The sequence below is a fragment of the Perognathus longimembris genome, chromosome 4, assembly GCF_023159225.1.
Source record: "Perognathus longimembris pacificus isolate PPM17 chromosome 4, ASM2315922v1, whole genome shotgun sequence".
Classification (NCBI taxonomy): Eukaryota; Metazoa; Chordata; class Mammalia; order Rodentia; family Heteromyidae; genus Perognathus; species Perognathus longimembris.
In genome coordinates, this window is record NC_063164.1 from 12,008,576 (window position 1) to 12,278,552 (window position 269,977).

Here is a 269,977-nt window from a genome sequence, read left to right on the forward strand (position 1 = left end):
AGACTTGAGCAAAAGAGAAAAGAAGCTCAGGGACAGTGCTCAGGCCTTGAGTTCAAGCCCACCCAAGGACTGGCAACAAAACAAAACAGGAAGTGAACTCAACAGGGAAAGTTGCAGAGGGTCGCCATGGTGACCTGTGGAGAGGAAGGTAGCTGGTGTTGCAAGAAGTCTCAGGACATGCCTTGAGAGTTCCTGGTAGGGCCTGAAAGGGAGGAGCTTGGGTACCTGACACTCGAGGGGCACAGGTGAGGATGTGGACTTTCACATTCAGGTTAAGATTCTAGGCTGAAGTCTGGGCTGGAAATTTCCAGAAAGGTCCCCCAAGGGAAGGGGAGTCAGTGGGCCAAGCCATGGGAGCAACATTGAGTTATGAGAGCACGGCAGACTACCATCAACTTTGGACTGTTTTGGAAGAACTCAGGATGCTGGAGCCCATAACCATATTAAATGCTCTAATCCTTTAGCCGCTAGCTTGCATACTGCATTTATTTATGTATATAATAGATTTCACTTGGAAGGCCTTTCATTGTCACAGCGTTGATCCTTTCAACTCCAAGAAGAACAATGCTCATTTGATCTCTACTGGCAGCAATTGTTTCCATTTGGTTATGAGGTATTTCCTTCATAGAGCCACACTCTATCATCCAATCAAAGTCCTCTTCAGATCATGGTGGGGTTGGGGGTGTCCCTTTAAATAGCCAGGGAGCCTGTCTTACACTGATATGAATTCAGATTGCCTCCCCAAATGAGCCTCATGTGATAGAATAGATGTAGTTTGGAAGAGCTGAGCTGGAAAAGACATCTCCCAAATAATACATTCTCGAAGTATCCAGCCATCCCTCATCTTTGCAGGGAGCTGGGTTCAAGACCACAGAGATCAAAGTATGTTAGTGTTCAAGTCCCTAATGAAAAATGGTATCCAATTGCCTCTAGTCTATGTACAGCCTTGTGTATCCTGTAAGTCACATCTAGACTCCTTACAATTACCTAATTCAACATAGATGCTCTGCAAAGAGTTGCTAGACTGTGTTGCCTAGGGATAATAATAAGAAAATAGGCTGAATATTTGGTACAGATGGATTTTTTTCTAATTATTTTCAGCCCAAGATTGGTTGAATTCATGCATATGGAACCTGCTGGTACAGAAAGCCAATGCTATATCGTTTTTCTTTTTTTGGTCATGGAGCTTGAAATGTGGGCATGGGCACTGTGCCTGAGCTCTTCAGCTCAAGGCTAGCACTTAACCCCTTTGAGCCACAGTTCCACTTCCAGTTTTCTGGTGGTTAATTGGAGATGAGTCTCACGGACTTTCCTGCCTGGGCTGCCTTTGAACCACAATCAGTCCTCTAATCTCAGTCTCCTGAGTAGCTAGGATGACAGGCATGAGCCACTGGTGCCTGTCTGTCAATGGTATTTCTTTTGAAATGATAACCCCGGAAGGATATCACTGTGAAAATAAATCAAGCCACCATTGTTTACTGACCCCTTGCCCCCCAAACACACATACAGGAGAGCAGTGACCCTGGCAAACCAGATATGGGAGGGCAGAGAGACCATGTGGGAGGGCAGAAAGACCATGTGATAACTTTACCCTGTGCCAAGTTCCCCAAACAAAGGCAGTGATCTGCTGGTGTCATGGCCGCACCCACAGGTGCTTAGGGCTGACCTCTCTCCAGAAACACTGCCTAGAAGCTGGGGTCCAAAAGAGAGGGAGATGGCCTGTCAAGACATGGAGGAAAGCCGGATTAGAGGGTGGCAAAGCAATGCTATGGAAAATCGATGGGCTGAGAACGCAAGAAAAGGAGTCGATAAACTCAAAACCAAGATAAGCCGGGCATTCGTGGCTCACATCTGTCATACTAGTACTCAGGAGGCTAAGATCTGAGGATCCTGGTTCAAAGCTGGGCCAGGCAGAAAAGTCTTTTGAGACTAATCTCCAATGAAGCAATAAAAAAGAAAAAAAAAATCAAAAGTGGAGGTGTGGCTTAAAAGAGCAGCAGCCTCGAGTGAAAAAAAAAAACGAAGAGAAAATGCCAGGTCCCGAGTCCAAGTCCTAGTACCAGCACACGCATGCATGCACACCCATGTACACACACACTAAAGAAAAAAGAAAGGAAGGAAGGAGGAGGGAAGGAAAGAAAGAGAAAGGAAGGAAGGAAGGAAGGAAGGAAGGAAGGAAGGAAGGAAGGAAGGAAGGAAGGAAGGAAGGAAGGAAGGAAGGAAGGAAAATAAAAATTAAAATAAAAATGAGGAAAGGACTTTTCCTTTCTCAGCCAGTATCTAGCCCTCGGAACTTGGGCAGTAGCCTGAGATCTTTTCTACCTCTCAGTGTGTGTAAAAATAAGGATGGAGGGCTGACCTCAATGAGTGGCTCTCCAACTTAACTGCAGCTTAGCATTCGTTACCTGGGAAACCTTCCAAATGCGGATGCCGGCCCTGGTCTGTAGGACAGCTTGGCCCGTGGGTCGTTCACAGTGCCTAGGTTATTGTCATGTGCACAACAGCAAGGGGCTGTTTAGATTGTCCCTGAAGCTCTGTCCTGCCTGCCACCTACTGCTGAGGGCTGATGGGGCAGAAACATTCAGGTAAGTCAGCTGACATTACACAGCCTGGGCTCTTTGAGCCCCTGAATCTATCTGCTCAACAGGGAGAGCTGACCTGGATTCATCCCTCCTTCCATATCATTACCATTCGTTGGTCTGTGGAGACTGTTTACTTATTGAACCGCAGGACTGAAACCCCATCTTGAGCCAGCAGTCTTTTTCCCAGCTGGAGGAGGTAATGTGATTTTCCCTGTAGGGTTTCTTTCTGCCTCTCAGTCATTCCAAAGCAAATGTACTTTTCCATCCTTTTCAACTGTACCAATTAGAAAGGGGGAGGGGGAGGGGGAGGGGGAGGAAGAGGAGGGGGAGGGGGAGGAGGAGGAGGAGGAGGAGGAGGAGGAGGAGGAGGAGGAGGAGGAGGAGGAGGAGGAGGAGGAGGAGGAGCAGGAGCAGCTGCCGCCTTGGGCTCGCACCTATAATCCTAGCTACTCAGGAGTCTAAACTTTGAAGATCATGGTTCAAAGACAGCCCTGGCAGGAAAGTCCATCAGACTCTTATCTCCAATTAGTCACCAAAACGTGGAGGTGTGGTTTAAGTGGTTTAAGAGCACCAACCTTAGGTGGAAAAAGCTAAGGGATAGCACCAAGGCCCTAAGTTCAAAGAGAGAGAGAGAGAGAGAGGGAGAGAGAGAGAGAGAGGGAGAGAGAGAGAGAGAGAGAGAGAGAGAGAGAGAGAGAGAGGCACAGACACACAGACATTTCCTTCATACATGGACAGTGAACTAGCTCACAGCAGATTTGGAAACCTTGAACAGGGACCATCACTTCCGCAGCACAATGAGAATATAGTTTGTTCTTTGACCCTTTCATCCCATGTCTGCTTCTAAATTCCCTAAGATATAATCCCCAATGGCAGGTTGTGTTTGCACAGGCTGAGGCTCACTAAAGAGCTTAACTCATTAACGACCCACCCCTAAATTCCTGCTCAAACAGATTAGCCCGGTGAAATCCTGGGCATTAGGGTGGGGCCTGACACCCAGGCCTGCTGAGAAGCCACGGGATCTCCTCACAAATCCTCCCCGGACTCCCAATAATAGCACTTTAATCCACCATGGACCCAACGAAGGAGGCGTTCAGGAAGCACCTGTGTCCTGCGGCTGTAGAAGAGAATTGAGCTGAAAAAAGGAAACTCATGAAGTTGCATTAATATCTTATATTATCTTTTGATATCTTTTCAACACATAATTGATATAAACTTTCTTAATTAGTTAAATAATTAATTTATCCTCTAGTTGTTGTTGTTTCTTTTAGTAAGTCTGCCAAATCCCGGGAGTATTATATCGCAGGTGGAACTAGATGCATCTTGTCTGTGTTAAAGGCCACAGGTGACAGCGCCTGAGGCCACGTGTGTGTGTGTGGGGGGGGGGAGGGTTATGTGGCGGTGGCTGCCATGATAGAAGCAGGGGCTCTGAGGACCCTGTTTGCATTGTCGGTCTGGCAGGGTGAACATTTCTCTAAACCAAGTTGAGACCATTTATCCCACCTGAGTAAGCAAGCATGTTAGCAACTTTCCTTCCTTCCTTCCTTCCTTCCTTCCTTCCTTCCTTCCTTCCTTTCTTTCTCTTTCTTTCTTTCTTTCTTTCTTTCTTTCTTTCTTTCTTCCTTTCTTTCTTTCTTTCTTTCTTGTTCTCTCCCTTCCTTTCTTTCTGTCTTTCCTCCTTCCTTTCCTTCTTTCACTTCTTTCTTTTGTCCTCTTTTTTCTCTCTCCCTTTCTTCCTCTCTGTCTATCTATCTCTCTCTTTTCTTATGCTGGTTCTGGGGCTTGAATTCAGGGAAAGGTCTCTGCCTTTCATTCAAGGCTAGTGTTCTACCTCTAGAGCCACACTTACTCCTCTGGTTTTGCTGGTTAATTGGAGATAAAAGGTCTCACAGACCTTTCTGCCCCCACTGGTTTCAAAGCATGATCCTCAGATCTCATCTCAGCCTCCCAAGTAGCTAGGATTACAGCTGTGAACCACTAACACCCGGGTAGAATTCAGTTTGAAGTTTCATTTTTCTTTTAGACAACTCTTCTGTATCACAACAGAATGCTGTGGTGTTCTTCTCCCTTAGACTCCCACTGCTGGGTGAAAATTAGCTTCCATCCCAATCTCTGCTTCATCAAATTCCCTGGTAGTAACCAGCTGCAGCACACAGCATCCTAGGACTGTCTGTCTGCCTCCCCAGGAAGGTAAGGGACACAGACACAGACACAGACACACACACACACACACACACACACACACACACACACACACGCACGCAAACACACACCCCAAACAATTTTGAGAAAGACTGTAGCTGGAGGCATCACACTCCCTGACTTCAGATTATGTTACAAAACTACAGTAATCAAAACAGTGCCATGGCTAAATCAATGTATGATAAGAAAGAAAGGCAAGGACTATGAATGGAACAATTTGTGGAGGGAAAGATCAAAGTAAAATATGGCAGTGTTAGGAAATCCCAGTATTACACATTCAAGTGCATATAGTGTTTTAAAGCTAAGTAGAGTAGTTCATGCCTGTCATCCCAGGCATGAAAGACAGTCTGGGCTAGTTCCGGGCCATCCTGGGCTAGATAGATAGATAGATAGATAGATAGATAGATAGATAGATAGATAGATATGCCTCAAAAGAAAAAGTATATAATATTTTTAAGTGCTTAATTTTTTTTTGCTAGTCCTGGGGCTTGAGCTCAGGACCTGGGCACTGTTGCTGTGCTGCTTTTGCTCAAGGCTAGCACTCTACCACTTGAGCCAAAGCACCACTTCTGGCCTTTTTCTGTTTATGTGGTACTGATAAATGGAACCCAGGGCCTCATGCATGCTAGACAAGCACTCTACCACTAAGCTACATTCCAAGCCCCCTCCTTTCTTCTTTATTTCAACAACTTTTGGGGGGAAGAGATTCTGGGAATAGGGGGTTTGGCAGTATACATTGAGTGCCCATTAATAAAGATACATCCAAATAATTTTGCCCTGATTTCTAGCAGGTCTTTAAAACTTTTAGCCATTGAACTGTACACTTAAAATGATTATAACAATTTTTATGTGTACTTCACCACAATAAATATGAAAAAGAGTGATAAAGAGCAGAAAGTTTTAAACATTTAGTGAGTCACAAGAAGTGAGAAATTATCAAAATACATCACATTTTATTCCCTGTTCTGTGTTGCTATTGCTAAGCTTTCAGAAACTTCTCTTACTCATCTTGCTTCTAGGATATTCTAATACATTTTCACGCCAGCTCAGAGAGACCGCCCAATGGCTGGCTTCATGAAACATGCTGACTAACTCAGTAGTTCAATCCATCTGTCATGCTCCTTTATTCACTTTTAAAATGTCAAATCGTTATTAATCATCCTGTCAATGACTGATAAAAGGAGAAGGAAGGTTGGCTTGACATCTGTATCTAAATGCATGTCTTCTGATAGAGCAATCATTTCTTTTAATGTCCCAAATACATGGGGAGATTGACTGATATATTGCCTTGGCTAGAAAATATGAAAATCTTGTTTTAGGAGCTCTTTTACTGCGCCCAGTATCTGCACAGCTTGGTAGATTTCACAAGTCTTGATCGTGGGGAAGGACCTTGAAGATTCCCTAGAAAGCTACCGGGGCATGGGCCCCTCTTGACGGCACTGAATGGCCTGCACCTGACATCACCAAGACATTGTTGTAGAACTGAAAGGACAGCTGGGTGCTCGTGACTTGTGCCAACAGGGTTTTCCGGTGACCACCGGAGCCAACAGAGGATATATATTTGAGGGAGCCAACAGAGGATATATATTTGAGGGAGCCAACAGAGGATATATATTTCTTCTTTTAAAAAGATTGAGAAGAACAATGGAAATGAACTATAGAAACAATGATTCCTTAAAATATTAGATGTCTGGCGTCAGTGGCTCATGTCTGTAATTCTAACTACTCCAGAGCCCGAGATCTGAGGATCCTCCCGCTACCTGCTGACCTCACTGACTCCAAGCTTCCTCTGGTTCTGTCTATCTGCACTGAAGGAGGGAGAGGAGGGGGAAGAGAGAGACAGAGAAAGGGAAGAACAGAGACAGAGATGAACAGGGAGAATGAGAGAATTTAATCTCAGCATTAGACTCAAAAAGAAAAGTACTAAAAATAGATTAGTGGGCTGGGGATATGGCCCAGTGGCAAGAGTGCCTGCCTCATACACATGAGGCCCTGGGTTGGATTCCCCAGCACCACATATACAGAAAACGGCCAGAAGTGGCGCTGTGGCTCAAGTGGCAGAGTGCTAGCCTTGAGCAAAAAGAAGCCAGGGACAGTGCTCAGGCCCTGAGTCCAAGCCCCAGGACTGGAAAAAAAAAAAAAAAAAAGATTAGCTACTCTATGCCAGACATTGATTTTTTCCTTCCAAACTATGCTATTCTCCATCGATACTAGCAATAGAAAGGTGTTGTGTTGTTTTTATTCATGACTGCCCTGCGTGTGAAATCTCTTTTCTAGAGTGTGACGGGATCTCTTTTTGCCCTACGTGTTTGCATGTGGCCGTAGTTCTCAGCAACCCAGCCTCAGCTGTGCCTGGCGTGCCTTGTGTCTTGCGGGTTGCAGGAGCCCACTCGAGCGGCCATCTTTGTTTTATCAGCTGAAGCCTGTTCTGCCAGGTGCCCACCAGGGTTCCCAGCATGCTGAGCCCCAGTTGCCCGCAGCAAGCAGCAGCTCCCGGGCACATCTTTGCATCGACTTTCCTCTTCCTAGTTCATCTTCCCTGGTGTCATACCCCTGTTAACTGAGATCACATCCCCAAATAAAATACCTACGCATAAGTCATTTTTCTAGGATCAGCCAGGAAGGGAACAGCAGAAACAGGGCTCATGATCATCCTAATTCTTTTTTTTTTTTTTTCACAGCTGATGTTAAAAGTGGGCAATTACATTCCAGGAATGCCTTAATGATTCCATTACGGGGCCTTTTTGTAACTGTGGTGAAAATCACCCAAAGAGAACTATGTCTCAAACTTAAGTTTGCATCCAAGTCACATGGAGGCACTGTTTTCTTTGATTGCTGGTTCCCACCCCAGGGTTCGGTCTCAGTGGTCTGGTGGAGTCTGAGGCCAGGCAGGATAACAAGTTCTCAGGGACTGCTACTGCCCCTGGGCCTGAAAGCCTCTTTGAGAAACACTGCTCTAAATAGCATCCAACCAGACCTTCTGTGAAGGTGAGGAAAATCGAGGTCTGACCAGCCAGTGGGGTAGCTGCTAGGCGCTTGTGTCTGCTGAGAACTTGAAAATTGGTTTGTGCAACTGAGGGGCTTAACTTAGTTTAATTTTCATTATTTCAATTCTATCTGACTGTCTGATCTTGATCTGTCTGCCTATCTACCTATCTATTGTGCTGGCACTGGGGCTTGATCTCAGGGCCTAGGTACCATTTCTTAACTTTTTTCCTTCAAAGCAGGTGCTCTCCCACCTGAGCCACACCTCCACTTCTGGATTTTGGTGTTTAATTGGAAATAAAAGTGTCCTAGATCCTTCTGCCTGGGAAGGCTTTGAGCTGTGATCCTCAGCTCTCAGCCTCCTGACTAGCTGGGATTCAAGCGTGAGGCACCTGTGCCCAGTTCATTTTTATTTGTTTTTCATTGAAGTAGTCATGCGTGGCTTCGTAAACTTGCTTTGGGGCCAGCATCCACGTCACTCATACTGTGTTAGCTATGCATTGTGCCACGTCCCACTTCAGAACAGCCAAATCCAAAACTGCATTTCAAGAAGATGACAGGACATGGTCTGCACACAGAATTTGAGAAACAGTGTCAAGCAGTGTCTCCCCGGTGCTGGACCAGACTTCCTACCCCACTGCTAGGGGTTGAACTTATGCCCCAAGTGGACATTCACACTCAGCGAATGTGACCTTATTTGGAAATAGACCAGACTTCCTACCCCACTGCTAGGGGTTGAACTTATGCCCCAAGTGGACATTCACACTCAGCGAATGTGACCTTATTTGGAAATAGGGCATGTACAGATGTAATGAAGTTCGAATATAGTCATCAGTGTGGCCCCTAATCCAGTGGGACTGGCATCCTTCTAAGATAGAGATGTGCATGGAGAATCCCATGTGATCAAGAGGCAATGGAAGCAATGCAGCTGCAGGTCAAGGAACATTAAGGACCACTTGCCACCGAGAGAAGCTGGAGGGAGAGACGAAGGCTTCTCCAGGTTCCAGAGGGATCATGGTTCTGCCAACATCTTGCACTTACACCTGTAACCTCCCAAATGAGGACACAATCAATTTTCATCATTTGAAGTCATTTATTTATGGTACTTTGTTGTGGGAACTCCTAGGAAAAAGATTCACCACAACTTTGCATCAAACTCTTAGCTGTTGCTGGGAATATGGCCTAGTGGTAGAGTGCTTGCCTTGCATGCATGAAGCCCTAGGTTCCATTCCTCAGCACCATATAAACAGAAAAGGCTAGAAGTAGCCCCGTGGCTCAAGTGGTAGAGTGCTGGCCTTGAGCAAAAAGAAGCCAGGGACAGTGCTCAGGCCCTGAGTTCAAGCCCCAGGACTGGAAAAATAAAGTGTGTGTGGGGGAAACAAAATTCTTAGCTGTTCTGCACCCAAAGATTTCCTTGTGTGGAAAGGGTGGGTATTGCTTATCTACTCTAAAGGGATGTTTCACTGATCAAAGCATACATCGCTGATTTCTGGAGGAAAGATCGGTAAGTACTGCTATAATCTGATAGGGACAGAGGCCTTACCATGTACTAAACACAACAAATAAACATAGATGGAAAGAGAACAAGAAGCTGGAATCCACAATATTCCTCACATTGACAAGTTTCATGATTTGTGATTTATAAATACATATGCAAGGATGATATTTGCTATTAAGAGCTCCTAGGATGACACACTTGTTCAATAGAATGGTACATTTATCCAAAAGTTGAGCCCAGGCCTTAGTTCAAAGAGATGCTAAATGTGCTTCACCTCTTCATTCCTCCTGCTCCCTAAATCTCTGGCAAAGTTTTCATCCTAAACAATTCTCAGAAATGAGAAAAAAAAAGGGAAAAAATGCAAATGCATGCCAAACATATATGTAGCCCTAATCTCCCAAATATTGTATGTACCTCTACAATTACTTCAAATATTGTGCTCTTTATTTGAAAGCTAGAACTGTAAGCCTATATTACTTTTGATGGACCAGCGTGGTGGGTTCTTGTTCTTGGGTAATATATTTTTTTAAAGCATAGAATGATGAGCACAGGTGTAAAGAGTTTGTTTAGAAAAGAAAAAAGGGAAAGCCACTCAGGAGAGTGAGCAGCAGGACTAGGAAACTGGATTGTCCACTGTTTGGTCAGGGATTGGCTGTTTAGTGTTGTCCCGTCCCACCTCTTTCTCCACCCTTTGGCCAATTTGTCAGAGAGTGATTGGTCAATTGGTTTGTTTAAATGCCCGCCCCCCCCCGCCCCGCCCCACCAAGGCAGGATGGTGACTTGCAAGAGATCTGGCCTGAATTATGGCAAGACACAAGAAACTCCCCTGGGTGGTGGCCATTGGTTGGGGGTGGGGCAAGCTAGCCTTTACTGGTTGGCTGATGTTTTCCTTCCCTTTGATTATTAAAAAAAGAAAAATAGAAAAAAGAGGTGTTACTCTCCTGGAGCATACAGTTGTGTGTGTGTGTGTGTGTGTGTGTGTGTGTGCGCGCGCGCACTCGTGCATGTGCGTGTATAAACATGCTCTAACAGAACAGGGCCTCAGGCACCAATGATAAAATCTGTGAATGTAGATAACATTTCCTGGTGGAGACACCTGCTTTTAAATAAATACAAAGCAGGTACCCTACAACAGATGAGTGGATCCAAACACTGTGGTACCTACACACAATGGAATTGTACACAGCAATCAGAAAGAATAATATTGTGTCATTTGCAGGGAAACAGATGGAACCAGAGCAAATCATGTTAGGTGAGGTAAGCCATGCTCAGAGACACAAACATCACATTGTCTCCCTCATATGCGGAAGCTAGAGCTAAAACACACAAGGAAATGGTCAATTATACAGGTCTCTAGGCATTCACACACAGTGAGACCGGAGGAGGACACTCTTAGGAGAGGAACACAAAGGTGCAATGACTGTGTGCCTCTGATCATATAAAACAGTATTAGCGAAATGAACTCTAGGAAATTGAAACAGGGTTTTTCCTTTGTTGCTTTTTTTTTTCCTTTTCTTCTTGTCTTGTTTGTGTGTCTGTTGTTTTTTTTGGGGGGGTGGTAAGGTGGTGCACAAATGGAGGGACAGAGTGTGAGCAAATGCAGCAGTGGTACTCACTGGACACTACACTGAAAATGAATTATACAACTTGTGGATGGAGATGGAAGGGAAAACGGAGAGAGCAAGGGAAGTGGTGACATTATTCAAAAAGAAATGTAGAGGCTGGGGATGTGGCTTAGTGGTAAAGTGCTTGCCTCGTATGCATGGAGCCCTGGGTTTGATTCTTCAACACCACATAAATGGAAAAAGCTGGAAGTGGTGCTGTGGCTCAAGTAGCAGAGTGCTAGCCTTGAGCAAAAAGAAGACAAGGACAGTGCTCAGGCCCTGAGTTCAAGTCCCAGGACTGGCAAAAAGAAAGAAAGAGAGAGAGAAAGAAAGAGGACTCTACCTGACTTATGTAACTGTAACCCCTCTATATATCACCTTCATAATAACAATTAAAAGTAACAAATAAATACAAGGTAGAGAAAACTAATAAAGAGGACTGGGTTCTGAGGGCTGCACTAGTGGCTCATAGAGTTGTTATAGCCGAGAATAATAGACACCCCATACCTAGGAACAGGTCATTTCTAAACTCCTTTTTCTGGAAGAAAAATGAATCTGTAATTTATAGAGCAGGTACAACTGGTGTAAAAGTGACAAGCACCCCAAACCGAGGACACAAATCATCATCATTTGGAACCTGTGCATTTAAAAATGTGAAGAGGGACTTGACTGAAATTTAGTTGACTAGTTAGCAGTGTTAAAATGTTTGTGAAATAAACATTGTTCAAGTGGAACCTCTTAACTCAATCTACTGGGACATTTCTCCAGGGATTATTATGCTAAACTATTGGGAAGCTGGCAGTAATGTACTAAGGACTTCAATCCTTTCATTGTCTGGAGGAGGAACGTGATAATCAAAAACTCCAGGGACAGGACCAAGTTTCCACAGCATGCTAGCCTCAACAAGAGAGAGCATCGAGCAGGTGCCCCATTTTCAAACTCAGCCAACACATGCATTGAAAAAGAACTGATGCGAATGGAAGATGGCCTGCTTACAAAAGCAAGGACCTCAAGTGCCCTCAGAAACAATATATGACTTGGTCTGGCTTCTACCCATTAGCAACAATGAGACAGTTTTGTTAGGGATTTCCCTCCCACTTACTGAGACAATGCATCCTGTGAAACAATGTGTCACTTCTTCTTCCTTATCAGCAATAACAAGTGGTTGGTGTTTCCATTCATTCAGCACTCTGCTAGAATCTCAGTCAGAGACAGCTGGAAACGCTAAGAGGAGGATAGACAAGTTGAAGCACGATTTAGATGATGATGTAGGATAGGCTGTTGGTGTAGTTACAGGACTACCATTGTTGTAGGTTCTGGGGTTGTGGGCTCATGTCTGCTTAGGGGAAAAGAAAGGAGGCAAATATGTTCTGACTTCACAGAGCTGCTTAAAAAATGTCTGCTGTTAATGGAAACTCTTCAAATATTTTTGGGCAAGAAAACACATGAAAACTGTAAAAGAAATCCGCAATTTTTTTAAAGCACTCAAGCAAACTCTTCATTTAACCACATGGCAATTTAAAAAATTATTGGTTGCTGAGATTTGTAGAAAGTATCAGTGATTGCATCTAAGTTGACTTTAGTTGTGCCTACAAATAGAAAACTGTTAAAGTGTTTAGAATAAACAAATATAGATGACCTGGGTACTGCAGGCTCACCCCAGTAATCCTAGCTACTCAGGAGGCTGAGTTTGGAGAATCACAGTTCGAAGCCAGCTGGAACAGGAATGTCCATGAAACTTATCCTCAACTACCTACCAAAGAGCCAGAAGTGGAGGTATGGCTCAAGTGGTAGAATGCCAGGCTTGAGCATAAAAGTTCAAGGACAGTGCCAGGTCCTGAATTCAAGCCTCAGGACTGGCACAAAACAACAACAACATTCAGTTGCCTAACTTCAACCTAGCCTTCATGCTTTAATTGATAGCCGCAACTGTGTGAAGATTTGTTGAGATGACAGCATGGTGTGTTTGTAATGAGGTGAGACAGCTTGAAGTAAACACATACTGCAAGAGAAAACAAGAACTAAGCTTGATAAATAACAAGTAAGGTGAAGTTCACATTTTCTCGGTTTATGGTTGTATGACTTTTGACAAATGGAAAGTTTTATTAAGATTCTTACAGTTTACTGTTGTTGTTGTCCGATGAGTCCAAGTCAGAAAAAAGCAATCTCAGTTAGAAATTGATCCTTAACTTCCTGGTCAACACACCAAATATAATACCAGATATTTAAGGCAGCTAGGTTGACTGTGGTCCTTCATTTGACAACATAGAGACTCAAGTACTGGTGATAGAAAAGCGTGTTAGAAAAGAAATATGAGCTGGGCCTGGCAAGGTTGGCTCACCTTCATAATCCTAGCTACTCTGGAGGCTGAAATCTGAGCATTGATGTTCAAAACTAGCCCCAGGACATGCATTGGTAGGTTAAGGTCTGCAAGCCTAGCTACTCAGGAGGCTTAGATCTGAGAATCATGGCTCAAAGCCAGCATGGACACAAAAGTCCCCCTGAGAATCTTACCTCCAATTAAATACTAAAAAACTAGAAGTGGCTTTGTGGCTCAAGTGGCAGAGCACTAGCCTTGAGCACAAAGAGGCTCAGGGCAGCACCCAGGCTCTTAGTTCAAATCCAACACACACACAAAAAAACTAACTCTGGTATGTAGGAAAGTCCGTGAGATTCTTATCTCCAATTAACCAGCAAAAAGTTGGAAGTGGAGCTGTGGCTAGTGTTGAGCACAAATGCACAGGCATAATGCCCAGGCCCAAAGTTTCAAATTCCACGTGCATGTATGCACATGCACACACACACACGCACACACATGCACACACACACACACACACACACACCACAAAAAGCAAAAAACCAAAACCAAACAACAAAAACCCAAACAAATACAGAAACCACTAGAATCTTAGGTGTAACAAGTGGTAGAGCATCATCCTTAACCTAAGAGCCAAGGGACAGCACCCAGGCCCTGAATTCAAGCGCCAGTAGTGGCGCAAAAGAAAGGAAGGAAGGAAGAAAGGAAGGGCAGAAGGAGGGAGGGAAGGAGGGAGGGAGGGAGGGAGGGAGGGAAGTGAGCAGGAGAAGCTAGCACTTGAAGCTAGCTCATTCATCCATCTATGCCATCTTCCTACTTAAGAGATGGCCTTTGGGTGAAATAAGGAGAATTGGGATCCTTGGTGGGTTTCCTTTGTTTCCTATAAGATCATGACATGCCAACCCCATTTTGTTTTGTTTTGTTTTTTTTTGCCAGTCAAAAAAACTCAGGGCCTGAGCACTGTCCCTGGCTTCCTTTTGCTCAAGGCTAGCACTCTACCGCTTGAGCCACAGTGCCACTTCTGGCTTTTTCTGTGTATGTGGTGCTGAGGAATCGAACCCAGGGCTTCATGTATACGAGGTGAGCACTTTACCACTAGGTCATATTCCCAGCCTGCCAACCCCATTTTGTTGGGTAGGTTTGCGTGTACCCACTTAGTCTGCCACCTCCAAGCTGTATAGGCCCCAGGTCCCTGACTACCTGCTTTCCTATGAACTTGCATCACTGTGAGCACACTGAAGAGGCCCGGGAATGAACACAGGAACCATAGTCCACAGTACATGTTCCAGCACGTTCTGAGTCCTTAGCTGAGTTCACCCTTTACATGAAGAAACTCAACGACTTCTCTCATTTCTACTGAAATAAAGTGCTTTCAGTATATGAGAACAGAGCAATGAAGCCAGGTTAAGTGGTTTCAGAAGGAGGAGGGGGGAATAGAGCAATTGGGGGGGAGTGATCTTGATGCCATATGCATGTATGGGAATGTCACAAGGAGCCACCCCCCTCCTTGTACAACTAATGTGTGCTAATGAAAATTGTTTTCTCAAAGTCCTTTTATAATTGCTAGATTATACATGAGGCAACTCCAGCCTGGAGAAGTGAAGTCTCTTGTCAAGATCACACACCAGGAAGTGGCAGGTTCCCAAGCTGTGTGGTACAGCAGCCAGTGAACTGTCCTGGGGGTGGGGCCATGCTTCCACTTCCTGAGCTTCCGCTTCCTGCCTCTGTCACCACCACTGGAGAATGAATGAGGGGCTCCCTCAGCTTCTCAGCTCCAACACAAAACCACAGGTCCATGGGATCCATACGTGGAGGAGTCTCGTGAGGTGGAAGTTTTTAACAGGGCTAAAGTAGGGAGAAAGAGAAACATTTTCTGCTCAAGCAGGAAGAGAGAGGTAAAGACTCAAAATTGGCAGTTATTATCTGTCGGGGTCTGGCTAAACCCAAGAGACAGGCCCCTTCTCCCGCCCTGGGGCTGCTTGGCTGCTATCCCCTCGTACCCCCTTCCGGGTTCTACCGGAAGAGATAGCAAACCAGCCCCGCCTTCCGCCTCGGCCACGTGTGATATTGTAATGGCGCCAAGCCCAAGAGGGTGGTTCTGTGGGCCGTGATCTCCGCCCATAGAGGAAGTTCCGTAACATCACCGTGATGGACAGTTCATTAGCCAATCATTAATACCCAGTTAGTCCCTCCTCTTCCTGCCGCCATTACTGTTATATAAACCCCTCCCCTGAATAAAACCCTTTGGAAGCCTGTAGACCATCAGACACTCCCCCGAAATCTCTGTGTCCAGTGTCTGCTCTTAAACGGAAGGGGGGCTGGGGACGCAGGGGGTTCAGCAGCCCGACCAGGACACACTCTGCCCTCCCGCTGGCGGGAGTAGCGCACAGAGCTGAGTGTCCCCCACAATTAAAGGCTCGGTGTCTCCCCAGGGGAGACGTGGAAATTAAGCCCGACAATTATCTGCTGCCTTTATTCTTTCTGAGCTGGGAGGAAGGGGAGTAGGGGGGGTAGGGGGGTTGATACGTGAGGTCATATGGTCTAGCAATCCCAACCACGAGACAATGGTTCTGAGCAGCCAAGGTGGATGCTGATTATTATTCTAAAATGGTGGAGATGTCTCTGGGCCTATCCAAAACAGACAGTAAGTTTTAGATCAGCTTTACCCATTCAGAGAGCCCCTTTAGGTCTTCCAGTCCTTGTAACTTAGAATTTAAATGGCAGGAAGTTTAACAGCTTTATTAGTTGCTTCCTGGTTCCAGCTTCTCAGTTTAGCTCTCCTCTGCCCCCAACCCCTTTTTGTGTGCTGGTCTTGGGGCTTGAACTCGTGTTCTGAGCTCTGTCCCTGAGCTTTTTGCTTTGAGGATAGTTCTCTACCACTTGAGACACAGGTCCACTTCTGGCCTTTATGGTAGTTAACTGGAGATAAGAGCCTTGAGCATAAAAAGCTAAGCAAGAGGGCTGGTGATATGGCCTAGTGGCAAGAGTGCCTGCCTCATATACATGAGGCCCTGGGTTCGATTCCCCAGCACCACATATACAGAAAATGGCCAGAAGTGGCGCTGTGGCTCAAGTGGCAGAGTGCTAGCCTTGAGCAAAAAGAAGCCAGGGACAGTGCTCAGGCCCTGAGTCCAAGCCCCAGGACTGGCAAAAAAAAAAAAGAAAGAAAGAAAAAAGCTAAGCAAGAACACAAGGCCCTGAATTCAAGCCTTGGTACCTGCATAAGAGCAAATAAATAAAAATAATAATATAATGTGTAAAATAAATAATATAAAAAATACAACGATGTGTTTGGACCTATGGTAAAAATAGAAATGCCTTGGGGGAAGGGCAGAAAATTAGTTTGACTCAAGCTTTATTGTTCTTGCATAATAGGGAGACTTGAGTCAGACATTACTGCCATGGTGTGGGACTGATGACTGCCAGGCTTCAGACTGGCATTTTTGTCATTCTCTTGCAAATGGCCTTGTGGGTTTGCAAGACTACCACAATGATGTAATCCTGTTCAAAAGCAAGGGGCAGAATCCGTTTCCCTACGCATCTCCACTTTTCCAGTATGGAAAAACCTTCCCTAAAGCCACTAAGCAAACAGCTCTCAGCTCTCATTTCTCATTGGCCAGAACTGGAATGTGGGTGGGGAAAGCACGCAGATCCCTGCTGACTGGGAAGCAGCTGGGGAAGGGGAGCCCAGAAGTCCATTCCTAGTGTCCAACTTAGGTCTCAGCAAAAGATTTCCCCCTTCAGAGAGCAGAGAGCTTTTTTAAAAATTTCAAATGAGAACCAATGAGATAGACCACGTTGTCTTCATTTTGCAGATGTGGGAACTAAACAACTAAATGGCTCAGAACCAGCAAAGACACGTGATGAGAGGCTTGAGCCTCCTGCTTATGAGTCCCATACATACTCATTGTGACACACCTCTTATTCTATCCTCAGCAGCCAACTGGGTTTCAGAGGCCTCCCTACAACTACCATTTGTTCTTCTTCCAGTGTCCCCTAAATCATGGATGGGAAACTCAGGCCTAGCTTCTTAGTCCTAACATCTGTGGAGCGCAGAGTGGGCTTTAGAAGAACTCTCCTCATTTGGCTCCCTATTGTTTCTGCATCAAAGAAGGGTTTCAGAATCATGTTACACATTAAGAAATAAAGGGAAGAGACAAGTTTGTTAATTGATACTCAATATCTGATACAAACCTGGTGAGCTTTAGTTAACATGTGTGTGATTGTTCTGTATAGGCTGCGGTGCAGCAATATCTGCACTGTCAGCATTATCTGCTCGTGTTTAGAAGTTTGAGAACAGGTCATAAAAGAAGGAGTCATCAGAAAAATATTTCTCTGATGGCAACTTATGTAATCAGCCCAAGTCTTCAGCACTTAGTATGCTCCCGACAAATTCATTTCCTATTATAATTATTTTTATACCAGTCCTATGGCTTGGACTCAGGGCCTGAGTGTTGCCCCTGAACTTTTGTGTGTTAGTACTTTACCATTTGAGCCACAGCTCCACTTCTGGCCTTTGGATGATTAATTGGAGATACGAGTCTTATGGACTTTCTTGCCCAGCTGGCTTTGAACTGTAAGCCCCAAATTTCAGCCTCTTGAGTACTGGGATTACAGGTACATACCACCAGCACCTGGCCAATGTCCTATCATTAACATAAACAAAAACCTTAGAAACAGCATCTGCAAATTCTACAACACCTTTCAAGCCATAGTAGACATTTGATGGCTTAACCTCAAGCTCAGATTTGTTGTTGTTGTTTTGCTGGTTCTGGGGCTTGAACTTGGGGCCTAGGTGCTGTCCCTGAGCTTCTTTTTGCTCAAGGCTAGTGCTCTATCACTTGAGCCACAGCGCCACTTCCTCAGATTTCTTAAAATAGGAATCCCCTCTCTCTCCTCAAAGTTCCAGGATTCTTTTAAAGCCTTTAAATTTTTGGTCTGAAACTTTCCTTGTTAACTTCCTCCCCACCTCCCACCTACACTTCTGGTTCTAATCTTTGCATTCATAAATTTCAATAGAGATTTCAGAGTCAATAATTTTGGCCTGCTTCCTTCCTTCCTTCCTTCCTTCCTTCCTTCCTTCCTTCCTTCCTTCCTTCCTTCCTTCCTTTTTTTTTTTTGTTGCCAGTCCTGGGCCTTGGACTCAGGGCCTGAGCACTGTCCCTGGCTTCTTTTTGCTTAAGGCTGGCACTCTACCACTTGAGCCACAGCACCACTTCTGGCTGTTTTCTGTACATGTGGTGCTGGGGAATTGAACCCAGGGCTTCATGTATACAAGGCAAGCACTCTTGCCACTAGGCCATATTCCCAGCCACCCTTCCTTTCTTTTCTTTATTTCTCTCTGCACTCCTTCATTCCTTGGTTCCTTCCTTCTTCTTCCTTCCTTCTTTCCTTCCTTCCTTTCTTCTATCCTTTCCTTTCTCCTTCTTTCCTTCCTCCTTTCCTCTCCCTTCTTCTTTTTCTTTGTTTCTTCTCCTTTCTTCCCTCCCTCCTTTACCTCTCCCTCTCTCTCCTTCCTTCCTTCCTTCCTTCCTTCCTCCCTCCCTCCCTCCCTTCCTTCCTTCTGTCCTTCCTTCCTTTCTTCACTCCCTCCTGCCCCCCCTCTCCCTCCCCCCCTCTCCCTCCCCCTCTCTCCCTCTCTCTCTCCCTCCCCCTCTCTCCTTCCTCTCCCTCTCTCTTTCTGTTTCACTATGTAACCCTAGTTGGGTGAACTCAGGATTCTCCTGCTTTCATTTCCCCAATGCTAGGATTACAGGTATGTGCCACCACACCTGTCATTTCTTTATGTATTTGTATTGACATTTGTAAATTGTGTGATAAATGGCTTCATTTTGGCCTTTACTTGAGACAGTGTCTGCTGGTGTCCTCCTAATGTAATATGGGAATGGGGCTCCTGCTTATGTTCATCTGTGCATCATGTCCACATTGTACGTCAACTTCTTTTGTTTTTTATCGCATTTGGTTCTTATTTTACTATTCCTTTCCCCCCTACCAATCCTGGGGCTCAAACTCTGGCTTGGATGCTGTCCCTAAGCTCCTTTTTGCTCAAGGCTAGCACTCTACCACTTGAGCCACACCACCACTTCCAGCTTTTGCTTTGATTAATTGGAGATAAGAATCTCATAGACTTTCCTGCTTGGTCTGGCTTTGAACTGTAATCCTTAGATCTCAACCTCCTGAGTAGCGAGGATTGCAGTGTGAGCCACCAGCACCCAGCTACTATTCTTTTACTATTCACTCCTTCTCTTACAATTTTCTGTTTACTTTCTCTCCTTACTCCAAAAATACAAATGCCTATTTTCTGAAGCAATGTGTTGGGCCTGATGGCAGATGGGTACTCCCAAGAATTAGACTTCAGCAGATCTACTTTCTTGGGCTTGGCAGTTTTCCCAGAGAAGAATTCTCCAACCCCGTTCCCTTCTCCTCATCTCTCCCATTTTCTCCCCCCTAATCCACTCCCTCCCGCCTTCCTTCCCCCAGAATTTGAATTCAGGGCCTCTGCTCAGCTTGCTTGCTCAGCCGGCACTCTTACCATCTGAACCATGCTTCTAGCTCTGATTTTTGTTAGTATTTTGAAGGTGAAGTCTCCTACTTTTCTGTCTGGGCTTGCTTAGAACTACGAACCTCTGGATCTCAATAGCTAGGGTTACTGGCACTCAGCCCAAATCCTCCAGTCTCTTATTGTAGCAGTATTCTGACAAGGATAATGGGACCCTGATGTGGGAGAGAGCCATGGAACTGACCATTCAATGTTAGGTCTTCCTTCCGCTCAGTCGGCTGTAAAGGTCCCTTGCTCCTCCAGCTCCCGTGAGGGGAGGGAGTCTGAGTCCCACAGCTCAGGCTCCTGAGAACGTCCAAGCTCAGGATTCTTGTAGCTGGCTGGGAATGTGGTTTAGCGATAGAGTGCTCGCTTCACATACATGAAGCCCTGGGTTCGATTCCTCAGCACCACATAAACAGAAAAAGCCAGAAGTGGCACTGTGGCTCAAGTGGTAGAGTGCTGGTCTTGAGCAAAAAGAAGCCAGGGGTAGTGCTCAGGCCTTGAGTTCAAGCCCCAGGACTGGCAAAAAAAAAAAAAAAAAGATTCTTGTAGCCTATTGAGGTAGACGACCAATACACTGCTGAAGTTCAGCAGGAAATCTGGGAGTCTGATTGCTATTAAACAGACTTGCCATTCCTCCCTCCACCACCAAACTTCAGATCACAGTGATGGCTTCTGGCGTTCTGGAGGAAATCTGTGAACTCCTGGCTGGACTGTTCCCTCTCTGCTCCCTCTGCTGCCAAGTGAGCAACGGTCTTTCCTGCTCAGCCAGGTCAGCATCCCCTGGTCCATCTGCTTTCCATTTTGCAAAGCATCACTTTCTCCTCTTACTCCTCTCTGTCTTCTTGGACTTTTTGTTGTTGTTGTTGTTGTTGGCCAGTCCTGGGGCTCGAACTCAGGGCCTGAGCACTGTCCCTGGCTTCTTTTTGCTCAAGGCTAGCACTCTACCACTTGAGCCACAGCGCCACTTCCGGCCTTTTCTATATATGTGGTGCTGAGGAATCGAACCCAGGGCTTCATGTATGGGAGGCCAGCACTCTACCACTAGGCCATATTACCAGCCCCAGACTTTTTTTTAAAACCATTTTTATTCCTTTATTCTCACATCAGTAGCATTTTGTGAAGGACTAAATATCAGTGCAAGCATTTGATTCACAATGTTGCACTGGAAGTAATGAATGTTTAACTTTAGGTGTCCAATTTTAGCGAGGCATATGTTCGCATAATTGTTGTGCGTGGGTGTGCACTTAGAGACAAGATAAAAAAATGGATTTGTATTTTAGATGTGAGAAAAACTACACTCACCAACTTCCCTTATGGCTGGCTATATGAATTAGTCCACTTGTTGCTATAACAAAATACGTTAAGCTGATCACTTATAAAGTGAAGTATATTCAGCTTGCACATGTGAAGGTTCAAAGTACAAAGAGCCAACTCTGGCAAGGACCTTCCCCAGTCCATCATGGGGAAGGGGTGTCACAGTCCCCAGAGCACCCCCATGGGGAGAGATCACACTGCCAGAAAGGCTGGGGCTGACTATGTTGCATTCTTTTATAAGAACTTCTCCTAAGAACTAACTCTGGGGCCCTATGAGAGTTACCTTAATCCCTCTTCACCTCTGCAGGTAAGGAGTACATCCTGTGGGACCATAAAGCAATGTGATGGAGGGAATTTGGGTCTCTGAACAGAGATATTTGCCATTCTGAACCATTCACTTCCAAGCTACTTTGTGAGAAAGCAATGAACTTGTTGGTGAGGCCTCAGTAGTTCAAGTCTCTTTGCTCTTGCTCAGGCATTTTGTCACAATGATCAATAGTGACTGGCATGCTGACTGTGCTGGCCAAAGACCTGGTATCTCCCCATCTTTCAAACTGGAAGTGATTTGAAGCAACCTGCTTTTTCTAGATCTAGATCACAGTGGTCACCGTGGAGAGAAGAGCTGGGACAGACGCTTCTCTGGGACATGACTGCTGTAGGAATCTGATTGTGGTCATAAAACCTCAGATTGCAATCAAGAGGAGCTCATTTCAGCCCAAATTGTATCTGCCAAGATTTGGAGTATGAGGGAGATTAAACATACTTGTTTATTAACACAAAGACAAAAAAGAAATGCAGGGTTGCAGTTCAGTGGCAAAGCACTGGCCTAGAATGCACAAGACTCTGGGTTCGATCCCCACTAACACAGGAGGAACAACAACAACAAAAAAGAAGGTTCAAAAAAGGATAAAGGATGGCTAGTTCCTACTTCTCAGGGGAGTATTTTATACAGGACAGATACATTTTTATTGAGCAATACTCAATTGAAATTTGGTGTCCTTATATTTATTACTTTGTTTCATTAGTGCTAATCATCTATTATCTATGAGGAATAAAATGTAGATGAATAAGATTTGTTTCTTGTATGTTGTGGGTTTGAACTCATCATAGCCTTGCTTTCTTTCTGAGCTTTCATGCTCATGGTTAATGCTCTACCATTTGAGCCACGCTTTAAGTCAGGCATTTTGCTCAACAATGGTCACCCATGGGGCTAGTAATTGGGACAGATACTTTTGGGTATTTGGAGATAGACTCTTGAAATGTTTCTGCCTAGGCCGCCTTGCAACCATAATCCTCCAGGTCTCAACTTACTAAGTAGCTAGGATTACAGGAGGGAGACCCCAGCACCTGACTGAAGAAGATTGATGTATACATATCTTTACCAAGTAAAAAGCAGAACAAAACAAAATAAATGCTAGAAATAGTAGAGACTTTTCCTAAATTTCCAGATCTCTGAGTATTTTCTATGTTTCAAAAGTTACAAGGTTTATGTGTCTTATCATTAAAAATATTACAGGGCTGGGGGGTAGCGCAATGTTGGAGTTCATGCTTTGTATGAGTGAGGCCTGGGGTTCCAACACTAGCAGTACACTCACACACCCCCCCACACACACCACATACACACCACACATGCCACAAACACATACCACATACATACCACACACACACACATAGCACATACACACCACACACACAGCACATACACACCACACATGCCACAAACACATACCACATACATACCACACACACACACATAGCACATACACACCACACACACAGCACATACACACCACACACACACCACACACATACCATATATACACCATACATCACACACACACACACCACATAAATACCACACATACCACAAACACACATACCACATACACACCACACACATACCACATACACACCACACACACACCACACACACCACATACACACCACACACATAGCACATACACACCACACACACCACACACATACCATATATACACCATATATCACACACACACCACATACATACCACACATACCACAAACACACATACCACATACACACCACACACACCACATACACACCACACACATAGCACATACACACCACACACACCACACACATACCATATATACACCACACATCACACACACCACATACACACCACACACACCACAAACACATACCACATACACACCACACACACACCACATACACACCACATATACACCACATACACACACCACACACACAGCACATACACACCACACATATACCATATATACCATACATCACACACACCACATACACACCACACACACCACACACACATAGCACATACACACCACACACACACACAGCACATACACACCACACACACACCACACACATACCACATATACCACACACACACACACACAGTTTTAGAAGTCCATTATAGGAAAACCTTTTAAGCTTTAGTTTCACTCTTGGGAGAAACTAAATTCCAGAAAGGAGAATTACGATCACAGAAAATGCTTTCAGTGCCTAGATGCAGACGGCCTGCAGGCAGGACATAACATCTCAGTAAGGACAGTTCCTATGGGAGATATTGTCTGAGCATGGGCGGTGGTGCTGGAGGGTCACCCCAGCTATTGGGGAAGCAGAGGCAAGAGACTCAAGAGTCCAAGGCCAGCTGGAGAAAAGTTAATGCGAGTCTCAAACTCAAAATATGAAACAAATGGGCTGGGGCATGGGTCAAGCGGCAGAGTATTGCCTATCATGCAGGCTCACCTCTGGTTCAATTTTCAGCAAGAGGGGTGGTAGGTGGGTGAGAGAGGAGAGAGAGGAGGAGGAAAAAAAAGAGAGGGAGAAAGAGAGAGGGAGAGAGGAGGAGGGAAGGAGAACTATTTTTTTTTTTTTGGCAGAGAAAAAGTTTAAAGCCATACAAGATGGTGAATTAAGGGCAACTCACAATAAAACAAGCCTGTCACTCAGCTGAAGTGAAGAAACTGAGAATCCCAGAGTACCTTACGATATGGTAACTAAGTCAAAATTATTCCTTTTCCAAATTTAGTCTAAAAGCTGCTTTCTGGGGAAAAAAATATTTTTTAATAATGTGTATTTTATTATTATCATCATTTTTTTGCCAATCCTGGGGCTTGGACGGACTCAGGGCCTGAGCACTGTCCCTGGCTTCTTTTTGCTCAAGGCCAGCACTCTGCCACTTGAGCCACAGCACCACTCCTGGTCGTTTTCTGTATATGTGGTGCTGGGGAATCGAACCCAGGGCTTCATGTATATGAGGCAAGCACTCTTGGCCACTAGGCCATATCCACAGCCCCTCTTTAAAAAAAAAAAATAAGCCAAACACTGGTGTCTTTGGCCTGTCACCCTAGCTACCCAGGAGACTATGTCTCAGAGATTTCTGCCTGCCCTGGTCTTGGATGTGGAACACCTTGGTTCAAAGCCAGCCCTGGCAGAAAAAATGTGTGAGACTTCATCTCCCAAATAAACAGTAAAAAGTCAGGCTAGAGGCAGCAGAGCCAGCAATCCAAGGAAGCAAGTAGCACTGAGTTCAAAGCCTGGTATTGGCAGAAAATAATAATAGTAATAGTTAAAGCTCCTCACTCTCTCTCTTCTCTCTCTCTCTGTCTCTCTCTATCTCTATCTCCCCCTACCAGCTCTCTTAAAGGTGGGAGGGCTACATGCCAGGCAGTAGGTCATAAGTTGTTCTGTCTTTATGCCCACAGAGACCAGCCAATCCACGGTGTCCAGGACTCAGGAGGTTCCCAGGGCTCAACTTTCATTGCTAAATACCAGGAGATGATCACCTATCCACAACCTGACTCCTTTTGACTGCTTAGCCTGTGCTGTATGGGGGTGGGGGTGGGGGGTAAGGCAGACCTGGGACTTGGATCCAGGTCCTGGACATTGTTCCTTAGCTTTTTCACTCAAGGCTGGCACTTGGCCACTTGAACCAGAGCTCCATTGCCGTGTTTTTGGTGGTTAACTGGAGCTAAGAATCTCACAGACTCTCCTATCAGGGCTGGCTTCAAACCTTGAATCTCAGATCTCAGCCTCCTGAGTAGCTAGGGTTACTTGAGTGAGCCACCAGGGCTCTCCTCTGTACATTCCTTAATATCCTCATCCTCTGGAGCTCAAGGCAAACCCACTTCCCGATGACTCCCAACCACAGTGAATCCCACACTGCCCTCTGCCCTGGGTAAGTCCTACACTTGTTCTCCTGTGGGGTGCTTATCTAAGTGGGAGCCCAGAAGGCAGCACACCTGCCCCACCCCTGGGCTCTTCTCAGCCAGCTAGTTCTCGACCACCTGATCCATCTTGAAAGTCCACAGGGCGTATGCTCAGAAGACCTGGAGCCTGAGCCTCCGCCTTCTCACAGTCCCTGGCTGAAGCACACCAGCCCAGGCCTGCGCCTTCCCATGGGAATCTCCGAATCACCTGGAAGTCCCAACTCGGTCTGGCACACACAGAGTTGCTGAAGGCAGTTCCGAAGATTCCTGACAACTGATTCTGGCAGAGAAGTATCCCTGATGGAACTCGGGATTAGCAGAAAACATATTACATACCTCACATAAGGGGACCCGACAGTCTCCTTTTTGCACACAAAACAGAGCCCAGAGCAGAGAAATCACAGGCTCTGAGCAGAGAAGCTTCTTCTTTGAAGAAATGGCCACAGGGCAGTTTCTAAGCCTATCAAGGCGTGGAAAGAGAAATAACCCTGAAAGGCGAAAGGATGTGGTAACAGGGTCAGAAATCCTCAAGTTCAGTTCCAACAACAGAAAATGACTTTCACTGGACACCAGTGCCACACCCCTGTAATCCTACCTACTCAAGAGTTGTCTACTATTCATGGTTCAAAGCCAGCCTGGGCAGGAAAGCCTGGACAGGAAAGTCCCTGAGACTCTTATCTCCAGCTAGCCAGCACAAAGCCAGAAGTGGAGCTGTGGCTTAAGTGCTAGTGTGGGACTCTAACTGAACTCAGAGGCAGCACCCAGGCCTAGTTTAACCCCCAGGACGTGTGTGTGTACACATACATGCTCTCTCTTTCTTTCTACACACACACACACAGAAAGAGAGAGAAAGAGAGGGGGGAGAGAGAGAGAGAGAGAGAGAGAGAGAGAGAGAGAGAGAGAGAGAGAGAGAGAGAGAGAGAGAGAGAGAGAAACTCTCTTTGAAAAATACACATGACTCAAGATCACTGTGATCCTGGAGAAATATACAGAGAAAATGAATGAGCTATTTCATCTCACTTCATTCCCTAGAGCAGAGACAAGTAATGTGGTGAACGAAAGGCCAAATTACCAGATAAACCTGCCTCTCTGACAAGATGACATTATCCAATCCAATGCCACACAGAGCCAGGCGCCGGTGGCTCCACCTGTCAAAGCAGCTACTCAGGAAGCTGAGAATCTGAAGATCCTGGTTCAAAGCCAGCCTGGGCAGAAAAGTCCATGAGAGTCTTATCTCCAAGATAACCAGCAAAACGCCACAAAGCTTTAAGGCTCCAAGTTATGATAGAAATAGAGGGACAAGTCAGATTTATCTCCATTCTTGAGAGAAAAGATAATTCTCCACTAGAACTTAGGGTTGTTTTTTTTTAAACAGCTGTGAGAAGCAGCTGGAGAAGGTTGAAGCCAGAATGGACTTGGACTTGGGGTTGTTGGTGAGGTGACAGAGTCTCCACGTCCGCCCTGCGTAATGAAAGTGCTTTGACCCACACAAACCCTTGCAGCTGAGGAGGGGAGATGCTTTTTCTGGTCTTCAGTCTTCCACAGCATAAGGCTCCTCGCTTCATGCGCTGCCTTGAGTGACCACACTCATTGAAAACCTGGACTTTTCCCATCACTGAAATAGCTCTTACAAAAGGGAAAAATCAACATTGTGGTTATACTGGCCTCCGAAGACAAAAATGTTCTCAATACCAGGAAGACAGCGTGCTTCTGAGTTCTTTAATCTCTCATTTCATGTCTATTTTTCCTTACACCCTACTTGTGGCACCAGTTTTGTAGGCGTTATTCTTGGAGTTATTAACAAATGACTGGAGTAATAATGCATTGTGTTTGATCTAAAATACGGTAATGGGAAGCCCACGTTGGTGCTGATATGCATTAACCCCCACAGGTTGAACTGGGCGTGTGCAGAAGGAATAACTACACTACCAAGACCCTTCCAGCTCTAAAATGGCTTCCTTGACATGGTCCACCCAATGTCCAGATCAGCTCTACTGGGGACAGAATCAAAATTCCACAAGACAGGAATTCTGTTCCTGAGACATAATCATCTCAACGGTGAACCCTGGCTCCAGAGGGACTTTCTCCTCTTCACAGAAGGTAGGAAGGCTGTTAGGCAAAATAAAATTAGACTTCAAATTAGATACAGACATACTTCAAAGATATTTGGGGTCTGGTTTCTGACCATCATAACTTGACAAGTGATGTAAGTTTTTTTATTGTATATTAAAGTTATGTTTATACTATCCCAGATTATATCAAGTCTGCAACTGCATTAAGTATAAAAAACAAGGTACATATCCTAATTAAAAATATTTTCTGCTAAAACTGCCAATCATCATTTGAACATCAGGAAAAATGGAATGTATCAATTTCTCCCATGCAGGATTGGTATAAACAATAACCTACAAAGGACAATAAAATTAAGCAGAACAAAACAGGAATTCTAGTAATGGGTCTCTGTCCTTGCACCTTTAAGTCAATGTAATGTACTTAATTTTTCCTAAGACTCAAATTTCACTTCGCATAATGTTTCCATTGTAATTCTTCCAATTATATCCTTTGATGTGTTTATTATAGCATATATTCTCTTGTGTAAAAAAAAAAGTAGGAAGGCACTAACCAATACAAAGTGTGAGAGAAATGTCTTTGTTTTCAATCTAGAGAATACTTTTCTGTTTGCCAACCTTAGAGTAACCAGGTGGTTATTTTGAAAGTTTCCTATGTTTTTCTCTTTTAGAAAAATACTCTACTTGCAGTAATTCCTCCCACCACACCAGTCCCCAAGTTTGAGCAAATATACATGCAAATATAGGGCAACTGTACCCCTGAACTGGCAGTCTTTGGTAGTCCTCAGAAGAGAGGTAGTTTGGATGAGATTTAAGATTGCAGAAGCATGCATATTGCAGCAGATTCTTCCTAGGATAAAAGCATATCTTCTGCTGGATGTAGGGATTCTACTTTCAGCCCAAATCTCTGACAAAGGCTTGCCCAATGTTCCTGACAGATAGACAGACTGCTTTCCCAGCAGCGATGAAAGATCTGCACAGAAATATGTGGCACCCTTTAAGAGGAAAGCTGGCAGACTGCCCTTCAGAACCCTGAAAGCAGGAGCCTTCTATGTACCATAACAGTTCATCGCTGGCTATTGAAAATTTCACAAACTTCTGGCTATCAGACAAAAGAAATAATTCAGCCAGAGCCTGGCATGAAAGAATTAACAGAAGGGAAAGACATGTCCAACTGAAATAGCGCGCGCGCACACACACACACACACACACACACACACACACACACTTCCAAGGCAGCAGGAATGGGATCTCCTTACAGAGCTCTAGGGCTATTTTATGTGGTTGGATTTGTTTTTCTTTGCTCCTTAATATTTTGTGCATTTACACAGGAGATGGGAATCTTTCATTGTACAAACATGCTGGTGCAGATAACACATCGCCGCCTACGTTGGTGCATCACAAAAATCCATGTGGCAAATGTCATTTGGAAGGAGTAGGAGCGGATGGATCTTTATAGCTATGATTTGCTTATGGGAGAAGTTCAGGCAGAACTAGAATAATACCTCAGGAAACTATGAATTGAATAGACAGCTGGACAGATGTACTAAAAAGGAGTATTTTACTTGTGCCCAAACTGAAATTATGTGTATGTGTGTGTGTCTGTGTGTGTCTGTGTGTGTCTGTATTTACTGGGGCTTGAACTCAGAGCCCAACCTCTCGACTGGCTTTTTCATGTGAAGTTCGTGCTTTGCCCCTTGAGCAACACTTCCATTTCTGTTTTTTTGCTGAATAACTGGAGATAAGAGTCTCACAGACTCTTCTACCCAGTCTGAGTCTGCTTACAATATATTTTCATGTGTATGTCAGTCCAGGGCTTGAATTCAGGGCCTGGTAATGTTCCTTAGCTCTTATGCTTAAGGTTGGCACTCTACAACATGAGCCCCAGCCCCAGTTCTGGCTTTTAACTGGTTAATTGGAGATAAAGGTCTCATGGACTCATGCCCAAGCAGGCTTTGAACTGCAATCCTCAGATCTCTGCTTCCTGAGTAGCTAGGTTTACAGGTGTAAGTCACTGGTGCCTAGCTCATTTCTAAAATGGCACTTAAATGTTACACTATTGTATAAACATGTATTGCTATACCTAAAGTATCAAATTATCTAAGTGTTACAGGACAGGAATGTAGTTAGTGGTAGAATACTTACCTAGTATGTCCTAAGTCCAATCTCCGGCACTGCAAAAGAAAATTTAGAAAGAGAAAGACAAGCTATCTTAGTATTATGGACATGATGGCTCATGCCTAAAATCCCCAGCTATTGAGAGCAGAGGCAGAAGGATCTTGAGTTCAAGGCCAATTTGGGTAGTTATCAGGACCCAATCTCAGAAATGAAATACAAAGCAAAGGAAGGACTTAGGAGTATCACTGAAGTGGAAGAATGCCTGCCTAGTAGGGCTCTAGGTTCAATCCTCAGCAATGAACAGAAATAAATACAGTAACCTTATTCACTAATGGTCAGTTCAACAACAACAAAAAAACCTTTACATGGCAAATTATATTACATACTGCATTCTAAATATTCTAGTCATGCTAAATAGTAGCTATCATACTTCATTACAATGTCATCTTAAATTATTGTGATGAATAAGTCCAATGAGTTTTTCTTTTCTCTTTTTTCTTTCTTTCCCCTTTTCCCTCTTATTCTTTCTATCCATCCTTCCCCTCCCTCCCTCCCTCCCTCCCTCCCTCCCTCCCTCCTTCCCTTCCTCCTTCCCTTCCATATGTGCACGCCAGTACTAGAGCTTGAATTCAGGGCCTGAGTGCTACCCCTGAGCTTTGTCCATTCAAAGTTGGTGATCTACCACTTATGGTTAACTGTAGCTAAGGGTCTTATAGACTTTCCAGCCCAGGCTGGCTTCAAACCATGATCCTCAGATCTCAGCCTCCTGGTTAGCTAACATTACAGTCATGAGTGACCGGGACTGGCTCGTGATTATTTTGTTTTGGACAATGTCACAACTTCCTTTACTTCTAATGACTTTTTGGTCTTTTTATTTTTTTGCTCAATAATTGTAACCCTTTTGCAACTTCTAATATGACTTAGTCTCACTATATGAGAAAATTTATTTCTTAAAAGCCCACAGTCATCTCCAAGCCATGGTGTTTTTATTTGTTATAATAAAACATCAACATCTGTCACCATAAATAATACTTGGCAGTGGCATATTTGAATCTATAATCCAAAGGGGGTAAAAACGAAACTTCTTTAAAATATTTATTCCCTCAAAAGGATCTTCTCTGCTCTCCTTTACACTTGGGAGGACTAAAGTCATTTCACAATGAGAGTTTCATGTTCTGGAATCCCATACTTGCCTTTGTGTTCATCAGATAATTTCCCGAGCCCCTCCCTGTCGGTCTGCTACAGCAATTCCACATCCTTGGGGGTCAGATGCAGAGTCTGATGAATAGGGATTGGGTGTCCGGATGCAAAGACAGAGAATAATACATCCACTCCAGGGGCTCAAAACACCCCACTGCAGTCTCTGCCTCCCACAGCCCGGCTGTGGGGCTAGCTGCCAATCAGAGTCCCGGGATCCAGCTCGCTCCAGCGCTCCCTCCCTGTTAGTGGCTGCCTACCACGGTCACGCCATCCCACTCGATGACAAATGGAGAGCCTCCCTTCTCAGCAGACACTGTGCTGTCAGTGTCCTGGTGGCTCTGACTTGGAGTCAAGCGAGCCACTGTGCTGATCGCGGCCGTGGGGGGGAGTGGGTGTAACTGGAAGCTCACGTCACCGCAGGCTCCTGGTCCAGCTGACAGCCAGACCACACAGTACTCCTATTATTACTGACTGCGAAATCCTTGAGTCGTTCATCTATTCTGACTCTTCCTGGTGCCTTTCTAAACAATTGAAAACGCACCCAGCTAAGGACCTGTACGGGAGAGATTCATCACAAGCTTCCACCGGTCTGTAAGGACAACTCAAGTGCTCCAAAGGGAGAAATGTTAAATGAACCCAAGGACGTCATTCGTATGAATTCAATTGAATCCTAGGCAGGGATTTTTTTTTTTTACTGTAACTATATGATGTATACATAAAGAGATCTAAAGTATGGGGAGAAAGGTTTAAAATAAAGTACGGGGCTTTTATGAAAAAAATGTATTTCTGGGTCCACTACATTTTTGGTGCATTAAAAAAAAAAATCTGGAAAGACAAAATGACAGCTCCCTCTAGGGAAAGAGGCGGTGATGGAGGAGACTTCACTTTAGCTGTATTATATGAATTTTCTACAAGCGAGGATGCATAATTAGTATATGTAGTCGACATACAAATAAACTAGTTAATTAATATCAAGCCAGACACCAGTGGATCCAAGAACTGAGGTGTGAAGCCAGCCGTGGTAAGTAAATCCGGAGACCAGCAAGAAGTCAGAAGTGGAGGTGCAACTTGGTAGAGCACCAACCTTGAGCAGAAAAGCCAAGGGAAAAAGCAAAGCCCTGAGTTCAAACTCTAGTACTGGCATGTACAAAAAAATCAAATCTAAATACTTCTAGATGTCTATTTTAAGAGGTGTTTATATAATCAATTACATGCCTCACTGGTCTGTTTTTTTTTTACAGAAATACAGGGCTTCAGTGTTTGCACTTACGGCGCCCCCTGCTGGCCTCTTGTTGCTACTGATTCCAAGGGTTGAAGATGAATGTACCAGAGCCTGAGAACCATACTGATTAGCTTGGGCTTGGGTCAGAACATAGGGCTGCAGCAATGGGCAGAACTCACCGTGGACATGTTTCCCTGAGCTTTCCTGTGTTGCATACTAGGGTTGTGTCCATGTCAGTCACGGAGATGGCGAGTTCAAAGGAAAACTGAACAAGCATTCAGTAACACAACAGGAAGAAAGTAATAAATGACACTACCACAAAATGTGCAGATAGAGAAAGGACACACACACACACACACACACACACACACACACACACACCATCGCTATGGCAACACTAATCATCTCAAACTGCGAAGTATTTCAACAGATACAGCTTCCAGAAGCCCATGTACTTTTCTTTGATAGCTCAGATGTCAAATTGGCAGACCTCAGTCTTTTTACATAGCATAAAGACCTAGAAACAGAACCATCTTGCAGTCTGTTGTGGTTGGAGATATGGGCAGGGAGAGACTACGGAGTGGGATATGGAGTTGGAACTGGACAAAAAGCACCAGGATAGCCCAGGTCTAGCCTCAGCCCATCAGCATGTATACTGTGCACACAGCCTTCTTTTCACTCTGGTGAGATAAAAGAATAGAACTGGGTAATCTAGAAACTCCTTTGCATCTCTGAACTCTGAGAAAACTACCATCAAATGTGTGGTTTCATGGAAGTAGCTTCTGTTTTCTCAGCGAGAGAGGTCTCTGTGAGGGTTCTGGGTGGGACGGTGACTCATAAAGAGGCCATGTGGTCTGTGAAGCAGTTATTCCCTCCTGCTTTAATGAGGACTTGAGGACGCTGAGTTTGTGGGTTCTCTTTCCTAGGACCTATCTTTCACTTCCTTTCCTCGAAACAGATTTATTCTATTTCAGATGACCCTTCCTTTTTTATATTTCAGATGACTCCTATACAGTAAACTGACCAGGAGACTTTTCCCTTTGAAGTGAGGGGTAGACATGGTCTACTCATATAGAGAAATTGAAGACTGAAAGTTCCTAAGGTACACATACACACAGACAGACAGGAAATTAATATTTAACTCAAACACTCCCTTCCCTTATACCTAAATGACCCCTAGGCTGGATCAGAAGGTAAAAAAACAATCTCTATTAGTGTTTAGCTGAAGGTAACAAAAGAAAACCTTGCTTTGTAGCTTTATACTTTGAGGAATGAACTCCAGGTAGCTCATCTGACAGAAATGAAGCTGGCCCTTACCCCTACCCAAGCACAAGCAAAGAGAACTCATCCCATTGTGAGCTCAGCTCTACTCCTGGGAAAGGAACTGCAGCAATATCGGACACACAGCTATTGTGTGTGGAGAGTCTACCAAATGTAACCAAACCCAATGAAGCAGCCATTCCTGTCCTGCTTACAAATGAGAACAATGAATGAAGGTCAGGACAGTCAGTTAGCTGATGGAAGGAAAAACTCACAAACTTGAATAGATAGCAGTGTCAGCAATGTCAAAAACTTCAAGACAGGGTTCTGAGCAGAGGACAATGAGATGAAGACTCTGAGGACTCTGAGATGTCCCTAACCCTCTTGCCACATGATTTCAGAAGGGATGCTCAACCTTCTGCAGTTGGGTAGACAGATGCAAAGTACGGCCTAACTGGAGCACGGGCTCTGATGACTGCTATCTTGCTTCAAATCCTGCCATGGTGCAGTTTAGTCCTCAGCCTGTAGCAAGCATTCAAGTTCTTGAGCTCTCAGTTCACATCAAGAAACTGGTGTGTACAGGCACTAGTGGCTCATGACTGTAATCCTAGCTACTCAGGAGGCTAAGATTTGAGGATCATGGCTTGAAACCACCCTGGGCAGCCAAGTCTATGAGACTCCTATCTCCAGTTAATCACCTCAAACCCATAAATGGATCTGTGGGCTTAAGTGCTAGAGCACTATAGGGACAGTGACCAGGTCTTCAGTTCAATTCCTAGGGCCAGCACACACAAAGAAATAAATTAACAAAAATAAAAAGGAAAGGAAAGAAACAGGTGTGGGCTAGGTGCCAGTGGCTCACTTCTGTAACTCAATGGAAAGTCCAATATTCAGTGAACAGCCAAAAGGGAAGATGTGGCTCAAGTGGTAGAAGGCCAGCCTTAAGCAAAAAGCCAACCAAGCAGGCAAGGCCAGGAGTTTAAGTCCTAATACCAGCACACATACACACATACACACACACACACACACACACACACACACAGAGACACACACACTCAGAGCAGCCTTTTCTATTATAAAGAAGGGGAAAATGCTTTCAACATGGTATAAGTTACTTGTAAACTGGCACAGAATCTCAAGAGCCACACGGGGCTGCTCTGCAGACAGAACCTCCTTTCCTGGACAAGCTGGCCAATGTCTCTTTGTAATGGAGTCAGGGGTCACGGCTTTTGTTTAAGTTTCATTGCTTTGAAGAGCTGGCGTTCTCCACTGTTCCATGTTCTAATTCCAGCCAACAATTCAAGATTTGTTCTGCATTAGAGGCAGAACAAAGTGGTCTGCCTCAAATGTCTGTAGTGCCTTGCTGTATTTACCCAAAATGGAAAATTCAGCCCTAGTGTACACAGCTGGAGAAGGGCTTGGAAATGGGCATTAGTTTCTTCTTACAAAGGATAAAAGTAGATCTTCCAAAGTAAAAAGACCTTTTGTCCAATTTTTCTATAGTTAGAAAGGATTCATAGAGTTCATTGCTTTAGGAGTGTGAAGTAGCCGTCTTCTCCTTCCTTCCTTCCTTCCTTCCTTCCTTCCTTCCTTCCTTCCTTCCTTCCTTCCTTCCTTCCTTCCTCCTTCCCTCCCTCTCTCCCTCCTTTCTTTCTTTCCTTCTTTTTTTTTTTTTTGCCAGTACTGGATGGAGCTTGAACTTACAGCCTGGGCGCTGCCCCTGAGCCTCTGTGCTCAAGGCTAGTGCTCTACCACTTAGCCTCAGTGCCATTTCTGGCTATTCTGAGTAGTTTATTGGAGGTAAGAGTCTCATGGACTTTCCTGGACCAGCTTCAAACGAGATCCTTAGATCTCAGCCTCCTAATAGCTAGGATTACATGTGTGAGCCACCAGCGCTGGCTGAACCTAGTCTTTCTTATAGCTGTGCTACTGAGAAGAGAACAAGTAGAGGATTTCTGGCCAGATTGGGTTTTGAGGAGTGGAAACTTGGGGGCCAGATGGAGCCTGAGTTCCAATCTACCTCTGGCTCATGGTGGAGGCTCAGAAGATGCCCAGGAATGTGCAGGGCAGGTATGTGCTAACTTGTGAACATTCACTGAACACTCATGTCTTAGACCAAGCATCTTAGATTATGCCACAGATTTGTTGTGTTACCAAGGGATGATTTTGAGTTGAGGGCACTGTAAACACTGCAGAAGGTGTTTTCATAATGGAAGAAGTACATTTTCTTCCTGAAGGCAGGAAATAAAATCCCCATGTAAACAATGTGCTCCTCACACCAGGAAAAGAGAAAGATTTTCATCAAGAAATGGGGAGCTAGGTGCTAGTGTAATCCTAGCTACTCAGGAGGCTGAGATCTAGAGGATGATGATTTGAGGTCAGTCCCCAGATAGATAAATCCATGAGTTACTGTCTCTAAAATAGCCAGCAGGGCTGTAGGCATGACTCAAGGGGTAGAGCTCCAGCCAGAAGCGAGCAAGCCCAGAAAATATGAAGCTCTGAGTTCAAACTCCAGTGCCTTCACTAAAGGAGGGGCATGGGGGGAGTGAAGGCAAAGAATCTGTACAGACCTTGTTATAATACTGCTTGCTTAGGTCAGCACAGTGTTCAAACGTGGGGGTCAAGGCACTTCCTGAATCTTCAGATCTCTCGGGGCTCCTGCATGCTTTATTTGACTTAATAATGGGGTTCTCACACCCCATGGGAGGCCCTAAGAAGGCTGAAGGAAAGTTTCACCTCCTCTGCTTTAGTCCTCCTAACTTTATCATCTCCTTTATTATCTTTATCTTTTGTGACTAAAACTTAGTGAAGTCCCTCTTCTTTTACTTCTGTTTGAGAAAATCCCCTAGTCTGCTTTTCCCTGATGGGAAATATATAACAATGACTTGAAATGTTTGATCCCTGGATGTCCCAAATCAGCTTTTACTTATATAAAGTACCCTCCTTCACCTATCTTTATTTCTCAGACAGTCTGGATACACATAGCCTATGCTGGTCTCCAACTTACGATCCTCTTCCTGGCTCAGCCTTCCAAGTACTGTATAATAGGAAGGAAGGAAACTCAAACCTACACCATGCCTAGCTCTCTTTCATTGAAAAATAAATGAAAGCCAGGCATGATGGCACATGCCTGTAATACCAGTGCTAGGGAGGCTGAGATTCCAGTCAGAATGGCTATTATCAAGGACACAAACAACAACAAATACTGGGGAGGAGAGGAAGGAGAATGCTTACACACTCGTGGTGGCTAGTGGAACCACTAAGGGAATCCATGTGGGGGTCCCTTTGAAATTTAAGAATAGAATCACTCTATAATCAAACAAAACCACTTTTGGGCATTTATCTGAAGGAATATAAGTCAGGATAAAATAGAGACACCTGAATACCCATCTTCAATGCACGACTAGACATAGTAGCCAAGGTATGGAATGCTGACGGCTGATGAAATACACACACACACACACACACAGGAGTATTATTCACCTATAAAGAAGAAAGTGTCATTTTCAGGGAAATGGATGGATCTGGAGATCATCATGTTAAGTGAAGCCAGGTGAAGAAAAACAAAAGCCACAGGTTGTCTTTTCATGTCTAAATGGTAAACCTAAACACACACACACACACACACACACACACACACACACACACACAAAATCAACCTGATGAAAGCACGGTCCACGAATGTGTGAGATCCTGTGGTGAAGCCCCTCTGCACACTGAACATGCATGTTAACAAAAATGACTATTAGGAAGCTGAAAGATGTCCTGTCTGGGATGTAGGTACTAGTGGGAGGGGGAGGTTGAAGTGAGAGGGTGAAGGAAGATGAATATGATCAATATACTTTATGCATATGTGTGAAAATGGAACCATGATGCCTGCAGAGACTGGTTTGGTGGGAAGGATGAGGAGAGGGAACGACATAAGGGGTAACGCCGCTCAGGATGCATTAAATGTATGACTGGACATGTCAAAGTAGGCAACCAGTTGATACAACCAAAGAGAAAGGAAGGAGGGAGGGAGAGAGGAAGCGAGGGAGAGCAAAAGAAAGAAGGAAGGGAAGGAGGAAAAAAGAAGGAAACAAGGGAGGGAAATCAAACCTACAGAAACAACAGTCCAGTGGGCGCTTGCAAGCCCCTCTGCAGACTCAGCGTTTGTTTTTTTTTTTTTTTTTTTTTTGCCAGTCCTGGGCCTTGGACTCAGAGCCTGAGCACTGTCCCTGGCTTCTTTTTGCTCAAGGCTAGCACTCTGCCACTTCTGGCCATTTTCTATATATGTGGTGCTGGGGAATTGAACCCAGGGCCTCTTGTATACGAGGCAAGCACGCTTGCCACTAGGCCATATTCCTAGCCCCAGACTCAGCGTTTTTAACACTGGATAGAAGCACACGCGCACGCGTGCGCGTGTGTGTAGAATCATTATTTGCATTTCTGTGGAAGCATTCAAAAGTGAGTTGTGGACAACAATGAATGATTCCATCACGTGACTCATCCCCAAGAATTTTAGCCTGCATTGCCTAAGCACAAGGATTGTGACCTAGAAAGTAGTACCACAATACCCAAGAAATTCCAAGAAATTTTATTCTGCATGTAATCCACACTGGAACGCTACCATTTGTCTCAGGCCTGTCATTTGCAGTTGTCCTCTCCGGTCCATGGCAGCTGTTGGGTGTCTCTGTGAGCATCATCTGCCTGGACCAGTTGTTTTAGACAATGTTCCACGCTCTGGCTTTCACCCACGATTCCACATGACTTGACTTGGATTCATGTTTGGGCAGGAGTAGCTCCACAGGGAAAGCTCGAGGCATCTGGAAGTCCTCAGCAAGCTGGCACCAACCCCTATGGCCCAGCAATGGCATGGCATGGACCCAGGGCTTTCATGACACTTGGTCTCCAGAGGAAGCTTGAGAAAGGACAGCCCAACTGTACTTTCTCTCTCTCTCTCTCTCTCTCTCTCTCTCTCTCTCTCTCTCTCTCTTTTTCAGTCCTGAGGCTTGAACTCAGGGCCTGAGCACTGTCTCTGAGCTTCTTTTGCTCAAGGCTAGTACTCTACCACTTGAGCTACAACACCACTTCTGGCTTTTTCTGTTTATGTGGAACTAAGGAATCAAACCCAGGGCTTCATGCATGCTAGGGAAGCACTCTACCACTAAGCCACATTCCCAGCCCACTTATCTCCTCTTTTGTGACCGAAAACTCTGAGGCTCAGGGTTGCTGAACAAAGGAGTCAAAGACACCTGGCGTCAGACCTCAAACTCATATCTCTTCTTCACACCCGGCAAATAACCAATAAAACTTACCTAATGACAACATTCAGCTGTGTGGGATGGAGGTGGGAAGCTGTGATAACTGCAAGCCGCCACGGTACTGAATGCCTGCCTATGGCAAGAAGAACCATTCTCTCCATGGTATTGCTTGTCTTTTTTTTTTTTAATGTTGCTATCAGAATAACATTTGGACCTCCTATGACATCCACACTCACATGGTAGACTCGGGAGTTAATAGAATCTCAGCAAGAACCCAGAGGCCAGAGACGCCAATCACACAACATTGCAATAATAACTGCACAATCACAGCATTCCACAGAATAACTGACCTCTCCTCACCCAAACTGCTCATGCAGCGCCCACACAGGAAGGGTGGGTAGGGTTCTGGCGTACAGGAGGTTCAAGAGATACAAAAAGTAAATGTAGTGTGTGAGTCTGCTCACAGACAAACCAACCAATAAAAAGAAGAAAAGCACAGCCAGGTGCTGGTGGCTCATGTCTATAATCCCAGCTACTCAGGAGGCTGAGATCTGAGGATGGCAGTTTGAAGCCAACCCAGGCAGGAAAGTCCATGAGACTCTTATCTCCAATTAACTGACAAAAAGCCAGAAAGAGAAGCTGTGACTCAAGTGGTAGGTAGATTGCTTGCCTTACTTGAAAAGGCTAAGGGATAATGTGAGGCTCTGAGGTCAAGTACCACAAAAAAGAACATGAAGTAGTAGTAGTAGATGGAGGAGAAGAAGTAATAAATGTTTCTACATAAAATTTTAGAATGTTGGGCCCTAGTGGCTCATACCTGTAGTTTTAGCTACTCAGGAGGCAGAGATCAATCCTGGTTCAAAAACCATCCCAGGCAAGAAAGTCTGGAACACTCTTATCTCCAACTAACCAGCAAAAACCTGGACTGGAGTTATGGCTCAAATGGCAGAGCACCAGCTATGAGCAAGAAAGCCAAGTGAGAGTGTGGCTATGAGTTTAAGCCCCAATATAAGAAAACCAGCACACACTTAGGGCCATGAAACTTTAAAACATAATAATGTCTTGCTTATTTTTGAGGATTTTTTTTGGAGGCACAGTCTCATTATGTAGCACAGGCTGGCCTCAAACTCCAGATCCTCTTTGCCTCCTTGAATCTACTCTTAAATAACAAGTTTCCTTTGTATGTTACTTTCTGGTGTAAGAATGCAACTTCCCACTATTCTGTCTGTACTGGCTTTCATACTTGAACTTGTCTTAATCCTTCCTTCCTTCTTTCCTTCGTTTTCTTTCTGTCAGTTGTGGGCCTGGACACTGTCCCTGATCTCTTCAGCTCAATGCTAACACTCTACCACTTCAGCCACAGTGCCACTTATGGTTTTCTGGTGGTTAATTGGAGATAGAGTCTCACGGACTTTTCCTGCCTGGACTGTCTTTGAATAGCAATCTTCAGATCTCAGCCTCCTGAGTAGCTAGGATTACAGGCATGAGCCACCGATGCCTGGATGTCTTAAACTTTCATATGGGAATTGTAAGCAGAAGCCAGGTGGCTCACGCCTGTAATCCTAGCTACTCAGGAAGCTGAGATCTGAGGATCAAAGTTCAAAGCCAGCCCAGGCAGGAAAGGTCATGAGACTCTTATCTTCAAGTAACCACCAGAAAATCAGAAGCAGCGCTGTTGCTCCAAGTGGTAGAGCGCTAGCCTTGAGCAAAAGAGTTCAGGGACAGCACTCAGGCCCTGGGTTCAAGCATCATAATCATAAACATTATAAATAAATAAATAAAAGTTTAAAAATTGTAAGCAGTCTAGGCATCAGGGAAGACTGATTTTAGTCACAAGTTTTTCTTCAGCTCACACTCTGGATCCTGGGGATATGCCAAGGGTAAATAAGCGTGATCTGTCCCCAGAGGGCTCTGAAGGACAGAGATAAAGGAATCCATGCTCCTCCAAGATAAGCGTGGCTTTCTGCATTTTTCTCAAAGTCTCAACTTACTTTAGTTGTCTCTCCTGCTTGTCCCAAAGGACATGACACATCAGTTTCCATCCTTATGATAATGAAATGCCCCACATGTGAACATTTTGTTGTATTTTGATACTATGACAAGAGCATCCACAAAGTAAGTCAATGACATGCCACACACTTGTGAAATGTGTAAAAAAGTATCTGGTAGCCTCTGAACAAAGTACGTCTGCTGAGTGCACCCTGTAGCTAAAAGAACGGAGTTTTTTTTTTTGTTTTTTTGGCCAGTCCCGGGCCTTGGACTCAGGGCCTGAGCACTGTCCCTGGCTTCTTCCTGCTCAAGGCTAGCACTCTGCCACCTGAGCCACAGCGCCCCTTCTGGCCGTTTTCCATGTATGTGGTGCTGGGGAATTGAACCGAGAGCTTCATGTGTAGGAGGCAAGCACTCTTGCCACTAGGCCATATTCCCAGCCCTGGTTTTTGGATTTTTTGAGAGGGTGCACTATTGAGGTTTGAACTCAGGGCCTTGCATTCACTTGACTTTCTTGCTTGTGACTAGCTCACTACCACTAGAGCCATGCCTCTACTTCAACTCTCTTGTTGGCAAATTGGAAATGGAGTCTCTTGGACTTTCCTGCCTGAGTTGCCCTCACATTACGATCTTCCAGATCTCAACCTCCTGAGTAGATTGGATTGTAAGTGTGAGCCACTGGTGTCTGGTTTTGAATATAGCACTTTGGAATGAGTGAGAACACATTTTATTGCTTGAGACAAGGTCTGGTTGTGTAGCCTAGGCTGGCCTTGAAACAGAAAGGCTTCTGCCTCAGTCTCCCCAGTACTGGGATTACAAGTGTAAGCCACAATGCCCAGATAAGAATACATTTTTACATATGTTTAAGTACAAGGCATTGTGGGAGAAAATCATTACAGTGCTCTCGAGAATCACTGTAATTGGACTTGGCTGGCGATCACAGAGTGGTCAGTAAGATAAGAAGGGAACCAAAGGCTGGGTTTCACTGGATACATATGATTATAGCTAAGGAATGATTTAGGAAGAATATAACTAGTATTTCCTAGCTTCTTGTGATGTGAGATAGAGGATACTTAAGTTAATAAGCTCCTAATTAGGTAGTAAGGGAAGAAGAGGGTTCACAGAAAAACTTGCTACTCTAAAAGCTGCCTGAGTGACTGGCAGGGGGTAGGGAGAGCTCCTGTTAGGGGCGCAGCCAAGAGAGAACTCTGAGCTTTAAATGCCTTCATTTAAAATTGTTTCAACATAGTTCAAAACAGGATTTCCATATCATAGTGTGCTTTATTCTCTGTGGCATTTGGTTGATACATGGCTTAACTTCTGTTTATGGAACTGTAAATGGTTCTATCCTAGATGTGTGTTATTTCAAATAAACAAGTCTTTAAACACACAAAGTCCCGAGGGCCTGGCCCCCAAAAGTGCAGCTGCCCTCGGCTGTCCAGGTTCCATCCTCATCCCTTATAGTCACGACAGCTGGGTCTTTACAAATGTCTCTATTCTGAGTGTGTGTGTGTGTGTGTGTGTGTGTGTGTGCGCGCGTGCATGCGCGCGCTCAAGGCTAGTACTCTACCACTTTAAGCCACAGCACCACATCCGGTTTTCTCACGGACTTTTCCTGCCTAGGCTGGCTTCAAACCATGATCCTCAGATCTCAGCCTCCCGAGGGGCTAGGGTTACAGGCATGAGCCACCAGTGCCTGGCTTGAGCTTATGTCTTTAAAGATTTTTAAATATGAATGGGATACTGAGGATGCTACAGACAAGTACTCCTAATCATTTGGGCGAATGTATAGGAAAGAGCAAAGGACTTTTCCCTTCTTCAGAATCTTTAAGAGAAGCACACCGGAAAAACATGAATGAAAACAAGAGCTGATGTTTTCCAGCCTTCACAACTACCTTAGATTCAGAACTCCATTTCCTCCTTGGCCAAATACTTCTTTGTCAGTGGAGGCATAAGCTGACTAGATACATGGCAAGCCACTTCTTTGGGAGAGCTTCACTCAACAGGGACAGCTGGAAGTACTCACTTGACAGAAACCACTAGATTTCAGTACTTACAACTGATTCCCATGAACATGAAATCTTATTCTTCTGAAAGAAATTTTAAAAATTCACTATGTTTGGGCTATATTACATGAGTTATCCATGGTGAAAACAATGAATCCTAGTTTCACATAAGGTAGAGAGTTTTGGTTAATTCTGTTGTAGCTTAGCATTTTATTTTCAACTCTGTTCTCCTTCCAAATCTGAGAAGCTATGCTACTCTAAGTGGATCTCTGTATCCATACTCTATCCATCTATCATTTTATCATGTCTATCAACATCTATTACCAAGTCTATCTATCTATCTATCTATCTATCTATCTATCTATCTATCTATCTATCTATCTCTGTACTTAGTTACTAGGCCTGCCTCAGTTTCTGGAGTGGCAGGATTTTAGGCACAACTTCCACACACACCATAACCATCTTCCTTTCCTTTAGCTTTTCCCCCCTCCTCTCCTCTTGTCAATTCTCCCAAGAATGCAACTTTTAAAAATGAAACAAGTCAATATGAAAATCCTTATAAACATAGATAATGGCACAAAAGATACTTTCAGCTTAAAAATGGATGTGGTGACTGTGATAAAGCATATATCATACAGAATCTGGATTTATTTCAGAGACTCTACTGTAACTTGTTCATCTAAGAACTGCTGTGCTATAGTCAGTTGGTATAGAGAAATGGATTCATCATTGAGAACCAAAAACTTTATTCTAAAACTGGATTCTACCTCTAGCTCAACAGCAGTTATTCTTGAGAGTAATCAGTTCCCATTCAAATGGAAAATGGAGACACTTCAAAAATAAATGAATACTGCAATTAAAGTTCAAATAACATCTCTAGATTATTATCTTTAAAAGTCCATCTTTAAAGTCACTTCTCTGGAATTATTTGCACCTCAGTCAATAGCAATAAACATGGATTTAGAAACCCAATGGCTTACATTTGTAATCCTAGCTACTCAAGAGACTGAGATCTGAGGATTGTGGTTTGAAGGAAAAATCAGATTTGTCTGATTGGGCTCTTACCTCTAATTAACCAGCAAAAAAAAACAGAAGTGGAGATGTGACCCAATGTCTACAAAACTAGGAAAGAAATGATTTTTTTGTTTATTTCCTCTTGGGCAGGGGTTTGTGTTTTGGAAGCCTAGTGCACCCTCTAGAGGCCATGCACTAAATTTTCTGGTGGACTTGGGGGCAAGTGTGTCCTCTGGCAAGTCATACAATCACTACTACATACGAGTGTGTGTGTGTGTGTAAGGGCTCCCGAACAACCTGAAACCCACAGTGATAATGGTAACAGCATAGGATAGGAAGTAATGAAATCCAAAAATTAAAGAAAACTTTGACCTAAAACATGCCACTCACTGAACTTGAAATCATGTTAAAAAAAAAACTGCTCATTTTTGTTTATAGCTGAGAACTGCAATGACAGTAATAATTATCCTACTCATACTACCCAAAATAAAGGCACTTTGTAAGTTACTATATTTCATGGCTTTTCAGTAAGTTGATCAAGCTGAAAAGCCAAATACACTGACTCTCTAGTTGATATGAGAGCCATCAACATGTGCTCAGGCTTCTGTATGCATTTACAACATTTCGGGTTAATTTTATTCTCACAATTGGTAGAATCATGGCTTCGCTAACCAGAGAATTCCATTGGCTCTGAGTAGCCCAGCAGAACCAACCTTCTCTCCCTCCCTCCCTCCCACCCTCCCTCCCTCCCTCCCTTCCTCCCTCCCTCCCTCCCGTTTTCTCCAAGGCTGTGATTTATCATTTATTTGATCAATACTTTTATGACATGTGGATATACATGATGCATTCATTAATTTGTTCTCTCAGTGGATCAGTATTTATTGAATATTCCTATGGTTTCAGTCATGATATTAAATACTTGGAACAGAAAAGACAGACACGGTCTATGTGTTACTGGCTTTTACAGACCAGTATGGAGGTGGTGGACAGGCAGACAGCATATGAAGTGCACGACAGGGATATGGGCACAGGGTTTGACTTGATGAAAACAGAAACCCTAGCTCACTGCAGAAACAGTGATTTGTCATCACTTGCCACTACCACTACCCATTAAATATTCTTGAAATATAGGCCACTGGAGACAAAATGGGAGCATGTAAAGATATACAGTAAAGCCCGAAATCAGATCCTTCAAGCCTGAGTAATTTGTACAAAAATTTGCAAAGGCTACAGACACACATATTCCATGGGGAGGAAATCCAAATATATAGTTGCATCTTGGATCCAGATCCTGGGTTTGGATGAGCTAAAGCACATTCATATTGAGATAAAGAAATAAAATTGCCCTTATTCATTTCTAATGAGGACCACAAATGCTCATGCTTATTTCTATCATTAAGAAGAAATGGAGACTATGATGTATTTTAGTTGCTGGGTTGGGGCTGCTTCCAAATGTCTTCACCCTCTGAGCCCGGATCTCTCTATACAACTGTCCAGATTCTGTCAACTCAACTTGAAAGTTTATTTAGTCACATGGACCCAATTGTTGTCTTCTTCTCCGTTATGGTTGGGATGTGTCTCCCTTCCCCAAAAGCATGGGTGGGAAACTGAGTTCCCAATGCAACAGCCTGAGATTAATGCCTGAGGCATTAACTAATTCATTAATACATCCCCAATGCAACAGGCTGAGATTCATGCCTGAGAGGTTGAGTGGGATGTGAGGGCAGAGTCCATGGATTAGCACATTATGACAGCTCGTTCCTTTAAAACTACAAGTTTGGTTCCTCTCCCTTCCTCTGATCCTTCCATTTCCTCCAAGGGAGGATGCAGCAAGAACTCCCCTGCCATCGGCTGACACCATGCTACTGGTCCCCCCAGCCTATGGAGCTCTGTAACAAGAGTACACATGGACTAAGACACTCCTGAAAAGGAAAAGGCTCGACAGCAGTGAAGAAAACTTCCACTCTCTTCCCAGCTCTAAACAACACTAGAAAACAATTCTACTCACATGAACTGGAAAATAGTGCGTAAGTACAACCAATTAATCCAGCTTTTGACCCAGCTGAACCTCCTACCTCCTTGCTCTGGAGTGCGCTGGTCCAAGTAGAGCCATGCCAAATAAGAGACCTTGGGAACCAGGAGTTGAATGTGATCAGTATCACAACAATCCTAACACCCACTGGTGCTGTGAGAAAGAGAAGAGCCTTGGGAATCAGGATCAGTTAGCATCTGCTCCCAGTACTGCATAGCCACTGTTGTGTGCAACATATACAAAGTGTATTAAACTGAGCCCAGGTGAGATAGTATAGCAAGGCAGGAATGCTATAGTATCATTTTATATTTATTTAATGTTTATTATATACAAAGCAATAAATAAATAAATAAATAAAGTAAAACCACTAGGTTAAGTTGTACTTTTATTTCATTTACTATTTTATTTATTTATATTTTCACAGAATAGTATCAATGTTTATTTTATGTATGATTTCCTTTACTGCCCTGTTTTAACACATAGAAAAGTATATATATATATATATGTATATATACATATATATATATATATATTTTTTTTTTTTTTGCCAGTCCTGGGCCTTGGACTCAGGGCCTGAGCACTGTCCCTGGCTTCTTTTTGCTCAAGGCTAGCACTCTGCCACTTGAGCCACAGCACCACTTCTGGCCATTTTCTGTATATGTGGTGCTGGGGAATTGAACCCAGGGCTTCATGTATACGTGGCAAGCACTCTTTGCCACTAGGCCATATCCCCAGCCCCAGAAAAGTATATTTTTTGAAAGGCTCTATGGAATATAAACATGATCTTTTCTACTTTGGGATACAAATAGAGCTATAAAAATTATAGACCTAATCCTCCCCAAATAGGCATTTAAAATCATTGACTAATATGATTTTTAATCTCATTCAGCAATTTGATGTAAATGTCTAAGTACAAAAAGTTGTTCAGTAAGTACTATACAGAAAGGAAAAGCTTAAAGTATTAGTTTCTTGAAAGTCAAAACCTAGTAGCATTTAATTGCACCTTCAAATTTTCACAAGCAAGACAATCTTAAACAATACCATCATACATAATATACAAATAAATGAGAACTTTATAAACATTTCTGACACAGTATAAAGACACATCACAATGGTGCAATTAGGATGAATACAGAATATATGCCGGGCACTAGTGACTCATGCATGTAATTCTAGCTACTCAGGAGGCTGAGATCTGAGGATTGAGGTTCCAAGCCAGCCCTGGCAGGAAAGTCCGTGAGACTCTTATCTCCAATTAACCACCAGAAAACTGGAAAATGGAAGTGGTGCTGAGGCACAAGTGGTAGAGTGCTAGTCTTGAGCTGAACTGCTGAGGGACAGCGCCGAGGCCCAGAGGTCAAGCCCCGTGACCACCACCACCAACAACAAAAAAGAATACAGAATATATACAAAACAAAGAAAATTTAGGTTTAAACCAAGAATTTACTGTGATCTTTTGAAAAATAATTTGATTACATATTATTTTATCCTTACACTAATTTACATTTATACAATTTTAATTAGACATAATAGATTGAGGTGCTAAGAACATTTGCTTTAGCTACATATAAAGTTACTGCATTTAGTTTTGTAAATCCAAATTCAAAAGGAAATACTTAAATGAATAATGAGATCCTCTTTTGTGTTAATTTCTATTGGCTATATCTTGCACGTGCGTGCGCGCACACACACACACACACTTAACACAAGCAACTATAGAGTCCTTGGAGAAAAATGTAATAATCATATACTAATAATTACTGAGGATTGAGGAACTAACAAAAATACTTGAATTCCAACATTTTTTTTCCTGTCATAAAATCAAGATTCCTATTACAATGGGTTCTTAAAGTCATAAAGCTTTTTAATTACTGACCATGATTTACCTTACATTAACAATTTTATGAAAACACACATGACTTCATTTTATCAACTCAATGGATTAAAAGAAGCCATATTAAAGATTCCTTATAACTAAGACATCTCATTACCGCTCTGAAAGTTCTTTTCGGTGACCCATCTCAGTACATCTGGTCAGGTATTGTTTCAGATCCAAAGTCTACAAAAAGAACTGTGAAGATGAAAAGTCCTTCCCTAAATTTATTGCTTTTAGCTTCAAAATTCCTGCTGTTACATTCTAGGCCTAATACTGAGCTTGATCTCTGTCACTGTCCTTGGGCTCTTTCATTCAAGGCTAGTGCTCTACCATTTCCAGCCACAGCATCACTTCAGTTTTCTGGTGCTTAATTGGAGGTTAGTTTTATGGACTTTCCTGCTCAGGCTGGCTTTTTATTTTATTTATTTATTTTCCTGCTCAGGCTATAACTTATTTTATTTTATACACAGGGCCTTGTGCTTGCTAGGCAATGTTTACTCTTTAAAAAAAAGTTCTGTCAAGAAAATGAAAAGCCACAAGAAGAAATCATTTGCCAAAAATATAGATAGATGATAGGTAGATAGCTCTATCTACCTAAGTATCTATATATCTCTCTATGTATCTCTGTATGTATGTATGTATGTGTGTATGTATGTATGTATGTATGTATTGACCTATCTATCTGGACTATTACCCAAAACACACATACAACTCTAAAATTCAACCATAAAGAGAGAGCCCAACTAAAACATAGGGCTGGTATGTAGCTCAATGGCAAAATACTTGCCTAGCAAGTGCAGCATCCTAGGTTCAATACACAGTACCAAAAAAGAAAAGACCAAAACAACAACAACAACAAAAAACCCAAACCCAAAACAAAACAAAATCCCCAAAACCAGTTAACCTCCCCTGCCCCAATTAAAAAAATCCCTATGGTTTTTGGTTGTCATTGTTGGTGATGTTTGGTTTTGCTTTGGTTTTATCTTTTTTCCTCCTGGAGGAATAAAGAGGGGGTACAGAAAGGGAGGGAAGAAGGGTGAACGAATGTAATCATGCTACTCAGTATACACTATGTGGAAAATGACCTATGTAACTTGTGGGCAGGGATAGGAGGTGGCAACTGGGGGAGAGTGAAGGAAGGGGGGACACTGTCCAAAAAAATGTACTCATTATCTGACTTATGAAATGGCAGCCCCTCTATACAACACCTTAATAGTAACAATTTTAAAAATAAATAAGACTAAATCTTTCAAGAGAACTCACTGAAATTTTACAGATAGCAAATTAGCATATAAAAAGGATACTTCTCATGTTATCAGGGAAATGTAAATTAAAGCAGTGAGATGCTAACATATTCCGTAGGCAAGTGGCCAAAATCCAGAACACTGAACAGCAGTCGAGGCATTCCAAAATACAACATAAAGCAATCCCAAAAAAGTCTTAGCAAGCTTTTATTTTTAATTGAGAAGATACTTCTAAAATTCATATGGACATGGTGAGGATCTAGGCTAATTCCATTCAACTCTGAGTGTGTGGGGAGAATGAATCTCAATATGCTAGGAAGTAGAGGTGTGGCTAAAGTGGTAGAGTGCCAGCCTTTAATGGAAAAAGCTAAGCAAGAGTATGAGGCCCTGAGTTTGAGCTCCACTACTGTAACACATGCGTGCATGTGCGCACACACACACACACAATCAATATTCTGAGTTGAAAGAAGCTGAACAAAAAATGAATATGTATGATGGTGCTGCGAGTCCATTTATGTAAAACTAGAGATACAAACTCATCTGTAGCAACAGGGAGATCAATGGCTTCCTGGAGACAGGGGCCTAAGGAAGGAGGGATAGGAGAAATCTTTGGGGATGGTGCCTATATTAACTCTGTTTATGTGTTGGTGATTCCTTAGCAAATTGTGTGCCTTAAATAATGTGCAGTGTGTATGTCTATGTATCATTTAAGCTGTTGGAATAATAAGGAAATAAACCAATTCAGCACAAGATCTTGATTTAAGCACATATTCACATGTGGTTATGCATTTCTTGAGCTTAAACATCATAATCTTTGCATGAGCCACCAGTGCTGGGCTGAGTTAATGTCTTGAATTACTTTAGCTCTCATGCACACCAGAATAGCTTAGGTTTGTTTGTCTGTTGTTCTTATTTTTTGGTGTTTTGTTCTGTGCTAGTCCTGGTGCTTGAATTCATGGCCTGGGTACTGTCTCTGAGCTTTACTGTTTGAGGTGAGAGCTCTATCCTTTGATCCACAGCTCTACTTTTGGCTTTTTTGGTCGTTAATTGAAGAGTCTCATGGACTTTCCTGCCCCCTCCTGGCTTCCAATGGCGATCCTTAGATCTCAGCCTCCTGAGTTTCTAGGATTACAGACATGAGCAACTGGTGCCTCACTTGGTAAGTTTTTGAAATTAAGAGGCTGCTATTCTATAATAATATATTTATTGTGACTATTAATACTTTTGTCTCAATAGTGTGCAGTTTGTGATCTTAGCAAATAAACGACTTCTGCTTTCAGAAGAGTTTAATTCAAACAGGGGTGAGGCTCAAGTAGTAGAGCCAAATACAAGGCCAATCCCCAAAACTGTCAAAGAAAAAAGAAAAAAAAAATCTAAGCCAGGCACTGGTAGCTCATGCCTGCAGTCCTCGCTATCCAAGAGGCTGAGATCTTTGTGGCTTGAAGCCAGCCCCGGAAGGAAAGTTTGTGAACCTCAGATCTCCAATTAATTACCAAAAAGCGGGAGGTGGAGCTGTGGCTCAAGTGCCAGCCTTGAGTGAAAAAGCTCAGGGGTAGCAACCAGGCCCCAAGTTAAAGTCCCTGTACCAGTAACTGCCCCCTCCCCCCCCCAAAAAAGTTTAAATTCTCACAGAAGGGTTGCTAATAACCCCTGCTTACTTCCCATCTCTCCCCTTCTTCAGTCCGCAGCACACCGAACATGAAAGGGAGCGCTCAGGTTAAGACCACCTGCATGGTCTGATGGGCCTAAGGAGGGAATCTGAACGCACTCCCGGGTCACTGATAGGTTTTGCACGGGTCCACCGAACAGCTAAGGCGGCCTGGCCTTCTGTGGAGAGGGTGGAGAGACAAGGAACCGGGTCTTAGGAGCCCCGGGCATTACATTCTCATTTGAGTCATGGTGGAGGGATGAGTTCATCCTCTGCAGCGCGTGGTGGCGCGGTGAACTCTGAGCTGGCTCCATGGTCCTAACGTTGGTCAGCGGTGATGAGGTCCTTGCGGGGGAAGAACGGAGGCGCCCACCGCACCAGCGGGAGGAGCGGGAGGGATCCAAGGCCATCCTGGAGGGGGAGGAGGAGGAAGGAGGAGGGAGAAGGGGAGGAGGGGGGAGTGAGGAAAAGGATCACTGAACCTTGCCTGGGGTGGAGGGTGAGCTGGCAGGTGCTGAGGCCCCCCAGGGCTCTGGGAACCCCCCCCCCCAAGAGTCAGATGGCCGGGGACTCCTGCAGTCTTGCAAAAGGACCCGAGATGGCCAGCAAAATCTGACCAGTTTTCCCCTGATGGTGGGTGACCCACCCCTTCCTTTCTCCAGGGCTATCAACGCTGGGGCAATAGTTGATTGAAGGTAGCCAGGTTGCAGCAGGAGCAAGGCTGAGTTTGCTGATACTTGTCTCCACACCACCCCCAAGTCCTGGGGGACAGAGTGGGGGCTGCTTCCTCCTTTTTTTGCCCAGATGCCTATGTTAGGTCCCAAAGAGCAGATGCCCTTATTGTGAGGCACCAGAACAGTGCCTCCATTCACCGACACTCCTGCCTTGCCCTGTTTCCCAGACCAGATAAACTCAGGAGGCAGGCACCAGACCTAAATCTACTTCCAGTGTGGACCTTGAAGAGATATCCTGGCTCCCTCCCAGCCTCCAACTGTGACCTTATTTCCCATCATTTGTCCCAACATTAGTTACTTTCACACCACCTCCACTAGACAATTCTAGCATTCTTTCAGATCCAATACAAATGTTGCAGATTGTAAGCAAGGTGTGAGGCTCTAGCTTTGGTTGGAGGCTCCTCCTTGCAGGTTTTTATCCTAATAAACCTGTGCTGATGGTGAGCTGTTCTTTGTCTACTCTCTCACCTTTTATTATTATTGCTGTTGTTGCTATTATTATTATTATTTAACCTAACAGGAACAAACACTAACTGGACCATGTCTTTGGTGTTGAGGATGTAAAAGTGAGTTAAAATGTAATCGATATGCCTTTGAGATTTCCCACACATTTACTCATTGACCTGCCTGCTAGTGAGTAGAGGGGAGAGGTCTTCCTGAGACACAGCCTAGTGGGAGAAATAGAAAATAAGAACATGTACAGATGTGTAACAGGACGCAGAACAAACTGTGTAGGCTCCATGATAAAGAATAACGGGGGCTGGGCACTGGTGACTTATGCCTGTAATCCTAGCTACTCAGGAGGCTGAGATCTGAGGATCACACAGCTCAAAACCAGGCAGTCTTCTCTTACTTTATGACTCACTTCCAACTTTGGAAGTAAACAATATTCCACTGAGATACAAGATATGCAGGCAAACATAGAGCTTGCATCTGGAGAATAAAATTACCAAAATGTCATTTCAAGAAAATCATTTCAGATGAGAAATTTTTGTTAGCCATTTCACTTTAATGAAAGTACCTGCATTTTCCTTATTCAGAACTAAATAGTACTATACTTATGATTTTATTGAGTGCTTTGTGAAGAACACATGTTTACATTTATGCAATCATCTAGAACTGCTGGGTGCTAAAATATGCATATGACTAGCAATTTCTTCCAGGTTTCAAAACTAGATCAACCACCTTTTCACATTCCTATCAATAGTATTGGGAAATATTTGCATTTGTGTTGGTTGATAACAGCTAAAACTTATGTACTCACTCTTGTCAGGGTCAGCTGCACCTTTAAGGGGCCACAGCTGACCTCGGCCTGTCCCTCCCCTTCCTGTCTTTAACAGGAAGAGAAGCCCCTGTCCCTGGGGCTAGCACGTGTGCTATGGCGGAGGGGTACCCCAGGGGCCCATCCATAGGGGGCTGGACCTCTGCCAACAAAGGAAGTCTCCTGACATCATTTGAGGGACAGCTCCTTGGGATCAATCAGGGGCCCCTCTCTTGTGCCCGCCTTTGGAGTATATCTGGGAGGCTCCTCATTTGAATAAACAGAAGCCCTAGAGGTTTTCTCCAGGGGCCCACGCATCCGTGTTGTTCTTGGCGGTTTTGGGGCACCCAGCGACCACATGCCACCGAGGCTACCTGTGGCCATCGCTCCCGCGTGAGTGATAATGGACCACCCAGGAAGGGGCGGATAAGCCCCTTCCCCCCCCCAAGCCAGGGGAAGTAGAGAGAGAGAGAGAGGGAGAGACGAGGCTACCTGTGGCCATCACTCCCACGTGAGAGCGCGATAGAGGACCACCCAGGAAGGGGCGGACAAGCCCCTTCGCGCCCCCCCCCCCCCAAGCGAGGGGAAGTGGAGAGAGAGAGAGAGAGAGAGAGAGAGAGAGAGAGAGAGAGAGAGAGAGAGAGATCCCACAACTCTATTCCAAAAAGGGGGAATGTAATACTCTATAGCTTGAATCAGGGATCAAATGAGGATCAGATGAGTATACTGCAAAAGAAATGAAGTTCTGGAATATTCAGGGCTAATGAGCAACAAAAGGTGATACAACTTCTCTTTGTGCATCTTGAACCCCCTGCTCCCCCACTTAGGTAAAGTGTCTTAATACCTTCAGACAGTTGTGCTAAGGGAGTCTAATTGATATTATTAGTGAATTTCAGCTTCTAACAAATTTAATAGATGTCTTTCACATAAGTGAATCTACCTTTAATATTTTTACCAACTCAGACACTTGATTAGACTTGTCTCTTACTAATGATTAACTTACAGGTTATAGCAGAAAATTCACAATTGTAAGTCTGTTACATTATTCACTGTGATATCATGAGAGAAATCAGAAGACAGAAAATCAATGAGAAAGAAATAATGAGATAAAAATAATGTATTTTAAGATGTTGCTTAGGAGTACAGTATAAAATATCCTGAGTTCAATCTCTATAAATACACACACACACACATACACTCCTACTACTCCTAGAAAATATAAAACCTCAGAGGTAGCTGTTTTAAGCCAATAAATTTCGGGGTGGTTCATGCTACTACAATAGACAATGAGATGAATATTATATGTTTTCTTGCAGATTAGTCATTTTGCTGTACTTGCAATAGTATTGCACAGTGCATTTGATCTGCAGTTCTCTAGAGACTGTAAACTGAGCATGTTTCCACGTAAAATATCTACTCAGTTATTTTCTTTTAGCAAATTATACTAAGATTATTTCCTCTGGAGTTATTGGATCTTCTTTTAAAATAAAATAAACCAAGGTAAATGATTTAAAAATTCTCCCTATAAAATTTTGTTATTGATTTCATTAAGATTTAATAAAAAAAAAACAGCCTGGGAAAGAAAGGCCATGAGATTCTTATCTTCAATTAACCGCCTAAAAACCAGAAGTGGAGCTGTGGCTCCAAGTGGTAGAGTTCTAGCCTTGAGCAAAAATGCTCAGGGACAGCACCCAGGCCCGAAGTTCAAGGAGGGAGGGAGGGATGGAGAGAGAGAGAGAGAGAGAGAGAGAGAGAGAGAGAGAGAGAGAGAGAGAGAGAGAGAGAGAGAGAGGAATGAGCACTTATTTAGACTAGATCAGATATAACAAGAGCGGAGACAAGGAGACCCTCAAGAGCCTATTGTGGGATGAATGTTGAGGATGATGGCCTCACCTCCTGTGGAAGCTAGTGAGAATGAAGATGGATTGGATATGATATGGAGAGATAAATAGCAGGGCTGATTGAATGACTGGATTCATAATCTACTGGTAAATAAGAACTCAAAATCCTAATCATTTGGAGTATGTGTGATGATGCTTCTGTCACTTCTCCAGAGAGCTGAGGTTGTAGAAAAGAACCCTCACATCACTCCAGCCTGCTGAAGTCAAGCATGGGCCCGTAGGGCCCAACCAGTGCCACAATACATCATTTTCATCAACTGTTCAATTATTTGCTTATTCTTCAACATTCACATGCATTTACTTGTATACATATTGTGTGTTGGGTTATTGGGGGCAAAATGATTATTAGATTGAAATAATATTAACTCTTCAAGCTTGTCCAAAATAATTCTTAATTCTTTTTCTATGACTCTTCTTGATATCTAGCATTAAAACAGGAAAATAGTAAGCTTAGACATTTTCACTCCAAACTATGCATTTCATAGAAAAACTGAGAGCACAGAACCTGGGCGATTTGTCCCAAATAATCCAGCCTATTATTGCCGAAGAGTAAACCTCAATCTCTTAATAGATCTTCTTACAGCTATGAAACCAATTCCCACCATTGGGGGCACAAACAGAAGAGGGAAAGAAATGTGGTGTGAGGCAAAAAATAGTACCCCAAATTTTTCAGAAGCACACACACACACACACACATACACACACACACACATACACGCTGGGTTCTGGCAGCTTATCATCCTGGCTACTCAGGAGTTTGAGATCTGAGGATTGAGGGTCTTTCTAATAGATGCGTAAAATTCCACTGTGTATACATACTACATTAAAAAAAAATCCATCTCATCTATTGTAGAGCATCTGGGTTATTTCCATAACTTGGCTACTGTGAATGGTATAATAATGAACATGATGTGCAAGTGTGTTTACGGTATCCCAGCATGTGATATTCTGGGTAGATGCCCAAGAGTGGTATGGCTGCATCACAGAGAAGTCCTATGTTTAGCTTGTTGGAATTCTCAATGCTGGACAATCTAACTGGGATGAGATAGAATCTCAATGTTGTTTTGATTTGCATTTCCTTTATGGCCAAAGGTATTGAGCATTTGCTCGTGTGTCTATTTGCTATTCTTCTTCTGAGAAGTCTCTTTTTAGCTGTTTTGCCCATGTATTAATCGGTTTGTGAGTTTTGGAGAATTTTTTTTTTTTTTTTTTTGGTCTCAGTACTGGGGCTTGAACTCAAGGCCCCACACTCTCCCTTGGCTTTCTCACTCAAGGCTGGTGCTCTACCTCCATTCACAGCTCCACTTCCTTCAAGGGTTTTTGTTTGTTTGTTTTGTGCTGGGTCCTGGGGCATGAACTCAGGGCCTATGTACTGTCCCTGAGCTGTTTTCCTCAAACCTAGTATTCTACCACTTGAGCCATAGCTTCACTTCTGGCTTTTTGGTGGTTAACTGTAGATATGAATCTGATTTTCCTGCCCAGGCTATTGCAATCTTCAGATCTCAGCTTCCCGAGTAACTAGGATTACAGGCATGAACCACTGTCACCATGCATGATCCTATTTCTAATAACCTGTTTTTTTCTCATAATACAATCAATAGTTACTAATTCCAATATTTTAGACTGCAATCTCACCTTCAGGGTTTCATTTTTGTTCACACTAATTTGCATACATGCATTTTAAAATAAAAGTTAATCATTTAGCCAGGTGCTTTGGCTTATACCTGTAATCCTAGGCCAATTCTCAGGCCTTCACACCAACTCATCCGTTTTCCTGGGTTTCCAGGTAGTAGACAATATGGGACTTCTCAGCCTCTATGACTGCATAGGCCAATGCTTTATCCAACTTTGGATAAAGCATAGATAATAGATAAATAGATAAGTTGGATAAATAGATAATAGCTGGATGGCCAATGCCATCCAACTTTACTTTGTTGTACAACCCCAACATAGGTATCTCAATTCCTCAGACTACATCTCACTCAGAAGTAACTTGTTTCATAATTTGTTGGAATCATCTTTTTTTTTTTTTTTTTTTTTTTTTTTGCCAGTCCTGGGCCTTGGACTCAGGGCCTGAGCACTGTCCCTGGCTTCTTCCCGCTCAAGGCTAGCACTCTGCCACTTGAGCCACAGCGCCGCTTCTGGCCGTTTTCTGTATATGTGGTGCTGGGGAATCGAACCTAGGGCCTCGTGTATCCGAGGCAGGCACTCTTGCCACTAGGCCATATCCCCAGCCCTGGTATCATCTTTTTTTAACATAGCTTAACCATGTTACTTTATCTAATAATATGACCTTCAGGTTAATGTGTTAGCCAGCTCTCTGTTACCAGAACAAAAACTGAGATTATCAGTTTATCAAGAGAAAAGGTTTATTCTAGCTTATGGTTGGTTTTGGCTCTGTAGCTTTGGGTATGTGATGGCACATTATGGTGGGGATATGTAGCAGAGTAAAACCACTCAACTCGTGTCCTATAAGCAAAAGAGAAAGAAGAGACTGAGATCCCACAATTCTCAAGGGCAGCGTCTGATAACCTCAGTAACTCCAACTGGTCCCCACCTCTTAAAGTTTCTATCACTTTCCTTTAGCACTATTTGGGGATTGTGCTTTAATCCATGGTTCTTTGGGTGCATGCTGATCCTGGAGTTAGCCTATATATTTTTTTTTATGTATCTATAGAGAGCATTATACTGTATATATTCTTCTGTGACTTTTTTCTTCATTATGAATTAAGATGTATACATTTTAGGATGTGCTATAGTTCATTTTGGCAGCAATATTTCACTGTTTTGTCATTATTGCTTACTCATTCAAGTACTAGTGGATATTAGTTTGTTTCCAACTACTTGTTATAATCAACAATGTAACCATGAGCTTTCTTATTTGTGTCTTCTGGTGCACAAGGATAAGAGTTTCTTTGTTGGATATTCCTAGGGGTGCAGTTGCTGTGTTGCTGGGTATGCACACCCCCCATTTTTCTAGCACATTCTTATGAAGATTTGATTTTTATTATGTTCAAAACTTTACCAACCTGGTGTGTATAAAATGTGTTTCATTATTTCTAATAAAGTGACCTTTTTTAGATAATAGAAGCCCCTCATTCTAAGAAATGCTGCCACCTCATTCCTGTTCTTAAGTTTGTCCTAAAATGAGATAAATAAAACACACGTACTTGCATTTTATTAAATACATTTCCATGTATCTTTCCTATCATTCAGCTAATGTAATGGGTCCTCTTAGTCTAGTTTTTTTTTTTTTTTCATTAGAATCTCCTAAAAGCTGGGAACCAATAGCTCATGTTTGTAATTCAAGCTACTCAGTAGGCTGAGATCTGAGGGTTGTAGTTAATAGCAGACTGGGCAGATAAATCTGAGACTCTTATCTCAATTAGCTAGCCAAAAACCAGAAGTGGAGGTGTGGTTCAAGTGGTAGAATGCCAGCTTTGAGGGAAAAGCTAAGCAAGATAGCCCTAGTACCAGTTCAAGCCCTAGTACCAGTATGGAAAAGAAGAATCTTCTAACAGATTTTAACAAAGAAGGTACATAGTATATGTAACATGTACGAAGATAAAAAGCAAGATGGGAGACTTTGGGTGTGGAGAAAATGAAAACAGAATGGAGGGGTCTGAAGTTAGCAGGAACCCAATAGATAATAATAAGCACCAAAAAATTAATACCTATCCTGTTTCTCAGACCAAGGATTATTCAGAGAACTGTTTTTAATCCTTACAGAATTCTTTAATGTGTGAATTACTTTTTCCATCTTATAAACATGGAAACTAATTTTCAGAGGTCACAGAAAACTCAGGAATACCCAGAGGAGAGTACCTCCACAGGCACTAATAGAGGGATTCTTACTAATTGAATATAGCTACCAATTTTGGTAGAAAGTTGTATGCGGTATTGGGAAATGTTACCCCTCTATGTTAGTTACTGAGAAGTGACTTCCTGTGAGAATGAAGGGAAAGTAATACAGTAACCAACAACAACAAATGTGCTTGACTGACAGAAAGGGTGGTCTAGATCACAATCTAGCTTTCTGTCTTCTCAAGTGAAGGGCTGTGGAAGCCATCACTTGCTTTCTGGTAGAAAGGAAAAAGGCCTCTGGGGCTTCCATCTGGAACTGCCTCTTAGTAACATTATCTGTAAAAAGGTGATGATTATAGTACCTACTTTGGTGTTTTTGTTTTTCGTGGCTATTAAAACAAATGACCAGACTTGTTGACTTAAAGTGAAAATTTACTTGCTCATGTTTCTGGAGGCCAAACCCCCCTAAAAGCAGGTTTGCTGGGGCTAGTGCTGTACCACTTAAACTACAGTTCCACTTCCGGCTTCTATGGTGGTTAATTGGAGATAAGTGTCACGGACTTTCCCGGTATCTTTTCAGGACATAATGTCACCTAGTCAAATACTTGGGGTGGTTATAACCTGGAAATGCTGGCAGAGGGCCGACAGTGGGCAGCATGAAATAAACTACCTCTCTCCTCCTCTCAAAAGAGGCCTTTACCAGTCACAACGCCTACCTTGTAGCGCTGCTGCTCGGTTCAAACAATGCTCAGATATATCACGTCTAGGGGCTCAGGACAGATTAAAGAAGAAAGTCCATGTTAATGTGAAGGCCTGTTCAAGAGTTGTGAGGCCCCGGCACCGCTCAGCTCAGCTCACCTCAAGGCCTCAGAGCAGGGCGGAAGTCCCGCCTCCTCTTTACCCCGCCCCGCCTACTGGGCGTCTCTTCGGTTTCCGCGTGGGGCGCATCCGGGCCTTCAGGGTCTGTCCAGTACATTGCCTGTCAAACTCTCGCCAATTATATGCAATTATGCCTCAGTTACAAGCTTTTAGGTATCATCCAATTAGATGCGTGTGCAGTGACCTGAATATGTAAATTTTCTTCACATACAGGTAGAAAACTGGAGCCGAAAAGTTTTGGAACGAGGTCGGCTCTACTTCAGGCAACCCTGACGAGCGGCGGAAGTGGAATGGGCCTACGCATTTTTTTTTTCGGGCCCTTGAGCCGGGGCGCAGGCGCAGTGCGCTCACCTCGCCATGCCGACTGTCAGCGTGAAGCGCGAGCTGCTCTTTCAAGCCCTGGGCCGGACCTACAGTGAGTGCCGCCACACACGTTAGGCTCCCTGGCTTTGCGCCTCCGTGCCTACGGTCCGGAAGATTTCAGCCTCGGGCCGTTAGGGTCTGACAGGGGAGGGCTGAGGTAGCTTCACGGAGCCGGCTTCCCCGCGGCGGCAGCTGCCGCCGCGCTTTCCGCGCATGCGCGGCCTCCGTGTCAATCACTCCGTGGTCGGACGCTGAGCCCCGTGTGGCACGGTAGCTCCAGCCTTGGTCTCGTGGGGTCCACACCCGGGAAGGTGCACCCTCAGGGTGGCACTGGGGAAACTCCATTTTCCAGGGATGGGGGAAGGAATTTGAGGACACCACGTTCCGTGTGTTTTCATTTCCTTTTACGTTTGCTGAACCAGCCAGTGAGGTCTCGGGCACCGACACTACCGCTGTGCACCTGACACCTGGTGCCTGTCCCGGTAAAGGAGGCAGGCAGTAACTAGCCAGCACACTCATCAAAGAGTTCTAGGTTGTGCTCCATACTTTCCAGGAAGGGAAACGAGGCTTGTCGAGAGTCTCGCCGGAAAGATGAGTCTCTTTGGGTGGGTTTCGTTCTGTTCGTTCTGCTATTCACCATCACTTCCACGGTTCTCAGTAAACCGTGGAGGGTGGGGAGGAGATGTGGAAAAGCAAGTTCATCACTTCCCACACAGCCGAAATAGGGGAAATGATATCTTCTCCATTCCATAATTAGCAGCTTGTTTAATGTCTGTTAAAGTGACCGGAGCGGAGCCGTTTTTGGTATTGGATGTCACGATGGTAACAAAGCCACAGTTAATTTAGTAATTGGTAAATTGCATCCCAGAATAAAGGGTTACTCTTATCGTGAAAATAAAGTTAACTTAAAAAAAAATTCTGAGGGGCTGGGAATATGGCGTAGTGGTGAAGTGCTCGTCTTGTATACATGAAGCCCTGGGTTCCATTCCTCAGCACCACATATATAGAAAAGGCCAGAAGTGGCGCTGTGGCTCAAGTGGCAGAGTGCTAGCCTTGAGCAAAAAGAAGCCAGGGACAGTGCTCAAGCCCTGGGGCTGGCAAAAAACAAACAAACAAAAAAAAAAACACAAAACCAAACACAAACAAAAAATTCTGAGTACCAGTGGCTCACTTCAGTAACTATAGATGCTCGGGAGGCCGAGGTAGGAGGATCACAGTTCAAAACAGCCCAACTAAGCACCAAAAACAAGAAAAAAACGACTGTTATATCACGGTTGTAATTACTTTCAGCATGGCATGTGATAATCGTAGCTTCTATTGTTGACGATCCTTTTGTATCCTCTTCCTGTGATTGTACCTGCACTATCACTGTATCTGAGTACATTGGAAACTGTATATACTGGTATTAGAATTAGGGAAGTGAAAGGGATTATCAAAATCGAGAGACAAAGGATAAAAAGACAAACGACTCCAAAAGCAATAATTGCAAAACCATTTGGTGTAAACCAACTGAACAACTTATGAGGGGAGAGGGAAAGAGGGAGGGGGGAGGGGGGAAATGAGGGAGGAGGTAACAAACAGTACAAGAAATGTACCCAAGGCCTAACATAGGAAACTGTAACCTCTCTGTACATCACTTTGACAATAAATAGAAAAAAAAAAAAAAAAGAAAGGTGGGAAGTAGACTAAGTGGTAGAGCATTAGCCTTGAGCTGGAAAGCTCAGCGCCAGTGCTCAGGTCCTGAGTTCAAGCCTCAGGACCAGAGCATGCATACACCCCCCCCTCCCCAAAGTATTTCTAAAGGTGTATTTTTAGATATCACTTATTCTGTAGACATTATTCCCTATTCTGTGCCAAGTCTTTGAAAGTAGGGGTACTTTAATTCTCTGACCACTTGTTTTATGATATGCTTATTTATATTTTTTACTTACCCTTGTAAGCCATAGTCTCACCAGTGGTGTATGATATACACAAGATGGTGTCTGGACAATTTAGAATGTCTACAGTTCCCAGCCAGGTCTCCACCTCTAGAAAAGTAAGAAATTATCCACATTTTTAAAAATGGTGAGATTTCATAACCTGTTTACAGTTATTTGATTTTTTTTTTGCCAGTCCTGGGCCTTGAACTCAGGGCCTGAGCACTGTCCCTGGCTTCCTTTTGCTCAAGGCTAGCCACTCTGCCACTTGAGCCACAGCACCACTTCTGGCCATTTTCTATGTATGTGGTGCTGAGGAATCGAACCTAGGGCTTCATGTATATGAGGCAAGCACTTGCCACTAGGCCATATTCCCAGCCCCCTTGATTTTTTTAAATAGCTGCACCTCTTTTTCTCCTCCATGTGATCAGTAAACTTGATTGTACTTGAGAGTATTAGCCTTCAGGTCTTTCAAACACTTTGATCAGAAAAATGTTCACAAAGCTTATGGTTTCCACATAGTATGGGTCAATCTTGTTTCCTTTTTTGTTTCTTTTCCATTTTTCTTTTGTTTCAGATGATGGCTTATTGATGCTTTGCCTATAAACATTCTTTTTCCTAAAAGTCATTCCAGGGATAGTCCATCTGAAATTTCATCGTATTTTTCCAGTTGTTACAATTCTCAGAAAGCATCTCCTTCAGAGCTGATTAGCTTTCTTAGCCTACTTTCTGCTAATACAGTTTGGAGCAAAGACTTCCTTTTGTCCTGTTTTCTGCTGCTTTCAGTCCAAGCTTGTGATGTTTTGGCCTGTATATTTTAGAAACTTTGTGGGCCATTAGTGAATTTGTCTTTCTTTCATTAGATTAAAGCCAAAATATCCAACAGTGAACTGAAACTTGCTGTACTTGGAGTTTCTGCTCATACAGTGCTGTTAAGTAAACTCTGTTGCACGAATGGATTTGTGAGGCACATCCTTAATTTCTTTATTGTATTCTTTTGAGTGAATTGTGGCTTTGATCTTCCTGTCTTGTAACATTTTTCATCATGGCTTTGATTCTACCTTATATCTTGGGTTTGATGTATGTGTGTGTGCATGCGTGCGTGCGTGCACACATGCTTTCCTAGGGCTTGCACTCAGGGTCTTGTGCTTTTACTGGGCTTTTTTGCTCCTAATTGGTGCTTCACCACTAGTATTACTCCAATTGCCTGAAGGTAGTCCAGCAGTTCCCTTGACATGTCATGAATTGTTCTTTTTCTACTTGCTCTGTTTTTTCTTGATGTAGATGTTAGTCTTCATCTATATTGAATTACTTAGAGTTTCTAGTTTTGCCAAACTCTTGTTTCTTTACCCACAATCTCTGACTAAGCAACACATCTTTTATGCAGCTTTAGCTGGCACTAAGTGGAGTTTCATGCCACTGCTGTACCTTGCACTTGATTATACTTATAACACTCTGGTTTTATTACTAGAAGAGGAAGTAGTCAAGGCAGGAATTATATTTTGTTTATCTTTATAGTCTTGGAATATCATGTGTGCTCAGTAATACCTATTGAATTGAAGTTTGATTTCACAGAAATCTTTGTTGTTTTGTTCTTGTGCTGCAGATTGAACCCAAGTCTCATACATACTTTGCATGCCTTACATCACTGAGCCCTGGCCCTAGCTCTTTTTTTTTTTTTTTTTTGGCCAGTCCTGGGCCTTGGACTCAGGGCCTGAGCACTGTCCCTGGCTTCTTCCCGCTCAAGGCTAGCACTCTGCCACTTGAGCCACAGCGCTGCTTCTGGCCGTTTTCTGTATATGTGGTGCTGGGGAATCGAACCTAGGGCCTCGTGTATCCGAGGCAGGCACTCTTGCCACTAGGCTATATCCCCAGCCCTGGCCCTAGCTCTTAATCAGGAATCTACATACCTCTACGTTTTCCCTAAAATATCATGAAAATGCTGGTTTGTGTTTACGTTAGTAATATAGAAACCCTGAAAGTGCTGTACCAGGTAAAAGAAACAAAGTAGAATAAAGAATAGAATTATGAATTACTGTAGTTCTACTATATTATTGTTGTACCCACTATATTTCAAGGTACTATGCCAGGTGCATTATCTGTCTGATTTCCAGCAGTTCTTTGATTAAAATGACCGGGATAAGTTGTTTTTCAACTGAGGGTATTGGTAAAGTGCCAAGAAACTTTACCTCAGGTGCCGAGTTCTCATACTTGGGAAGTAGAATAGTCAGAATTCAAAACCCTGATTGGCTTGACTCCAAAGCCAAGTGTCAGGTCACTCCAGAGTACTTTAAAGGCTAGGATTTTAGGTGACAGTGCTTTGTGTGTATCTGTGAATTGAAGCTACTTCCTATGTGATCGCCATACTTAACAGGTGTTTTCTTTTTTCCTCCTGAGTGAAAAAAAACATCTCCCAGCCCTGGTAACCTAATCTTATGGTTGATGTTAGTATAGAGTTATTGGTGCTTTTTCTTAACCTTTACTATTTTTTTCTTTGGCAAAACTTATTTTTAAATGGTAATGTCTGATACTTAACATTGAACATGCTTGGCATAAGGTGATTAATAAGAATGAAATTTGTGTGGGCTGGGGATATGGCCTAGTGGCAAGAGTGCTTGTCTCGTATACATGAGGCCCTGGGTTCAATTCCCCAGCACCACATATACAGAAAATGGCCAGAAGTGGCGCTGTGGCTCAAGTGGCAGAGTGCTAGCCTTGAGCAAAAAGAAACCAGGGACAGTGCTCAGGCCCTGAGTCCAAGCCCCAGGACTGGCAAAAAAAAAGAAAAAAAAGAATGAAATTTGTGTATCATTTGCCTTTATGTTGAACAGATTAAAAGTAACAGTCTCTTTTTATCCTTAGCTGATGAAGAATTTGATGAACTATGTTTTGAATTTGGCCTGGAGCTTGATGAAATTGTACGTATTGATTATATATATATGTATATATACATGCATATATATGTGTATTTTAGATATTCTTATTTTTCAGCATTTATTGTATGTTATTTATTTACTTTTTTTTTTTTTACTGTAGTAGGGTTTGAACTCGGGGCTTTGTGATTGCTAGGTAGGTGCTTTATGCAATCTGAGATATCCTTCTGTGCATCCTTATTACCTTCTAGTTAGATGAAGGTCATTCATTTGTGGGCCCTTGTGCTCTCAGCTCTATGGAAAATTACTTTGCCTCCTGGGGCTCATATTTCATCTCTCAGGATCTTTACAAATCACTGTCCTAGTGGTGTTTCTTCTCATCCTTTCTTCCTGGTTCCTCCTGCTGTTCATACTTTACTGTGCCTAGGCTGCTTCCCACTGACTTCTTGTCTCTTCTGATTTCTACCACCGCCTTTCACAATCTCCTTGGATATTTTGATATTTTATTTTTAATTGTGCTGGTACAGGGGCTTGAACCTTGCTTGGCTATTTTACTCCAGTTTTCTACCACTTGAGTCACACTTCCACTTCTGGCTTTATCCTGGTTAATTGGATATGAGTCTCTTAGATCTGTCTGCCCAGGCTGGCTGGTTAATTGGATATGAGTCTCTTAGATCTGTCTGCCCAGGCTGGCTTTGAAACTGGATCCTTAGAATTCAGCCTTCTGAGTAGCTAAGGGTTAGAAGTGTGAATCACTAAGACCTGCTTTTTTTTTTTTTTTTTTTTTTTTGCGTCATGGGGCTTGAACTCAGGACCTGGGCACTGTCTCTGAGCTCTTTTCCTCAAAGCCTAGTGCTGTACCACTTTCAGCCACAGCTCCACTTCTGCTTTTCTGTTGGTTAACTGGAGATTAGAGTCTAATGGACTTTCCTGCCATGATCGCTTTGAACTGTGATCTTAAGATCGCAGCCTTCTTGAGTAGCTGGGATTACAGGTGCAAGCCACTGGTATCTGGCAGGGCTAAGATTTTGAAATTTTTGTTCTGTGAGAAATTGTATTTATTTGGTGATTAATTTCTTTGTCTCTTTTGTTGATGCTCTTTGTTTTTGGTACTGTCTGTTTTCTTTTAGATGTGATTATTATAGGATTTGTAGGTTATATTGTTTGTGATAACTAAGCTGTTGCATTGTGAAGCACTAGATTATACATACATGTATATATCTGTACTGTATTGCAGTAAAACTTTATGTAAGTGTCAGGTACATGATGTGGACAGTAGGCCATGGTTTGCTAACTGTTGATTTAGATGAATTTCTGCTATTCTACAATGACTGGAGACAGAACTGAATAAGTCTTGAGTATTTTTCTGCATACTATAGCATTTTATTATTTTTATTGCAGATATAATAAAACCAATTTTGTTGTAGAAAAGAACATGTATGATGTAGTTCATTAACTTATTTTTTTTTCTTTTTGGCTTGGTTTAGACTTCTGAGAAGGAAATAATAAGTAAGGAACAAGGTAATGTAAAGGCACAGGGGGCCTCTGATGTTGTTCTTTACAAAATTGATGTCCCTGCCAATAGATATGATCTTCTATGCCTAGAAGGGTTGGTTCGAGGACTACAGGTCTTCAAAGAAAGGTAAGGAAATATGTTTTCTCTTTTCTTACCATAATCAACAATTAGGTCAGCATAAAGGGATGATTTCAGGATAAGAGTCTTGTAAATTGTAGCTATTGACAATTCTCTGGCTTATTGAGTCACACCTTTCATTTTGGGATGTACTTTCAAATGGGAGATTGTTGATTTTATGGCTTCACCAGGGCTAATGAAGACTTCATATGTCCCATGAAATTATTACATTGAAGCTAGAAAACTTGAATTTCTTATGGTGGCTATGATATCTTCTCTTGGGCAATATCGTTGGCTTCTCTACTTGCTGTCTCGTGATCTATGATGGAGATTTTAAGGGCCTGTCTCACTGTTCATGTACATAAATGGAAAGGATGAAAAAATAGCTACTATTCCTTCAAATTACTTATACATTATCTGGTCTGTTGTAAGAGCATAGGGCCTCTAGCTGTTGGGTTTAGTTATGAAATTATGAAAACATAAGATGAACAGTGAATGTTTGTGAAATGATAATGACTTGGAGGTTTAGACAATTGATTCCGTGCATGATAATCAATAGTTTATAGTGCTTCTCAAACCTGTACAATCAGAATCTGTATTTCATTTTGAATATTGAGCTGAGAACTTGAGAGAAAGATGCTAGTACCAGGGCTTGAATTAAGGCCATTGAGTTCTACCTCTGCATTCTTGCTGACAGCTGGTACTTTTCTACTGCAACTACACCTACAATTTGTCTGGGATCTGTGTTTTAAATAAGCACTGCAAGTGATTTTTATGATTAGACAGGATTACGAAGTAACTTTCAACTCAAAAGTTTGATCTGTGGACTCAAAGCATCTGCATCACAGAAAGCTTGGTAAACATGCAAACTGTTAACCTCTATCCAAAATAACATTAAATCTGGATCTGAGGTTTGACACACTCCTCAGTTGATTATAAGCACGTGGAAATTTGACAAGTACTGCCTTAAAACGAAAACTAACTACTAGCGTTAAGAATTACCTATGGGCTGGGAATATGGCCTTGTGGTAGAGTACTTGCCTAGCATTCATGAAGCCCTGGGTCCAATTCCTCAGTACCACATAAATAGAAAAGGCTGGAAGTGGTGCTGTGGCTCAAGTGGTAGAGTGCTAGCTTTGAGCAAAAAGAAGCTCAGGGATCACAGTGCCCAGGCCCTAAGTTTCCAGGACTGGGGAAACATGCACACAAAAATTGCCTAGAGATGCCTTCAGATTCATCAGTTACCAAGCCTTTGTTTTAGCTTCTGTGATGCAGCAGGTCCAGCTGGACCAGGGTATCCATATTTTTAATACACTTTATTTGTATGTGTTCATAGTAAGATTATCCAATCCAGCCCCTTCCTTCATTGTTCAAATGGTTTTGATAGCTTTGCTGGAACTCTGAGATAGAAAACTCATTATCATGAGTCTGTCATGGGTCTTGTATCATTTTGGACAACTTAATATTAGAAAGTTTGTCAGTTTTTTTTATTAATATTCAGCCAGAAGTTGACTTGCTGTTATTTAATTCATTGCCCTAATTCTAGTGATTTTTGTGTACTTCCTGTTTATAAGCCTAGAACTTAATTTTATCAAACGTTTTAAACTACTTGAATATTATTTCAGGATAAAAGCTCCAGTATATAAACGAGTACTGCCAGATGGAGAAGTCCAAAAATTGATTGTCACAGAAGAGGTAATAAGGATAAGATTATACTTTTCCCTTAAAAATTGTGTATATGTCAGTAAGGTGGGAGGGAAAAGAACAAAGCTGACCCTCTCTGATCTGTGTGATACTCTGAGGACTCGCTAGGGGGATGGTTTTAGCACTTTAGCACTTCAAAATTGTCAACTTCTTACTAAGAAGTGACCAAATCCCCAGAGTATCTAATTTTCATCTATCATCTTGGAAAATACCTAAGTGCTTATTCAAAACCCGTTTAAGGACTGGCTTAGCAAGAGGCCCCGTGTCCATTGCCCAGGACTACATAGAGTAATTGAATTAGATAAATGAAACACATTTGAATATAGTTCTTTTTTGGTATTGTTACTGTGCTGGTCCTGCAGCTTAAAGGAAGGGTTTTATACTCTTGCTTAACTGATTCTGCTCTTGGCTAGTGTTTTACTACTTGAGCCAAATCTCCAGTCTGAGATACAGTTCTTAAGTTACACTAATAAAACTTATAAAGACAAAATTGTGCAGGTTATTTTGACAAAAATATGCACTGTGAGCAAATTATTTAAAGATTTTTTTTTGTAATTACTACAATTTCAAAAGTCTTACAGAGTAAATTCTGTGAGAATAGTGACTGTCTTTTGTTCTTGTGGAGCTTGACCTTGGGGCCTGGGTGCTGTCTCTGAGCTCTTCTGCTCCACTAGTGAGTGCTCTACTTTTCTGAGCCACAGCTTCACATCTAGTTTTCTGTGTGGTTCATTGGAGATAAGAGTCTCACAGGGACTTTTCCTCCCAGGCTGGCTGTGAACTGCAATCCTCAGATCTAACCCTTCTGAGTAGCTAGGATGACAGATGTGAGCTACCAGCACCTGGCTGTGACTGTCTTTTTACCATCTTATTAGTTGTTGATTGAATAAATGAATGTATACACTTATTGACTAAAACCTTGTGACCCTGTCAAGGGTGCATAAGATAACTGTTATAAAGACAGACAATATTTACTGTCTCTAATGATCTGTTAATTTCAGACAGGTAAAGTGAGGCCTTATGCCGTAGCAGCAGTTCTCCGGAATATAAAGTTTACTAAAGATCGATATGACAGCTTCATTGAACTTCAGGAGAAATTACATCAGAATATTTGCAGGTTTGCTGTTTTCCCATGTATTTCTTCCCTTCTCTCTGTGTCCCCCTTCCCCTCCTGTCTTGCCATTTCCTCCTTGTCATGCCCTTCTGCGTTCCCTTCCTCAATCCTTTTCTCCAGCAGATTGCTTTTCAAAATATTGCGAGTAGTACAAGGGAGTCTTAACTTCACTGTACCAGACCCGTATTTGTTATATGTATGGTATATGCATATATATATATTTTGAATATATTTTGAATACTATATAAAGATATCATCCTAGAGATTACCTTATTTCCTCTGTCCTTCCATTTTTCTTTTCCTTCTTTTAGTTTCATTTATTCTTTTTCTATTTTTTACCCATTAAGAAGTACTTTTTCTCTTCTTTTTTCTTTTTTGTCAATTGTGGTATTTTAATTTATGGCCTGGATACTTTTGGCTTTTTTTTATGCATAATTAGAGTAAGAGTCTCCGGGACTTATCTTGCCTGTGCTGGCTTTGAACCATGAGCTTCAGATCTCAGCCTCCTGAGTAGCTAGGATTACAGGTGTGAGCTACCAGTGCCCAGCCAAGGAATACTTTTTTTTTTAAGACCAGATAAGTCTTTGCTTTTTTTTTTTTTTAACCTGTGGATTTGGCAATTGTTAATTTATCTAAACTTAGTGAGCCATGTATATATTTCATTATATATGATAGTTTGTATATACTATCTTCTATAAAGGAGTAATTCATGGATTAAAATAACACTTGTTTATTTATTTATTATGCTGGGAATTGAATCCAAGGCTTCCTGATTTACCATTTGAACTCTATCTCCAGCCCTCTGCTCCAAGTTTATTTATTTGGTTATTTATTTTTCTGCTTCTGTTTTGAATTCCTATTTTGATTTCTTTCTCTTCTATTTATAGCTTGCTACACATTTACCTTAAATCATTTGTGGCTAGACTATAGAACAACTGAAAATGCCTTTTAAACTTTGTTACCTAGTAAACTTTAAGTGTAATTCATAGCTCTTATAATTTAGTTTTTTCAGTACCAAAAACCTATATCTATGTGAAAGATAACTTAGGAAAATAGAGAAAAGCCCCAGACACAGAAATTTGGTAATGAATGCACTAAAACATTTCTTGTGACTTGAGGACACAGAGAGGAGAAACAGTGAAAAAAGAATGGGTCAGATTGACTGTTGACTGTACATATGTCCTAGTAACATAGTAACATAGCAACCTGGAAAGCAAGTGGCAAGGAATGTGCTCCAGCTATTGGAATAATGTGTTTTAAGTGCCTTTGTTATTTCTTACTATTGTAATGGTTGGGAGAATTCATGCCTTCTAGAAAGATACCACAAAATAGCAATGGGCTACTTTTAGGGAAGTATTTAAAATAAATATTCTGTTATATGTGGAATTTCTGCTGTGGAATATTCAGATCTCTCCTTTTCCTCTATTCCTCCTTTCTTTTCTCTTCCCTCTTAACATTCAGGAAAAGAGCCCTTGTTGCCATTGGCACCCATGATTTGGATACTTTGTCAGGCCCCTTTACATACACTGCAAAGCGCCCTTCAGATATCAAATTCAAGCCTCTCAATAAGACAAAGGAGCATACAGCCTGTGAATTAATGAACATATACAAGGTATATGCTGATCTTCATTGTATGGTAGTTTTGTGTAAGTCATGAAATGCCTTTAAATTCTCAGAACTGGTGTGTAGGCTGTAACCTGAAGTTCATTGACAGTGGGGCCTCCTTCACAGTTTGACTTTGCTTCTTGTTACGTGTGTGTGTGTGTGTGTGTGTGTGTGTTTGTGTGTGTGTGTTGCTCCTGTAGCTTGAACTCGGCCAGGGCATTGTCTCTGAGGTTTGTTTGTTTCTGCTTAAAGCTTTTTATTTATGCATTTTTTTTCTTGAGGTTGAATAGGGAGTCTTTACTAGAAAGCTGACATTGGCCAGAAGACTCATGTGCCAAACGCTTGCAGCCTGGAATGCACTTAATACTGTTAGGAAACTGAGCCATGATAGTAGAATAAAGAAAGTGCAGAAAACAATCTCAACAAACCAGGTCAACTCTAATGGAGAGTGAAGAGGGACTCCATGGTGACCTGAGAAGAGTCAGGACCCAGGAGACAATGATGGCAGAGGGGTAGGGCCTAAATAGGGTCATGGTTGGGGGTAGGGTCACAGGGAGCCTGAGTTCAAAGAATCTCAGGAGTTCATGGTACAGGCCTGGCAGGGCTGGGAATCTAGTGTCCAAGACCCTATTCCTGCTTCTAGGAATTCAGGCTGGTTTAAGTGGTAGAGCTAAAAACTCTACCACTTAAGCCCCAACTCCACTTCCAGATTTTGGTGGCTGAAGATGGACTTTCCTGCCTGGGCTGGCTTTGAACTGCTATCTTGAGTAGGATTACAGGCAAAAGCCACTTACGTCTTGCTTTTTGTTATGTTTTTAGTCTCTGGGTTATTTTTGATGTACCGCAGGAAGTGAGACACAGTGAAATAGACTATACTACATTGTAATCTTAATATTTGTGTATAGTTAAAACTCATAAGCAAAAGTAATAGGGTGTGTGTGTGTGTTTGTGTTTGTGTGTTGTAGAAGTTACTAGAAATTTTTGGTCCAACAGAACAAATGAATTCAACCATCATTATGAATTGCAAGTATCAAATAGAAATACTATCATTTGGAAAAAAGTGGCTGTTACTTTTGGCTGTACCCCTGACCCCTTTTTGCTTTAGTTACTTTTCAGATAGGGTCTGGCCTGGGATTGAGATCCTCCTACTTTGCCTCCCTCAAATATCACCAGTTTATTGGTTGATGTGAATTCTTGCTAGTTGTTTGCCCAAATTGACTTATTGGTTGATGTGAATTTATGCTAATTGTTTGCCCAAACTGGCCTGAAACACTGATGCTTTGGATCTACAATGCCTCAATAACTTAAGCGAGCCACTGCACCTGCTGCAAGTGACTTCTCTTATGTTTAATTTTGTGGTGGTTGCATTTCGTCTGAGATGACCCTTGTCATTTATACACTAGTATAAATCTGTTTTCACTCTTGGAAGATGAAACTATATACATATTAAGATACTTATATTTATAACTGTAAATAATTGTATATTTAATTGGTTTCCTGGTTGCCTAATTAAGCTCACAGGAAAAGGTTAGGGTGTTTTATACTATTCTTCTCAAGCTCTGAATAATAAATACAGTTTTGATGTCTTCATAGTTTTTTGAAAATATCAATGATTGATGAAAACTAGGTGGTAGAATGACTGAATAAGCAACTGGTTAATTCAAAGAACAAAGGGAACCCTCTTTTTATCAATTGCAAATTCAAAGGAACAGCTCCAGTTCTTCCACGAGTCCTCTCTCCTTTTTTCTGTAGTCAATGAGAAGTACACTGGAGCAAATTGGTTAGGGTATTTAGCTCTCCCGTTCAAATTTAATTAAGCTTTAGAACTTTTCTGTGATTTGGGGTATTTTAATGTTTTCTGACCTCTCCCCGCCCCATTTTAAAATATCAGATTAGTATGTAAACTAATTGTATAGCAACAACTAATTTTGTTTTATTTACTTTTTTTCAGACTGATAATCACCTTAAACATTATTTACATATCCTTGAGAATAAACCACTGTACCCAGTTATCTATGACAGTAAAGGGGTTGTGCTTTCTATGCCTCCAATCATCAATGGTGAGTCACTTCTTGGTGGTTTTATCCTACTCTTTAGTTTCAACAGTAGTTCACTTAAACTCAAACTGTCTTGCCCTTTAGTTTGATAGTTAAACTGAAAATCTTAATCTTTATCTTACAGTCCTAATTTACTTGTGGAGTGTTTGTATGAGTATGTTAGTGAAATTGACATTGGAGGTGAGGAGGTTTAGCTGCTACATAGCTGGTAGAAAAGTCTGGTAATACCCAAATGTTAACTTCGCTACTTCATAGCTTGTGATCATGGTGAAGCACCTTCATCTTTCCAAACATTAGTTATGTCATTGCTTTGTGCTGAAGACTAGAAAAGACAGTGCTGTAGGTAGAGGCATTCTATTATTTTCAGCATTTTCCAACTTGCAATGGAAACCTAAAATAAAAGCTGTTAAATACATTTACCACTAAGCTGTTAGTTTATGTTGTGCTCTAAAGTCAAAATGTGTTTTTTGTTTTGTTCAGCTTTACGGTGTGCTTTGTTTTCTGAAACTGCTTTGTTGTTACTGTTTGCAGGGGATCATTCCAAAATAACCGTAAATACTAAAAATGTGTTTATCGAATGCACAGGAACTGATTTTACTAAGGTAAATGAAACTTAGTTGTTGTTGTTGTTGTTTTTTTTTTTTTTGGCCAGTCCTGGGCCTTGGACTCAGGGCCTGAGCACCATCCCTGGCTTCTTCCCGCTCAAGGCTAGCACTCTGCCACCTAAGCCACAGCGCCCCTTCTGGCCGTTTTCCATATATGTGTTGCTGGGAAATTGAACCCAGAGCTTCATGTGTAGGAGGCAAGCACTCTTGCCACTAGGCCATATTCCCAGCCCCTGAAACTTAGTTTGTTTTTGTATTATCAAACAGTATTTCTTAGCTAAAACTGGTTAAAACTTCAAGTATGTGTTGTAGGTAGCATATTTTAGAAATTGAGAAAATTTCAAAGATGCAGATATTTCTGCTTCATTTATGGTACTTTCTTTATTTGATGACTTTTATTTCTTCTTTTATGCTGATCCTGGGACAAACTCAGTGCCTGGATGCTATCCTTGAGCTTTTAAGTGAGCTCGCTATGAAGTTTTATTTAGCAAATTGATAGTTTTATTCACAGTGATATATAGAATATATGGATTACTATTTCACACTTTGGAGTCACATTGGAGTCACTCCATATATTGTGTTGGATTTCCCTAGAAGCTTTTTCTAGGACATGATTTTTTACACAAGTGAAGTGAGGTAAAACTTAGCAAACTAAGAAAGATAAATTACAAGGCTGGGAAGGTGGCTTAGTGATAGAGTGCTTGCCTAGCATGCATGAAGCCCTGGGTCCAACTTCTCAGTATCATATACACAGAAAAAGCTGGAGGTGGCTCTGTGTCTCAAGTGATAGAGTGCTAGCCTTGAGCAAAAAGTTGCTCAGGACAGTGCCCAGGCCCTGAGTTCAAGCCCCAGAACTGGCAAAAGAGAAAGGTAAATCACAGTGATGGGAGAAGGCTGGAGTTTAGAAGTAAGGCAGACAGACATTTTATTTATAACCATTATATATTTGCCTTTAAATATATGTTGTCAAAATGATAAAGATTTTACTACTTAAATTTAAAAACAACAAAAAAAAACCTCATTAACACTTAATGCATTGATGGACCTTGGATATCTTTTCTGAAGCTTACACATGAGTTAAAATATATTTAAAGCAAAGAGTGAGTGTGTGTGTGTGTGTGTGTGTGTGTGTGTGTGTGTGTGTTTATTGATCCCAGTAAAGCTAATACTTTTTTCCAGGAACATTTTTCAATTAAAATTATCTAATACACTGGGATATGATAAATTATACAGGACTCTTGACATTCACACTCAGTGAGACCAATGGAGGAGGAAAACAAAGTTGCAGTGCTTATGTGCCTCTGATCATGTGAAATAATATTTACTGAAATGACTCCAGGAAATGGAAATAGGAAATTTTTCTTTGCTGGTTTTTTTTTTTCTCTTTTCTTTATGCCAGTTGTGGGGCTTAAACTCAGGGCCTGAGCATTGTTCCTGAGCTTCTTTTGCTTAAGGCTAGCACTCTATCACTTGAGCCAACAGTGCCACTTTTGACTTTTTCTGTGTATGTGGTACTGAGGAATCGAGCCAGGGCTTCATGCATGCTAGGCAAGCACTCAATCGCCAAGCCACATTCCCAGCCCCATGTTTTCTTATGAAACTGTGACCTGTCGGTATATTACCTTTGTAATAACTAAAAATAAATGAACTACCTTGGCTGTTACTGCATTTTAGGCATTATTGTACACGTTTTGTGACTAATGCATTTGATTCTCTTAGTAATGAGTGAGATAGGTATCTCTACTTAACAAGTAATTTGACTGAAATCCAGAGAGCATAGTGGCTTCTCCTGAGTCATACCCTTAGTAAGTGACTGGCCAGGATTCATTCTGGCTTCAGAGACTTGCGAACTTGCTCACATTTATTCTTGTAATCAGCCATATGTCTCTCTTAAAACCTGGTGACCTAAGGTTGAGAGTTGGGGAACTAAATGATTTGTCTCAGTCATGGATGGTAACTCTCCGAGAACTGCCTAAATGCACAACACCTGAAGATAAGAACAGGAGTCTATTTCAATTTTTACTCTACTTCCTTTCTTAGAACATATATGTGAAGTTGTTTCTAGGTGTTTGAGAATTAAATTATATTCAAATATCATTACCATCTGAGTGAAGAGAATCTATTGAGAAATTACCATTATATTTGTTGTTTTTCCTTTTGCAGGCAAAAATAGTTCTTGATATAATTGTCACCATGTTCAGTGAATATTGTGAAAATCAATTTACGTAAGTTTATTCAACACCTTTATGGAAGGCCTTTTGTGCTGTAGTGAATACATCAGGGCCTTGTGCTATACAATACTAAAAAGTGTGTTTCCTGTAACATAACTAGAATGTGTTTGGGGAGATAAAATATATACTTAATATATAAGATAAAAAATGATATCACCTTAAGAAGATTTGGTGATGTGTTAATAAGGGCAAGTTTCTGCCAACTGAAGTAGGCTGGGAAGGCCTCAAGGAGGCAATGAACTTTAACCTGTGTTTAGCAACTGTTGGATTTGTGAATGAAAAGATGGAGGAATAGCAAAAGGAACAGCTAAACAAAGAAACGTAAGAGCAGGTACCATATATGTGCTTAGTTGTATGACTATTCCAATATTTTTAAATTAAAAATTATTTAATGTACCTACATGTACTTACTGGTTACTTAGATCATAGTTTATTCTAAGGTACTAGTTACAATTCAGACTAAAACTATAACTATTAAAAGCATGGCTGAAATTATGTGGACTGTATTGGAGGTGGTTTTGTTTGTTTGGCTTTTTTTGGTGCTAGCCCTAGGACTTGAATTAAGAGCTTGGGTGCTGCCCCTGAGTTTTTTTGCTCAAGGCTAGCACTCTACCACTTGAGCCATAGCTCCATTTCTGGTTCTCACAGGCTTTAATACTCAGGCTGGCTTTCAACTGTGATTCTCAGCTCTTAGTCTCCTGAGTCACTGAGATTATAGGCGAGAACCACCTGCTCCCTTCTCATGTATCACTTGTTTTTAATTTGTATTTTAGTGGTTGTATCCATTAGCTTTTGCCTATAACTACCCCACTAAAGCCTGCGTTATGTATCTATATTGGAAAGGAGTCCACACAGGATGCATGCTTTACTCTACCCTTGGACAGTAGGGAGAGCAAGTGAATACTTCAAGTGACACTGCCTAAAGAACTGGGAGGAAGCTTCAGAATTCAGATCAGTAGACTGTTATGTACAGGAAGATAAATACAATGAACAGGATTAGAGTTTGGTGATTGAATGTGTTAAGGCTGGAGTTATGGATCAAATAAAAGACTTATTAGCTAACACATTTATAGAATTTATGGCTCCTTTTTTTTCTCTAAGTAATTGATTTCTGAATCCTCTCCCCCCTGCTTTTTTTTTCCCCAGGGTTGAAGCTGTTGAGGTAGCTTTTCCTAATGGAAAATCAAGTACCTTTCCTGTAAGTACTTATATGCTGAGGATAACAGTGCTACCTTCTAGCTATTATAGAGTACTTGTGTCTGTCACTCACTGGCCCTTGTTCAAGCTCTATACTATGTGCCTTACGTGGAGTCAGTCCTCACACCAATCCTGTAAAACAGTTGCTGAAGGCTATAACTCTAATAAATAAGTCTGATTGCATTAGTAAGGCTGATTAACTGGTAGGACACAGGATCTTGCTAAGAAATTTAAACTAGTATTACTATTTTTTTTCTTGACACAGTCTTACTGTGCTTACTAGCTCAGACTGCCTTCAAACTTCCTAAGTAGCTCAGGCTGGCCTTGAACTCTCAATCTTTTTGCCTTAGCCTCTGGAGTGCTGAGGTGACAGGTGCACACTGTCATGCCTGGCTTAAACTGGTATTATTCTTAGTGGGCTTATTTTCACCAAAATGGCTTGGGATAAAGATGACCATTTAAAAATATACAGCACTATGATTCTATTAGTTTTTCTCCTTTGGCTTTTTCACTGTTTCTTTCATCTGTGAAGTTAATCAGAGCCTACAGTAGTCAAATATCAATTTTTTAAAAACAATATTATTCAATAGTTATACAAAAGGGTTTCAATTCCAGAAGTCAGGTTATAAGTACAATGTATCTTGATCAGTGTCACCCCTTTCTTTCTCCCTAGTTTTTCCATTACCGTCCCTATCAAGTTATGTGATTCCCTCAAATTACGTAGTTCAGTTTTCACATAATATACCCTGAATCTAATGACTACATTTGCTCACCCTCCTCCCTCCATTTGTGTGCCACCCTCCTCCCCCACCATCTCATTGCCTTAAATATCTTTTATACTAGATAAAACTTACTGAGGTCAAAATTTCCCCATTCCTTATAACAAATGTTTGGCAGTATCAGTGGATCTCATACATGCTAAGCTAGTATTCTGGTGCTAAGCTGCAATTATTGCTAGTAGCTAACTCAAGACTTAGTGGCTTGAAATAATGATCATAGCTTGGCTGTTTCTCCTGAGTGTACTCATATGTATAGTTACTTAGCTGCTTTGTTAGAATGATCTGGGTAGGCCTCACTCAGACAGAGGTTTACTTCTTATCATCTTTTCCTCGCCATCTAGCAGGCTAGCTTGGTCTCATAAATTAAAAAAAAATTAAATTATTTTAAAATTTTATTTTTTTGCTGGTGCTAAAAATTGAATTTGTGAGCAAGTGCTCACAATGGTAGAGCAAGTGCTCTACCATTGGGCTACCTAGACCTCCAGCCCAAGCTTTAGCTTTTTACATGGCAGTGGTTGTAGGTTTCCAGTCGCAGGGGAGCGAGTCTAGTTCTCCACTCTTGTCCAGCCTATGGTCCTGTTGGTCAGTCCCCCTTATGGGACTGGATCTGAGGGATGGAGAAGTACACAGCATCTGTGTACTTCTGTGATCATTTACAACATCTCCAGAAAAGAAGAATTATAGACTGTTTTGCAGTTTATCTCAGCAGTAGTTAGGATTAAGCAGCGATAGCTTTTTAGTGTTTTTCTTTAAAGCAGTAATAACAACAAAAACCCAAACAACAAAAAAATCTGATCTAAGAAAGTTTTCTTTCTTGGTTTTTTTTTTTTTTTTTTTAATTTTGGTGCTGGCTCTGAGGCCTGAACTCAGGCCCCTAGATACTGTCCCTGAGCTTTATTTTTTTTTCCCCTCAAGGCTCGTGTTCTACCACTTGAGCCACAGCTCTACTTCCAACTTATTTTTGGCATTTAATTGGAGATCAGAGTCTCAACAGACTTGCCTGCCTGGGCTAGCTTCAGACTGTGATCCTCAGATCTCAGACTTGTGAGGAAGAGAGCCATCATAAATTTGAGGTGGTAAACTTTTTGAATGAGTTTTTTGGCATTTGTTAATTTATTTTTTTCTGAATATGAATTTAACTAACCTTTAGGTTGTTTTCTCAGAGAGGAAGGACTTTTTTTGGGGAAAAGCTGCTTTTGTACATGAAGTACCATATTTACTCAAGTACTTGGAAAGTTTTTTCTTGTCTTTGTTATTTTTGTAGAAAATAAGGTAAGGTTTTGTAATATGATAACTAGAGATGAATGATAGAAACTAGTGATTAATGTTATGGGTGTTAGGATTAGGTTCTCATTGTTCATCAAATTTATGAGTTTATTCCCTCACACACATGCTCATATATGGAATACTTATCTGACAAGCTTTTTCTGATCATTGAGAATGTAGCAGTCCTTGAGTTCAGCAGCTTTCCATTGTCTTGATCTAGGACTAACTGGTTAGTCATCTAAAACCTAAAATCCTTACTTGTAAAGTGAGACTACTACAATTGTTAGAGAATTAGGTCCGACTATCTTGAAAGTGTCTTCTGTTGTTTAACTCACAAGGACTACTCAGTAAAGACTTGTTATTACTCTTGTAATCATTAGCATTTGGTTCAGTGCTTCTCAAACTGTCCTGTGCATTCATTTGCCTGGCATCTTGTTGACCTGTAGACACCTATATGTACAGTGTCTGCTGCTAGCTGTACCTGAAGTCTGCCTTTCTCAGCAGCACTCAGGTGATACAGAGGCTTGTGCCCTGAAGACTACATCTTGAGTAGCAAGACTTTGGCCTGGAGCCTTTGCTTGTATCAACACAGGTTGTTAAATTTGTAGCATTTTTGCTAGTAACAGTTATGTTTTTGAGTAATTTGGAGATACATACTGAAAGGTATTATAATGCCTGGGTTTCCTACATGTCTCTTAACTCATTTGGTTGTTTACCATTTGAAAGAGAATGAGGACTAATTACAAAGAGACAACTTGTGCCTGTTGCCTCTTGAAGCAGGATGATAGCCAGGTCTTGGGGCATCTTTGCATTTCCCCACTTGGGAAATGGTAAGAAAGTAGTGTCTTCTTAATAATCTTATATGGTGGACAGTGTTATTATGATGCTTGAATTGTACTTTTTTGGTTATGCACACTACTTGCAGAAGATGAGAATGAAAAACTTTTAGCATGATTTATAAACATCTTAGAAATGATGTAATATGTAGGGAATGGGAAGTAACCATCTAAAAGAGAACATTTTGGCATTCTGTATTAACTCCCAGTAACAAAAATCATATAGCAAGTATGTGAATCAAATGTGGCAAGTTTTTCTTTAATGTTTTAAATATGAAATTTACTTTCATTATGTGGCTGTAAGAACCTCTTCTTGCCTAGGTAATAAAATGGGAACAAAGTAATTGAATTAGAGGGTCCTCAAGGTGTATTTAATGGGAAATGACTCTTTCAAACTCTTTTTTTCTTTAAGGAACTGGCTTACCGAAAGGAGATGGTGAGAGCTGATTTTATTAACAAAAAAGTTGGAATCAGGTATGCTTTGAAAGCCTCATTTATTTATTTACTGTTGGAGAGAATTCAAGAACAAAATATACAGAGCCTATTTAAGTTTTCCTGAGGAAATTCTTGGAGAAGCTTTTGATATATTTGAGACTCAGTTTCAGTTCAAATGCTAACTTTAGTTAGGAGGTCAAATTGAACTTAAAAGGAAAGATTACTATTTCAGCATATTTTAAAACATTTTAAAAAAACATGTGAACACGTTTTATATAATCTAGTGAAGTTTATGGCTTGTACGTTCCTTTTTCAGAGAAACTCCACAAAATCTTGCCAAACTCCTGACCAGGATGTACTTAAAGTCGGAAGTCATAGGTGATGGGAATCAGATTGAGATTGAAATTCCGCCGACCAGAGCCGACATTATCCATGCATGTGATATTGTAGAAGATGCAGCTATTGCTTATGGATATAACAATATTCAGATGGCTCTCCCCAAAACATACACCATAGCTAATCAAGTAAGGTTGCACCCTTAAGTAAACACTCCTTATTGTTAGAAACTGGTTATTGAATGCCAGGAAGGCTTTGAGAAAAACAGAACATAGGAATTAGGCAGTATTTGGACATGCTTTGCTATGGGAAACATTTGTTATGGGAGGATACAAAACAGATGCCCAGATGATTGGACTGAGTTGAAAACCTGAGATGGCTGGTTCTTTGAAGAAAGACAGGTTTTGAGTGTGGACTTCTTATTGAGTCTCTAAATTCGAGATGCATTTTTTTCAACTTGGGCCTGAAGGAGAAGGGTGTGTGTGTGTGTTGTGTATGTATCTGTTGAAATACATGCAATGTATGTATGGGTGTGTGTGTCATATTAGCATTATATTAGTAAGGGGAGAAAGGGTACTTTGCTTTTAATGGTATTTTCTGTATAAATCTTTCCCTTTCCCTTTTTCCCCTTTTCCCTTGAACTCAGAACTTGGTTGCTGTCCCTGAGCTTGCTCCAGGCTAATGCTCTACCATTTGAGCAACAGCTCCGCTTTCATCTTGTTAATTGGCTTAAAAAATATATATATATGTTATTGTTATTGTAGAGGTGATATACAGAGGGGTTACAGTTACATGACTCAGGTATTAACTACATTTCTTTTTGAACCATGTCTTCCTTTTCCTCACCCTCTCCCAGTTTTCCTCTCCCATCCTCACCCGCAAGATGTATAGCTCATTTTCCACATAGTACCTAGTGAGTATGGCTGCTGCATTTGTTTACCCTTTGTTCTACCTTTAGGTGCTCCCCTCCTTACCCTCTCAAAGACAAACTAACAAGAGAAAAGGAAAAGACAACAAAAATAGCAACAACAACAAAATCTCTTGTTTCCTTTCCTTGGAGTTCATTTCGTATAATATATTTTTTTAACCACTCAGTATGTTTACTTGTAGATTTATAGGCACTTTCTAGCTGCCACAGTGAGAGAAACTATGCAAACCTTTGTTTCTTTAGATCTGGCTTACTTAGCTTAATGCAGTTTTTTTTCCAAGTCTTTTCATTTCCTTACAAATGGTACAATATCATTCTTTCTGATGGAAGAGGAGAATTCCATTGTGTATATATACCACTTTTTTTGATCCATTCATCCACTGAGAGGCATCTGGGTTGACTCCATACCTTGGTTATGGTAAACCATGCTGCAATGAACATGGTTGTGCTGGTCACTTTAGTGTGGCATTGTTTATGTTGTATTGCATAAATGCCCAGGAGCCACAGCTCCACTTCCAGCGTTTTAATGGTTAATTAGCTTTCTTTCTTTCTTTTCTTTTTTTTTAGAGTAAGGTTTTATTGACGGGTACTGGTAGCTAAGGACTATTATTGTAGCTACTCAGGAACCTGAGATTTGAGGGTTGTGGTTCAAAGCCAGCCAGGACAAGAAAAATCCATGAGACGTGTGTGTCCAGTTAACTACTAAAAAGCCAGAGTTACTTTTTGTAATTATAGCTCAAATGGTATAGTACTAGTCTTGTACAAAGAGTCAGTACTCAGGCCCTGAGTTCAGGTCCCAGTACACACACACACACACACACACACACACACACACACACACACACTTCATTGATGTAAAATAGTGATTTTTTTTTTTTTTTCCTTTTCAGTTTCCCCTTAATAAGCTAACGGAACTTCTCCGGGTTGACGTGGCAGCTGCTGGATTCACTGAAGCACTTACCTTTGCTTTGGTAAGCCTTCAACATACTTTTTCTGTTTAGTACATTATTTACTTTGAATCTCTCAAGTGTTTATTCTGTGATTTCCTATGAGTTTATAAAATGTAGACTACTGAAATTTCCAGATCCTCCAAGAAAAAAGCATTCATCAAGATGATAAGTTTTTGCTAAGGAGTGTGAAACATTTCTTGTATAGTCATAGAAGAGTATGGAGACCTAGGGGGGAAAAATGACTTTAGTGACAGCTGACCAAATGTTTTATAGTTTGAATTAAGTGTTGAGGGTTCACAATGGAGTTCATAACCAAATTTATTGTTAGAATATTTGGTCTTAATTTGGTTGACTCTGCCCACTAGAGGCCGCCCTGGTTGAGGGCTTAGGGACTGTTCCACATTATTTCTTTGTCTTTGAACATGTTCATAAACATTTGTTTTGAGTTGAAAAGCTGACATAAAAGACCTAAATCAGGAAACGAATTTTATTACAAAATCAGAAGGAAATCTCCCTCCCCCACCAGATTGACCATTTGAAATAATAAAATGTGTATGTAATTTGTAGTTTTTTCCTTCTTGCTAAGCATTACTGTGGTGCGTACAATAAATCTCTTGAGTATATCAGTAAGTTTCAGCTTAATGATCTGTGGAAGGAACTACTACTGGCAACTACCAGCACCCCCATTTTATTCCTACCCCTGAAATTCTTCATCTGGTAGAGAATTTTAAGGAACGATCTAGATTTCATAGATCTAGCTTTACTTTTTCTAATTCAGCAATCAATCATCATTCATATTGCACATCTGTTGTGGACCAGGCACTGTACTAGTGAGGACGCCTGAAACTGAGCAAAGATCAGTGATAACATTTTCACACAGACAATAGAACTATGACTGGAATTCTGGCCTTTGGATTCTTTACCACTGTCTTGTGTTGCCCATGATTGCTTTACAGCACTGTGTCATTCATGTATATACATGTACATTTTCATGTGTAAGCACTCAACAATTTTATATTGAAATATAAAGAATAGTTGGATTTTTGTGTGTGTGTGTGTGTGTGTGTATGTGTGTGCTGCTAGGATTTGAATTCAGGGCCAGGTACTTCTAGGCAGCTGCTATACCACTTGAACCATGCTCCAGCCATAGATTTTAAAGAACATATGTAGTACAACCATCAACACATTCTCATTTTGATAGATTCAGAACAAAGATGTTCATTATTTGTGCCTCCAGTTTTGTCTGAGATGACCAATCATTTCTTTTCTTTTTTTTTTTTTTTTTTGCCAGTCCTGGGGCTTGAACTCCGGGCCTGAGCACTGTCCCTGGCTTCTTTCTGCTCAAGGGTAGCACTCTGTCACTTGAGCCACAGCGCCACTTCTGGCCATTTTCTATATATGTGGTGCTGAGGAATCGAACCCAGGGCTTCATGTATATGAGGCAAGCACTCTTGCCACTAGGCCATATTCCCAGCCCCCCAATCATTTCTTAAAAGGTAGTCCTTGACTTGCCAAGTACAAGCAGTTCACATCTCATTGCTGTGATTTTTTTAAAATATATCTTTGTGGCTCAGTTTTAAGACTAAATACCTAGTTTAGTCTTACTGTAAGAAAACTTTCCATAACAGTTGTGGACTTCATTTACTATTGTATATTCAAGTCCACATACATATATTAATATTTTAAAACATCTTCATTCCCACGTCCTAATTACTGCCACTTTAGGGTAGCTTAATTTAAATGCTTTTTATCCTTTTCCTACCTACACTCATGGTAAATCACAGGTCATTCAGATATTCAGCTATACTGCCATGTGTCTGTGGCACTCCTCTCTTTTGCTTGGTTTTAGTTCTCTTTGAGAGTGGCTTGCACCATGTAAATTGCATTTTAAGATTCATTTTTTGCCTTCTATCTGAATCTTGTTATGGAAAGTGTGCTGTGGGGAAAATGCTTCCCTAGTGCCCATGCTGTGTCCCCTCTACTGCCACGCAGGTCAGGGAGTTCTGCCCTGCTCAGACTGGATGTGGCCTCAGGATGCTGTGGCACAGATCACCAGAGCGGGCACTGGTGTAAAATAAGTTGATGTCACCACTTCTGTTATTCTTCATCATTTTTAGAAAAGTGATGGAAAGGCCAACTAGTCTGCAAAGATTACTTTTAGAGCAGCACAAGAACAAGATTGCCCTAATGTTGGAAAACAGCTTAGGAATCTTGATGTACTTCTATTTTCATGTTAAGTCTTAAAAGTTTTCAAAAAGATTGGCATCAGTATATGTAGTAATGATCAACTATCAATTATTATTGATTTGTTGACATGTTGGTAGACTGTTTTCTTTTGGTCTCTCACTGTAGGCTCTGTGCATATGTATAATATCTTTATCACCTTCATTATTTGGTTTTCACACTTAGTGAATTTATTTTCATAACCTCTGTATACTGTCCTGGTTTCTGGGCCAGGGAGACAGAGATGTTCTCTTTTTGGTGGGTAGTAAATTAGCAATGGATTAGAAGCCTCGGCAAGCATGTGCAGGGAAGATAAGAGATAAAATAGTTAGAATACTGGGCCGAGTTCAGGCTGTTTGCATTCTCAATCCTGCCATCCCACTATAACCCAGGACAGATTGAGAAAAATAACATTGGTAGTGAAACTAAAAAAAAAAAACAGAAGGGAGAGATAGTTTCTGACTGGGCCATTGGGAATATTCTCATGGGATAGGTGGAAGACAGGTCAGGTAAATAGAGCCTTGGAGAGTGGCTGTCTATGGGGCTGGGAAAAGTGGTACGGTCTAGGGGATGGTCGGGAGTCAGGAATTGGACTAGAAAGGTGAACAGGAGTTTGTGTCGGAAGGACCTGGGTGTTTTATACATACACACATGAAATTTTAACTTTGGCTTCATATTGTTGTTAGAATGCCACCTGAAAGCTATTAATATTACACTGCAGCTTCTTTCAACCTGAAACTGATGAATTACTAATTAGGGAATTACTAACCTAAGTTCTTAGCTTGTTATTAACTTGCTGATTCTTAAAGTTAAATGTAGTCATTTCTTTTCTATGCCTACCTATTTTGTCTGTACTTAGTGTTCTCAAGAAGATATTGCTGATAAACTTGGTTTGGATATCTCTGCGACAAAGGCAGTCCACATAAGCAATCCTAAAACAGCTGAATTTCAGGTAAGACTTTTAAGTAGGTAAGAATTTAGATAAAAACAGAGTTAGCACATAAGTTAGAAAAATCTCTCTTCAGTTATAACACATTTAATGGCACAATCTTAGAGCTTTGATAGGATTATAGTTAGCTGTTATGTGCTTTCCTGATAAAAGTTGTTACAAAACTATTTTTGTGATAGTTGATGTAACCCAGGTCTTTGTATACTTTAGGCAGACACTGAACCACTGAGCTGTATCCTAAACTTCCTTGACAGAATCTTTAAAAACAATTTTTTCTTGATGAACTTCATAGTTCTTTTTATTTTTCCAAAGCATATCTTGCTGCATAGCCTAGGCTGGCGTTGAATGTGTGATTGCATGCATCTTCCTCTGGAGGCAGAGATTATAGGCATGAACCATCACACCTGGCCTGTAGTTAGTTCTTCTATGTTTTGTGCTATCTGGCCCAATCTCTCTTACCTGAACTTCCCTTTTATAATTGGGTTTTCACATAAGCTGTCAGGTTTCATCTCTTTACCATTCATTTGTTATAAATGAACCAGAACCTGTTCTCTGAGCCTCCAAAGTCATTCTACTTTGAAAGCAACCATGACATCAGCTCTTTTTTTGCTGGTCCTGGGGCTTGAACTCTCAGGGCTTGGTCTCTGTCCTTGAGCTTCTCTGTGCTCAAGGCTAGCACTCTACCACTTGAACCACAGTGCCACTTCTAGCTTTTTCTGTTTATGTGGTACTGAGGAATGGAATCCAAGGCTTCATGCATGTCAGGCAAGCACTCTACCACTAAGCTACATTCCCAGTCTAAATGTTTAAATTTTAAGATCCTAAATTTTATTATAAAACTACCTACTAATGTGGAAAATTAGAGCTTGACTAATTGCATGGAGTGATTTTCATTAAAACTGAATGAATTTTTACTTGATTATCCCAAATCTACATTTGTTTCATTTCGTTTATCAAGTATGGCAGATTTCTTAACATATGATTACTGCCGTGTTCTTCAGGGTTACATCCTGTCTTACTTATATGGAAGTGGAAGGAAAACCAGAGATGCATAAGCTGTTTAGTATAAGTAACTGTGGTTTAGCATAAACAATCAGTATTTCTGTATAAAATTCATTAGGGATGAGAGGGAATGTCTTTTAGACATGGCACATTTTGTATTTTACTTCTGCTTTACCACCATTACTAATATGAGTAACAGACATAGATGATTAATTACATGTGAAGTTGTTTTCTTCAGCATAACTCTTAACTTTGTACTTTCTTCTAATAGATATGTTAAGAATAAACAAGAAAAACATTGTATAAATCAATATATCAAAATTTCATATTAAATATTATAAAATATATAAATATATAATACATGAATGTGGAGGGGACTATATACATATGTACATACATATCTTCATATATAATGATGGGCTTCATTATGCTGTCTTCATATATATGGATATATAAATCAGTATATTTTAATTCAAAAAATAAAATTTAGAACTACTATAATTTTTGTAAGCAGAGTTATGGAATCAGTTTTGGCTTACACAATAAATTTATTCTTACAAGTCTGGAACCTAGAAGTTGGAGATCAGGGTGGTCAGGTTCTGCTGAGAGCCCTTATCTGGGTTCAAATTAAGTCTCATAAGTTCGGTAATGAGTACATTTCTTTTTGGACAATGGCTCCCCTTCCTTCACTCTCTCCCATTTTTTTTCCCTCCTGTCCCCACCTACAAGTTGTATATTTCAATTTTAGTGTAGTGTCTAGTGAGTATCATTGCTTCAGGTCTTGGCTTTTGATTTGATTGATTTGATATAATTTATTTAAATTATTGTATTTATTTTAATTACTTTAACTGATAAAAATATACATATCTCAAATATTGAAAGCCGATATTAAATTTTAAAATAAGAAACTAATCCCTAGGTAAGACTAATCATTTAAATTATATTTTGTATGAGTATACTGGAGAATATTTTCAATTCTTTTAATGACTGGAATTGAAAATTAAAAATGACTTGGATATTTTAAGCATTGAATTTCCCAGAAGGGCCTTCCTTTGAAGCCCAGGAATGTTTTTGCTTTGTCTGGAGCAGCAATGTGTGCCTGTTTGCTTCCTGTTTGGCCAGTGCAGTATCATGTCTTTTCCTGCAGGTGGCACGAACTACCCTCCTTCCTGGTCTCCTGAAGACCATAGCTGCGAATAGGAAGATGCCCCTTCCTCTGAAACTCTTTGAAATTTCTGACATTGTAGTAAAAGATTCTAGCAAAGGTAAGAATGAATCACCTTTCATTTGCACATTTAAAAGCATCTTAATTTTTTTTTTTAATTTTCAGCTCTGTAAAAGTAGAGAAAGTAGTACAATTTATTCCTGTGAATGGAGCACCTAGCTTCAGTAGTGCCAGGCTTTTTTCATCCATATCCTTGCCAACCCCCTTGGATTATTTTAAGGTAAATGTTAGACAGATCATCATTTTATCAGTACGTATCTTAGCTCATAGTTATCAAAACTGAGCTCTACCATTCTTGTTTTTAAATAATGGCACCATTATTACACCATACTATCATCAAATATTTTATGAGTTCAATTTTCCCACTTGTTTCATAAATGTATTTTTATATTGATTGATTCTTTTTTGTTGTGGGGTTTTTTTTTTTTTTTTGGTGCGGATTATATTGGAACTTGAACTGAAAGGCCTTCAGCTCTGTATTGTCTTTCTGCTCTGGCTAGTCCTATCACTTGAGCTATACTTCCAATCCTGATTGACTTATTTAAATAACTCAGGTTTCAGTTGGTTTGTCTTTCATTTCTAGGAATGGAAATCACATTTTCGCAAATAATTTGATGAAGATTCTGATTTAAATTTACTCAACTTGCAGGTGGGCACCGGTGGCTCATACCTATAATCTTAGCTACTCAGGAGGTTGAATTCTTAGGATCATGGTTCAAAGCCAGCCTGCATAAATAAATTCCTGAGACTCTTAACTCAAACTAACTAGCATAATGTCAAAAATGAAGGTGTGGTTCAAGTGGTAGAACTCCATCCTTCAGTGAAAAAGCTAAATTAGAACTTGAGGCTCTGAGCTCAAGCCCCAGTATCAACATCAGAACAAAGCAAAACAAAACTTCAACTTCAAAAGCACCAGAGGGCTAGGGTTGTAACTCAGTGGTAAAGTGTGTGTTTAGCATGTATAAGATCCTAGGTTCAATCCCTAGCACGACAAAACAAACAAGCAAAAAACAATGAGGCACTTTCCTAATACATATGGTATCTTGGCATTCTGGTTGAGCTGTACCAGTGATTGTGAATGCATTTCATTGGTTTTGTTTTGAATATTGCTTGCACTTGGTAGGATAGCATGTTTCTTGGTCCAACACTTGAAATGCATTGGTTATTTAATAACAATGAGTGCAGTGAATAAATACACACTTTCCAGGGCAGTCTGTTTCATTCAAAGGCCACGGCTGCAGGCTCTAATGCATAGTGTGGAGATCCCCTGATGAGCAGTGCCTCAATGACTATGGCAGGCCGCTGTTCTTGGTTCTCAGGATTTTATACCTACCATCCTGGCAGTGTTTATTCAGTTGTTCTTACTCCAGACTGCAGAAATCCAGATTGTATTCCTTTGAATAGCTATCAAAAGCAGAGACCTTTAGTTTCTTTTTGTTGTTGTTTTTTGTTGGTTGTGACGTATGAAATCAGGGCCTGTTTGCTGTCCCTGAGCCTGTTTGTGCTCCAGGCTGGCGCTCTACACTCTACAGTGCCACTTCTGGGTTTTATGTGGTTAATTGGAGATAAGAGTTTCATGGGGACTTTTCTGCTGGCTTTGAACCTCAATCCTCAGCCTCCTGAGTAGCTAGGATCAAAGGTGTGAGCGACCCGTGCCCTGCTTCTCCATTTCTTTTGAAGGGAATTGTAAGCCTCATTCTTAACTATAAAAGTTATCAGGGCTGGGAATATGGCCTAGTGGCAAGAGTGCTTGCCTCCTATACATGAAGCCCTGGGTTCAATTCCCAAGCACCACATATATAGAAAACGGCCAGAAGTGGTGCTGTGGCTCAAGTGGCAGAGTGCTAGCCTTGAGCAAAAAGAAACCAGGAACAGTGCTCAGGCCCTGAGTCCAAGGCCCAGGACTGACCCCCCCCCCCAAAAAAAAAAAAAAGTAATCAGAAACTGTTGACTAAACCCATCTTAGAATTAGGTGTTGTAAGAATAGAATGCTTAGACTTTCTAACATTTACAGTGAACTATTTGTTCAAGGTTGGATTGCATCTGTTTTCCAATTTTCCTATTTAACAAATTGGAAATTTTAGGTAGATAATTGGCAATATTCCCAGAGCTTTATAAAATATTGGACTTGGATCTGGGTCAGAATTTTGTTTGGTGCATATATCCTTAGAGAATACAAGTTCATTTCAATATCATCTTGTAGAATTTTTTTGTGTGGGATTGTGGTAAATCTATAATAGAAAGTAGAAAATATCTTTTGTTTGTACCAGCTGCAAATAATTTTAAGGGTTCTTAAGACTTGGAGCTGAGAATTTGTTACCTAGACCAATATTAGGTAACTTTGTTAATGTTGGCTTGAGGCTTGGTTCTTTGAGTTTTGTACTATCTTGAGCCTTGGTCTGTCAGTATTTACAAACAAAGGATTAGGCTAATTACATTATACTTCTGACACTTCTCCCCCCTTCCCCAATTTTGTTAATACCCTTTTGACAGTAGACATCTTCCATAATGCCACGACTCCCTAAGAGCTCCAAGACCTGGGCATGCTCATGAGCAGGAGCTCAATGTCCAGAGAATAAGGGTGAGATGCAAGCTGGGCCCTGCAATTGCTGAAAAGTTTGGCTGTGGGCAGAGATCTCTGTACTGCCTTGCAGTCCTGGATAGAAGAGTCTGTGCTGGTTTCTTTTAACCTCTGTGTTCTGGCCCAGACTGGCCCAGACCCTATGTTTGGAAAGAATTCTTCTGCTGAAATGTGGGACTTAAGAGCTAGTGCTGTCAGCCAGTTTTTGACAAATCAAACCCAGGCCATTTACCTTGATTACCCCCTGATGCTTTGGAGAAGAGTTCTTGTCTCCATAGCAGGCCTTTTTTTCCTTCCTAGCCTGTTTTTATTTGAAACGACTCTACTTTTACCAGATTCGTTTTTATTTATTTCTACTTTTGCCCATTGTCTTGTACTACTTTTCTTTCAAAAATTATTTTCTTTTTTCTTTTCTTTTTTTTTTTTTTTTTGGCCAGTCCTGGGCCATGAACTCAGGGCCTGAGCACTGTCCCTGGCTTCTTTTTGCTCAAGGCTAGCACTCTGTCACTTGAGTCACAGCGCCACTTCTGGCCTTTTTCTATATATGTGGTGCTTGGGAATCGAACCCAGGGCTTCATGTATAGGAGGCAAGCACTCTTGCCACTTGGCCATATTCCCAGCCCCTCAAAAAATTATTTTCTATCATATTGGAAGGATTTAAAAATGAAGGCAGTAAATGTGCTAGGTAAGTCTGTCATCTTGAAAACATAGGTTTGTTTTTAATTGATTGGAGTGTGTTTTCTGTTTAGGTGGGCCTGGATTTTATTTCATACAAAGGCAGCTTTTCTGATGCAGTATTCTAAATATGTCCATGTAGGTTCCTTTTGTCATCTGGTATACACAGAATTCTATAGAGAGATCAGTACTGTAGTGTCCAGCGTGCTTGGCTTTGGGTAATTTATTTAGTATCTCTGTGACTCAGTTTCTTAATATACACAATGGTGATAGTGATGGCACTTACTTTATTACACTTGTTGTATGGATTGAGTGAAATTGCATTTGGAAAATTCCAGCCACATAATAAACAATGCTTATTCTTGCTCTTACTGGTAAAATGTTAGCAATGGTGAAGGCCAGATACCTAGAATCTTAGACTATGGAAATTTTTCTACTAGAGTGACTTGAAAAGCCTCATCTGGCCATAAAAGGATTATGGTTGTTTTGGTGAGGCACTAGGGGCTAAGTTTTCTTTTAACCTTGGACTTAATCGGTTTTTATTCTGTTGTACACCACCCCCACCCCCCACCGACACACACATACCTCTTTTCTTTGTTAGAAAACCAGAAAACCAAAACTAATACTAATAGAGGAATCTACTTAAGAAAGGAATATTGGTTTGGTTTTAGAGAAAATTCAGCACCAACTTCTTTTCAATAAGATTCTCATGTGTATTTTTACTGCTTAAACCATTTTCTGTTAGATTTACCTTAGCTTCGATTGATCTCTTTCACAATAATGAAACCTCTTGGAGGATAGCTGGTAATATTCCCAGAGTTTCATAAAGTATTGGACTTGGAGGTAGAGCCAGAATTTAAGTCTTGGTGCATATATTCTTAGAGAATACAAGTTCATTTCAATATCAACCTGTAGAATTTTTTTTTGTGGGGTGGTGGTAAACCTATAGTAGGTAGTAGAAAACATTTTTTGGTTTGTACCAGCTGCAAATAGTTTTGAGGGTTCTTATGATTTGGGGCTGAGATTTTGTTACCTATACCAATATTAGGTATCTTTGTTAATGGTAACTTGAACCTTGGTTCTTTTGAGTTTTGTATGATCTTGATCCTTGATCTGTCAATATTTAAAACAAAGGATCAAAAACAAACCATTATAAACAAACCATCCAAAGTGAAATGACAGCTGAGTTAAGTGAAAATTTCCCCAGTTCTCATTCATGAGAGCAGAGCCCAACCTGTGGGGCTCAGTGGGGGAGATGTGTGGCAAGCATGCATCCAAACGTCTCATTCATTGGTAGGTAGGTATTTTAGAGTTACTTTTCCTTTTAGTAGAATTGGCGTTTTAATTCAAGGCTTTGGGCTTATAGGCAAGTGCTGTACCTCCAGTCCTTCCTTTTCCTTTTAGACAACAGGGGAAAAGTTGCCAGTATGGAAGGGGACAGACCTGAAGCAAATTCTTAACACATCTCTCCAAGCCTATGAAGTACCCAGGAAACACAACGGAGTGATTACTGCCCTGACTTGTTTAGTAATATTGGAAATGAAACTAGAATCTTTACTGAATTTCAATGGCTCTCAAAGACTGGCCCCTATTTTCATGCTTGACCTAAATGCATCTCTCCCCCTCTGTCTTCCGCTCTCCCTCCCCTTCCTCTCCCTCCTTCTTTTTTTTTGTGCTGGTCTTTGGACTTGAACTCAGGGCCTAGTCACTGTCTCTGAGCTTTTTTGATCATCAAGGCAGCATTCTACCACTTGAGCCACAGCTCTGCTTCTCACTTTTTTGTGCTTAATTGGAGATAAGAGTCGTTGACTTTCCTGCGAAGGCTGCCTTTGAACTACAGTCTTCAGATCTCATTTTCCTAAGTAGTTAGGATTATAGGCATGAACCACCAGTGCCAGGCTAATATGGACTCTTAACAGACCATCTGACAGACCATCTATCTGTGTTAGATGAGTTGGTCAGGCTGCTGGTTTAACAGTGAGCCAGGCATACCCTTGAAGCATTTACTTCCACTGTAAATTAGACACATTCAGGTTGAGAGAGTCAGCTAGTGCATTTATTGAACCTCAAGATCTGAAGTTGCTGCAACATTTAAAAAAATTAGGCCTCAAAGGGACTGAGCTGGACTGGGAATCTGGCTTAGTGGTCGAGTGCTTGCTTGCCTTGCATGCACAATGCCCTGGGTTTGATTCCTCAGCACCCCAGAAAAAGCTGGAAGTGGCACTGTGGCTCAAATGGCAGAGCACTATCCTTGAGCAAAAGGAAGCCAGTGACAATGTTCAGGCCCTGAGTTCAAGCCCCAGGACTGGCAAAAAAGGTGGGGCGGGGCGGGGGGGACTGCCTGATATATCTTTTCTGTTGAGTAGGGTGGCATATATTATTGGAACAAGGAGTTGAATGCAGACTACCATAGAGTAATTTTCAGTTTAAAAACAGAAGTCAGCAGTGGTATGCTGAAGCCTTCATGTCAAGCTGCTTTGTGAGTTGATATCAGTCATCAATAGTTCATTTGTTCAATATGAAACATAACTATACTAGAAAAAAATGGGTTAAGAGAGAGAGAAAGAAGGAGGGAGGGAGGGATAGAGGGGACTATAGGAGAGCAAAGGACATAATTGTGAATTGTAATCTTTCTGCCAAGAAAAGCAAGCATAAATTGCACAACCCAATGTCATAGCCTTTTCTTGTGTCCAGATTGAATTCTTCAATCTCACATTGTTCTTTAGGGCCACTGAAGCCTCCAGCCTGCCTAGACTCACTGATTGGTCAGGGGAAGGAAGCCTATGACTGACTGTAGGTATTTGAATTTAAAAGGAACTAAAGACTAGAGAGATTAGTTTGATTTGCAAAGTATGCACGGTGATTTGAATTAGCAGGATCCATTTGTCACTTAGACATGTGTCTGTGGAGAACTGTACACCTTGGCATTAGCTACAGTACTTATTAGAGCCAGTCATGGTACTTGAACTCTGGACATGGTTGCTGTCCCTGGGATCCTTTTTGCTCAAGGCTAGCCCTCTACTACTTGAGCCATTGCTCCACTGCCAGCTTTTTCTTTGATTTTTTTTGAGATTAGAGCCTCATGGACTTTCCTGTCTGGGCTGGCTTTGAACCTCAATCCTCAGATCTCAGCCTCCTGAGAAACTAGGATTACAGGGGTGAGTCACCTGCTCCTAGCTAACTATAATATTTAAATGTGGATAGTGAATGAAATAGGTAAAAGGCCTTGATCACTCCTTTGAGGGTTCCAAGCAAGCTTGCTTCACCTTCATGTGACCGATTCCCAATTTTCCAAAGTAGTTTAGTAGTCCTGGTTTAAGCTCTGTGCCTCTAGTCCCTATCACTATTTAAATAATTTCTAAAAGTTCCCTTTGTCCTCAAACCATCTTTAAGAGAATGTTTCATTTCTCTCAGAGGCACAGTACTTATTTTTCTTTAACCATGGGCTTGAACTCAGGGTCTGGGCACTGTCCCTGTGCTCTTTTGCTCAAGGCTAGTGCTCTACCACTTTGTGCCACAGTGCCACTTCCAGTTTTCTGTTGGTTAATTGGAGATCAGAGCTTCTTGACTTTCCTGCCCCGGCTGGCTTTGAACTGTGATGCTCAGATCTCAGCCTTCGAGTAGATAGAATTACAAACATAAGCTACTAGTACCTGACTTAGCATTGGACTTTATAAAGCCTTTAATTGCAATATATTTCAGATTTTCCTTCCTTTCTTGACCACCATGGCTACCATAGCACACAACTCATTCTCTTGTCTTTTGCAATTGTATCACATATGTATGTGTATGTGTTTATTTGCTTTATATAAACTGTTATAGCATAGGAGCTTGTGCAAAGTCCTATGATTGACCCCCCAGAACTAGGACAACAAACATATAAACAAAGAAATAAATCAATAAAATATAGGATCTAGAGCTTTATACTCTTGTATGGTTGATAAAGAGCTCAATAAAATGTTTCGCTATGGTCTTGTGAGATACCTCAGTTCTGAGAAGTGGTCCATTAATTCTGGAACCCTCCAATAGTGGAAGATTATCTAGCATCCACATGTGGAATGAGGTTTTCCAAGGAAGGCTTATGTCATCAGTCTGGATTAATTCAATTTCACTATTTCATATTTTTGGCATGTAGAATTTCCAATTAATAATTCAAAAAATATGGGTATAAGGCGCATTGACATTAACGATTTTTGAAGTAGCATCATCCACATATGTGATGGCATCTTAGCTGTGTAAATATATCATTTTTAATATAGAAAGTTATTTTAGTATGTTTGGTTCCACAGAGTTAAGATCTGCTAACGTGAATATAATGTGCTCTGTCATGCATTGAATATTGTATTTTTTTAATAGATAAAAATCCATTCCAGGTTTATGGTAACCAAATAAAAGCTAACCCACAAGGCTATAACTTTCTCCCTCATGTGTTGAGAAGGTTATACATTTTTCTTCACATTTTTTTTTGGCATTATTTAGAAATGAGGAGTCTGTACTTTGGGGCATAATATAGAAGCATATAGAGAAGTTGTTCCTAAGTTTTCTCAAATTTTTTAAGTTGAAAATACATTTTGAAATTGCTGAAAGCCTGCCTGAATATATACTGTCAATTTAAGAGTAATAATATTTTTTTCCTATTTAAAAAAAAAAGTGTCCAACATCTCCCTAATCCTACACATAAACTAGTTGCCATACTTTGTATGCACTTGTGCAACTACATGTTTTGTACTTTTCTAGGTAGCCATAGATAGAGATGCTATTCAGAGTGTACACAATGGCCTTATACTTTTATGTATCCTGTTTGACCACTACTTTTTCTTCTGAACATGTGTTATATACCTTATTTATTTATTTAGCCAGTCCTGGGGCTTGAACTTAGCCTGAGCACTGTCCCTGAGCTTCTTTTTGCTCAACGCTAGCATTCTGGCCTTTTCTGTTTATGTGGTACTGAGGAATTGAACCCAGGGCTTCATGCAAGCACTCTACCACTAAGCCACATTCCCAGCCTCACCTCATTTTTTTATTTTTATTTATTTTATTTATTATTATTATTATTATTATTATTATTATTATTATTTTTTTGCCAGTCCCGGGGCTTGGACTTTGGGCCTGAGCACTGTCCCTGGCTTCTTTTTGCTCAAGGCTAGCACTCTGCCACTTGAGCCACAGCGCCACTTCTGGCCATTTTCTGTATATGTGGTTCTGGGGAATCGAACCCAGGGCCTCATGTATATGAGGCAGGCACTCTTGCCACTAGGCCATATCCCCAGCCCTCACCTCATTTTTAATTTTGTATAATATTCCATTATATGGAAGCATATAATTTGCTGTTACATGAATGTAAAATATTTACTAACATGTCTTGCAATTAATATTCTTATTCTCTGTACAAATATGTATTTTTAGAAATAGAACCTATCAGTCCATAGGTATCCACATGAAAACTTGATAAACAAAATTCTCTTCCAGGAGGAATTTTTTTTGTCTGTCACAGGGCTTGAACTCGAGGCCTGGGAGTAGTCCCTGAGCTAGCTCAAGGCTACCACTCTACCACTTTGAGCCATAGTGCCACTTCTGGTTTTTGAGTGCTTAATTAGATAGAAGAATCTCGTGGGGACTTTTCTGCTCTGGCTGACTTTGAACATTGATCCTCAAAAATCTCAGCCTCCTGAGCAGCTAGCATTATAGGTGTGAGCCACTGGCACCTGGCCAAAAAGAATTGTTTATACTGACTTACAGTCTTATCAAGAGTGTAAGGTTCTTTTTCCCCTATATTGTATACTATATTTGAAGGTGTTAAGGCTTTTCAGGATTCTTCTGTTCAGTTGCATTAAAATTCTTTAGGAGCTAAGAAGACTTTGCAATGTAAATTGTGGTCTTGTAGGTGCAAGTATTGAATAAGATGGTTGAGTAGAGTAGACATTGAAACAAAGGTGATGGGTTTTATTTTTGGAGCTTGACCACACTGTAGTCTCAAGTATTATATCTGTCCCTGACTTCCCTAGAAGCCCTCTTGGTCTCCCAGTGTCTTGGTGTATGTGACATGAGGAATGGAAAAGGATCTCTTGACGCAGTCCCTTTTCCAGTCTGTCATACATGATCACATTACCCAGCAGAACCAATTTACTTCTGATCATTGGTACTTTTTTGAGAGGATCTACACCCAGCAGGAACCTAATTCCAAAAATGTGAATTTTATGTACAGTCATATACTGGGACATCACATACCATTCTTTTTAAAGAAAAATGTCGCTTGGCATGTTCTTTCAGCCTACAGAACTGTAGCTAGCCTCCCCTCCTTTGGGTGGTTTAGATCAGCCCTCTCCAGGCAGTACTTTGAAGTCTGTAAAATACATGGATAATTTAGGCTGACATACTTGGCAGCTCCATTTAAAAGCAGAATTGTTTGATGGCATGACACAAGATGTCTGTTAACTGAGTTATAAAGAACTGAGGCATTTCCAACAAACCCTAGCTTTGGCATGAAATTTAAATAGTTCTTGCTTGTGGCTTGTAGTCAGTGAACTTCCTGTGATGTAATATGGTCTCTCAGTGCAAATATTAGGAAATGAGAATTTTAGTGTACCTAGCAGGTTCTCTAAGGAGGAATGGGTGGAAATTGAGTGTGTGGTTATTTTCTCCTTTAATTCAACTCAGCTACAGTAGAGGGAATATCTGAGCAAGATACCAAAGGAGCAAATTGAGGGGTAGAAAATGGGGATGGTAGTCCTTGGGAAATGTGAGAATTGAGCCAATTAATGGTGGTGGAAAGGCACCTAAGTAATGAGTCTAATCTAATTACTAATTACATAGCCAGAGAAGCCAGTGGTTTTTCTTTAAAATATTTCAAAATGTGTGTGTGTGTGTGTGTGTTTTGTGAAGATCTTGAAACCTTTCCTAAATAAGGTAGAATTTAATTTTTTATGTTATTTTTATTGTAATGTCATTGTTCTGATCACCAAAATCACTTTTTAAAATAATCCATGGTTTTGATTCAGATGTTGTGACTCTTTTCAGAAAGATAAGTTTTCTGTAATTTGGTGATAAGGAAAGAAATAGTCCAAGGCAAAGGTTAGTAAAATAAAGCTTCTAGTTTATGTTGCTAAGCTCTCTGAATGGTGGCATTACTGCTGGTCTCCTCTCACAGTCAAAACGGAACTACAAAGTAGTTTCAATGCGTGCCTGTGTGTTAAAGTGGAAGCATGTGACACTAACAAATGGGCACCACATGGCAGAAATACCCAGAAGCAACGCAGTAGTATGAAAGGGATAATTTAGTTCTGTTACATTTCATTTTTTTTCCCCCTTCAGGAGGAGAGAGAGAAAAAAGGAGAAGAGAGGAAGAGATGGGTAGAGGGAGGGAGGAAGGAGTGCATAGTAGACTTAGGTCCCTTGTTTTAGTATGTGCATGTGATGGTTCAGTGGGCTTTTATGCTTGACTGATTTTAATATTGATCTTTAATATTGATCTTTATTCTGTACCTTTGAGTTAGCTTTTAGACACCAGATTTCTTTATCCTTGGAAATAGGAATGATGGAGAATAATAGTTACATGGTGTTCTTGTATGGATCTCAGTTATCCCTTTGAATATGGCCCACTCTCTGCTTCTGGCCCTGTTTAGTAGCTGTTTGTATGCTTCCTTCTTTTTCCAGACTTGTTATTCAGAAAATAATTATTAAGGCTTTAGTTTGTGCAACAGTGTCCTGGCATGGGTAACTGGAGCCAAGAGCCTTGGACATAGAATACACTAAGAAATGCTAAATGGTAAGAACACTTATTTCTTCATATCTGTTCAGTCAGAAGTTGAACTAGAATAGACTTTGTTTTAATCAGAATACAGAAACTTCACCAACTTTTAAAAATAATGTATTTCAGTTATTTAAGTGGAATTTTATATATTAGCAAAGTTTGAAAGTTAAAATGTGTTTGTTATGGTACATATAGTTTAAGAATGTACATCTTTGACTATATTAAGCAGGTATATAGTCATACACAAGTTTTCCCTTTACTTACACTGTTTATTTTTTAACTAATTTTATTTTTAGAATACACCATACGTAGTGGAAAGAGACAGCAAACTCTGATCAAGTCCTGCTATTATAACTTATTAACTATATAATTCATTATGTTTATCTCTGGCTACTTAGCTTGACTTTGGGAAGTTAATGTTATCATTCTGAGGTTTTCTTTCTCCAGCTCTTTAATAGGGATAATAATACCTGCTTTGCATGTTGTCTTGAGGATTAATTATGTGGTCATAGATTGATTGACAGGTACTTAAACATTTGACACACAGATTATCAGTTAATATGTATTTCTTTTTTACCCTGTTTTTATTGGCTCTCCTTCCTATGACTTTACTAATGGAGTATGGGGTCTTAAAATACTCTTGTTTTACTCTGGTATTTGGAAGAAAAAAGGAAGTCTTATGTAAGTATGATGAGTAGCACTTACCTATGGTGATGAGTTTGTAAAAGAGCTTTTGCTCAGTGTATGTCAGTATGAAAGAACTTTCTATTTCAATTTATTCTCTGAGATAGACGTTTTCTTTCTCTTGTAATATGAAAGGCAGAATGAGTCCTATATTCATTTAGTATTTGTGTTAGAATGGTAGCTATGTGTTAGAATGGTAGGCTATTGCGTATAGTAATTGTGAAGTTAAATGATGCTATTTAACTTTGAGACTTCTTTATATGCAGCACACTTTAAACCATCACCACAAGATCTAAAACATTTCTATTACTTCCTGCTGTTCTGTTAGTCACATTCTTCCACATCTAATGCAGATAGCCACTATCTATTTTCTTGCTGAACTTTTGACTTTTCCAGGTCATATAAACACAGGCATACTCTCTGTAGACTTGTGACTGGCTTCTTTTACTTTACACAAGGCATTTGAGAGTCAGCCAACTTGTCAAGTTCATCAGTAGTTTGTAACTTTTTATTGCTAAGTAATATTCCATTGTATAGATATTACAGTTTGTTTATCAATGTCCATCAAAGTTCATTGCTAGTCTTTTTAATGCTAGGTTTTATAGAATGCTTTTATTTTCAAGGTAGATAGCATATAGTAATTTTGGAAAAAAGATAGTGTGAAAAACATTTTCCCTATCCAAAGTTAACCTCTGTTAACAGTTCTTTCTTTCTTTCTTTTTTAGTCTTTTTCCCCTTTAGATCTGGACATTTTGATTGCCCTCAAGATTCATCTGTTTGCTACTGCTGCTGCTTCCTCTTCCTTCTTTCTCTCCTTCCACTCCTCTTTCCCCCTTTCTCTTCTTTCTCTTCCTTCTTCTGCTTCCCTTCCTTCTCTACTTTCTCTTCTTCCTTCTTTCCCTTCCTCCCCTTTTCTCCTTTTCCTTCTCCTCTTTCTCTTTTTCCTACTCTTTTCCACGTTTTAATCATGAAGATTTATATAGAATGCTGTATATATACTATACATACATACATGTAGTTATAAAAGACTATAAAGCAAACATGGCTATAACTACCACTCAGATTTAGAAATGAGTGTTGCTGGGATTCTCAGCTTTTTCATGGTCCTCTCCAGCACCCTGTGTCCCTGCACCTGGGGACGCCATCAGCCTAATGCTGCTGGTGTCATTGCTAGCTTTGCTTCATAGTTTTCTAACCTACACAGAGCTGTTTCACAGCACAGCGTAATTTTGACTCCTTCTGAACTTGTGACAGTTTTTTTTTTTTAATTTACTGTATTCTCTTACTCTGTTGGAATAAACCTTCATAAGATTGCTTTCTAATAGCTAGTGCAGCATTCTCAGGAGTAACCATACTGTACTTTTTATAGAGATTCTGGATGGAGGTTGTTTCTAATTTTTAAATAATGTTAGAGTAAATGTCTTTCTAAACAAAGCTTTCTGGTGGGATTAGTTCCTAGGTAAAGGGTATATAGGTTTTAATACCAATAAAGACTACTGAATTGTTTGCAAAGAGTTTGGCAACATTGTACTGCAAAAAAAAAAAAAAAAAAAAAGCCTTATATTCTGGATCAGCTTTGAGGCTTATTCACTCCTCCATCCAGATTAAATACCTCAGGGAATTTGGTGGTTGAAAAGACTGTTTTATCTTATCGTGCATTTATGAAGTTGAATATTTCTCTTTATGATGAGCAGTCAGTTTTCTCTTTTGTTGATTTGCCCATGTTTGTGTTGGGAACAAGCCTGTTCCTTAAATAATGGTCAATATGTCTTTGTGACCAGTTTTTGTATTTTTCCAGATGTTGGTGCAAAAAACTACAGGCATCTCTGTGCTGTTTACTACAACAAGAATCCTGGGTTTGAGATAATCCATGGACTGCTGGACAGGGTCATGCAGCTGCTCAATGTGCCCCCTGGTGAAGACAAGGGCGGCTATGTGATTAAAGCATCAGAGGGTAAGACCTGCCAGATCCAGATGTAGGGGAAATAGACCAACTCCTATTTCTGATAACACTTTTCTTCTGGTTGATTGGTTGGTGTTTTCTGCTTTTGATTTATTGAGTATAGAAAAGGAGATACAGCTTTTTAAAAAAAATTATTAGTATTTTGCAGAAAGTATCATTCATTTACTCAATTTTTTATGTGCTAATCATGGGGTTTGAACTCGGAGCCTGAACATAGCCCTTAACTTTTCTGCTCAAAGCTGATGCTGTACCAAAGCTTCGCTTCTACCTTTTTGAGTGATGAATTACAGATAAGAGTATCATAGACTTTCCTCCCCAGGCTGGCTTTGAATCTTGATCCTCAGATTTCAGCCTCCCAAGTAGTTAGGATTATAGGCGTGAGCTTTGCAAAATTATCCCTTTTGCCCTTGTACTTTCAGGACACATGTCTCATATCTCCTAAGTGCTAAACAGTACACTATCTGTTCCAGCCGGGCACTCAGCTGTCTGAGGCTTTAAGGCAAAAGAAAAAAATGTACACACAAAAAAATTCCCAGCATTTTTTGAAAGATTTCATGTATGTCAAGTGAGTCATAAAAGTCCTGTGAATCTTAGTCTAAGAATTGTCAGATTCAGCTAACATGAATGGTATTCACACTATGGCTGGGCTGGTTTTTTGTTGTTGTTGTTGTCTCAGGGTTTCTGCATTGTGTGCTTTCCTTGGCTCTGTAATTTGAATCTAAGTTTATTTTATTTGACAATAGACCTAGAAAAAACTTGAACAAAATATTTTACTACTTACTCCTACTATTTACTGATTTTTTTTATAACTTTATTTGGCAACCTAACCTTCTAAGAGAAATTTCATTTTTAAAAAAGTTATTTAGTAATTATTTATAGTGACATGAGGTTTGGTGGAGAATTTTTTTTTTTTTTTTTTTTTTGGCCAGTCCTGGGCCTTGGACTCAGGGCCTGAGCACTGTCCCTGGCTTCTTCCCGCTCAAGGCTAGCACTCTGCCACTTGAGCCACAGCGCCGCTTCTGGCCGTTTTCTGTATATGTGGTGCTGGGGAATCGAACCTAGGGCCTCGTGTATCCGAGGCAGGCACTCTTGCCTCTAGGCTATATCCCCAGTCCCAAGAATTTTTTTTTTTGCTTATATTTATTTTCCCTAACTCTCAGAGATTGCTTCTTTGTTGTTGGTTGTTTAAATTTTGTTTTTCATTTGGAGAATTCTTTTTATTTTGAAAATGATCTTGAAATATACTGGTCTCTTTAGATTGAAGTTGTATGGCATTACCTTTGTTCCATTCTTCAATAAAATCAAGAGATTTAATGGTATAAGGAAGTACTATGTTTTTACCTATTTCCCACTAGAAATAATCTGATGACAATGTGTGTTTCGTTGAAGAATTTCAGTATTAGGATTGCATCTTGGGTTCCTGCCAGTTCCATATCCTGGTTTACAAACAAGGGAGCTGGGGTGGGGCTAGTTACAGGATTTGACTCAGTCAGGGCTTGTTCCCCAGCATTGCTTCTACAGGCCATGTTGTCTTCCACAGCCTTTCAATACTCCTACAATTCTAGAATTCTCGCTTCTGAGGCCTGTCATCCTCTTATGCAAACTTGTTTATCAGAACTCTAGAACTCTTACTTCAAAAATCAGTGAACAAGATTAGAGTCAGATCAGTTCTAAAACAGATTGTGCCATAAAGGAGGTCTGACTTCTCACTTGTCAGGTTACAAAGAGCAGAAATGGTACATTCAGATTTGACTGGTTGATGTCATTCTTTATGTGACATTTATAGTAATGATACTTATATAAAACAGTGTTTTTATGTTGTGATTTTTTCCTGCTTTGGTAAGTTCCTTCTGTACTCCTGTCTCCTTGTTGTGGAGACAAGGATAGGAAGGCCATAGGCCCTACTCTTGAGGAGCACGCAGATAAGAGGCCACTGTACCCCAGTTCTCTAAGCTACCAGATGAGCTCTGGAGCCTCCAAAGTGAGATGGGCCTTGGGGGAAATAGATGGCACCAGGAGAAACTTGGCAGACCCCTTGCACAAAACTAAGCCTGGCAAATGTGGTATGGATTGTGGAAACCATTTACCTCTCAGATTCCTGAGTGCCAGCAAGGGGTTACGGCCATTTAGGGCTGAGTTTTGAAGCTGCTGCTTTTTCAGTAGGTGAGTGAATTATACTTGTAGTGGGACTGTTTGGTGGGGGTAGGTGTGAGATGCATGATAGGTTTCCCACAGATGGTGGGAAGGAATTGTAGTGTATTTTAAGAGCAGTGAGAAGGAAGGCTTGACCATGGTTGCTATTAGAAATGCCTGTACCAAGAATTTGAATATAAGAAATCTTGCTAATGTGGAAGCTTTCAACTTCAGCATTGAGAAATTTCATGATACATAGTTATATATATAGCTAATGTGTATCAATTTCCCATTTTTACTTTTCTACCAATCCTAAGGCTTAAACTCAGGACCTGGGCACTGTCTCTGAGAGCTTTTGCTCAAGGCAAGTGCTCTATCACTTGAGCTACAGCTCCACTTCTGGCTGTTTTGGGTTAGTTTATTGGAGATGAAGACTCACTGACTTTCCTTCACACTGTGATTCTCAGATTTCAACCTGAGTAGCCTGGCTTCGATCTGGTTCTTTTTGTGTACCAGACCTAGGGCTTGACCTTAGGGCTTGAGCATTGTCCCTGAGCTTTTGTGCACAAGGCTAGTAGTGCTCTACCAGTTTGAGCCACAGTGCCATTTCCAGCTTTTAGTAGTTAATTGGAGTCTCGTGATTTTCCTGCCAGGGCTGGCTTTGAACTTGGATCCTCAGATCTAAGTAGCTGGGATTACAGGTGTGAATCACAGATACCCAGCTCACTCTCCTTTTAAAAATCAGATTTATGTCATTCTAAACCTGTGGTATAACTGAAGCTCTATGTATATTAACATAAACAATGCTGTTTTAGTTAACAATGTACTTTTTAAAATTAAGAAATACATCCATCGATGGTAAAACTACTTCTTGTGTGGTTATAGATCTTTATGTTTCGTTATATTAGGCCAAGTTAGTGCTTGTTTGTTTGTTTGTTTGTTTATGGTGCTGGAGATTGACAGGAGGCAGGGTCTTGTACATGCTAAGCAAGCAGTGTGCCACTGAGCATCATCCCAGCCCTTAACAAATAGCTCAGGCTGGTCATGAACTCCAAATCTTCCTGTCTCTATCTCCAACTGTTTGGATCATAGACATATGCTCCTGCTCTCAGCTATATTTGGTTTTTTGATTATGAGTACAGATTCAGATTTGTGTTTTCTTCTTAGTCTATTTTGGCTTTCATAATAAGATAGTATAGTATTTTAAAGTTTTTAACCTCACTGGAATGTTCAAGATTTATGAATTTAAGAAGCTTCTTTCTATGTATGTGTAGCCTGACTCAGCACATATGCAAAATGTCTAGCTGCCTTTCCTTACGAAAAAGTAGGGTCTCTGTTTTCACTGCCCATCACCATCATTGGCCACATAAGTCTCCCTGGATTCATGGTCATGTCCTACTTCCTGAGTGCTTTTCTTTCTTGGGATGCTTTCTATAAGCGCCGTCAAGCCAAAGAGAATTAGTGTCATTGTAAATAACGGTTCCTTGTTTTTTTTTTAGGGGTTTCTAAGTCTATTTTTATTATCTAATGACAAATATGATTATCCTTTTTTTATGATCAAATCAAGGCCTAAAGAAATGGCTTGTCAAAATAAGTCAGTAGCAAGCTGGTATTAGTTCTTCATCTAATGTATGTGTACGCATCCATAACATAACTAAGGGAGAAAACGGTTTTTTAGACTCCTCCATAAAATTGTAGTTTCTTGTTGGGATGTATTTAGCTGTGTCATTTTTAAAATTTTGTATATAGCTGTTTCTGCTAAGAAAAGCTTTTCAGAGTATCAAAAAGTAGATTAGAAACATATTTAGAACTACTGTTTCATACCATTGTTGATTAGTGAGCTGTCTTCTATTACTCTGGCATATGGTTTACTTTTTAATAATTAAAGATCCCTGGTGGCTTTGCAATTATAACTGAGCTAAGTCTGTTCACCAGAGATTCTTGCTAATGTTAATTACACTGGCGGTTATACCTAATTTCTTTCTGTCCCTCCTGATGTTTTTTACACAGCTTCCTCTTATACCACTTCATTGGAGTAGGATGCATTTCCTTTGAGAAACTTAGCCCTGCTTATTGTAAGAGAAATTTAGATAGTCGATGCTCACATTGATCCCAAGGAGCTGTGTTGGTAAAGGTTTACCCTTGCTCATTAGGTGGGAAGCAACCCTCCGCAGCATGCGGAATGTCTGTCTATGGAGCACTTGGAAGGAACATGGCCGCAACCAGAGCGGACAGCCATGGTCATTTAGTCTTACATATGTTTCATTTGCTCAGCAACTTTGTATTTTAAGACCATAAAGTGAGATAGAATGTCACACTGATGATAGAATAAGGTCAGTGTTCTAAAGAAAAACTTGAACTTGTTAGCAGACTACAGACTGTTTTAAGGGCTTCAAAAGTGTTCCGCACAGAGTGTTTCCGTGGTATTTGATCAGATTATTATAGCAAATGTACAGATTTTATTTTTTAGGCTTCTTTCCCTTCGTTTTTGTGGTTTGTTGCAAAGTAAATTATGTATGTTAAGATGCATTTATCCTTTTCAAAAACCACTTCTGGGCAAGGGAAAATTCTCGACATTTTTGCGTTTAGAACAGTTATGTGGTTGCTGGGTAGATCAGTGGCAAAAATAATTTCTTGTAGAATGTAGCGGGTTTTGTTTGTGATTGCTGCAGTGGCTTAAGTATGTGGTTTTTCCCTCTTCAGCTTGTTACCTACTTCAGTTTGGATTATTTACAGTTTTATAGAAAACTCCAATTTAACTTGAAACAAAACTCGCAGTGAAGAGAAAGAAGTTTCAGTTTTGACAATTCTAGTTTTCATGCTGCTCAGAATTCATTTCTGTGAAATGAAAAATAATCTTGTAAGTAGTTCGTACATTTAATCCTATGCCATATGCACTCACCATGGTGATGTAGGTACCTTCTGTTACAGTAATACCTAATTAATGATCACTGGTTTGACCTGTAGGTCATAACCTTGTTCCCCTCTCAGGACACCTGGGAAAGGTTGCAGATGCTAATATGTCCAAGTGAAATTGTGATGTTTCCCTAGTGGTCACATTGGTTTTTAGTGTAATCTGAGCTTGGGAATGAATGTATTAGGAAAGTATCTATGGAACATCGTATTGAAGTCAAGGTGTTTAGCTCATGGATTGATTTATGCCTAGCATTCTGGGCTATAATGAATGTGCACTGTGTGTCCCTATTTAGTTACCTAACAAAGGCAGTGTTCAGTTAAGGCATGAGGCTTTGAAAGAATGTGGAAATTTCTAAGCTTATGACCTTGTGTAAAAGTAGTTCCTGTCCCACTGGCTTTCTGCTTTTTTGTGTTTGAGGCAAACTTTCAAACACTGCCATTCTCTCAGAAGATGTGAAGCCACACGAAACCATTAGGGGGCAATTGTCCCACCCTAGGCACAGCCATGTGACAAGGGCCACAGGGCTGTTCATAAAGGCTTCAGCACTTACCTTGAGACTCAGGTGGCCCTTTCTTAGTTACGAGTGCATTTATTTATTTATTATTTTTTTTTTTGCCAGTCCTGGGCCTTGGACTCCGGGCCTGAGCACTGTCCCTGGCTTCTTCCCGCTCAAGGCTAGCACTCCGCCACTTGAGCCACAGCGCCGCTTCTGGCCGTTTTCTGTATATGTGGTGCTGGGGAATCGAACCTAGGGCCTCATGTATCCGAGGCAGGCACTCTTGCCACTAGGCTATATCCCCAGCCCCCGAGTGCATTTATTTTTCTTGCCCCTACGTTCTATGGATAAGATCAAGTGTTCTCCATTCATTGTTCACTTCACCTTTTTTAGAAAGGTAGTTTCTATTAATTATACAAAGGGGTATGCCCCTCTATTAATCTTTCTTATCCCCCCCTTCCTTGCTTTTTTAAACAAAATTTAAAATGATTTTTTTTCTCTTTTCATGAGTTTTGGCACTTACTTGACATCTTCGTACTCACGGAAAACTGGAGTCCTTGACACACAAGTCCTATATTAAAGGACTTGGTCAGGTTTAATATTCCATCTGCTAGATATTGTTGTAGTATACATGCCAGCATTATTTGTTTGTTTTGAGGGTTTTGGTTTTTTTTTTTTTTTTTGGTGAGGGAGGTACTAGGGTTTAAATCAGGCCTTCCACTTGTGAGGCAGGTTCTTTACCGCTTGAAGCCATACTTCCAGGCCTGTTTCCTTTCACTTATTTTTAAATAGAGTTGCATTTCCCCCCAGGCCAGCCTGGATTATGATCTACGTACGTATGCCTCCCAGGTAGCTGAGATTACAGGCCTGTAATCTGCCTAATTAAAAAAATTGTCTTTCCTCTAAGGACCTCTTAGATTTTTTTTTTTACATCAATTGCCTCCCCATGAAATTTTTAATACCACAGATAACTATGTATCTGTTAAGTGCTGTATATATAGCTATGCTATATACATTAGGAAGATAAATATAAATAGCTTCTTTATTTACTAAACAATGACCAGAAAAAAATTTTGCTGTTTGTTTTATGATGGTACTGGGCCTTGAACTCAGGGCCTGGCTACTGTCTCTGAGCTTTGTCACTCAAGGCTTACACTCCACCACTGGAGCTACAGCTCCACTTTCAGCCTTTTGGTAGTTAAAGGTAAGAGTCCCTTGGAAATTCCTGCTTAGAGTAGCTTTGAACCCTGACCCTGATTCTTAGATCTAAGCTTCCTAGGTAGGTAGGACTATAGGTGTGAACCACCAGTGTCTGGCTTAGTAACAAAAATTTAAAAGTTAAATTTAAAACTACCATCATTTAGCTTTGTAATTATATATGTTGAGTAACTTTTAGTGTTGCTTATTTTCTCACATGAATTATATCAAATTACACATGCCAGTTTTTGTTTCTTAAAGCCTAAGCTACACACAAAAGCTATGCGGATGAAACAAGCAGCCCCTGGAAGGCAGCGCAGTGGCCGTGGGATGCACAGGTCCCTCTCAGTGTGAGTCTGAGATCACGGCCCTGATTGTCTTTTTGGTCCCAGCCACTTAGGGCCATAGTTTTGTGGCTCTGTTGGTGCATACATTTCTGTGTTTTCATGTTAAATTGTTTGTTCACTACATAAGAAAACCCCACGAGAGTAACTGGATAGTGAGTAGCATTTGTGTGAAGTAGGTTTCAGCTTTGGAAGACATCAAACAGTTGTCCTTCGTGAGGTTTGTTCCTACCCATTTCTCCTCCAAGGAGCTGTTGGCACACGCATGCTACAACAGCATTCATGCTTTAGACTTAGCTACATTCAGTTCACTACTGGAAAAACAAGGAGAGAAATATGTTGGGTTTTTGTTTTTTGCCAGTCCTGGGGCTTGAACTTAGGGCCTGAGCGCTGTCCCTGGCTTCTTTTTTTTTTTTTTTTTTTTTTTTTCCCCTCAAGGCTAGCACTCTGCCAACTTGAGCCACAGCGCCACTTCTGGCCTTTTCTATACATATGGTTCTGAGGAATCGAACCTAGGGCTTCATGTATATGAGGCGAGCATTTACCTCTAGGCCATATTCCCAGCCTGAAATATGTTTTTATTTACCATGTTGTACTCCCTTTTTTCCTTGTCCTTCAAACCAGACTTTGAGTTCCAGTCTTCCGTTAAAACCCCTAAATGCATAGCTGGGCGCTCGCTGGTGGCTCATGCCTACAATCCTAGAGTACTCAAGAGGCTGAGATCTGAGGATTAAAAAAAAGCCAGCCCTGGGCAGGAAAGTCCTTATGATACTCCATTCTCCAATTAACCACTCAGAAAACCAGAAGTGAGACTGTGACTCAAAGTGGTAGAGTGTTAGCCTTGAGTGAAAATGTTAGGAACAGTGACCAGGCCCTGAGTTCAAGCCCCACAATTGACCCACCCCCCCCAAAAAAAAATCCCTAAATACAAAGAGCTGTTCAAGGACCCAGATTTTAGTGTAATTTTGACTACTCAGCTTTTATTATATAGGTTTTTATTATATAGGTTTGTTGTTGTTGTTAATTAGACAATAGTTGAATTTTAGCAGCACCTGGTCTGGGCAAATCTGAGCAGCATAGTGGATACAACGCACTGTCTTGTGAGTGCCTAGACAATACTATGTTCTGGTATAAACTAAATGTTGCCCTGTAGATGGCTTGGTGGCCTGTCAGACTTTAATCTGGAGGAGCTAATTGGATAGATGAGTGGGTAATGCAAAAATAATTACATAAATCTCTGGATAGGGCTGATAAATGTGTTGCAGTGTACAGAGCTGCTGGAGAAGGATACTCTTTTTTTTTTTTTTTTTTTTTTTTTTTTTGCCAGTCCTGGGCCTTGGACTCAGGGCCTGAGCACTGTCCCTGGCTTCTTCCCGCTCAAGGCTAGCACTCTGCCACTTGAGCCACAGCGCCGCTTCTGGCCGTTTTCTGTATATGTGGTGCTGGGGAATCGAACCTAGGGCCTCGTGTATCCGAGGCAGGCACTCTTGCCACTAGGCTATATCCCCAGCCCAGAAGGATACTCTTATTTACCACCTCGCACTTCCTTTTCTCCTGTTTTCAAACTAGGCAGGTCTCTCTCCACTATGCTAGGGTACTGTAGTTTTGACATGAATGAGAAATGAACTCCTGTTGTACTTAAGCCATTGCTGCTTAGTATGATATTTTGGGCAGAAGGGCTTTCTGTTCTAAGGTTTTCTCAGACCACTGAGCTAAGGCATGTCTCACTTTATGCATACTTGTATACACATATACACATACGTTTATATGCACCTATACACCCTTCACTCCTCTCCAAGTCCTTGTGTAAAACCACATTCGTAGTATTTGCATATAAAATGTACACTTCCTCCCATGTACTAATCATCTGTAGATTACTTATAATACCTAATAAGACCCTTAGTATACCGTTGAGTTTCAGGAATAATGATAAGAAGCATGTGTACATACTTATGGCACAAATACTTTTATTTGAGTAGTTTTGATGTGCATGTGGCTGAATCTGCAGATGTGGGGCCCGCAGATGTGGAAGGCCAACTGTACGTATATTTTAGAAGATCTTAAGTCTCCAAACAGTAGCTTTGATCCAGAGCTTGTTCCCGTTTCTCCTAGGGAACATTTGCACCTCTCTTTTCCAACAGTGGGAGACCTGGTGGCTCCTGCTGCTGTTCCTAGCTTGCTTACTCACTCACAGATCAGTGCCCTGTCTCCATTGCCCTCTGCTCCCTGTGAGATTGCTCTGCTCACCCCTGTGAACTCCTGCAGGATGGTTCTCAGTCACTTGTGGATGCCTTCCCTGCTGCTTTCCCTTAGCTGACTTTTTCTTTGGCATGGTACCCAGAGTTCCTCTTCTCCCACATCCAGGCCTGCTCTCTTCTTTCCTCAGCTCCCTTCATCGAACTCCACTAGCTTCCTCCCTTCTTCAGATTTTTTTTTTTTAATTTGTCTGTTAGCATGTCTCTGTGTTTGGAGAAATTCTCTTCTGGTGTTTAAGTTTTATTACGACATGTTGTGAGAATATAGCAGGTTGACATTCTTGCAGAATTTTCACAGTACTCCTTTTGTACAAGTGGTAGACATCTGGTGTCTTCAGGGGGACCTGGTTCTGGTTTTGGTGGTATTTTGATTTATGCTGTTGTTGAATAGCTGTGTCTGTGGTGTGTTGGAGATGAGTACAGTCACCCCTAGGTTGGGTGTGAGCCCAGCCTTCTCTGCTTTTCTTCTTTCTTGTACTCCTTCTCCAGGATCGAGGTCCCTCATGGTCCCCCTTCTACGTCACTGTGCTTTGGCACTCACCTTCCAGAGAGAAAGGTTTTGTAGGCGTCTCTGTTTTTGTTTTGGTTCTGGTTGGTTGTGGGGCTTGAACTCAGGGCCTGGGCACTGTCTCTGATCTCTTTTGCTCAAGGCTAGTGCTTTACCACTTTGAGCCACAGTTTCACTTCCAGTTTTCTGGTGTTTAGTTGGACATAAGAGTCTCAAAGACTTTTCTTCCCAGTCTGGCTTTGAACCACAATCCTCAGATCTGAATAGGATTACAGTAGTAAGCTACCAGTACCTAGCTTATCTTTGTTATTTTTAGAAAGGTAGTTGGTATTGTGTGAGAAGTTTATTTATTTTTTAAATCTATGTACAAGATGAGATTCAAATCTGCCATGGTGGTATGGCTGTAGTCCTAATTACTTGGGAGACTGGGTTGGAAAAACTGCCTGAAACCAGCCTGGACAACCTAGTGAGAACCTGTCTCAAAACAAGATAAGATCTATGTGATTTTATATGAAGTCTGTGATTTGTTACTACCACTGATAAAAGTCTAGTGTGAAATTTGTATATCTAATGAGTCACATAGTGATTTATTTTTAGTGTTCTTGTTTCTTCCTGTGTACTACTACTTGTAGAAAAGTGAAACAAACAGGGAAAAAAGAAGGTGATGTATGCCTATAATTCCAGCAATGAGAGGCTGAGGCAGAAGGCTTGTAAGTTCAAAGCCTCAACTACATATTGAGAACTTGTCTTAAAAAAATACAGAACGAAACAAAAAACTCAAAAAGAAATGTAGTTAGAGAAGTTCTGTTTGTAATAGTGTCTAGTGGGAAACAATTTAAGATTAAATATAATGGAAGGTGAGAAAATACCTTCAAGCCATGTGAATATAAAGTAATTTGAAAAGGCTAGTCAAGATTATATGGGCAATAATTATTTTATTATTAACTGTTGGTAGTAGGGCTTGAACTCAGGGTCTGGACACTGTCCCTGAGGGGTTGTTTTGTTTTGTTTTGTTTTGCTCTAGGCTGATTCTCTACTACTTGAGCCACAGCTCCACTTTAGGCCTTTAAATAGCTTAAGAGTCTCATTGACTTTCTTGGCCAGGCTGGCTTTGAAACTCAATCCTCAGACCTCAGCCTCTCCTCAGAACTCAGCCTCCTGAGTAGGATTACAGGTATGAGGCACTGGCACCTGAATGGACAGTAATTATGATGAAGAGATGCATGTCATTCACCTGTGATAACAGTATAAGTAGTAAAGTCAAGCTGGGTTCTGCTGTACCTTCTTTGTCACTGTAACCATATAAACTAAGGACCTCATTGTGGTTTTGCTTTTGTGTTTTGGTTGTTTTGACACGGGATCTATATGTTGTTGTCCATGCTGACCTCCAACTTTAATCCTCCTGCCTTAGCCATCTAAGTAGCTGGGATTACGAATGTGTGCCATTGTGGCTAGTGACATTTTATTTATTTTCTTTTTGTAAAATATGAGGAGCCCATGTTGTTATAAGGATGGGCCTGATAAGAAAGAATATAAAATACAAAGAAAAGATTCAGGAGTGAGTAGTGACATTTAGTTATTTTATTTTTAAAACTACCTTTCATTTACAGAGGTTTTGTTATATTCTTTTTTGTTCCAGCATAACATTTCATTTCTTTGTGTTAGTTTCCTATCTGTAAAATTGGAACAAATACTGTTCAGTCTGCATGATAGAGTGTTTGGGAGAAGCAGAGGCTAGAATTTGTGAAAGCATTTGGAAGAGGTGAATCACTCTTAGGCTAAACTTGGAACAAATGATTCTATCCTCAAGAAAAGTAGAATTAGGTAAAAGAATTGTGGACCAGGTTTTAAGGCTTGGCCTCTAAACTCAGCTCTGCTGTCGCCTGACTATGCTTTTCTTTGTGTGTGTGTGTGTGTTTTCTTTTTTGGTACTGGGGATCGAACCCAGGACATTGCACTTGCTAGGCAAGCGCTTTGCCACTGAGCTACATCCCAGCCCGACCATGCTTTTCTTAATCTGATGGGTGTACATTTTCTTCTATGCCAGATAAGAGACAGGATTGCCTGGCAGGTCAAAAGATTTCATGGCAAGAGTTTAAATTCAGAGGCAGTCTCTGCCACAGTTTTTTTTTGTTTGTTTTTTGGCTGAACTTTTAGATGGTGTGACTGTGATACTTTTTTTTTTTTAATCTCCTCATGGAATTCTAGCCTTATGAGTCTAGAATTTATTCATTGGGAGAGAGAATGAGTGAGAGAGAGAAAAACAGAATGTCCTGGCCTTTTCTGGCTTGCGCTCAGTTTTGCCATTGTTCTGCTGTGTTAATAGTTATAGAGTATAATTGAGTATGTCATAAGGTGAGAAGGGACATACTGTCAGGCTTTTTCCCCCCTCTTAAGTTGTATTTATTTAATTTTAAACCAGAAGTTTGTGAACATGAATGGCCAGCTTGATTGAAGGTGAAAGGGTTCTGCTGTGGGCCCCATGTGCCCGTGGGCTGTACACAGCAGGGGCATGTGGCCCTTCGCCTTCTGCTTGCTCTCTGGCCTATACTGTTGCTCGCCCTGGGCAAGCCTCCCTAATCTCCTTGTGCTTTACTTTTTCCCATTTGTAATTTGCCTGGTCTTCAGAGGGCTTGGCAAGGACTGCCTGGGGCTGTGCACTGCTTTTATTGGGAATGGAAAAAGGTAAGTAGAAAACACACTAGTACGTTCTCACAACTGTGTATACTTTTTTCTAATACTCCCTGCTTGTCAACCAAAATCTAACTCTGAAACGAAACATTATCTGTTATAATTATATGTTTGAAGTTACATTTGCTCCAAGTTACTACTGCACATGAAGTTCTCAGTTGGATTTCTTAATTGTGGAATTAGAGATGCAGTCACATCTATTCAACATTTTCTATCTTCATTGTCATAATTGTTATCATCATCATAGGGAGAAAGTAATATGTTGTTCATATTTGGTTTGAGAAACAGTCCATTTAAATGAGTTTTTGGCATATGAAAGATAGGAAAAGAAGCATTTGTTGGTACAGGAAGGCAGGTGATCCCTATTTTATTTTATTTTTATTTTTATTGCTAGTCCTAGGGCTTGAGCTCAGGGCCTGAGCACTGTCCCTGGCTTCTTTTTGCTCAAGGCTAGCACTCTTACCATTTGAGCCACAGCTCCACTTCCAGCTTTTTCTATGTATGTGGTGCTGAGGAATCGAACCCAGGGCTTCATGTATACGAGACAAGCACTTTACCACTAGGCCATATTCCCAGCCCCAGGTGATCCCTATTTTTATCAAAGTTTTTCTAAATATATCCCATGAGTAGTTACAAAAAACATACTAGTAAGAGTGATTTGAGTGCCACACAGATGGAAGATAGCACTTTTTAGGACTAGCTTTCAAACCTGATTGACAGACAGTGCTTGTTAGCACAGAGCTACAAGTCCTTTTAATTTGAGACTGATTTAAAATTGTGATTAGATTGGTCACCTATAAGCATCTGCAACAAGCCCAACTTCCTCCAGGTTTTGAAATAGGAGTGTCACATTTGTGTTCTTGAGACATGTCGCCAAGGCATTTCCAGTTACATAAGTCAGGTCATGAGTACATTTCTTTTTGAAGTGTCACTCCCTTCCCCCTTTTCTCCCAGCTTTTCCCCTCCTGATCACCATCCCCCCTCCCCTGGCATTTTCTATTTAACCAGTTAGTATCTGTCTGCTCATTAACTCTCAGAAGGTGACAGCCATGGAAATAAATGATAATATTCTCTACACAGAGACCTGGAGATTCTGGAGTTAGGGTTCTAAATAGTCACCAAGACATTGTGATTTATAAGAAAGGTTTGTTGTTACTGTTGTTTGAGATTTCACTCAGTATGAGCTGCAGTTTTGCAAATGCTGAGATTACAAATGTGTGTAACCATGCTTGGCCCCAAAATGGTTCTATCCTTGGAGACATTTACTTTCTAGAAATCTGGCTCTGATTTCTTGTTAAGAAAAAGGTCTCAGTACCCTGTCCTTGTTTGTAACAGGGTTTGCCATACCCTGGCTTGATGCAGTTCTATCATAACCCAGCTCCCTCCCTTGAGTCTCTGCACTGTGGGGTTAAGTAGGTACCTGGTTCCTCATGTCCTGTTGCTTTCCTTTAAGAGTTAATGATGTCTGCAGGTGTGTTGGGATTAGCACTGTAAAGTTGTGTAAGGGGTTTTTCTTTCTTTTGATCTTCAGAAAGGGATGAAAGATGGCCATTAAACTCAAAGGATTAGGTCCCCTCTCTTTATAGACTTGAGGTACCATAAATATTTCACTTCAAATGCAAGGTGAAGAATTGTATACATCACAGAGGAAAATGGGTGTTTTATATTACCAGTGGAAATTATTCAGTCTCCACTTACAAATTAAATGGTCTTTGCACGGGCATTTTCTCCTGAGTATACTAAGATCTGAAAAAAAAAATTGTGTTGGTATTTTGGAAGTAATATTTTGGATCCTCATATTCCTAAGTCTTCATTCTTTTTTAATGTATATCTTCCCTATATTATACTTCTTTTCCCCATGAGTTTTCCCCACTTTGTGTTAATCCTTTGTGCCCTCAAAAAACTACTTGTTCTAATACTTTGAGAACCACTATAATGCCATGCTCACATGTGTGTGCAAGTTTTTGGTCTTCATTTTTTGTAGGACTGAAGACTGAGCCCAGAGCCTCGCACAGGCTAGACAAGCAACCTGGGACACGCTCAGTTTCCATTGTGCACTTTTGCACACTTGTCTTTTCTCTTTCTTTACATCAACCTGAATGAGAAAAGGAAGGTGATGTTGATGGGTTGGCATCAGGTTCTCAGAAAACTGGCAGGAAACAGGAGAAAGTCCTGTACAGGAAGTTATAGCTTCTTTTTTTTTTTTCTTTTCCTTGTCTGTTTCACCCCAGAATGGAACAGTAGGATTTTTTGTCCCTCTGTGGAAAGGAAAGGTTTGGGCAGGTTCCAGCCTTAGACTCACCCTGTTAAATGATTATTCCTTCTTTCACCCACCCCATGTTACATTATCAGTTGATGAAAACAGACTTAAAAATATTCACTTGGCCCAGTGACTTATGATATCTATATAATTCTACATTTTCTATTTTTCTCCTGGGTTTGGAGACTCCTACAGAACATTTTATTAGTTATCTTCCATTAGTTTTATTGTTTATTAGACCATTTTATCTTTTATTAGTTATCTCATGTATGATATGTGGAAGCTACCAGTATTCCCAGTTCTCCTTTTGTTTGTATCTTTTTCTTGTGAAACTGAGGTGGCAAAGTATCAGATTGCAATCACTTAAGATATGTGAATCTGAACCCGGAAACATATACTGGTTGTGTGAAGAGAGGAAGGGTGATATGTAGACTAGGTGAGAGATAGACCAAGCATGGTGCTGAGTGAATGGCTATATGTACAACCAGTGCAGGAGTTTGGGGTAAGAACCCTCTGAAGCTTTCGGATTAGGATCTGCTCAGTTACTGCCCTAAGCTTCTACTTTTGATGCCTCATGAAATTAAAGGAATGACTCTATGTCTAAAGCTTATCCAAACTTGGGCCCTATAATATTACTCTTAAAAAAAAAAAAAAAGACAGGGCAAAAAGAAACTGTGAAAGGTGTTTGGCAACGGGCAAGAGAAGGCGCTCTTGAATGCTTTGATGCTCAATTAGCCAGAAAATGTGCTAAAGACTGGGTGCTGTGCTGGATTACAGCCCAGGAATGACCCCGAGGTCCTCAGAGTGGCCCTGCTGCTGGAGCACAGAGACGATTACAGACCTCGAAGAGACACCACAAAGGCTTTAATTAAGGGACTTGTTCACACCCCACTAAGCTTGGGAAATTAAACTCATTTGTGCTTAACCGATGTTTCCTTTGTCTGTACATTCACATGTATTTGAACAGAGAATGCTGTTTTCCCCAAATCTGTTTTACACAGTTTTTACATTGGAAGCTATTTAGTGTGCCAAAAGTTTAATCAACACTGGGGCCTCCAAGTGGCCTGAGAGGAGCCTTTAGGTATAGGTTGAAAATTGTGTTGTTTGTACAACTTGATACACCAGCAAACCAGTGACTCTGGGTTTAAAAATATAGTTGGAACTAATATACTCTGTAGACTATAGGCATTTGCCTTGAATTGCAACTCCGTGTCCCTGAACCGTCCACATTGCTCTTTTCTGTAAATTGGCCACCTCATGATCCCATCATACCACTCTTGGGCACATATTTCAAGGGAAGTAAATCAATATAGGAGATACCTGCATACCCATGTTCATTGCAACTCTGCTTACAAGAGCCAGACTGTGGGATCAGCACAGGTACCTAGCCATCCATGGATGGATGAAAAGAATGAAATGATGCCATTTGCAGGAACATAGGTAGATGCAGAGGTTACCATGTTGAGCAGGATGAGCCAAACTCAAATAACTAAATAGTGCATGTTCTTGTTTCTTTGAGGTAGAAACCCAAAATGATAATGATAGTAATGGTAATAGGGCATGGATATAAAAGAGACTTAGATTTATGAGGGGGTCAGTAAATATAAAAGAGGAGAAGGAAGGAAGAGGAGAGAGCCAAAGACCATTACATACATATGTGTTTACAGTTAACAATATAATATATAACATATACAATATAGTACATATAATAAATATAATAAATAGAATTATATACTGACTGATTTTATAACACACACACACACACACACACACACACACAGATGGAGTAGTAACCCACCAGGCGCTGTTTGTAAATGGAAGGAGATGGTGAGAATATGGTAGAGGGGTGAATTTGTTCAAAAAAACACTAGGCACATATGGAAATGTCTTAACGGCATCTCCCTGATATTAAAAATGTATATAACAACAAAAGAAAGGAATGCTTTTATTTGTTGATGCCACACAGGTAGCTTTTGGTTATCATGTAGATCCGATTTCCACAAACCTTAGACCCTTACTCATTTCTGTTCAGATAAGGATTCTGGTGAGCTAAGCTGCCCTCTTGCCAGCAGTGAGTGCGCTGTCACCTGGAATTGTGGGCTTCACTGCTGCCTTCGTGTTCTTTGTTTTGCTAGTAAAACAGTTGTTTCTGCAAAGTTTAGTCTGATCCATACTGTTTGTGAAAGCATTAAGAAATGTTTGCATTTTAGTAGCTAAAAAAAATTATTCTCTAGTTCAGGGGTGGCATCAGGCAAGGGATACATTTTTAGGTTCTAACCTCTGTACCTCTTCATAATTTCAGGTGTATTTCTCACTATGTGTACTTTTGTGAACTTCGCAGGTGTGTATTTAGAAGACAGAACCTCAGTCTTGCTCTAATTGAATGGGAACTTTTTCTTAGAATGATCTGGGCATGGTGGTGTGTGCCTGTAACCCTAAATAGACAGGAGGGATAGGTAGGATTGCAATCCTTGGGTGGCCTCAGGAAAAAGCATGAGACTTATCTGAAAAAAAAAAAAAAAGAAAAGAAAAATTCCTGGAGGTATGGCTCAAGTGGTAGAGCTCTTGAGCTACCAGGCCTTGAGTTCATCCACTAGTATTGCCAATAAAAAGAAAAAGTGTGAAAAACGGCAGGACACGTTAAAATAGTCTTTATGATATCAAGTTTTCCATGAAGTGGATGTTGGATGGAAGTCCTCGTTTGGGGCTTCATTAGGGTCTGGGAGTGAGATGGGAGGTGTAGTGCTAACAGGGCAGCAGACAGGTCCCTCTAGTTCCTGCCTTGTTGGTGGTGTAGGCGTTGTGACTAGGGGGCGGTTTAGGGTGCTGTCATGACTCAGATGAGTGCTTGTGTGGGGTGAGAGCTTTTTAATGTTCCTATCTGTCGTTCATTTCTTCATTCATATCTATCATGCTGTAGATCTTCCATTTGTCATGTACTGTATATAAGGTGAATTTTAATTTTCTTTGAATTTCTTTAGGAAAGAGGAGTTTATTTAGTAATAGGAATGTTTCTGTTTATTGATCACACACATAGCTGGTTAATGAGCTAAAACAAGGTTTGATGCAAACTCAGAGACTTTCCAATTGAAAATATAACTGCATTTAGCTTTAAAATGCTGATTCAGAAAGTTGTTATGTGAAGTAAGAATTCTAGCTTGTTATTTCTGAGGTTGTATTTTGCTAACATTGTCAGAACTAGCACATCTGGCTTAGATTCTAAAATAGTTTGGTTTAACGCTTCAGTAAAAATGGGTGTGATCAAATTCAACTCAAAGATAGATAAAAGACCAAATTTTTAGTATGGCAAGGTTATCAGGCAAGGTCTTCAATGTCTCCTTTGAGTGGCTTTGAAAATAGGCTGGTGTCTTCTTCAGATGTGTGTGTGTGTGTGTGTGTGTGTGTGTGTGTGTGTGTGTGTGTGTGTGTGTGTGTGTGTGTGTGTGTGTGTGTGTGTTCAGTTCTAGTTCCATGTATAGAACAGTGCTGGAAGAACTTGTTCCCAGCGCTCTTTGAGGATCACCACCAACACCTTCAGACAAGCTTCTGTTTTTGTAATTTGAAGATTTCTCTAGTCTCTTTCTTTTACAAGTTCACTTCCTGTTTGTTTTCCGCTATTGTCATTGCAGTCATAGTCAGGAGTCTTTCCAGTTTGGTTTTCATTTGATAGAATTAAAATGTGCCATCTCTTTCAGATTTAGCAGTACACATCCTACGAAGCCTTTCTGTTGTCTTGTTTGATTCCCTTCCTCACCCCTCTCGCTAAGTGGATTAATGCACAGAGCCAAATACACACTTCCCTGCTGTTTAGTGGACTTCTTGCTTTGATAGTGAACAGAATTGTTAAGCTTGGCAGATTATGAAAAATCAGCCACCTTGTATTTCAGCTCTGGGGGTTCTGAATGCCAATTACAATGTGTTTCAGGTCTTCCCCCAGAATAGAAAAATCTTTCTATATTGATTAGACTGTATGTGTAATTTGTGTCTCTGTGGTATTAACAGTGTCAGATTCTTCTCCCCTCTAGCCCAATTCTGTATTCCTAATTATGCTGACCTTGGAGCCATTAGAGACTCAGCAGTTTACTGTTCCATAAATAATGCACTCTGTCTGAGTAGCAGGCTGGAAGCTTGGGGCTTGGCTCTGCTGGGGTATTTATAGTCCATGCCAGTAAATGTTTTGGTTACATCTTTCAAGCAAAAGGCCTGATCCCTCTTCAAGTGGGTGGTGAAAGAGATGAGTGAACTCAAAAAAAAAAACTGAGCAGAGTGCAGAGCCTTGATCACTTCCTGTGGCTCTAGTGATGGGGAGAGTAGGGAATGATCCAGTGTGTGTATATGTTCTTAGCTGCTGAAGACCCCAAGATGGGGCTGGTTTTGCAAGCTGTACATGGCTCTGGCTAAGTGAAGAACAAGTGGAAGCACAACCAGGATCAGCTGGGACTTGTAGGGGAGCCTGGCCTTTGCTGGGGGTCCATGTGAGATATCCCAAAATTGCTTAGGAAGCACGTGTAGGCAGGAACAACGGTCACCTGGCAGCATGGCCTGTGACTGGATGTGTGGATTCCAGTGGCCTGGCAGTGACACTGCCTCCTGGGTTTCTCCATCAAGTAAGGTGAGGAAGCTAAGTATACCACTATATACTTCCTGGCAGGAGCCCTTCTCATGTGGTTCATCGTTTCAGTTCTGGGTGTGAACAGATGTCCCCTCAGACTCCCGTCACTTCTGAGACGCCTGCCCCCTGCCCCTTCCATTGCTTCTCCTGCAGCCTCCTCCTGCCTTGTTGTCATATGTGCCCTTGCTTTTTTCTTACAGGAGTTCCTTGGTGTGCTAGCAAATACTTTTTGCCAGTACTGGAGTAAGGAAGCCTCTTTTCATAATGTGTGGCTTAAAGAGAGTTATTTTTAAAGTTGACTGGCAGGCTTCTGGGTTTTTTTTAAAAACTTATTTCTAATTAAAAATGTTTCATAATCTTTTAGTAGTTAAACAAAGGGAGTTTAATTCAACACAACTGCTTATGAGTACAGTGCATCTTCATCAGTGTTACTTGTGTTAGCTGTCTGTTGCTATTGTTTTGCCAGAAGAAGCAGTGATTGTTTTTGTGTGTTTCAGGCCCCGCGTTCTTCCCTGGGCGCTGTGCTGAGGTCTTTGCCAGGGGCTGCAGTGTGGGGAAGCTTGGGGTCCTTCATCCCGATGTTATTACCAGATTCGAGCTCACCATGCCCTGCTCCTCGCTGGAAATCAACATCGAGCCGTTCTTGTGAAGATGGGACTCCGCGGTGTGCTTCTGGCGTAGTACTGCTCCGTGGGGAGTGGCCACTTGTGCTTCAGTGTCTAATAAAGTAAAAAGTGCTGGTCGTGTGAAGACAGCTCACGTGTGTGTCTGTGCGGTGCTGCGCCTGGGGGCAAGGCCCAGGAAAGCTGCTGACGGCCTGTGCCCGCCCTGGGAGCCAGAGCTCAACCGCCAATGCATTAACTAGGGGTCTGACATTACCCAGAGGTTGGCCTTTGCCCTTTACGTTTGACAGTGGAAAATACAATAAGGTTTAGAGAGCCTTAAAGAATCAATAGTGGAGAGTGGGGAAAGGGCAACATTGCCCATAAAGAAATGTTCTTATTACCCGACTTACGTAACTGTAACCCTTAAAAAATAATCGATTATGGCCAGGCACTGGTGGCTCATGCTTGTAATCCTAGCTACTCAGGAGACTGAGCTCTGAGGGTTACATGTAGTTTGAAGCCAGCCCTACCAGTTTAGTTGGTGAGACTTTTTTTTTTCCCAACCAGGACCTGTAAGATTCTTATCTCCATTTAATCGCTAAAACAAACAAACAAACAAAAAAGCCAGAAGTGGAGCTGTGGCTTGAGTGTTAGCATACTAGCCTTGGACAACAACAACAACAAAAAAAGCTAAGGGATAGTACCCATGCTCTAAATTTAAGACCCAGAACTGGCACTCCCTTCCCCCAAGTGAAGAATCGTTAGTGGTCAGACAGACGTTTACAGTTTTTGAAGTCATTTTAAGTCACTTGGTTTTTGACAATGCTGGGAATTGAACTCAGCACCTGGCCACTTGCATAGCAACTGCTCAGCCACTTGAGCCATATGCCCAACCAGCCCTTTCTTGAAGTACCTTTAACATGAGAGAAAAATGTGTAATACACATAGTCAAAATACTCTCCCAGGTGTGGAGGTTTTTTTGCTCTGCAGTGTGGAGCATATGCTCTGCTAGAAGCCCTAGAGAGGACAAGATTGACAGCTCAGGGTGACCTTAGGAAGCATGAAGGACATCTTGCCTGAGGCTAATAGATGTGGTATAACTAGTTATAAAATTAAGCAACTAGTTTCTGTCTTGCTTTATAGAAAGGTGTGAGAGCTCTCTTTCCCAGAAGCTCAGTTTCTGTCAGTTCTGCCTGTCTCACATTGTCATTTTCTTCCTCCATCTAGAATCCATCTCCTAAAATGAGGAATTGGACCTAGGTACAGGTTGCTTAGGAGACTGAGAGCTGAGGATCATTGTACAAAGCCAGCCTGAGTCAGGAAGTCCATTAGACTCTGATCTCCAGTTAGCCAGTAAAATGACAGAAGTGGAGCTGTTAAGTGACAGAGTGCCAGTCTCAAGTGTATAACCTCAACAAAACCTCAAGGTCCTGAATTCAAGCCCCAGTACTTGAAACACACACACACACACACACACACACACACACACACACACACACACACACGTCGAGTGAAAAACCTCAGCAAGAGCTAGAAACACTCACACTAAGAAAACAGTGCCTAAGATTTGAAATTCCCAGTTACTGTTGAGATGGTAAGATAAATGAAATATAAAGATTTAAAGTCCCAGTGTAGATACCTAAAAGACAGTGGAACAAGAATTATGTTCATGCAGCTTTTGCCGAAGAGCCTACTAAGAAAAAAAACCAGCTATAATTGTCTATCATTCTAAAATTGCTGATCTCATAGACTCCCATCTAATTCTGCCAGATTCTGTGAGTCAGTCCTTACATTTTATTTGTTTGGGGATTTTTGTTGTGTTGTTGTTGTTGTTGTTACTGGATTTTGTTTTGTCCATTTTTGTTTTTGAAATAGGGTCTTGCTAAGTAGCTAAGGCTGGCCTCAAACTTGACGTCTTCCTGCCATACCACCATGGTAGGTCCTCATAATGCGCACACGTGTGTGCGCACGTCTGTACATGTACGTGTGTACGCGTGTCTGTGCGTGTACGCGTGTGCACGTGCTTGTGCGTGCTGGACCTGGGGCATGAACTCAGGGGCCTGGGCACTGTCTCTGAACTTTTCTGTTCAAGTCTAGTGCTCTACCACTTGACACAGCTCTACTTCCAGCTTTTTTGATAGTTAGAGATAAGAATCTCAATAAATTTCCTGCCCAGGGTTGGCTTTGTACAGTGATTTTTGGATTTCAACCTCCTGAGTAGCTAGGATTACAGCTGTGAACCATCAGTGCCCAGCTCCTCATAAAAGTGTTAAAATGAAGTTTCTTTCAAAATGTTACATGTCAGAGGATTTATAGCTAGCATACCGATTGATAAGATGAACATCCTCATTTTTTAAAAATGGATAAAAAGTTTTTTAAAAATTGAACAGAAATACCTAACAGACATTTCCTCCAAGAAGATATATAATGGCTAATAAACCAACAAAAAGCTACTCGACATCATTAGTCATTAGAGAGATAAAAACCATCATATTAAATTACTGCATACCCACTAAAATGTCTGTAAAGTAGCTTATATTCCTCCATGTAGGAGTTACCAGCTCAGAGGATGTGTTTTGAATTTAAAGCATGTTGAGTTGACTACTAGCATTTTAGGCAGGAGTGTCCTAACTAGAAATCAGCCAGCCTAGCCACTGCTCAGGCTCAGGAATGACCGGACGTGGCTCAGAATCTAGCTTCTCAAGCTAGCCTCTGTGTTTGTGATGTATAAACATCAACAACCCTTAAGGTGTGGATATTGACTTTGGCTCTTCAATCTAAAAGGGACACAACTACCTTCAGGCAAAATAGGACCTCTTAGTGATTAGAGCACTTGACCCATCTGATCAAATTCACTTCTACTTTAATTATGTTTACAAGGGTCTTGAATATTGTTAAGGACTGACTGTCTTTCCAAAATCATCTATGTGCTATAAACCAATGTGATGGTCCCTGGAGATGAGGCCTTTACTTAGTTTTTTGTTTTTAATGGTTTCTTTCCATTTGTTTAGAGTCACAGTTTAATTTGTAATGGTAAACAATGCAAACTTTGGCATCCTACATTACATATCTTGAATACGTTACAGTGGATACTATGCTACAGAACGAGGAGCCCCCCTTTCTCCCCTCCACTCCTTTCTCGCCTTTGAAAGTAGATGACGTCATCTGACATCAACAGGATAGGGCCTTCGGGCAGAGACGCGAGACAACTTGCTTCCTTAAAGCCTTGCTACCTTGTGCACACACAAAATGTCGTATAAATAGCTATCTTCAGCAAAAGGCTTACTCGAACTATATCTGGCCAAAACCCCGTGCTTTTCCTCCCCGTGTCCCATGCTCAGTGTGGTAAGAATATGTGTCAGGTCTGCATTATTATCCCATAAGGTTTGGCCTTGGTGGCTTTTGTTGAAGGAAGCCTGGAACGTGGCATCCTTCTGCAGTGGGAAACTTGAAAGAGCCCCGCTGTGCTGGGCACTGGCAAGGCCGAGAGCTTTGCAGCCCTGGCATTGGAGGGCTTATCAGGAAGCATGCAAGGCCAGCCTCTAGTACAGGAAAGTGAGATGTGCAGAAAATGTGCCCTTCTCCCCCATTTTGGTGGTCACGGTACTACTATTTGAACTTGGCTTGGCCTTGCTCGGCAAACACTTCACCACTGGGCCATACCTCCAGCCACACAAAGCGTGCCCTTTGGATATCAAAGATAAGAAATTGAAATATGCCTGGCCCCTGGAATTAACACCTTAGGGCCAACAAGAAACCAATTGTGGCCGATGCAAGCCTGATTAAGTGTCCTAATTTGGTGGTGAGCAGATAAGGAATAAAAGCCCACTGAGAGATGTGGGGATTAACTAGAGCTCTCAGCGGTGGGCCTGAAGCAGGACATTTAAACAAGCAACACTTTGGATATCACCAAGGCAGATGATGCAAGAGAAACCAGACAGAGGCACCCCGTAAACTGTGCTGTAGGAAGATCAGTTCAGGTGGATGACCTGCGTCCGTGGGACTTGTAGAGAGCACATGCATACCTGTCATGAGACAGAAGCCCTGGGCTGGAGCCATAATGGAAACCCTTGGAACGTCAAGGTACTTGAACGTCTTTTTATCAGTCTCTAACGAAAATGGCTCAAGTGGTCTGTTGTTTAGTGTGCTGTGCATAATTTGCCCCCCTCATGGCACCGCCCATCTGGTTCCCATGTGACAGGGATACTGGAAGCCTGGGGGGGCCTTGCTCCTCCCCCTGGCTCTTGGGAGCGCCTCATGCCATCCTTGCAGGCAGGGGCATTGAGCCAGCACCAGGCCGATGGCCACTGTGCCCCAGTCTCAGAGACTGGAGCTGGTACTGTGTATATTGGAAGTTACTGACCTGAACACCTACGGTGAAAGGACTCTCACCCATGCTTCCTGATGCCAGAGCAAGGGGGGAAAAGCAAGGTTAGCAGATGTGTTGAGCGTGTCCGCTGAAGACGGTTCCAGCCGGAACTCCCCAGCTCCATTCCTGCTTTTCTTGTTTGTTTTTGCATGCCATATAGACAGGCGTGGAAAAGGAAGAAGAATTTCTGGCTTCATATAGCTCCCTTGTCTCATGTGGCCATGGTTTTAAGAATGTAGCATTCTATTCGTGGCCCACATTCAACTCTCATACTCAGTGTACATCTGTAAATATTTGAGTCTGTACTACAGGTGTGCCCCACGTTAGGAAAACAACGGATGTGCCTAGAGTAATTTATTAAAGCCGTATGTTTATAGAAATGAAGAATTACCATATGAATTGGATTGTGGGGATTTTTTTAGTGCTGGTGCTGGGGCTTGAGCTCCGGGGCCTGGGCACAGTCTCTGACCTTTTTTGCCCAAGGCTAGCACTCTACCACTTGATCCACACACAGGTCCACTTTTGGCATTTTAGTGGTGAATTATAGATAAATGTCTCTTTCCTGCCTGGGCTAGCTCCAAATGACAACCCTCAGATTTCAGCCTCCTGAGTAGCTAGGATTATAGGTGTGAGCTACCAGCGCTCAGCCAGTGAGTTTTAAACAGCATCTTAAAGTTTTAACGCAGTTTTGAGGCAGACACTGTTTAAAATAAGGTAAGTGTATACTGCTCTTCTGCTTGGTCCTGGGTTAAAAACCAAGGCACTGCCCTCAAGAGTCATTAGAAAGAGACTCAGACACTTAGGAATCCTTGGAGAACCAGAGTTGGGGTAAAAAGGGGTGTGTGTATGTGTGTGTGTGTGTGTGTGTGTGTGTGTGTGTGTGTGTGTGTGTGTGTTATTGGGATATGAATTCAGGGGTTTTCCCTAGATAGGCAGATACTCTACTTGAGACACACATCCAATCCCTTTTATTCCAGACCTTTTTTGTTTCTGGTAGTACTTGGATTTGAACTCAAACTTGCTCAGTGTACTTGCTTTGCTGGCACTGCCTCCAGCTTGGCATTTTACACTAGTTCTTTTGGAGATGGAATTGAACCATCATTCTCAGGATGTCAGACTCTTGAGTAGCCAAGAATGAGCTAGCTCCAGACCTTATTTCTGAGATCCTGCCTCATTTTTTGCTCATGTTGGCCTGGAGTGTGATCTGTCATTGCTGGGGTCGCAGGTGACCAGCTAGGTATTTGGTTGGGATTGGGTCTTGGGAAGTTCTTCCTACTTTCCAAGGTTAGCCTTGAACTGAAGTACTCCCAATCTCCACCTCCCGAAGTATCTAGGACTATAGGAGTGAGCCACTGGTGCCCAGAATAGGGTAAGATATTGAATGAAGTTTCTCAGGACTACAAGCAATTAAGAGACCAGGAAATGCAGTGGACACGAAGAACCAGACGAAGTCCCAACTGCTGGCCATTTACCCAAGTAGAACTTGGAAATAAGGCACGGGAGCTGTTTGAATATTGCAGAAATTGAAGATGCCCAAGGCAGAGTGTTACATATTCAGATGAGGTTGATGAAGGGACATTTTTTTTTTTTTTTGCTAGTCCTGGGGCTTGGACTCAGGGCCTGAGCACTGTCCCTGGCTTCTTTCTGCTCAAGGCTAGCACTCTGCCACTTGAGCCACAGCGCCACTTCTGGCCATTTTCGGTATATGTGGTGCTGGGGAATTGAACCCAGGGCCTCATGTATACGAGGCAAGCACTCTTACCACTAGGCCATATCCCCAGCCCGATGAAGGGACTTCTTGATGTCTCTTCCTTAGCCACAGTCTACAGTGACAAGAGTTCTGGTTTTCCCTTGTTATGTGCTAGGGGTTTGGGGAAGTTGACTAGCTATTCCTTAGCCATGGAGTAGCATCTTGTTCCTATTCCCCATCCCACCCTTGGCAAGCCCTGTCTGTCACCCTGCGCTGTCCTGTCTTTCTCTGTGCTGGGAGACATTATGGCCATGGGAAAACTGCACAGGACAAGGAAGGGGGAGCCTTCCATCCCGGTGGCGCATAGCACATGTGGATGAAGCACACGCTAACTTCTTGTATTATTTCAAAAGGGAATGCCTAAAGGCAGCGATGTGAACTTGAACTAGAGGACTGTTTGTTCTCTTTAGAAGACAGTGAACTCATCTGTGGAAACCTGTTGTCTGCATTAGCAGCAATGGTAGCATTTAAGCTTTAGCACCATCTATGCGGATCTCCACATACTCTTCAGTGTCAAGGGGTTGGAAGGGACTCTAGCATGCCAGTGGTCTCTGTGACGCCCACTGAATCATGGGAGCAACTGGGTCATGTAACTCATCACTGAATTATTTGTTTATTTATAGTGCTGGTACTGGGGCTTGAACTTAGGGACTGGGCACCTATCCCTTAGCTCTTTCATTTGAGCCACAACTCTACTTGTGGCTTTTTGGTAGTTCATTGGAAATAAGATGCTCATGGACTTTCCTGCCTAGGGTGGCTGCCACCTTTCACCCTCAGATCTCAGACCCCTGAGTAGCTAGGATTACAGGCGTGAGATACTGACACCTGGCCCCTTGACTTTGAATTTTCTGTACCTTTCGACTCTAATCCAGTGGATCCAGAGAAAAAGACCTAGGTTATGAAAAAAACAAAACAAGTCCAGGATAATAGAACACTCGATTTTAAAGCATTTAATTAGAAGTCACAGTCCAACAAAAAAGATTGTCTTTTAAAAAGAATATGTTTACATACAGTACATAAGCAAGACAGCTTAACACTTCCAACAAAGAAAGCTGGAGGGTGTGGCCCGCACTGGATGCTGGGCTGTCTACCGAGCATCTCTAGGTCCTTCCACTGAGCCCACTGCGCCTGGTGCCTGGCAACTTAGGACACTCCCATCTAAGGACCTGCAGTTCAGATCCCACCCCTGTTCTTTCTTCCTGTATTTTCTGTGATGGTGCAGGCTTGAGAAAGTCTAGCATGAAGTGATAGCTGGGCAGAATGAAGGCTACAGGGGAACTATCCTAGCCCTGAGCAGTAGTAGCAGGTTGAGGGCAGAATGGAGACAAGGCTGGGAAACAGCCAGTAATCCTGAGGGCCCTGGCTTCCGGGTTAGCCAGGTTGTAAAGCTTTCCATGGTCACATTGGGGGCGGGGGGGGGGGGGTGGGGGGCGCGAGGGCAGTTTATAATCTTCTGCGCTAAGGACAGGCCAGCAGGGGGCAGCCTTTCTCCAGAGAGAGAATCCAGATGTCTTGAGACCCAGGGCAAGCTCTGAAAGTGTTCAGTGTGTGTGTGTGTGTGTGTGTGTGTGTGTGTTGTGAGAATTGGGCATAGAGTATATTTTGTGGGGAGTGACAGCTTGGAAAGGTAGAATGTGAATAGAGTTAATGACTTTCTCTAACCAGTGTCTACCTGATTCTGTGCCACTGCATGGGAGAATGCCAAGTCAAGCTTGGACTTAGGAATAAACACTTAGTGTCTGGTTGCTCTTCTTAGAGACTCTGGTAAAAGGGTCAGGACAAGTCCTTGGGTGATTCTCTAATGCAGGGTGGCTAATATATTCATCCTCACTCCATATTAGCTCAACGTAGCTGTAAGTGTACCCGTGCTGCGGAGGCCTTGCCCACAGGTGGACTTTAGCAGGGCCAGCTATAAACATTTTTCCACAGCCCCCCTCTTTTTTTTCCCAAAGATACAAGCGGGGAAAGCTCAATCTTTAGTCACGTGGCTTCAGACAATTTGACTAAAAGGATTTTGTGTAAATATTATCCAGTTTGGCAGCTCGGGGGACAGTGGAGGATGGGGCCTTTTCAACAAGCAGCCACTGTCCCGAAGAGCTGGGAAGATCATCAAGCTAGGTCTCCTCGCACCCAGTCCATGGGGCCGCAAACACCCACCAGTCCATGGTGGGCCATTTCCATCCCTGCCTTTGAACGCTAATAAATATGAGAAGACTCTTAAGTAAAAGACTGGGATGTTTTGATAAGAATTATTCGTCAGAAACTGAAGCACTGAGCCAAATACTAAAGAAAACCCCAACAGCCAGGCCCTGAGCCACAGGAACCCTAAGGCTCTCGTGCTGGATACGGAGGCCTGAGCTTTTGCAGTGTTCAATGTGTGCAGGTTGTGGTGAAGGCCTACCAGCGTGCAACATGGCTTTGGTGCTTTCGGGGCCATTCTTCAAACCATACTCCATGAACCCTGTCTTTCTTCTAACCTTTCACCAACTTGTTGGAACCCATTCCTTATCCTGAACAGCGGAAGAGGATCCCCTGTCAGGGAACTGTGGTATTTGTGTAATTATCTCCTTCCCAAGTTTAGACTTGGGACGGTCCTAGGGTTTTGTTTTTGTGTTGGTCCTGGGGCTTGAACACAGGGCCTTGGTTCTTCCCTGGCCTTCCTTTTGCTCAAGGGTTAGCAATCTACCCACGTGAGCCACAGCTCCATTTCTGGCTTTTTTTTTTTTTTCCCCTTGATGGTTAATTAGAGCTAAGTCTCACAGACTTTCCTCCCTGGGCTGGCTTTGAAATGTGATCCTCAAATCTCAGCCTCTTGAGTAGCAAAGATTATAGGTGTGAGCCAACAGTGCCCAGCTCAGTCCTAGGTTTAGTAGGTATTGTTTGTTTTTGCTTGGCATGTTTTCCCCAAGAGGTAACATTTTCCCAGAGATCAGAAGTGGGGAGACCACAAGCATACCACAGATGGTATCTAGCAGGCGAGTAATAGAATTCTAGAAAGTAACTGAGAAAAGCAAGTGTGTCAGGAGGCCTTTGTCAGGATCGGGCCATGTTAGGGAGGCATAGGCCCCTCTGGGCAGATCCCCCAACGTTCATGGGCAGGAGCCAGGGCCTCCTGAGTTTGTGCAAAAGCCCAAAGGGTAGAAGGCTGTGAAGATCCAGGCAGGAGGGAGTAGGGGTGTCAGCATGTCCCGCCCACGTATCTACCTGTGAGGAGATGGCCCTAACTATCATTCTGTGGGTCCTGCGGAAGGCTCAAACATGGCCGCCCAGCTCCCTGTCACTGTGAGTGCCTGAAGGACGTTAGGAGTCTTCCCTGGACTGCAGGCCCTGCCTGTACAACACTCCACCCCGCCCCCCCCCTCCATGGGCCTGGCAAGTCCCTCCAGGGAAGGAAGGCAGTTTTACATGAAGCACTATCCTTTCTCCCATTTTGGAAATGACACTTCTTCTAGGCAAAGCATTGGTTGAAAAGAAATGTTCTGCCCTTGCATTACCCAGAGCCCAGCAACGCTGTGATCTTCCTTCAGCCAGGCCCAATGGCTGCTACCCAGAACGAGATTCAATAAGTCCATGTAATAGAGAGGGCAGGCATGTTCTTAAAGAACTTTCTTGAGGTTCCAGCCCCAGTGCCATTGTAGCATAATTCCTACAGACTAATCACCGTTAGATTCACAGCAGTATCTGTATCAGCAAAGCAAGGATATGATTTAAGATTTTTTTTTAAGAAATATGAGTTGTCAAGATGACCTGCCCAACATCTTCCCAGTTATACTATTGGCTCTCATGACCAGCAGAGTGGTTCAGGGGAGTCCCAAAACCCTGTGCAGCATTGGCACAAAGGTTGTGGCACAGATGCCAACGGAGGTGTAGGTGACAAACTTGTAAGGCACTTCAATCTCCAGTCTCCGCCGGGCCTCCTTGTTCCTGGCCACCACCCTGAACCACGAGTATAACACTTGCAGAGAGAGATTTTGTACAAATTGACGAACCAGGAGGATCAGGACGATCCCCACCGTAAATTTGGTCAGACCCAAAACGATCATATCGGTGGTCAGTGGTGGGATGTTCTGAATGACAGGTTTGGCAGGTTGGGACATGAGCTGGAAGAAATGGTTGATCCAGAAGCCTACAGTGACCCCAGCCCCGGCAGCCACTATGGTGGTGGTGTCTGCCCTGGTCGGGCTGTAGTAATCCGTCTTGGGGTAATTGTAGCACAGGAAGAAGGGCACGATGATGGCGCACACAGGGAGAAGGGGGCTGGCGGAGTCCAGGCGGTCGATGAGGGTCCAGGCAGGGTAGGTGAGGACGATGAGCAGGGCGGTGATCAAGACACCGCCCAATACATCCTGCCGGGAGAGAGCAGAATGGAGAGAGGTGTGAACGCTTCCTTGTACTCACGGTCAAGCATGCCAAGCCAAACACGCTGGATTGGATATCAGAAATGCTAGTTTAGTATTGCTTTAGTTCACAGCGTATGTTCAATGAAAAGTGAATACTATAAAGCTTTGAAGATGAGTAAATGCACACACAAACCATTTGCCCCATAGATTTGCCCCATAGATTTTTTTCCAGGTTTTTCCCCCACTATGTTTTAGAATATATTCTCCATTTCTTCCTGAAGGGCTTCAATCTTGTTTTTCTTTAATATCTCTTTTCTTCTCCCTTCTCCTCTCCTTCCCCACTCCTCCTCTCCTTTCCTCTCTGAAAGATACCTAGAAATAACTTCTATGCATTGTAACAATCTTGGAATCCCTGAAAAGCATGAGAAGAAAAACAGATTTGTAGTTCCATGAGCTACATGTAAATGCTATGTATACTTGGGCATGATTCCTTAAACGTGTGTGTGTGTGTGTGTGTGTGTGTGTGTGTGTGTGTCTGTGTCTTTGTCTGTGTATGGCTAGGTCATAACACATTAGCAAGGCACCCCTGCTTTTAATCTTGCACTGCTTTTCTCTTGGTGGTACTGGGGTTTGAACTCAGGGCCTTGCACTAGCCAGACAGGCATCTCACCCCTTGAGCTGCTCGACCACAGCCTCAATCCTGCATTTTAAAGTGGAACGCTAAGCATTTCCAGCTGGATGGCCTATCAGCTAGCTCTCCAAACCCACGTTTGGCCCCTTCCTCCCGGAAATCAAAATCACAGACCACCACCTCCAGAATGGACAAAGGAAATGGACAAGTTACAGAAAGGAGAATATAACACTAGCTTTTCATCTGTCTCTCAAATATCTGAAAACATCTCTCTGTTGACTCTTAATAAGATATGAACATTAAGAGATGCTGAGGAGAAATTGGCATACCCATGTTTCATGGTTATAGGCAGTGTGACATACACGTTTGCAGAAGTAGATTGATAATCCCACCCACCCCCCACTAAACTGGAAGCCATCCCAGTTTCATGGAGTGGGTGAATGGGTCACCAGGCTGGGTCCGCACAGACATGGAAGGCTTCTCAGCCATGAAAAGCAGAGAACTACTGTTGCAGGTAACAGACTGGAGGAAATCTCCAGGAAGTAGGCTAAATGGAAAAAGCCAAGCTCCGAGCGAATGTTTTATATGTCTCTATGGCACTCTCTGAAAGAGAAAAACATGTTGATAGAGAACCGCTCTGGTGCTGCCTCGACCCCCCCGCGTTGCGTGTCGCTACCCAGGACGGCGAAGAGACAGGGCTGCTACAGCTGTGATGGCCATTATAAACTGCCGGGCAGAGCGGGGCACACCTGTATTCTCCACACCTGGGAGACTAAGGCAGGAGGATCATGTGTTATGCAAAATGATGCACACTTCATTTGGGGGTACGGGTTTTTTTTTTAATATAATTACACATTTATTGATTCTGTGCCCCAGCAATCTGATCCTGTCGATCGTGGCTGGAAGGTGGGGTGGCAAATTAGCCACTACAGGGTTGTCTTAATTCCAAGACACTGGACTGGACACAGGCCATGCTCCGAGCAGGGCGGGGCGCTGTGTCTGCCTGCGGTAGGTCCTCGCCATGGATTCTAGGCGGCTGAGAGAAGAAGGCGAGGGGCCACACGGTGCTCCCAAGGTGCTATTTTCATTGGCAGCTAGGAGATGGCCAGGTAGATTTTTCACTTGAGTACATACAGGTACGCTTGGATGGTTGGGGAGACTACAGCGGCGCACACACACACACACACACACACACACACACACACCCCACTGCTGGGGTTTGAACTCAGGGCCTCATGTTTGCTGGTCAGGTGCTCTCCCGCGGAGCCAAGCTGTCATCCTAATTGTGCTTCTTTCTGTGTGGAGAGGGGGAGGGAGGGGCCTTGAGCCACTGCCTCCAGTGGCCACCGGCTTTGATCTTCCCACCAATGCCTCCTGTGTAACTGGGGTGACAGACAGGGGCCACCACACCCAGCTTGTTTGTTGGGACGGCATCTTGCAAACTGTTTCCTAGCTTGACTTGGAACCTGGGCCTCTTCTGACCTCTGCCTCCCACGTCGTTGGGGTTGACAGATAGGAGTGCTCTGCCCTGAAGTGAAGAAGAAAGCCAGCCATCATGAACTCAATGCCTTGAGCAAGCCTCCCCCCTTTCACAGGGGAGAGAAGATGCTAACAGGTGCCTCCACCATTCCGTGTGAACACAAAGGGACTCAGGGAGACTAGCAGGGGCACTTTGCCTGAACGGAAGGGACAGCTCTAAAGCACTTTGGTTGAGAGCCCTCTGGCAGAATCCTTATAGCTGTAGCCACAGCACCTCGTGTGGGCTCTGTGTTGGTGTCAAGCATTGTGGAGTCACCGGATGGAGCGTGGCTGAGCATTAGCATCAAGCACCAGGCCCCTGGAGCAGTAATGGGCACAGGTTGGCTTTGCCTAGAGAAGCGGCAGAAACGATGGTGCTGTCCAGCACCCAGAGCGACAGCAGAGTCTCTGGCCAGAGCTGGCAGGACCGTGATAGCCGACAGTTATAGCACCCTGCTGCTGCTGGGCCAGCAGGCCAGCGCACAGGATTCCAAAGCCCAAGGTGGCGGCCTGGGCCAGGAGGAAGGGGCCAGCAAAACGGCCCAGCACAAAAATAGAGTGCACAGTGGTTAGAAAACTCCAGAAGCATTTTCTGTTAGGGTGTGTGTGTGGGGGTCAAATACAGACAGGCATGTGACCTTATATTATTATTATTTCTTCTTTCTTCCTCCTCCTCCCCTTCTTCCTCTTCCTCCTCCTTCCTCTTTCTCCTCCTCCTCCTCCTGCTGGTACCGCAGCTAGAAGTCAGTGACTCACGCCCTCTCGTGCTTTCTCTTATCACGGAAGCACATCTCATTTCCAGCATTTTGCCAGGTTGGCTTCAAACCATAATCCTCAGCCTCCTGAGAAGGCAGGGTTGCAGGAGTGACCCCCCTCCCCCCGTGCCCAGCTTACTGGGCATACTTCTGACCACGGCCCCCCACTCTTCCTAGTGCAGCAGCTCAGTCTTCCTGGTGTCCTCTGATTGTTCCTGCCTCTCCCCACCCATCCTGACCAGTCACCCTGTGCTCCAGTCACCCTCCATCCCCTTACCCCCACGTCACTCCCCAGAGCCCAGAAACTCCACCCACTGCCTGCCATTGTCCTGGGGCGAGCCCTTCACTGACCGCCTGCCTATTTCAAAGTAAATGCTCTCCAACTTGAGGTGTTGGAATCATCCTGGGAGATCGTTCAAACACAGTAGATTCAGTGCATTGCACCCCAGTTCTGATCTAGAGTGGGGCCCGGGAGTCTGCATTTTGAACACTTCATTGTAATTAGGGTGCAATGAGTGTAAGCAGGAAATCCTGGTCGGAATCCTTAATGATCGGGGTTTAAGTAGCCTTTTATTCCGAAAGGGTTTTCTTACTACTTTCCCATTTGAGTTTTTACTCCACTCCAAATAGGTCTACCTGTTTTTTCTAGACTTGACTAGTACATTGTGTGTGTGTATGTGTGTGTGTGTGTACGTGCATGCATGTGTGTGTGTGTTGCTGGGGGTTAAACCCAGGGCCTTGTGCATGCCAGGCAAGCACTCTACCGCTGAGCTATACCCACAGCCCCCTATGACGAGTTTATTACCATCATTTGGCATTCATTTTTAGGCATGGCACACTTTAGTCATCTCTTTCTGTCAGGTTTTTCTTTTTTTCTCTTGGGCTCAGCTCCAAAGCTTTTTCATCAACTGGGAGAGAGCAAAGGAAGGAGCCACATTCTCCAAAGAGAAATGTACTCTTTACCTTACTTTTGTAACTGTAATCCCTTTGTACATCACCTTTCCAATAACAAAAAAAATTAATAATAAAAAAGCGGCTTCATTGTTGGGCACTGGTAGCTCACACCTGTAATCCCAGCTACACAGGAGGCTAAGATCTGAGGATTGCACTTGAAGTCAGCAGGAAAGCCCATGAAATTTTTACATCCAAGAAACCAGCAAAAAGCCAAAAGGGTTTGTGGCTCAAGTCGTAGAGTACTAGCCTTGAAGGAAAAAAAGCTACGGTTCAGCTCAGACCTTAAGTTCAAGCCCAAGAACCAGCGCGTACCCCCTCTCCCCACTAGCTACTTTCAAAAACACTTATGTATTTCCACAGTTGGAGACAGTCTCTTCCTCTTCCTCTCCCTCCTTCTCAAAGGTACCAGCCTCATGTCTAACACAGGGTCAATATTCAGTTACAGCATTGAGAAGACTTTCTTTTGTCCAAACATCTCTGATATTTGGTGTCCATTGTTTCTATACAAAAATAATATTTTCCCCCTTCCCCATTGCCTTCCTTTGCAATTGCAGTTACCAAAGTCCCTGACATCTGGTTGGAATATTCTTCATAAGCTAATTCTGTTCCTCCTCAACCCGTCAGGAGACTAGACTATTTTGGTCCATAGCCCCAGCATCTGAGACAAAACTAATTTCAGTCATCATGGTTTCTGTAGCGCCCACCCCCGCTTTCTATGCTCAGATATTCATCCATAAAAGGTGATACTGTAATAAAAATAATTATGTATTCTTGTAAGGAAACTATTTGAACCATAGCTAATGTGATTCTCAACTTGGGGGCTTTACATTTCTTATAACAAAATTATTCTAAACCACAGTTAACTATAACAATTATAAGGGCTCTAAAAATTGTAAAACAACTTTTTTTTAAAAAACATTTGTTTTTAGGCAACTAAAATTCACAGAAACTATGAAAATTCACAAAAGGCCCATCTTTGAATTGGATCTGCTGGTTTGAATTTTATTTTTCAAATTCAAAATTAGAAGCCAATTGCTTAGGAACAATCTCATGTTAATAGCGTCCGTCCGCGGGGGCCAGAGGCAAAGCACCGAAGGGACAGCTTACCAGAGAACAAAGATGATAGTGAGAGGAACCATTTAGCCCTCCCCCATTCCGGTGCCTATTTTTTTTTTATCTGCAGGGACAAAGCTTCATATGCAGATAAACATTTGAGCTTTCTTATTTCTCATTACAGGGAACAATCATAGAGACTGGTCATCTACAGTGTGTCTCCAAAAGAAAAGAATGGTAAGAGATCTCTCCCGAACTTCAGAACAGACTGGACGAAATGCATAAGCCCATGAAATCCATCACTGGGTTTAAGCTTCACCCAATCGAAACCTCCTCCTTTGGCTAAACCATCGCCTGAGATTTCCAGGGCAGTTGTAGCCCTGAGAACTGCCCACGTTTGTGAATTCTGACCATTTCCATTCTAGCTCTAAACATCTCCCTTGAAGAATGCTATTGAGGAGGCCGAGGCAGCTCAAGGTTAGCTAGCTAGAAAGAAGGGGCGAGAACCAGCCATTCATCTAATTGTTAGCCAAGAATGCATTCAGGCCTATTTATGCGGGGGGGGGGGGGGGGGGACTGTGATTCTGGCCTGGTCCCCTCTGCCAGGTCCCCCGCTGGGAATGCTTAGGGCCTTCTCTGCCCTTGGCTGCCTCACAAAGTGAGCTAACGCCAGTAGAAGGCCAGTGAAAGCCAAGACCATTCCGCAAATGCTTTCAATGCAAACCCTGCACTTAACTCTAGAGGGGAAGAAAAAAAAAATTAAACCTATACATCAGTGTTTTCCTATCCAATGTATTCGTAACAATTCTCTCTTTCTATGTGAACTGACAATTAATTGGATTTCTGGAAATCATTCAGATGAGATTCAACAGTGGCCAGACAGCAAGAGGGAGGTGACACTGTTCATGAATATGAATATAAATGATTTCAGAGAGACCTACAAGTGCAGTAATTAGCATTTGTATAGGGAGAGGAAAGGGAATGCCTGCGTTCAGAAATATTAATTTCCTTTTGAAGTGCATCTGTGGCAAAAGCAGAGAGCTCGTTCCTTTGCACGTGAACAGAGCCTCCCCGACGAGCCGGTCTTTCAGTGGCTCTGTCACTAAAGGTCTTCTTTTGCATGCCATGACTGTCCTCTGAGACATTTCAGCTGTCCCGGGGTTGGGACAAATCTAGGACTAAGATCACCAGGCGTGGAAATCTGCAGCTACAAAGAAAAGCCTTTCAAAAGGCCCTTTGAATGGCCGGGGCCCGTAGCTCAGTGGTGGAGCTCTAGTTCCGCGTGTTCAAGGTGCCGGGTTCCAGCCCCAGCACGGCAAAAACGAAAATAAAAGACAGTGGAAATGGAAAGACCTTTCCAAAACTCACTGAAGTTCAGGAATAACCCTACAAGGTGGAAAGTGAAGTATGGCACTGCTAGCCTTCTGTGAAAGCCTCTGTGGGAATTCTGTCAACTGTCTTGACCGCTTGCTTTTCTCTGAATGCATGGAAAGGAATTATACAGGCAGACACTGGTGTCGGCATCACGGGGGGACCTGAAGGCTGCCGAGAAGAAAGCGCTCCGTTGACCTCACTCTTGACCCCTGATTGAAGCTTTCGGGTTTAGTGAGTGGCAGGTGAGGCAAAGATTCCTGTCCAATGAAAATGGTCCCTTGAAGGTTCCACTTGGCTTCTCTCTGTGCAAGATGGACAACCCGTGTTTTACATAACCCAGCAATCTATTTTCATAGTACTGGGGTTTTGAACTCAGAACCTCACACTTGCTAGGCAAGTGCTCAGCCCCTTGAACCACATCCTTAAGCCCTTATTTCCTGTTTTAGATAAGGTCTTGTGTTTTGGCCCACCTTGGCCTGGACTGTGATCCGCTTATGCATGCCTCCCACATGACCCACATAGCCACCATGCCTGACTCTTGGTTATGAAGAGAATCTAAACTTTTCTTTTTCAGTACTGAGTTTTGAACCCAGGGCCTCACTTGCTTATCTTGCTTGTGTGGTTTCATTCTACCACTTGAGCCATGCACCTGGTGAATCTCATTGACTTTTGCTCTCTCTGGGCTGGTCTTGAACTACAATACCCTTGATTTCCACTTCCAGAGGAGGTGAGATTATAGGCATGGATCACTGTGCCTGGCCTAAATGAGTAATCTTAGTGTTTCTTTAGAAAATTATCTGTCTATATTGTTCCCTCATTAAATCTTACTCTCACCTTCATTAATCAGTGAGCAGAATAACTTTTTTTATTTAATGCTATGATAGAGACTTGAACTCAGAGCCTGGATGCTGTCTCTAAGCTGGTGTTTTGTTTGTTTTTTTTCTCAAGTCTAGCACTCTATTACTTGAGCCACAGCTCCACTTTTGGTGTTTTTCAGGGGTTAATTGGAGATAAGTATCTCATGGATTTCCTGCCCAGGCTGGCTTTGAACTGTGATCCTCAGATCCCAGCCTCCTAGGTAACTAGGATTATAAGTATAAACAACCTGTATGCAGCTGGAATAAAATCTTTAATACATTTATATTTGGAAGAGAGTTTTAATTCTTACCTTTAAGCGATCCTTTGGTGAAAGGATTGCTATTGAGTGCTTATTCAGATAACTAAGTATTTATAAAGGAAAATACTTTCAGATGATTATATTACCTATTGCAACATAGTTTTTCTATATACTTTTCTTCAATATATTTTTTAAATGGAGTTAGTAAGTAAACAGGACAGAGATTCTGTTCCTTGAAGTGAAAGCATCATCATATGCTTTTTTTTTTTTTTTTGCCAGTCCTGGGGCTTGAACTCAGGGCCTGGGTAATGTCCCTGAGCTTCTTTTGCTCAAGGTTAGCACTCTATCACTTGGGCCACAGCACCACTTCAGGCTCTTTCTGTTTATGTGGTACTAAGAAATCGAATCCAGGGCTTTATGCATGCTAGGCAAGCACTCTGCCACTAAGCCACATTCCCAACTTTCATCATGCATTTATAGTACCAGTATTATCTAGGATGATATTTAAGTTTGATATATATAATATATGTATACATACATATATATTTCTAAACAGTTTTTCCACAGCCAATGTGGTTTAAGACTAACTACTGGCTTTTCTTGGCTTTAGAGAAACTTAGCAAGTCCAGACAGTAGAAAATGTACCAGATTTCCCACCCACAATTCACATGAATATGAACAATTCAACTATAATGAGTTATGGGGCTTGGCAGGTCAGCAAAATTATGACAGTAGATCAAACAAGTTTGCAGGCAGGTTATAACATCATTTTTGACAACTGCTAAGCAGCTCACAAGAATGACAGGGAGCCGGAAGGGCAATCTGCTAGGAGACACAAAAGACACTGTCAGACATCTAAGTGCTATGTTTTCTCCCTCAAGTCTGAATTAGCAGAGGGACTTCTGAGCCACCAGAGAACCGAGGAGAATGTTCAGTGTGATAGAATTGTCACGCAGGCCCGGGCAAGTTGCAATGCAATCGGTATTATCCCTGCATTGGCTGGAATGTATGTATAGACTCTCTGGGTTCTTTGATTTACTTATTTCTTTGTGTGTGTGTGCCAGTCTTGGGATTTGAACTCAGGGCCTAGGTGCTGTCCCTGAACTGTTTTGTTTAAGGCTAGAGCTCTACCATTTGAGGCACAGCTCCATTTCTTCCCTCCCTTTGTCCCTCTCTCCTCTCTCTCTCTCTCTCTCTCTCTCTTTCTCCCACACACACACACTTTCTCTCCCTTTTGGCAATTGATTGGAGGTAAAAGTCTCATGGACTTTCCTGCCTGAGCCACTGGGGCTTGGCTTGGTGGGCTTTTTTGTTTGTTTGTTTTTTACACTGCATCTTGTATTCAAATCCACTAGGCATCTCTTTAAAAGTAGGTCCTGATTTCACATACTTAGCCTGTGTAAGGCCCCAGGTTCAATCCTTAGTACCCCAGAACAATACATTTAAAAAGCACTTCAAAGTTACATCAACTATATAACCTTACTAGTTTATTTAACCCTTCTCTGTACCTCATTTGTAAAATGGGATAAGAATGAGAATCTACTCTAGAGTTGCTGCGAACTAGCTGCTTTATGTTCAGAATGATAAACTCCTTAAAAATACATATAAGTGGGCACTGGGGGCTCACGCCTGTAATCCTAGCTCATCCGGAGGCTGAGATCTGAGAACCATGTTACCTAAAGCCAGCCTGGGCAGGAGAGTCTGTGAGACTGTCCTTATCTGTTACGTTTTGCTTGCCACTCATTCATGGATACGTGCTTGCGTTGCTTCTACTTTTTGGCTAGGGTGTATCATGCTGTTATGAATTAGGCTCTACAGATACCTCCAGAGGTATTTCCGGAGTATTCCCATGGGATCTGAGTGTGCTGGGCCCAGTCTAAGTGGCAGCTGGTCCCTGGAGACGGGAGAAGGCAGGTCACCTTAGTGGGCTCAGTCCAGCTGTTCCATAAGAATGTACATCATGTTCTCAGTGGCTCTCTATCTCCTCCCACTGCATGGACACCCAGGAGGGGGTGCCCTTGCTCCCCTCCATTATTATCTTCAGGTCTGGCTGCCGGCCTGGCACCACAGGAGATGACTAAGCTGCTACTGAATCGAGGAGATGACTAATCAATGAAATTACCCACTGCCACTTGTAGCAAGCAACCATTTCCTCTGCCACTGGAAGTCATGGGCCAGTGTATCTTGAGCCCTGCCCAGAGTCATGACCCAAGGTTTTTTTTTTCCCCACTTTGGTACTAGGACTGGGGCTGGGACTCAAGGCTTACAACACACTACTCCTGAGCTTATTCAATCAAAGCAGGAACTCTACCATTTGAGTTACAGCTCCACTTCTGGCTTTTTGGTAGTTGGTAAAGTGGAGATAAGAGTCTCACAGACTTTTCTGCCTGGGCTGGCTTCAAACCACAGTCCTCAACTCTCAGCCTCCTGAGTAGCTAGGATTATAGACATGAGTTATAGGTACCAGGTTCCAAGATCTTTATAAGAGACAATTATGTGTGTGCAAGAAAGCCCGGCTCCAACAGTAGAGTAGGACGAGAGTGGAGAGAGTGGCTGCCTCTCCTTCCTTCTGTCTCTCCTGCGACAGATCCTCCAAAAAGAGTAGCCTCAAACTTCCTACTTCGACACGCTGAATTATTAGCAATACAGGAATGTGCTGTACCTTTCTTTACTATTTCATCCCTATCATTATGCAATGCACCCTAATGTAATAACTGCTGAACTCACTGACAAGAGAAAAAATATAATTAAATATGCAAACAAAATTTTTGAGACAGAGTCTCAACTTGGGCTGTGTAGCCCAAGTTGGCCCTGAATTCTCTATTCTTCTGTCTCCACTCCCCCAAGTAGCCGAGATTACAGGTGTCTTCAACTGGACCGGGCTTGCAAATACATTTATAAATAAGCAAAAGGAGTCATACACTGATCCAATGTCACTCAGTCACAGAAATCTTGTCCATCTTACCAGGACTGTGTGCATCCCCATGTAGATTCTGCTGAGACACACCAAGGTGGAGACTACCACGGCCATCGTCAGTCCCAAGAGGAAGGGGTACTTGGGAAGAAGAAAGAAAGAAAGAAAAAAAAAAGACAATGAGATCAGTGTACATGTCAATGAGTTGAAGTCCTAAGGTCCACTGAGGCAGAATTGCTTGCCTGAAGCTTAGTCACCCTACACCAACAATCTGATTAATCTAAAAGTATTTTAAAAGTAGACAAACAGAAGAAAGTGGTAAGGAGAAGAGGGAGAGGAATACGGTTCTGGGAAGAAGCATTTCTATGCTGGAATATAAAGTAACACATAGAACTTGGCTTTCAGACTTACGATGATTAGGCTAGTAATTTTTGTGAAAACAATTAAAATTTTTTGATCTATTGTTTTTGGTGCGCGCGCGCGCGCGTGTGTGTGTGTGTGTGTGTGTGTGTGTGTGTGTGAATAGTAGGCTTTAAACTCAGTGCCACGCCTCTACTTCCAGCCCTTTCTGGTTAGTCTCTTGGATTTATCTGCCCCAGCTGGCTCTAAATCTTGATCCTCAGGTCTCAGCTTCCCAACTAGCTAGAATTACAGATGTGACCCCCTAGCCCTTGGCCAAAAGGAAGTGTTATGGTAAGTGGCTGTAAAATGAACGCTTACTGTCTGCTGTGGAGCTCTACACTCGAACCCCAGCACCCAGGAGGCAGCTGCAGAAGGATCTCAAGTTCTAGCCCAGCCTCAGCTGTGACTTTGTCTCAACAAACAACAAAGGAGCTTTTCAGTGGTAGTGGTTGTTGCTTCCTGCAGCCAGCCTTTCCTTGCTTCCTTGCTTAGTGACACAAGCATGTTCCCAGACCTCTCTGGGTCCTGAGTGCTCCCCAACAGGGCCTGGCTCTGAGCCCTGGCATCCATCCTTCCAGGACGTGGACTTGGCTCCAACATGGAGGTAGACTCGCAACTAAGGTAACTCACAGTCTTGAGGAGCTCAGACACTTTGACCTGGCGTAATAGCGCAGTAGTTTATGACAAAGGATTCTATCTAGCAGGATCCCACTGAGGAAAGGGAGGTCTAACGCTGAGTGGCCGAGTCTCGAGGGAGAGGCTGGATCTGACCTGCCCCTTATCTCTTCTGACAATGCCAGGTTCACATCCGTCTCCCTAGAATCTGGAAGAGGGGTTTCCCTGGATTTCTAGGTAAAAGAGCAGGTAAAACACCTACCGGAAATTAAATTCACCTACAGGAAAGCTAAATTGATGGCAAGCACTAGTGGCTCATGCCTATAATCCTAGTTACTCAGGAGGCTGAGGTCTGAGGATTTGCAGTTTGAAGCCAGTCCATGCCAGAAAATCTGTGAGACTCCTATCTGCAATTACTTACCAGAAAACCAGAAATGCAGCTAGGGCTCAAAGTGGTAGGGCTCAGGGACAGCACCCAGGCCCTGAGTTCAAGCCCCAGGACCAGCACAGAAAGAAAGAAAGAAAGAAAGAAAGAAAGAAAGAAAGAAAGAAAGAAAGAAAGAAAGAAAGAAAGAAAGAAAGAAAGAAAGAAAGAAAGAAAGAAAGAAAGAAAGAGAAAAGGAAAGGGAAGGAAGAAAGGAGGGAGGGAGGGAGGGAGGGAGGAAGGAAGGAAAGAAGGGAGGAAAGAAGTTTATAAACTGAGTAAAATTTAAAATCCCCAAATATTGCAAGGTAATATTTATGAAATTTAACACAAAACTAATAATAGGTCCAAATAGGAAAAAACAAAAAACAAATCACAAATCCACCAGGTCTGGTGGCTCATGCCTGTAATCCTAGCTACTTGGGAGGTTGAGATCATGAGAATTGTGGTTCAAAGCCAGCCTGGACAACAAACAAAACAAAACATAAAACCAACAACTTATGAGACATCTCTGCCCTCTCAATCAATAAAGCTGGGCATGGTGATAGACCCCTGTCACCCCAGCTCCCTGGGAACAGGAAATGGGGGGTTTTTGGTCCTGACAAACCAGGCTTACCTAGGAGACCCTATGTGAAATAAAACCCAAGCAAAAGAGGCCAGGGGCATAGCCCGCCTTGCGAGTGTGACGCTGACTTCAAACCTCAGCTAACTAACTAAATAAAGCAAGCTTTATTCTAGTAATAACTTTTAAAAGATTTTACTCTACCTGGCATCTAAGCAGATAGGAAGTAAAATACTTCTATTTCCAACATTTACTGATTTTCTGATATTGAGATCGTCCTGGGGGTGGGAAGGAGTCCTTGTTTTTCACAGTTGAGCCCCTATCCAGGGCAGAGGCATTGCGGCAGGGTAATTTGGGGGCACAGAGTCTTTGCTGCCCCAGGCGTGGGGCGTCTCACAGAGAGAGTGAATGGATCATTTCTGGGGCTCAGCTCAGAAGCCCTTTGTGCGGGCTGCAGAACAGGCCAGGCCTTGACTTCTGTCTGTCCAGGTGGCGGCTGGGGCACATTTTTTTTCCAGGGGGTGACAATGCTCCAGGTTCTTGGGGTCACCTGAGCTGTGCCCCTCATCCTGTGAGGCTAAAGATAATAGCCCTTCCACTCAGCGTTGCTTATTTATTCATTATTTGGCGGCAGTACCGGAGCTTGAGCTCAAAGCCTTGCGCTCTGGCATGGCTTTTCCCCTCAAACGTGCGGCTCCACCACGTCAGGCCAGATCAACTTCCAGCTTTTTGCTGATTAGTTTGGGACATAAAAGTCTCTCGGATCTCGGCCTCCTGAGTAGCTGGGATTACAGGCACGAGACCCTGGTGCCTGGCTGGATTGCTGTGTTTTCGAGGAAATGGCGAACAAACAGCTCAGTGGGTTTTTAGGCCCCTGTGAGGCTTGATAAACCTTCACGTTCCTTGGAGCAGCTTTGGGAGCCATGTCTGGGCTGTGGCTCTGTTTGTCTCCCTGGGACCGTGTAGGAGTCCCCCCCCCCCAGGAGAAAGGGGTCCCCCCCCCTCACCTGGTATCTGTCCATGGTGGAGATGAGGAAGGTGAAGGAGATGGCGGTGGCAGCCATGGCGTGGGTGGACGGCATTCCGAATTCTGCCACTACTCTCTTCTCCAGTTGCACGACGGGCGGGGAGGCGGGCCGAGGCCACTTCAGGATGCTCTTGGCCACCTGGCCCACGTACATCACCAGCTGCAAAGCCACCAACGAGGTCAGTCCCGCCAAGGAAGGAGCGCAAGGGAGTCCCCACACGCGCTAGATTTCCTCCGGGGTCCCCATGGTTCAGTTGGGAAAAAATGACATTTCTTTTGGTGCTGGTGGTGGGACTTGAACTCAGGGTCTGGGCACTGTCCCGGAGCCTCTTTGTGCTCCAGGCTAGTGCGTTAGCAGTTGAGCCATGGCTCCATTTCTTTTCTTTCTTTTTTTTTTTTTTGCTGGTTAATTGGAGGTTAGATTCTCATAGAGTTTCTCTCATGGAACCATGATCCTCAGTTATGAACCAGCTGTTCAAATGAATCCACCATGAGGCCATTCATGAAGAACTGACTTCTCTCTCTCTCTTTTTATTTTTATTTTTAAACAGATATTAAAAATTCAGTATTTGATGGCACACTCCCCCCCCAAAAAATAGTACCATTCATTCAAAAATGAATAGTGCCGCTCTATGAGCAATGCATTTCTTGTGTTTAAGAGAGTGATAGGGCCGTCTATGGTTGATGAAGGAGGAAAGAGCCGTGCCTTTACACACATGTTCACCTTTGCAGCTCCTTTCATGGTGTGAGCACTGGCCTGCAGGGGGAGGTTTCATTTACAGATTCAGAGGTGGGGGTCTTGCACTGTGTTCTGGACATTCTCGTGCCTCAGTCTCCTGAGTAGCTGGAGTTCCAGGCACGCACCACCATGCTTAGCACTGCAGCTTGTTCCAAGTGCAGGAACCCAAAGGCCTCTGTTCTAAACAGGAGAACTTCCACCCTCAGGAGCTGGCCAGGTGCTGTGTACACAGTGGACTTGGGGCAGCCCTGCTTGCTCCATCTGTACTGTTGCCCAGGTTGGTCCGTCATGGGTTTAATCATGAGCTTTCTTGTCATACCAGGACTGCATTGATCCTCCCAGAGCTTTGCGAGTACTCGATGCAGTTACCTGGCTTTGGCATGAAGCCTATTGAGGAGGACGATTTCTAAGCAATTCGGATTAGCCAGCTAGATTGCTTTGTAGTTCCCACACCCTGGTGCTTTCTTTCCACTCTCTGAGTTACTAGTTAATTCCTAGCAGTGTCACCTCAGGAGGGGCTGCGTCTGGGTTAAACCCAGCAGCCTCTGTCTGGGCACAGCAGGGCCAAATCCACAGGCTGTAAAGGCTGTGCAATTACTGTGAGTTCCAAAGTGGGGGTTTCTAATCAGCCTTTGGAACTTAACCTCTTCAGCACTCCATTCTTACCAGGACAGAGGCTCCTGGAGACAGGCTCCCTTCAAGCCTGTCCCTCCCGCTCCTGGACCTGTGAAACCACACCCCACAGACTATTACCTGGAAAGCTGAAAAATGTGCAAATACTACCGAGTACCAGGAAATTCACAGGAGCTGCGTGAAAGCATGTCTTTAGTTCCACCCCTTCCTTTACCATCAACATCAACACAACATTACAGGCAGAAATGACTAATCCTGGTGCACTCTCAAATGTGTGAAACCCTTTGAGACAGGAAACCAAATTGTAAAGTGAAGACTGGTTGAGTAACTGTCATTCGCACCCAGTTTAATTTCCTGGAAGCTCATGAGTTCCTTTGACTTCCTTTGTATTTTGCCTATGTATTTTGCCTTTGTACTTTGGCGTTTTGGGGAAGTAATGTCTTTCTTTTTTTTGCCAGTCCTGCGCCTTGAACTCAGGGTCTGAGCACTGTCCCTGGCTTCTTTGTGCTTAAGACTAGCACTCAACCACTTGAGCCCCAGCGCCACTTCTGGCCTTTTCTATATATGTGGTGCAAGCACTCTACTGCTAGGCCATATTCCCAGCCCAAGTAACAGACTCGTTAGGAAACAGAGCCAAATGGGAGGAACTTTGTTTATTGGGTTGTATTTTGTTTTAATTCGGAGGGGCTGGTACTGGGGCTTGAACTCAAGTTATAGGCATTGTCCCTTAGCTCTACCACTTGAGCCATAGCTCCATTTCCAGCTTTTGGGTGGTAAACTGGAGAGTAGAATCTTAGACTTTCCTGCCCAGGTTTTTTTTTTTTTTTTTTTTTTTTTTTTTTGCCAGTCCTGGGGCTTGGACTCAGGGCCCAAGTACTGTCCCTGGCTTCTTTTTGTTCAAGGCTAGCACTCTGCCACTTGAGCCACAGCGCCACTTCTGGCCGTTTTCTGTATATGTGGTGCTGGGGAATTGAACCCAGGGCTTCATGTATACGAGGCAAGCACTCTTGCCACTAGGCCATATCTCCAGCCCCCAGGTTGGTTTTAAACCTCAGATCTCAGCCTCTTGAGTGCTAGGATTACAGGCATGAGCCACCAGCACCCAGCTTGGGTTGTATTCTTAAGAAGATATTGAGACCTCAGCTGCCTTTTCTTTCTCTTGTACTTGCTCATGAGTGTTCATAGTAGCCCTTTCTTTCTTTTCTGGCTCTCCCTCCATCCTTCACTCTTGTTCCTCTCCCTCCTTTCCTTTATATCAGTCTTGGGCTTGAACTCAGGGCCTGGGCATTGCCTCTATGATTTTTCATTCAAGGCTAGCACTCTAACCCTTAAGCCACAGTTCCACCTCTGGCTTTTTGCTAGTTAATTGGGGATAAGAGTGTCCCAGACTTCTCTGTCCAGGTTGGCTTTAAATTGAAATCTAGATCTCGGCCTACTAAATAGTTAGGATTACAGGCATGAACCACGGCTGCCAGGCTAATGGTAACTTTTCTATAATAGCCCCGATTGGCTATCTATCAATAGGGGAGTTGACTAACAAATTGCATAAAATCATGCAATGGAATGCTACTGCATAGTTACAAAATATACTGTGCTATATATTACTGACATGTGCTCTTTTTTGTGATGGCTTGGGGCTTGAGTTCAGGGTCTTGAGCTTCTTCTTGCTCAAGACTAGCACTCTACCACTTGATCCACAGCTCCACTTCCAGCTTTTTGCTGGTTAATTAGAGATAATAGTCTTATGGACTTTCCTGCTTGTACTGGCTTCCAACTGTGGTTCTCAGATCTCAGCCTCCTGAGAAACTAGGGTTAGAGGTCAACATGGATGGATGTCAGAATAATTATAGTGAATGAAGAAGCCAAACTGAGACAGAACAAAAACAAAACAGTGCATACTACATGACTGTTGATACAAAATTCTTGAAAATCCAAACGCCTTGATAGTGAGAGAAAGTGGACCAATAGTTTCCTGGGAGGAGAGACAAATCCCAAATGAGCTTGAGATGTGAGGAGGTGAAAGCCATCGTTTTGTTTGAGGTAATGAGCTCAGAACAGGTATACATACCAAAGTGGGACAAATTATACTTTTAAAATATGTACAAAGTTGTCAATACATTAAAATGTAATTGTTAATGAGTATGTAAATTATATCTCAATAAAATGATTCAATCTGTATAGTTCACTGTATCTCAATTAAAAAGGGGGCTCACGGGTCTCCGGAAGTGTGAAGAGTAGATGTCCAGAGCAGACCTGGTGGCAGAGAACTATGCGATGGAAGGGATCTTTAGCCTGTCTGGAAATTCTTGGTAGAAGCACAGCCTGACCTGACCTCTCTATTGAGCAGGTGTTTTTTATGCCAGTAGACAGATGGGGTAAGGACCCCTCGACTAGCTGCAGGGCTTCAGTTAAGAACACATTGTGAATCCCAGGCAAGAGACCCAGGTGAGATGCAGGTAGCAGACCTGCAAGGAGAATTTGAAGAATGCTTTTCTAGTCTCCTTTTTCTTTCCTTCTCTTTTTTTCAGTGTTGGGGATTTGAACCCAGGATCTTTGCACGTGCTAGGCAAATGCTCTGCCATTGAGCTCTATCCCCAGCACATCCTCTTTTTATACTGGAAGAATGCTGAGCAGGCTTGTAAGTATAGGGAGGATGACAACTAGAGAGACATTAAGAGAATCAAGAAATAGAAGGAACATGGCTCCAGAGGGAAGCGGGAAGATGGACATGGCTTTTAGGTTGAGAAGAGCTGAGCTTGGTACTCAAGCTCAGGGGGTGGGTCATCTTGCTTTCTCTGTGACTGTGGAAGCAGCACTAGCTTTGAGAGGGGAGGATACCAGGGGTGTCAGCTGCCTTGCAGTGCACAGAGCCATGCCCCTCCACGAGAACTGCTTTTGCTGTGACTCTCAGATACTTGTGTAGGCGAGAAACCCATTTACAGTCAGTCATCTGCAATGACGGACTAACTTGGTTTAACAAGTAAACATCAAATATGTTTAAATATACCCAACTCTTTCTGTTTTGGCTGGTCCTGGGGCTTGAACTCTGGGTCTGAGCACTGTCCCTTTTTGCTCAATGCTAGCTAGCACTCTACCACTTGAACCACAGCTTCACTTCTGGTATTTTTTTTTCTTCTTCTGTGATTAATTGGAGATAAGAGTCTCGTAGTCTTTCCTGCCCAGGCTGGTTTTGAAACAAGATCCTCAAATCTCGGCCTCTTGAGTTGCTAGTATGACAGGCGTGAGCCACTGGCATATGGCAACACAAATATTTTTAACAAGGTTCCAACCCACACTGGAGTTTCCAAGACTCTTACCATTAGTATAGTGTGAGGGAAGATTAAATTTTAGTTTTTGTGGAACTTTATCAATAACCTGATCAGCTTTGGGACAAACTGGGTCATCAGTGCAAGTATTGGTTGTTGTATTGGATCCGACAGCACAGCACGATTTGCCTCTGTCCCAGGGAAGTTGGCTCATTTTCTTCTTCAAACTACAGAATACCTACTGTAGACATGCCCCACTAGTTACTTGCTTAAAACATCATTTTTATTACAAGGTATATTATTTTAAAAAATCATATATGGAAGTGGTTGGCATTGCCTATGAATTTTGTTTCAAGAAAGGAAGAAGAGTATTATAGTGAATTTAACATCTGCAAGAGCAGGAAGTGAGACAAGAAAGATCCCACACCGTCTGCTTCCATATATATATACATGAGCAGAGCAGGCAACTCTGTGGAGGTAGAAAGTAGCTAATGGTGGCCCAGGACTGGTGGCCTGCAGTGTAGAATAAAGAAGCAGGGGGCCTGGATACTGCTGCCCACACCCGTCATCCTTTCTTCTCAGGAGGCAGAGATTTGAGGATTGAAGTTTGAAGCCAGCTTGGGCAGACAAATCTGAGGACACTTAGTTCCAATTATGCACAAACAGGAAAGCCAGAAGTGAATGTGTGGCTCAAGCCAAGAGAGAGCAGGAGGCCCTGAGTTTAAGCTCAGTACTGGCATGTACACAAGCGTGTGCATGTGCACACACACACACACACACACACACACACACACATACAATTACTATGCCAGAAAAGAACCATTTCTCCATTTAAAGAGTATAATGATTAACTCAGTTTGGCTTGCCTAAATGAAGGACTTTGCTCTATATTATTGAGAGGCCCTTCTATCTAAAGGGATTCAATTAAGTGTATCATCCATCACCGTCCTTTGGGCTGAGGCCCCAAAGCCTGGCCATAAAGGCAAAAATCCATGAGGCGGTAACACAGGAAGCAATTACACATCATTATGACCTTTGGCAAAGTGGCCAGGTCCCCTGCATGGTGCTAAGAGATGGCACAGGGACCTGATGAGTTTCTGAGAAGAAGAATGAACCCATTTTTCTTACTTCTGTCCTGATTGCCAGATACATGAAACATGGGTAGACAGAAAATCCAGTTAGTCTCTCCTAAGGCTCCCAAGCAGATAAAGCGCAGCCTGGTGAACAGATTCTGTCAAAAGGAAACCCGGTTCACATCCCCGTATCCCCTCAGCTTAGGGCTGGCTGCATGGCTGGGATCACAGGAGCTGGCAGAGGCCTTTCCTGGTTGTCAACCCGCGAGGACAACTCTACCATGCCTGACACGTCTCCATGTAGCAGGACTTTCCTTTTAATACCAGTATCAGTAAAATGTCAATCGCTTTGAAAACAGATGATCCTTGAAGTAACATTTCTACTAGGAAGGCAGCCACAGAATGTTTGGAAGCAAATCCACACATTCATTATTCACGCTGCAGATTGCTGGCTAACACCTCCCACCCCATCCGCCTCCCTACACATCCCTGTGAAGAGGATGGAGCCAGAGCCTCTGTAGGATCCCAGGGAGAACCAAGAGACTCTTTTCAAATCACACACACACACACACACACACACACACACACACATACACACACACACACACACACACTGTTAAATTTTAATGTCTTTCTTTCTTATACAGCCAAAGGCCTGTCCAACGTGAGGGTAAACAAATCCAAGAGATTCACTCTTAACTAACACGAGTATAAGAGGTCTGTCTACTCATGGGATTATGTTTCTAAAAAGCCAGAAATTATTTCTTTCATTCTTTGAACATGTCAGAGTCTAGAAAATAATGAGGTTTAAGATAAAGACCACATCTTTATTCATACCACCAGCGCCCCGCTTAGCTGGGGTTCTTTACCATTCACCTTGGAATCCACACTGCTCTCAGGTTTCATATCTGGCTTTAGGAAATGAATTAAAAGCTGTGAGCTGATGTGTGAGCTGATGGCTCATACCTGCAATGCTAGCTACGCAGGCGGTTGACATCTGAGGATCAAAGTTTGAAGCCAGTGTGGGCAGGAAAGTCTGTGAGACTCTTAGCTCTAATAAAATACTCCGAAAAACCCAGTCGTGGAGCTGTGGCTTAAGTGGAGAAGCACTAGCCTTGAGCAAAAGAAGTTCAGGGGCAGATCCCAGACCCTGAGTTCAAGCCCCAGGACTGGTACAAGCAGCAGCAGCAGCAACAACAACAACAACAATAACAACAGCAAATCAGTTCTTTGTGAAGTTGAGCCTCTAGAATATTTCCAAATAACCTTCACACAGAACTGAAAGGACAAACTCCATTTGGACTTTGGGCATTATTTTAATTATTTTTCCTTTCAAATCCAGGGCTCTTTGCTGTGTTGTCACCAGGGTTGGTGTGGATGTGTGGCTAGGTGTGGATTTGTGTGATGGTGAATCACTGGGAGAGATCATTGTCATTTCAAACTAATAAAAATTGACTCCGGAAGCACAAACACATTGCCAATGGCTATCAGAAAATGGGTGTTTACATATCTAGGTCCTATAGAAATATGTAAAACAGGGGCTGGGAATATGGCCTAGTGGTAAAGTGCTCGCCTTGTATCCATGAAGCTCTGGGTTTGATTCCTCAGCACCACATATATAGAAAAAGCCAGAAGTGGCGCTGTGGCTCAAGTGGCAGAGTGCTAGCCTTGAGCAAAAAGAAGCCAGGGCCAGTGCTCAGGCCCTGAGTTTAAGCCCCAGGACTGGCAAAAAAAAAAAAAATACGTAAAACAACTAAAGCACAAACAGCAAGTGAGAAACACAAAATAAAATAATTAACATTTTCTCGATTGATCCAATGCTCCCTTTTGCCATGTTCAGATCAGCTTCTGATTTTTTTTTTACTTCTATTTATTTTTGGTCAACTGTGGGTTTTGAACTCAGGGACTGGATGTGATGCCTGAGCTTTTTTTTTTGCTCAAGGCAAGTGCTCTACTACTTTGAGCCACAGCATCACTTTCGGTTTTCTAGTGGTTCATTTGGAGATAAGAGCCTCCCGGACTTTCCTGCCAGGCTGGCTTCAAACCAACATCCTCATATCTCAGTCTCCTGAGTAGCTAGGATGATAGGCGTGAGCCATTGGTGACCAGCGCCACTGGGGTAAGGGGTTTGAGACAGGAACTTGCTATGTTCTCTAGGTTGACCTTGAATTTATAATCCTCCTGCTCAGCCTTTTCCATGAGGGCTGGAATTAAGTCTAGCTTTCATGGATATTATTTTATGTGCACAGATGAGAAAACTGATGTATAAGATGACTCCCTTGCCAATAATCATGCCCAGTGTGGAGGAGCTAGACATGAATTTACAAATATTGCTGTCTTTTTACCACACCCCACCATTTAGGACCTGGTAAACTTAGAACCTCCTCTAAAACAAGTGAGGCCATAAATTATGCATGAGACCAGACAGCTTTCCTTCAGGAACTCTGCTTCTCATGTCTTAATGCACTAAACCCATCTGGAAGACACTTGCCACAAAGCCTTGGGGCTTAGCAATTAAGATGTCACATCTGCTGAGAAAATTGCCAAGTGCTTATCTCTACCACCCCACCAATGAATCACCCAGAAGGCAAGCACCGGGTGTTTTTTCCACACCTGCCATTGGATGGGTGTCACATTCAAAGTATCCATTACCGATGGAAATAATGGCTATCTTCAATGCTAGGAAACAATGCTAGGACACATACAAACACTAAAACCAGGCCTAAGCTCAACTCTTTTCAGCAAACAAGGATCCTAAAAAGCTGGAATGATTAATCAGATTCCTGTCAGGATACTTTGAAGTTGAAAGTGAACAAAAAGAAAAGCAAACGACGCTTGCAGTGTATGTTGCTCCCATTTTCATTTTGAAAAATAGATTTCCATAGTCTGTAGGGATATGGAAACATAGATGGCAAACAAACTGGGGTTTACAATGGAGATCTGGAGTGGCGAAGGGACCCCCTTTGCACGGCATGCCTCACGGGCTGTTCAAGTTTTTCATGCAAGAAAAAGAAAAAGAATAAACATTTGCCCGTCACCGTTGGCAGGCAGCCTACTTGCCTAGCTTCTTATCACGGTCAAAGTTGGAGGGTGAAGTTGTTAGGTGGATTGTGTGGAGGCCTCCACTGGCATGGTTCCTGCAGGCCTCGGTCAAGCTTGGAGGATTCTCCACCCTGTGCTCCCAGATCACAGATCACTCTGTGCTCCCAGATCACTCTGCCTGGTGGGTACAAACCACCTTCCAGATCCACCCCCGTGGGTAACCATGTGACTATTGCTTCCATATTGCTCTTCATATTGTTTTACTGCCTTCTAATGAGACTCTTGTGAAATCAGGGGCTGATGTTAGTTACAGTCTTAAAAATATATATTCAATCCAAGATGTACATATTTACACTAAAAGAAAACCCTATCTTTTCATTCAATACTTAAACACTTTGGGAAACAGAGTTGTACTTTTTACAATTGATGTGGTTACCTGTAGTCACTCTCTTCATGTGTTGTGTCTAGTTACAGTGGCTTTTATCTCTTAGGCCCTACAATGAACCTCGATCGCTGAGTGAGTAGACGGATGTACTCATGGATGGATGAATGTAAGCAGGAAATGTATGTGCTTCTCTCACTATACAAATTCTTGTCTGCTGAAATCTGAAACTCAATATATCTTAATAAAAATGTAGATTAATCATTTGCTGTTAAAATTCATATAAGGGGGGCTGGGAATATGGCCTAGTGGCAAGAGAGCCTACCTCGTATACATGAAGCCCTGGGTTCAATTCCCCAGTACCACATATATGGAAAACAGCCAGAAGTGGCGCTGTGGCTCAAGTGGCAGAGTGCTAGCCTTGAGTAAAAGGAAGCCAGGGACAGTGCTCAAGCCCTGAGTCCAAGCCCCAGGACTGGCAAAAAAAAAACAACAAAAAAACAAAAACAAAACAAAACTCATATAAGAGGCAGAGGGTATAGCACAATGTTTGACTAGCATATGCAAGGCCTTGGATATGATCACCAGTAATGAAAAACAAACAAAAGCCCAACCAACCCTACTTGCAATCACCTGCAAAATACCACCACCATCACCATTACCAATAAAACTCTGATGCTGCTTGCTAGCAATTCAAGAAACAAATAATTTTATCCCCAACCTTGCTATTTGGACTTAGTCTTAAGTGTAATACTTTCATTTTCATGTTTAGGACCATGCAACTGTCTCCTCTTTCTTGTTCAAGACCAACATCTCTTCTAACTAACAATGATGATAAAACCGTATTAAATAGACCAGCATGTATTTGCTACCTAGTTAACACACTGCATCTAGAAGGGATATAGCAGAACCTTTCTTGCTTTTAGCACTATGGCCTACTTATTCAGGAATAATTCTACCACTGGCAGGCTAGATGCAAATAAAGTCAATGAGATCCAAATTCTATTTTCAAGAAGTAAGATCTTTCCATGATGAAGTGGGGTTATCATTAAGTCCTCTGTGATCCTCTCGATATTGTATTCATGGCTAGCATTCATTCCCCAGAAAGGTGGGGCCCAAGGGTTAGCATTCATACATCTCTGGATTGGGAGACTCAGGAGATGACCGCTCCTTCAAGATTGCCAGCAAAGCCAGCTTGGCCTCCTGGACTATGTGGGATGACCTAGTACTGTAGCCTATTCCATCACTGCTCCCCGAAGTCATGCTGAACAACAACTCTAGTCAGCCATAGTGGGGTGTCAGTGGTCCCCACCTGCCTCCTTGACCTTGCGGCTGTGTGTGAGGTCATCCCCAAGTTGAACTGGGAGCCTGTTGTATGTGGAACCACTTCTAACAGTGAAGGCCATGCTGGTGATTATACAGGTCCTAAAGGGGTTATTTGATTAAGCTCTAGGATCCTGTTTGTCTGTATCCATCTCTTTCACAAATACCCATATCACCCCTCTTCTCTTGCGATTTAACACTGGACCAAATGTTGAGAACAGTCAACAGTCATCCCCACACTCAGGTCTACATGTTCTTTGCTGACTACGTGTTCTTTGCGGGGCCCCTTTTCCTCAGGCATATATATGTGGGGGTTGAGCTAATTCATGGATAGCAGCCTTGTAAGCAAAGTGAATTACCAGTGAAGATGCTTAGAGGAAATGGAGAGCTAAGGAAATGCCTAAGAATAAAAACTCAATATGAAACCTAACAAAGTTATGGGAGCCATAATTGCAGGATGTAGAGAAGAAAATTCACTTAAGACGGTGCAGATGAGGTAAGTTTTCGGGGAGAGAGTCCCGCACAGGGCTCTGCTGAGCCCATCTTGGAGCACAGCGCAACCAAATGGACTCTTCCATTGCTTTCCACAGTAGAGATTTCCATTGTCCACCTGAGGTCATGGGCTATGCGATCAACCCTGGGAAAGGACTATGCTTTTTTTCAAATACTTCATTTCCAACAGCTGTGAACACGATGACCATGGACAGGATGGCTACCACCTATCTGCGGCCAAATGGTTCTAATGTCTAGAGGATGGAGAACGACTTTCTTAGCACCCTCCAGTCAGCTGCATGATGATCAGTAGTACCTCGTTTGTTCCTTACTGCCTTCCTCCTCTTTTCCTGGTTCATTTCTCTTCCTCCAAACAGAAAACAGACATTCAAATGAAAGTTAGGATGGACAAGGTCATCACTAACCGGGTCCCCTTCATGTTCCCATCCCCCACCTCATTCTCTGCATTCCACCATCTCACATCACTAAGAACCACAACCTCACAGCTCACTCAAGAGTTTACCTTTCTCCTAAGGGATTTCCAAACCTTGCAGTAGTGTCTTCCATAGGGAAGAGAGCTTCTAGGCCCTGAAGTTCAAGCCGGGGCTCTCACATCTTTGTGATGAACATCTCTAAGCCAGATAAACTGGAAGAATAAATGCCTGTGACCTTGGGGTTTCATGCTGTCTACTCATAAGACCTCTGTGCCAACTCAGGGCTACTGGTATAGCCCTCACCTCTTTGGTGAGGCCCAAGGAAAGAACTTAACCTTGGAAGAAAACTGACATCCTGACCCTTTGGCTTTCTGCTCAGATGCCTCTGATCTAGTAAGCTCCGTGGAACAGTTTCTTTGGGGTTAACTATAAAGGCATCAGAAAAGTAACTTAAGCCTGGCATGAGTAATTCACCTCTGTAATCTAGCTATTCAGGAGGCTGAGAATTGTGGGTTGAAGCCAACCTGGGCATAAAAGTCCATGAGACTCTTATTTCTAACTAACTCGCAGAAAGCTAGAAGTAGAGGTGTGGCTCAAGTGGTAGAGCACCAGTTTGGAGCAGAAAAAAACCCTGTGAGATCATGAGGTCCTAAGTTCAAGCCTCAGTACTGGCACAAAAGAGAAAGAGGAAGGAAGGAAGGAAGGAAGGAAGGAAGAAAGGAAGGAAGGAAGGAAGGGAGAAAGGAAGGAAGGGAGGAAGGAAGGAAGGAAAGAAGGAAGGAAGGAAGAAAGACAGGAAAAAGTGAGAGAGAGACAAGGAAAAGCAACTTGTCATTTTTTTGGATGGAAAGATTCCAAAAGCTAAGATGAAGGTGATTGTGAGAAAGTGAAGACATGGAAATATTCTCTCAACTTTGGATCTCTAAAAACCAAGTTTCTTTGTCATTTTGAGAGCAATGATGTCTTTCCTCAGAAAGCCCATCTTTTTCCTTTTTGCTGCTTCCTCCTGCCCTTTGGGTGAATGACTTCACGCAAAGGATTCTCTCAGGTGGAGAAGAGAAAGCTCTCCCCTGGGGTTCCATGACTGCCCTCCTGAAGAGCCTGTCTTTGAGCAGAAAGGGATGTGAGCCCTGGAGCTCCCTGCCTGACGCCGGGAGCCCAGGGGGCCTCCTGAAGCAGAGGCAAAGTGCAGAGGAACACAGGCACCATTGATTTTCCTGCTGGGAGAGTGATTAACTTCGTGTTATCAGTAGGTTATTAGGAGGGGCTGTTGATCACACTCCTGGCATCTCCCAAACAGGGCTGTAACTGGCGCTTTCACCTCCCCGTGACCCTTTGTAATGAGAAAAGCTTGACTTGAGCCTCCCAGAACCAGCCCTGGGGCACACAGACCCACCCCACTCTCTTCTGCTCTGTGGGCATTCTACTTCTAAGGCAAGGGTTCCTGCAATGGGAGAGCAGCCGACCATTTCTACAGGGCCATTGTTTGATACCTATCTTACCAGATTTGATCGAGAATTCACTGTTTCATTTGAAAGATAGGAAAAAATCAACTCAAAAATAGCCTTAGACTCTAGCTGGCAGTATTCTCAGACAGGCTTGGCAACCCAGCAATCGGTCAGAAAGGATACTGAGACATTTCAAACCTACTGAACGTGCTATAAACAACTTAAATGTGAGCCTTGTGCTCAAAGGCCACCTCTTGGGAAAAGGCTTTGCTGATCACCTCACTTAACATAGTAATCCTCTGTGTATGTATGCATGCGTGCGTGTGTGTGTGTGTGTGTGTGTGTGTGTATGTTTGTGTTTCTGTACTGGGGCTTGAACTTTGGGCCTCTTGCTCTGATTTGGCTTTTCTGTTCAAAGCTGTCACTCTTCCACTTGAGCCAAATCTTCACTTCCAGCTTTTTGCTGGGTAATTGGAGATGAGAGTCTCTCAGATTTGTCGGCTTGAGTTGGCTGTGAACCACAGTCCTCATATCTCAGCCTCCTGGTTAGCTAGGATTAGAGGCATGAGTCACTGGTGCCCAACTATCAACAATTATTGTTGGTTATTGTTGTCTTTGGGGTACTGAGGATGAAACCCAGGGCTAGGTACAGTGTCTCCCACGGAGCTACATCCTCAGCTCATTTTATTTGACCAGCCCCATTGCCTCCCTGAGTGGAGGCTCTACCATGTTTGCCGGTCAGCATTTGGAGCAGCTCCTGCTACTGAGTAGATTTGTGTTTGATAAAGGAATGAATGGTGTCTCTGGGGATTCAGTGATTCCTTTTACTTTTAGAAATCATTGCCTGCACAGTTAGACAGTTGCTATCACCTTATCTCACCTTTCTCTTTCGTGGATGACCACCCAGGGGCCCAGGAAGAGCTATGGCTATTACTCTACTGCTGTGAGGAGCCCACTATCCACAGTGGAACAAGGAGACTGGGAAGGATTCCTAGCTGAAGTGTAACAGGAGTCCTGGAAGCTTCCAGAAAAAGGCTACTTCTACCTCCATCCAGTCACATCAGCTTTTCTTACCACTCTCCCTTTCCCCCCTCTCTGACATAAGCTCTCCTTTGCTTCTGTTTCCGACCCTGAGGCTTTCTCTCTGCCTCATGTGGCTGGCTACCCATCATCTACCAAGACTCACTTTGAAAACACCAAGTACAAAAATCCCCATTCCTGGCTCTCTAAATATGGTCACTGCTCTTCCTTGACCAGGTCCTGAAGAGTAATCATAAATAAATAACCAAATAAATCTTGACCTAATTTCACCTATGTAAAACAGATCATATTTGGTGCAATTTATCAATTGAGTATTATAATAGCATTATAGGTATGCATATCTGCATGTTTGTTTGTTTGCTTGTCTTGTCTTTGAACTCATAGTTGCTAAGCCAGAACTCTACACTAAGCTGCATCTCCAGTCCCTTCTTGTTTTTGTTTTTAGATTGGCTCTTTGGCTTTTGCCTGGCCAGGATTTGGATAGCGATACTCCTATTTCTTTTGTTTTTGTTTTGCCAGTCCTAGGCCTTGGACTCAGGGCCTGAGCACTGTCCCTGGCTTCTTTTTGCTCAAGGCTAGCACTCTGCCACTTGAGCCACAGCGCCACCTCTGGCCATTTTCTGTATATGTGGTGCTGGGGAATCGAACCCAGGGCTTCATGTATACAAGGCAAGCACTCTTGCCACTAGGTCATATTCCCAGCCCCACGATACTCCTATTTCTGTGTCACGGGTAGCTGGAATTATAAATTGCCCATAAATGTTTAAATAATGAATAACTCCCCAAAGCTATATATTCATTGGAACAATAAAGCAAAGTGGGGGACTATAGACAGAGCTGAGGAGGTACTGCCCAGCAAATTCTAAGTACTCCTGTCCAATGTAAGGGAAAACACAAGAAATAACTGAATATTTGGCTTTACTACCATATTGGTCTTTACAATTCAATGCCAGTTTTAGATGAGAACAACTGGGAGTGCTATGATATCTGTGTAGCAAGGATTTGCCTTAAACATTATTTTTTAAAGCAATGCCTACTGACTCGTGGGTCCCACATTCTTTCCTGTTTACATGCTCTTGACATCTATAGAAATGACCACTCCAGGGCCTCTTTCTAATTTGCTCCCAGCCAGCTGTTTTTCAAGTAGAGATGAAGAGCTGGCATGAGACAATTACAGACAATCACATCATCTTAAAGGCCAAGGTCACGACAGTGCATTGTGCTTTGTATGTTTGCAGACATTGACAATGTATATACCTGGGAATAGTTAGCAAACAAAAATATCACTGTAGGTACTTAATGCATTATATCCACAGCTGTAAGACCCTCCCCAACACAAACACTACAAGTGGAGATTTAATGGATCTGCAGGTGTGTGTGTGTGTGTGTGTGTGTGTGTGTGCACATGTGTGTGCTGGGGACGGGGACGCACTTGAACTCAACGCCTTATGCTCTTGCTTGGCTTTTCCACTCAAAGGCTGGTGTAGCTCTACCACAAGAGCTTAACCACTCCTTCTGGATTTTTGGTAGTTAAGTGGAGATAAGGCTCTCATGGACTTTTCTACCTAGTCTGGCTTTGAATCTTGATCCTCAGATCTCAGCCTCCTGAGTAGCTAGCTAGATGACAGGATAGGTACTTGGTTTCTAAAAGATGTTTTCTAGGATATTTTCTAAAGATGATTATGCTTGTAGCTGGGCACCAGTGGCTCATGTCTACAGGAAAGTCCATGAGACTCTTAGCTCTAATTAGCCATCAAAAAGCCAGAAGTGAGCTATGGTTCAAGTGGTAGAGTGGCAGACTTAAGAAAAAACTCAAGGACAGTGCCTAGGCCCCGAGGGTTCAATCCCCAGTCCCAATATACAGAAGCATACACATACAATGTACACACACACACACACACACACACACACACACACACACACACACACTACTCTTCTTGCAATCTTGATTGCATCAGCCTCTGCCAGGTCACACAGGCTGATAAATGCCTAAGTAGACTCCCAGGAGAATTTATGATTGTGCAGGTTTTGATTTGGTGCCTGTTTAATTTAGTTTTAAGGGCATTTTGAATAACAAAACCTATTCCCACATATTACACTTATTTTCTTAGCCAGGTCATGCATGGCTTTTATATTTTAACTATAAAATCAGCACCTTAGAAGGTCAGGTGCTAGTAGCTCATGCCTGTAATCCTAGCTACCCAGGAGGCTGACATCTGAGGATCTTGGTTTGAGGCCAGCCCAGCAGAGAAGGTCAGGGAACTCTTGTCTCCCATTAACCACCAAAAAGCTGAAGGGGAGCTGTGTCTTAAGTGGTAGAGTATTAGACTTGAGCAGATAGATCTCAAGGACAGTGCCCAGGCTCTAAGTTCCAGCCCAGCACACACACACACACACACACACACACACACACACACACACACACACACACACACTAACACCCTAGATACATTCTAAGTGGTTTCATATTTTTACAAAAAAAATTCCTCAACGTATTTTTCAGAAATGTATATAAAGTCATTCAAAATGAATATATATGTGTGTGTGTGTGTGTGTGTGTGTGTGTAACAAACACAGCCAGATGATGAATTAGCACACCTGTGAACATAGCCTTTTAGATTATTTATGCATTATATTCCTTTCTTTTCTTTTGGTAGTTTTAATTCAAGGCCTCAAATTTGCTAGGCGGGCACTTTAACACTTGAGCCATGCTTCTAGCCCTTTCAATACATTTTCTCTGAAGACCAAACCCTGCTTTTCTATAACTCAGACTTTTAGGGCTTGATGGAATCTTTTGGATCTTAAAACTCTTCTGATTTTCCTCTAAGACAGTCAAACATCCTTTGTACATTACCAGACTTTTCATGACTATGTAAAAGCCAGTCTTTGACATGCATTCAAAAGCTTACTACAGTATAAATCTAGGTTTAAATTTCAGAATTCAGTCTCCAGAAAGGCGAAGGTGCCAAATAATATTGAGTGTATTTGGAAAGCCAGTCCATGTGAATAAACCCCTGAATCTTCTTTTGAACAAATTCTCTGAAATCCAAGAAATGGCCACGTCCTGTTGGTGCATGACTGTAATCCTAGCGACTCACGAGGCTGAGAGCCGATGATCATTCTGAAGCCTGCTCAGGCAGGAAAGTCCATGAGCCTCCCATCTCCCAGGAACCACCCAAAAGCCAGAAGTGGAGTGTGGCTCCAGTGGTAGAGCCCTAGTCTTGAACAACAACAACAACAAAAGGTTCATGGACAGCACCTGGTCTCTGAGTTCAAGCCCCAGGATTGGCGTGTGTGTGTGTGTGTGTGTGTGTGTGTGTGTGTGTGTGTGTGTGCGCACACAAAAATAATATATAATCCAAGATATAGATTTTTTTTCTGGCTTCAGAATAAAGTAGATTTTTGAATCCATCTCTCTGAGTCAATCCTTTGTAGCTAAATGCCTTCCCCCATGATGGAGACAAAGGCTAACAACTGATGAGTCTCTAATGTCACAAGCTACCTGTCTAAGAAGCTGTGGCTTACAGCTGGCTGCCCTGTTACAGGTGTGCAACCAAATGTAGAGACAGTATTAAATGCACGGTTTCATTTCTCCCTTGCCTGGATCTTCTATGAAGGCCGAATCAGAGAAACTGGTTCTCCTATTTTACTCATTTAGCCTTTGTTTGTTTACTGGTGTGAGTCTAAAAGGAAGCAAGTCTTCTGTTGCTCATGACTTGCTAATTCCAAGACAGAGTGTGGGGAAAATCTGCAGACTGTCACTGCCCATCCTCCAGAGTGAACTTGCTATGTGTTCAAAAAGCATTTGCAAACTGAACACACTTCCCCCTTCTGAGTTCAGTGCCTGTGAATGCCAGAAGAAATTTAATTTTAAAAGGAACAGAAATGCAACATCTTTTTCTAGTTAAAGCTGAGCATCTGAAAGGCAAACAATAACTTTATATTCTCTTTCTCTATCTCCCTCCTCCCCTCCCTCCTCTCTTTCCGAACAAGGGCTATATGCTGGATTTTACTATCTATGCCTTCATGATTAGACTAGGAGAGGCTCAGGGCTGTGTCCTGAGGACAGACACAGGGGAGAGGCAACCACTGTCTCCCTAAGAAGCCCTCCCTCTTCTCTTCCATCTGGTTGCCCACAGGGAGACTGGTGTGGTCCAACCCACCGAGCTTGGCTTCCCAGCTGGGACCTGATAGAGCACAACTTATGAAACTGAAGGCCCTCATTTCTCACCAAGGCTGCACGGGCTTAGCATGCTGGGAAAATAAAGGAACCTGGGATCATTCATGGTGACAAGAACTGTCCCACCACCCCATAGGTCAAAGCCTCATGTCCCTAGAGGGACAAAGGACCAAAGGACGCTCTCTTCCCCACTCCATTTCTACTTGGTTATTTTCCTAAATAAGGCAAGGAAGTGAAGGCCAAGCCCTCAGGACGAATGAGCAGGCAGCCCTATTGTGGCCTCTAGCTCTGAGTCAAGTGTACCAAAGCCCTTTGCTATCCTGCAATATTTCTGGAATGTTCTGGCCTTTTGGCTAAGTTAAAAAAAAAAAAGAACAGGAAGCACAAAGAGCAGCAAAAGGGCAGAGGAGTCTCCTGGAACTGCTCAAAGCATTGCAAGGAGGGCGTGGGGAGATTCTGGAGTGGGGACATTCTGACGTGGGGCAGCTGTGGATGGGTAGCGCACCTGTGATGCGACGTGGAGCCTTTCCAGCCAATCAGGTGAGCCTGCTTCTGCGTAGTTGGGTGAAGGAAGAAGGGGAAGTGTAGCCACTTGAGGACACACAGGGTGGTGAGGGACCAGGTGGGAGGGGAGAGAGCCATGTGACCACCAGCCTTCTCATCTGTGAACTGGGGTTCTTGGAAGTAAATCCCCTGGCATGGAGCAAAGGCTCAGTAAACAGTCGCTGGGAGGAGAATCCCATCCATTCTGGAAGACAGTGCTACAAAATGATTGGTGCTTTTTCTCTTCTATTGATTAGCTCACGAGAGAGAGAGAGAGAGAGAGAGAGAGAGAGAGAGAGAGAGAGAGAGAGAGAGAGAGAAGAGAGGAGAGAAGAGAGACGGGGGGGGGGAGGGAGCGAGGGAGAGAGTGTTCCAGTACTTTTGAGCTCTTATTTAACTTTTGTACCCAAGCTTTGCACATTACCACTTGGGCCACAACTCCACTTTTGAATTTTTGCTGGTTAATTGGAGATAAAAGTCCCTGGACTTTTCTACCTGGATTAGTTTGGAATCCTGATCCTTACATCTCTGCCTCTTGAGTAGACAGGGTTATAGGTATGAGTCACCAGTGGTTGGTTTTCCTTTTTTTTTTTTTTTTAAAGAAAGGATGGGCAGAGGGACAATCTGGTCCTGGGTCCTGTATGGTTTCCTTGCAAATCCCATTCCGGGCGGATCTCACGATGGGTGATGGGCTGGGGCAGGTCCCGTCATAACAAGAGAGAAGCCAGATTTCTTCCACTTGACCCTGGCAGGATGTGCTTTGGTTTTGGATCTGGATACTATATGGAAAAATCTATTTGTTTTTCTTGCTACGACATTAATAACGAGGACAAAGGCGAAAGGCAGACAGACGGACAAACTCCACATCAACACCTCATGTGACACATAGTTCCTTGCACCATTTTAGCAGATTCAACTTAATTTCATTCTCAAAATGTTTTTCCCGCCAAGATTCTGGTACTGGAAATCACTGTATATCTTGCTAAGCTGTAAAGCCATCACCCACATAATAAGGAAGTATAATAGGGATAGTTGGGGTGCACTGGGCGATGGTCATTTGTTAGTGAGGACCACTCTTCTCAATCCATGGCATCTCCATTTTAGAGGGGGGGAAATAGGGGCAGAAGGAAAGAAGATGAGCATATTTTTCAGTCAGCATCATCTTTTCTGCCTTTCTCTCTTTCTCTTTCTTTTGAGACAAGATTATACTAGCCCAGGCTAGTGAAATAATCCCCTGGCCTCTATGATCCAAATGCTGGGATTATAGGCGTGCACTACCACGCTTGATATCCATTCATCATCATTAAACCAGAAAGGGAGGCTACATTTTTCAGGGAATAATAGTGATAAATCTACATGAGTTTTCAGGCATTTAAATAGAAAAAAAACCCCACACCCAACACTAAAACCAATACTGTTCATCATTGTGTTTCAAAAGCAAACTAATACAGTGAGTACAACAGCCCAGTCGGGTCATTCACTTAATATTTAACTAAGGCTAAATGACCAACTCTACTTCAGAGGGGCTCAGCAGAATCCCCGACGCCAGACCCCGCTGCAGCCAAGGCACATTCTGGATGGCAACAATCCAGCCTTTGTTGACACTGCTTAAAGACTCATTAATCTCATGCAAGAACCAATTTAACAAGCCAGGCTGTCTTTTGAAGTGACTGGTGGTAGCAGTTGGAACAGAAGATTAGGAGATAATCACACTGAAAGTCATCACTGGGCACTAAGATCTATGAGGTCTTGGGGTTGTGAGTTACAGGAACAAGACAGGCTGGTTCCTCCAGTCAGCAACCGGGTGACACTTCCTGTCAGACAACCCGATGGCTGCTCACAGCTGCAAAGAGACTACTGTAGATGTGTTGTCTATGACAGTCTCCCTCTGAACCAACTCAGGGAGTTCCTTTATAAAAAAAAAAACGATATCCCAAACTCTACAGCACCGTGACACTAGCTCCCTAGTAGGTACCATTCTAGCTGCTGAGAACCAAAGTGTTGAGAGATGGGGTAAATCATCATTTAAACTGGAGTTCTCCAAGCTCACATCGGAAGAGCAGCATCAGGACAGCCCTGCCAAAGGCAATCTTGTGCTGACATTTTGGCTTTCTTAGTTGCCAAAATTTAGCATGTACTAAAGAATTTGCATTTGCCCAACAAGGAAGAAATTTCCTGTAGCGTACTCCTTCATTTGTGCTAAACACAAACAGTAGGCAGTCTTGTGATTAGCAGCTGGGTTCGATATGAATTTCAAACATGCTTTTGGATATTGATGAGATTCATGGAGCAGATGTGATCACTTTACAAAAGAGAGAAAATGCGTCTGTTTCCGCCCCACTCCTGCCTTTGGATGGGATTGAAGTTTGATCTTCAGATATTACCAATTGCTAAGCAGACACTCTGATCACACCTCCAGGCCTGGTTTTTGTTGGCTATTTTTGAGATAGGGCCTCATTTCCCGCCCACATGTCCACTTGCGAGCCAGCCATCCGATCTACATTAGGCCTCCTTGGTAGCCAGGATAACAGGCACAAACTGTAATAACTTGGCAGGAGGGGCAGGAAGCCCCGCCCCATGTTGTTGTCATTGCCACACCCCACTGAGGAGAGTAAAAGGGGATCCGCCCCACATTGAGGGGCCCGAACCACCACCCCCAGACTGCAGGCAGTGGGGGGACATAAGAGGGCGGGATTTCGGGGTAAGGAGAGGCTCAGAGAAAGCAAGGCACTTTCTGACAGGAGAGGCCAAGCCCAGGCCTGTGATTCGGAAAGGCCTGACCTGGGCCTGTGGGTGCAGGGAGGCCTGAGTCTGGGCCTGCAGAGAATGGAGGCCAGAGCAGCCTAGCTCTGGGCTGGAAGGGAGGAGAGGCCTGGAGAGCCAAGGCCTGCTGAGAGCCAGAAGCCCGAGGAGAGCAGACAGAGGAGCAGAGCAGAGCTGAGAAGAGCCAGAGGCCTGCAGAGGGGTCCTAAGCCTGAGGCCTGTGGGAAAGTCTGAAGCCTGGTGCTTGTCGAAGCTGGAGCGGATGCAGAGAGCGGAGCAGACGCCCGTGGAGAGCGGAGGCCCGTGGAGAGCGGAGGCCCACCGAGCAAAGAGCCTCAAGGAGACTAGAGAGGCCCACGGAGAGCCACGTGGAAAGTGGAGTCCCTCAGAGAGGAGAGAGACCTAGGAAGAATAGAGGCCTGTGGAGAACAAGAGGCCTGCAGAGAGGCCTGTGGACAAGAGAAGCCTGTGGAAAGGAAGAAAGGAAAGAAACTCACCCCCTGGAGGCTGCAACTGCTCCTAGCTCTGGGGTAGCCCTGCAGTAGCAAGGCAGTTGCAAACTGACTAATAAAACCCATTTGTCACCTTTAACAGTGCTGGGTGGATTTTCTTGCTCCCCAGAATACAACACAAATCATCACATCCTGCTCTTTGAAAAGGAATCTTGTAAACTTTTCTTCAGGGTGGGTCTTGAACTGTAACACCCCCCCCCCCCAAGCAGTTACAATTAGAGACAAGAGACAGTTATGCCTTCCTTCCTTTATTTTAAGAAAAAACAAAAAACCACCCACTCATCTTTTGTTCTTCCTCCTCCATCCAGCTGGAGGCCTTCTTCCTAGTGTCTTGCAGGACCCAGGGGACTGTGTGATGAATCTCCAGGGATCTCTAGCTGGCTCTTTGATCCCACAGTGGGACAGAATGCAGGCCAGAACCTTGAAGCACCTTGAGCGAGGTTTCACTGCTAGGATTAGGTCCCAGATCTTTTGAAGTTCCACAACGTTCTCTGTAGTGCTGAGGCCATAGTTAACATTTCTCCTCAACCCAACATAGCAGTCTATGGACTAGTCAGAGGTGGATGGAACTGTGTGACCTGGCCACACAGGGAAAGCATGGATTACAGGGAGCAGCGTCTCCAGCTCACAACAGCAGAGAAGAGAGAAAATCATAGCTCACCGCAGAACCATAGCTATGAGCCCAGGAGTTTCCTGGAAGGGTCTGGTCTTTGAATTCTCTGGAACCTCAAAAGAAATCCCTTTTCAAAGGAATGACCTCAAGCCTTTAGAAGATACAGCATTGTAAGCCCAGGCCTGGCAGCTCACGCCTAGAATCCTAGCTACTCAAGAGGCTGAGATCTGAGGATTGAGGCTCAAAGCCAGCCTGGCCAGAAAAGTCGGTGACACTCTTATTGTCAATTAATCACCAGAAAACTAAAAGTGAGGCTGTGGCTCCATGTCGTAGGTGGCCCAGAGCAAAAAAGCTCTGGTCCCTGGTCCCTGGTCCCTGAGTTCAAGCCCCGGGACCAGTACAGGAAAAAAAAAAATGCAGCAATGTAACTTTAAGGCTTTTATTTACTTATTTTTGGTCCAAATGTCATTATGCAAAGTAGAAGTCAGGAGATGAAACAATCACCCCTTGGGGTGGTACCCTATCCTCTGACGTTTCCACCTCTCCTTATGGGGATTTTAATTTTTATTTATTTTTATTTTATTTTTTTATTTTTATTTATTTATTCTTTTTTTTTTTTTTTTTTTTGGCCAGTCCTGGGGCTTGGACTCAAGGCCTGAGCACTGTCCCTGGCTTCTTTTTGCTCAAGGCTAGCACTCTGCCACTTGAGCCACAGCGCCACTTCTGGCCATTTTCTGTATATTGGGTGCTGGGGAATTGAACCCAGGGCCTCATGTATAGGCGAGGCAAGCACTCTTGCCACTAGGCCATATCCCCAGCCCCTTTAATTTTTATTTTAATCTTTGCATAGTTGTACGAAGGGGTTTCAATTCAACATATTAGTTGATACATACAGTGCATCTTAACCAATGTCAGCCCTTCCATCATTCTCCCTCATCCCCTTCTAGAAAATCTCAGCAAGGAACACAGGCCTGGCTTTCCTGTCCTGATGTCGGGATTCTTCTTAGCCCAGAGACAGATGAACTAACTTGATAGGGTACAGAATCAGGAAATTAGAACTGGTATCTTTCAGCTCATTTAATAAAAGCTGACCTAGATTTTTTGGGGGAGGCGGGAACAAAATAGTGTTGGCTTGTCAAAAAGCAGAATATTGGATTAACAACTGTCATCATGGAAATCCCCAAAACAGCCAAACTTTGGACAAGCCATTTCAGTGCATCAGGTTCCAGTCTCAACATCCTGAAGAAAATGAAAGAAAGCCAGTGGTTGCCCTTTATGAACCTTGTGCAATGTGAGAAAAGAAAAAAAAAGATGGAATCCTGGCTGGGCCAGAGGAAGGCCAGGGCGGAGGAGGCCCACTGTGCCACCTAATTCACTGGGACCTGGAAAATTGTCTCACCTTTCTCTATTCAGTTTTGTGACCTGTGAAATGGGCTTGGTGCTACAACTATGCCATAACTATCATTTGAGATATTACTGTCTCAACCTATAAGATTGTATTGTCATCAAGTTCCAGTGAAGGTAGATACTTAATAAAAGATGTACTCCTGGAGGCGCAAGCAATTACAGCTGTCACAGAAAGTGGTTAACAGAACCATAAATTCTGGTAAGCTACATCTGACAGTGCAAGTCACCTCTGATACCATAAATTATTTTTAAAAGCACTAAACCCCGAGGCAAAGGCAGAAAGTTCAAATCCAGCCTAGGCTACATAGACTCAAAGAAGCAGAAACAATAAAAATAAAAATAGAGCAATGAAATCTCTTGGGTCTTGACAGATGATAACTGTTCAATTAACACAAAATTGGACACTGGGTTTGGCTCTAAAGAAGAAAGCTCCAAAGAATTTTGGGTGAGATAAGACATGACTAAAAAAAAAAAAAATTGTGTCTGTACTAGGGCTTGAACTCAGGGCCAAATGCTTGGATTTTTCTGCTCATGGCTGCTACTCTACCATTTAAGCCATATCTCCATTTCCAGCCTTTTGTTATTTATTTAGCAATAAGACTCTCACAGACTTTTTCTGCCCAGGCTGGCTTTGAACCACCATTTTTACATCTCTACCTCCTGAGTAGCTAGGATTATAGGCACAAGACTGCAGCACTCAGCTATGTCTTCAAACTCTGTCCTCACGTCCTTAACGTTCCTGACTCTCCACCCCTTGAAGAGGCAGTCAGTCAGTCACTCATCTAATGATGTGCTTTACCTGGAAGAGCTGGCTCACAGGAAGCTGATGGCCTGGGCTGGCCCAAGTACTAGACAACCTCACCCAGCTCTACCCCCTCCCCCCCCAACCCCACCAAGATCTCTCCTTACCTCTCCCCAGCACAAGTACAGGGTGTACCTGCCTTTCCCTCCCTCTTTTCCTTCCTTCTTCCCTCCCTCCCTCCCTCCCTCCCTCCCTCCCTCCATCCCTCCATCCCTCCCTTCCTCCCTCCCTCCCCTCTCCCTCTGTGCAGTAGCCAGAGTTCTTCACACACAACAACTGGCAGGAAAGCCCACCCTCACCCCGTCCACGCTGCCCTGACCCTCTAACATCAGGACAACAGTGCAGATCCAAAAGTTTGGGCTGGCTTTTCCCTAGCAAAGCTTTTACCACTCACTTTCTGACAAAACACTCGTCCTTCTGCCCCAGGCACTTGAAATGAGGAGCTCAACGCTTGAAATAGCATCTGATAAGGACAATGGAAGGGTTTCCAGTCCCAGCCTCCTGCCAAAGCCAAAAACTTTCCTTGCCCTCAGAGAAAGTCCTTTGCCTTCTGTGGGCAAATAACTGGCCTTGTGCTGATGTGCACTTCATAAGAAATTCTCCGGATGTTAAAAATACTTTACAACATCTGCCCTGGTGGACTGCCATGAAAGGGTTTTATTTTTTTTTGGGGGGGGGGCGGAGAAAGGTGAGTGGTGTCGACATATATAAACACATATTTATCAAAATATATTTATATGAAACATAAGAGTATATACACATAAATAGAAAATAAATTCAACTCAAGCACCATAAGTATTTCATGGGTTTTCCAATTTTAAGAAGATAAAGAAATCTCCTGGCTTTTGCTTCTTCTGCACCCCTGCAGTGGCTGCTCTACCCCTAGAAGGCCTCAAGAGGAGAGGGGACCCTGGGCCCATGATTTGCAATTCTTATTATAATCAATATTTTCCAATCATACTTTTTGACAAAAACTACACATCAGAAGAGGGTGGGGGAGGGGTATAGGGAGAGGGATAGGAAGGTGCGGCAGATAAATTTTTTTTGAGAGGAAGAAGATTAAAGAGTCAGGAAGAACTTGGGGGACAAATAATCCTAACTGTAAGACCCGGGAAGTCCTTCAAGTTAGAGGTTTTGACCCGGGGACATTCATGCAATTGGATTTCAAGCTGTAAAGCTGGTCCACTGACATACAATGTTAACTGAAAAGCATTTTTTTTTTAACAATGTAAAGCTACACCAAAAAACTGATGGATGTCATAGGGGAAACAGGAAGATCTTACAATTCTAGGTCCATTTTCCCCCAAAGGTAGCCATGGGTACAGTGCAGGGGCTACTGCTCCCTAGCGCCCCCAATGGCCATGTGGTGAATGACTCCCCGCAGACCCCTCCTTCCGTAACCTGCCTTCCCCCATTCAGGAGAGCTGTTTGAGTTCTCTTCCCAGACCCTTAATATTTAATGACCCCTGCCCCTCCACAAATCAGGCCTACTTGTTTTGTAAATGACAAAAACAAAGCCCAAAGATAGAATTTACTTGGTTCAGTTCATAGAATGTCTCCTTTATACCTAAGTGTTTTAGACTTTAGAACGGAATATTGATTCAGCTAAGCAACCTCTAGTGCTAGAATTAATGGGTATTTGAATCCTAGGCATTTAGGACCAGTCACTGTTATCTTGCTCCAATACTGACTTGTCAGTTCTTCCACCAGCCAGGCCCTTATCTCAGTTCACACCCTCTGGGATGCACCTTATTATCCCACTTAACAGGCAAGAAAGTTGAGGCTCAGGACCAGAGCACAGATGTATGACATTTATTACCAGAGTCCATATATTTATTGCATGCCTTGCTACCTCACACATACCCAACCATCTAGGCTGGGGATATGGCTCAAATGGTAGAGTAGCTACCTAGTAAGTGATGGATCCTGAGTTCAAATCCCAGCACCTGACTCCACCCTACAAAAAGAAAGCATTCAAAAGGGGTGACATTGATCAAGATGTATTGTATTCATAAACTGCTTTTGTGAATGGTAACTCCTTTGTACAACTACTTATATACAATCTCTATAATGTATAAGATATATATATATATATATAATAGCATTCATCGAATACTTACTATTTCCCCCAGTCAACCCATCATCTTCCCCAATTAGACAAATCACAGGGTCCTTAACACAGCTAAATGTTAGGATATCATGAAAAATGGCAGAAAAATGGCAGAAAAATGGTCCTACCTACTTGCCTGGACTTGTCACTGGGTTTTTGTGGGTCACAGCTGACTCCAATACACGGGAAATGCCCTGCACATTGGTCGCCCCAGTATATGAAGAGCAGTTGCCTACAGCTGCTTTGAATTATTACTTAGTAGCTTGTAGTCTCTAATTTGGGTCAAGGTTTTACTAAAATCACTTCTTGCGAGGATGTATCTCATTCCCCTACACAGGTTCTAGAAAACTCTTCAGTTTTCTGCATGTTACTTCTTTCCTCTCCTGATTTTGTCACCAATGAAGAGAGGTGCATTAGAGTGCAAGAAATGGCTAGTTGGTGGCTCCGTTTGCTTCTTTCAAAGTATATTAGGCAGCAAATTCTACTCTAAGTGGTTAAAAACATATAAAAATAACAGATCAGGCATGGCAGCTCATACCTGGAGTCCCAGCAACTCAAGAGACAGAGATCAGGAGTGACTTGATTCAAGGCCATATCTAGGCAGAAAATTATTGGGAAATCTTATCAACGAATACACTGGATACGGGAGTGAGTCCCTGTGATTCAGCCACTCAGGAAGCTGCCAGGATGGGCAAAAATAGGAAACCCTGTTGAAGAAATAAAATTGAAACAAATGGATGGAGGCATGGCGCAAGGGGTAGGGCCCCTGCCTGGCAAGCTAGAGGCCCTGAATACAATCCCTAGAATTACCAAAAGAAAAACCAAAAACCAAAAAGAGCATATGTGCAATAGCAGGCAGTTGTCTGAAAAGTATCAGTATCTAGTAAATACTGGTAGTACTTACAACCCATATCATGACCAGTCTTCTGGATAAATAAGGATCGATATTCCACTGAGTGAATGGAAGAAATGTGATGTAGAACTCCTCTTGACCCAAAGTGGATGAAAATCGGAACAGGTAATAGTAGAAATAGTTCTTCACGATGTAGTCCTGTACATAAGCCTGCAAGACAAATGGTAGATGATTCTGTGAGTTCATTCTGCATCTCATTACAGGGCAAGCTTGAGAAACCCCAGCCTAAAACTCAGGGGCTTTCATCAGCAGGGTGCTACCTCCGGGTATCCCTAGGGGTCTGGGCATATGTCCAGCAACTATCTCTCTAGGCTAATAAAGCTGGTTCTTTCCTTGCATATACAGGAAAGCTGGGCATTGGGAGCAAGTCCACTGTGGTAGGGCTCCCTATAGCCTCCAGAATGTGATGAAGAGAATAAGGCTTTCCTCAAAGAAATCCATGCCCGAATACCTGAGGCCCGTGACTGTATTACTTGATATGACAAAGAGGACTTTGCAAATGCAATTTAGCCAGATGACCTTGAGATGGAGAGGTTGAGCTCGATTGCTTGCGTCAGCTCAATGTAATCACAGGGATCCTTAATAAGGGGGAAGGAGGCAGCAATGTCAAGGCCAGAGCAATTGAAGCTGTAGCCCTGCTGACATTCAGGGTGGGATGCCGGGGCCAGGAGTCAAATCATGCAGATGACCTCTAAAAGCTCGTAAAAGCAAGGAAACAAAAGGACAACAGCCTCAGCACCATGTGTTTAGCCAATAATATCCCCAGAGCTTAAGAGAATATGTTTCTGTGATCTTTAACTGCTAAATTGTGATAATTTGTTGAGCAGCAATAGGTCATGTTAGAATCTCACTTAAATCTGAACTTCAATTTACGTTTTATTTTACTTTGGTGGTATTGGGGATTTTGAATTTATCACCCCACACTTGCTAGGCAAGTGTTCTATTATTTAAGCCATGCTTTAGGTCTCTAAGCTTTTACTTTAGTTTTGTGTTTTTTTTCAGGTAGGGTCTTGAGCTTTTGCCTGGGCTGGGCTCAATTTTTGCCCACTTATCTCCACCTGTGACACCGATGGAACCATATCCCACTTCTATGGAGGTAAAGTCTTGATAACTAAAGTTGGTCTTAAACCTTGATCCTCTGCTTTCTGCCTCCTAAGTAGCTGGGATTGCAGGTGTGATTTACCAAGCCTGACTCTAGTTTATCTTTTAAATCAGACTGATAAGGTAAACTCCATGATCCTGTGACACCCTAGGTGAATTTAAACCAAGTACAGCTGGGCACTGTAAAATATACTCCTTTCCCATTGCCTTTTACCTTCTTCTTATTCTGATAATGGGCAGGGGTTATGAGAAAAGACTCAAGAGAGTTAAAACTGGAATAAACAATCTAAAATAATGGAAAACACTTTACATTACTGTGTATTAAATAGTCAAAATCCAAGAGTATTGCTTCTCTATTAATTGAAAAGTAGATTTTTCTATTTTGAGACAGGGTCTCTCTATGTAGGCCAGTCTGGCCTCACATTCTCGCGATTTAACTCTGTCAAAGTTAGACTTCATCCTGGTAAACATTCAAAAAGGCCATCAAAGATAACAACCAACTATGTTGGGGTTGCATATGACTAAATATGTTTACATATGCTTTTTACAACCACTCAGAAATTCTTTCTTGTAGAATTAAGTGTTTTTCTTGTTTTGTGTTATTTTGTTATTGTGCCATACTAGGGCTTGAACTCAGGGCCAGAGAAGTTCTCCCTTACTTTTTCCAGTCAAGGCTAACACTCTACTACTCGAGTCACAGCTTCACTTTTGGCTGGTTCATTGGAGAAAAGAATCTCACTGACTTGTCTGCCTGGGGTGGTTTTGAATTTCAGTCCTCAGATCTCAGCCTCCTGAGTAGTAGGACTGCCGGCGTGATCTACTAGCACCTGGCTAGAATGAAGTCTTTTCTTTCCCAATTTAATTCAACAACCCTTTTTTAGTGATAATTATTCAGAATCATGAGGGGCATAGTATAAGGGTGTCATAAAATAGGAAGATACAAACACAAAAATCACATTGGTCTTATTTTTTTCTAGAAAGAGGTAGTTTTAAAAGTTAACTATTTTTGAGCATAAAGAAAACCGACAGTGAAATTTAAAATTTAAGCACAGATATAGAATACCCAAAGGTTTTCTTAGATAAGTTCTCTATATGTGATATAAATAGTCCAAGGGTCCATATTAGCTACCAACTATTTGGGGGTTGTAGGTAGCCAAGCAAAGTCATCTATACTTGTCTTTTCCAGAAAAAAAAAAGTGTGTTTTACTCATAGGAAATTTCAGTGTGTAAGACATCGATAGAGCTTAGGGAAGAGCCAGGATTTCATGTCTGTGTTGCTCTCCTGGAAGCATTAGAAAGAGAAGCAATGGGATTAGATATAGAAATAATGGATAAAGCAGGATGGCAGCAAGGTGAAGGGTAACCGCTGAGGGGAAGGAGGGAATCCAAGACCCAGGACTACTTCTGCATCCCAGCTGGCCATGCCCAAGGGGCTTATGACCTAGGTTCTGGGGGCTGGGTACCGAGGGGACATGCTTGGGAGACATCCCAAGCATCTTTGGATTAAAAGAGCATGACGCATTCAACTGAGAGATGGATGGAGAGCAGCTCTTATTTTTAGTATATTTAAATGAGTATACATTAATAGTACAAGGGAGTTTTGCTGGGATAATTCTACAGATGTGGACAGTATACTTTGAACAAGTTTACCCCATCTATCGTATATGCTCTTTTGTTTATGACTTCCATACTGTAATTCCCTTTGCCCACCAATGTTCTTTAAAAGATTTGCTGTTCCATTTTCTGCTACTATAATAAAAGAGCCCAGCACTGGTGGGTCACGCTTATCTATGCTTCCTGGAAGGCTGATTTCCAGAGGATCAAAGTTTGAAGCCATTCTGGGCAGAAAAGGCTCTGAGAGATTCTGTCTTTAAAATAACCAGGTCCTTCCATTTTAGGTGAAATTACTCAGGCCCAGAATGACAAAGGTTGCATGTTTTCTCTCATATGTGGAAGCTAGAATTAGTTTATAAATATATAAGTAAATACGTTGGGTGGTATGCAAGTGTGCTAACAAATACAGAAGATTCCATATTGTCCAAAAAGAAAAATATTCATTACCTGACTTATGTAACTCCTCTGTATCTCATCTTTATGATAACAATAAAAAAAGGTTAAATTCAATTTAAAAAAGAAATAGGGGTAGGTTCAGAGGAGAACTCAGTGTAATTCCTTAAAAAGGCAAAATGATAGTTCAGCAAAAACACCAGGAAACAGGTACTTGAAAGGGATGGGGTGGGTGAAGGGGAAATGGACAGACAAATGAAGTAAAAAAAGCAGAGTGGAGGGAGAGAATACAGTTCAAAACCAATATATATCCTACAAAATTAAGATGAGTGATGATGAGAATGTTCAAAGAGATGACTTCGATCAAGACACATTGTATTCATAAGCTGCATTGTTGAATGATAACTCCTGTGTACGACTTAAATATAATATTAAAAAAAAACAAAAAAGACTCCCTCCTCCCAAATAAATAAAATAACCAGCAAGAAGTACAGCTGAAGGTGTGGTTCAAGTGACAGGGCACCAGCAGAGCACGCAAGCTGGGCAAGCTCGCAGTTCAAATAAATGAATACATAAAATGCTTCCTGGTATTCATATTTTCTATCACATAAGACATTTGTCTTGGGATTTCAGCCACCCAGTCGTATCTTCTCTACTTGGTCATAAATTCTCTAAATGTTGATTCTTCGAAACGGGGTCTTCAGAACCTTTGCTGTTGGCGGCGGGGAGTGCTGACCTGGTTTGCAGGTAGCAGTGCATTCAGAGTCTCTACCAAGGCCGCTTGCAATGTGGGAACGATCAGGAAAGCCAGAAGAGGATGACTTCTTGACGCAGCTCTGCCCGGAACACCTGAGCAGTGGCTTATTTTCTAAACACACCCCAAGAAGTCCTAGAGACCAAGGAAATGTGCCTTGGTCAGCGCCACTGGAGGTAAGGAGAGCCGAGCCAGACAGCAGACACACCTGGCAGGCAGCCCGGCCTTGGCCTCTGCGCTTCCAGAGGAGGAGTACAAGAAATAGCTTTTAGTTAAAACAGTGTGTGACCTTGGAGAGGTGCATTTGCCCTTCTGACCCTCACAGGCTTCACCTGCAGAGCTTGCCGAGGACAGAGTCGGAGTATGTTCTGAAAGCGCTCTATCACTCAGCCGTAGCCCCAGCCTCCATTCCTTTTTTATGAGATTGGGGTCATACTGCATAGCCCAGGCTGGCCTTGAACTGGTGATCCTCCTGCCGCAGCCATCTCAGGACTGGGGTTCCATGGACGAAACACCAGGCCTGGCCTCAGCTGCTAATTTTTAAATAGGAAAAAATGGGGGGAGGAGCAGGAAAATCCTCAGATAATGCCTTTTATATATTTATATAAGCCTCAAAGTCTGTCTTCATTAATTGAAAGTGAGGAAGGCTAGGAGAGGGGGGCCCCCTCCTTTATTCTAGGGCTTTCCCATTCCCCCACAGGAAGGGCATGGGGAGTGTGGCTCAGTGATCAATCTGAAAACAACTGATCTTAATCTCTATGGGACTCAGATATCACCTTCCTGTAATTAACCTTTGACCTTGAGGACTGAAGCTAGAGATATACAGCCTTGACATTGTTCAGAGATTGGGTCAACTGGATCAAAGTCACCAGGAGCTCATGTTACTTCTCTTTGGTTGTGTTGTTCACTGTAGAGCTACAAATGTTGAATTTGCTTCCAAAGGTCAAGTTCAAGATAACTGCACTATCTTAACCAACTGGAAGGAATCTACATCCGGGAGGATGGTAATCTGCTACTCTAGGCAAGCTGCTTTTAATGAAAGGTGGAAAAGATGAAATCTAGGACAGCAAGAAATGAAATTGGCACACACTTAGCTAAAAAGTGGTGTTAAGCCTAAAGCTCTGTGACAGGAAAGCAGTATGTCCTTTACAATGGTTTGTCAAAGGACCAAGTTACAATGTAAAGATCTTAATTGGCTTTACATTATTTTTTTCAATTCTAAGGTCAGGCAAGGCTTTGTTCCATCAAATAGAAGGAGTGCGGGGACTGGCGAGGCAGAAGAGGTTGGTTTTACAGCAAGAAGATGCTCAGAAAAGCAGACAGAAAAGCCCCAAGTGGGTTGGTTGTTCCAAAGCTGCTTTCCTTGTACAGCCGGGACAGGAAGGCAGTACCAGCAGGGCCCCTGGTGAGCTTAACACGGAGCACGGAGCTTGGTGTTCAGATGACAGTGTTTCCTGTGAGGACGGAGGGAACTTCATCACTATGCCACTTGAAACTGGTCTGTTTGAGAAATGTTGCTTGGTCCCTCTGACGTCTCAGAACATTGGATAAGAACCTAAGTTTCAGTGGCTCCTTTGGGGTGAATGATTCCATGTTTATTTTTAGTCTTGTCTATTGGAGGTTACAGCAGGAGCCTCATCCAAAACGATGGCATCCTGTTATTTTTATTTTACAGGCTTGGCTTTAGAGGTGGGTTTTTAAAAATTTATTTTATTCCTCTAGATGAATGGGAGGGAACTGAATGGATACAGAGTGGTCTGACCAGGAGAAAAGAGCAGAGCCCGGGGCCTGAGGGAAGGCAGACCACAAACACAGGTCGGTAGGGACAGAGGACAGGAGGCCAAGTGTCTCAGAATGAAGCTGAGCTGTCATACTTCTTACTCCAGGAAAGATTGCACACAGATTACATGAGCTTCCCGAGCCCCAAGTTCCCCCCTCAAATTGAAGAGTAACAGTACATACATATGGAAGGGATTGAGTGACATAGTGCCAGTGGCAAAGAAATTTCTGGATAACCTAGCTGTAGGCAATGATGATGACAATGATGGTGGTGGGGGTAGTCAGGAAGATGGTGGAGAAAAAGAGGGTGGAAATGATGGTGGTGATGGTGATAGTAGTGGTAATGATAATGGTGGTGGCGGAAACAATGAGGAATTCTGGAAAGCACTTCTCATTCCCAATGTCTTCTGAGTCTCCTGGGGATCTTGCTGAAATTATAGATTTCTTTTTTATGCAGTTGGCCTGGGGCAAGTGCACTACATACTTCTAAGGAACTCCCACATCACACCATGCTGCCCCATTGATGACCCATGGCCTCACTTTGAGTAGTAAGGCATGGTTTATGAAACAAAAGTAAGAGACTCTCCAACGTCATCCTCAGTGTTAGAGTAAGTCCTGGCTGGGGTTAAGACAATATGGTGCCCAAAGCCACAGAAAAAAAAATGCTGGTGACAAAGCAGAGTGGGTACGTGAGGGTGGGGTAAGGTCCTCCAGCCCCAGGGCAGGAACTGGGCGCAGACCATAGAAGGTATCAAAGGGAGGAGGGTAAACAATGTATGCCCAACTCAAACAGTCTGATCAAATGCTTCACTAATTAGCAGGAGAGAGTGAGCCATGGGGTGGGGGTGGGGGGGCTCCTGGCCTTGATTTGGGAGAGGTTTCCATACATTCCTGGATGACAGATGCAAAATTAGTCTAGAAGCAGTCATGAAGTTTGCAAAGCATTCCTATCCTCTCAGGACACGGTGATACAGAAAAACAAACCTCAGTACCCTAAGAAAAAGGGAGGAGGGGTGTATGTGCTTTTGTGGCTCAGCAACAAAGCTCTCAGACCTCAGCTGGAGAAACATCTGTCATTATGGTCTCTACGAGATTGAAGGCAGTGTTTACGTGTACATTTAAAGGGAAAATAAAACCCAAGGGAAGGCTTTCACATGAAGGCCAAGGATCCTGGAAATTCTACACTTGACGAAACCCAACTTGGCTGGGACATTCAAATGCCATGTTTAGGTGCATGCCATGATGGGCGATATGCTTTCAACCTCAGCCTCTGCCTGAAAAACCCAACAGGACTGTAGCCTCATTCACACCATCAGCTCCTCAGGCTGTCTTCAGACAATGCTGGGTCCAGATCTGGTGAAACGGGTGATTCTTCAGATGTTTTGGACTGTGGGAGAAGACAGGTATTATTTGGAATTGATAGAACCCTGGGGACGAGGGTCCCTGGCATAGAGCAGAGCAGTGTCCCCAAAGACAGACGACTAAGGACTAAAACACTACTTTGATGAATTGCATGACTCGCACAACCTGTATGTCTTAAGCTAGAATTTCTTATCTATAACCTAGAGATCAGGAAGGGCCACTGTGAGGAATCTGATCTCTCTTCTAACAGAAGATCTATTTTATAAAGCTTTGGTGACCCTACTTCTTTCTGAGTGGCTGGGCTTTCCTAGCGTGCCCATAGTTACCACAGAGATGGAATTATTAGTGAAACAAGCTCTCTCTCTAAGCTATGATAAGAGGCCATGTTAAAACGCCAATAATGCCCATCGTTTCAAAGATTGAAAACAGTAATCCTTTTCCAAACAGAGGCCGTGTCCGCATACACCAATCACCACCCAAACTTTGGTGATGAAAGCTGGACAATACACAATACATACGTCATTGTGTCTAGGGATGTACTCCAGGCAGGAGCTGGCTTGTGAGTCAAGCTCTGGATGAGAGGAGGAGCTGGCCCTGCTGGGCTTCGCAGGTCAGTGACAAAGCTCTTAGCAAAGGTCCCCGGGTAGGAAGCAGCTCTGTGCTGGCCCATGGAGGGCGCAGAAAGGGAAGGACAGAGATAAAGTTAGGGACAGGAGCTAGACCAAGCCAAGCGTGGGAATAGAGGCAGAAAACACATGAAGTCACTACAAGACTTTCAAAAGGAGTATGACCCCCTGAGCACTGGTGGCTCACACCTGTCATCCTGGCTAGTGAGGTCTGAAAATTCCAGGCTCAGGTCTGAGGATCATACTTCAAAGCCAGTCCAGGCAGGAAAGATCTTGTGATACATCTCCAGTTAGCCACCAAAAACTAGAAGTGGAGCTGTGGATCAAGTGGTAGAGTACCAGCTTTAAGCCAAAAAAAAGCTAAGGGGCAATGTCCAGGCTCCAAGTTTAAACCCCAATACTCGCACACACACAAAAGAGTGTAACTGATTCTACTTTGATGAGATGAAAGCAAATTTTGGCTCAGAAGAAGTGGAATCAACTCCTGCTTTAATTCTTCTTAATTTTGTTTTCTTTATTCAAAACTGGCACATTCCCACTTGAGCTATACTTCCACTTCCAGCTGTTTTTTTTCCCGGTTGATTGAAGATAAAGGTCTTTCAAATGTATCTGCCTGGACTGGCTTTGAGCCTTCATCTTCAGATCTCAGCCTTGTGAGTAGCTTAGGGTAATGGACTTGAAATGCCACTGCCAAGATCTGATTTTTAATATTTGATGGTGAGGGCTCAGAATATACCTTGGTGCTATATAGCATTTTTCGCATGAAATCTGAGTTCAAGCTCTAGGACTAGAAAAAGTAAACAAATTAAAACATAATACATTCAGTGGAGAAATATTATTATCCATTCTGGACTTAAAAGCTATTGGGATAGTGGGGAGGAGAGTTCTAGCGGCTCATGCCTGTCATCCTATCTACTCAGGAGGCTGAGATCTGAGGATTGCAGTCTGAAGCCAGCCTGGGCTGGAAAGTCTGTGAGACTCTTTCATCTCTAATAAACTATTCAGAAAAAGCTGGAAGGGGCGCTGTGGCTCAAATGGTAGAGTGCTAGTCACGAGCAAAAGAACCTCAGAGACGGTGCTCAGGTCCTGAGTTCAAGCTCCAAGACTGGTGTGCGTGCGTGTGAGCACACACACACACACACCACTGAGCTAGACACATCAGTGCCACCATAAAGCAGACATGTGGTATCCCTACTCTATCAATCTAGTGACTTATATGATTCGATCACTTTTAATTACTTTTTTTTTTTAAGATTAGGGGATGGAGACTTTCCAACCTATTAAGAAAATTGAATAGTAATTATTAAGAAAGACTGACAGTGTCCCTCAGAGTTCAAGGAACGAGAAATGTGTGAAGGTTTCTTCTTTCATCTTTGAGTACAGCTAGAATTACAAGTCAGACAACCTAACCAATGTCTGCTCCCAGTTGGGGTGATTAAAATTTCACGATGGCGAGACTGAAAGTCAATAAAATAGAAGGACAACTTCTTCCAATAAAAGCTTGAAAGGGAACTGCACACAAATTACTTTCATCTGCTTCATTGCTATTTGTCAGGATCCCTGGGGAGGCGTGTGGTTTGGGGGGGGGGGTTGCTGAGGGGGAGGGGGAGGGATCCAAAAATTGGAGGAAGGTGGGTGGAGGAAGATTGAGGGGCCTAGCTTGAGCCTGTTCTGGCCTGTATGGTCAGCTGGGTGCGAGCTCCAGCGTTTCACACAAGTGGAGTGTGGTTTCCCTCTGCTCTCAGCGTCGGAACCTCTGATGTCTTCCCTCTCCCTTTTCCTCAGGGACCTGCATTTAGGTTGGGTGCCATTAGGAAGAATGGAGCAGCGCTACTTAACATCCTGAGCAATTCAGCTTAGCCTAGAATGGAGAACTAAGTTCCACCTGAATCTAGAAATGAGTCTTGAGGATGGCTGAGACGCTGGTTTGGATTGCTGCTTCTAACGCTTGTGTCTGTCTAACACACCCTGGATTTGCTTAGGAAGAGAGTGGAAGGGCTGGCGGGGTAAGGGCAGGAGGTGAGCTGGGCAAGTGCCTTCCTGGGAGAACTGGGCCTCAGGTGGAGAATTCCCTCACACACAAGGGCTGCAGGAGGAGCAGAAATAACCAGTGCCATTTCTAAAGGGAGCCAGCGAGCCAGCTGCTCCTCAAATTCCCCAAATGTCTTAGGAACTGAACTGGTTTTCAAAAACATTTTGGATCCGCTCAAACCCAAAACACATTGTGCCAAACATTCTTCCATTTAATTGTTAAGCCCTTGTGTGTTCCGTGGGGATTTTTTTTTGCCGCAGATGTTTCTGATTCGTTTATATTAACTTATCAAAATGACATTTGGAAGAGCTATATGATGTTCAAGAGGGAATCTTATAAACTTGGGTTCATTAGTTCTAATCCAGGAATTCCACCTCACCCCCCAGCCAGTCCCCAGGCACACACACAGAATGCAGAACTTGCTAGAGCTGGCTCAGCCTCTTCTCACCCAGGGCACTGTGGCTTCCTAAGGCCAATTCCCTGCAAAGAATCCCCACCCCCATGCAGGGGACTAAGTCTATGACTGGGCAAGAGCGCTCTGTCACCGACACCGCGTCCCCAAAACATTTGCTTTGAGTCTTCTTTCTTTCTTAAGTATCTCCCTTCTTCAATCTCCTGTCCCCTCCCCTCCCTTCCCCTCCCTTTCTTTCCCTTCATCCCCTTTCTCTTTCAAGACAGGGTCTGGCTATGTAGCCCAGGCTGGCCTTGAACTCATGCTCCTCCTCTCAGTCTCCTCCACCGCCAAATTAAGCTTCAACATTCAAAAACATTGTCTAAAGTTTGGAAAGGTACCATCGCACAGTAAGACAATCATTTAGGCACGTGTAAGGGGTTTACCTTGGTCATCTTTCACATGCAAAGGCTTTTTTTTTTTTTTTTTGGCCAGTCCTGGGCCTTGGACTCAGGGCCTGAGCACTGTCCCTGGCTTCTTTTTGCTCAAGGCTAGCACTCTGCCACTTGAGCTACAGCGCCCCTTCTGGCCATTTTCTGTATATGTGGTGCTGGGGAATCGAACCCAGGGCCTCATGTATATGAGGCAGGCACTCTTGCCACTAGGCCATACCCCCAGCCCGGCTTTTTTTTTTTTTAAAGCAACCATTTAAATCAAAATAAACCTGAAGTCTAACTAATTTGTTACTGAAGTCAAGAAGTTTTTATCTGAGGTCTCCTGTTTTCTTCTTCTTCGGGGCTAACAGGTGCAGGCTATTGAGCTTGGCCATTTCTTTAGCCAGGCCCATCCTAGGTGGAATATGCATTGGGAAGAAGCAGGTGGGAGCACACAGGTGCTTTTCTGAGGCCCCCTTTCTTTTCTTAAACCCAGCGCTCTCCTTCCACAGCCCAGAGGAGCCATCTTGGCCCTGGGTGATGCTTGGGACTCATTTCCCCTCCCCCATCCATCCACTCCCAGGGGTGACTGGCCTCCCCTCCCGCGATGGGACAGGTGGAGAGGGTCTTGATGGAGGGGGAGTGTCTCCCCGCAACCCGCCCCTCCTCCCACACCACCGTGTGGTTCCTCCATTGCGTCTACATGAAAACGTGGGGACATTCCATGGATTTCCTCACATCTTTAAATCATAGCTCCTCGCTGGAAGGCTGTGTTGAAAGCCACTTGTCACAAAAATAAACTCAGGAAGAGCTTTGAATTCTGAAGAACACTGACTGACGTGGAAGGGCGTTCCACCGAGCCCATGTTACACCCACTGACCCAGAGTGGGCCTCTGATTTTCTTGTGTTTTTGTGATTTTTTTTTTAAAAAAGAATTTATTGCAAATGTAATGTACAGAAGGCTTAGAGTTATATAAGTATGATAATGAGTATATTTCTTTTTGAACAGTGTTACCCCTCCTTCATTCCCCCCCCCCACTTTTCCTCCCACCCTACATTTTTTTCACTTTATATTTTGAGTTAACATTTGGGGCTTTGTTTCATATATCATATTTCCCACAATGCCAATAGGGCTGATGAAGCACTAGCTGGGTGCTGGTGGCTCACGCCTATAATCCTAGCTACTCAGGAGGCTGAGATCTGAGGATTGTGGTTTGGAGGCAGCCTGGGCAGGAAAGTCCATAAGGCTCTTATCTCCAACGAACTACTCAGAAGAAGCCAGAAGTGGCATGGCGCTATGGTTTAAGTAGTAGAGAGCGCTAGCTGGAGCAAAAGAAGCTCAGGGTCAGTGCCCGGGCCCTGAGTTGAGTTCAAACTCCAGGACCAGCACTAAAAAAAGAACAAATACCAAAAACTAACAAAACAAAAAAACCTCCCCTGGATGAATCTTGTCACCTAAAAACCTTTCTGCTTAAATTCCCTGACCTCATTTGCTGGGTGACATAGAGGCCATTCCCATAGGCCTGACTCCCTCCATCTTTCCTTCTCCTTTTTCCCTTGCTAGGTAAGCATGGGAGCCAACATTGTTCGCTCTGATCAACTGCTTGAATTTTCCCAAGGACCTAAAGTCCCTCCCTCCCTCCCTCTCTCCCTCCCTTCTTCCCTCCCTCCCTTCTTTCCTTCCTTCTTTCCTTCCTTCCTTCCTTCCTCCTCCTTCCTTCTTCTCCTGCTCTTCCTCTTCTTCTCTGAAATAAGGTCTTACTAAGTAGCCCACAGTGGCCTCAAACTCAGGATCCTCCTACCTCTGACACTAGATAGTGTTGGGGTTACAGGCAATGCTCTACCACATCCATCTTACCTCTTCCCTGCTTTGCACATGCTTATGGGGTTCACTTGAATAGTGCCTGTGGTCTATGGTCAAAGACTCACTTTGGAAGAAAATAATGACTTGGAGATGGGCATGGTCCATGACAATCACTGAGCTGAGACAGAGGATTGTCCCCAGTCTGCCTTAGCAGGGAAGGCCGAGTCCTGTGTAGAGCTTACACAGAGAGCTATCAGTCTACTTAGTCTGCTCCAGCCTCTGATTGAGATAAATAGATATGAACAGCCTCAGAGGGGCCGGGCACTATCTCCAGCCAGGGACTCAATGCCAGAGCCCCTGGGCCATTCTATAGAAGTTTGGGCTTCCTCATCTGTGCCTTGGGTTTGCACCAGCATCTTCGATACCTACAACGTTTGGAAGAGGAGATGAAGTCATGGATGTGAGCCACCCCATACTGTATCAGAAATAATAGGTGCTCAACAAGTGGTAGGTTGTGTTTCCACTGTTTTTAGGAACAATATACAAAGAACTGTCAAGAGGATTTCTAGTTAAGAGTCAAACACAAAGAGAGAAAGGGAAAAGAAACCTTTCAGCTGTAGGGGACAGCACGAAGACACGGAAGCTGCACAGCTCAGGGTTCTCAGGACCAAACACAGCCAGAATGCAGATGTGTGAGGTGTTTATGGGGGGCAGGGGGGGCGGCAATGTGGGCAGCAAAACTGGAAGAGGAGATGGGAGCCGAGGCAGGATCCCTGCTAGTCACAGGAAAAGGCTAGATTTCACAGGGGGCCGTGGGGAGCCACTATATATAGGTGCTTGAGTGAGGAGAGACCCTGCTGTCGGGAGCCCTAGGTGTACTCAGATTTTGTCCTTTTTTTTTTTTTTTGGTGATTTTCTGTTCTTTTTTTTCTAGATTTACCTGTGCTTTAAGGAGAAGCCACAGACCTGCAGCAACAAGGTCTTGAGGTTCAACCCCTTGCTATCTCTCCTTCTTCAGGTATGACCCAGAACATAGCTGCTCGCAATCCGGCAGACCCTGAGCCTCCCTCCCATTTCCATCTGGTGTTAAAAGCAGGGGGAGCACAGGAGCCTCGAGGCCCTCCTGGAAGAGGAGAGCGGCTGGTTTCTGGGCCTGGCCCTGGCTTTGACATGTGGGATCTGATGATACAGTTATTTAGCAAGAAACCACAGAAACAAAAACAATTTGATGAAACCCAGAGAAAGCGAGTCTCCTCTCACCAATGGCAACTGAAAGCCGCCCATGCACACCCACCCACAGGCCTGGGCGTCAGCACCCAGCACTCCCTGATTTTCCTCCTCCTCCTCTTCCTCTGGGGCCCTGAAGCCCAGCTCACCACGTAGGGAGGGAGTGTGGTTCCCTTTCCAGCAAGCACTCGGTGACCTGAACCAATGACCCTGATGTGTCAGAGATGGTCAGAGAAACATGGCTTTGCAGTCTTGGGAAGGACAGAAACCAGGCCACAAGCAACTATCTGTGGTGTGTCTGCTTAGACAAGGATGACGACAACGCAGGAAGGTCATGTGGAATACCAGGAGGGATGGTGAGAAAATGCTTGGAGCTCACAACCCTGTTTCCTGCTGACTCTATGAAGTGCTGTAGAAAGCCAGAGGCTCCGACTCCACCCAGATCTGGGGTGTCTGTGAGAGGATTGAAGTGGGACACAGCTCCCTGATGTCCATTCAGGGTCCACGGCCAGGCTTCCGGGTGCCAGGAATGTGCGCACGCACACAGAAGTGACTTTCAGTCACTGCTGTCATTCCCGGAACTTGAACTCGGTGCCTCACATTCTCGCTGAGCCTTTCCGATCAGAGCTGGTGCCTTACTTCCAAAGCCACATCTCCAGCCCCAGCTTTTTTGCTAGTTAATTGGAGTTGGAGTCTTGGGCATTTTACCCCCAGGCTGTGGCTGGCTTTGAACTGGGATCTTCCTATCTCAGCTATCTGAATAGTGAGGATTATAGGTGTGAGCGGCGGGTGCACGGAGCAGCTTCTTTGCTCTTGTTTGGTGTTTTCATTTTCAGTTTTTGCAGTGCTGGGGCACTGCCCCCTGGGTCTGCTGCACATGACAGGAGGCTCCAACCATGGCCCACACCCCTTGTCCCAGAGGAGCTACTTTAAACCTGCAGAAGCTTTCCAGGCACCATTGGCTCATGGTTAGAATCCTAGCTACTGAGGCAGCTGAGATGTGAAGATCATAGTCAAAGCAAGCCTGGGCAGGAAAGGATGGGAGATTCTTATCTCCAATTAACCATCAAAAAGTCACAAGTGAAGCTGTGGCTCAAAGTGGTAGAGAGCTAGCCTTGAGCACAAAAGCTCAGGGACAGTGCCAGGCCCTGAGTTAAAGCCCCATGATGGACTGAAAAAAAATAAAGGAAGGAAGGAAGGAAGGAAGGAAAGAAGTGGAGAAGTTGGCAGCAACATGGAGTCAGGTCCTCAGAGGAAGGATATAGGTAGTGACTGCCGATGGCCATGAGGAGAACAGGAATGACTGCTGATGGTTCAAATTGCCTGTGGAAGCAGCTCGCAAATCGGGTGTAGTGATGGTTGCACAACTCCATAAATACACAACCTTTTAAACAGGTCACACTGAAAATAAAAGGTCTAAGAAATACCAGCTTAAAATTCCTTCCTTCCTTCCTTCCTTCCTTCCTTCCATCCTCCCTCCCCCCCACCCCCCTGCCCCTGTCATTCCTCTCTTTCTTTCTTTTTGGTTTTATTGGTTAGTATATAGTCTCAAGGATTTTTTTTTTTGAGCTGGCCTTGAATCATAATCCTCTCCATTTCAGCCTCCTGAGTAGCCAGGATAACAGGCATCAGTACTATGTACATGCCCAGCACAAATTAAAAACTTCTGACCAGGGCTGGGATTATGGCCTAGTGGTAAAGTGCTCACCTCATATACATGAAGCCCTGGGTTCGATTCCTCAGCACCATATATATAGAAATAGCTGGAAGTGGCACTGTGGGTCAAGTGGTAGAGTGCTAGCCTTGAGTAAAAGGAAGTCAGGGACAGTGCTTAGGCCCTGAGTTCAAGCCCCAGGAATGGCAAAAAACAAACAAACAAAAAAAAACCCAGAAACTTAAAAACTTCTGACCACCTGAAGACCATACCTTTTTTTTTTTTTTTTTAATTTTTTGCCAGTCCTAGGGCTTGAACTCAAGGCCTGTGTGTTTTCCCTGAGCCTCTCTGTGCTCAAGGCTAGCACTCTTCCATGGGTCACAACGCCACCTCCATTATTTTCTGTGTATGTGGTACCAAGGAATCGAACCAGGGTTTCATGCAATTCAGGCAAACACTCTATCATTAAGCCATCTTCACAGCCCAGAACCTTTTGGTTTGTTTCTTTTGAGACAGAGTCTTACTATAGCTCTGGGTATCCTCAGAATCTTGATCTTCCACGTCTTAGTCTCCTACGAGCTGGGATTAGCATGTACACCAGATATAACTAGTAGAATTTAAAAGGGTAACTAACCGGTGATGGCTCTGTTATTCCACTCTGGGTTGATTTACAGATAATGGTGAGAAGACACTGACATGGGCACTGACTCCTAAAACAGGAAACGAAGCTCTCTGAGCCAGGCCCAGCTAGAAGCATACAATTCCAAGTCTTGGTGGGCAGAGAATTCTAAATTTGGAGCTAGAGCTCCAGGTTACATGAAGTTATATTTTATATTTACATCTAGATCTACAGTTAATCTCTCTCTGTATGTATCTACAGATATATAGATATACCAGATATATCTATAGACATATAAGAGAGAGATAGATACATAGATATAGAGCTAGAGATATAAATATCTATATACAGATATCTATGTATTCTAAACTATACAGAACTATATCTAGCTAAAGCTATCTAGATAGATATATCATGGTAGAAAGCCAAAGTACATTATTATAGTCACCAATTATCAAGGTAATAAGTAACTAAAATGTTTTGACCTATGGATTCTTAGTTTACACCTGTGTACTTGCTCCAAATCCTGCAATTTCTGTGTTGGTCTGAGTGCTGACTCTCAGTCAAGCAGTAAGTATTTTTTGGTTTTCTCAATATGCTATATTTTTATAGATAAATATAAATTATTCATTAATGGCCATCTCTTCCTTTCATAACTTCATACATAATAAATACCAAGGATTTATTTTTTGCTCCAAAGAAGCACAGGAGATTTTAGGGTAAGAAGCATTTGACATGTGTTTTTCCTCATGCGGGCCTCCCATTTACAGAACATGGTAGTTAAAAAAAGAAAATAAAACAGGAAATACAGAACAATGAAATAAAAACATTGAATATTTTACAACACTTAATATAGTTTAAGGCTCCGCCTGGGCTACTTTTATTCTTCTAGAGGACGGAAAAGCAAATCCACTAGGAAAAAAAAAATGTAGGTCTCTGGAGACTGTTTCTTTAATAACAGAAACAGCTTTAATGGAGCTTTGAGGAGAGGGGAGAGTTTCACCGTGAGAGTTGAAAGAGTCTTTCATGGTTCTTTGATTCTTCTTAACTAATCATTTGGTGACAGGATCCAGAAGGGGCAATGTTGTTCTTATTGTCATATGTGACCCATAACTTGGGCAGAAGATGTCCTCTTATTCTGGTGCTTGCTCTTTCTCTCCTCCTCCTCCCTCCTTCCCTCCCTCCCTCCTTCTCTTCCTCTCTTTCTTCCTCACTCCCTTTCTCCTCAGCACACTCTGCTTTGGAGTATGTTTTGCTCTCCCTGAGCCGCATCTCTGTGGTCACGCTCACAACTTGTCTGTCCAGTCAGGAGCATCCAGACGTCACTCAGGCCCGCAGCTAAGTCACACATCGTTCCAGAACATGCCATCCCATCCCTCGTGCATCTTGTCATCTGGATCCCTTGTGGGAAATCGCCAGCTTTTACTTTGTAGTGAGGATTAAATTTAAATACAACAATTTGTATAGCATATGCCTCAACATTTCAGTCATTTTTGAAACTGAGTTGGTAGAGAAGATAGGGAAAATGATCTCAGATAAGACGGGGATTTGGAAATTGCCGTACGTGGTGGTATCCAATATGGTGGCCATATGAGACTGTTTAACTTCGAGTTTAATTCAATAATTTAAAAACCTCAGTTCCTTTGTTGCCTTGGTCACATTTCAAGGGCTCAGCAGCCACATGTGGCCATGGCTACCTATCTAGACAGCCGAATGCAGGACTCACGCCTGGCAGCGAAGACCATCTTCCTAGAAAGCTCCATTGCATGTACTTAATTTCGGACCTTTGTTGTGCCTTTCCTTTGTTATTGGTTCCATGGTTTCTTACAGTGTGACTTTTTTTCTTTTTGCTTCCTCCTCATCTTCCTTCTCCTTTTCCTTTTTACTTCTGGGTCTTACTGGGTGAATAGTTCCCACGATTTGTCTTGAGCTTTCAATTCTCCTGCCTCACACTCCCAAGTACTGAGAAAGGAAGGCAGAAAGGCAAAAAAGAAGGAAGGAAAAGAAGGAGGAACAAGGAAAGGAGGAGGGAGGGAGGAGGAACCAACAAAGGAAGAAGGAAGCAAGGAAGGATGGAAGGAAGGAAGGAAGGAAGGAAGGAAGAAAGGAAGGAAGGAAGGAAAGCAGGCAGGCACTTGACCCCCCCCCCCCCCAGTGTATGTAGAGAACTCTCAGACCTAGAGAAATACTTTTCACAGAGCTTTGAGTTATAGAACAAATAGTAAAGTCAGAGAGAATAGTACATTTCTTTTCATGTCTTTTTTTTTTTAAACCTTGGACATGACCAAAGGCTTGCCCCACCCCACCTCCCTTTTACGGAAACAGCCCCATCAGTGAGAACTTTTGACTTCTACCTGGCAGTTGTGGGTTCTGGTGGAATGGGAGCCCTTCCTGCCCTTGCAGCAGGAATCTTTCAGCCAGCCTTCCCATGGAGAGCAATTATTGTCTCTCAGCTATGGGTCAGTTATTCCAAACGAGTCATCTTTGTGGAAACTGTGGCTGTAGTTAAGTGGAAGATGGGGAGGGACAAGAAGAGAAGGATGGTGTCTTGGAGAAGTCTCCATAGACGTGTTTGCTGCTGTTAGTGATGCTGACACTGTGAAGCGCAGAGCACGCAAGGCTCTGGGTGTAGAGGCATGACAGGAGCTGCTCAGGCAATTGCTGAAGTCACGCCCATCAGCCCAGGCAGGGCTGGCTAGTGGATAACTCAGGTGCTAGGACAGGAAATGAGTGCTGGCATCCTTTGAGAAGAGGCAGGAAGTTCCGGTAATGCAGGAGACAACCTGGTTTATATTTTATATTCTTATTTTTCTTCAGAGGGTGAGTGGTTTTCTTTGTTTTTAGACTAAAGCACATGAAACAATAAACAGCATCGGATGACTTTTGATCTTTAAGTCGCAATAGAGAGGTTATTTTAAAGGAGGAATTCTGCTGCTGACAGCCATACTTGAGCTTGGGCAGATGGTTATGCTGCTTTTGTAATAGGGCCAGTGCATCAAGGTGACCTTGGAGACTACAAGTCCCAGGCAAGCACTATGCATACAGAACGGTGGTCCACAGCCCTCTGTGTCCACTGTGCTAGACCTTGAATCACCTTTAAAAAATTAGTTGTCACTCATGATTAACAACAACATATATTTATCAAAATAAATAATAGGGATATCATATTAAGGTGAAAAATGTTAGTTGCCAGATTTTTGGAGCTCCCCAGGTTATATGTTCCCTTTGAAAAACTGCATTCTGAATCTCGGCACTGGTGACTCAGGCCTGAATCCTAGCTACTCAGGAGGCTGAGATCTGAGGATCACGGTTTGAAGCCAGCCCAGGCAGGAAAGGCTGTGAGACTCTTAGCTCCAACTAACCATCAGAAAACTCTAAGTGGGGCTGTGGCTCAAAGTGATAGAGTGCTAGCCGCGAGCAAAATTGCTCAGGGACAGCGCCCAGACCTGGAGTTCAAGCCTCATGACTGAAAACAAAGCAAAACTGCATTCTGGCAGTAGCTTAATCTGGCGTAGAACTCAAAGATTCTCCTACCTCAGCCTCCTGAAGGCTGGGATGACAGGCCTGTACCACCATGGGCTTCCGGGGCTGTGGCCCAGTGGTAGAGTACCTGCCTAGCATGCAAGAGGTCCTGTGTTCCCATCCTCAGCATTGACAATGGACTTTCATCAAAAATCCAAACTTGATGAGTCTTTTTTTTTTTTTAAATCTGGTCCACGTGGGCTTTTAAGCCCTAGGTTTTGATGAAATCCATTTATATTTGTATGTCCTCACTCCAAATAAATCAGTGCATGTGACCAAAAGGTCCAAAAAAAATGGATCATTCTCTGCCAAGGTCACAGGAAACCATCTCCTCTTCTGTGTATCCCAGCCTCCCTCTCTCCCTCGTCTTTTTGAGAAGGTTCGTTTGGCTACAAGGGCCATCTGGGTAGAATGAGAGAGAAAGACAAGACAGCATCTGTAGTCATCTCACAAACAAGAACATGTTTGCAAAATCTCCACCGGTGGGAATTCTCCAGCCTCTCTCTGTAATCCAGTCCTAATGTTGAGCAACCCTCAACATCAGGAAATTCTGCCGTAAATAACCCCAATCCTTCATGCAGCTTAAACCCATTTCCTCCGGCTCTCTACTCACTGGAGATGGGGAACAGCTGGCCACCATCCTCTGTACCAAGGCCTCTTTGTAAATGGATGATTGGATCCTGGCTCTGGATCACTGTCATAATGAGAGGGCTGACTGGTTCCATATTCTGCTGTCTACACAAGCATGTAAAATGGGAAGATAAAATTTGGAGCCTGCTGAGCTTCAGATACATGCCATGAGAGGAGCCTGGGCCCTTGTCATGTCACCAGGCTGTTCACAGTCTATAAACTTGCAAGTGTGAGATTTCTGCATGGAAAAAACCACATGTTTCTCCTGAGGCTGGCTTCACAACGTGAACACAACATCAGATAGCACAGTCTCTGAAGGCCACCAACTAAACAACCCACAGAGCATTTAGTAAGCACCTTTGGTGTGTCCATTGTATCATCTCATGGGCTCTTCACTGTGTGCTAAGCATTAGGATGGTTCATGCTGCAGGTGAGGAAACCTAGGCCCATGAGAACTAACTGGCCTGTGTTTATCTGCCACTAGGCAGAGAGGAAAAACCTAAGTCAGAGTTCAGAGCCTATGCCTTCTGGTGCACCCCTCTATCTAGCACAGGTTTGCGGCTCCTTGTGTCTGGTAACTTGCTGGAGTTTAGTCCTTTTGTTTCAACTATACTTGGCCAAAAGAGACCCAGAAATCAGGAAAAAAATCAGGTGCTCTTCTCTGGACATAGAATAAAACTAAAATTGAAAAGCGCTTTCTGGTTCAGCACTAGTGGCTCATGCCTATTATCCAGGAGGCTAAGATCTCAAGATCATGGTTTGAAGCCAGCCCAGGCAGAAAAACTCATGAGACTCTTATCTTTAGTTAACAAACAAGAAGCCAGAAGCAGATTTATGGCTCAAGTGATAGAGGGCTAGCCTTGACTGAAAAAGCTCAGGGACAGCACCCAGGCCTAGTTTCAAGCCCCAGAACTGGCACAACCAACAACCAAAAAAAAAAAAAATCCCTCCATTATTGAATGCTTTAATATACAGAATCCCACAAGACCCTAGGTCTCACTTAGTTGCAGATTCCCAATCCCCAGTGATGTGACATCTGGCCACAGATGTGTATGTGGTCCAGCCTGGGGCAGAGCTGGGTTCTACCAGGCATCAACTGGTCAGATTGGATGTATTTTCTTGCCTCAATGTTCTTGGCAGTGAAACAGTGATGGGGTTGCAGGTATGGGCTCCTTGCTGTCCTTACCACCCAGCCATCCATTTCCCTACTGTACTTATTTCTACCTGCCATTGCAATATCACCAGCCTAGCTGAGGGTCCATCTAAGTCCAGTAGTGAACGGATTTGGAGGTGATGACAAAATTCAGGGCTCTTGGTTCTCCAGAGAAGGCCCAGAACAAAGCAAGAGAAAACCCCTCACACCTATTTCCATCCTCAGCCACGGCTTTAGGTGGCTGAATCATCGGATGGAGGCATTCCAGTTTTTGGGTAGCAAAAGATGGTCCGCCTTGGCAGCTAGCCTATTCTCCTCTCTGGAATCTTCTAGACCAGAAGTAGCAAATTGAAATGTCTGTGCATGTCAAGCAAGTGATGTCAATCAGCAAAGCAATTTCAGATGCAAGGCAAGAGAGGGAGGTGGGGGCTGAGGGAATGTGCAGTGCAGCAAGCAGGGGGCGGTAATGGTGGATCAGCCCCATGTTCTCGCGAAACTGAGAACCAGCGCCATAACACCTCCTGCAGAAAATAGACGCCAGAAAGTCTGGCAGAGGCCAGCTAGCAAACCATGTGCGAGCAAAGCATGTCTGCCATCAGCTTGTGGACCATCAGGCCCTAGTGTGTGGCCCCGTGCTCTGACATTCCATGAGGGCCACCAGCTTCAGCAAAACCAGGTCTTAGCCACTCTTGGTTACCCTCACCCGTGTAGCCTCATTCTCTTGCCTGTGCACATCGTCAGGGACGCACCAAGAGTCATCCTTTCCCAGATCCCTCAACAGTTAACTCCCTCTTGAGGAAGGGGTTTGGCCAAGAACAAACAGGAGTTGGGGTGTCTGTATGCTTAACACTTTATCTTATTATTCATGCTCACAGTTTCTTTTCCCACTCTGAAACTCCCTTAACTTACTCTGGTGGTAAGCATGAAATTTCTATGTCACATACTATAATTGAAAATAAATCTCCAAGGATTTTTGTCCTCCTTCAAACTCCACATTTATGGTTTTCTGAGGCCTTCTCTACCCCGAGGCCTGCAGCCATGCCTCGCTCTATAGGAGAGGAGTTTGAAATCCTCCACCCACTACACATTGGTTTAGTGTTTTCCTACCTGGAATTCAGGAATCTGAGACAGGGAGATCTTGTTCCATTGAAATTTGATCCTCTGGGAAAGAATGTGTCTTGTTAAAGTTTTGCTTGTATGTTATGCTTATCAGCTCACCTGCCTTCCTGGTTGAACTGAGGGCTCTTTAAGAACAGGAAGCCAAAGAAATACCCATCTCTAGGGTTGCAGGGCCAAATCCAGGTTCAGGCACATTATAGGTATTTCACAAATACTGGCTGAACAGTAAAGGTGTTATCTCAGAACAAGAAAGGCTCTGAAATACACTTTCCAAACACAAAGGGGTTCAGATGAGGGGAAACAAAACCTGAAAATGAATTTCTGGTGCCACAGACTTCCAGAAGGAAGGCTTACAGAATGCTTACCATGAAATTACCGGAAAACAACATGGCAGAGGGGGTCAAAATGGTAATATGTAGTAATATGTAACATTTCAAAACATCTGATTGGCTTAAGGTTTAGGGTCTACCATCCTAAAACAGCTTTAAAAAAGTAGACCTGGGGAATGTGGCTTAGCAGTAGAGTGCTTGCCTAGCATGCATAGAGCCCTGGGTTCGATTCTTCAGCACCATATAAACAGAAAAGCCAGAAGTGATGCTGTGGCTCAAGAGGTTGAGTGTTAGCCTTGAGCAAAAGAAGCCAGGGACAGTGCTCAGGCTCTGAGTCTCCAAGCCCCAGAAGTGGCCAAAAACAAAACAAAAAAAAGGTAGATACACCTGAGCTATCTCTATAAGCTAAACTCTCTCAAACCCCACTACTCTCACCCCAATATAAAAGATGAAATATCACAGAGAAGACCCTCTGGATAAAAACAGCAGCCGTTGTTGTTGTTGTAATCGAGGATGAGCATCCCCTAACTGAAAATCTGATATTTAAAATGCACCCAAACTGGACACTTGTTGAGCATTGATTGACACGACAAGTAGAAAATTCCACATTATATCCCATGCCATGGGTCAAAGTCAAACCACAGGGAGACCACAAACAGAGCATAAAACTCTCTTCAAACTATCCGTGTATATGGATCACAAATGGCAAATGGATTCTTTGTTGTTGTTGTTGTTGTCCATGGTAGGGCTTGAACTCAGTGCCTAGGTGCCGTCCCTGAGCTTTTTCACTCAGGGCTAGCACACTACCACTTTAGCCACAGTGCCACTTTCAGTTTTCTGGTGGTTAATTAGAGATAAGAATCTCATGGATCTTCCTTCCTGGGATGACTTTGAACTATGATCCTCAGATCTCACTCTCCTGAGCAGCTAGGATTACGGGTGTGAGCCACCGGCACCTGGCCCATTAATGGATTCTGAGTATCAATTCTGATCTCAGAACCTTGGGGGCATATGGGACTATGTCTTCCAGTTTTACTGGTAAGAATACCAAAGGGATATTGGTTATGGGGTACATCTTGCTGGTCAGCCTTTGAACTGTAAGAAGCCAAGCATCCATCCCGTTAGCCCATAATGCTGCTGGCCCAAGGGCCCTGCATAGACACAAATCACACAGTGCTCTGTCTGTGCAGTCTCAAAGGGATCTTTGCTAGATATGGTCAGAATTGAACATCTCAGAATAAATACTTTAAAGTAAAACAAACTAGCTGGACACTGGTCATTCACATCTGTAATCCTAGCTACTCAGGAGCCTGAGATCTGAGGAATGTGACTCCAAACTAGCCCTGGCATGAAATTCTTATCTTCACTTAACTAGCAAACAGCCAGAAGTACAAGTGTGGCTTAAATAGTAACAGTACTAGCTTTGAGCAAAAAAGCTAAGAGACAGCGCCTAGGCCCTGAGTTCAAGCCCAAGACTGGCACTAAATCAATAAAAATAAAATAAGATGAAACAAACAGTAGTTTGTTTCTCCAAAAGAACCGTTAAAAATGAATAGCAGGAAAGGATAGAAAAGAAAATCACAGTTACTCCTTTCCTACATGCTGATCCTTCATCAATCCTTTCTTTCAGTAATACAAAAAGCTGAAAAAATTTAAATGACACTATTGACAAGTACTCATGTACATATGAAGATGATCTACACAACTAAGTGGTCAGATGTTTTCTGAAGAAAAACATAACTCAATGAGCTCTAAATAAGGCAAGAAGAGAAGATACTTTAAAAATATGCTACTATAAAAAAAACCTATTAGATAATATTTTTATAATGTCTGCCAAGATCATTAAAAATTGCTATTGATTACATAATGACAAAGTCTGAGTGTGTTTTGGGAGTAGAAGGCTGGTTCCATAGTAGAAAATGTTTTTAAATTTGTATTTTTATAAGATTAAGAGAGAGGAAAAAAAGTATGGTTCACTTACTGGATAAAAAAAGAATTCAGTAAAATTCAACCATAATTTAATGGAAATATATCTTAGCAGACATGCTCTAAAAAGGAATAGAAACCTATGTAAAATGTAATGCTTTTGTGATGGGACATTAAAGTCATTCCCTCAAAATCAAAAGCAAGACAAGAATGCTTGCTGTCAGCGTCTCCACTCGATGTTGTACTAGAGATCCTTGCCTGTGTGATAAATGTGGGAAAGAAAAACACATAGGATGTAGAAAGGAAAAAACAAAGCTTTATTTTTAAATTGTTTTCATAGAAAGCCCAATGAAATAAGATGTAATGATTTGTTATAATTATTAAAGTAGTATGTGGTGTGTGTGTGTGTGTGTGTGTGTGTGTGTGTGTGTGTGTGTGTGTGTGTTGATACTGAGATTTGAACTCAGGGTCCTGAGATCTTCCTTAGCCTTCTCTGCTCATGGCTGGTGCTTACCACTTGAGCCATGCTTACTAGTTCCAGCTTTTTTCTGGTTAATTGAAAACAAAAATCTTGAAGATGTCTCTTGCAATCTTAGTAAAGTTTTTGTTTGTTTCTTTCCTTTGTTGGTCAGTCATGGAGCTTGAACTCCGGACACTGTCTCTGAGCTTTTGTGCTCAAGGCTAACACTCTACCACTTTGAGCCACAGTTCCATTTCTGGTTTTCTGGTAGTTAATTGGAGATAAGAGTTTCATGGACTTTTCTGCCAGGGCTGGCTTTGAACTTCAATCCTCAGATCTCAGTTTCCTGAGTAGCTAGGATTACAGGCATGAGCCACCGGCTCTGGCTCTTAGTAAATTTTTAAAACAAAGTCATCAAGTTAATATACAAAGTCCAATTGCCTTCTTAGGCACCAGTAGAAAACAACACAAAATGCAATTTCAAAGTGTTATTTTTGTATTACCAGAAATAAGATATTTAGGAAGCAGTACTTTATGGAGAAAATGATAAACTACTGAAAGGCACTTACAAAGAGTTAAGTAAATGGAAAGACATGCTATATTCAGAACCAAGAAGAACTCATACCATAAAGAGGCCAACTGTGCCCCAATTAACTTACAGTTTTACTATAACTACAAATAAAATTACATTAAAATCAATCTACAATTTATTTTAAATTCTTTAGGAAAGTAAAAAAATATATACTGTTGAATGCTTCACTAGTTCAAGGGAAAATATCCTTTTGTGTTTTGTAGCTAGTAATATGTTTTTGTTGTTGTTTGTGGTGGTCATGGGGTTTGAACTCAGGATCTGGGCACTGTCCCTGAGCTATTTTTGGTCAAGACTAGTACTCTACCACTTTGAGCCACTGCTGTACTTCTGATTTTTGAGTGATTAATTGGAGATAAGAGTCTCCTGGGGACTTTTTTGCCCAGGCTGGCTTCAAACTGCAATCCTCAGATCTCACCCTCCTGAATAGGTAGGATTACAGGCGTGAGCCACTAGCACCTGGTGTTAATAATGTTTTGTGGGTGGAGAATACTGTTAAGAATTCAATGCATATCCTAGAAAAGTAAGAACAGGGAGGACAGAGTGGGTTGGGAGGGATGGGGGAGAATATTGAAAGGGATAACATTGATCAAGATGCATTGTATTCATAAACTGCTTTGTTAGAAAGCAGCTCCTTTGTACAACTATGTAAATATTATAAAATTAAAAAATAATTCAACTGAGGGGCTTGCAGCTGATGCCTACTACTACACAGTAGATCTGAGGATCACAGTTTGAAGCCAGCCTAGGTAGGAAAGCCTATGATTATTTGTTTTGCCAATCCTGGACCTCGAACTCAGGGCCTGAGCAATGTCCCTGGCTTCTTTTTGGTCAAGACTAGCACTCTGCCACTTGAGCCACAGCACCATTTCTGGCTGTTTTCTATATATGTGGTGCTGAGGAATCGAACCCAGGGCTTCATGTATACGAGGCAAGCACTCTTGCCACTAGGCCATATTCCCATCCCCCTATATAAGATTTTTATCTCCACTTAAACATCCAAAAGCCAGACATGGAGCTGTGGTTCAAGTGGTAAATTGCTAGTCTGGAGCAAAAAAGCCAAGTGGGGGTTGAGGCCCTGTGTTCAAGCCCCAGTACTCACATAAAAATAAAAATAAAATAAAATAGAGAAAAAGTATAAATTCTTATGAAATCCAACTAAGAACCCGATTGAGCATTTGAAAATGGCAGTGTGATACCATTTCTAATTCTACTGTAGAATTCCCTTGCTCCCATCAGTACCATGAGATGTCAAACATGCCCAAGACATGGCCCAGGGGTGGCCAGGTAGCTAAACCAAGACCTGAAACAAGAAGAAGAGATATTCCAAAGCAGCTTTTAAGGGAATAACAAAACGACACACTAAACATTTGCTGGAGGGAAGGGGCAGTATAACAGCCAACATCTGCTTTTCTCAAGATGTTCCTGAACTCTTGAAGAATATATTTTCCTTTCCTTTTCTTTTTTTGGCAAGTAAAGAAGAGATATTTTTGAAACCAGATTTTTTTTTCAGTTCATTAGGAAAAATCCCATGGGGACAGAAAAGCATTATATATTTTAAGCTCATGGCATTTCTTGTGGTGGTTTGGAAAGGGGACGAGGGGTACACAATGGTTTCTCTGGGAGTGTTTGGGCAAAGACATGGGGTAAGCCATTCTATTTAATCTAGGATGTTACCAGACCACTTCACTTGATTTAATAAATATTTCCTCAGGATGAGGGTCCCGACCCATCCAGTGGATATTTCGGACTCTGTCACAAAGTCATCGATGGTAATTTTGCAAAGTTATAATAGAGATCCATGTTAGCAATCTTAGAAACTACCCTCTATTTTCTAAAAGTACGCATTTTCCTCCTGGGAGAATTTTCTAAGTAGAATGACAATGGTTAATTTTTTTTCTAAAAAAAAAAATTCTTTGAAGCCTCTTCTCGTGGACAATCTCAAGTAATATTTAATTCAGTAACACAGATCCTTTCAAAAAGCATGTATTTAAGTTGGACATTTGTGGCTCACTCTTGAAATCCTAACTACTCTGGAAGCTGAGATCTGAAAATTGAGGCTCAAATCTAGCTCCGCACCCCCAAAAGTCTATGAGACTCTTATCTCCAGTTAACCAGCACAAAGCTCAAGTGGTAGAGTATCTGCTTTGAGTCATAAAGCAAAGAGATAGCACCCAGGCTCTGAACTCAAGCTCTAGAACCAGCTTGTACACATGGGTGTGCCTGTGTGCACACGTGCACACACACACAGCACAGAGTTCACATTTAAATATGTTCTTAACACAGGTTTAAATGTGGGTCATATTATAAATTTCATACTTAATTTGGCTTGACTGCTATACATGGTGGGTATATTTCATACATAGATATTTATAGTAGAGTTTTCATTGCTCTTCTGCTAGCTTTAGAACTTGTGGTTCACTTTTTCCCTTTATAGAATATAGTTGAAAAGAAAACCTTTTACAATTATTTTGATAAACACTTTCTGGCAATTCAAAAAACTACCTGTGAGAGAACACAAATCAATTGTTCTCTTTTTGTTGGTTGTGAGGCTTGAACTCAGGGCCTGGGCACTGTCCCTGAGCCTCTTTGTGCTCAAGGCTAGTGTGCTACCACTTGAGCCACAGCACCACTCCCAATTTTTTTTTTTTTTGGCCAGTCCTGGGCCTTGAACTCAGGGCCTGAGCACTGTCCCTGGCTTCTTCCCGCTCAAGGCTAGCACTCTGCCACTTGAGCCACAGCGCCGCTTCTGGCCGTTTTCTGTATATGTGGTGCTGGGGAATCGAACCTAGGGCCTCGTGTATCCAAGGCAGGCACTCTTGCCACTAGGCTATATCCCCAGCCCACCACTCCCAATTTTTGAGTGGGTCATTGAAGAGTCTCACTGGGACTTTTCTGCCCAGGCTGGTTTCAAACCACGATCCTCAGATTTCACCTTCCTGAGTAGCTAGGATTACAGGCTGGAGCCACAGGTGCCTGGCTTCTAACTTCTAATTTAAAATGAGCTATTCTCCTTGGCATTACACAGGGACAAAGTAAGCCTTAAAAACTATATCAGATGCTACATACTCTCTGTTGGTTTTATTTCATTTTAATTCACACCAAAACAACTAAAGCCTCAAAGCAGGAACAAGACCCATCAAGTAGAAGAACCTTCAAATCTCAGATGGCAATTTCAAAAGGTTTCGTGGTTAGCTGAGCGCTGGTTGCTCATACCTGTAATTCTCAGGAGGTGGAGATCTAAGAATCATGATTTAAAGCCAGCCTGGGCAGAAATGTCTGTAAGATTCTTATCATCAGCTCACCAGCAAGAAAGCCAGAAGCAGAGCTGTGGTTCGAGGGGTAGAGGGCCAGGCTTAAGTGGGAAAAGCCAAGTGAGAATGTGAAACCCTGAGTTCAATTCCCAGTACTGGAATAAAAAAAATATAACAAGGGATTTCATGGTTAAACGACGATGAGCTTGTTAGATTTCAGGGCTGTTTGTGCTGCAAGGAAACCTTCGTTGCTGAGCAAAGGCGATGAATGATTTTTAGCCCATCGGTAGACTAAAGGAACACAAACAATCGAACAGGAGATTGAAAATACAACATATGAATTTGTTCCACTCGACACCACCAATTTGAAGTAGCTTCCCAGAATAAAACACAAAACAATAATAATTTCAAGACGCAAAAATCCCTAAAGCTAGAAACCAAGATAGTCCACATTCAGGACAAATGTGTGCTTTTGTTGGTCACTCCAACACTTCCCTGTGTGCCAGCTGGGCAGAATGGGGGACAGAGCCGGGGGCGGGGGTGAGGGTGGGGGGACAGAATGGAAGGGAGGAAGGCAGAGCACAGCTAGCTAGAGGCAGCACCTAGGGTCTTGCTATTCCCCGTTCCCTGCAATGTGCACCACTTGCCTGCAGGGGGCGCTATGATGAAGACAGCTGGACCAGTGGTTCTAGTATTGACTTTAAAAAGTTATTTGTAACATTATTGATTCACAATCAGCTGCAAAGGCAGTCCCAACTGTCCTATCATTTGCTGGCCCATTTTCTCCCAATATGACATCTTACAAATTATAGCAACAGCATTACAACCATAAATCAGGCCTTGTACTTACACTACATGAAAAACAAAATTATCCTCACCCTACACAAACCTCTCTCACCAAACCCTCCTTCAGTCTTCCCTTCCCAATTTCTAACTCCTGACAACCACTGACTAGCTCTCCGTCTTTGTAATTTCTGCACTGCAAGAATGTGATACAAATGTGATAATAGAATATGTGACTTTTTTTTGGAAATTGACTATTAATACATTTTAGATCCGTTAAGTTGTAATATCCATACCCCATACCACCCCGAATACACTCATTCTCATCTGATCTAGGAACCCATTTCAAGTTGTCAAGGATATCAATAGATTTTTCCTTTTTATTGCTTAGTAGTATTCCATAGCATGTTACAGTTTCTTTAACCATTTTTCTCTATTGATTTTTTTTGACTAAGTTGCTAGACCATGTGCAGATTTCTATATGAGTAAGTTCTCCTATCTCGGGATCAATGTCCAGGCATGTCACTGTGAGTTACATGATAAATACATGTTTAGTTTTAACTTTTTAAAGCATGAAACAAGTTTTTCTTTTCACAAGTAACATTTTTTATTAATTGCTTATTCATTGAGCAAATCAGCTGTGTGAGGGGACAGTTGGAAGAAGAAAAGCATTGATTCCAAATAAATCATTCTAAGTCTAGGGATGGTAGAAAGAGATGTGATACACATACTAGTCTTTAGATTGACATTGAAAACAAACACTGAATTATATAAATACATACATTATAATATACACATATATTATACATGTATTATAAGAACATTATACATACATATATGTAAGAATATATGTATTGTAAGAACACTGTAAAATGATGAACTAGGCTGCCATCAAAATCATACAATTAGAGAATATTCAGGAATTGGGGAAATATTTGCAATATCAGTGCATAAAATGCTAATTAACTGCTTAACTGTATATATGTAGAATGCTCACAACTATTCTATTTGCTGATATGTTGAAGCAATAGTCTACAACATGTTCATGACATTCTTCTCTGCATAACAAAATTATGACAAGATTTTGGTTTTCTTCTTTAAACCTTTCTGCATCTCCTCTTATTTCTGACATGAACATGCATTCCTTTAATGGTTAAAAATGAATTTAAAAATACTTGCTACCATCTTAGCTGAAGAGCACCAGAAGGCCAAAATTTAGAAAGAGGGGAAAGAAAAGCCTACCAACTTCTAACGGACCATCTTTTTCACTTGTTATCTTACAGCAAATCTTTTGTCATTCTATTTCACAGCCACCTTTGAAATCATTTTTATAGAGAGGATGGTGTTTTCAACTGCAACTGAAAAATGTCTGCCTAAGCCACTTGTCTGCCAATTAAACACAGGCTCTTGGCTCTAATTTTCTTTCTTTTTTGACATCATCTCCTTCTGCTCCTACTCCCCAGAAATCTCTGCTTGCTTCAATTAGCTATTTCCCATAAAATTCTATAAAAGCAAAACTCTTGCCATTTAGAGAAATCAAAGCCCAACCAGAGAACACAGAAAGCACATGTCTTATGAAGGCACTCCATTGAGCTCCCCTCCAACATGGAGGAACAAATTTGGTGATTTGTTCTTTAGTTAGAGATGTACAATGTGTGTGTGTGTGTGTGTGTGTGTGTGTGTGTGTGTGTGTGTGTGCAGCTAGGGGTGGGAGGGAGGGGCTTTCTAAGCAAATCCATTTCCTTGCAACATTTCCAAGTGCCAATCTCAGGATTTTAAGTGGTTAACCTCTTTCTTTTCCATCACTGTGGCTCAAACCTGAGGATTGTCATTCCGTGTCTACACTTTGCCCATTCATCCATGTTGTGTTTAAAGTAAGAGGAGACCAAAGTGTGAGACCTAGCGGTCTTTGTTGGATGTTTTCCCAATATTCCATTTTCTCAGGGTGTGTCCTATATCTCTCGAGACAAGTAGACTAACAGATGCCCCCAAGTCTTAGCATTTTCATTGATTCCTAACATAAATGGGGTACGATATTGTCTGGGGACCCAATGTTTTCTCCAGAGAAAGCCATGTGCTAGCTACATCAAATGTAAGACTGTCTTCACTCAAGGCATGGTTTTTCTTTCTTGGGGATTGAACTCAGGGCTTCAAGCTTGCTAGATGGCAGGGGCTCTCCCACTTGAGCCAAGTCCCCAGATTGCAAGACAAAATTCTTATTAGGACAACAGAGAATTAACTCAGTCATTAATAAAAGCTGCAACAATAGAAGTGTGTGTGTGTGTGTGTGTGTGTGTGTGTGTTTAAAAGTTAATCTTGGCATCTTACTTTTATGTCCAGAAAATTTACATTAAATTAGGCTTGCTGTCAATGACCTCTTACATGTAGCAATTCAGTCACCTGGTTTAACTTGAGATATGTTTCATCAAGTTTTTTCAGCAATGCTCACACTCCCTATATAGTGTGCAACAGAAGAAAGCAAAGCAATTAAAAAGTTATCCATTAAGCTAGGTGTGGTGGCTTGTACCTGTAATCCTAGCTCCTCAGGAGGCCAAACACAGGAGAAACACTCTTTCAAGGCTAGCCCAGGCAAAAAGTCCACATGACCTTCATTTCAACAGAGAAATCTGGGCATGGAGCACACACCTGTCATCCCAGCTATTCCCAGAAGCCTAAATAAAAAGACTGAAGTCCAGACCTACCTGGGATAAAAAGCAAAAACCTATCTCAAACATAACCACAACAAAAACGGCTAAAGGTATGACTATAGTAAGTTTAAGGCTCTGAATTTAAAATCAAGCACTGTTAAAAAAGAAGGGGAGGGGGAAGAGGAAGAGGAGAAGGAAAAGGGCCTAGCTAGGTGAACTATTCAGGGATAAAATTACCTAGTCCTCCATTATGAGAAGAAGGAGGTGATCATATTTAGGCCAAGTAGGGAAAGGGTCAGTTGATCTTATCCTTCATGCTCCCACTCAATAGGTAGATTCAAGTGCCTGCTATGTTCCAGGAATATGTAAGGCCTCTCCATAACCTCCACCATTCTGAGCTCAAGGAAAGTGACAGAAATAATGTTCTCACAGCTGTTATGGGCAAGTCCTTCAAAGCAGCAGGGCCCAGCATGTTCTGGCTGCACAAGGAGACCCTGAAAGCTTCTTTAAGTGAGATGTTTGTTAGTTGACTCCTTGAAAATAAGAAGAGTGCCAGCAGCCACTTAGCCAGAAATCTCCCTGATGTATTCTGTCCCAAACCAGCAATTCCAATAGTTTATGCTTAGTTCCTTTCTACACACTTAGACTTCTCCCTTGTTTCTCCCATTGTTGCCTTCTCTCTGCTCCTCTTTACCTTGGGCTTCAGTATTCCTATTGCTTTCTCTGCCTCAGCTTTCTATTTAATGGCTTCCTTCTTTTTACTGAAGTTCTTCAGCTATCTACCTTGTATGTGTTTTTTTGTTCTTGAGCCTATGTGTTAAATTCTGTTGCACACACGCACGTGTGTGTGTGTGTGTGTGTGTGTGTGTATGTTGGTATTGGGCTTGAACTGAGGGTCTGGTATAGCCCTTGGCTTTTTTTTTGCTTAAGGCTAGTATTCTACCACTGAACTATAGCTCCATATTTCTGTTTTTTGGATAGTCATGGGGCCTAGGCACTATTCCTTTTTCCTTTAGGCTATTACTCTATCACTTTGAGCCACAACTCTACTTCTGGTGTTTTGATGGTTAGAAATAAGAGTTTCATGAACTTTCCTGGGTAGGCTGGCTTTGAACCCACAATTCTTAGATCTCAGCCTCCTGAGTGGCTAGGATTACAGGTATGAGCCATCAGCTCCCTGGTCACATCTGGCTTTTTGATGGTTAAGTGGAGATAAGAGTCTCATGAATATTCTCACCCAGGCTAGTTTTGAACTGTAGTGCTCAGATCTCTACTTCATGAGTAGCTAGGATTATAGGCATGAGCCACCAGTGCCCAGATTTGAATTCTGACTCTCATTGAGCAATTTGATTGGCTCTGTTAGTCAGATTCCAGATAATGCTGGGTCATTACCTGAGATGCTACCCAACCTGTAGAAGATTGCCTTTGGCTCAGTGATTTCATTCTTGATCCAACCATTATTCATTTTTAATAATGATGACAGCTCATGATTCACAACTTGGTGACCTGTGTCTTAAGAAGCCTTTTGTGTTATCTTTCCTCCTAAGCCACCTGTGAATGTGAAGAACACTTGAAGTAGCATGACGAACTCAAAGTACATGTGAAGATTTGATTTAATGTCAGTCCTGTATTTAAAGGCTTTTCTGGGGCTGGGAATATGGCCTAGTGGTAGAGCGCTTGGCTTATATACATGAAGCCTTGGGTTCGATTCCTCAGCATCACATATATAGAAAAGGCCAGAAATGGCGCTGTGGCTCAAGTGGTAGAGGGCTAGCCTTGAGGAAAAAGAAGCCAGGGACAGTGCTGAGGCCCTGGGTTCAAGCCCCAGGATTGGCATGCATGCATAGATAGATAATAGATAGATAGATAGATAGATAGATAGATAGATAGATAGATAGATAGATAGATAGAGACAGGCAGGCTCTTCTGCACAAGTGTCCCAATCAATTCCATTACCATCCCCCACCCCCACTCCACCAGACACTTAAGATTCTTTTCTTAACACAGTGCTCCAATAGTGATTGAGGAATGGAACTGATTACCACCCCCCTGTCAAGGGAGTGGAACTTAAATTCTACAGGAAGCCACATGAAGGCTTGGCCTGCATACAACTCTGATTGTAGCCCAACTCTTCAGGTAAAATTGCCACAATTCTTTATACAACCTGTGCTGGAAAGTCTTCATTCACCTTTCCGGGTCACCCCTCCCTCTACCCCCGTGAAGAGGCCTGACATTAGGGGCTGCATCAGCACCGTGCCCAACTCCTAGATTCTCATAGAATTTGGCCAAAAGAGAGCCCAGGTAAGATAGAAGAAAGAGGACATATGTTTAGCCCACTCCTCCTTCCTCGCCTGTGATTACCTTTCTCCTCAAAGTACTTTCTTTTCTTTGTAGTGTTGAGTATCTAACCCAGTACTCAACTGCAAAAGAAGGAAGCCAAGATGAGACACAAGTAGAAGTAGCCTCTTCTCTTCAGAGTGAAGAAAACACAAATACGTAATGCTGGTAAGGGTGTGGGAAGGTGTGCATCCAGGGCTTGTCCTGGTACACCCTGGCTCCAGGGAACCTTGCTAATCATCTGTTAGAAGCCATCACTTGAAAAACTCTTCACTCAACAGTTCCCTAGATGTCAATGTCTATTGAGACATCACCAAAGATGTGTGGAAAGATGTTATTATTTTTAAGGTAAAAACTGGCAACAACCCAAAGCCATCAATAGTCCAACTAAATTACAGTGTATCCATGTGGTGAAGTAAGAGAAAGCCGTTCAATATCATGTTGGAGAGCTGGGGCTGGGGCTCTGTGGTAGGGACCCTGCCTAGAAGGCCTGAGGCCTTGGGTTCAATTTCCAGCACCATAAAAATAAAATCAAGTTTTGAAAACTTACTGAGCAAATATCTTTGGGCAGTGATACACAGGCACCGACTAACCTTTTTTCTTTGTGCTTTCCCAAGTTTCCTCCTCTGAATAACAATGATGTCTATAACTAGAAAAAACGATCAAATGAATGTCTTTAAGTTGGCTCATTTATCCTTTCAAACATGAACATCTCACTAACAATAATCAAAATTTAAAGTTTGAGTTGTTGGTTTAGTTATGACCAATCAAAAGGTCACAACAGGTATGACCATGGTTGAGAGCTACCACCCTCATACTGAGCACACAGTGAGGGTCTCAGAATAGACAAGAAACCAGGGCTGCTCACCTGTATACCAAATTCTCTGGGCTCTGAACTGAACATTGCTGTCTTGTTTTTAAAGTTCCTTGAAGCAAGTTTAATGTAGCTACTGTTAGAGAACAATGGGTCTAGTCTACTCATTCTGCAGATGGACTAACAGAGGCCTAAAGAAGTGACACAGAGCCACAGCAAGATGTCAGTCTCCTGAGTGCAGGATGAACTCTTTGTACTCTTTTGCAAACCAATACATCCAAAGGCTACAATGAATAGGTGTTAACAAGTATTTCAAGAGAGACTTGAGAATATGAAGACTTCTAAAGGCAACTTACTTTTGGTCTGCTCCCCAACTCAACTTTAGAAGGATGGGCAAGTAGTTATCAAAAAGTAGTCATTGAGTACATTGGAAAGACCATCTTTAGTTTAATGCAATGGAAGGAAAAGGTAATGCAATGTCTAACGATAACTGTGCTAGATATACCAAGATATTAGAAACCAAAATACCATTGTATTCAAGGTTGGCTTGATCCCAGAAAAAATAAACACAATTTTGTTAGGGACTTTGTGTCCCTTGTCCTAGTCAAGGATCCTTATGTATCAAGAGCTCAGGGCATGATCTCCTGGGATTACAAAGAATGCCCTTTTATCATTAATCCAGAAAACTAGTTCCCTTGCCAGCTGCAAGCAATACCTCCCCATTCTATGCATTAATCACCCTGCCCAACTGGGTCATACATCTTATACCCTCCCACCAAGTTAGGTCCAGTGAGGCCCTGGAAGTTTTCTTTGGCAGATGCACGGTAAAAAGAAATTTAGATCTTGAACTCCACAGATCTGGTTTCCCTCGACTATGCAGATAACTGGGAAGTCCCCAAGAAGTCACTTAACCCTCCAGAACTCAGATCTCCTGGAAATTCTCTCAGATCCAGACCATTCATCCAATAACAGGCTTATGCAAGCCCAGCCCTGCCTAGCCCTTATTTGTAAAAGATATAGTTAATTTTTAAGCTAAAAATGTGTGGTGTTGCAATATGTGGGAGAGTCCTTCATCATTTCTGCACTTGTTCAGTATTATTAAAGATTAAAGTAGAAAGGAAAAGCTGAATTAGGTTCATTGAGATCTAAGGTTACTCCAGTAAGGGAAACAAATTCTCTCTTGTGTAGAGGCTCTTAAATTTAATGTGCTAGAGTTACAAGACGGTTTTCAGTCAGTAGTCACTGTTTAAATTTTTAAATTTATTGATTTTTCTCTTGCAATTCACACTCGCATATTCACAAAATTCACTGACCATTGACCATAAGCCAATCCATGGGAAGAAAGCTATGGGCAGGGCAAAATTCCCACATTCTTAGAACTTATATCTACTGGAGTGGATAGCCACACACACAGGCATATTTACACAATGTGATAAATACTGCAAGGAAACACACAGGAAGTAAAAGAGGCACTAACTGTGACAGTTCCTCTCTAGGAACTGATCTTTGAAAGCTGCATGTATGAGGAGAGATATTTAAAGAAGGGACAGGAGTTCAGGCAAGCCACAGGGCAGCATGGAAGAGGGGGGGGGCAGTTCTGCCCTCTTAAGGTCCTAAATGTTACCAGAGGTAGGGGTGCAATCCTTTCTCTCTGGAAACTTCTCTCATGTTTGTTAAGGATTAACCATCTCAGGTCATTGGAAATCAACCCACCTGTAAAAAATTCACGAACCTCCCCCTTATCAGATCCCCTTGAGTTACTTTTTTCCTTTTATTACCCATACATTATTTTCTTATCTTGAATTTTTAGATCTCTCCTTCTTCAAGAGATGTAGTGAGTGACTGTTCTGTGGTAGGTAGGAGTTAGGGTACACTCGGGTCCCCCTGTACCTAGGTACTTCAAGCAGCAAGAAGATACCCCAGCAAGAAGCCTGCTTAGCTTGCTTTCAGTGGGGAACAGGATCTGTTTCCCCGCGTGCTGTGTAAAGCACTTTGAAAAGCACTTGTAGAGAAATTTTGCCCTTTCTTGCCCATCTGAAGAGAAAATCAGAAGCTCTGTGTGTGTGTGTATGTGAGTGTGTGTGTGTATGTGAGTGTGTGTGTGTATGTGAGTGTGTGTGTGTGTCTGTGTGTGTGCAGTGCCTCTCCAGCTGATCTACTTCTTATCCCTCAACTTTGTCTCTTTGGGGGAACAAGAGGAGAGGAAAGACAGGAGCGCCTGTAACTCACCCAAAGTTCCCAGCGTGTCATAATGGCACTGACCAAAAAAACCCAAAAAAACCCAAAAAACAAAAAACAAACCCACAACAAACCCACAACATTATACCGGAAGATTTCTCTGGAATGTATCACACACCTCTGCACGGTAGCCAGCTTCTTTCTAATCCCTCACTAAACCTCAACATCAATAGATAAGGAAGAGGCACCTCGTCATTGCCAGAACCTTCTAGAAAGAAGAAAGCGGTGGGGGGGGGGGGGTGGCGGGGAAGAAGTTCGAATGGTCAGTGCCTTACTTCTGCTCTGGCTCGCAGGCTTTTCACTTGGTCTAAGGAAAAGGCCATCTCCGGCCAGCGCGCAGGGGAGTCGGGCATCCCCGGTACCCCGGTAGGCATCGGCATCCTGTCGGGTACCCTGTCTGCCTCCTCCAGAGGCCCGGGCACTGCGGCAAACCCCGACACACGCCTCCCCCCACCTCCCCCCCCCCCCACCGCCCGCCCCAAGCCGCAGTGGGTTGTGTAACAGCGCTGCGTCCCCGGAAAGCCCCGGAGTCCCGGAGAGAAAACCCCCTCGCTGGGCAGGAGGGACCACAGACTCTGGGGGAGGGCGAGATCGGGGTGCTGTTAGGACCCCATCCTTGGATGGTGGGAAGGCAATTGTCACCCGGGAGTTGTGTCCTCGGAGCGGGAGGGCGGACGGAACCCCGCAAGTCCCCGGTGTGTGCGGGGAGCGGAGGTGGGGGAGCTGGGCGCGTCGCCCCGGGAGTGCCAAGGACGCCCCGCTCCCGGCCAGTTACGTAACCCCCGCCGGCCGACGGGCTGGGGGGGACGGCGGAGCGCCCCCGGGGCTCCCGCATCACAGTAATTCCCGGTCGACCTGGACCGCACCCGCAAGCTCCGGGAGTGCTCAAATGGGGGAAAGACCAAAGAGGGGGGCGCGGGGCGTCTGGCCCGGTTCCCCGCCCTATCGTCCGACCCCCCCTGCCGCGGCGGATCCCGTGGGGGGGATGCAGATCCTCCTGCCTGGCCCGACGCCCCCCTGCCGGTCACCTCCCACCCCGGCCCACACCTGCCCGCGGTTACCTGCGGGGCCCCGGCGCCCTGGCCGCGGACCGCGGGGTGATGTCCGGCCGCGCCCTCCGCCCGGCCCGCGCCCTTCTCCCGGGGACCGCCCTCGGGCGCCGGGAAGAGCCCGCAGCGGCGCTGGAAGCGGGCCACGAGCTGCGAACCGCGCAGGTCCCGCAGCAGCCCGGCCATGGTGACCTCGCGCCCGGCGCGCTCCGCCGCAGCCGCCGCGCCCCGCCGCGCACCCCAGCCCGGTGCCCCGGGAGCGCGGGCGGGGCCCGGCGCCCGCCAACAGGTGCGCCGCCCGGGTCCTAGCGCCCGCCCTCCACGCCCCCACCTCCCTTCCCATCCACGCGGGGCGAGCCCTGGGTGGAGTACAGGCATCTCCCAGGCCGGTGCGGGCGGAGCTCGAACTCGCGTGCACCTGCCGGAGCCCTTCCGTGCCAGCGCCGGCTGGAGCCCGGCGTTCATTCCTTCCAGCTCTCCACCCCAGGCCTCCTGCAAGTCGCGGTCCCCCGTAAACCCCCCGCGGGTGACTAGGGGCTATCCCCAAGTTCTCCTCAAGTTCACTTGGATGCCAAATTTTCCTCTGAGCCGCGACTTGCTCAAGAATCCAAGGAACTCCAAGTGGGTCCCCAATCCTACGGTGACGATGCGATGAGCCACGGGTGGTGGTGGGGAGGGGGTTCACTTTTAGGTGCTGGGGGGAGGGGGTGGGCCGTTTCGGGGATTTTTGCATTGACAGTGAAGACATGGGCCACCTTCTTCTGATCCTTTCGCTCTCAGAAAGCGCATTGGGGAGAGCGAAGCAGAGCGGGGGGGCCAGGGGGGTGGGGGGGGGACTTTAGACACCCCCTAAGTAACACGGTGCTCAAACTCGGGAGAGGATTAGGCAGCCCAGCCTACTCGGTGCGTCCTTTTCGCTTCACCTGCCTCATTCGCTCTCCCAGCTCTCAGATCCGAAGGGCTACCTCCGCGCTCCCCACGGGGAGCCAGTGGCAAAGCTGAAAGGAGCCCGGGAGAGCGACCAGGACGATCCAGCCCTCGCCCTGGTCTTCAGTGAGCAGCCAGAGGCTGCTGAATCTCCAAGGACGGGCGTGCTCTTTCCAGCCCCCTGTCCTGCGCTCTGCTGGGCTTGTTTCTCAGCTCCATCAAGGTCAAGGTGGCCGACCCGGGTAAAGATCCCTTGGAAGATACATTTCTCTTTCCTAAGAAGAGGCCCGGGGCAATTGTCACACCCCAGCCGGGTCACATTCAGAGATGCCTGATTCAGCAGTGCCTTTGCTACCACTTCTAAGCCCTGGGACCCAACCCTATGATTTCGTTTTTAAAAGCTGGGCCTAATAGCAATTCCCAACTTGTTTTGTTTATGTGTTAAAGAAATGACGTTCTCCCCTTTGGGATGCTTCCATTGCCTGTCTCCCAGATTCAGGGCTTGGCCCTTTCTTTCTCCCAAAGAAAGAAAGAGGTGAAATAAAGCGTGACACGTTTAGCACCAAACTTGGATTTTCAGGCACAGTGATTTTTATCTCTGGTCACAGCATCCGGTGACTCATGAAGTCCCCTGAGATAAACCAGCCAGCGTGTGCCTCTCTGTGATGAAGCAACAATCTTCACCTGTTTCTTATAAAGCTCTTGCGAAAGACTCTTTAGAGACTCTCGCTATAAGCTACTGACAATATACAGCATGGTAGAAACCCCTTAGGAGAATTTGCCACTGAGTTTTTCTTTTTTTTTTTCTTTCAGTATTGGCTTTTGATATTGTGGCCTCTCCCTTGTTAAGCTGGTACAATACCTCTGAGCTAGGCCTCAAACCTTTCCCTCCCCCCCACCCCTTTCTTTGCTGGCTATTTTGAGGAGAGGATCTTCCTTTCCACCTGTCTAGACACCTAGACTGGGATGTGCCTGATTTAGACTTCCCTTAGTTTGTTGGAATCACAGGTACATACTTCACTATCCAGCTTACATCTATTGGAGATAGGATATCTTGGGCTTTTTTGCCTAGGCTAGCTTGGCTCTGTTCTCCCGATCTCATTTTTTTTTACCTGGGCTAGCCTCAGACTGGATTGTCCTACCTACATCTCCTGAGTAGCTGGGATGATAGGCTTATTTCATTGAGATATGGGGATTTCACTAACTTTTTGCCTGGGGCTGGCCTTGAACCTTACCTTTTGATCTCTGCCTCCTAATGTTGGCATCACAGATGTGTGCCAACCGTGCCTAACTTTAGTTCTTTGATAGTTTGCCACTAATACGGCTAGAGGAAATAGATTTTCCTACCCTTTTACAGGGCATAAACTCTGTTTTTAGTACTTTGCTCAATCATGTGTGCATAATTATTATTCCTGGTTTTTTTCGATTTTATTTTTTTGTCACAAAATCTCACTATTTAGCTGAGGCAGGCCTAAAATTTGGGGTCCTCCTGTCTCCACTTCCCAATGAGATTGCAGACATGCACCCACATACCTGGCTACAATGGCATCTCAGCCCCAGGACTGACACAGAAAAATAAAGAGTAAAAAACATACTATGGGGAAAATAAACGAACCACTATAAAAACAGAGGAAACTTGCTGGGAATACTGATCAGTGGTAGACAAATTACTTAGTGTGTGTGTGTGCAGCCCTGGACTTGATGTCAGGAGTCTCAAAACAGACAAACAATCAAACATGAAGAAAATTTAAGTCAATAGGGGCAGGCAAAGTGAAAATGTAAATGAAGTATATCTTAGAAAATACGACCCACTAGAATTAACCATAATATCAAGACTAATGGTCATAGAAGAGCTGGAGAAGAGGTTAGCATTGTCCATGAAAAAGCCAGGTGCTGGTGGCTAGTGGCTTATGCCTGTAATCCTAGATCTGAGAGCTGAGGATTGAGGTGTGAAGCCAGCCTGGGCAGGAAAGACTCTGATCTCCAATAAATGACTCAGAAAAAGCTGGATGTGGAGCTGCGGCTCAAGTAGTAGAGTGCTAGCTTTGAACAAAAAGGGTCAGCACCCAGGCTCTGAGTCTAAGCTCAAGGACTGGCACACATACAAAAAAAATGTTGAGACTGGGTTTGAGGTAGGGGGAATCCAGTGACCTCCAGGCCTCAGTGGCTTCACAGGAGCGTTCTATCCATGCATTAAGGAATGGATAATCTCAGTACTATTTAACTTATTCCCAAATATAGAAAAAGATGTTTTAAATTCCATTCACGAGGCACTTGTGAGACCTCAGAAATGGAAATAATGCCCAAAGGAAAACTACGGAATACTCCCGACGACAAATGTGATGCACAAATCTCAAAATATCAGCAATCAGAACCCAGCTGCTCACTTACAAACCTGTATTTCACGACTGAGATTTCTCCTAGTGATTCAAGAATGCCAAACATTCAACATGATTTTCCATTTCATTAATAGAGCTAAAGAGAAACATTGTATGATCTCTGTGGATTGAACTATGTTCTCTCACAAAAGATATGTTTACATATTGTAACAAGGAGACTGGATTAATTTATGATATGTTGAAGTCCTACAACCAATAATACCTCAGAATCTCACCCTCTTTGGGACTAGTTACAGATTTTAATTACTGTAAATGATGTCACAGTAGACTAGGGTGTTGCTCTAATTAAATGATTGCTGTGCTTCTGTGTGAAGGTGGCCAGGGGAAGACACACTTGGAGAACTGTTAGGCATTGATGGAAAGCAGCTTCGAGACAAGCTGTCAGCAGAAACCAGGTAGCTAGGAAGGCCTTGTACTGCATTCAGGGAGAGGGTGGTGTTATGCCAAGTCACAAGACCACCACCAAGAAGACCACCGAGACTCAGACGTTCCGAAATGCAAAAGCAAGGCAAGGCTTTATTTAAGCGAGCTGCAACTCGGGCCTCGTCCTACCCACCGACACAGTGGAAGTTAGGAGGGAGCCTCGAGCTGCGATTATACAGAGCTTATAAAAGCAAAAGACAAAGTTACAGCAATCAGGTGTTTAAGCAAGCAAGATTAGGACACAGGTACAAATCTTATTGGCTCAGGGCTCGAGGCATTCTTGGGGCGGTTAGAGTTAAGCATTCCCAGTGGTTAGAGTTCTTGACCGACTGGGCCCTAATAAGCTTGTCCTGGGTTTGCTCACAGGGCCTGCTTATCTCAGGTTCGCGTGGTAAAGTGGGGTTCGCATGGTAAAATGAGGTTCACGTGGTAAAATGGGGCCTGACTTCAGGTGGCGCTGTAGGTTGGAATTTTAGCCACCCAAACTGCGAGACAACATATTTCTATTGTTTGAAGCCATCCTTTTGTGGTACTTTATTTTTAAAAAGTACTCTGTGTGTGTGTGTGTGTGTGTGTGTGTGTGTGTGTGTGTATGTGTGTGTGTGTGTGTGTGTGTGTGTGTGTGTGTGTGTACTGGGGCTTGAACTCAGGGCCTGGGTGTTGTTGCTTACATTTTTTCACTCAAGGTTGAAGCTCTTTCATTTGAACCACACCTCCACTTCTGGGTTTTTGTTAGTTACTTGGAGTCTCACAGACATTCCTACCTGGGCTGGTTTTGGACCATCATTCTCAGATCTCAGTCTCCTGAGTAGCTAGGATTATAGGCACAAGCCACCAAAACTGGGCTACACGTGGTACTTTAATACTCACAGAGCCCTCAGAAACAAATGCATAATCTTGTTTAATAGGTGCAGAGAAAACCACTTGGCAAATTCCCATTCATTCTTATCAAAAACCCCTCAGTAAAGTAGGAGCTGGATGTATCTGAGGTCAGTGTGCAATTTTTTTATGATTATTATTGGAGTGGAGAGTTCCTGTATTTGAATAATGGAAGGCAATGTGGAGAAAATGACCTGTGGACCCACAGTAGTGGGTCCTAGATGTTTTCTTTTGAACTTTATGTGTTTTATATGCTTGAGGCAATCAGAAGCCTCTGAAAAGCAAACAGGGAAGGCAATTAATTGGAAACTGCTACTGGAGGAATGGTATATCTGCAAGCAGGAGTTGTTAGATTCATTTCAAGACCATTGCAATGAGGCTCTGTATAAGGACTTTTCAGGTGGAAGGAATTCTACTTAATTACATATGCAAATAAATAAGAATGTATTTTTCTTTCTTTTTTTTTAAAAAAAACAAATGCTTCCTCATTTACAATGACTTACAGATTGTTGCCTATCTGGATCAGATCTCTTTCACTGCTGTGCGAGTATTCCATTCTGGGAGCTGTTATTTATTATTAGTCATCCTCTGGCAAACAGTGGATTGCCTTCCAACTTTTCCACAAGCAATGCTTCAGTAAGTAACTTTTGTCTCCACTTCTACTTCTGATACCCATCCTGACATTGGTATGTTCTCTGAAGGGGAATCAGAATGCTTTCTGGCTATTTAAATAAGGTATGTAGTCTGATCTATGCAACAAATATTCTCACCAGTATAATAATCAACAGAATACTACTTTATAATTTTGTACCCGATGCTTTCCTATTTCCTGTAACAACCTTCTATATTGCAAAACAATGCCTGTACTAACCAAGCAGAGAGGACAGAGTGAGCTGGCAGTATAGGTGTCAGCTGAACACACCCAGGTTGACAGGTAGACCTCGTTGTCCTTAGGTAAGTCCCTTTACTTCCCTGTGCTAGGTCGCCATCTGATAATGTCATTGTCTGTTCTTCAAGGGTCACTTCATGGGGTTAATGAGATGCTTCTTATTATTTGTGTGTGTGTGTATGTGCACACGTGCGTGCAATGCATGCGAGTATAATAGCACTAGGGCATAAACTCAGGTCTTCACATTCTTGCATGGCCCTATCATTTAAGGCTGGTGTTATACCAGTTGAACCTTACCTCTACTTCTGGCCTTTTTGCTGGGTATGTGGAAGTAAGGGTTTTGCATATTTATGTGCTCAACTCAGAGATTCTCAGAACTCAACTTCTTGAGTCGCTAGTATACAGGGGTGAGCTAACAGCACCTAACCCAATTCTCCCCACCCCTTCCTCTCTTTCTTCCTCTCTTTCTTTCCCATGGTGTATGGATTGAACCCAGAGCCTTGCACCTGCTAGATAAGTGCACTACAGCTGAGCTATATCCCAAGTCCTTTTCTTTATTTTAACAGTGGTAGAATTTTCTCCAGATCCCCTGCCCTTATTCTGTCTGTATCAACACAGATACCAGTTAGCCCAAATCATTAGCTTGAATCACAGTGAAAGCCACTCTTTTAAGTGAGATAAAAAGGTTTGTTGAAATGCTACAAAACTGCTTATTACTAACATTTGTGGTCAGCCTCCACCAAAAGATGCCCACCTGTAATAATAGCAGAAGTCTAAAAGGATAGTTGGCCCATCTTCATTTCTGAACTGCATAAATTAACGCCACATTTTTAGTCTTAAATGCTTATAATGTGTTTTACTGTTGACATTATGACCCATTAAAATACCCACTGTATGATTGCCTAGCATGTATGAAGCCCTGAGTTCAATTCCTCAGCACCGCATATACAGAAAAAGCTGGAAGTGGCACTGTGGCTCAAGTGATAGAGTGCTAGCCTTGAGCAAAAAGAAGCCAGGGACAGTGCTCAGGCCCTGAGTTCAAGCCCCAGGACTGGCCAAAAAAAATACCCATTGTATTATTTAGCTAATAAATACTTGCAAAACTTTATGAATTCATGCTCTGATTATGGGCTCGGTTTATTGAGCATGGCAAATAGCATTTATATACCTGCAGAGATTGGCACTAGATTTGTTAAACACCAGGCAGAATGCGGGAAAGTTCTCATTGTTTTGCAAATTATTTTCACAGAAATGAACTGGTGACTTACTTACAAGAACCTATGCCCATGCTCAATGACTGCCAATCTCCTGAGCCTGGCTTCAATTCCAATCTTCCTTCCTTCCTTTTTTTCTTTTGCTTGTCCTAGGACTACAAGTGCTTGGCTACCAATCAACCAATCTCTTTTTCCCTAAAATGGCTAACCCATTGCTTTGGTGGTTAACTGTTCAACTGTTACTGACTTGTGAAAAATAACTCTGACCCAGTATTAAGGTCTAAGAACCAGGAAGCTGCCAATGTCTTACAGATTTTCAGGGGGAAAAATGTGTTTGCCATTGAATTGGGGTGCTGGGTTCCAGGCCTCAGATAGACACTTCCTGGAATCAGCAAGTCCTAGCACCACCTTCAGGTAGCAAAGTACACCTCTGACGAGCAGGAAGGAAGAGGAGGAGAGACACAGGGTAAAAAGACAAACGACTACAAAAGCAATACTTGTAAAACTGTTTGGTGTAAATCAACTGAACAACTCATGGGGGGAAAGGGAAAGGGGGAGGGGGAGGGGGGAATGAGGGAGGAGGTAACAAACAGTCCAAGAAATGTATCCAATGCCTAATGTATGAAACTGGAACCTCTCTGTACATCAGTTTAAAAATAAAAATTAAGAAAACAAAAAAGAAAGAGGACATTTTGTTGAAGTCATTATTCAGGTCAATGGTGATTCATTTCTCTTTTCTTACATTTTCTTTAGGATCCTTCTGGTCTCTCCCCTTTAGCACAGGGATAGAAATAAATTCCACAAACTCCTTCTTCTTGGCAGAATCACAGGTAGGATTCCTCTGGACAGGGATGCTGGTGTGACATTAAAAGGACAGGGGCACGCAGGAGCCATTTTCCTCCTGCTGCTCAGGCAGCCTTAGGTTGTGGCCTCAGGAGATGCCAGGCGTGAGGTCTGGCCAGGTGCCCTCATGAATCACCTACTTCTTGTGAATCACCCCAGGATCCTGTCTTTCCTTTATTTCCGGATCCTTAACATGCCAGGGTTGCATTCCATCATTTATATGCTCCTAGTCCTTCTCTGGGGTCATAAGCACCGAATCCTTGTGTCAACCCTCTTCTATTTCAACTATCTAGAGCAGTGTATTAGGGAGAGAAACAGACCCGGTGGGTTGTATAGAATGTGATTTCTTATAAGAAATGGAGACTGGCAAATCTCAAGTTCTGCAGGGTAAATTGGTTCTACCAGATCTACAGGAAAGTTGATGGTGTCATTGTCAGCTCCTGACCAACAGCAGAATCAGTGTTACAATTCCAGTGAGAAAACTGGAAGGTTCAGGGCCCAGGAAGAATCTACATCTCAAATACAGAAAATCATTGATGTCCTGATTTAAAAGTGGCCAGATAGAGAAAAACCTATTTCTCTCACTTGGGGGAGGGTTAAGTATTTTGTTCTATTCAGCCTTTTAACTGAACTGATGAGGCACCCTAGTTTAACCTTCTATTTAAATGTTAATCTCAAACAACCCCCCTCCACACACACAAAAAAAAAGTCCAGTTAGAAACATTGAGAATAATGTTTTACTAAATGTTTGGGGGCTCTATGGCTCAGTCAAGTTGAGACATAAAATTATTTATCACAAGTAGCTTCTGATTTTGGTCAATTCATAATTGACATTTCCTATCATTCTAAATTCCTACATGGTTCTTCTACCTAGAATCATCTTTTCTCTTTACCCCAGGATGATTAGCTGATCACACTTTATTCCTGCAGAATTATTTAATAATACCTGGCTCCATGCTGTCCAGGAAGAAATGAAGATTATACAGCAAATTTAAAGCAGTAGTGGATAGTACACTTTAGGTCTTAAGGACCTTACAAACCATTAAAAGCCATTGCTTTTAGTTTTCGCTCACTTTCCTCACTATCCCTCTCAACTCAGTAAGAGGCGTCTACTTGTACAGTGGTCTATGTAACAAATGTCATAATCCAAGGACCTCTCTGATTTCTCTTCAGTTAGGTGGAGACTGGGTGTAGGCAATTGGAGGGGCATGTTCTAAGCGCCTTTCTCTTCTTGAATTCTCCAGGTCATCTGTCCCTGGGAAGTTAAAGAAAAAGCTCTTCAGGGACTAAACAGGATTGACTCTGTGCACACCAAAGGAACTCTCTTGATGCTTATCCTTTTTGTAGGGCTTGAATTCAAGGCCTGGACACTGTCCTTGAGCCGTTTGCTCAAGGCTAGCACTTTACCACTTTGAGCCAGAGTGCCATTTCTGGTTTTTTGTGGTTAATTGGAATAAGAGTCTCATGGACTTTCCTGCCTAGGATGACTTTAAAATACAATCCTCAGGGGCTGGGGATATGGCCTATGGCAAGAGTGCCTGCCTCATATACATGAGGCCCTGGGTTCAATTCCCCAGCACCACATATACAGAAAATGGCCAGAAGGGGTGCTGTGGCTCAAGTGGCAGAGTGCTAGCCTTGAGCAAAAAGAAGCCAGGGACAGTGCTCAGGCCCTGAGTTCAAGCCCCAGGACTGCCCCCCCCCAAAAAAATGTAAAATACAATCCTCAGATCTCAGCCTCTGGAGTTGCTAGGATTACAGGCATGAACCACCCGCACCTGACTATCCTTTTATACATTCTTAGCTCAAAAATATAGAAAATTATTATTCTAAAGCTTGGGAATTATCATTCCCACCAATTATTATCCTTGGATATTTCCAAAAGATTCCACTGGCCAGAGTCCTCTGAGTGATCTATGATCTGTACTACCAGAGAGAGTCTGCTTCTGCCTCGCCACCCCCCACCCCCGACCTGCACATGCCAGAACCAAAGAAAGCTCTCAAGTGGCAGAGAGTGTTTGAATTTCAGATGAGATGGTCATAGGTCACTCACTGTCTTCTAGGAAATGACCACAATCTACCAAGCCACATAAAACTCATTCCTGAGAATTCTAGGAGAATCAACGTGGGTCCTACTCGAAGACAGTCATTGTCCTTGAACTTGTCAGGACCAGGTGATTATGTCACAGTCAAGAGGGGTTAGATTAGAAAGTCTCTGTGGTCTCCTTGAGTTAAAACCTGACTTTACTCAAACATGGGACTTTTTTGGTCTACTGAAGCTCTAGCACCAGCCACAGGGTTGGCGAACAGAGCCATTTCTTCAGACCCTCATAGATCCATCTGTGAGTGTCATTTTCTCAACATAATTCCTTTCCTTCTTATCAATCTTGACTTCCATCCACATTTTTTGTTCCTATTTTTTTCTTGTTTTCTTCTGACATATCTTTCTCTGATCTCAACTCGCTAGAGTCTTTCCCGCTATTTTCACAATTCCTCTAACCCTATCTCCTCCATCAAGTATTACTTTAGCTTCTCAGTTGTAATGAATGCCTACCTGCCTTATCTCCCATTGTAACATTTTGCTATAGTTAGACTATTATAGTCATGATCATATCTACCTATTTACTCTTCATGAATGGTATTGCTTATTTTGATTTCTATCAACTCTCTACCGTTGAATCATTAAAATGGTATCTTTCATTTAGCTAGTTTTAGGCCATTCAGACTTGAATTGAGTTCAGGAACTTAAAAAAAAACTTATTTAATCAAAGTTTGAGATTCCATCATACATGATTTTAAAAACAGACCTTGACATTAAAATGGCATTTAAGCAACCCTGGAAAAATGTGTGAATACAATGAAGCCAGGTCAGTAAATGATAGAAACAACCTCCTAACATGAGGGGATTCAAAACCTGATAGGTTTGAAGTCAGGCTGGGCTGAGGAGTCGATGGGACTCTGATCTCCAGCCAGGAAAAATTGGAACATGGAGGTGTGGCTCAAGGGGTAGAGTGCTAGCCTGGAATAAAAAAGCCAGGTGTGAGTCCTTGAGTTCTTGCTCCAAGACTGACACACACACACACACACACACACACACACACACACACACACACACACACACACACACTGTCTGCATCTTGAAGACATGAATGAGAGCTGGTGGGATGATTTAGAGGGAGGGCCAGGAGGAGCTGGGCTTTTCCTGAGGAAAAGGACAGTGCACAAGAGAGGTCCCAGCCTAGCAGAGGACTGGACTAGGCCTAGAAATGCTAGCTTAAAGAGTGGTAATGCAGATCCCACACTGGAGGAAAAGAAGGAAGAATAACCATTGTCTTGTTTCATGTAGCCTAAATACATCTTCTAAAGAACGTTTTGTTTTAGTAATTAAAAAAAGCAGTGTCTGAAAGAAACTCCACTCATCTGTTTTATTAGGAATCTTAATTGAGTTAAAAATAAAATAAGAACTCAACAACATAAATGTTTTTTGTTGACTGATGGATACATTGTACTATTTTAGTTATCCCAGAATAAAATGGTTCAGGAAGGACTGAAGAACAATAGAAATCTCTTGGTAGCCAATCTGGTAACTTAGATGTTGTAGCCTTCGTGATGATCTGAAGTACTTTTGACACTAACCCTGTTGTCAATGGAATTGACTCTCAAGCCCTTTTGGTGGAGCTAGTATCTTGAGCCCTGATTGCACCAGAAACATTTTCCAGAGTGAGTCATAGGTCCAGTGGGTTTGTACATCATCCTTCCTCATCAGACCTTGAATTTCCTAGCTATGTGACTTGGGTTTTTCATGCAACATGTAATTCAGGTCCTGTCAGTGTGGCATTTCCTGGCCTCACTGATTCATTTAGGAAAGGGAAGGTATTCCAAGTTGGTTCAATCAAAGTGAAGGTTAATTCTATGTTTTGGTGTTCAGAGTATAAAACTAGCTTTCTTCGCTGTACATGAAGAAGAAAGTAAGTACAGTCAGAACACAAAAAGCCAGTTCTGGTTCCACAAACTTGAAATGTTCTACTTCTTTAAAATATACACATATACATTAAATATAGATAATATTACATATACATATTTATTTGGACTCTATACATATGGAATCTAACTACTCAGAAATCTGAGACTTAAGGATTGCTATTTGAAGACAAGTTTGAAGCCAGCCCTGGGGGAGGCAAGTTTGTGAGACTATTTATTTATTTACTCATTTATTTTGGTAGTCCTGGGGCTTGAACTCAGGGGCTGGAACATATCCCTAAACTCTTTTACTCAAGGCTCTACCTCTTTGCACACAGTGCAACTTCCAATTTTTTAGTGTTTCATTGGAAATAAGAGTCTCTTGGGAACTTTTCAGCCAGGGCTGGCTTTGAACTACAATCTCAGCTATCAGCCTCATGATTAGCTAGGATTATTATAGGCATGAACCACCAGTGCCTAGCTGTGAGCAAAACTCTTATCTCCAAGGAAATACTCAGAAAATGCCAGAAGTGGCTCAAGTGGTAGAGCACTAGCCTTGAGGAAAAGAAGCTCTGGGACAGCGCTCAGGCTCTGAGTTCAAGGACCCATCCCAGGACCCACACAAAATAAAATAAAATAGGGAATATAAATATATTTATATAACTATATATACAAAATATGCAATATGCAATATCCATTATATCATGTTATGTAATGTATAATATCTCATATACACTATGTATTCTACACATTGCTCTCTGGATCGACTTATTTTTTGATTGGGAGAGGAAAATTTAAAACTACATATCTCCATACCGCTTAGAAAAAATATGCTGTCATTGCCTGGGGTCAAACACACCATTCCCTATGGCTGTTTTAAGATAAGCAACCTCCAGCTGGAGAAAGAAAGGGATTATGACTCCCGCAGGGCAGCCCAGCCCATGCGCACAGTCACTCTCTGAGCAGCTCCCAGATGTTCCGAGTGGGAAATAAGGCTCTGCGCTGGAGCAAGACCCGGAAGATGACAGGTACTCATAGGGGAACTCCCACCGTGGCCTAGGGTGGCGAAACCCCATTAGCTGTTTGGGAAACTCAGACATCTAAGTGTGTTTGGAGTGTGTTTATTTTTAATGCAACTCAGGATTCTTCCCCTGCCTTTCAGGAGCTTGACAGCAAATGTGTCTCATTCTCTACTCTTGGCTTGTGACACCAACTTTATACCTGAATGTTAGGTTTAAAGACTTGCAGCTGTGAATGACTTCTGCTCAGATGTAGAAAACATATTTTTAAGATATAGGCGCATAGGGGCTGGGAATATGGCCTAGTGGCAAGAGCGCTTGCCTTGTATACATGAAGCCCTGGGTTTGATTCCCCAGCACCACATATATAGAAAATGGCCAGAAGTGGTGCTGTGGCTCAAGTGGCAGAGTGCTAGCCTTGAGCAAAAAGAAGCCAGGGACAGTGCTCAGGCCCTGAGTCCAAGCCCCAGGCCTGGTCAAAAAAAAAAAAAAAAAGATATAGACAGTGTAAGACCCTTAATAAAAAACGAGAGCACTTTGAGACACATTAAAGATTTAAATGAACGACTAAAATTGTCAAACTTATAACTATGAAAATTCAATGTTACAAATTTCACCTTTTTTGAGGAGTAGCCTTAGAGTTTGAACTAAGAGGCTTACCAGATAGGTATTCTACCTTTAAGCCACTTCTCCAACCCCAAATTTCCATTCTAACTTGTTTTATGCTATGAATAAATTTATGATGAAAATTCCAGCAAGGGTTTTCTTTTTTTTTTTTTTTTTTTTTGGCCAGTCGTGGGCCTTGGACTCAGGGCCTGAGCACTGTCCCTGGCTTCTTCCCGCTCAAGGCTAGCACTCTGCCACTTGAGCCACAGCGCCGCTTCTGGCCGTTTTCCGTTTTCTGTATATGTGGTGCTGGGGAATCGAACCTAGGGCCTCGTGTATCCGAGGCAGGCACTCTTGCCACTAGGCTATATCCCCAGCCCCCAGCAAGGGTTTTCAAGGAAGGGTAATGGCGGAAGCAGCTACTGAGAAGGAGTTTGGAGATCTGACATTTTCTAACAAAGGAATCAATGAATTGCACACTTTAAATAGGTATATTTGGTGGTATATAAATCATTTTTTCAATAAAACTGCTTTTGGACTGGGGATATGGCCTAGTGGCGAGAGAGCTTGCCTCATATACATGAGGCCCTGGGTTCGATTCCCCAGCACCACATATACAGAAAATGGCCAGAAGTGGCGCTGTGGCTCAAGTGGCAGAGTGCTAGCCTTGAGCAAAAAGGAAGCCAGGGACAGTGCTCAGGCCCTGAGTCCAAGGCCCAGGACTGGCCAAAAAATAAAAAATAAAATAAAACTGCTTTTAAAGACATTTGAGCTGGGTGCCAGTGGACACCTGTAATACTAGCTATGTAGGAGGCTGAGATCTGAGGACTGCAGCAGGAAAGGCCTCAAGACTCTTATCTCCAATTAACCACCAGAAAACCAGAAGTGGAGCTTTGGGCTTGAAGTGGTAGCTTTGAGCACAAAAGTGTAGAGATAACACTCAGGCCTTGAGTTCCAGCCCCATGACCACCACCAACACCAACACCAACAACAAACTGAAGCATCGCAGGCACAGCAGATATTATCTATCTACTGAATCAGTATTTGTAACGATGTATTTATAAGCAAACTGTTTTGGGGGGAGGAGGAGGCAAAAAGAAGACCAGCCTTTAAAATCAATATTAGTAAGGTTTTTTTTGTTCTCTTGCTCTTTCTATTTTTTCTTTTTTTTTTTTTGGTTGCAGGGCTTGAACTCAGGGCCTGGGCATTGTTCCTATGCTTTTTTTTTGTTTAAGACTCGCCACTTCTACCACTGAGAGTCACAGCTTCACTTTCAGTTTCCTGGTGATTAATTGGAGATAAGAGTCTCATGTCCTTCCTGCCTGGGCTGGCTTTGAACCTCAGTCCTCCGTCTCCTGAGTAGCTAGGACTACAGGCATGAGCCACCAGTGCCCAGCAGGTTTTCTTATTTCTTGCAGCCAAAGTTGTTCTTAACAAACCTACCTCATTGTTTCCTTCCAACTAATCTTTGTTCCATGCATATGGTGTGGCAGGGGAAGATATACAATATGGCCTTCATTAGAGAAAGAACAAGGTCACTATTCACTGCATGTGCTCTGTGGCAAGTAACTGAGACTTCTTCTTCTTTTTTTTTTTTTTTTTTGGCCAGTCCTGGGGCTTGGACTCAGGGCCTGAGCACTGTTCCTGGCTTCCTTTTTGCTCAAGGCTAGCACTCTGCAACTTGAGCCACAGTGCCTCTTCTGTCCGTTTTCTAGATATGTGGTGCTGGAGAATCAAACCCAGGGCTTCATGTATATGAGGCAAGCTCTCTTGCCACTAGGCCATATTCCCAGCCTGAGACTTCTGGCATCAATGCTTTCCAGGGACCTTGGGAAGAAGGCCTTCCACCTTTGAGAGATTTATTGTCTAAGGAATTGTTTCCCCAATGGCTCATGGACCACCTACCTCAAAACCCTCGGATGCTACTGTTCACGAATACAAATCTCTGGCTTGACAAACCTTTCGCCTTGATAAACCAGATCTACTGGGAATAGGTTATTGGCTAATGGTCTAAAAAAGTGGCCTGCAGACATAGCTCATGCCTTCGGATGCTTTCAACCTAAGCTGAACTCAATCAATATGTACAGAATTTCCAGTAGCCGTAACATCACCAGAAAGCTGAAGTGAGGAATGGCAGGATGTTAGGGGACGCATGTGAGGCCAGTCCCTCCCCTTGAGATGGAAGAGGGAATGATTGCAGGATAGCTCCCAGATTCCCAGTCCCCCCCACAACCCCCTCTGGTTTATTCCTTGGAGAGCAAATCTGTACTGTTGTGAAGGGAGTTTACAGATGTGATTACTATCCCAAATCAGTTTACATCGAACTAGGGGCCTCGTGGTGGGTCTGAGCTAATCCCATGGACACTTTACACCAGTGCTGAGCCGTGGAAGGAGGCAAGGGTCGAAGACAGAGGATTTGATGCAGATGAGAAGTTCACTGCTGGCTTGAAGAGGAAGGGGATAAGGAGTGGGTGTTGCCCTTGGAGACTGACACAGCGGGAAGGAGTTTATCAACTGACACCGATTTCCTTTATTGGAAAAGAGAAATATGTTGTGAAAGCCCAGTTCAGAGGATTCCCCTTATATCTGAATGCTAGAACTAGATGTCCTAAGCCGAGATCTGTGTTGGCAGGGGAATGAGATCACTGGGGCTGCTTAAGAAAATTGCAATTTGAGCTGGGCACCAGTAGCTCAGGCCTGTAATCCTAGCTACTCTGGAAGGCTGAGATCTGAGGATCATGGTTCAAAGCCAGCCAGGGCAGGAAAGACCCTGAGACTCTTAGCTCCAGTTAACCTCCTGACAACCCTAAGTGATGCTGTGGTTCGAGTGGTAGAGCACTAGCTCCCAGCTGAAGAGCTCAGGGACAGTGCCCAGGCCCAGAGTTCAAGCCCCATGACTGACAAAAAGAAAATTGCAATTTGTGGCCTGGGTACCCACATCAGGGTACCCAGACTTGTCATATCATGGACAAATCAGGTCTAGAGGATAGAACAGTGTACCATGTAGACTGAATATAGATTGGATATTGGATGGTGCCTACCCACTCATAGTTAGAGTGAGAATTACTTTGCTTAACATCTCTATGCTGAGCACACTGTGGGCCCTATCATAGACAGCTTCAGGTACTTCACAAATACAGCAATAAAAGGCCCTAAGAAGCATATATTGATTTGTGCTTTGGAGAAAGAATGTTTTAACTGGTAGAGACTATACTCAGAGTAAATTTCTAAGAACTATTAAATTAAGTATTGATCAATGTCTTGTTCTAAATCTGGGCAAGAGATATAGATACTCCTTAAAATTTAAAAGTGATAACAATAACAAAACGGAATAGAAAATGTTCTCCAGGATTGCTGATGCAACCCCAGTCCATTTTATGGGAAATGCAAGGCTGGGTTTCAACATAATTTATACAAGGATCTTGAGTGTGTCACCTATTTTAATATTCAGTTAAGTACTTCCTTCTTGGAAAAAATCTTTATGGAAACAAGTTTTTAAAAAACTCTCAAATTTGATAATGTGAAAGATGATATGATTTATATCATTAATACTAGGGGAACTGATTAAATAATGAGCAGTTATGATGTAAACTTGGCTTTGAGTGTGATAACCAGTTTCACCCTAACATTATCCTGGAATTTGTTGTCATGAAACAAATAAGAGGGAGATGTCTTGGAGATTGGTAAATTGCCCTCTGGGTGTCTAGGAGTATAAAAGTCCCAAGACAAGATGAACTAAGTGTGGAAGACCTACCATGAATATGGGTGTCACTACCCAAAAGTCTGGGTTCTCGGATGGAAGGAAAAGAAAAGAATGGAGAAGCTGACTCGTATAGGTGTTTCTCTCAATCCCTCTTCCTGCCTGGGCACTATGAGTTGACTGTCCCTGTCATGTCCTTTCTGCCACAATGGACTGGAGTCTCTGAAACCATGAACTAAAACAAATCTTTTTTTCTCCCTTGAGTTGGGTCATGCCTACTTCAGTTATGCCCTCATACCAAATAAGACTTTAACAAGCCTTTCCTATTTTTATTTTATTTTTTGTTGCTTGTGGGGCTTGAACTCAGGGTCTGGGCATGGTCCCTGAACTCATTGGTTCAAGGTCAGTGCTCTGCCATTTTGAGCCATAGCTCTATTTCTGGTTTTCTGGTGGTTAGGTGGAGATAAGAGTGTATGGGGGCTGGGCTCTGGTGGCTCACACCTGTAATCCTAGCTACTGAGGAGGCTGGGATCTAAGGATCAAGGTTCAAAGCCAGTCTGGGAAAGAAAGTCGATGAGACTCTTATCTCCAATTAACCAGCAGAAAACTGGAAGTGGCACTGTGGCTCAAGTGGTAAGAGTACTAGCTTTGAGCTGAATTGCTCAGGGACAGTGCCCAGGCCCAGAGTTCAAGCCACATGGCCAACAAAAGAAAAAAAATAGAGTCTATGCGGACTTTTCTGTGGGGGCTGGCTTTGAACCACAGTCCTCAGATCTCAGCCTTCCTTAGTAGGTAGGATTACAGGTGTGAACCACAGACACCCAGCTGAAAATCCTAATATTATTTATAATTAACAGTAGCTGAATATTTATATCAGTGGCTCTCTTTTAGTTATGATTGACTGCAAAGGCCACTATAAAGACAAGGTACTAAGTTTACTTGAAATGAGTCAATGCAATGGACATAAATAAATTTAGTCTTCTAAGAACAATTGCAACTACCAGGTAGCTTGTGATCATAGAGAAAATTAGTGAGCTAGTGAGAATTTTTCGAGTATTTTACTCTAAAACTGGAAAAATATCCTGATCACTGATAAACTTTGATACTGATTAAAGTATCACTGTATCACACAATATAAGCAGCCAAAGGGAAGACACTTAGGCCTGGTACCAGGCAAAATATGCTCAGGATAGAGACGAGTATAATGAAAGTAAAATAAAGAAATCCGAATATACTTTCCAAGGACTAAAATAGAACTTCTTCAAAAGATGGAAAGTATTCTCCTTTTCACAAAGAGACAGGGGTCCATGGGGTTGAGAAAATAACTCTCATTTGTTGCAGTGTACCGTGTAATAAGACTCATTTCCCTTATTGTTCTGTGAGCTGAACTGTGACTCAAAGGAAAACTGGGGCCTGTTGTTCAATGCCATCTTGATAAAACCTTTTCACATTTCTAAGCTTACCTCCATAACTTGCTTTTCTTTTCCTCCCCTCTTTTATAAAGTAAAGCCAATAATAATAAAATCAGCAAAAATAAACAGTGCTGTAAGAAACACATTACCACAGTACCCTCAAAAGCCCTTGGCTCCTTAGAGCTGGACAGCAGATTTCTGAAACTTGAAAGCATGGTTTCCAGTCTGATCTGTTTCTGTGAGAGGCTTTACTCGGTTCACTTCCTGTTGATAATTGCTTCACTTTCCATTACTTCTTCTATTCTGCTTGAAATTGTCTGGACATTTTGTATCTTTTCTGTTCTTAGTTCTGTTCTTAGTCCCCTCCATCTCTCTCCTTTCCTCAGCTCCCACAATGGCTTCTACTGCAAGGCCTCTGCTATCAAGGTTAGAGTAGACTCTACTTGACTTAAATAGAGGGTGACTGTCAATAAAGGAATTCTGGTTTGTATTTGTGTATGACACAGAGTTTAGAAGAGCTGTGTGATCCCTCCTAAGTATTTGGTGCTCTATTTTGATACAATAAGTCTTGACAGAAGGGCATCACAAAATCAAAAGTGGCATTTTTAAAGGAATAGAGACAATGCCTAATAGTCTGTGACCTTGTCTGTGTCCATAGCAAAATCAAAGGAAAGACCAAGGAAATTTCATTCTCAACCTGGAATGTCTATTTAAGAGGTCTAACCTCTAAGTAGTGATTTAATATGAAGGTATGAAGATAGTGATTGAGTTTCTTCTCCCTCCTTACCTCAAATCTTTCTATGGGTACTTTCCAGAACAAAGACCAGACATATCCATTTTCCATGATCTGTCGTAATAATTCAGTCATTAGCCTGATGTCTACACCAAGATAATCAGGTGTTCTGACAGTTTTTCTAGCCTCATTTTTAGGAGTTTTAAAAATAAATTGACAGCTCTGGAGTTTCATACAACACAGTGTCTTGGATTAAAAAATGTACTAAGTAATAGTCCTAAAAGTAGCACTAAATAGTAATATGATACAAATGCTAGCACTGAATTGTTGTAGTCATAATAGTACCAAAAAACAACTATTCTCTTTGCATTTTAATTGGAAGAATGTGTCAGTAAAAGATTGCTTTTATCATGACCTGCCCTAAGGAAGACTTGATCTGTCATGAATGAAAAATGTTATAGGTATTTGAATTAATCACAAAAGAATTCTACTGTAAGAAAAGAGCCTGCTTGGCATGTTTGGTCTCTCCACCAACATCGACTGCAGCCCCCAAATCATTTCCCATATTCAATTATGAGAGTCAGGACTGGATCCAGCTGTAATTGACTCCAGGAATATTTTATTTTTTCATTTAGAAGATAATTTAATTCACCGCCATATGTTTAGTGGAGTAGTTTTCTGATCTTGGCCTGATGTTCCTTTCCTCCCAACCAGGTGTGTTTTCCAAGGAACCTGGAAACTCACTTTGTGCTCTCATCTCCACCATTTTTTCCCCTGACTTAATCTTCTTTCCTTCCAGAACCACATTTGTTCTTCTGTGGTTTTCCCCTCCAGTGTCTCTCTCTTTTTCTAATCATTGAAGTATTCACGCTTGAATTGAAATAGTGAAGTCAGCTTTTAATGCTAGATCAAAACTATCACTGAGAAGCTACCAATTTCATGGTTCACAAAATAATGGTATCAATCTGGACTGCTTAAAAGATACCAGAATCTTCTGACCCAAATGTAAACTCCACTGGCCTTGAAGTAATTTTACTCCTATCTGATGACTCAGGAGCCATATTAAGGTTTGGCATAGGATTCTCCAGGCCAATGGCTGTCATCATGGACTTTCATCCTTAAAGAGTACAGTTTGGGGTTTTTAAGAGTCAGAAGATTCAGAAGTATGTTTTCTGGGAGAACAAAGACCTCTCTCCCATCTTTTGACAGCTCATAGAATTCACTTTTTTACAGAAATAGCTTTCTGTAATGTAGGCTGAGATTTTTCTTCCTCTACTGCATCAGCCAACTATTATTAGTGTGGTAAACGATCCCCAAAGCTAAGGGCTTTAAGAAGCAGCTATTTATTACTCTGGGGCCTATGAGTTGGTTCTTTGGGTCTGAGCTGGCATTGCACATGTGTGTGTAATTAGCAGTCTGTTGGTTATGGAATCAGGTTGTCAGTGGTTCCTTGTACATAGCTTGTATATTCCATGGTAGCCGTCTTTGAAGGCAGGGCTTCATGTTTATGAGGCAGGCACTCTTCCCTTTGAGCTGTTCCCTTGGTCACTTTTGCTTTAATTATTTTTCAGGTAGGTTCTCATGTATTTTACCTGGGCCAGACTCAACCCAAAACATTCCCTTCTCTGTCTTCTGAGTAATTGGGATTAAAGTCATGCACCAACATTCTCAGCTTGATTTTGAGAAAGGATTTCACTAAGTTTTTCCCTGGGTTGATCTGGAATAGTGATCCTCCTATCTCTGCCTCCCAGGAAGCACGAACCACGGCACCCAGTTTCTAGACACGTCTTTTCTCTTTTGTTAGAGAACACATTCTCTATATCATACAGTGTATAAAGTATTTTGATCATATCACAATCACCTTCACTCTCTCCTTTTGCCCTTCCCTCCTTCTATGGTTTCCATCCCTATTTTATACTTTGGTCACTCATTTTTTTGAGGTCTAGGTTTCTAGTATGAGGGAGAATATACACAATATTTACCTTTCTCACTCTGGCTCATTTCACTTAACCCGATGATCTGTATTTTCCATCCATTTTGCTGCAAACAACATATTTTCACTTTCCTTTGTGTCTGAACAATACCTCATTGCATGCGTAGTCTACACTTTATCCATTCATTGGTTGATGGACTGATTTCAAATCTTGACTTATTGTGAATAGTGCAACTATAAAGATAAACGTGCAGTTATCTCTGTTGTGTGCTGATTCACATTCCTTTCAATATATTTGGGAGGTGTGATATAGCAGAATCATGTAATAGTTCTATTTTTCACTTTTTGAGGAGCCTCCATACCGATTTCCATGGTGACTACGTTAATTGACATTCCTGCCAGTAGTGTATGAGAGCCGCTTCTCCCTCCCCCACGTGCTTGTAAGCACTTGTTGTCATTTCTTTTTGACAATTACCATTCTGACTAAGGTGGGTGAAATTACAGTGTCACTTTTATTTACATTTCCCAGATGGCTAAAGCTGATTAGCATTTCCCCCCCTGTATCCATTGGTTATTTGTATTCCTTTTGAGAGTGGTCTCTTTAATTCATTTGCTCACTTATTAATTGTATTTTTGCCCTTTCATTTTTGGAACTCTTAAGATATTTTGCATATTAACCCTTTCTCTGATGAAGAGCTTGCCAAGATTCTCTCCCATTCTATAAGCTTGTCTTTGAACTCCAGAAATTCTTTCCATTGCTATGCAGGTGAGGGTGTAGAGGTTTGTATTTTGCTGTTTTTTTTTCTCTAACCTTTCTTTATTTTTTTTAAGTTGGAAGAAAATATCTATTTATTTATTTTTTTTACTTCTTTTTTCTTATTTTTATTTTCAAACTGATGTACAGAGAGGTTACAGTTTCATATGTTAGGCATTGGATACATATCTTTTACTGTTTGTTACCTCCTCCCTCATTCCCCCCTCTCCCCTCCCCTGTTCCCTCTCCCCCCATGAGTTGTTCAGTTGGTTTACACCAAACAGTTTTGCATTTTTGTAGTCATTTGTCTTTTTTACCCTGTGTCTCTCAATTTTAGTATTCCCTTTCAGTTTCCTAGTTCTAATACCAGTATACACGGTTTCCCATGTACTCAGATAAGATACAGAGATAGTGGAGGTACAACCACAGGAAGGGGATATAAGAAGATCATCAGTAATAGAAGCTACGGTTACACATAGCACATTGAAAGTAGTTACAACAGTAATATAACAATCGTTTCCATAACATGGAGTTCATTTCACTTAGCATCATCTTATGTGTTCATAAGGGTATAGCTATTGGGCTCTTGTGATCCTCTGCTGTGACTTGCCTAAACCTGTGCTAATTATTCCCTAGGAGGGAGACCATAGAGTCCATGTTTATTTGGGTCTGGCTCACTTCAATTAGTATAATTTTTTCCAAGTCCTTCCATATCCTTACGAATGGGGCAATGTCATTCTTTCTGATAGAGACATAAAATTCCATTGTGTATATGTACCATATTTGCCTGATCCATTCGTCTACTAAGGGGCATCTGGGTTGGTTCCATATTCTAGCTATGACAAATTGTGCTGCGATGAACATTGTTGTGTTGGTGGCTTTAGTTCTTGTTTGTGGTCTTTTGGGTAGATGCCCAAAAGTGGGGCTGCTGGGTCATAGGGGAGCTTTATGTTTAGCCTTCTGAGCAATTTCTATACTGCTTGCCAAAGTGGCTGAACCAGCTTACATTCCCACCAACAATGAAGTAGGGTTCCCTTTTGGCCACATCCCCTCCAACAATTGTTATTGTTAGTTTTCTTGATAATGGACATTCTTACTGGGGTGAGCTAGAATATGGAACCAACCCAGATGCCCCTCAGTAGACGAATGGATCAGGAAAATGTGGTACATATACACAATGGAATTTTATGCCTCTATCAGAAAGAATGACATTGCACCATTCGTAAGGATATGGAAGGACTTGGAAAAAATTATACTAAGTGAAGTGCACCAGACCCAAATAAACATGGACTCTATGGTCTCCCTCCTAAGAAATATTAGCACAGGTTTAGGCAAGTCACAGCAGAGGATCACAAGAGCCCAATAGCTATACCCTTATGAACACATAAGATGATGCTAAGTGAAATGAACTCCATGTTATGGAAACGATTGTTATATCACAGTTGTAACTACTTTCAACGTCCCATGTGTATCTGTAGCTTCTATTATTGATGATGTTCTTGTAGCACGTTCCTGTGGTTGTACCTACACTATCTCTATAATCTTATCTGAGTATATTGGAAACCATGTATACTGGTATTAGAACTAGGAAGTTGAAAGGGAATGCCAAAATTGAGAGACACAGGGTAAAAAAAGACAAACAACTACAAAAGCAATACTTGCAAAACTGTTTGGTGTAAGTGAACTGAACACCTCATGGGGGGAAAGGGAAAGGGGTAGGAGGGAGGAGGGAATGAGGGACGAGGTAACAAACAGTACAAGAAATGTATCCAATGCCTAACGTATGAAACTGTAACCTCTCTGTATCAGTTTGATAATAAAAATTTGAAAAAAAAAAAAAAGCATAGTGGTAATGGCCATTGGCCAACTTAGGAATGTAGTGAATTGAGTGAGAGACCTCAATGCTGGGTTATTCCAAGTGGTGCATTAACTCTGTCAACTTGCCAATGGCTCAAACAAATGCTTTTTGATAAAATTCTATTGCTTCTTCAGTAAACAATTTAGAAAGCCTGGTCATTGGAATTTAGCCAAGCAAAAAAAGCATTTTTGTTTTGCATGTATTTCCTATCTTTTTTCCCCCTATTTCTTCTCCTTTTCTCAACAATTACTCAGACACATAGTGAGCTGGCTGGATCTCTTCTCCCTAGCATTAGTCTTCTTTATATTTCACAGTTTAAAAAACAATCATTTATTAAAGCATTAGTATTTTCAGGTGTGTGTGTGTGTGTGTGTGTGTGTGTGTGTGTGTGTGTGAGTCCTAGGCCTTGAACTTGAACTCAGGGTCTGGGCACTGTCCCTGATCTTTTTTGCTCAAGGTTGGTGCTCTAACACTTAAGACATGCTTCCTCTTCCAGCTTTTTGCTGGTTAGTTGGAGATAAGAATATTTTTTATATTTCTGCTTGACCTGGCTTTGAACATCCATCCTCAGATCTCTACCTCCTGAGTAGCTAGGGTTACAGCTGTGAGCCACCAGAGCCCAGCTAGTGCTTTTGTTTTTAAATGACATCACACTAGGAGAATGATTCTCAAGCCTAGAAGCAAACTCTGATCAACTGAGAAGATGCACTAAACTAAAAATAGTTATGCTGGGGCTGGGGATATAGCCTAGTGGCAAGAGTGCCTGCCTCATATACATGAGGCCCTGGGTTCGATTCCCTAGCACCACATATACAGAAAATGGCCAGAAGTGGCGCTGTGGCTCAAGTGGCAGAGTGCTAGCCTTGAGCAAAAAGAAGCCAGGGACAGTGCTCAGGCCCTGAGTCCGAGCCCCAGGACTGGCCAAAAAAAAAAAAAAAAAATAGTTATGCTGGAATATATCCCTAAAAGTTCTGATCTAAGTAGTTTTGAGATGAGAAGGATCTCAGTATGAGTGATTTAAAAACTTTTTTCCAGATGATAAGATACAGCCAGATAAGCAGTGTCCTTACCTTAAGTTAATTTCTAAGCACAAAAATAATCCACAAACCTCTTGGAGGTCCCCAGAGAGCCTTGGAAAAGTTCTTTAAAATCATCTCCAAAAATCTTTTCCATTGATTTTCAAAATTCATTTTGAAAAATAAATATAACTATGCTGTTAAAATAGCATTTTACGGGGCTGTGAATGTGGCTCAGCGGTAGAGTGCTTGCCTAGCATGAACAGCACCACATAAACAGAAAAACCCAGAAGTGGTGCTGTGGCTCAAGTGGTAGAGTGCTAGCTTTGAGCAAAAAGAATCCAGGGACAGTGCTCAGGCCCTGAGTCTAAGCCCAGGACTAGTAAAAAACAAAACAAAACAAAACAAAATAGCATTTCACTCCAAACAAAACAAAACAAAACCCCAAAAGGTAAAGCATGTGTGTTGGCTTGTCAATAGTAGGATAGAATGTGATTCATGTAAATTGCTAGGCTGTAATACCTAACCCAGCTTTCCCCATTGGCAACCTATAGGTGGTCCCATAATCTAGTGCCCAACTTGGATTTGCCCAAACGTGGATTTCTAAATAATATTTTCTATCAAAGGGTTTCAGGGCTTGAAGAAAAGGACACATTCATGTTCGGATGTAGAGAATAAATCATGGGCCATAAGATAGCTATTTTCTCTAAAGCAAGGAAGCTCAACGCCTAGAGAGATTGTTTCAAATAGACTAAAAAACTAGAATGCAGGCATTCTCCTTGGCTAAATTTGATGTAATTTGAAAAACAGAAGGATAATGACCATAAAGTGAATGCAACATAACCAAAATCTACAGTCCACAATGACTTACCACATTAATTAAAAAAAAAAAACTGAAGAAGCTCATTTGTCACTATTGGAGTCAATGATTACAACTTTAGTCTGAAAGGGGAGGAAGAGGTAGACATAAATCGTCTTCTTAACTTTTCCACTCTAGGAATGAAAGCTAACCTTCAGTTGATACAGGAACATTCTACTGTACATATGGATACTAACTAACTGAAAAAAATAGATTTTATACACAGCGACATGATAAATTATACAGGACTCTAGGCATTCACACACAGTAAGACCAAAGGAGGATCCTCTTAGGAAAGGAATGCAAAGACACAATGCCTATGTTCATCTGATCATATATAATAATATTTATGGGAAGGAACTCCAGGAAATAGAAGCAAGAGGGGTTTTTTCTTTAATAAAAAAGGAGATTTTAAAAGATCAAAAACTCCATGAAAATAATTGATTCTTGCAACAGCCACTAACAGATGATGAAAATATTAGGTAAAAGGTTAATGGTACTTTTGCTTTTGTGAAGGATGAACTAACAGGCAGAATGTAGGGAAATATAACATCTAAGGCATTGGCCATCAGACAACAAAGGACAGTGATCCTTGAGAGATGGAAAACAAATGAGGTGAGCCCTCTGAATTCCCCACTGTTTGGTATTAGATTTCTGGCTGCAATTGCTTCTCAGCATTTTAACTAAGATCAAGTATAGATCTTTTTGACTGCAGTATAGGGAAAGGGAATCCAGGCAGAGCTCAGAATGTCTCCCTGACTTGAGGAGCTAAAATTAGAAGCTCAAAAAATGCAGCTGGGGATATAGATCAGTGGTGAAGAGTATACTTGGTACTGGCAAGGCACTGGGTTTGATCTCTTGCATTACATGAAAAAGACAAATTTCATCCAGGATGAAGTTGTAGTGAGAGATTAGCGGTGAGTGAAAAGGGTGAAAGTGGATGAATATGGTCACAATACTTTGTGTACATGTGTAAAAATGGAACAATGAAGCTTTTTGTGATTGGTCTGGGAAGATGGGAGGGAAGATAATGGAGAGAGTTGAAGGGGATAAGTCAGATTAAGATATCTTATATGTTTATAGGGATATGTCAAAATCAAACTCCATGTACAATTAATGGATGATGATAAAAGAAACCAAATAAATGAACAAGTCTAGATCCCCAGAATATTTACAGCAGAAAGGAAATGAGCTTCACAAAGAAAATTCTGCAAAGTTATCTTCCTCAGGAATTCAACTAGGTAATGAACAGCATATGCATGCGAGAACCACACAAAGAAGTCTCTGAATGATTAGAAGGGCTTGGGTTAAACTAAAACTTCCAACAAAGAAAGCTTTGGCTTGAGTATCTCTTCATTTGTGAAACAAATTTAGTATTGCAGATGTAGTCTTACCAATCTTAGTCTTTTAAAAATTATTGAAGCTAGTCTTACTTTGAAACCAGAACCAGAATATATACATGTATACATATGCACACACATTAGCACATATACACATATTGACACATGAAGGCACATACTTGTACTAGTACTTGAGAATCTGAGTAAGAGGATCATGAATTTGGAGCTACGCTGGGCTATGTACCAAGAAAATGTCTCAAAAGCATAAATGAATGAATGAATGAAGAAAGATGGAAAATAGTCATGTTCCAATATTATTTATGAACATAAGCAAATTGAGTCTAACAGACTGTAAATGTCATAACCTAGCAAAGTTTCTCTCAGGATTGCAAGGTTGGCTCAGCATTTGAAGATCAGTTGGTATTTCTACAGAGGAAAGTTAGAAAACCAGCAGTACAAGAAACTCATCCAAACCTGATAAAGGTAATCTCTGTGGACAGAGATCACAGCACATTTAATAGATAAAAGACTGAATGTTTTTCTCCAGGAATAAGCTTTACTGCTTTTATATGGTATTGTGCATGGTAGGCAGCAAAGATGTTTCATTTTTTATTTTTATTTTTTGTCTTTTCTTATTTGATACTGGGGGTTGAATCTAGGATGTAGCACTTGCTAGGCAAGTGCTTTGCCATTGAGCTACATTTCAGCACCAAAAGATGGACCGTTTTTGAGGTAGGGAATAACACTTCTCCCCACCCAATTTTCTGTAGGTAAAAATCTATACTTACCTAGAGTCCTACAAAATTCTTCAGATGTTTATTTGCGCTCCACTGCTCTTGAAATTAAATGCGTATCCATGATACTTGTGATATTGGGGCATACAGACTGTGCCAAAAAATGACCTCACAAAAGAACTGGTGCTACCTGGCTCAAGTCAAAGAGTTCTAAGAAATCTGAGCAGACTCAAGGCTGTCTTTGTCTAACAGTGTTCAGTAAGAGCACCTCTTTCCATTGCTGCTTTTTAAACTATGTTTGAAACCAGAGTTTTTCATCACTTGTTAGGCAAAAACAAACAAACAAACAAACATGGAATCCGTTGACATTTACATTTCATCCAGTGGTGCTCTAGAACTATATATAGCCTGTTACTGAAGCTAAGCTAAGCAACAGCAGCTTTGTTATAAAACTCATTTGAACAGATTAGCAGGTACTCTTTGTTTTATTTCCTTATATATCAATGATTAGAGATATAACAATTTTGCACAGTTTTCCACAATGGTCCTTAACTTCTCCTTTAAATAATGAGCATGAAGCTGGGCACTGGTGGCTCATGCCTGTAATCCTAGCTACTCAAGAGGGTGAGATCTGATGATCGTGGTTTGAAGCCCAGGCGGGAAGTCTGTGAAACTCTTATTTCCAATAAACTACTCAAAGAAAGTTGCAAGTGGCCCTATGGCTCAAGCAGTAAAGCCCTAGCCTTGAACAAAAGAAGTTCAGGGACAGTGCCCAGGCCCGGAGTTCAAGTCCCAGGATTGCTGGGGGAAAAAAATGAGCATGATGCTAAGGCCTAAAGGTTGTGTTTACATTCCTCAGAAGTAGAAGAATGAACTTTCTTTGTTGAAAGTGGTGCAAAGCATTGTGGTGTCAATGTTTTATATGGTTTGTCCCAGGATGTAGGTAACATTGCTTCTCTTGGCTTCTCAAAGTGGTAGTGCGTGAACATGGAAAGTAATAATGCAGAGTCAGGTACAAAGCTGCATACCTGCAATTCTAGCACTCAGGAGGCTGAGGCAGGGGAGTCTTGAGTTCCAGCCTGGGCTACACAGTGAGACTCTATGTCAAAAAGAAAAGAAAGAGGGAGGGAGGGAGGGGAAAAGGAGGGAAAGAGGAAGAGAGGAGTGGAGAGAAGGAGGGAATGGTATGGGAGGACAAAGAAAAGGGAGAAAGGAAAGGAGGAGAGAAGAGAGGAGAAAGTAGAAGAGAAGAAGAGAGGAGAGGAGAAGAGAAGAAAAATGAGAGGGGGGAAAACTATGCAAAATAAATAAAAGTTTTTAACAGTGGAATTTCAGCCATTCCTCAATGGTGAGAGCCAGATTTATAGTGTCCAGCTCTCTGACTTCACCAAGACAATCTCCCCATCATGATCCTGAACTCATTACTGTACAGTCCACTTCAAGAAGGGAAAGAATTAAATATTGTCTCAGTGTTACAGATTTGATTCTCCACTTTTCTTTCTCTTTTTTTTTTTTGCTGTCAGAAAATGGTGAACGAAGTAGAAATTTTATTTCAAAGCTCTTCAAGGATTACTATAAGCAGAAAGTAGCCTTGTAAATGTCGTCTTGCACGTTAAATCAAAGGCACATCATCTAAGTACAACACTAGTGACTCAAAGAAGTCTTTCAAGTGGTGATACTTCCACATTTCTTTGTTTTCGATTTCTTGCAATGTTTTTATGTTGGTCACATCTGAACCATCTCTTCAATGAAATAAGATAAATAAGAGGTCTTTCAAGGTACAACTACAACTACATAGTAAAGGAATTTAGGAAGAAAATTTTCAATCTGCTTCATACACAAGATAGAGCAATCTAATCCTCAATGTATCATTAATCTTCTCAAACAAGGTTGCTAAGAAATACTCCCAGTGTTGAGTGTTTGAAATAAAATGATTTAGATTCTTATTTAAAATTTTAAAAACAAAATCATCTCATGTAAAAAGCAAGACGTCATTTAGGAATGCTGATTCTTCTTTGCCCACTTTATACTTTCTTGTCTTCATTTAATAATTCTAAATTCATGAGAAAAGAATTTTATTAGAGTACAAAAACCTTAGGAACAAGCTACAAGTACTTTTTTAATGAACAAAAGTATTTTCCTTCTTGAAATGCAATCATCAGTAAGTAAAACATATGCAACATTTCAGGTATAGCAGTGCCTTTAACTCACTTAGGAAAGAGGTGTGATTTGGTATATTTGGTGATAAGGCTGTTTGCCTTAATGTGAAGCACATCAACAAAAGAACTAGATCATCAATTAAAAGATTGAGTTTACATATGTGAGAAGAAAGTCATTAATTCCAGTAGAATTCTGCCTATAGGCCAGGCCACAGAAGACATTTGAAATATTGAATTGTCATTTGGTGAGAGACTAGTACTGTCTTAACACAGGGAGACAGCCATTCACTGCTTTGTGTTTGAAGAATTCCCCAATCAACTTCTTCCTCTACAGTCTTCAGAACCAGTCACAGGCTCTGAGCTCCCAGAAGGACCTACTTCCCAAGTAACCCCAACCATGGGTGGGAACAGCCAGGCAAGCATCTTTCTGATGCAGTGCAGTTATGGTTCTTCTCGAATGACCTTGGTCCTCTCCTCCTGAGCCTCCACCTTGAGCAGCTCCTTCTGTGATTGCAGGATGTTCACACTGGCCTTGGAGATGTGGTAGTGGTGGTGATCTCTATTTAACTTTTACAATAGCCTTTCCTCAGACTCATTATCCATCTGCCACACTCAGTGCCGGGATTACAGGCATATTCCAACATGCCCAGCTCAAAGTGTCTTTAGTAAACTGTTGTAGTATTTTTATTTAATATCCCCTGCCTTACTCAGCCCCCACACTCCCGTGTGCTTCCTTAATACAGAGCTCTTGTTCTGGATCTATACACTAGTAGGGAGAAGGCCAAGAAACACCCTCATCAGAGTTTTGCCAGTGACACCAGTCATGTCTTACACACAATGCTATATTTTGAGCATAATTCTGGACATGATATTTTAAAAAATTCTGTTCTCATTGGAAAGTAGGTCTTCTACTGAAAGTTTTGTCTTCCATGATGGCGTTGACTCATGACTAGAAATAGACAGGATTTCAGCACAAGTAGAAGACTGAACTATCAATTCCAACATTGGCATTTTCATTGACATGCATGGAGCATCTGCTTTCCTTTGATGTATGGGTCAGTGATAGTGAACAGAGACAACGATGGAGAGATGCAAGTTCTTTCGACTTGAATGAACACTTGTCAACTAACAAAGTGGCTTGAGAGATATGGTGAAATATGAAAAATTGAAAACTGACAGCAAATGTAATTTTGTTTTGATTTCAAAATGTAATTTGTTTTTCAAGCATGAGACCTTCTCATTGATCTCGTTTCTAGACGTTTGCCATGATAACTATAATCGAGTCCTCTTTTAACCATGTGACAAATCAAAGGGAAACTATGTCCTTCTGGATAGGCTACATGTCTTTTGAATCTGTAAGTTTCGGTGTGGTTAATTAACTTCATGACACTGGTCTAGGTGTAATTGAGACAAATCTCAGTAGGAAATAGAAAAATCATTTTCTATTATATAAAGAACATTAATAGAAGAGAGAATAATAATTTGTTTTATAAGTATGTTATCTTTAAATTTTTCTCCTTCTGTATGGCCTTCTAGACAATTGAGTTTTAGAAAAGGGATAAGATTTCCAATATGTTACAAGGGGCCTTGTAATGAATCATTTGACATCTGATAATAAATACCATAAGAATAACACTAGACATTTAAAAAGCTAAATTTTAAAATGTCCATCATAGTGAAAATGATTATTTCTGAAGTCTTAAATTTCCTTATTCCATAATATTGCTTACTTCTAATATATCTATCTAGTTAGTTCACAAAACAGCACAGTAAAAAGAAAGACAAGGGCTGGGAATGTGGCCTAGTGGTAGAGTGCTTGCCTAGTTTGCATGAAGCCCTGGGTTCAATTCCTCAGCACCACATATACAGAAAAACCCGGAAGTGGTGCTGTGGCTCAAGTGGAAGAGGGCTAGCTTCGAGCAAAAGAATACAGGGACAGAGCCCATGCCTTGAGTTCAAGCCCCAGGATTGACAAAAAGAAAAGAAAAGAAAAAGCCCACAATTCTACATCAATACTCAGCTGTTTTCAACAGAAACTTCTAGTAGCATAGAATAAAGGGAAATACTTTAATGTGGTATAAAAAAGTCTTATAAGAATCCTATGATGAACATATTAAGCAATAGCATATTGGAATTGTTCCCTTTAAAATTTAATTATTTCCATTAAATTATTTCCATCAAAGTTAGGAAATAATAATTTCCAGTTTTTTAACTGTAACAAGAAAAGAAGTAATCATTGTAAACATTAAAAGAGAGAATAAAATATCTTATTTTCTTCCTAATATCATCACATATTCAGAAAAGCTAAGAGGATAATAAACTTCTTTGAAAATAACAACCTCACTTAGTAATATGATTAAATGCAAGATAAATATTCAAAACCCAGAGTAATTTTATTTTATAATAGCAATAATAAGTCAGAAGTAGAAATGGAAAAAGATTCTATTCATAATAGAATTAACAAAACAAAACTTATAACAGACACAGGACCTCAGAAAAATAAGATAGGATCTGACTGTGTAGCCTAGGCTGCCCTCAAACTTTCAGTCCTCCAGCCCTGGGCTCCTGGGTGCTGGGATTACAGATATGAGCTAACAAGCCCAGATAGAAAGCTATATTTTTCCTTGACAGATATGAAACAGAACGTGAGCTAACACCCATTTTCACATTCAGTATAGGGAGGTTTTTGTTTCTTCGGTTTTGAGGTTCTAGGATCAAACTCAGGACTTCTCCCACGTTAGTCAAGCTCTTTACCATTGAACCACATTCTCAGCCCCTCTGTGCTCATTTTTAAGTTGTGTGGAGCAAGACATCATATATGAAACAAAAGTAAATGGCAGATTTGAGCGATATAAGTACATTGTATGTGACGGGCTAAGGGCCATTTCTGCATACACACAATTATTTCCTACCAATCCTTGAGAAAAAGACAACCTAACAAAACAACAGGCAATTCACATAAGAGAAAGCATAGATTGCCAAGGAATACTTGCAAATGTGCCTAGCCCCATTAGTAACATAGAAATGTCAATTAGGGGAGACATTTTTCAACTTCAGAATGTCCATCATTTTAGAGAGCCACCAGAGCTAATGTGGTTGGAGGCGGGGTTCAAGTTGGCAGTCTAACACATAACTGTTGAGAGAGTGTCAATTGCTATAGTACGTTGATTTTTGTCTGTTTGGTGGTGGTGGTGGTGGTGTATGTATGTGTATGTATATGCTGGTACTGGGGCTTGAACTCAGGTTCTTTTGCTCACTTCGCTTTTTAAGTTCAAGGCTGGCACTCAATCACTTGGGCCACATCTCCACTTCTGGCTTGCTTTTGCTAGTTAATTAGAGATAAGCGTCTTACAGACTTTTTTTCTTTTGTAAACTCAGGCTGACTTGCAACCATGATTCCAGATCTCAGCCTCCTGAGTAGCTACGATTCTAGGCGTGTACTTGGCTGGACACTGTGTTTTGATATGACTCACCCTCCAATGTTCTTTAACATTTTTTTTTTAAGTAAGACACAAAATTCTATATCCTTGTTTTCACATCTAAGGAACATGACAGCAAAAATGACATAACTTCTGTACTGAAAAGGACCAAAAAGACATTATATAAAGAAGAAGTGTTAGGAGCTGCATATATGGAGGGTGAGAGGGTATACAATCCTCCCTTAGCCTCTCTGAAGGGGGTTAGTTCCTACCTCTCTCACTAGGGTGAACACCAAAATTAGCAGATGCTTTAGCACCTTAGACAATGCAGCAGTGTTTACAATACACTACACCTGGCTTCCTGTATACTTTCAGTCACCTTTGGTTTACTTGTAATGTCTAACGCAACACCAGTTCTGTGTAACCAGTTGCTATGCCGCATTGTTTATGAAGTTATGACAAGCAGAAGTGTCTGTGCATGTTCGGATGGCATGGGGATCTCTTTTCCATCTGAGGTTGATTGGATCCACAGATACAGTATCTGGGATCTGGAAGGACTCGGTCTTGTCCTGATGGACATCTCTTCACTGTTGTAGAACTGTAAATAGAGGTCATTTCTCTAAATTTTCAGGACATTTAGAGGAACAGTGATAAGTAGACAAAAAATATTCCTACTTCTGCCCCCATCCCCCCACCCCAGGTCATGTCTAGTTCGAAGGTGGGTGTTAGTGTTATGTCCATCAGGCTTGTTTTGGCCAATCAGCCAAGTTAGCATTAACCACCAAAGTTAGGCAGCAAGGAGCATTAATGACAATTTAATAATAGCAATGACCAAATCCTTTGCCAGTGCCTCTCCCAAAAGTGTTTGTCTGTTTTATTCTTTGATACTTCCAGCTCACTAGAATAAGGGGCACTGATATTAATGTTGTCTTCAGTCACACCAGCCTCTAAGAAATAGAGTCAACAGGAAGCCTAGGAAAGCTGTCAGGAGTTAATGGGTTAAAGTGAAAGGGTTTAAGGATTAAAGCTAAAGGGTTCTTCGAGTTGTAAGGCAACCACTCACATCTTCCCTCGTTTTCTCCCTGTTTTTCCCCTCTGGACCCCTCCCCACAAGTTGTATAGTTCATTTTCAACATAACGTGTAACGAGCATAATTACTAGTTTTCATGGGTACTTTTCTTTGAGCACTGTTTCACTGCTTATTTGTTTCTAGTTTTCCTCTAAAGTGTGACATTCTTAGCTTTATTACATGATGTCACACAGCTGTCCTTTTATACACCCTCTTTCTCCCATGTAGCCTTTTCCACTTCCCAGTGAACAACTATCTTCCTAGTCTTCTCTAACTCCAATCATGAATGATATGTCTTCATTATCTACATAATGGCCTCAATTCCCCATTTCTCTGGGAACAAATGTTGGCCTCAATCACATTATAGCATCTGTAATTTCATGTTGCATTTCCTGTGTGAGCCAAGTTTTAAGTTCAGTGCACAGACAATTGATAATGGGTTTTTTTGTTTTGTTTTGGTTTGGTTTTTGTTTCTCTTCTTCCGCTCGGTTAATGAAACACAGAGCCACGTGGTTGTCAGGTACCATTCTTCATATGACCATCGTGCTCCACAGCACTGAACTCTTCCCACCTGAAAGTCATTTCCTTGGCCAATAGCACCTGTGAGTCATGACAAATGCCTTTCCCAGGCTTGTGGATTCTTTTTCAGACCTTGAGTAAATTTCGAGTATTTCTTCAGTTTTCATATTTGAATGCAGGGCAGAAACTCTGGTCACTTTATGCCTGGCTTTTCTTTCTTTTCTGTTCTGTTCTTTTTTTTTTTTTTTAAGACCATTGATAGTTGGGAATGTGGCTTAGGGGTAGAGTGCTTGCTTAGCATACATAAAGCCCTTGGGTTCAATTCCTCAGCACCACATAAACAGAAAAATCTGGAAGTGGCGCTGTGGCACAAGTGGTACAGTGAGCAAAAAGAAGCCAGAGATAGTGCCCAGGCCCTGAGTCCAAACCCCAGGAATGGGGAGAAAAAAAAAAGACCATTGACAGAATTCATCTGAAATAGCTGCTCAAGTTTTTTTTTTCCTTCCTAATTAGATGTCACCAAAAGATTCTATTTTTCCTGCAGTATCTCTTCATTTCCTTTTGCTATCACTGGCAAAATACAACTTCCTGGTCTATGAAGGTCAAAAAGCACCTTAAAGATTGATTAGCTTAATTGAAAAAGACACAATAAGGGCAATCATATTAGCTCTTTAGCTGATGTCTTTTCCTGTAGATTACATGCTTCTAGCAGCCTAAATTTCGGGCTGTCAGACTGGTGCTCTCAGCATTATGTCCAGACTTTTTTTATTTTAGCAATTTGACATCTGGCAATTATTTATGTGAGTCATTAAAGAAACAACAAGATAAAACCCACATTCTTGACTCCCTTAAAAATCATACTACTTGAAGCAGAGGCTTGTTGCTTGGCACTAAATGTACTCTGCCTCCCTTGAATGCATCAGTCATCCTACAAATTAGAAACCAGCGATTGCCATTAAGTGCACCATTATTCTCCCTTATTGTGATGAATATCTCTTCCTCCTAGGTGTGCATCTAGATGATGGAATCAGTCCTACATAGTTTCCATCTGGGAAGCCATGAGCCTTGTTTCCCCCATGAACATATTTCAAGTCTTAGTCATAAGGTAGGCCTTAAAAATACTAATAAGTACTTGATACAACTAGCCTGAATAAAATGTTAGTCTCTTAAAACTTGGTACTGGGCAAGCATAGTATCAGTGTAATCATTGCGTGTTTAGTGTTGTAGGATGTAGCATTGACTCCATCTTGATTAGGGAACTATGATAGCAATTGTTGGAGTGAAGTTAAATATTAGGTCAACCCGACTGCAAAATTCTGCTTCTGTAAATGGCTTGCTTAAATTGTTTGTTGCTTGCTCTACTCCCTGCATCAACCCCCTACATCTGTGCTATGCTTTTACCTTTATAAACCCCAGCTCTGGTCTGTGCTGTGTCCCTGGCTGGTCAGTTTGCTTTTTACTTCCCTAATAAATCCATCTTTGCTTGAGACTGTCTCTGCGTGGTAGACACTGGAGGGATGAGGGTTTGAGTCCCACTTGGGGTACTTCCCCTGGACCCCGTAACATTTAGAGCAAACAGAATTCCTAACTGATGTCATTGGTCAATATGGTTTGGATTGGTAACAAGAAATGATTAATGAATTGTTCAGTTTGGGCCTCCCCTATTAAGATCCTACATGTGGGGTGATAGTTCACTAATGTACATTTCAGCCAATGGTTTATTCTCCCTGACAACTACAATGCCAATAAAACTCTGTGTTTGTGGAATATAGCTATGCGTCATTTAACTCTATACTTCAGTCATTATTTATGCTCAAATGTTACTTCTGATGACATTTTGGCACCATATACCAGCCTTGGTTCTTCTATATTTACTATAATGGTGTAGGAAATGGACAGTCTGTACTTGAAACTGAATGACCGCTTAATAAATGTGTGATTCTGGGTAAATTACTTATCTGAGCCTCCATTTATTCATCTGTAAAATAGGTGTTCCAGGAGGCATAGAGGCATTAAACAGCTGAGACACATTCTTTGGGCACTCAGGCACTAATCTAGTTCAGTAGCTAGATTTTTTTTTTATCATTAAAGGATACAGAAGTTCATTATTGTTTGTTCTTTTGGACAAACTGTACCATAAACTTTCTATATTGGCTGTATAAGTTTTTACCATCAAGGACAGGCTGAAAGATCCTTCTCTCCTTACAGGACAATTTGATTCCTGATGACATCAACATATTGAGTCCATATTTCTTATGCTCTTCTATCCAGAAATGCCATTAAAATTGTAATTCAGAAATAAAAGGATGATGAAAGTTTAGTTATTCCGAGGAAAACTTCACAGGTGAGAGAGCATAAGAAGCTTCTGAAAGATAAAAGCAAACCAAAGTGGATAATTTTCAAAATAAAATAGAAAAGCTTGAGGATCACAGGAACAGAAGGAGCAATGCTGGAGCAATCACAACCTAACCTTAGAGCCACAGGGACAAAAACAACATGGTACTGACACAAAAACGGGCACAAAAACCAACAGAACAGAATAGAAGCTCTAGAATGAAACCCACAGACCTATAGCCACCTGATTTTCAGAGTCATCCAAAGCATGTGTTGGAGAATAGGCAGCCTCTGGTGCTAGGACCCTTGGATGTCTACCATGTAGATGACTGAATAGATTCCCGTGTCCCAGGGATGAATTCAATCCAACACCTGACCCGTGAAACCACTGGAGAAGAACATAGACTTCCGCTACACAATATAGGCACAGTATGAGCTCTCAGACTCCAATAGCTAGAAAATAAGAGCAAGAACTGATAAATGGTATCATAACATGTTTAAAAGCTTCTGTAAAGTATATGAAACAGTTACCAGAAAAAGAAAGCATCCTACAAAACAGGAGAAAAAAAAAAAAGAAAACCTTTGCCAAGAATCATCTGATATGAGGTTAACATTTAGAATATATAAGCACTAAAGAAATGGTGTCAAAAGAACAAACAATCCAGTTAGTAAACATACAAATGAATTAACAGTCTTCAAAAGAAGAAGCACAAGGGGCCAGTAAATACATAAAAATGATTCAACCCTGACAGCCATCAAGAAAATGCAAATCCAAACCACATTGGGATCCCATCACACCCCAGTCAGAATGGCAATCACCAAGGAAACAACAACGAATGACAGTGAGGATGGGAGGGAGAAAGGAACCCTCATACACTGTGGGTGGGAGTGTAACCACTAGGAAAACAAGTATGGAGGCTCCTCAGAAACTAAAAGTACAACTATAACCTATCTATACCATTCCTGGGTATACACACAAAGGAATACTTATGTTTACTGTGACACTACTTACAATAGTTAAGTTAGGGAATCTAACTTTGATGGGAGTCTAGGCACCTATTAACAGAAGAATGAATAAAGAATATGTGGTATATCTAAACAATGGAATTTTATTAAGCCATAAAAATGACGAAATTTTGTCATAGGCAGAAAATCGATGGAACTAAAGGTCAACATATTAAACAAAATGTACCAAACTCAAAAAGACAGATGATGTATGTTTTCTGTTATATGCAGTATCCAGATCAGGAAGAGAAAAGGGACATAAACAGAATGAATAAAGAATATTGGAGGTGGGGGTAGATAACCAGTAAGAGGTAGGACAGGGAAAAGGGTTGGCAGAATATGATTGAGGTACAGGGTCTGTGTGCTAAGAGGTCATAATAAAACCCATATAAAAAGTATAAGAAAGTTCAAAAGTGAAGATCATGAGAGGAAATAAGAAATGGTGCAGGAGTTGATATATGACCATGTACATTATGTGCATGTATGGAAATGTCACAATGAATTTGCTCACTTTGTATGAATAGCATATGCCTTAAAAATACATGTTCACCCTGGGTCCACTAAAAATGAGAATAAGTGTAGGACCTCAGGGGTCTGCACTTCTCAAACCTTCCCTGGTGTCTCCAGTGAGTAACCAACATTAGAGCATTGCCCTTTGCTAATCAGAAATGAAATCAGAGTGCTTGTAACAGAGAGAGCATGGGAGTGGGAGCCAGGAGTTCTAGATTCTAGATTGAATTTTATTTAAAGCTGATACACTTCAAACAATTCATTTAATATCTTTGGAATCTACTGTTTTCCCTCCAGGAAAATGAAAGCACGATGCAAGATCAATGAAGAAAGTCCAATTTTTGTTCCAAGAGTCTATGGAAGGCCCATAAACATAAGAAAACAATTCTACTTTGGTGTGACTGAAGAGTTTCTCCCACTGTATGTTCAGCACACACTCTCTATTGTGGTTAACTTGTATTTGGCTTGCTTCCTTGAGCAGTAGAGCACTTGTCCAGCAAGGTAAAGGCCCTGCATTCAATCCTCCTACTGAAAAACAGGCTTTTTTCCCCCCTCTGTTCATTTCTTATTATCATATGTAAGATAGTTGTACAAAGGGCCTTCAACTCCGTATGTCAATTCATGAGTTCAATGTGTCTTGATCAATGTCATCCCTTCCATCATTCTCCCCACAATCTGTCTCAACCCCACCATCCTCTCAGTTACTCAGCTCCATTCTAACACATACATGTGGAATATTATGCTGCATTTGTCTTCTCTTCCTCTGTCCGTTTGTCTGCTCCCGTCCCTTGAAGCCGTACGCTCCTCTGACAAAACATGTTTCAGCTTCCTGGCATTCATTTTGTCAAACTGCAAATTAGTTGTTCAGAGGAGTCATGCCCTTGGATATATTTCGTATATGTTTTCATTTATGTTTATAATTTAGATCTAACTTCTACCTATGAGAGAAAATATATGCCCTTTGTTTCTCTGAGCCTGACTTATTTCACTTATCATATTTTCTCCTAGGTCCAACTAGTTCCCTGCAAACAATGTAATATTATTCTTGCTGATGGATGAATAAAATTTCATCATATATATACATGCTACATGTTTTTGATCCACTCAACCACTGTAGGACATCTAGGCTGTTTCCACAATTTGGATATGGTGAATAGTGCAGTTATGAACTTGGGGGTACACTCACTGTTGGTGGGAATCTAATTAGTGTAACCACTATGGAAGACAAGTCTGGAGTTTCCTCAAAAAACTAAACATAGAAATACCCTGAGACCCAGCAATACACTCCTGGGCATTTATCCAAATGATTACAAATGAAGGTATAATGAAGAAACTTGAATACTCTTGTTTATAGTTTTGTTATTTTAAAAATACAAACTCAGCCAGGTGATAGTGGCTTATGCCTGTAATCCTAGCTACTCAAGAGGTTGAAATCTGAGGATCACAGCCTGGGAAGGAAAGTCTGTGAGACTCTGATCTCCAGTTAACCACTCAAGAGCCAGAAATGGAATTGTGGCTCAAGTGATAGAGTGCTAGCCTTGTGGGAAAAAAGCTCAAGGACAGTGCCCAGGCTCAGAGTTCAAGCCCCAGGACACACACACCTACACACACACACACACACACACACACACACTTGGACTTACCACTGGGAAGTTTCAAAGCACCGAATATGGAAAATAATATTCTAAGTCTTCTAGAGAGAAACAATAGTCACTCGCAGAGAAGGAGGCTCAACTGCTTTGACTCTCTCAGCAGAGAACTTCTGAGAGAAAATAGTTTTGAGCCAAGAGTGCCATGCAAAAGCTAGTGTGCGTATCAACGGGAAATGGTCCACTTCCTCTTTTGACATTCATAACTCATGGTTTGCTTCACATCATTTATTCCTGAAACATTTACCAGAACACTAAGAGAAAGGAAGACGTGAAATACAAGAAATGAGCCATTAACCAGAAGTCTCATGAAAACAAATGTCAAGATGAAAGTTGATCAGCTGCTCTGAAAAATTTGAATGTAAAATGAGAAGTTTCCCAGAAAACACTCAAGAAGGAGAGCCGCAAGAAAGGAGATGAGGAGAGGAGGGAGGAGGTAGGAAAAAAAAATCCAATTCACAGACATTCAAAGACATACAGAAAATTGCACATAAAGCATATTATTTTTATTTCAACAATGACAATAAAAAAGGCTATCAGAAAGTAGGATAAACAAAAACATTCAATTAAAAACTATATTCCAGCCATGCTCATGCCTGTATTCTAGCTTTTTGGGAGGCCATCCTGGGTATAACAAGCTTGAGAAACTCCATCTCAACCAATGGCTGGGTGTGGTGGCTTGCTGGATATCCCTAGCACAATAGCTAGGCCCAGTTGCATGTACTTGGTATACTCGGTGATAGGAAGCACAAGCCTGGGCATAGAATAAGAAGCTACCACAAAAATAATGGATGCAGGGCAGGTGCTGGTGCTCATGTCTGCAATCCTAGTGACTCAGGGGGCTGAGATCTGAGGATTGTGGTTTGAAGCTATCCCAGGCTGGAAAGTCTATGAGACTCTTATCTCCAACAAACCACTTAGAATAAGCCAGAAGTGGCATGTGGCTCAAGAGGTAGAGCACTAGCTTTGAGCAAAATAATTTCAGGGACAGCATCCAGACCTTGAGTTCAAGCCCTAGGACCAGCAATACTACTCCTACTCCTACGATTCCTACTCCTCCTACTACTATGATGACAATGATGACAATGATGCAAAAAAAGACTGATCATGTGTCCCTAGTAATGAAGGACCTCTCTAGCAAGATGACACCCTGAGTTCAATACCCAATACACACACATGTACACATAATGATACTTATCACAGGTTGGATTTTCTCAAAGCAGATGCTACCAGGAAAGAATAAAATGTGAACCTGAGGCTGAGCACTGTGGCTCATGCCTGTAATCCTAGCAACTCAGGAGGCTGAGCTCTAAGGATCATGGTTCAAAGCCTGAGCAGAAAAATCCATGAGATTCTTTTGGGGGTATTTATTTATTTATTTATTGGTCAGTCATGAGGCTTGAGCTTGGCGCCTGGGTGATATCCCTGAGCTCTTTTCTCAAGGCTAGCACTCTACCACTCTGAACCACAGTGACACTTTTCATTTTCCAGTGGTTAACTGGAGATAAGAGTCTCACAGACTTTCCTGCTCAGGAAGGCTTTTGAACCATGATCCTCAGAGCTCAGCCACCTGAATACCTATGATTACAGGTATGAGCCACCAGTGCCCAGCTCTGAGACTCTCATCTTGAATTAGCCATCAGAAAACTAGAAGTGGAACTGTTTCCTTGAGCAAGCAGAGCTCAGCAGGGACAGTACCCAGGCTCTGAGTTCAAGCCCCACAACCAAAAGAAAAAGAAAAAGAAAAGGTGAACCTGAGGATATCAAATTTTGGTGCAGTAAGTTCCTCATGAAGTTAGTTGGATCAGCACTTAGCAAGAGAATCATAAGAAGGATTTGTATTACTCCACCTTTCTAGTAGCCCGAATAGGAAAAACCTCCTTTAGATTAGTTTGGGTATAGAAAACAAATGACAGGCTCCTGTGTATGAAATGTCCATTCCAAAGCATGGCTGGACTGAGGCTTCACATAAACTTAGGCTGCACCTGTCCCAGTGCACAGAGGACACCATTCAATACTTTCTGAGAGAAGGGGAGGGCTGTTTTGCTGCCCTGGCTGGGCCAAGCGGCGATGTGTGACTCAGTCACTCCAAACCAGAATTGCCATTGGCTAGCCTTAGGCTATGTGACAGCCTCTGTCACACAGGAGTGGTGTCAGCCCACCGAACCTATGACTTGCCGGAGGGATGCTGGCTCTCCTAAGCGAAACTGAGGTAGCGGTTTGGAGTCCACTGTGGAGGACTTCCAGCTAAGGCTGGACTTGCTTTGTCTTTGCTGATTTCTCTGATTTCCTCAGCCCCTGGATGTTCTGCATGTCTTAAGCTTAACTTCTGGCCATGGGGATCAAGGAGGAGATGCTAAGGAACTTGATTGATGATCTGCAGCTTTCTACCTACTGCTTGCATAGGGTTCCTATAAACCATGGTCATAGGTATTCATCCAAATACTTTTTAAAAATTAATTCTTTATTATCATTAAGTAGTTGTACAGAGGAGTTGCCACTTAATAAATCAGTTTATGAATACAATTCATTTTGATCCGTGTCATTCTTCATCATTCTCACTTCCCTTTGACCCACCCCTTCTGTGGGGTATTCCTGGATGCCTTGCGTCAGAAGAGTAGGTCCCAGCTGGCCCGAAACCTGGAAAGGCAGTCCTAGTTGGCCCTGCCTGTCTTCTGGCCCTGGGGCCACCTGTGGCTATTACACAGAACCCGGAAAGGTGGTTCTAGCTGGCCCCGCCTCCCAGCCTTGGGACCACGTGTGGCTAAGATGGCGCCTGGTGATGAACCCGGAGGTGGTCCTGTGGGCTGTGACGTAGAATTAGGCCGCCTCTTAGGATTGGTCCCTCGGCCCTCCACCTTTGACGGACAGCTCAGGCCTCCCTTCACAGTCCCTAGATAGGTGCCGTATACCCCTCCCTTTCCTGCCACTCTCTGTCCTATTTAAGAGTGGAGCTCATTCAATAAAGAGAGATGTGCGCAGACATTTCTCCCGGGCTGTCTGATTGTCCTCCGCGAAGGGGGGCTGGGTGTGGGCGGTCCTTCGACCCTTCTCCTTTCTTGGCCCACCCCGGTTGGGGCGAGCTTCCCCGTCTCTCCAGGTCGGGAGAGTGCTGGGGGCTGAGACCCCGACACCTTTCCTTTCCTTTTCTTACTTTTACACTATATACTATGAGGTCTTCATTCCCTGTCCCCATTCCCTCTTCATTCGTCTACCCTTCTCCCCCTGGTCTCACTCCTCCCTTGCAAGTACCGATTTCCTAATGCTTATTTTGTTGGACTTTAGCTTTGTAGTTCTACAAGATTACATGATTTAATCTCTCCATAGAATATAGATATTCAGTTCATTCATTTGTAACTACCTGCATGCCACCAACACTTTTATTTTTATGTTTATGGCTCATTCCAGCATCCACATATTTTGATGACATCATTGCTCTTCAAACTTAGCAATACATCCAAATCAGTTTGAGTGCAAGCTCAACACCAAAAGACCCCTGGGCCATACCATGAGTCTATAGAATCAGAACTTCTTGGTTCATATGGAAGGAAGGCATAGTTTTTAAGATACATAGACTGTTGTAATCTACTACCAGATTTAACAGTCACTGGTCCACATAATTATTTTCTTATTTTCAATAAGTAAGCCAGCTGGGATGTACTGATGAACTTGTCTCTTATGCAGTTGGGTTGTATTTTCTATAGATTTGGTCCTCAAATTCTCTCAAGAGATCAGTGTGTATCCTTCTGAAAGAAACAATGGAACATCTGATGGGAGAAAAATTTTAAATAAGTAGATTAACCACCCAACAAGTGAAACTTGACTTTCTACAACTCTCACTTGAAGTAGTTAAGTGTTCCTATGGACACATCTTCCCGTAAAGCTTGGAGGAATATGATATTTTACCTGCAAATACTGGAAGCCATCGAGTCTTTTCACTTCCACTTCCTCTTCCCATTAGCCTGATTTCTCCTAGTGTTGGATGGCATGGGAAAACCCATGAGCATTTTCAACTATGACTAAGGAAGTTGATGGGGATACATACAGTTTTGGTTTTAAGGGATATTTATGTGGTTCCATGGCCTCTTTGTTTCTTCCTCTTCTCATTTTGTTACTGCTGGAAGTCTTGGTGCCAAAACAGTTCCAGGAATAATCCTCCCACCATCTTTCTTCACATCCAACCTTGTGAATGGAAAGTGATGGGCTAGCCATGCATGACTCTTATAATGCCCAGTGAGCTTGGGGACAACCAAGACAAGCTGGTCAGAGGGCATTATCAATTAAGAGCATTTAGGATTAATCCCCGGAGCCTCCAAACCCTAAACAATTTTGTTGTCATCCAGCTCCTCTGAAGAAGATACTTGAGAGTACTTTTCCCCAAAGTGACAATAATCCTAAAAATGGATGGGCCAATTCCCACAAGGAATCATGAAGCACAAAGGAACAGCCTGCAGATGACAGATTGAGCTCTACTTCCAGTCTCTGTGAAGAAAGTAGGACAAAATCATTCTTACACAAGGAGGCAATTAAATGGAGTGCAAATAATTTTACTGAGGGTGCGTCAGATCAATATATTTTTCAAGATTTTGACATCTTTCCAAGACTTGTCAATTTTAAATGTTGTGTCATGGTGGTTTGTTTCATAATTCCAATGAAATTTCCATGTCTCTTCTTACCTCATAATTTGAATTACTTTTCCCTATTAAAGGGTCTGCAGAACTCTCTAGGCTTCCAGTCCACAGTTTCACCCCCACACTTAGATAATGGATGTAAAAGACCGTAATGGATTTGCCCTTTATAGATGCCTCAGTTGCCTGAAAACCAAATCTGCTTATTATTAAGTCAGCAAATGCACAGCTGATGGATTGTAATGACTCCGAAGGAATCTGTGTGGCCAAAAAGATAAATAATACATTGTTTAAAGGGTTTCTTGAACTCATAAAGTTTTGGAAGAAAGGCCTTTTTCAAGACACGAGAGAAATTAGCAGGGAGGCTGCATCATGGTCTGCAGAAAAATTGTTTATATATAAACAACTATGATTAGCTATGCTAGAGCAAAGGTGACTTAGCTCGAATTTCCATCATGGGAAATATAAAATCACTGTCGCATAGAGTCAGTTTAGTGACCACAATTCACAGAGCTTGTCTGCTTAGCTCCGGCCACCTTCAGAATCGATTTGCTGGTTTTCAGCAAGGGCACTGTTGCCCAGAGCTTTGTACAGATAATGCAATTGGCATGGGGAAGAAAATGCCCAGTTTCTTTATTGTTATGACACCCAGGTCTCCATCCAGGCAGAATCTTGTTTCCAGCTTTAGTCCTTATGCTACAGACAAAAGGAGAAATCGATTCTCCCTTATTTCCTGAACCACTTTGCACAGTCTCAGCATTGTTTCAAATTCTCTGCTTTGCATACATTCAATCATACCTTTGATTCACTGCGTTTGCTAAAAATAACATTTTGTGGCCATAAACATTTGAGACACAGAGGTTTAGACAACACAGAACTCATTTCTTAACATCCTGGTAGCCGTACGTCTCAAAGCCTTGAATTGTCAACCATCAAAAGCACACTATGGATGTAGCTTGGAATGCTTGCTAGATCATTTAATCACAAAATGCTTTTTTGTTGTTGTTGTTGATGATGAATGAATGTGTCTGGGTCCAAACTTTGGGAAATGCCACTTTAGACCACAACAGAATGAAATAACAGAGGGTAAATGTTTTACATAACATCAATCCAGCCAATTGTATGACACTGTCGTGGTAACTATCATTGTTATTAGTAGGACATGGATGGTCAAAGGAAGCAATTGATTACACCAAACTATCTGTGCAAGTCTTAGGGAAATGATAGAATAAGACAAATGTGTTTACTTGCATAATTATCTGCTATGAGAGTTTTATTTTACCAAAAGGTAAGGAACACCGTGCATGGCTGGGGGCTGTCCCTGATCTACCACTTGAGCCACACCTCCATTTCCAGACTTTTAGTGGTTAGCTGGATATAAGTCTCACAGACTTTCCTGCCCCAAGCTGGCTTTGAATCATGATCCTCATATCTAGGTCTTCTGGGTAGCTAGAATCAATGGTGTCTGGCTTTTATACTTACACTACTGGACTGTGTATGTAATGATGGCTATGGTGATGAATTTCATGGTCAGTGGTTTTTGCCATACATATAAAGAAGAGTAAGAGCCCTAGAGCTACTCAAAGATGCCTCAAGGCCATTCACATCTGGACTACTCTTCTTGACATCTCTTCATCTTTGTTTTGACCAAATATGGGAACCAGAATATAATATATAAGAGCTTATAAATAGATGTTTATATGCATAAAACAAGAGAACCAATGAGTGAGAAATGAAAGAGAGTTAACATGTTTCTATTTCAAATTCCCTTTCCATTCCCAATGTTGTGCTTAGTGATGACACATATGAACAACTTGCTTGGCTAGTCAGTCTATTAGACCATCACAAAGTATCAGAGACTAGATACTCAGTTCTCTCACAGACACAGGAACCTAAAACACCTTTTCTTCCTATGGAAGACAGGAGAAACACTGCGTGGACAACCTTGCATCACCTCTGGCTTTCATTCTCTTGACAGGTTGAGACCATCTCTGGTGTTAGCCTAGGAACTTGATTGCCTTCAATATTTCTTGGCATTTGGCAGCCTTCAGAGTCTTGATATTTATTGCCAAGATAGAAAAAATAATGGTAAGAGATGCACAACAATTGCACTTCACTTACCTTCTTCTTGGCACTCAAAAGGCTGCTTTTCGCGCTGGGAATATGGCCTAGCGGCAAGAGTGCTTGCCTCGTATACATGAGCCCTGGGTTCGATTCCTCAGCACCACATATATAGAAAAAGCTGGAAGTGGCACTGTGCTGGAAGTGGCACTGTGGCTCAAGTGGCAGTGTTAGCCTTGAGCAAAAAGAAGCCACATAAATGGAGGGACAGATGTTGAACAGGGGCAGCCACGGGGCTCACTGGACACTGGAAAATGAACCCTGCAACTTGCGGGTGGGGATGGGAGGAGAAAACTGGGCAAGAGCAAGGGAAGGGTGACACTGTCCCAAGAGATTTACATAACTGTTACCCCTCTGTATATCACCTTTATAATAACAATAATAAGAAAGGCTGCTTTTCTTTGTTACTAAAAGTCTTATGCGTTACTTTCATCTCTAGGTGCAAAGATCTATGGCTCAAAGGTTTACAGAACTAGTGCTTTTGTAATTTTAATTAACATAGCTTATACAAGGGGAGGGTTTGTTGTGCTATTTCTGTACATGCATTCAATGTACCCCGATCAAACTCATTGCTTCCATCTCTCCTACATTCCCTCTGGCTTGCCTTAAAACAATTTCAATAGGTTTCATTGTTCTATTGTCCCACATACATGTAAGTACATAGGCAGATTCACCTTCACTAGCTCTGTTGATTGGTACTCCCCCCCTTTTGGTACTCGTCTTTCAACAGAGCTTTACTTTGTTATCTATCTATCTATCATATAATTTTTATTAATCATACAAAGAGGTTTCACCATGGTAACTGACATGTGCATGTAATTTAGTCAGATTAACCTCCTCTGCTGTTTTCTCTTTCTCTGTCTCCCCCAACCCACTATTACTAAACAACTTTCAGTGAATTTTCTTATGTCATTTTCATACATAGATATAATTCGAACACTATTTATCCTCCACTATCCTCCTCTCTCCCCTCTGACCTCATTCCCTTATGCTCCAAAACAGTCCCACAGTCATGTTCATGTTACATATATAGATGTATGTATATATAACATATACCATATATGCAACATGTATATATTCAATGCATATATATGTATATAAAATATGTATGCACTTTAACACACCTTTTCTACCTAGTGCATAATAAGATATCATTTAACAAAAAGGCAGGCTTAGAAGAGGGAAAAAAGTTTCTGGCTGCAAGGCAGGTTGGATTCAAGAGATTTTCTTTCTTTTTTTTTTTTTGGTGGTGGTGGTATTGTGATTAGAACTCAGGGACTTAGTACTTGAGAAACAGACACTCTACCACTTAACCCATGGTCTACTTTCTGCTTTCCCTTTGTTCAAAGAGGTTTGGGGGCAGGCCTGGACCATGTTCCTCCTATTTATGATTCCCTCTTACCTGGTATGACAGGCACACACCACCATGCCCCGGATTTATGAGTTGAGATGGAGTCTTGCGAACTTCATACCTAGGCTGTGTCAAACCTCAATCCTCCTGACCATACCTTTCACTAGGATTGCAGGAATGAGCCACTGCACCTGTCAAAAGATCTTTCAGAGAAGAGTATATCGCATGTATGTCCAGCTGACCTTGCCTTGACCACACACAGGGTGCTGCATGATACAAAGGCAAGAGACTGCTTTAGAATTGAGCCTGAGGGGGCTGGGGATATGGCCTAGTGGCAAGAGTGCCTGCCTCATATACATGAGGCCCTGGGTTCGAATCTCCAGCACCACATATACAGAAAATGGCCAGAAGTGGCACTGTGGCTCAAGTGGCAGAGTGCTAGCCTTGAGCAAAAAAGAAGCCAGGGACAGTGCTCAGGCCCTGAGTCCAAGCCCCAGGACTGGCCAAAAAAAAAAAAAAGAAAAGAAAAGAATTGAGCCTGAGGATTGCTGGCACATAAAGTGTGAACTCTTAAATAGGTCTGAGAGATAGCAGTAGGGCAATCTTAGTTCATAGATTTCATCCAGGGAGGAGCTAGCCAAGCCATGCAGGTCTGAAGATCTCTAATACCGGAATGATCTGGGTAGCAAAAAGCTTCAAGACCATGGGAGAAGGGCATATTTAAATCTACTGCAGAGCAACTGGAGAGTATTCCATTCTGTGCACGGAGCACTGATAAGATCCTCTTTTTTCTCTTCGTGCCCTTGACATCCTCATTCCAGGATTGTGAGTGATTACATCATATGTCTGGAGTGATGGGGCAGGGCTCTGGCTCTGAGACCCAGAAGAGTCTGCAGACACGGGAGAGAAAGAGGGCAAGATCCTAGGCCTGGCCCTAGCCAGTGAGCTTTGCAAGCCTTGGTCTTCCTCTCCATTTCAATGGGGACACTGGGGACCCCTTGTCCCCTGGAACTTCCTTGACTTCTTACAGAGGCAGAAAAGAACAAAAAATAAGTCTAGATTGAGAACCCTTCTCTCCAGATCTCTGAAACTAAAATGCCTAGTGATGTCCAAAAATGTAAGCATTAGTAGTGTTATTTCAAGGTAGGCACTAGTGGCTCACGCCTATAATCTTAGCTACTCAGGAGGCTGAGATCTGAGGATTGTGGTTTGAAGCTAGTTCAAAAAGAACAAAAATAAATAAATAAATAAATAAATAACCAGACGTGGGGGTGTAGCTTAAGTGGTGGACCACCACTTTGATTTAAAAAAACACACAAAAAAACCAAACAAACAAAATGGTATTTCCACAGGTTTGGGTCAGTGACCTTACGTTATGTATCTAAAACCAAACAACTACTAAACATAAAAAGGTTTAGAATAGACCTATCAGTGGATCACAATAGCTCAACAGTGATGTACACATGATCACAAAAGATGAGGATAAGCAAAAAGAACAAGAGAAGGACATAGGGGGATTCTATTGTTGTCGTTACGTGTAATGTTCTAGGTAAATTTCCTTTGGCATACCCTACATGGTTATTGTATATGATTTTGGTACACTGGGTATTGTATATATGCTTACCTGATCTAAGGAAGGGAAAGAAAAACGAGGGTGTAAGATATCCCAAGAAATGTACTCACTGCCTTCTTATGTAACTGTACCCCTTTGGCACAACACCTTGTCAATAAAATGTAATTAATAAAATTAAAAACAAACAAACAAATAACACTATTGAGACAACTGGTGAAAATGCTGCATTTTATCAAAATTAATTTCCTGATTTTGACCATCACACTGTGGTTATATAAGACAGTCATTTTTAGATATTACACATTGAAGTATTCAAGGGGCAAAGGTAATTATAAAAAAAAAACCCCACAAAACCCTCAGGGATAGTACCCAGACCCTGAATTCAAGTCACAGGACTGGAACAAAAAACAAAACAACAAAAGAATGATGCCAATTCTGAGTTTCTCTTATTTTTAAAATTCGAAGTAGCATCAATTTGAGTCTTTCTCGAGACTGATGAATCATACAAACATTTCCAAAAATGACAGCTGAGAAAATAACACTTGTATTACTATTACCCAGCTTCAACCAATTCATGCTGTCTAAACCTGATTTTTTTCTACATCCCCATTAAAAATATTTTTATTGTTATTATATAGGTGATGTACAGAGGGGTTACAATGACACAAGTCAGGTAAAAAAATACATTTCTTTTTGGACAGTGTCACCTCTTCCATTGTTCTCTCCCAGTTTTTCTCTCCCATCCCCACCCACAAGTTATGTAGTTCATTTTTCAACATAGTAGCTATATAGTAGCTATAGTAGTGAGTACCATTATTGCATCTGTTCACCCTTTCTCTCTCCATTTCTGTGCCTCACCTTATCCTCCCAAAGACAGATTAACAAACAAGACAAAGGTAAACAAAATAAAAACAGCAACAAAGATTCAAAATCTTTTGTTTCCATTTCCTGGAGTCCATTTAGAAAAATATCGGGGCACATAAGCATTGCACCTTTGTGTTCCTCATTTTTTTTTAATCTGTAGAGAATCTGGGCTCTTTCCATAACTTGGCTGTTGTGAATAGTGCAGCAATGAACATGGATGTGCAAGTGTCTTTATAGTGTCTTGGCTCTTGATGTTCTGGGTGGATGCCCCAAGTGGTATGGCTGGGTTGTAGGGAAGATCTATGTTTAGTTTTCTGAGGGGCCTCCAGACTGCTGACATCCTCACTTTTAAAATGCATTTATCTATCTTTTTTTATTGGAGTTATTTGGAAGAAAATTCAAGTTAGGACACTCATTTTCCTATAATAGCTCTGCATGCTTTTATAGACAGTAAAGACTTTGCCCTACAACCACAGTACTATTATTAAAACTAATGAGCCAGGAATAGTGATACATTCCTGTAATCCCAGCTAACTTGGGAGCAGATGTAGGAGGATTTTTGGTCTGATCTGAAGCTGAGCCAGGCAAAGTTATTGCAAGACTCAATTTGCTAAAGTATTAGAGAACTTAGCAAGTTCTTAGCTTAGCAAGTGCAAAGCCCTGACTTCAATACCCTTGGAAGAAAGGAAGGAAGGAAGGAAGGAAGGGAGGGAGGGAAGGAGGGAGGGAGGGAGGGAGGGAGGAAGGAACACTGGCAGTCACTTGGTGCCATTGTTAACCACCGCCTGAAACAAAAATTATCCATAGACCCAATCAATCTGCTGGATGGCAATAGCATTGGGTGCTAAAAGCTTTGTAGCTTTGCATAACGAATGACAAATACACAAGAAGCATCTCTAATAAGTATGCTGATCAATAATTTAAAACTTTTCAAATAATAATCCCCAGGGAACACACCAAACTTTTTTCCTTGCCTAAACTATAGTCTAAGCAGAGAGACATAAAGTATCAAATGAAACAACAAATTGGATGTATTTATTAAATAAATGAAAAAAATCAACTGATTTTTTTATCTCTTGATTTGATAACTCATTGAAACAAAATTAAGACATGCAACACACACACACACACACACACATACACACAGATAGACTGAAAATTTATAGTGACTAATGCTGTAATCCTAGCTCTTCAGGAGGTTGAGATCTGAGCATCCTGGTTCAAAGGTATCCCAGGCAAGAAAGACCATGAGAATTTTATCTTCAATTAACCACCAAAATGCCAGAAGTGAGCAAAAATCTCAGGTACAGCATTCAAGCACAGGGTTCAAGCCCCAGGACTGGAAGTTGCACACACACACACACACATACACACACACACACACACACACGCACACCACCACACCAAAACACCTTACAATGGAATTTTTAAACGGAAAAAAATACTTCCTCATAAACATGAGTGTTAAAAGTATTTTCATGAGGTTAACCTAATAAATCAACAAAAACTCAAGCTGTCAAAGTCTTACTAGTATGAAGTAACAACATCTGCCCAATCACATATAGCAGATTCCATGTTTGGAGGGCAATGACTTCCACAAATTCTACTCCCAATGCATGTTCCGAACTTAATGCAAAAATGAAAGCAGTGATGTAACCGACATTTGTATTGCCACAGGACTTAGAGCAGCAAAACATCGTACCTGAAAAACCTACTAACCAAAAAATGCTTGAGAAAATTCTGGCTGGATGATGACGCAAAATGTTAGTTAGCCATTAAGAAATTCATGCATCAAGAAAACAAACAACAAATGCTGGCAAGGGTGTGGCCAAAAGAGAACTCTATTACGCTGCTGATGGGAATGTAAGCTTGTTCAACTGCTCTGGAAAGCAGTGTGGAGGTACTTCAAAAAATAAATATAGAACTAACCTATTACCTAGCAATTCCACTCCTGGGCATTTATCCAGTAGGACACAAAGGAGGCTACAGTAAAGCCAACAGCACAACCATGTTCATGGCAGTGCTATTCACCATTGCCAACATATGGAGTTAGCTCAAATGCTCCTCAATGGACGAATAGATTTTTTTTTAATGTGATACACACACACACACACACACACACACACACACACGAATTTTACTCATTCATTAGAAAGAATGATATTGTAATGTTCATAGGGAAATGAAAGGCTTGGGAAAAATTATGTTTAGTGAAGTAAAGTCAGGCCCAGAGAGACAAAAGATCCATGTTAATAAACACATTGGGTATGCAAGTGGTTACAAATGAATTAAATGGAGCATAATAGACTCTAAGGAGAGCTCCAATAGTGCAATGTTGTAGAAAGACTAAGTCAAAGTCCAACAAAATCAGGAAATGGATACATGTGGGGGGGGCACAAAGATAGAGGGGAAGATGAATGAAGGGAATGGGATACAGTCAAGAATTCATTGTTGTGGGACATCAGTGGCTCACACCTGCAATCCTAGCTACTCAGGAGGCTGAGATCTGAAGATCCCCATTCAAAGCAAGCCTGGCAGGAACGCCCATGAGACTCTCATATCCAATGAATCACCAGAAAATCAGAAGTGGCACTGGGCTCAAAGTGGTAGAGCACTGGCCTTGAGCGAAAAATCTCAGAGACAGCGCCCAGGCCCTGAGTAAAAGCCCCACGACAACCACCACCACTACCACCACCACCACCAATTCATTGTCCAAACCACAAAATTAAGGAAAGTAAGGGAAGGGATGGGTCAAGGAGGGGGGGGGGTGAGAATGTTGAAGGGGTGTCACTGATCAAGATGCATGATATTCATAAACTAGTTTGTTAAATGGCACCTCCTTGGTACAACTAGTTAAAGATAATTTTGAGATTAAAAATAAAAAGAGGCTGGGGATATAGCCTAGTGGCAAGAGTGCCTGCCTCGGATACACGAGGCCCTAGGTTCAATTCCCCAGCACCACATATACAGAAAACGGCCAGAAGCGGCGCTGTGGCTCAAGTGGCAGAGTGCTAGCCTTGAGCGGGAAGAGGCCAGGGACAGTGCTCAGGCCCTGAGTCCAGGGCCCACGACTGGCCAAAAAAAAAAAAAAAAAAAAAAAAAAAAATAAAAAGAGGGTTTAGGTCAAGTAAGAACTGAAAGCTGTGCTCCTAATTTGCACTTATAAACCTTTTAGTTTTCATTCATCAATGGTATACAGTTCTATGGACTTACACAAAATAATTGCCATAAAACGAGCACAAACTGTAAAAAAAATTCATATATTCCATAATATTAGCTGTATTGAATATCTACAGTGCCGGGTGCTTTACGAGGCATTGGGGAATTGGCAGGGGAGCAAAGACAGAAACCCATCATGCATGGGTTCTAGTGCATATGTGGAGGTAGAAACAGCCAACAAGTTAATTAAACACAGGGCATGTAAATGCAGGGTGGGTTTAACAGACATGCAACAGGCCCCTGTATCCAGAAAGGCCTTGTCCTTGGCTTTAATGCTCCATTGACAACCTTCTTGAAATTCGTATTCTTTAAAAAAGAATAACAAAGGCTCCACATCATAGTTTGCATCGGTCAGGGCCAGATGTATCGTTATGAAATAAAACCTAGCAGGTGTGTAAGAGGGACAGGAAATGGGAGGTGAGGGTAACCAGTTTGGGACCAGTTTGTGGGGGGGATCTTATTGATGGGACATTTAAGCAAGGATGTGAAGGAGCCCTGGTTATTAATACTATTTATAAGAAAGATTTATGTTTTTGTTACTGTATTGATTGTTATTGAGGGTTTTTTTTTTAAATGTACACTGGAGATTCAAATAAAAAATGTTGGAAATACCCTGAGGTATAATAGACTTTGGGGACGAGCTTTCTCCTTTACTCCCTGCATCGGTGGGCCTCACTGGCTACATTTTCGAAGGATTTACAGAAGCTCCACAGCTTGTCACTTGACCCATGGATCCAGGTTCCCAGAGTCTAAAATGGAGCCCTCGTCTTCCCTTAGCAGCTACAGGGGCCCTGCTGAAACCAAATCAGACTCTGCACCTGTCTGCTCAAGACTCTTCTCTGGCTTCTACCCTTTGCTAAGGCAAAACTTAAAATGACTAAAAATGTTTTATAAAACCCTTGCAGGGACAGAGAACCTTTTCCCTACCCAGGGCCATTGGATAGTTGTCACATCCCTCACAGACCACACAAATGATTGATACAGGCAGATGGCTGTGGGAAGCCGACAAGAAGACTTTGCAAAGTGTATGTCTGTTATCATGGACCTGCCCAGTGCCCCATTTTCTATTACCTCATCTAGTCTGTTCTATTTCTGCCTTTGCTGTTTCTGGAACACAGTGAGAATAGTCCCACCTCAGGACCTTTGCATATGCTTTTCTCCTCAGTTACATGGTTCTGTCCTTTATTTGCATAAGGTCTTTGCTCAAGTTATTAGGTGGGCATTCCTGGCCATGTACCAAACACGTCTTCTAGACACCAACACTCCCTTCCTCCTGTCTCATTATATTTTTCTCCATAATATTTTCTGCTTCTAGCTATAGTGTATATTCATCCATGTTTCCTGTCTCTTGCACACTAGACTACAACTTCCACCGGGGCAGGCACTGTGTTGTTTTGTTCACTGTCGGCTTTGGATCCTTACTCCTCAGCACATAGTCAGGCACACAGAAGGTACTGTAATTAGTAATTTTGTGAATACATCTAATTAGAACGAAGCAAGATGTGTGGCTGTTATTAAACTATGTAAATATTTCTTTATGAGAATAAATGCAATGATGATAATAGCTATGTTGAAGTTTAGCATTTAATATTTTTAATATAATATTTTTCTTTTCTGAGGCTGAGGCTAACGCTCAGTGGTAGTGGCTGGGAATATGGCCTAGTGGTAAAGTGCTTGCCTCGTAAACATGAAGCCCTGGGTTCAATTCCTCAGCACCACATATATAGAAAAAGGCCGGAAGTGGTGCTGTGGCTCAAGAGGTAGAGTGCTAGCCTTGAGCAAAAAGAAGCCAGGGACAGTGCTCAGGCCCTGAGTCCAAGCCCCAGGACTGGCAAAAAAAAAAAAAAAAAAAAAAAAGCTCAGTGGTAGAGTCCTTGAGAGCTCTTGCCTAATATGTGTGAGGCCCTGAATGGATGCCTAGCAACACACACACACACACACACACACACACACACACACACACGAACACACACACATGCACAATCTCTTTTCTGAGTTTTATTTCAAGTTGTTCCATGAGTTCAATATCTTTTAAATTACTGTTATTTGCTTATTACAATAAATGCTATGCAACTTTAGTGCAATAAATGCTAAATGAATGTTGGAAAGTTTTAAAAGCCTGCTTAATGGGTTTTATTTGAAGGGTTGACACGAAAGTAGATGAATGGGAATGCTTTAGTCTAAAATGCTTATGAAATTTTAGTGTCCTTGTGATTGCAAATCCACATAAATTGTCCACATATTAGAAGTAAACTTACTTTCAAATACCCCTAATTGGTCTAGATAAATATCTAGGTATGGATAATGATCTAGATACATGTCACCAAAAGGCCCATGTGGTAAAGGCTTGAGCTCATGGTACTATCAGGAGGTGAAGGAACCTCTAGAATGTGAGACTAAGAGGAAGGAAGTTAGGTCTTTGGGGGTGTGTCCTCGAAGGCAAGTACTGGTACTCTGGCCCCTCCTCTTCTTCTCATTTTGCTTCCTGGCTGCCACAGGGTGAAGAGACACTATAATGTATAGGTTCTGAAACCTCCAAAATAACATCTAAAGGAAACAAGCCTAAATAAACTTTTCCCCTTTGTACATTCATCATCACAGATATGTTGTTACAGGGCTGATTAACACAATCTCATAAGTATCTGTGATGAAATATTAACCTTATTTCAGAATGGTTTTAGATTTATAGAAAATTTAGCAAAAACTCCTAGTGCTCTCAAGTATACCTGGTTTCCTGTTATTCACACCTTACCACCACTGTGCTGCATTGATCATGATGAAACGAAAGTGGATATCCATACTTTTATTCAGATTCCCTTCATCTGTCCCTAACATCCTAGGTGTTGTAGGACTGCCTCCCAGGTTTCATATCACAGTTAATCATCCTTTCTCCTCTGGCTCCTCTTAGCTTCTCTACTAACTTCTTGGCTCGTGAAAGCCAGGTGTCCTCAACAATCACAATGTCTTCTGAAATAGGACCTCAATAAATGTTGAGTCGGATCGACCTGCTTTCTATTTTAAAATGTCAACTGTGTGATGGAATGATTTGATACCTGCTTCTGAGCAGCACTGTCTGCCTCTACAGCTCTCCCTACAGTACTACCAATGAAATTTCCCTTGATCCTTATGTTTTATGTAGGGCTTTATTTATTACCACTGGCAGATCCTTGATGCATGGATAAATTCAGAGGCGCAGGCCTGGCCTTCTGGACTGAGACACTCACTACCTGTGTCTCTTAGCTCTGAAATGGAAGAGTTGGGTGAGAACCACTCTTTTACTATTGTGTTGCTCAAACCCTGGGCTGGTTATAAGAGCATTCTCTTACAGAATAGTTGTGGGGACTCTGAGATTGGCTGTAGGAACTGCTGACATAAATAATCATGTCAAAAGGGGCTGGGGACTATTCTTCATGTCTTAAATATGTGACATTTTCAATCCTTGCAATCGACTTTTATGGCAACTACTCTGACACCATTTTACAGCTTGGAAAACAGCCCAGAGAAGTAGAGCAGCACAGCTGATACTTCACAGTACATACAGGGAGAGAAGTGGACTCCGGATGGTCAGTGCTCCTGTCCTGTGAATTCTTGTTTCCTCCCCTTTCAGTCCTTTGTGAGGCAGCAGCTCCCAAAACTAAAGCATTCTTTAGATGGCTGATAGAAAGAACATCAGGTTGCCTAAGACCATGGCTTCCTTCTTTACCCCAGATCCTCCAAATTAAATAATCTACCAAATGGTAGTGCAGAGTATGTTCAAGGCATGAGGAGGATTGTCGCAATGCCAATTCAAATACTGATATTAACATCGAGTTCCTTGTTTCAGACTTAAGACCAAGCATCTCTTTCTTGTTTTGTTTTGCCAGTCCTGGGGCTTGAACTCAGGGCCTGAGCACTGTCCCTGGCATCTTTTTGCTCAAGGCTAGCACTCTACTACTTGCAAGCATCTCTTTCTTAATTCCCACATGAATGGTCACGTTTCAGTGTTTATTCCTCCAGGAGACAAAATGAGCGTTACACCACATGGTCCACTGGGGCAGATGCCTGAGGTCTGTGTTACACAAGCTTAACAGTCTTCAGAAATGTCATAGCCCTTTACTGCACCAATGGAAGTCCCTATGTGACCCCCTTAAGAGTTCTAAAAATGAAGCAGTGGCGCCAGGATAAAAACCATTGGAGCTGGTGCCTGTAGAAAATTACCTGAGTACATGGAGTGAATTCTAGCATTCTGGAAATTGTTTTGTGCACCTTGATCATCTATCTTTCTCTCTCTCTCTCTCTCTCTCTCTCTCTCTCTCTCTCTCTCTCTCTCTCTCTCTCTCTCTCTTTCTCTCTTTCTCTTGCTGGCACCAAGGCTTGAACTCAGAGCCTCAAGCTTGCTTGGCAGGTGCTCTACCACTGAAGCAATGCCCCCGATTCTACTTTTAGCTGGCTCTTTTGAAGATGAATTCCTGAGGACTTTGCTGCCTAGGTTGGCTTTTGAAGCACAATCCTCCAAATCTCTGTCTCCTGAGTAGATGGGATTACATGTATGGGCTGCTAGTGCCAGGCCAGGATGTACTGTGGACAAAAACTATACCTTAGCCTTTCAAAGGACAGTGCAGTAGGATCTAAACTCCTGTGAGCTGTAGAAGACATGCCTGTTGCTGAGAAATAATGATTCTGTGAATACTGTTTGCATATAGGAAACAGGAGTTGGAAGATGTTTGTGGTTTGGGTTTTGTGTTATCCAGATCTGTAAGATCCATAGTCCTTAGCCCTTAGCCGGGGGTGGTTTTTGTTCCTAACGCTGCACTGACATCAAGTGGGATGAGGCCAGGAATCGCTTGCCTTCTGAGGAGCATCTGAGCAGAAAAGAATATTACTATGGCCTGTAAATGCGGAAACGTAGTTATCCTCTTCCTTACTGAATGAGTGGTTGTTTCTATGTTTGTTTGTTTGTTTTTCCTTTCAGTGGGTAAGGCTCCACCTGGAGAAATAAGAAACCCATTTCCTGGTTAGGAATATCTGAGCCTCATCCCTAGTTCACCACTCCTTTTTACCCTGCCCTACGTTTAGCTACTCTGCTCCTCTGAGTTTCTATAAATGCATAGAGGTCTCTGCTCTCTACCTCTGTTTGGTAAAAGTTGAGATGGGTGAGTGGAGGGAAGGAAGGAAGTGGGGGATGTCAGCTGCTAGGGCGAACCCAGACATTCGAAAGACTGAATCTGACAGCTTTCCTCTCTGC

At 42.4% G+C, this 269,977-nt stretch overlaps 3 protein-coding genes across 3 annotated transcripts; 1 reads left to right on the forward strand and 2 right to left on the reverse strand.

The window, feature by feature from the left end:
* Nucleotides 1-30,427: 30,427 nt before the first annotated feature.
* On the reverse strand, nucleotides 30,428-46,478 carry Mogat1 (monoacylglycerol O-acyltransferase 1). The gene is given in 5 exon segments (XM_048345728.1): nucleotides 30,428-30,796; nucleotides 44,495-44,705; nucleotides 45,408-45,424; nucleotides 45,427-45,526; nucleotides 46,473-46,478. Coding segments are annotated over 5 exon segments (516 nt in total). The 3' UTR covers nucleotides 30,428-30,614.
* Nucleotides 46,479-59,091: 12,613 nt separating this feature from the next.
* Farsb (phenylalanyl-tRNA synthetase subunit beta) lies at nucleotides 59,092-120,823 on the forward strand. The gene is made up of 17 exons (XM_048344667.1): nucleotides 59,092-59,193; nucleotides 63,920-63,975; nucleotides 65,418-65,572; nucleotides 67,189-67,258; nucleotides 68,266-68,381; nucleotides 69,840-69,990; nucleotides 71,935-72,043; nucleotides 72,572-72,642; nucleotides 74,809-74,870; nucleotides 76,023-76,074; nucleotides 79,367-79,428; nucleotides 79,706-79,913; nucleotides 81,544-81,624; nucleotides 84,686-84,778; nucleotides 86,925-87,042; nucleotides 100,491-100,646; nucleotides 120,566-120,823. Exons 1-17 carry the CDS (start codon nucleotides 59,136-59,138, stop codon nucleotides 120,715-120,717), a joined length of 1,770 nt encoding a protein of 589 aa, XP_048200624.1. The 5' UTR covers nucleotides 59,092-59,135; the 3' UTR covers nucleotides 120,718-120,823.
* A 9,511-nt stretch (nucleotides 120,824-130,334) lies between these two features.
* Nucleotides 130,335-211,056, reverse strand: Sgpp2 (sphingosine-1-phosphate phosphatase 2). Its single transcript, XM_048344668.1, has 5 exons — nucleotides 210,848-211,056; nucleotides 172,186-172,344; nucleotides 144,459-144,638; nucleotides 141,500-141,589; nucleotides 130,335-131,138 (listed from the first exon to the last, which is right to left on the reverse strand). The coding sequence occupies exons 1-5, from the start codon at nucleotides 211,019-211,021 to the stop codon at nucleotides 130,593-130,595; spliced, it is 1,149 nt and encodes a 382-aa protein (XP_048200625.1). The 5' UTR covers nucleotides 211,022-211,056; the 3' UTR covers nucleotides 130,335-130,592.
* Nucleotides 211,057-269,977: the final 58,921 nt, after the last annotated feature.

Bases quoted from the DNA above. Each gene is read 5' to 3' on its own strand.
- Farsb (XM_048344667.1), top strand. From the start codon at position 59,136: ATGCCGACTGTCAGCGTGAAGCGCGAGCTGCTCTTTCAAGCCCTGGGC. The intron at 87,043-100,490 runs GTAAGAATGAAT...GTATTTTTCCAG, and splicing joins AGTAAAAGATTCTAGCAAAG to ATGTTGGTGCAAAAAACTAC. The intron at 100,647-120,565 runs GTAAGACCTGCC...TGTGTGTTTCAG, and splicing joins TGTGATTAAAGCATCAGAGG to GCCCCGCGTTCTTCCCTGGG.
- Sgpp2 (XM_048344668.1), bottom strand. From the start codon at position 211,021: ATGGCCGGGCTGCTGCGGGACCTGCGCGGTTCGCAGCTCGTGGCCCGC. The intron at 172,345-210,847 runs GTAACCGCGGGC...TTTGTCTTGCAG, and splicing joins AGGGCGCCGGGGCCCCGCAG to GCTTATGTACAGGACTACAT. The intron at 141,590-144,458 runs GTGAGGGGGGGG...CTTCTTCCCAAG, and splicing joins CCACCATGGACAGATACCAG to TACCCCTTCCTCTTGGGACT.